Source organism: Camelus dromedarius, chromosome 5 (genome assembly GCF_036321535.1).
Source record: "Camelus dromedarius isolate mCamDro1 chromosome 5, mCamDro1.pat, whole genome shotgun sequence".
Lineage (NCBI taxonomy): Eukaryota > Metazoa > Chordata > Mammalia > Artiodactyla > Camelidae > Camelus > Camelus dromedarius.
In genome coordinates this window covers 78878481-79166838 of record NC_087440.1, presented here as the reverse complement: position 1 = coordinate 79166838, position 288358 = coordinate 78878481, and positions in this window count along the sequence as shown.

The following is a 288358-nucleotide window of genomic DNA, read 5'->3' as shown; positions in this document are numbered from 1 at the left end:
TTTAATTTGTCATTTCATCTGCCTCTTCTCTGACCCTTCCTCCTTCATGAAGCTTTCTCTGAGTATATGCAGGTTGTTGAATCAGTAGCATGTTTAATACAAACGATTTTATTTGCTATTGTTATTTCCTCAGTCAGACTCAAAGCTCCTTTGATTGCAAATATGGCTTATATCTTTGGTTTGCTTGTCAACACATCAAAGACATGTAGCAAGCATAGCTCAATCAATACTGGTTGAGTGAAATGACTGAGGGCTGAAGTTCTTTCCAGAAATTTGGATAGATAAACCCTGTAGAGACAAACAGAAAGAATTAATTTTTCTGACATTTGCATTTTGTCAATGAATACCACCAATGAAAAGTATGACAATTTTCAGGAACTTTAAATTCACACTTTCCTCTATCAAATGCACTTTTACGTTGATACGATTGATCAAAACAAACCATCTGCAGAGCTTGCTGATCTGAAAACTGATGTAGAGGGAGTGTTATAGAAATATTTGGAAAGCCATTCGTCAAGCTGACTGAGAGACTGCAGGAGTCAGGTTCCACAGGCTCCCAAGATGAATTGGATGAAGATGAGAACACAGATAAATAGGGAGAAAATGAGCACTGTGTAGGGTTCACCGGGGTGGGCTTGGACCAGGGTCAATTCTGACTATCGTAGGACAGGCCATACATACAGGAAGAGCAGGCATCCTTTTTCATTATCATTTCCTTAAAGACTTCAGGTCTTTGCATTTTAGTCTGTAAGAAACAATATTTTCCTGTCCCCCCCCAAAATGTGTTTTATTTATTTATTTTTTAAACATCTGTATTCCTCAGCTCACTAAGAAAAGCAGCAATCAAAGCCACTCTTAAGGAGTCTGTGGTGTGAGAGCTGAGGTGTCCAGGTTGAGGTGTCAGTGTGAGGTTTATGGAAACGACGAAGTATGGATTAATGACAAGTATGGCAATCTTTTACATAAAAGACCTTCAACATCAGGATTCTTTTGTTCAAATGGGGGCACATGGGGAACGTGTGCCATCATCAGTCATTAATATCTTTGTGAAAGTTAGTCCCTTAGATTGTTTCTAATATGATTAATAAGTGGAAGGGAATGACTATTTTGATCCTATTAAAAAAAAAGAGAGAAAATTCTTGGGAGTCGTTAAAGGAAGAAATCAGAGAAAAAGAAGAGGAAGGGGGACGCCAGTGAAAGAAAGTGAACAGGGATAAGGTGGCCCTGGGTGAGGGAGGAGGGACAGAACCAAAGGAAAACTTGGACCATTCCTGGTGTAATTCCCCCTTGAGAAGCACTCAGGGAGAAAGCAAGAGGAACATGAACTTTGGTGTTAAATTTGAGTTTAAATCCCTGCTCTGCTGTATATTAACTATGTGAATCTGCATTCAGTTTCTTAAACTTTCTGACTTTCAACAATTAGCTGGAAATAATGGTCTTTTGTGTAGGACTGACTTCTCCATTAGGTGCAGTGCCTATGGCCCAAAGTATTTCAAGGGACAATGAACATGTTATAATTTCTTTTAAAATGAGAAAAAAATAACTTTGAACTTTCAGGTCAAAAATATTTAATATGTATTAATATATTTGCCTTTATACCAATAGAATTATAAAGTATACTTTTAAATATTTTTTATGGTGAAAGGGGCCCATGGAAGTCATTATATAGCACTGATTTGGTGGGAAGGGACTTGGAAACGGGGAGTTAGACAAAATCCTATCTTATAGGACGCCAAGCAGTTGGTACACACTAGAGGATAGGCCTTATTTTTCCTGCCTTCCTAATGTCTATACGCTTTGTAGGTTTCCGTATCTGCTCTGGTTATCAACTCAGGGTTTATTATGCACCAGGCATTATTCTAAGTAGTTTACATAGATGGACTCATTAAATTCTCACAATATCCCTAAAAGAGGATTATTGATATCATCTCCTTTCTACAAATGCAAAAACTGAGACACGGAGAATTTCAGGAACTTTCCCAAGCTCACACACTCTGTAAGTGGCAAGGCTGGACTTTGAGGTAGGACATCAAATGTCCTTCATTAGGACTTTTGGAACTTAGTTAGGCAGATCCAGTGATGTCTGCTGTTTAAACTGCTCCAAAAGCCCCACTGGCATTTTCCCACTGAAAATATTTCCCTGTTAAGATTCAACTTTTAATCTCAGATGTAGGTGCACCTGGTAGATATGGATGACTGCTGCTCAAATTCTTCATTCAGACCTTGTTAAAATATTATCAAACGTCCATAGAACACAATTGCGAAGCACACATGTTCTGTGGTCATTTTTACGCTGTGAACATATCATATGACCCATCACCAGCATTGCATCATTCTTCTGCTCTGGTTATCAGTAACATCGCCAGGACTAGCTCTGTCACTGTACGCACTAGCAAGAAGACCATGTTGGACATAGGGCTTGTTGCACATCTGGATTCTTCTATCACACGATCAATGGTGAGGCCAACAGTACCACAAAGCAGACATTTCTGTATGTGAAATGGTTTCTCTGCCAAAGAATTCCATTTTTTCCAGATGTGTCATCAAGGCTCCTTGAGAACTGAATTTAAACTAAGTTATGAGTTTAAAATGCGACTCCCTAAATTAAAATAACTTCATCCTGAGTCCAAATTCCAGAGGAACAAAGTGTATTACATTAGATGGTTTGTTTTCTTATGGAATAAGCGAAGTTTTGAATTGGGTTTGGTTTAGATTTAAACCTGACCAGGTTAGTCATAAGGACCATTGATTATTACTATTTAAGAGCTAAGAGCTATGTACTGAGAGTTTATTACATGCCAGACTCTGTGCTAAGAAAATTGCATGGAAATAATCCATATAATTTTCATAAAAAGCTCAAAAGCTTTTTTTTTTTTTTTGCTTCTTTTTGGGGAAACTGAGCCACAAACTTAAATAAGTAATTTTCCCAAACTCAGGCATCTCTAAACTAGCAGCACCTGGATTCAAACTCAGGTGGTCAGACTGCAAATCCCATATTTTTAAACATTAAAAACCACATTGCTTATAAATTACCTATGTTCTTCCTTTTCTTCTTTCCATCTCTTTTTCCCCTTTCATATCTCCTTCTATTTCTTCCCATATAATAAATTGGAATTCTAAAATATTCTTAAATATGACATCATTGAAATGATGAAGACGACATCATTTAAATCTTGAATGACATGACTGAAAAAAATTAACAATACTTTATTTTGGAGTTAGGATGGTAACTGAGACAAGAGATTGAAGGGAGAGAGGAGGAACTAAAATTTCAGAGAGGCACAAATCGGTCTTAGTAATTCAGTGACTGAAATAAATGAATGAGTATTTATTTTTGATTCAGGAATTGTTTGGGAGCTTCAGGTAAGGTTTCCAACCATAGACCTGTGCAATCTAGGAACATCTAAGCTTATCACTTGTCCCCTTCTCTTTAAGCTGTGACTTTAAATGTTTATGTATGCATGTTACAAATATGGATAACAATGCTATAACCTCCTTTATTGAGGGATAATCACATTAAATCTAAATATTTACTCAATTCTGACCATTCCTCGTTTGGGAAAGAATGAAAATAAAGGTATGATATTACCTGGAGATGGCATAAATCATCATGTTTTAATTAAAAATGGCAGAGTGACATTTGTACTCCCATGTTCATAGCAGCACTAGTCACAGATGCTAAGAAGTGGATGCAACCCAAATGTCCACTGATGGATGAATGAGTAAGCAAAATGTGGTGTATACACACAATGGAATATTTTTCAGACTTAAAAAGGAGATAAATCTTGTCACAAGCTACAAACATGGATGGCCCTTGAGACATTATTTTATGTGAAATAAACTAGTCACAAGAAGACAAAGCGTGTCTGATTCCATTTATGTGAGATTTTTAAAGTGGCCAAATTCACAGAAACAGAAAGTAGAATGGTGGTTACTAGAAGCTGAGGGGAGAAGAGGAAGAGGAGTGGTTTATTGGATGTAACTTTATACGTGTACAATGAAAAGGTCTGGGGCTCCATTTCACAATCATGTGAATATACTTAACACCACTAAACTGTACACTTAAAAATGCTTAACATGATAAAAACTAAAACTAGAGGTGAGGTAAATAAGACTCTTGCACAGGAAAGAGATTATTAAGGAGGATGTCATCTGTGTATGAATGGGCTTGTTTATATTTTTAATCTCTCTGAAAAATGGTCTCATGTTTGTTTGAGGTTGCATTAGAAACAAGCCTGAACTACGGTTTACTTTTCAATCTCCCAAACTGAACCTCCCTGAGGCTACCTAAATACATGTCATAATGGCTTACTTATGACACACAGAGCAAGACTTCTGATACAACAAAGCAAATAAACCATAAGAAGAATTGGAGAAGTCTGTCTCCTCTCCTTTAGACAGCATTCATAATGACCAAGGCCAATTTTATGCTCCGAATCCAGAAGTGCAGAAATTAAGCTTTCAGAAATGTACATGCTCAATATTTTATACTTTCTGCTTTTTCAGGACATCATATTCTTTTTCTTCAAATGAGATGGAAAGTACAACAAATTTCTTTAGCTGGATTCGCACAGCATTTATGAGATTGAACTTGTCAATTTGGATTTATGAAATTTCCTAACACAGTTGGGCTACTGTGCCAGCACGTTCTTGAATTTTTTAAGGAAAAAATAATCCTTTGCATTTTTGCTTCAACACTCATGCTGGCCTTTCTTTATTGCCTAACATACATAATGAAGATTAAAAATGGGAAGTGCCCCAGTGGTCCATGCTGATTAGAATGCTCATACAGTATTGCAATGCATTAATCTGAGAGGAGAGAAAGGAGGGCCAAGAGACAGAACTTCTCATTTCTAGACAATTTTACATCAGGAAGGATTCCAGATCCATTTGACCTAAAAGACAGCCTTGTACCCACCTTGTAATAAAAGAAACAAGATTAAAATCCTTGCAGGACACAAGTCAATCCATCCGTTAGTTACTAAGTTCCTTTCCAAAAAATTTAAAAAATAGATTTGAATTTAATAAAAGTATTCCTATCCTTGAAGTTAAACATTCGGTACAATCATCCAGGATGCAATTTTTCTCTTTATTTTGAATATAGTTTTCCATTTTTCAAAATTACTATTAACTTTTTAAAGGGAAATCACATTTTCACATTGATGAACAGTAGCCATAGTTTCCACTTACGGGGGTAATGAGTTCAGGAGCAGTGACCCAGCAAATGGACAGGAGAATCTGTTCCAAGCTGATGTTAAGAGTATTTTGATGTTTTGGAAAAGAAAAAAAAAAGACTCTGGAACTAATTATGACAGATCTCTGCTGTTAATTAATCAAATCGCCTCAAAATAGAGTTCAGCAGGTGGAAATAATTACCAGTTAATTGTCTCCTGTTTATTACTCTTTGGAGATAGAAATCCAACCACTGCACTCATTTTACAGTGTTTACTAAAAAGTAAATAATAAATAAATCAGAAGCATGGATGTTGTTATGGTAACAATATTTGTGTTTGCTTTCAGAGACAATACAAATAGTATAAAATAACAATTTCCCCTTTGAATTAAAATATCTGTTGGCCAGGTGCATGAATCTGCTTTTAATAAAAGATTAATTTTCTTTTGTTTATTTTGATATGATTAAGTCCCTGGTATGAAACAGAATTTTCAGTGTGAAAAGATTGTCAGTATGAATCCTGACAAGAAGGCAATGTGTGTCTTCGAAAGTTTAGATTTGGTGAGAAATGTACATCTTAGAAATATGACTTTATTTGCTGTGTTTAATTTTATTATTTGGAACAAAAATCATCTTAGTTTATTCATATATTGATCAGATACTGGAGCATTTTGTGAATCAGATCCAAATTCCAACTCTGGAATTTACTATGTGTGATACTGTGATCCTTATTTATGAAATGAGGATAAAAATAGTAATAATCCCATAAAGCGATAAAGCATGGATGCCTCTTAGGAACTCAGGTAATCCTTGACATTTAATAAATGCTCAATTAAAACCTTTGTGTTACTATCACTATTTACTAATACTATTATAGTTCTAGGTAATAATCTTAATGTTTTTAAGTTTGCCTATTAGCTAAATTCTTAATTTTGTTCTGAAGCAGTTGAAATATTCAGAATCAAATGCTAAGACACTGTTTCTTAAAATTAAAATTTTCCTAGGAAAAGGAAGATATACACAATTAAGATGCACAGAACAAACATATCAAGTATATATGTGTGTGTATATATATATATATTTATCAAAATGTCTCTCTATATAAACATATATAGGTATACTATAGATACAGATATGCCATAGGATAACAGTGTTAAATTTTTGTTTTATATGTTATGCATAACCATCACCTATTTCTCCCTTAAATAAATTTATTATGTATCATCCCCAATATTTATAAAAATTGTTTAATTTGGCAGGAATAGGTTTATATAATAAATATGTTAACTAAGCTTTTTGAGACACACCAGCACACAGAAAAATATGGAGCATATCATTGAATGTTGTAGTATAAAGGATGGAAAACAGTGAGGTTTTTGTCTTTTCTCCTTGCGTTAATCTGTAACTGAAATATTGGGAGAGGTGTGTGTGTGCGTGTGTATGTGTGTGTGTAACACATATTAGTCGAGAATTGTAATGGTTTAGGTTTTCAGAAGAGAGATGTGGAAGAGGGTAAAGAGCTGTCCTACAGTTTGTTTAAAGTACGAAGACTACTTTTCCCCAACAAAACAAACATAAAGTCAATTATATCCATCACAAAACCATTATTCCTATATATCTTTAACATTTATTAAATGTGACTATATGACATAAATAAAATATAAAAGAATGCTTCTTAGTAATAATAAGTAATGTAAAGTTGGTAATACAAAATGTCTGTATTTGTATCTAAGTTTGTAGCATCAGCATAAGAAAAGCCTGAGATTCTCTATGGACCAGGTTTCTATTACACCATTAGATGAAAATCTAATAAATTTCAGAGCAAGTAATACCACATCCTTTGTGTTTAACCATTTTCTCTTTCAAAAAAATTTTTAACATTTATTGCATGAATAAATCCATTTCTTTCATTTGAGTTTATGATATAAGGTCAGTGGACTTGGTATCTGTAGAAAAACCTGGATATACTACTGATTTATGTACTGCCCACTTGGCTACATTTGATAGGACCCTCAGCCTCTCTGAACTGAATCTTTGTGTCCTTCGTGGTATCATGATAAATCTATGGCATGTTGCCTTTGTTTTTTAACTGAACACCCTTATATAATTTTATTTTATTGAAATAGAGTTGATGTATACCATCATGTTAGTTTCAGGTGTGCTATGTAGTGACTTGACATTTGCATATATTATGAAATGATCATTATAATAAGTCTAGTAACTGTCTGTCCCCATATAAAGTTACTAAATATTTTTGACCATATCTCCTTTGCTGTATATTTAATCCCGGTGGTTTATTTATTTTATAACTGAAGATTTGTTCCTCTTAATCTGCCTCACCTATTTTGCCTAACCCCACCAGCCTCTCCCCTCTAAGCCTTACACTTTAAAATCATTTCATTATTGAGAATATATTTTGCATCATGAAAGCATAGTGGTATTCATTTTCATTCACCCCACAGTTTCCCGCTTATTAAAATGAAACACCATTAATTCTTGTAGCGGTAAACAAATTTCCCCTTTGGTAATTTCTCATTGTTGGCATTGGCTTGGGAGTTTTTCTACGAAATAGTCAGAAAAACAGCTGATCGATACTGTCAATGCATCTTTTGCCCGCAGTATACTCGACAAAGTTGAGATTTCTCATACTGTATTTCTTATTCCTTATAATTAATTTGTATTTACATGAAATAAAATTACATATGTTAAAGTAACACTAGCTATCATTTATATATTAAAATAACTCTTACAAATGCTCAGTCCTCCCTGTTATCCAAATTCAGTTCCCCAAAAATGACTTTCAACTCCTTTAAATATGCTCTTCTGCTCCTCACTTCCATACCTTTAAATAGATGCCTTTATTGCTAATTCTTGATTTGTCAACTTTGGACATTTTCTACTGATTTCCTTTTTGGTAGTTGCTAATTCAGCTCTCTGACACTAGCTCCACCAAATGGACTACTTCCTCTCTCTATATTCTCACATTATATTCCTATTACAATACTTGGTTAAGTTGGTAGTCAGTGTTTATACTATTATTGTTATTATTAATGATTATTATTGTCATCCAACAATTATTTTTCTACATATTCAAGCACAGTTCTGAAAATCTCCATCTCCGAGTTTTCCTTTCTCTCTCTCTCTCTCTCTCTCTCTCACACGCACACACCCATCCCCTCTCTCCCTCCCTCCCTCCGTCCCTTTTATTGGGAGGTCTCCCTCCTTAGTAACTGATTCTCCTCCAGTCTAGCTTGAGTGTTTACTGGTTAAAGGGCACAGCGACTCAACTGGCTATTTCAGCAGCAATCTCCTGTATGGCGTTGTGTTCCCTGGATCATGTATCTTCTTGTTCATTTCACTTTTCAGAATCAGAACCTCGAGTAGCTTTCTAAGAAAAGACAAATCACTGGGGGAAAATTTAAAGAAATGTTTTATGTCTGAAAGTTTTTTGTTCTCATGCTTTAGTCATGGTTTAGTGAGATATATCATCTCCCTTCTGAATTTTAAAGAAATTCAATCTACTACTTTGTGGCTTCCAGTCTTGCTCTTGAGAAGTTGGATGCCGTTCTGAACTGCAGTACTTTTTACAAGACATTCCTAATCCATCTCTCACACTTGAAGCCCTTGGTATCATTTTAAAATAATTTTTAATGTTCTTACATTTCACAGGATAATACCTCTGTGAGAGACCTTCTTTATTCATTGTGCTAAACATTTGGTGGGTCTTTACCATTTAGAGATTTGTGTCCTTCAAGCTTTAGAAATTACTGGTTTGATTTATTAAAATTCCTGTTACTTATACATTAAACTTTCTTCACGGTTCTTCCAATTATTAAAACTTTATCTCCTATTGGCTCTGCTTTTGGTATTAGTTTATAGGGGATTTTTAAAAACATTTATAATGCTGTGATTTATAAGAATTTTTTTTGTTATTGCAATAGTACTGTTTTGAGAGCATCGATGATATATCGTTAAAAGCTTTCTTCTGCTTCCTGTGGTGTCCCTGAATCTTTTCTACTCATTTGTATCTCTGTCAGCTTGGATGGTTCCTTGAAATGAGTAATGATGTTTACCTATCCATTGTATTTAAGGGGGAATCACTAAAAAGCTCCTGGCTTGATATTTATGTGAAAGCATGTTTCCTTCACTGCGAGATGATCCACATATAAACTCTTATGTACTGTGCAAATCTCTCAAAACTTTAGCATCTTGTTTTGCTTTTTCTTGGAGGCTTTTCCATTTTTTTTTTTCCCCCAGAGGGAAATGTTTCTGTCATCTGCCTGCAGTTATCTGAATGAGGCAAGACATTGGGAAAATAACTTGCCATTCAGGATGCTGACTCATTCAACCCCCTCACCCCTTTCTTTTTTTCTGGTTTGATCTCACTGCTCTGTTATGTCAGATGACCCCAAGTACCTACCCTGTTAGGTTTGATTTCTCTGCAGAAAAAGACTTCTGTTATCCTTCTACAGTGGGCAAGAAGCATCCACTTAATTTCTGGAGTTTTTGAGTGTTGGGTGGGAGTCAAGGGATAGATCGATCGCTGCATGTCTTTGAACTCGTTCCTTTGTTTTCAGGTCTATGAGTCACTTCCATAGTTGCTTGTCCTGGGTCTTCAAAGTCCATAAACTTCCTCTGATTCTGTGAGTCAACATGTTTCTGCCCACACTGATTTCAATTTCCTCTTCTTTATTAAGTCAAGTAACATTATTCCTGCATTTGATTTCCATTCTCAGAAAATTGTTGATGCCTCTCATTTACTGTTGTCACGTTTTATATTATCTTTTGGCTTGTATGTTTGTGCATTTACATTTTCCTTTTTTTGTATTTTTTTATTTAGGGGAGTTTCTCAGAGAAGCCAAGATAATCAACTATGTATCAACTATGTTTAATCTGTCCTATTTTATTTCTCTTTCAAAATGCCATCCCCCATGAAATTAGGGGAAAAAAAAAAAAAAAAAACAGAAATACCACCCACATCTCTTGTAATGCTCCTGCACCAGAAAAGAGCAGATTTGTGTGCTGATTTGGGGTTCGGGGTGAATGGCCCTATTAACATGGCTACCTTAAAGACCTATAATGGCACTATATGAAAGCAGCATATAAAGGGCAGAACCACTGTTGGTTAAACTCTTCACAATGTCAAATTTCATTTCTAAGTTTCATAGAATCCAGGTTAAAATGTAAAAAGAATGCATCTAAACCAATTATGTATGTTGGGGATTGTTCCTGACAGGCAAACTCCTGTTTATACCATGAACTACTTTCCACAAACTAGTTAAGCAGATGCCAGTGATGGGACTATGGCCAGGAGGTGGTTTGGGACTGGACCACAAGCTGAGTTGAGAAAAGGCTGGCAGTAAAGAGTGGGGATTCTGGATGAGGGGAGTCAATGTAGAAAAATGTTGAAAATCATGAGAGGCCCATGAAGACAATATAGAGGTGATCAATGAAATCTGCCTCTGTAAAGCAGCAGAAATCATGTTGGAGATGGTCTTAACCTCAAATTTGAAAGAACATCCTGATGAATCAAATGCACGGAGCATTGCTGTTGAATAGTTAGGTGTGTAGTACTGGAGTGTCTGCCTGGGTTTAAATCTCAGCTCTCACACATACACGTTTCCGCAAATTTTGAAGCTACGTTAATGGGTGTTGCATTAGTTTCTTCATTTGTAAAATGAATGTGATAATAGTATTAGAACTAATAGCATTGTTATGGGGATTAAATGAGATAAAACACAGAAAGCATTTAGCTTGGGGGATAAAGCATAAGAACTCAGTGAAACCTGGTGGCTGAAAATGAGCTGTTCCTTCTATGCTGACAAATTTTAGCTTCTCTGCTCTTACTCAGATGTCCCGATCCCACACTTCCGTCCACTTGTGTAAGTGAACTTCACAGATCCAAGTCCTGCCTGGCTTAAACAACGAGGGTAATATAACTTTGTGATGTCTCACGTCGTGCTGAGTGTTTTACTATCCAAGGCAAAGCTTTGTAACTGAAATTTAGATATTTTCCAGTACTTTTTATTTGCCTCATCCCCTATGATTAGATGTTTATCTTTCATATTGTATTAATGTCAAATATCATGTATATTGACGCTACGTTTATTCTTTTTATAAGTAGACAGGTATGATAAGTAAATAAATAAAATGAAGTCATATCTAAGGTTTAAAATATCTCTGAAATTTGAGGTCTTCCTGTAACTACAACTAATCTTGCTCTGAGTCCTGACCAAATGTATTTCCACTTTATTGATTATAACATGCATATTACAATATCGACTTATTCTATGTGTACAATTCAGTGATTTTTAAGAAGTTCAGAGTGTTGCCAAGCAACACCACAAACCAGATTTAGAGCATTTCTATTGCTCCAAAAGGAAATCATTAACACCCACTCTTTGTTCCCACCCCAGACATAGGCAACCACCAGTCTGCTTTCTCTTTATATACACTTACCTTTTCTGAATATTTTATATAAATTGATTTATATAGTAAATGGTCTTTTTACAGCTGAGTTTTTCCAATTATGTGTTTTGGGCGGTAGTTTTATTCAAGTAGGAGCATGCACAGGGCTCTGTTCTTTTTATTACTGAATAGGATTCCATTGTATGGACACACCATTGTGTTTATCCATTCCCTGATCAGTGGACATGCCACTTTTATTGCTAATATGAATAGTGGTGTGAACTTTCATATAAAAAACTTTGTGATACATGCTTTTATTTCTTTTGGGTGGATACCTGTGAACCCCAACAAAACTCTGCATATCCCATTCCTGTGTTATGCATTATACTCTGTTTTGGTATGATTATATTGGGGTCCGTTTCTATTTATGCCAGCCCCTTAACTATGAACACTCTCTAATGTCCTTTTCTCATCATTTTTTAAATATAATGTGTGCTTTAATCAGCTTATCCACTCTCAAAGTGTAACTGTAATGTTTACTTGAGTGACTTAAGTATCTTCATTTTTAATCTCTTTTGTTTGCTACCCACATAGTTCAGTTTGGGGAAATATTTGATACAATATTAAGTAAAGCATAACATTTTGGGTGACAGAATATTGATTTAGTGCTTTATCAAGATTTTGTACAATCACAATGTAAAATGTATTATCATCTTTAGGGAGTAAATAATATTATCAGTTCTATAATGAAATTATTTATTTATTTTTAAAATTAGTTTATTTTAAAATATACTTTGAAACTCTTTACATTTGCTATCTGCTTATTTTATTCTACACTGTCACTTATAAAGGATTCCCCTGAAGCAAAACATTAATAAACATCTACTTAGACCATCTCAAGTGTGGATAATGAAGAGCTCTTTCTTTCAGTGGTCATCTTTTATTTGCTATTGATTTCTTTTTTATTTTAATTGTTGAAAAATAACTTGTGTCTGAAACAATTTATTGCAAGTGGCAACAGTTTTAAACTCAGTGGTTGTTCTTACCTTTTTCTTTACATAAAAGGAGAAAAAGTTATTTTTAATGGAAATTTTGTGCAAATTTGGTGTTAGTGGAGCTGGCAGAAACATCCATTATTTAAAAATAAAGCATACCTGGTGGCGTATTAGAAAGGTTGTAATTTCATCTTTCTGTTCCCACTTGCAATGTATGACTTCAGCAAGTTCAATGGAAACTACAGCCTGAAATCCACAGGAAGCACTTCATTTTCTATTCTTTAAACTTGAGGGGGTAAAGGAGCACTAAATTCATGGCAAGGACCCCACAGTTATTAGATCAATGCTAGGGAATAAAATTTCTAGGTACGCGAGTTAAAAAAAGAACCTCATAGGATTCTTTCAATTTTGTTTTTTGCCTATTTTTCCCTCTTTTCTTTTTCAGTTTCTTATTTTACATTTTTATCAATTTCACACTGAAATTTGAAAGAATTCTTTTTGATTTGCAGGCATGGTGTATCGGATTAAAGAGAAAACTGCAATGCATACTTTATTTTTTAAACCATGAAATGAGATACCCTAACATTCCTGTAAAATATTTTTTATGAGGAATATTTGAAGAACAGTTACTTATTAGAAAAAGAGGGGAAGACAATGCTATGTTCTATATAATGTCTACACTGATATTTAAAGTGTCAACTGAAATATACGCACAACCTAAAAGTTGAGAGTTATGTTTTATTTGGTGGGTATTTCTGAGGACTCGAACCACTTCAAGCCCGGGATGACAGCCTCTCAGATGGCTCTGAGGGACTGCTCTGAAGAGGTAGGGGAGGAGCCAGGATATATAGGAGCTTTACAACAAAGACCAGGTAGTTGGAACATTATAAGATTACTTGTTATCTAAAGAAAACCAGGCATCTCAAGTTAAAGAATTTAGTGCCTTTCTATGTATGGGAGGAAGCAAACATTTGGGCTCATTGAATTCATTCCTTTGACAAATGCCTAGATATCTAGGGCCAGCATCCTGTCCTTTCTTATTCTGAGTCCCCTTAGGGTGCACCATTGTGAGTGGCTGCAGGTCTGTCCTCACTGCGGGGTGATGGCAGCCGCTGATGACTTGGTTTCAGCATTTTTTTGTTTACTGATATAGTTGTAGCATTTTCGTTCACAAGTATATATAGCACGTTCATTTCACATTAGTGACCTGCTATGAAAAATAATATTGTAAATAAGATCTAACCATATAGGAATGTCTTATGTAACGTTAAGCAAAAGAGTAGGATGTAAAGCTAGATTTACAATATAATTACAAGTTTATAGAAAGATGAATGTAGGAGAAATTGACAAAAAGTGTCTGAATATTGATTTTATTATAGTGGTTTGAACATGGCTCATTTGACTAACTTATATGTCGATTTTAATGCATTAGTCATAACCATACGTGTTTTGTTTATTAACTAAAACCATACTTATTTATTTAATTAGTTCAAAGTTGACTTTTAAAATCGCTCTATTCAATTATCCTCCTCTTTTGATTAATACTCAGGAAGATTACATTGTTTTTCTGGTCATTTTCAGGTATTAAAAAGGCCAGTTCAGTCTAATAACACAAGCATCAGTCCCTTCTGGACCTTACCCTATGTTCCTCTGTCTGGCCATTGATTTGTATCCTTTACTATCCTTTAATATCCTTTGTGATGAACCGGTATTCTAGTCAGTAAACTGTTTTCCTGAATTCTGTGAGCCTCTCTAACAAATTAAAGGAACACTAGGAGCGGGGTGTGGGATTTCTGGTTCCTACGGGGAGTCAGTCAGAGGCACAGGTGACAACCTGGACTTGTTATTGGTGTCTGAAGTGGACGAATGAGGCCGACTTTGGGACGGTGCCCTTCATTCGAGGCCATCTCCAGGTTGATAGTGTCAGAATTGAGTTCAATTTGTAGACCCCTAACTGATGTCACAGAATTGCTTAATGTACGGATATCCCACACATCCGACATGAGGAATGTATTAGTGCTGTAATAAAATATTTAGCGTAGAAGAGACAACAGGAGGAGTGCTTTCCTTTTTATTTCACAGAAAGTTCCAAGATAAAAACATTAAATCTGCTACTGCTCCCTTTTTTTTTTTTTAAACTTTATTTCCCGAGGGTTGTTGATTATGAAATGAGCTAAACTCATTAACAGACCCAAGGGAAATAGCATAGAATTATATTCTAGTTAAGAAATTGGCTAAAGAAATAAAACGCTTTCTTTTTTAACACAGTTAAGGCACGTTAAGTTCTCACAGACAGATGTTAAAAGACAAAGGCAGGCACGTTAACATTTTGAAGAGTTTACCTGAGCTATCACGGCTTCAGAATCCAAGGTGCTTAGGAGTGCTCCGACAGCAGGAACTTGGGAGATTTTTATTGAGAAGATCAGGAAACGAAGCAAAACAATCACTAATTATGTGATCGGCTACAGCTTAAGTGGTTGCATTGTTTGGGAAAGCTTAATTGGCGATGGCTGGTTTTCTTCTTGACCGTGGGACATTTGTAGCAACTGACGCTGGGTTAGGTTTCGGTTTTCTTACGTGGACGTCCAAATTGGTAGAACCACCTCAATCTAATGCCTCTTTGTTTGTTTATTTTAAAATGGACATTATACTACTTACCTTGCTATTCAATTTTATTACCTCTGGCGACTATCCGATATAAATACTGATATTAATTTAAAATGAGGTTTAAAAATACCCTCTGGTTCTTCTAATTAAAAACAAACAAACAAAAACGTTTCTGAACAATTATCTAAGACATCCCCCAAAGCATAAAATTTTCTTCCCACCTGGAATTTTTTGTAGGTCACATTTTGTAAGCAGAGCATTCTTTTTCCTAAACACTGCTGCTGTCACCTTTTTTTCCCTATTCTTCTGTGATTCTTTTAATCCAATCGCCCCCTCCCACCCATTTTTGTCCACCTTGCTTTTTTAAGGTTTTGTTTTCATCTGGCCAAACATCAATATGTTGTACATTGATTTTTTTTTTTTTTTTAATCTTACAACCTTCCTAGAGTTGGCTTGGTTTTGTTTCTGTTTTTGTTTTGTGGATCCTGGGATTTTCTCCTTACAGGGTATTATTACCTGTGAATAAAAACAATCTTACCTTTTTCTTTCCAATTTGGACACTGCTTCTTTTTCTTCCCTGATTGCACTGGCTAGAATCCTCAGCACAACACTGAACAGCATTGATGAGAATGGACATCCTTGCCTCGTTCCTGATCTTGGGAGGGAAACATTTATTTTAGCCAGTAAGTGTGTTGTTATCTGTGATAAGTGTCCTTTATTCAGTGGAAGAATTTTCCATCTAGTCCCACCTTGTTGAGAGTTGCTGTTGTTGTTTTAATCAATGGATGCAGGACTTTGTCAGATGCTTCTTCTGTCTCTCGAGATGCTCACGTGGTTTTTGTCTTTTGTTGTGTCTATAATGTGTATTATATTAACTGATTTTCACATATTGACCAACTGTGCATCACTTGGATAAATCTCACTTATTCATGACATATTGTCCTTTTATATGTTGCTGAATTCAGTTTGCTGACATTTGTTAAACATACACAAAAACCTATCTTCATATAAACAAATATCTGTTTGGATATTTACTTGATCTATTGATCCATTACACCTTTTTCTCTTTTGTGGATCTTACTCAATGGATAAATTATAGCAAATTCTTCACTATTGGAGAATCTGAGTGAAGGGGATTCTTTGCGCTGCCCTTTTAACTTTTCTTTAAGGTTGACACTGTTTCAAAATGAAAAAAAAAAAGAATTTGTCCAGCAGATATTGAGAATTCTGTCCACCAAGAAAGAAGTAAAGTGCAGAGATAAAGCATGGTCTTTATATTCAACAAGCCAAGATGGTTTAGGAGGAGAACGAACACCATGCTGTAAATTTACTTTCTCACTTGGAGCTTCCCCGTGTTGTTAATCCACGGGCATCCACCCCCTCGTAGATGTCCACAGCCTGCGGTTCTGAAAGGCTGTCCTTCCTGTGCTGAAGTGGGACAAGCCTGTGCTTTGTTCCTTCTCTGGTATGTGAATTTAAAAATGTCAGATAACCAGGTCTAAGTTGATCTGTCCTGAAGAGAGGAAACCTGGATTCCCAAGAAGCAAGTGCAGTACTTGTCTACACGCAAATAACCTGCTACTGTTTCTCTTTCCTTTTATGGAGTTATTCTTTATCCCTGAGTAAGGGGAAATACCTCACCTGAGCAAAATGGAAAATTTTATGCCTGTCTTATAACCTTTTTGCTAAATGATACCTATTTTTGTAAAGATTTTTATCTACAGCTTAAAGTCTGTCACATTAAATCCAGCTGTATATTTTATGTATGGGCTTATATAGTATATGAAATGATAAAATATATGTGAAAAGTCTCTCTATATCTCTAACACACTACTAAATTTTTTCAGTATTTTTTCCCTATGTCTTAGACGTAGGTTAACAAGAGAATGCCAGCTAATTCGTCCTTCAACTGGTATATAAACATACTGAAGACCACTTTAATACTCTTCTTTCAACTGACCATATGGAGTTTTTTATTGCTAGAAATAATTGGTTCACTCATAAGGCTCATGATAGCATTTGTGCTGTTTTGTGAGTTCATGAGGAAGAAATTAACCCATTATTTGAACTTGGCAACAGTTATTATACACACACACACATGCATATAGCTGTGTGTGTGTGTGTATATATATAATCTATGAATATGAGAGGTTATTACTTAAACAATTATGTAAGAGTATATGGCAAAATGAATTTCACACATAGAATTAAAACGCCCCCCTCAGTTGACTTTGAGTTCATCAAAAGGGAATTTACCCTGAGTGGGTCTGACCTAATCAGTCGAGGACTTTCTCACTCTCCTGCTGGCTTGGAAGAAAGTAAAGAGCCATGTTGTGACAAGAAGGGGCCACGTTGCAAAGACCTGAGGGAAGCTTCTAGAAGCCAAGAGCATCTCCACCCAAGAGCCAACAAGAAAATAGAAACTTTAGTCCCATAACTATTAGAGCAGGCAGATAGCTAGATATGAGCAGAGAAAGGGGTCATGGGCCAAACAGCAGAAAACCATATATCTTGTGAACATTGGGGGGGTCCTTGGACAGACCAAGAAAAACAGGATCCTCTGGACTGATAAAAAACCATACCTTCTGGGTTGATAAGTGTTCTGGAGGCAGAAGGGTGGGACAGGACAGGAGTCCCCACCATCCAAATGTAACCTTTTAATCATTATGACATCTGTCCAAATGTAACCTTTTGTTTATGATACCCCCATCTTAATGTAACCTTTTGTTCACTGTGACCTCATCCAACTTCCTGATCAACACTAAATAAGAACAAAACAAAACAAAAAAAATCCCTTCTCCCCACCTGGGAAGGTGCAGCTTGGATGAAGATCAGGAAAGAAAACCCCAAACCCCTCCCTGCAATGAATATTCTGCCCATTCATTGTTACATTCATATAATGAGCTTGCCAAGGAAACCCGGGGCAGCTACCCACCTGGGTCTTGCCCACTCTTCCCATGAGAACATATTACCTATCCCTTAATAAATCTTTGCTTTGCTTTCTTAACCTCCATGTCTTGTCTCTGAATTCTTTCTGTGACAAGACAAGAACGTCTTGCCCACAACATAACTACAAGGAAATGAACTCTGCCAAGAACCAATGATCTTGGAAGAAAGCCCCAAGCCTCAGGCAATATTCCATCCCCACCTGCCTTTCAGCCTGATGATATTCCAAACAGAGGACCCAGCTAACCCATGCTCTGCTACACGAGCTTCTTCTCTGCCTTCTAATGTGGTAACCATGCTCTACATTTACTCTGAACTTGCAAAGGAAAATTAAGGATTTTGATGCCATCTCAAGTTGCAAGGGAAAACTGCGTTTCATTGATTTTCTGTATATTTTCTTTATTTCCATCTCCTATGTTCCTTATCTCTACTTTGATCTTTATTATTTCCTACTTCTGCTTGATTTGGGTTTTGTTTACTCTTTTGTTTCTAGTTTATTAAGGTGGAAGTTTAGATTGCTCATTTGTGAGATGTCTTCTTTTTTAAATGTAGTTGTTTACAGATACAAGTTTCCCTCTGAGCATTCATAGCCCTGCATTCTGTAAGTTTTGGTATGGGCCGTTTTAATCGCCTTCCATGGAAAATTATTTTCTAATTTCTTTCGTGACTCCTTCTTCCACTCATTGATCATTTAGGAGTGAGTTGCTTAACTTCCAGGTAATTTGAATTTCCCAAACTCTCTTCTGTATAGCTTTCTACTTTGATTCCTCTCTAGTAGAAGAACATACTTTTGTATGATTTAAGTCCTTACAGGTTGGTTGAGGATTGCCTAATGGCCTAGAATATGTTCTCTCTTAAAGAATGTTTCATGTGTACTTCAAAAGAGTGTATTCTGGGGCAGTTGGGTAGAGTGTTCTACCAATGTCTGTTCATTCTAGTTGGTTTATAACGTTGTTCAGATCTATTTCTTGGTTGATCGCCCACCTAATTTTTCTATCCATGACCGAAAGTGGTGAATAGGAGTCTCCAGTTATTATTGAGTTGAATATTTCTCCTATCAATTCAGTGTTTTGGGGCTGTTTTTAAGATGAGTAGACTTTTATAAATGTCATGTCTTCTGAACAGAGTGACCCTTTTATTAATATCATTATCTTCAAAACCTTCCTTTAATCCTTTAAGCACTGTTTCCTTTAGTTCTTTCACATGTGTATTAGAATGCTTTGAAGTCTTTGTCCGCTAAGTCTATCATTTCACCCCCCTTCGAAGCAGCTTTTTATTTCCTGTCTCCCCCACCCCCTGCCCAGTGTATGGGTCATACTTTCCTGTCTCTTTGGATGACTAAAATTTTATGTTGAAAATTTATTTTTTTAGGTAATACATTAAGAAAATGCAGCCTGCTTCCCAACCCCCCCTCCCCAATATGTTGTTGCTATTTGGTTAATCAATTTTGTTTATTTGTTTAGAACTTGGCTGGACTAATTCTGAGAAATCTTTCTCCCCAAAAATGTGCACTCTTCTATGTCCCTGCTCAGATTTTACCCCCTTGCTTTTCCCTTTTAATTTAGCTCCTTAGGGATTGTCCCTGTGTCAGCATAGTCCACTTAGTGATCAAAGCTTGTGCTTAAGCCCCAGGTCAGTTATCTACCCATTAGCATCAGATATATATGTGGCGTATGGGCTATGTTCAAGTTTCAGTGAGTTTATATGTTTATTTATGCTCTGCATTTAGCGAGGGACTTTTAGGGTGGTTGTTCCCTGTCTGATCTCTCCGAAGAGGCTGTAGCCTCGGGAGCACACACACAGTCTTCCAGAATTCCAGGTATGTGTATAGTTTTATTTTTGAACTTAGTTTCCTGGGACTTAACTCTGAGTCAGAGTAGTTTATTCAGCCAGTGTTTTGTTAGAGTTGCGTTTAAGCCCCTTTTGCCAGTGAAGCTTCTGTCCTGCCTTAAGGGCTCTGTGTGCAGTCAGGTAATGCTGTCAGATCTGACCCAGGCCCTGCTCTGGTTACTCCTGAGTGGGTGCAAACTACCACAAAGGCATCGTCCTCCTTACCCAGCACAGTCTCCTTACCCAGCTGTCTCTTCTCTTGGTTCTATGAAGCTTCCTGCTATTCTGCCACTTTGCTGATGTTAAGAAGCTACCAACTGCTTTCTTAATTGTGCCCCACCAGGATCTCCATTGTTTTCAACAATGCCCTTAGGCATGGCTTTTTCTACTCTTTCTTCTACATGAAGTCGGTCCTCTCAGGCAGAGTCCTGATGGCCCTTATTCCTTGGGAGCTTCTTTCACTCTAGGCACAACCCTTGGGCCATTGTTTGGAGCTGTGGGCCAAAAGGGAACCTACGTTTCCTGGAGTGATACGGTTGCTCTCAAGGGGCACTGAGAGGAAGTGATGTCTATCTCTTCCACATGGACCGGCTACCCTAGGAGGAACCTGGAGTGTGGGTGATCAGGGACTCAGTATTTTTGGTCTGTAGCCCCTGAAATAAAATTTCTATCCTCTGAGAGGGGATGAAGAAAAGGTTGCAGGGGTGGTGCTATGATTGGGGGCTGAGAAAGCAGGACAATGGAGGCACAAAAGTCACTCCCTTCTACTGTGAAACCCTAATCCCAAACTTGGACCTGGGAGACGAAGGAGGCCCCCCTTCCTGGCTGCACCTGCCCTGGGTGGAGTTTCTTTAACACGTTGCTGGGCTGAGGAATACATTAGAGATTAGGTATTTCACTGTTTTTACCAAGACTTAGTAGATTTTCTTGAAGGAATGCTTCTCCATTTAGACAACATGGACTTTCAGTGATGGTTTTAAAAATTTTTCACCATTTAAATTATTGTTTTGGTGGATAGCAGGTCTGCCAAGTTCCTCACTCAGAAGTCCCACCTCCTGAATGTCTTTTTTTTTTTCTTTTTGATAGAGGTTTACACTCTAGCCATTTCAGTTTCCTTCATTGCTTTTCCAAATTCATCCGCTCACACACATCAGTGCCACCATCTCACTGCAATCAGCTATGCATTATTCTCTCTGCAGGCCACTTTGGAAAGCCGAATCTTTACTACACACAGAGCATCTAATCTATCACCAGACTCAGTGACTTATGATCCAGAAAAATGTGTCTTCCGTGGGGTCTTAATGGTTGTATGTTTCAACTAATCCACCCATAGCTATGTGGACTTCCACTATATTCTGGATTACCTTTTGACTTAGGAATAGTGGTGAAAATCATTACATCAAAGATTCTGATCATCTAGGCTTTTCATACAAGTCCACTGCTTTTTCCAAACTGTCTAACCTAAAGAAATAGGAATGACTGATCAAAGCCTTCACGTTCCTCTAACCATTTACTCCCCTCCCATGCTCAGACTGCTGCTGTACTCACAATTGCTCACTTAAACCTTTCACATATTTCCCCCTCTCTTCTGTCAGCTATTCCGAAGGTTAATGGCATATTTTTCTCTTCTGAGTATCAGTACATACTTGCACTCTCCAGGAATTTCTCCAGGTACATCTCCATTTGATTCCCCTCCTTTCAGCAGTTTTTTTCAGTGTATGTTCATATCTCTGTAAGAAACTTGAGTAAGTGTTTAAAGATGTTTAATGTATTTACTCTCTTTAACTTCTGTGCTGCAACTTTCAAAATTTACTTATTTCCTTTAGACTTTTAACATCCCAAGAGTATGATTATAGCTATGCTTTCTTGTGTCTAGTGTACAATTAGCAGTACTATGATATCCATTAAGTTGATAGTTCAATTTTAGTACAACATCTAAGTAAGGCATGTTGGGAAAAAATAATAGAAAACTGTGCTGGGCTATTTCTCAGAGATAGTTTGGCTTCTAATCTTGGGAAACTCCATTAGATAAGAGAAAATTGATATATTATTGTTAAGAGATCTGAATCTAGTCTCAGAAAAACTTATTTCAAGCTTAAATTAACAACCTTTTATGGAGGACTCATGCATGCGTTGCACTTACTTGTTTCACTTTGGGCAAGTCCTTTAATGTCTTTGAGCCTATATTTCCACATCTACAAAAAAAAAAAAAAAAAAATCAGAAACAGTGATTTCCAAAGGCTCCCCCTGTGTTAAAATGCTCTCCTTTCTGTACTCTAGAAAGTCACCGATTATGGTTGACTGTAATTGACTTGCTGATGTTAGAACCTACCTTGGCTGATAGCGGAATGGTTCTCACTGCCAAGTCCCATCCCTGTGGTGGGGTGCCCTCTGGAGCAGACCATATTTGGAAGATTTCAGTATGACTTGCTCGTAAGTGGCTAGCTCATCTCACAGGGCAGACAGGACTTCACTGTCAGCAACTTTCTCTTCTTTCAATATGTAAGCTGATTCTGTGTTTCAAGAATTTCAGAAAGTTAGAAAGAGTTCTGATCAGGCATATTCTACACTATTCAAAGAGAGTTCGTTTAACATACTTCAACATTTTTAATATGTTACCATTTGCTTATCTTACCCCACCCCCTACTTCCACCCCACACAACCTTTTCAACATGTCCAAGGTTGCTATTATCGAGCTTAAAATTGGGAGTGGAGGGGGTGGTTGGGGAGTCTGGAGCCAAAAGCAACACTGAAACTCATAAGGAATCCCAATTTGTCAAGTCGATGTAACCATTCGCCAAATAATGTTTTAAATGATTTAAATAGCCCAGTGTGTATCACAAACCAGTTCCCGGCTTATGTTAACCTACCCACTGACAAGTTATGTGGATTTTCACATGCTAATTTACAAACTCACTAAGAGTGAACTAAAGAATATACGTATCTTTTCATTCTTTACAAGCAAATTACAGAATTCTTTTCCTGACAGCACACATGACTTGGTAACCACATCAAGCCAAAACGTATCTACCACATTAGTCTCCCTATCAAGTTACATTGGAAATGTTCTCCTTATAACACTCAATAAACAGGCTCATATGTGCACCATAAACTTTGTTATACATGCCAGGCTAAGAAAGAGCAGAGGAGCTCTGTGGACGGTCTTTCAGTCCCAGGTCATTTGCTCATGGTTCAGTTGGAGGAAGGACAAGAGTGTTTGGGGAGGGGGATTCATGAATTCACCAATGCTGTTTGCCCAGGAGACTCATAGTGCTATGTGCCAGTTTGAGCTACAACGTGAGAGGCCAGAAATTACAACTGGCAGCCTCATTTGAGCAGGTAATGAGTGAGCTGTATATGGTTCATTACTCACTGTGATAAGAAACCGTTGTAGCATCTAAGCTGCTTTATTAGGTGTCGATCTTATAGGACTTAAAGACACTTTTTAAAAAAAGGACCTCTCTTTTGTTTCAACCTGCCCTTACTCAGATAGTGGGGATACGCATTATACAGATTTGGAATGAGACGCCTGCTAAAAGCACAAAGGGTATGCCTACTGCGATAGAGTTACCTGGAAGCTGAGATCTTTTTGATCAGTTTGGCACATCCCCTAGGAATATGGCAATACCCCCAGGTCCCTTAAGCCAGGATATAAGATATAAGTCGTTCTTTCACAAGGTTTCACTTTGGAATAATAAGACCCGAGATATAGTTTGTATTCAGTAAGATTATAAAAAACATGCTCTGCTTCAATTCAATAAGCATTTTTAAGCAACCATCATCTGCCAAGCGCTCCAATAGCTGGACACAAGACATGATTTTGATATTAATAAGCAACCACAATTTATTTGGTGCCTGCTTTTGGGAAGAAGACTTTTTCTAAGCACATAACCAGGATGATTTTTTTAATACCCTACCAATCTTATGAGATAAATATAATATTTTCTTTTTTATAGATAAAAGAACATAGAGTATTTGCTTAATATATTTTTCATCACACAGCTAAGATATGATGGCAAGAAGATATCAAGTCTCTGAAATATATGTATTGTCAATATATGATAATATATGTTATGTATGAGATATTGAGGTGATATATAGTATATGATGTATATCACATATGTATATGTTATATGTAACGGTGCTGTATCTTGCTTATATACACTTTGTATGATATATATGACAATGTATTTACTAATATATATCATATTGGATAATTTACTAGCAGACATATACATGATAGAAATAAATATATATTCATTTGTATGTATATGTATTATGCATATATTACATATATATTATATGCATATACACATATATGCATTACATATGTATGGAGAGAAGGAGAGATTTGTTCATCTATGAAGCAAAATAATGACTTTTAGAAGAAAAAGACTGAAGGGGTAAGGTATAGCTCAAGTGGTAGAACACATGCTTAGCATGCACGAGGTCCTGTTCCTCCTCTAAAAAAAAAACACCCTAATTACCTTCCCCCTCACCAAAATAAAATAATTCAATAATTCAATAATAAATAAGTAAAATATTAAAAAATATATTTAAAAAGACTAAGAATGGGGTGGATTTTTAAAAGGATACTATGCAGGAGACATTGTTGATATGCAGAAAGCAGTTCAGATAAAATCAGGTCGTGAGAAAAATAAACCAGGCACAGTATGACGGTGGGCAAGAAGAAGCACCTCAAGGTAGGGGAGGAAGTGAGAACCTACATGCTCTGTTGAGTGTTCCAAGCTCCTAGAAGCACATGAGGGCCCTGAAAATTCTCCGAAGTCTATCAACCATGCAGTAAAAGACACTTGATTAAATTTTCATTTTCTACCTTAGAATGAAGAAGCTTGGAACTGGTAAGTGTCTCAGGGGCGTCCAGTCTGCCCTATCTCCAAGGACAGAAATTAACCAATTTATTCAAATTGTTTTGTGAGCATAGGTATAAGGAATTCTAAAATAAAAATATGTTTCTGCTGTTTTATTTTTAAAGTAACTATATTTACACAAAGAAAGTGGCAAATGTCATAAAACATTAAGGTAATATAGAGGAAGAGTCCAGAATGAGGCATGGGGGACATGGCATCTGAATTAGATGTTGACAACCTACAAGGCATTTGAGCACAGTGCAGACCATCTTAAGGAAGGAGATTTGGGAGCTCGGAAGAGGGTACCAAAATAGCAGTCACTATTTTGGAAGTGGAAATGGGGATACAGCAACAAGGCCAAGAGATGCTGAAGGGGGCTCTATGTGAGAATCATTCAGTCACTAGGTAGTTCTAGCAACGGACAACTGATTAGGATAGCTCTAATTAGCAACAATTTCTTCTGGCATGAAGCAGGATTCTTTCTCCATTAAATATGACCATGAATCTTTGCTATGCTCTCTGGAGTTATAAGGAATAAATATATGCCCTCTACAAACATTTATAAATAGCCATCAATGTGTGTTTCAATCCTGAAATCAATGAAGTTCTTCTTCAACAAATTTCTGAATTTATCCTCTCTCCCCCATGAGTGGATTTTATTTTATCAGTTACATTTATAACAAAACCCAGGTGCAGTCAAGTAAGAATTTTAGGACAATGATAATTTTGGTCCCATCTTCTTGGAACTCTAGCTTCCTGTCACTTGAGAGTTAACACAGTGGGAAACTCTAAGTCGTTCATTCCATTTTGTGAGTTTAACACTCTCTCCAAAGGTGGAACATTATCAGAGGGTGGCAGTGTATGTTCCAAAACCAGAAATCTTCATCACAAAGGTTGATTTTAGTCAGAGTAGACTAATGGTGAAAACGAAATAACTCAAAATCTTAATAGCTTAAGAAAAACAAAAACTTTAACTTTTAAGAAAAGAAAAAAAAAAGTTTGTTTCTAATTCAGGTTACCATACAGTATGATTGGCTGGGGATACAAGACTCTAGGGGGTCATTTGGGGGCTCAGGATTTTTCATCATTTTGCCCTATTATCTTCTAGTGCTTTACAATTCTTGATGATTTTTTCTGTATTCAGACTGGACTTTCTTTTTTTTTTTTGAGTATCATTCATCATTTTTATTCACATTCCATTGCCAAGAACTCAATAACACTTTCTCACTTATGTAGAAAAAAAAGAGATTCTGAAATAATTTGACTGTGTGCCTAGGAAAAAGAGAAATGAGTTTATAATCTCTGCCCCAGAGGTTTATATATTGGTGTACTTAGGGAAGACTTGACAGAAAAAAACAGAGGTGGAAGCAAATGAAGACCAAATATTGGGCCTTTTGATCCAGAACTAGTAATTCATAGATAAGAATGTATTTATGTTATATGTGTTATTGTTTATGATAGTAATGAAATTAAAGAAGAAGTGAGACTTGTCATTTATGACATTTTCACAGATAAGCTGCTTTGTTTAAAACTGTTTCTCTCATATCTGCAACTTTTCTGGCATGTAGTAGAAACTTACAGAAAGCTGTTAAATGAATTTAGGTATAGTGCAGACCTGACAAAATTAAAATAAAAACCTACCTGGACTGGCTATGACAAAGTGATATCATATGACATTTACGCTTATTACTTACCTCTGTGTCTAATTACTTTATGGGCAATAAAGATGAAGGTTTTGATTACATACTACACAAATTAACATACTGTGAGGTTTATTTGATTGCACATAACTCTAAAAAATATGCTCAGTCTTTCTAATTTGATTGTGGACTACTCTGGGTGGGAAACTGGACAGAACATAGCAAAGTCAACAGAGATTTAATTAAGTTTGCTACACAGAGTATCCTTTTGGGCTTATTGCTTTGTACCTGCCAGTCACAGAGCAATATTATGTGAGAAGAGGAGGGAAAAAATGAAAAAATTCAATGGCTTACATTTTCCTTAAGACTGGTCTTAATGCCTCTCTTTCACTTTTTCTCTCTACATGAGCAATACTTGATGTCAAGATAGTCCTACGAAAGCTGGCACAATTTAGTTTTCATAGCATAAAAAAATACTTTGAAAGGAGATAGTTCTGTTTGAAAATATCCTATAATTTTACCAACTTCATGTATTTCTATCTCCAAAAATACAATCTTTTTTATTCTGGTTAAATCAAATATTTTGAGTACTGGTTTTAATTTCCCTTTTTAAAAAAGTTAGCATAATGCCATCATGGCAATGGAGTAAAAGAACTAAGAAATTTGTGAACATTAAGAAAATAAAATGGTGTACATGTGTCAATTTTCATATTTTATATATATGCAAAATATTGCAATGAAATTACATATAATAGCAAACAAGATGTTATATTTTACATATATTCAAATAGATGCATATATTTTATAGTATGAACCATTTAAATTAATTATATTTGACTGTTTTTTACACTTAAAAATGGTAATATCATATGGTCCGACCAAACACATACACACTCATTTTTTTCCCTCACAACATATCTTTTCAAGAGCAGTGGCCCAACCAGATGGATTCATTCAACTCAAATTAGAGGTAAAGAAAGACAGACTCTTAAAATTACATTAATTTTATGCTGACAGAACTCTTTTGAAGAACATTTTTCTGCTGAGTTTGTGTGAGGATAAATTCACTGTGTCCATAGCTATTTCTGACTGGTTACATGTTTTGGGATTTTTTTTTTTTTAACTTTCAGTGTCATTACTAAGAAATACCACTAATGGTGCAGTAAGTTTATCCAAAAATTTCCATAATAACTGCTATTTGTTTGGAGATTTGTAACAGAGTTTCACGAGAAAAGTCCTTCAGTTATTAAGTATTGTCTCAATCTTTCCAAGTAATTTTTGAGACCTTTTAGACATACCTCCCCGTTAGATTTTTAAGTCAGAGAAAAGTGTTAAAGTAAGTTCAGCCACCAGAAGAAACATTGTTTTCCAACTTTGAATATGCTGAGTAACTGTTTTTGGAGAAAATCTTTTTGCGAAAAACTTCTTTAACAAAATGTCACACAGGATTTCTAGGGCTAGTGAGAGATGCCAATTTGAAAAGAAGAGACGTTTGTAATACATTCTTTGTTCCCCCAGATTCATCATTTATGTTAAAATATCTGCTATGTATTGAATGTTTGTAGCCACAAAATCCATATGTTGAAGCTCTAATGCCCAAGTTGATGGCATTTGGAAGTGGGGCCTTTGACAAGTAATTAGCTCATGGGGTAGAGCCCACATGAATGGACTTAGCGCACTTATAAGAAGAGACATGAAAGAGGTCATCTCGCTCCTTCACGTGAGGATGCGGCAACACAGTGGGCATCATGTAAACCAGGAGGAGAGCTCTCCCAGATGTCGAGTCAGCTGGAGCCTTGATCTTAGACTTCCCAGCCTCCAATACTGTGATAAACAAATGCTTGCTGTTTAAGCCACCTGATCTCTGGAGCTCTGCAATAGCAGCCCAAACCAAGACAACATCCCTTTGAATTTTGTGTGCTCCCAGCTGCCTAAACTGAGGAGCACCGTCCCCATTATGGGATAATTTGCGCAGACATAACACATGAATCACCAAATGGAATCACAGGAGATAGCTGATTGATTATCTTCCTCAGGACTGATAATTTCAGCTTTTTATTCAGCCTCGGAAGGTACACAGTGAAAAATGCATTCCGCCAAAGGCATGGATAGAAAAACAAGCCAATATGATATTCTCAGAACTGTAAAAACTTAATTCTACTTTTTTGTTATCTTGTTTTCTTTTCTGAATGTTTTTACCAAGAATTTTTCCGACTATGTTAATTTGCAGCGTTTCTGACTTAGTGGTCCAGGCATACCGTGAGCCACACTCTGACTGCAGTCAATGACTCTGTTTCCATTCTGACCCTACTTTTGTTCCTACTCTACAGTTCCTGATCTGACACACAGTGCACTCTTAAACTTGGATCTTACAGTAAATCTGAAACTTCAGTGGAATCTTGAAAAACTGAGCATTTCTATGGCATTAATCACTAGTTCATATTATGTGCTCCAGTCCTTTAAAGATCCCTTGCATGAATATTTAATTTTATTCTTTAACCATGTATTTCAGCCAACACACCAACCCTGATTAAACTTAAGTCACTGCCTATTTTGTGCATACACCCAAGTAACCGAAGGTATTGAGATAACAATGTACGTTACGAACGTCATTCTAAAATTATATCGACAAATCTTCAAAAACATCAAGCAATACTACTAAAATTTCCTGATTAAAAGGTTCTCCACATCAGTGAGATAATTATTTTACATTTTCTTTCATTTCATCTTCTCAAAATGTTAACAACTTGTTTCGTTATTAACAAAATAGAAGCAGTAGAAGAAAAATATTTCATATCACCACCACTAAAACTATAAGCCTATAATCATCCCTCTTAGGACAGTTGGATTTTTCTTTCATCCCAATAAACAAATTATTTTTTATTTCTATTAAAAACTATCCTGTATTTGAGATTGTTATCCCACTATTTCTTGTCAACTCTAAGAATTGGCTATTAAGAGGATCTCCTTTCTCTACTAAATCTTAAGTCTTATTCTTGCTAAAAAAGAATTCTCTCCAGCCTAAAACATCCTTAAATAAATAAACAAAATCTATCTATTGCTTCTGTGTCTTCTTTAGTGCCTCCCCATCTCCCATTACCTCTTTAGAGTAAAAGTTATTGTAAGATGTGTCTGTAGCCATTATTTCCACTTTCTCTCTTTCCATTTGGTTCCTTTTTTTTTTTAATTGAAGTATATAGTCAGCTACAATGTGTCAATTTCTGGTGCACAGCATAATGTCCCAGTCATGCATATAAATACATATATTTGTTTGCATATTCTTTTTCATTAAAGGTTATTACAAGATATTGAATATAGTTTCCTGTGCTATATCAAAGAATTTTTTTAATCTATTTTTACATATAGTGGTTAACATTTACAAATCTTAAACTTCCAAATTTATCCCTTCCCATCCCCTTTCTCCAGGAACTGTAAGATCGTTTACTGTGTCTGCGAGTCTGTTTCTTTTGTAGGTGAGTTCGTTAGTGGCCTATTTTTTTGTTTTCTTTTCTCTCTTTTTTTAGATCCCACATATGAATAATATCATATGGTATTTTTCTTCCTCTTTCTGGCTTACTTCACTTAGAAGATGATCTTCAGTTCCATCCATGTTGTTGCAAATGACATTATTTTATGCCTTTTTTAATTGCTGAGTAGTATTCCATTGTATAAATATACCACAACTTCTTTATCCAGTCATCTGTTGATGGGCATTTAGGTTGCTTCCATGTCTTTGCTATTGTATATAGTGCTGCTATGAACACTGGGATGCATATATCTTTTCAAAATAGAGTTCCCTCTAGATCCATTTGGATCTTAACATCAAGCTTGTCTTCCTACTAAAACTGCTCATGTCAAGATGTTGACAAGTCCAATGGTCAGTTTAAAGTTTTCATCGGAGTCTTCACTTCAGTTGCACATAATTTTCTTTTCACAGTTTCTGATTGATAGAACAAGACAATATGAAATTGACAATAGATTTTTAACTTAAAAATAATTTTAAAATTATGTTGTTGCTAAGATTTGCCTGGCAATCTTTTTTTTTTTTAATTTCATTGTTAGACCAATGATAAACAGTAGCCCTTCCACTGACGTAAAGCTAACTCATCTGACTCCAAATATAACAACAATGTCAAAATTTGAGACATGAATAAACAATAATTTACATAAAAACAAAGAAGATCAGAATACACAGAGAATAAATGTAAATTAGTATGCAAAAATTTGATAGGAGAACTAATTGAGAAACCAAAAGATATGAGAACTAATAGAAAAACTTAAGAGATACAGAGGTTATATATAAATAAGTGAAAACATTCACATGCTAAAACTCCCAGACAGAAAAACATATATATGTATGTACATATAAATACATAAAAATATCTGAATTAATTATAATTTAATGTTATCAAAACTGAATTAATATTATTTAGCAATTAGTTAGCACTTCCCATGTATTCTAAGACTTTTACTTATGTTAATTCATTTAACACTCAAATGTGTATATGGGCAAAGTATTATTATTATTAGCCACGTTTACATTAGAGAGAAATATGGAAGGCAGAAAGTCACACATTCGGTAGTAACAGAACCACAATTCGAACTCAGACAGTTTACCTTGAGACAGTGCTCTTATGTATGATAAACTCTCTCCAAAAAATTAATAAATCTCCTAGAAAATAACAAAGTATATTTATGTATTTCCTTAATTTGATGAAGACTGTTTACTAAAACCACAACAGATGTCAGACTTAATATAGAAAATTTAAGTATATTTCTTTTAAGTTTAAAGACAAAGATGACCACTATGATCAACTTTTTAATATTTTACTAAAACTCCTCTAACATCACAACACAAGAAAAGAAAAAGAGAGAGGTACAGATTAGAAAAGAAGTATAGAATTGTCAATATAGGCAGAAAATGTCATCTTCTACAAAGAAAAATCACCAGAATCAACAAATTATTCCAAGTGTATGATAATTCAACAAGATTTCCAGGTTCATGTACAATGTAAAAAAAGCCAATCATGATTGTCCATAACAACAATAATCAATAAAAAAATTGAGAACACAAAATATAATTTATAGCAGCAACAAAAATAATTTAAAAAATAAAATGTATAATAACCTAACTTAGCAAAGAATGTGCAATATATACATGGAGAGTAAAAGTGAAATGAGACAAAGAAACATATATATAAGTGGGGGTACATATGTTCATGAATTCAGCAAATTAATGGTGTAAATATGTCAATATACCCACATTAAGTGAATTCAGCACAATCTAAGTAATATTTGGGCCATTTTTATTAGTTAAATTAATTCATTAAAAATTTACATGGAAGAATATAGATTCATAAATGGCAAGGACAAATAACACAATATACCAAAAATACATTATAAAAAAATGCAAAGTAGTCTTGCAGGAACTAAAAAGTAATTCAAAAAATAAAAAAAAGATTAGAGCTCTCTGAGGCCTATGGATGGTGGGAAATTGATATCGGATAAGGTGGCACCATTAAAAAATTGGAATACAGCATGAACTGTTGGGAAACAAATGGTATTAGGAAATTTTACTCACAATACAAAAAAAAAAATCAAGCAAATACCTATCTCACTATGTATAATTCTGCACTCCATTTGAATTAAACTTAAATGTGAATATTATAGGTATAAAGCTATTAGAAGAAAATGTATGTGAATATTATGACCCACGGGCAGTAAAGAGTTTCTTCAACAACATCCAAAAAGCACAAGAAACAAAAGTTGAAAGAAAATGAATTAAATTTATTATAAATTATTTAGTACCTGAAATTGTATATGCTTGGTCAGGACTATATAAGCATGTATACAAAGCCCCACTATGACTTCAAGACTTACATGTTAATTATGCAGGAGTGTTTCACTGGGTCTTCAAACATCAAGAGACTAATTGGCATTAATTGTTTAATTTTAACAGCTTAATTGATGTATATCTGATATACAAAAATTACACATATTTAATGTATATAGTTTGATGAGTTTGGACACAAGCTTACCCATGAAACCATCACCACAATCAAAGTAACAGCCATATTCCTCACTTCCAAAAGTTTTGTTGTGTTTCTTTGCTTATTTTGGAGTTTTGTTGTTATGTTGTTGTTTCGTGTTTGTGTTGGAAGACTATGCAACGTGAGATCTCCCCTCTTCCCAAAATTTTAAGCGCACAATAGAGTATTGTTAACTACAGGCACTACCAAGTAGAGTAAATTTCTAGATCTTATTCATCTTGCAAAACGGAAATTTTATACACGCTGAAAAACAACTCCCCATCTCTTTCTCCTCCCAGCTTCCGGCAAGCGCTGTCCCATTCTGTTTACTAAATGAGAGGAAGAGAGAGGTGATGATATGTGAGGCAAGTTGAGAAGATATAAATCACTGTTTTGGCCAGTAGGAAAGATTCTATTTAGAAAAAATAGGTTTCAGGGAATTTAATTTTCCAGATACCATGCTTTCTGTCAATCTAGTCAGAAGAAAAGAGTAGGTTCAAAGATAATGAAAAGAAGTGAAAAATATTTTGGAAACCAGGTTAATATAGTTATAGCAGAAAATACTAGTTTGGGGACCACAAAAGTAGTGGAAGAGTGGAAAGACATGTTGCTTTTCCAAAAAGATTTTATGTCTATAGTTATAGGCCTGTGTGTGTGTGTATAGTTGTGAGTATATGAAGTTATGTCTCTCTGTCAACTGTCTGTCTATCTATCTATCTATCTATCTACACCTACTGTCTTTTATCTATTTATATCATCTATTTATGATAGTTTATCTTAATGACACTTTTTTAATAAATAACATTGCCTTGGGGTTTTTGTTTTAGTATACCTAAAAACAATGGAACTCAAGTTTTAGGATGCAAATTACCCACCAAATGCAAGAAAAAAACGTTTAGAATGAAATCAGAGAAGATTAGAAAAATATTACTGTAGAAATATGGTTTCTTGAATGCTGTTTTTCAATATTTACAAAGTGTATCTGCTTTATATTGCTTTTGAGCTCTTGAATGTGCTAAATCCTATTAAAAATGCATGTATATTGATGAACTCTATTTTCCACTGCCACTTATATGACCTCATTCATCGTAACTTATAAATTTCACAATGGAATAATATGCCAAAATGCATAAAATGAGCTAAATTGTACTTTTATCCAAGTTGTAATTTCTTTTACCAATTAAATAATTTTATCGGACAAAATACATGGAATAATTTATAAGCCAATGAAATTATAAGAATACAAAATGTGATCAGCAGAATTATATAACTTCTTTGGAATACAGTCTCTAATATTTTCTAATCCATTGAGAATTAGCAGATTTTATTTTCAGTTATAAACATTCATGTTTTAGAGTTGCTGGTATGTTATACGAATACTATTTAATACTTGGCTAACTTAAAAGGCACCCTACCAAAATTTCTTTCCTTGGAGATTATCAGTGTGGACCACCAAACTCCAGAGAAACAGATGCTTCTGAGATTGATCTAGGGCTAAACCTTTCTCATATGTACTCTCTCATTTAGCATAAATGCCATCATGAAAATGGGTTTATTTCTAATTATAAGTAAAGAGTTGAAAAGGGAGTGTCTTTCACCCATCAAGCTAAGTACCAGGAAAAAATGCAAAGATTTTCTCTCAGATATCGTGAATAAAAACTCAACTTCTTTTGCTCAATTTCACATGTCAAAAAGACTTTTTTTTTTTTTTTTTAAATGTAGGAATGTACCTTGTCATAGGCATAGGCAAGAAAGCCCAATAAACCAGGTTCTAGCCTCAGGTCTGTCTCTGGTATGTTTTTAATACTAAATCATTTTTACTCTCTGGGTCTTATTTTGTCATTTACAAAATGATGAAGGTAAAAGAGATTGGTAGATTTCAACCAATAAGGCACAGAAATCCAAGTTTCACTGTACTTATGATTAAGGAGTGAGAGAGTCTTTATCCTGATTGAATCAGAGATGCTTCTTATATGTTTTCTATATCAAGTTAGTCCATAAAATTTGGTTTTGAGAAAAGATCTCCACCACAAAAAAAAAGTTAGAAAAAGCTGGGTGGGAAAATAGGCTGTATGAGGGATGTCCTTCTCAAACGTCATTAGAACTGCTAGATACTAGAACCTGGATTGGCTGTGTTCCTCCTGTGACATTCATTACCAAGGAGCTGACTTAGAGCTCCTGGTCCGTGCAGAGACCTAGCCACTGTGGAAGTGCAGGCAACAGTAGGGGAGCATATGGAGGATCAGGCTGAGAAAATGTTCAACACAAAGCAATGGAAATCCAGTCTTGCACAGTAAGGCAGAAACCAAAAGAAGCTTTCGGAGATCTAGGTGGCCAGGAGGGTTTTTCAGACCCGAAAAGTCAGGAGGTCCCAGTCACCAAGTCAAAACACCCATTCAGAACCTAATTATGTATAAAAGAGAGAAATTTCTATATCTCTAAAAGAATCGCACACATACAAAACATGTGAACACAGGCAAACATATGTGTTTAGAAAAAGTTTTCTATAAAGGTATATGTTATATTTTTGACACAGTGACAGAAGTTCTTAAAAGGTGATTAATGCATTTGTCAGTAAAATCACTTCCTATTTATTAATACCTGCTGCAAAATGAAACTCCATTTGTTATTCAACATCAGGACATTGTTATTCAACATCAACATTATGTATGATTTTCTACATAAATCCATGATGTGACCTATACATTTCCAACCAACTGGTGAACTAGGGTTCCATGAATGTAGAGCTTAGGAGTTTGTGAACCACTTCTGGGTGTCCCCCAAACCTGGATTCTGTCTGATGGGGTTCGGGAATTGCTAACCCCCAACATGGGACTTTGGCATATTAAATATTTCAAGCTGAAGGAATTTGAGAAATGACATGTGCAGGAAGAACTTTCTTACCTTTATCTAAAACAGGTCATAAAATCTAGAAAGGAATTTCTGACAGTGTGAAGCAGGTGACAACCCCTCATGTGAGAGGTGCCCTCCCTATACACAGAGACAGGGAAGAAAGGAGCACCCTTATCTCAGGAGGCAGAGGGACATGGAGAGCTATCTGAGCCAACAGTCCTTGCTAATTTCCTCCCAGATACCTAGATATACCCATACCCTTTGTCCTATCATATCTTTCCAGACTTTCTATTCATTGTCAAACCCAGCATAAAAGCACCCATTTTTATGAGTGTTTTAACCAATTCTTTGGGTCTCCATATCCTTATGAAAGTTTCCATGTCACATAAAATTTATATTAGATAAACATGTATGTTTTTGCCTTGTGAATCCATGTTTACTTACAAGAAACTCAGCTGAGGACTTACAAGGGTAGAGAAAAAAATGTGTTTCCTCCCCTACAGTCTCAATCTCCAACTCAAATTTTCTCGGCAATGAGGTGACTGAAATTGTATTCTTTGCCACACCCATAAACACTACTTATCACTATGTTTTCATAATTATCTTTCCTCCAAAGGCCATTGCCTAGACCTAATTGCCAATATTGAATCCTTTCCAAATCAACAAATTGAATTGTAATGATTCTTGATGAATAATGTTATATTGGAAGGGAGGAAAATAAGAAGCAAAGTGATCAGTGCCAATTAACAGGAAAAGGTAAGCTAAAAAAGAAACTAATTGGCAATATACAGCAGATTCCTACAGAGAGGAAGGACCTGCAGAAAATCTTATTAGAAAGGACACTTCAAGGGAAATACTTGACTCCAGCATTGCCAGCTTCTACATAATCAACTGATCATCTTGTCCCTTAGTTTGTTTGGCTGTCAGGAAGCAAAAGATTTAGAACAATTTTTAAAAGGGGTGTAAGGTAGAAAAGTAGTGAGGACGCTATCAATACTACCTCATAAGGAAAATGCATGTGTGGGCACCACCTAGGCCCGTACATGCATACTATGTATTGCTTTCCAGTTGCCTTAACATAGTGTCTGGAGAAAGATCTTTAGGCCCAGGAAATCTGAAATATTCCTGTTTTCCAAATGTCCTTAGACTCCCAGGCTTTGCCTTGGAGATGAGGTTTGTAACTGTTCATCTCTCTGACAGATTCTCATTTTTTTCTTCTTTTAAATTCCTAATGTTTTCAAATTAACGATAGATTGTTTCAGTCAATAGTATGTCACATTTTAAGTTCAAAGTCAATGGAAAGTTTTGTTTTTGTTAATTATTTTGGGGGGATAATTAATATGGGTTATGTATATTAATCATATATTAATTTATGTCTAAATTATTGTTGATGTTACTTGATGCCATATTCTCTGATAGTGTGGCCGTCTTTGCATTGCTTATGAAGAAAGAATCTAAAAAACAAAAACAAAAATAAAAACAAATACAAAAACAAAAACAAAAAAACAAAGCATAAATACAAAACAGAAATAGACTCATAGACATAGAACACAAACGTGTGGTTACCAAGGGGGTGGAGGGTGGGAAGGGATAGACGGGATTTCAGAATTGTAGAATAGATCAACAAGATTATACTGTATAGCACAGGGAAATATACACAAGATCTTATGGTAGCTCACAGAGAAAAAATATGACAATGAATATATGTATGTTCATGTATAACTGAAAAATTGTGCTCTACACTGGAATTTGACACAACATTGTAAAATGATTATAAATCAATAAGAAATGTTCAAAAAAAAAAAAAAAAGAGAAAGAAAGATTCCTCCCCAGACAACTCAGTGAAGGCAGAATTGTGTCACTCGTGTTTACTCTTTGCACTACATCAAGCACAAGGCCATGGCAGAGACAAATATATTTGTTGAGTAGAGTGTTCATTGTGTGACATCAAAAAGGCATAAGGATACTGTGTAAGAAAACTATAAGTCCATTACTCTCTACATAGGACTCAAATAGTTCCTAAGGAGGAAAAGGAAATCATTGAGATTTAAGAATTTGGAGACCATTCCCAATGTCTTTTGACACTTTTTGAAAGGTATTCACCCTTTGAAAAGTTATTGTTCAAAGATCGCCCTATCTTCATTCCCACTTGCCAATGTAAGGTCCACAAATACATAATACACAGTAGGAGTTCAAGAAATGTTTGTTGAAAGAATGAAAATTTGCTTGGTTAGTTTTGTTTTATTTAATGAGTCTGTGATATTGTCACCTATAATAAGAAATATGTATTTGGTCTTAGTGCCCCTTTTCTGGCATACAGCTCCTAAGACTTCCAGAATTTCCTAAGTGACAAGAGTTACAAAGGTGTCTTTTGTTATGTTAATGAGGTGACTTTTGGACAATGCCTCAGGATGGTGGCTGGTTGCCAGGAGAACCAGTCATGTGGTTAGAAGGTTGAAATCTCAGTCCCACCTCCCTGACATTTAGGAAGGAGAGGCTGGAGGTAGAATAAATCACCAACAGTCAATGATTTAATCAATCATGCCTATGAAATAAAGGCTCCATGAAACTCTGAAAGGACTGGGTTTGGAGATGTTCCAGGTTGGTGAACTAGTGGAGATGCTGGGAGAGTCGCATGGGAGGGCAGGGCGTGGAAGCTGCATACCCTTTCCCCATACCTTGCCCTGTGCATCTCTTCTCTCTGGCTGTTCCTAAAATACATCATTTTTTTTTAAATAAGAAACTGGAAACCTAGTAAGTAAAATGTTTCTCTGAGTTCTGTGATCTGCTATAGCAGATTAATCAAATGGGGGTGGGAGTGGTCATTGGAACCTCCAGTCTATAGCTGGTTGATTGAAAGCACAAGTGACAACATTGACTTGCCATTGGCATCTGAAGGGGGGCCAGACTTATAGGACTGAGTCCTTCACCTGTGGGACATGACACTATCTCCAGGTAGATAGCGTCAGAATTGAGCTGAAGTGTAGGACACCCAGCTGGTGTTCAAGAATTGCCTGGTGGTGTGGGAAAAATATACACCGCTGGAATCGGGTGCAGAATTCTCGAGTCCTAAACCATAAGGCGGGGAAGATCTCTCTACAACAGTGTTTTCCAAAATGTGTTGTGTATCCTATTTTCTTAAGCTCCTTCTGGGAAAAAATAAAATAAAAAATAAAAAGGAGTCCAGATGGAACCAATTTCACAGGATGTTAGATACTATGAATCCTCTATAAGAATCAATATGAACATACATAATAGAAGTTGAGAACTCTAAGCTGCTTAATAAGTGGCAGGCACTGCTTTAATGATTTTATATGCATCTCATCTCACTTAAGTTCCATAGTAATGGTAGAGTTCACATTTTATTATTGAACAAACCGGGGTGCTGTGAGGTACAGTATTCCCAAGTTCCTACAGCAGGTATGTGCCACAGCCAGATGGGGTCTTTAACTTTCCCTCTGTTAGATACAATAAGCTGTAAAACGCCCTGGAAATTGTGATGTGCTTGACCCAGAATTTTCCTAGTCCTTGACAATGGGGTCCCATTATCCTTTTTTTTTCAAAAGTGGCTTCTTTAATGTATCAGTTATAGGAAATACACGTCTGCTAAATGATTATTAACTGATTTTGTGCAATACATGGAAGGACGCAGTTTACATCAGAACAATTCTCTGAATGACGCTTATTATTTGAAATAGGTCGAGTCTTATCTTATGGCTTAGTATGAGGCCAGCTTTTGTAAATGCGCCATGTATGTTGGAGAAAATGTGTATTTCTAATTTTTGGATGCAGAATTTTCTGTATGTTAATTAAACAGAAATTTAATGTATATACTTTTATATTTTTGCTGATTTTCAGCTTATCCTAATTGAGGTATGTTGAATTTTTCACCATAAGAAGAGTAAGGAGATCATTAAACTATAGTATTATATCCATACGATGGAATATTAGAGTCATTAAAGTCGTAAGAATTTTTAAATTGCAGAATTTAAAAAATTTCAACCAGGAAAAGAAACAATATAAAACATTTCACATACTGTAACCATACTGAAAAATATTACACATCTAGAGGAACTGGCTACGTGAGGTGATGGATGTGACAATATACGTTATAGTATTTCTGCAGTTAGCAATTTATCATGGTATCTTTTGATTATAAGAGATATAATTTACCAAATTATTAAAAGAAGCTAGAGCTAAGAATAATATTTTAAATATTGTTTTTGTAGCTTGAGAAAGGAAAGTTATTATCTTCCTATCCTTTTTACAATTCTACTCTTATTTTAGTCTAAGAATATATTAGCTTATTTTAACATTACATATATATATATCTTAAACCTGCAGTAAATTGAATGCAGTGTTTTATCATTTTGTTTTGTTTTGGTTTGGCTTCTACATTTTCTTAATTTGCTGTCAGTTAGCGTTGTAAGAAGTTATATTTAATCATTAAGTTGTTCATTAACTTTCTAATACATAATTTCTAACACTGTATTATAGGTGCTATAAAGACATATAACAAAACACTTAGTTTTTCCGGAAGTTTGAAGTCCACCTGAGGATGCTCTGGGAATTTGAACACAGTATAGTGAACGGTCAGAGAACAGCCACCTACAGATTTGCAGGGGGTTCAATAAAAGAACTGCAGAATATAAAACATAATCCATCTCCTTCCTCACCAAACGCAAGGATGCCTTCTATAATGTCCTTGCCAGAAAGTATAAGCAATTTACAGACTTTCAATGTAATACAAGCAGCCCATCACATCAATGGAAAATTCTAAAAATTATAAGGCATACTTCTCCTTGTATCACTGGCATAGCCCCAAGCCCTTTCCCCATTAATTAATTAAACATTTTAATACTCAGAAAGAGGGTGATGGAGTTGACACACTACTTCCTGGAGCAGCCGTCATTTTTTCTTGTATTTCTGAGGTTCCGCATGACAGCTGGAACGCTCCTCACTTCGTCCTGCCTTACTTTCCGTCTCTGCCAGCTTCCTTATTCCCTTTCATTTTCTCAAGACCTATGACTGCCATCCCCTTTCCTCAGGATTTCACTCCACATATAACCCCAGCCCGTCTCCCCAGATGCCCTAAAGTTCCACTAACACAATACTTGTGCCTGGACCTCATTAAGTGAAGGTTTTGAGAAAGTAGAGGAAAACCACATTCCAGCAGAAAGTAAGCAACAACTTAAATTAAATATTAGTCTTCCTCTTTCTTAAAATTTTCTGGCTATCCATGTGTGACAAATTTTTTATTGTCTATTTTTTCATAATCCCATAGACATGCCTTTCTGTGAGGATAATTTTTATCTACTCTGTGCCCAGAAAGAGTCAGTATCTATCTATCGGGTCCATGGACTTCCCAAAGTTATTTGCCATGATGTGCTGGCAGAAAACACCACAAGGATGTCTTCTATAACGTTTTTGACAGACAGCTTGTTTCCTCAAACACCAGCAGTATTCATAAGCAAAAATGTAGTCTACTTCATTCCATAGCAAATACTCATTTTAACACTTGTTTTCTCTCTAGTTGGAGTTGTAACAGACTCTACCATTCTACCCTGTAAACTCTCCTATATTTGAGCTGCATATTTTGTAAAAATAGGAATTGAATTTGCCACATCTTTCATTTAAGACACATTTGATTATGTGTCGAAAATGTCTCCGCCATATCTAGCCATGGTTATCTTTTCTCCAAACTAATTACTCCCTGAATGTTGAATTCAGAGTCTCACATTTTTTGATTTCCCTTTCATATTCCTCTGGATGCTTCACAGTTAAGACTTTATTAAAACACAGTAAATGGAAAAAGCAATAGTCAGATAAAATCTTGCAAGTATAGATAATTGTGGAACTAGCCCTGTAATTAAGGACTGTTTAGCATTTAATTCAAATGAAACCAGAGTAAGTGACAGTTCTTTCATGTGGTTTGTATGAGCCCATTGAGTAGAGCTGCCAGATTTAACAAATAAACAGAGGACACCAATTATCTTTGAATTTCAAATAAACAACAAATGATTCTTTACGTTAAGTGTGTCTTGTGCTATGATTTATCTGGTAAGTTTACACATTAGACAATCAGGGAAGCAAGCAGGCAACCTCAGGTGAGCCACTATAGACAGAAGACATCATGAGTTTATGGGACGGAGAGAAGAATTTTAACACAGAAGAGGAAGCAAAGTGTCATGGGATGTTGGACGTTTTAGAAAACCTAATTAATTCCTTCCCTTCCATCTTATTTGAAAATATAGTCAAGAAACCAAATTGGGATCAAAACAGGACTTAGAAGCTTCAATTTATACCGTAGCCAAAATGGAGCTTACCACTGAACTGAAATTATCTGGGCCTTTGTAGGAAAGTTACATTGGTCAAGAATCTTCTGGTTATAAAAGACAAAAGTAAAAACAAACAGAAAACAACAACAACAACAAAAACTTCAAATCAAATCAAATCGGTTTAAGTAAAAAAAGAAATGCATTGATTTATTCTATTGAAACACATAAAGAGAGGCCGTGGGTGTGTCTAGACATTGTACTCCATTTTGCATTATCTCCCCTTTCTGTTTTATTTTTTCACCATAATAAAGCAAGATTTTTTCTTTTTTGTTTTACTTTTTTTTTTTTTTGACTGTGGTGGAAATAGACAAGAAGACCCTTCTGGCTTATATCCTCCTCTTTCATCAAGTTCAAGAGAAGAAGGGCTTCTCCTGAATTTTTCCAGGAAAACCCCAGGGATGATAATTGAAGTGGCACCCATTTATCACTTTTTCTCCCCGAACTAGTTACTATGTCTGTGGAATGGAATAAGTTGGTTGGCCAGGTCAAGCCTTGAAACAAGGCTGGAGATGGCCCCACAGAGCTCATGGAGTGAGACTGAAGGAGCAGTGGTCTCCAGACGTAAAGCAGAGGGAGGATTACAGATTCCTGGTAGACACAAATAGCAGATGTTTGCTATCAGAGACAAAGTGTAGCTATCAATCTTGTATACATGATGTCTTTTGGATGCATGGCATGGAGAAGACTGCTTTATTTTATGTATGGGGTATCCAAGAAGCATCCCAAATCTTCCTCATTTGCAATAAGTATAAAAGAGAAAACACTTTGTTTTTCAACAGTTAGTGGAACCGTTGCAAAATGTATCCTATTGAAAGCTTTAAGGAAAGAATGATCAGAAATTCCAAATACACCATCTCAAAAATCAACGAGAGTGTATTCTTCTCAAGAGAGGGACTTCCTTGAGATTGGAGCCGGATGAGGTTTCCTCCATTACTGTGTTCACTCACAGAGACATTAAGAGTCTCAGTTTAAGTTAAACACCTGTAAGTGCTGCTTTTTCAGCTATATTGTAACCGAGGTAGAGTGAGGGAGAAATTAGACTCTAAACTCAGGTCTGAGCCACAGACTCAGCAAACCTAGATAAAGTCCTCGGGGGAAAGAATGTCTAAAGGCTACTATAGGAAGCATGGAGTTATGTCTGGCTGGACTAAGAGGTTAAATGTAGCCCGGAGCAGCTCAAAGACTGAGAGCACTGGGTGGGATCAAGTGACCGAGACCACAGGCATGAAGTGATTTGTTTTGTATTAAAAAACAAATGTTTAATTACTTGACATTTCTAGTCATTTACTTAATTTGAGTCTCTCGTAAGTCTCTTAAGGTGAATGATGGAGGTTAAAATCCATGCTATTAAAATGAATAAAATCCTCACAGAGAGCTAGAATCAAGATCAGAGTTATCCATGAGGTTGACTCCCTGCTCTATAAAAGATAGTGATTTTTGCAGGGTTTGGGGACCGTTACTTTATGACAGATTTTAACCATGAATCATATTTAAAAAATTCAAGGCACATATTGGATAGTATTCCTAGTCCCTCTACACAGTGTATCATTTTTGAAGTTTGGAAGTTTAATTGATTAGCAATATTGGTGGAATTTTCATTTTTTTCTTTAAACATGGAATACCACTCTTTATTGTACTTTAGATTTTTACCCCATCTTATTTCAAAATAATCAGTAATAGTTGCCATAAAAATAAAAACAAACAAATCTGTACTAAAGCTGGTAGTGCAAAATAAATGTGGTGAAGTATTGTTAAGAGAAAGTTACTGTATGGTTTAGATATGTGATAAAAAAGAAAACAGACAGAGATATCTAGCTTTCTAATTTCTGCCCTACTCTCTTGGACAAGTTAATCATTTCTCCGAGCCTCTATTTCTTTGTCAGTGTATTAAGTATAATAAGTAATCATGTTTTTATGAGGATGAATGGAATGTCTGTAAAATCTAATTATAAACTGTAATGCACTGATGATCATTAGAAATCAGCAGAATTTCAATCTTCAATCTATTTGCATATGAAAACCCAACTGATTTTCTCTATTTTCTCCATTATAAGAATTGATATGACCCATCCTAGAGCAGGGAGACACTTTTTGTTGTGTTGAATAGAAAGTTCTTCCCCTCAGGGAAGATGTCACTCAATCATGTTCATGAGGACCAAGTACACTCTGAATTCAAGAACAGGAGAAGCAAGTGTTCTGCTGCTAATAATTTGTGGTCTAGTTTTCACAGGAAATTAAATTTCACGTTGAACAGTCAAGGGGACCTTCCTATTAAGAAAAGATGGGCATGGGTTTGTAGCCTGCAGGGATGAAGAGATGTGTCCATGAAGCCAGAGGCGTTTGGAAGCACGGAAGAATTGAAGAAACTCAGTGATGAGGAGCTTCAAGTCGGAAATTGTTTTGAGATGAAGACAGCTGTCCAGAAGGTGCCAGAAAAAGTCCGGCCAAGAGAAAATCTATTGCAAGGGTAACTGCTTGCATTCCTAGAAATTCTGTTGCCTTGGGACCTTCACGAACTGACTGGGCTGTTTGTACATACATGGAAAATTAATATCATCTGGATTAATAAACTGGGCCAGTCAACCATCCAGTCTTTATGTGAGGACAGATGTGTAGTTTGTATCAAGCTTTCTTGCTGTCCAGCTGTTAAGTTGAAGCATGGGATGCAACCCATGACTTTTCCAACTATCCTTCTGAGATGTCTCCTTAGATGCTCCAGAATGACTATTAAATCACCACACTGTTTTCCCTTTTGTGAGAGAAGTAAATCTCATATTACAATAATTTATTATTTTTATTATTAATTCTTAAAGGTGAGGTGGATGTCTGAGCTATGGGGAGTAACTGCAGGTAAACTTAAACTTTAGCAATGAGCTTCCTTCCAAAGAAGAAGGAAACTCTTTTATACATTCTATTTATATAATAACAACTACACAATGAAAGATGCTTTTTCCTAGTGCTACTGTTGTGGAGATCTGCATACTAGAGGAATTGAGTATCATAATGAACAATTTCTGTAGGAACAGTTTCATAAAAGATTCAGAATATTCTTCATGTGACATACTTTTAATTCCCTATTCTTGCTATGAAGCTAAGAGTATAATCAGACAATTGTATGTCTAGAAAAGTATTTTGAAGGGAATTGAAAAAAGATGACATCAAGGTATGGAAATACCTGATTTTTCAGGAAGCTTTTTCTTGTCAGAATCTTTATTCTTATGAGAAAAATGAGCTAATATATAATAAGCAATACGTATCATAGAATGCACAGTCATATATGAAAGCATATATGTAACATATATAGTGTTATGTATGTGTATATATGCATATATACACATATAAATGATATATTCTGTGGAAAAATAGAAAGCCCTTTCTGCGCTCCTTTTGTTATTCATTATATGACTTGCCAATGTGCCAGGAGTCCTTACAGCCCCCAATATTTTGAGTGCCAACAAAAATGAAAATACCTTTTCACAGCTGAGACTTTAAGCAAGCAACAGCCAGTTATAGGCACTTTAGAGACCTTCTATGGCAGATTTGTTCTCCGTGAAACACTGGATACTGACATTTGAAATAAAGTGACATTCCTTCAGGTCTGTGGCATCAAATAAGCACACACTGAATTAAGTCTGGGTTCCCATAGCTTTCATCACGTTGCACGTAGTAGAGAAACTGAAACTACGGAAAATTCACTGAAAGAAAAAGAAACCAGGCAAAAAGGGAATATTCTTATACCTAAGAGGAGTTTAATTTTCTCTCTCCTCCTCTCCACCACATGGTTGGATTCCAGCTGCCATTACAGATAGAAAAACACCACTCGTGGAAACAGAATAAAGAATGAGCGGCCAAGCCCCCGAGTGCCCACCCCTTCTACTCGTGCAGGAAATTGGTCGTGATTACATGCATCTGATCTTAATGGAGAGTCCCTGCTCCGAGCCCTGGGGAGGGCAGCCAAAGAGGAGAGGAAAAAGCAACTCAGAATCCCTGCCAAAATGCCAAAATGCCCTGAGGAAGAAATTGCTTCCTTGAGTTAAATCTGCAAATGATTTTAGCCTTGTGTTTATGTGCAAAAAATAAGTCAATAGTATTAATATCTAATTCCATTTATGCCCCCAGATAGTGGTAGTCCATCCAAAGTCAGTTATAAGGTTTTCATTTCAAATCCTCAGAAAATTAACATTTTGTAAAGTCCCACTCAAATGATCATACAAAAACAATTAAAAATTCATCAAATATTAAAAAAAAGTCAACACAGACTACGTAAAGATATTATTATGAAGTCAGGTGCCATAAACTTACTAGCTACTTCCAAGAAATGTTAGATACTTTGAAAAGAGATTTTTTTCTCTCAAGCCTGGGTTATATTTATTAAATTAAATGAATTCCACTTTTGTAAATGAGATAGATGCCTCTAGAATAAGGAGAATATTTATTATGAATTCTTCCCACTAGGAACTAAGATGGATATGTTGGTGTTCCTTTCTGATATCTCTGGTTTTCATGTTGTCCACTTGGAGGTGTTGGGCAGCCATAGTCATGTTATAGGTCACTTCACTATCTGCTGATGTGTGTGGTATAAGTCAGGGGACATCAGTTTTACTAACACAGGACTACAGTTTGAATTATCTTGCCTTAAAGTACTAAATAAATAAATAATACTCTCATGCAAAGAGAATAACTCTTTTGCTAAGGGAAAAAACATTAGAATAAATAGTTGTGAAAGAAAACATCTCTGATTATAGTCTAGATAGAAAAGTTTCCTAAAGTTGTGTATATTTTTTCCCTACATATTCTAGGAATAGGGGTTTGGTCTTCTCTGATTCCCAGAGAAGAACCAGAAAGAGAAAATGAGAGGGAGGACCCTGAGATACACTGTCTCATGAGTGTTCTGCTGGCAGCTGGGACCCAGCTTCCTAGGACAGGAGCCCCGAGAAGTTCCCTGCAGTGAGAAACAGATCAAGGTTTTCCAGGAGCAATGATATTTGACATTCTTCTTAAAATCGCGTGCTGTTTATGCTCCAGTCTCCATTGCCTCTGAAAGTTCACTAAACCTCTGTTATAAATTATGGGCTTGTGTTGCTGGAGCTTTGTGAGATAAGGGAGTGAGGATAAGGATATAAATATCTTAGCTCTGAATGGGATCAACAGCAAAGCTGGGGGAGACTGAGCAGGTAGGCACCGACATATATGCATTATATATACAGTGTATATGACAGTGTAGAGGCGTAACAGACGTGGACAAACGAGAGCGTGAATATGCGGGCATTAACCTAGAGAGAGAATTTGCAGCTTGACAATCTCCCTTAAATCATGGAAAGCCCTTTAGATAATATTCTCTGGGAAAATCTGACCCCTTCCCCTATGATTTCTGAAACTTAAAACATGAAGACTTGTATCTCACAAATCACTGGTTCAAATTTAGGCTAAGCTACTAAAAGAATGCTTTGAGAGAGATCCTATTTTCTGATTAGCTCTTAGTGGAAAAGTGTGCATATCCCACCACCAATTCATCATGCAGCTCCTTTGCTTAGGAATGTTTTACCATCAAAGCAGTTAATACATTCCGTAACAACTGAGTTTTCCATAAGGAAGAGAGTCCCACTTTATGGATTAAGATAATTATAGGAGAAAATGATGTTAACAGTTATGTATATTTTTACTGATATGTAGATGATTTTTATACGTTTGACCCTTTGCTGGCATTCAGTTTAAAAGAATTCTTATTCTGTTTCCTTAGAATTATCTGGTATCATTAACTACAAACACGCAGATATTTTACCAACATAAAGATTTTTTTCCTTCTTGCCTGACCAAAATTTCCAATTAGGATTTAAGAAATTTGCAGTTTAAGAAGAAAGACTCATAGGTTTACTGTATTTATTGTTTCAAATAGAATGCTACATTTCAAACAGAACAGTAAGATGTATAAGAAATGCAGCTCAATATAATATGGAGATTCAAACAATAATTCTTTGACTTTTTCTTTTAGAAAATAATCTAACACTAAGAACTACCAACACTATATCATATCTACATAGTTTCATCCAATATCTGTCAACTGAACAGATAACTTTCCTTAAACTACTGTGATTCGTATTGCTATGTAAATATGTGTTAAAAACTGATCTTCTCAACATTTTGTCATAAACTTTCTTGCAAAGTTATCCTTTATGTTTGTAACAGCATTGAGTAATACTGGGTAGTCAGTAATGCTGGTAACTATCCCAGCTCCCAAAGGCAATCACCTGGAAGTCTTGTTTATGCAGTAAATTCAATCCTTCTAGCCACAGTTGGACAGACACCTTAAAACAAGCTTCCCACTTTTGCTTAAACTAGCACACGTTTGCTTACATTGAGCATGTTAATTAATTGTCAGTTTACGGGGAATCATTTATAGCAACTAAACTTCTAAGGCTTACTGAAGAATAATGCATTGAGATTAAGAAAGCAGATACTCAAATAGTTTAAAAAAAGAAAACTTTACAAAGAGATCAGCCTATAAAAGAAGATACAAAAGGAAGCTGAGAATTCATGAGAGGCCATTCCCGTATTTGAAGTGGATATTAAAGTAATGCATCTCCCACCTCATCCCATTCTAAGTTATAATCCAGCTTGGATCTGTGATAAACATATGGGTATGAACTGAAGCAAGTCAAAGAGAAGAAAAGACGTGTGGGGGGTCTTTGCTGTCCCATCTTCTAAAGTGCCTAGGCACCCTGAGCTGCGTGCAGAACTGCCTTCTTATTTAACCATCTGTGATGTCCTTTCCGATCTTTCCAAGAGTTTTTAATCCAAGGTGACAGAGTGAAATCTACATCCAAGACAAATATAACACCTTTTATTTCTGAAATGTTCTTTCCTGTCTCCAGATGTTGCACATGTATTTGGGGTGGATGTTCTTGGTTCAACTATTTGTTTTAAAAAGGTCAGCCAAGAAAGCAGGCATCTGAAAGCTTGACTGAGTCTGGAGGTCATTCTTCCCAGATGGCTAACTTATATCGGTGGCAAGTTAACACTGGCTCTTGGCAGGAGGCCTCAGTTTCTTGTCACGTGGACCTCTCCATAGGACTGCTTGAGAACCCTCAGGGCATGGGAGCTTGCTTGGGTGGCCTCCTGTAGAATAAATGATAGAGGAGAGTGCAAGGTAGAAGTAACAATATCTTCTCTGACCTATCTTTAGCAGTCACACATCATAATTTCTGAAATATTTTATTGGTTGCGCAGGTCAGTCATATTAACTGTGACAGGGACAACATCATGGTGTAAATACCAGGAGGTGAGAATTATTGTGGAACGTCCTGGAGCCCGGCTACCACAATGAGTTAACAGATCAGGTTTTCATGGTAAATATGTGTAGTGAAGGGTTTTTCAAAGTAAGGACCCTCAATTCCACTCATACTCTGTTTTGTTAAATATGTAGAACTTATTGTCTAATTTTTGGATACTTAATACAATATTGCACGATAAACAACACACGAAGAGTCTTGCATTACAACAACACGTGTAGTTAGAAGGTTATTGCTGAACTTCTGCTAGGCACAGGTGGTAATTACTCTGAGTGCATATGTGTGTGTGTTTCATAATCCTCATATGTGTTTGTTATAAAATGGAAACTATGCAATTCTGTAATTCATCAACCACTTTCTCTTAATTCCTTCTAAAAAAATAAACATATAAATCGATTTATAGCTCCTAGTTTCCACCCTCCAAAAGCTCTTTACAAATATAAGGAAAGATGGTTATGTACATTTTCTGTTTATTGATTTGCTGTACATAGTATAATATATTGTACGTATGATGCTATCCTCAAAAGAAAAATTAGCTCTTTTTATGTTATGCAGACCACACAAGAAAGTTTACTCAAGTATTGAGAATAAAAAAAGGAACAAGAGAACAAATCCTGTCAGTTTGAGCTTCGGTTTTACATTTAACAGGAAAAAGCAAAATAGATCTCTTCGCTTTTAGCAGGAAAAAGGTTACTGGAAAAAAACATCTGACTTGAGACCAGAAAACATATGCCCATCCCTTAGTCCTGAATTATCGCTTGTTGTATATTTTGTGTGTGTGTGTCTGTGCACAATTCTTAAGGCTTTATCTTCCTTGTTCTGGGGTAATAACCTCTGGTTGGGAATTTTGATTCCTAGGAAGCAAAATGGAGCATCTTGGAGTAAGCTGGGGTCCCCACTATGTGATTTAGGTTTCACTCTTTCTCAGTTCCAATGAGAAAATGGCAAAACACAAATAATATCAACAACTACTATCTAGAGGTATGTTTCATCAAGTAAATGAAAGCAATGAAAGAAACTTTGTAATATTAAAGTTCTGTGAAGATGTTTTAGTGCTAGTGCTGTGTTTACTATGCAGCCTTATGCCATTTAAAACAACAAACAGGCAAATAAAACCACAATAAACAAAAACAGCCCATGCAAATAAATTGCTTTAAAATTAAAAATTCATGTTTTGCAATTTGCAAGGAGTTTTAAAAGTTTTCCAGAAGTTGCGAATAGACTGCATAGGCACTAAAGTTTAAACTCTAGGAATGAATTAAATTAAATCACGGTAAATTGTGGTCTTCATTGAATACAAGTTGGAAAATAAACTATGAAATTTCTCCATAGAAGTTGGCATGTTTACAACTTTGATAGCAGTAATTAGGTGAGAACAATTGTCACCCCCATGACGTCAGGGAGGAGAAGTCATCTTAGTGATAGAAGGGAAAAGCAGCAACAGATATTTTTCTGTTTTTTGATGAAATAAGGAGTTTACCTTTCTTCTCTCATATGTAAAAAGGAGACAAGTAAACCTCACTATTACTTCTTAGGTGTTATCAGTAAATGGTAAGGCTAAACAATTAAAATATTATTCATGTACAAGACTAAATGCAATTACAAGTTTAGGTGGTTAGTAGACAACAATATTTGTGGAATAAAGCAATGATTTTTTTTTTCAAAAAGCATTTGACAAGAAGTCAATACCTGTAATTTGCTTTCCAGTTTTAAAATCACTTACAAATCTAACGTTGAATTTGATCCAATATTAACTAAATTGACAAGAACATTATTTAAGAAATCAACCTTAGAGAGCATCTTACATTGTTTGTTTGTTGATGAGTGACACAATTACTTTCTTTTTATACCTTTGGGAAGAGGGTCATGGAGTGGTTAAGAGAAGGTGATACTGACACTAGTTGGTCACCAAGTTTCTTCTTTCTTATTGGTCCCAGAGTTAGACTGTGTTTTCCAGACTCCCTTGCAGTTAGTTGTGAACATGTGTCAGAGTCCAGTCAGCGAAATGTGAGTGTGTATTTCACGTGAGCTGCTTCCAGGACTTACCCATACAAATCTCCCAAGTCCCTCCTACATAGCCTTTCTACCTTCACTAGCTTAGCAGTCTTGGAAATCATCCGCTGCAGAAGATAAAATCAAAGGTGAGATCTGGTCTTGGAGTCACCACTTGGACTAACCAGGAATTCTATTTTAAATTTCATTTGAGTGAGGTGAGAAATAAACATATTGGGTTAAGTCTCTGAGATTTGGAGCTTCATCTGTTAGAGCAGTGAGCAGTTCCCAAACCAAATGGTGGGGGGACTTTTTAGATCTAAAAGTAAGTTCATAAAAATCCAGGAAAATGCTTCATGATTTCTGAACAATTTGTTTTTCTTTGTCTAATTCAAATTAAGACTAAATTAAGCTTATAAATCTCTGTTAAACTTTGGAGAACAATTGAATGAAAGGCAACGGAAAGGAAAAACATGACCTGTCAAAGCAGCACACATGTCAATATTAATATTTGGAAGATGACAGAAGTCATTCATATTTACAGCATTTTCTGCCATTTAAATGAGACAAAAGGTAATTTAGAAGAAAGATTCACTGTCTTCTTAGAATCTTCAAAATAATGTCTTGTCATTGTATATATTTTAGTTATGCATGTCGAGGGGCTTAAAAATTTGGATAGGAATAATGATTGAGATCTGTGACTTCACGGAGTACCTGTTGCCAGAAAATGAAGTGAAAAGAAGGACTCAAAATACCTCAAAAGTAGAAGATACTCTCTCCTAAATTTCCAGTACAATGAAAAATTTTAACTTATCACATTGCTACTAATTCAAAGATACACATACCTACTCAGATATATGTACACACAGACACACAGGTGTACATAATATATATGAATATATACTTTATTATCTCTAAGAGTAACACTATATATAAGAATAGTTAAAGAAATAAAACCGAGACAAGGGTTTTCGCACCGAAAACACCTTCAGGCTCCTTCTTTCCTGTTACATCTCACAACCGTCTAGGCTGTTGGTTCCAAAAGCCAGCTCCATTCCCCATGGCTTCCCTGCTATCAAACCTGTTTTGTTTAGATATTAGATTGAGAGTCCTTGATCTGAAGGAAAACAGGTCCATTCCATTTTCTATCTGATCAATGAGATGTTAAGAAGAAGTCAGCTGGAGATTTCTGGGGAAGATTCTTCTCTCTCGTTAAAAAAAAAAAAAAGACCCATGCATAGAAAATTTCTGCTGAGCATTGCTCCATTTTTTTTTTTTTTCTTCTTCTTTGATTGGAAGTTAAAAAAAAACACAAGGCTTGGAGATACTATAGCCAACTAGCAGCCATGACAGAAAGGTCAAGAGAACCACACGGACGCCATCCCGAGCTCCCACGGTGTCTGTGCTGGGTCCGTATGGAGTCGATGGTAGCAAATGCTAATCGTGGGCTTTCAGGTATTTTGAGAGAGTCCCTGCATTTTAACACCACTGTGGCAGTTGTGACTGGTGCCCTGCCCGTGCTCTCTACCACTTCAGAGTGGGCTGGCTTGACTTTTAATTGACAACACCTGTATTCTCTCCCTAAGCGCTTTCTCAGTTAATCAGAGCTGCCTCCCCCTCCAATTAGCAAACCAGAAGTGTTCAGGGAACACGGCCATGCCGACCTATAAGAGCAGGTCTCAACCAATGACAGAAGGCAGGTGGTGTATAAATACTTCCCTCTTGAGTGAAATAATTGCCTTACACTAGTGCTCAGAGTTCCCTGCGTGGCTAAGCTCCAGGTATCTACAGTCGTATTACTGCTTGATAGCAACCCTTATTGGCTGACTCTCCATCCTGGTTTCACTTCCTCACTCCTTTACTGCTATTTCTTGGGATCACCTCCAAAATAAACTAAATGTACTCTAATCTTTGCTTTAGGGTTTGGTTCTGGGAAAATCTAAACTAAGGCAGCTTTTATGCATTAAATTTAAAAGATACACAACTTCAGTATGATTTTATTTTTAGAGTTACAGATATAAGGAGATTCTAGCCATTGATATTAAATATAATACAGTATGTTAGATTTTCTCATATCCTATAAATATGATTTGATCTTCACTGTATCCCTTATTTATAATTAAGTGTATATTTCATTATCAATATAAGTAAAGGTTTTGTTTAAAACAGCATTTGGCTTGTATTCCCCCAATGAGACCCTCATAATTGCCTACTAAAATATCTTTGAAGGAAAAAAAAAAAGTAAAAAAAAAAGAAATGAAAAAAAAGGCAAAAAAGAATAGCAACAATTAACTTATGTCCTGACTCTTGGAAGAACTGTCGTTTAGTACAGAACAGGTGAAAATGAATTATGAAATATAAAAATAAAAATGCGTTTCCTAGCACTGCTGCAACAAATTACCACAAATTTGGCAGCTTAAAATAACAGAAACTTAGTCTCTCTCAGTTCTGGAAACCAGAAGTCCGAAATCAAGGTATCCACACAGTTGGCTCCTTCTGGAGGCTCTGAGGGAAAACGCTTTTCACACTCCTCTCTTAACTTCCGTTGGTGGCCAGTGATCCTTGATGTTCTTTGATTTCTATCTCTGCTTCCTTTTTCACATGGCTTTGCCTCTGTGTTTCTGTGTCTCAAATATCACTCTCTTTTCTTTTCAAAAATACCAGTCATTGGATTTTGGGTCCATTCTAAAGTCAAGATAATCTTGAAATGTTTAAATTTATTACAACTGAAAAGACTCCATTTCCATATAAGTTTATATTTAGAGATACTAGGGTTTACAAGGTGAACTTAAATTTTGGGGGAATAAAATTCAACCCATTACAATGGGCAAGATCAAAAAATAGATATATGAAGACTAAATATCTAGTAGAGAATTTAAAGCTGCATCTGAGACAGAAATACAGTGGAAGACCGAATCAGTGAGTGTATCATAGATAAGAGAAGCTTCCCCAAAGGCAGGAAAATGGACAAAGAGTTCAGATGTATTTTAAAAAGTAACCAAACTTTGCATCAGAGAGGGATCTGAGGAAGAGTGCACAAAACAAAACAATTGAAATGAAAACAATACTTATAGACGTAACTGAAGAAGAATTTCCATAAATGAAAAAGACATCTAAATGTAGCTCTACTGATTGAAATGCTGCATCATGAATCGGGGAGTACCAGTCTGAGAAAGCCACTGGTCCTTCCATTAAATGTGAAAACAAGTAAGCACCTATCTACAATATCAATACTAAAATATTGTTTTAAAATAAAATACAATAACAATACTTCAGTAATACAAAAAATGAAATAAAATTCAAACAAGCTTCGGATTTCTTCTCTAGAATATTAAATGCTGAAAGACAATTTAAAGATTTGAGGGACCAATCTTATACCAAAGACTTTTCCTGCCAGCTAAGTTGCATCCCTTATTAAAGAAATTAAAAGACTCTCAGGATAATGATATTAACTGAATAGTGTTAAACATAGTGGTTAACTGCTAGCAATTGTCAGTTCATTTAATTCCCACACCAATGTTATGAGTTAGGTAACATTGTCATTCCCCTCTTTTTCAGAGGAAGAATGTGAGGCTAAAAGAAGTTAAAAAAGGTTACTTATAATTAATGTTCTAGATTATTTGTTTAGGCAAGAAATCAAGAATCATGTCTACCATATAATCTTTTTGAAACTATTTCATAAATCATGCAATATGGATAAATAAAAATGAATCAAATTTTTAAAAAATTGACATCTGTTGAGTACTAAAACTACTTATGTAATTCAGCACTGATAATTGTCTAATTACAAATACTAGTTTACACATTTGAAAGGAAGATACAAAATGAAAAAAAAATTAGTAATCAGAAAATAAATCTAATACTCCAGATTTTAAAAGACAACCATGAATTTGATATAACTTTTCAGATCTTACAAAGATGCTTAAACATATCCCATTTAAATTTTTTGTTATATGAAAAAGAGAAAAGCTCAAGAATATTTATGAAAAGCAAAGAGAACTATTACTGGACTTAAAAACGACACACAGATCTTTTCGTCACTGAAGAAAAAAGAAGTAAATGAAACAAAGTCCACATTGTCAGGAAATTTAGCCTTTTGGAAACATTTACATTAAAGTCTTTTTTCATACTAAGTAACAAAACAAGTGCAAGAACATGTATACGCTCTCTTATAGTCACACAATTAGAGGGATTAAAAAGTTATGAAAAGTTAAAAGAGTACAAAAAATTGAGAAAAATGTAGCTTAAAATGTATTGTATTTTCCTATGCAGAAAGACTTCTATAGGTATGTATAATAGGAGGAATCAAAAGGAAAAAAAAAAAGATTGAACAAAAAATTCCACTAATATTGTAAACAAGTGCTTAGGATCCAAAATAAACAGTAGGTGCATATCAATTTTCTTTTCCTTTAAAGTTATTTTTAATTTTTATTATTTTTATTTTTTATTTATTTTGAGATTTTTTGGGGGGGAGGGAGGTAATTAGGTTCATTTGTTTATTTATTTATTTATAGAGGAGGTACTGGGGATTGACCCCAAGACCTAGGGCATGCTAAGTATTCACTCTACCACTTCAGCTATACCCTCCTACCCCTGATTTTCAAAAATAATATTTAAAGTCTAACAGAAAAACACATTTCAGCCAAAAGTAATTGAAATAAATACAAACAAAGTCAAGGTGGCCTTTATAATATAAGATGTCAAATTAAACAACAACAACAACAACAAAAAAAACACGAGGGTGCAATTTTCCTTCACCAAACAGATAACAATTAAGAGACACTGGTCAAAGTGAGATCACCCTGGAACTATTATATTGCTGTAGTGTAAACTGATAAAACTTCTCCATGAGACAGTATGCTAATATTCAGTAAAAGACTAAAATGTTGCTTTTAAAAATAAACTCATTTCTACGGATGCACACTACTATATATGAAAAACTGTATAGCACAAGGAAATATATTCAATACATCATAATCAACTATCATGGAAACAATAAAAAAAGAATATAGATATATACATATAGATATATATGTATAACTGAATCACTTTGTTATACACCTGAAAATAACACAGTATTGTAAATCAACTATACTTCAATTTAAAAAAAATAAGCTAAACTCAATTCTACATCTAGGAATTTATCCTATAGACATAATCAGAAACACAAAGGAAGATTAGTTGCTGAGATGCTCATTGCCGCACTTTCTTAAAATAACAAACTATTTAAAGAAAAAGTAGAAAAATTCAGTTTATCAAAATGTGAATGGTTGAATATTCAAAGTTTTTACCTTTACACTTTTATATATTCTCTTGTTTTCAACCAGCAGATATCAGCATTTTAATCACATGAAAATAAAGTTACTTCCTCCTTTTCTTCTTGTTCAAAATTGATATAGTAAGATAACATTAATATATTTATTTTAATAATATGCTAGTCATACTTACCACTTGACACAGATTATCTGAACTGATCATCACAACAACATAAGAAGATAATATTAAGATAATCATAAGAAAAGAAAAAACACAGTGCAGAAAATTGAAGCCTCAAACCTGCCTGTGAATGTCTGTGCGAGTCACTGGTCCAGGCTGTTTCCCGGTGCCTCTTGGGACACAAGTTAACAAAAGAAAATCATTTGCACCTATTTTATCTTGCCACTACCTGCCACCCGAACTATTATAGGGAAATTCACTGGAGAAGGTGGTAGAAACCTTGAGATGCATGCCTGACAGAATAGTTATTATGGCCCATTACCCAGAGGAAAAGCCTCCAGGTGTTAAAAACGACCTCCTGTTGCTCTCTCCAGATGCTATTAGTCAGTTGCAGCCCGTATATATATATATAAGTAAAAGCGGGTGGAGCCTGTAGACTGACCAAAGTGTTTGACAGCATTCAAAGAAAGCCAACTACTCTATAAATATCTTTTAAAAACTAGTAGCTAATGGAATTTGACACAACACTGTAAAATGACTATGACTCAATTAAAAAAAGTTTAAAATAAAATACACTGTAAACGTTAAAAAAAAAACATAATTTATCATCAAAAAAAAAAAAACTAGTAGCTAATGACTGAGAGCACGCTTAAACACGAGAAAAACATAATCTCTTCTCATGTAGTCCCTAAAATACACTTTCTTCAATGATAGTTGCGTATTATATTGTATGCTGTATGTACACAGTATTCCACCAAATTATTTGCATATCTATGTATTTATATAAAATAAATAATTCTGTCTACCAGATGCTCCTCACTTTCCCGTTCCTCTGTAGAAAATAATATGTGGCAGGGAAAAAAATGTGTTGACTAGTCAATTGAATTCATTTAGTCAAGGGTGATTTCTTAGAATAAATGTCATAAGGCAGGGATTGCTTATTATTCTGTGTTCATTAGAAAGTGCATTAGAAAAATTACTGTTCATTAATGTTTTTATCAAATAGCCATTGAGTGCCTAATACATGTAGGACAATGGAAACATGTCTGCGATAAGAGTACCCATGAGAAATGACATCCCTATCTAAAGGAACGAATTTGATGTATTTCTCTGAAATTCACATTGCAACTGATAAAATAAGCAAAGAGACATCACTAAGAAATGATTCAACTTCTCTCGATCTTTCCTAACAAATGAGAATTTCTAAAAAACGAATATACCTCAACACTAAGCCTCAAAGTTTGAAAGGCTATAATTTTATTTTTTTAAGGAATTCATTAGGAAGGATATTTGAAGTGTTTTATGTAAAGGAGCTGATATTTTCAATCTCCTGGCTATTTCTCTGAGTAGCATTTTAACTGAGACATTTGTTTCATATGGTAACATTTATTAATTGTAGGACAAATTTGTAGTACCAGCATGTTTCACAATTTTTTCTATAGTAAAAGATAATTTTTTCCAAGCTACAAATTGTTTTACCCTAATGCTGACTGATACTGTGGCGAAAATAATTATAATCCTGTGTTTAGGACTGTATTTAATACGATTACCTCACTGTAGGAACAAGAACATTGGATTAATAAAGACGAGACACCATTTTCAAACAATGTGCACTGGATTCCATCCTCCTTGTCTTATGAATAATTACCTTTGAAAGGGTGGATAAGGTTATTTGGTTTCATTTTGATAATAAAGAAAAGTGACAAGAAAAGTGAAGAACACATTAAAAGTAAATGTTCATAAATTGAAACCTTCTTTAATGGAAAGTTTCCTGTAGTAAGAAAGTCTAATTGAAATAATAAGCTATCAAACCTGGAAGAGGAAGAATGTGGCACATTGGGGAACACAGCAAACCAAACATAATATAACAAAACCTACAGAAAGGTATTTCCAGCAAGGGCTAATCCAGAGCTGCTGCTCGTCTCTTCAGGTGATGGCCACTATCAAAGTGACAGCAAAGAGCTCTGTGTCGTCTCAGTCTGAAGGCAATTTTCCTAACAGCGTTGGAAAGATCAAGACTGGAAATGTATATATGGAACCAATTGCCATCACCTGTAACCATCACAATGGCGTGAACAATGAGTAAGTCTGTCTCCTCAACTTTCTTCAGCCATCTGCTCTAATTTATTACCTGTGACACATCCTTTTGGGGATGGCACTTGCAAACTTATAGACAAAGGCAAGTTCACTAGTTTCACATTTCCTGAAGAAAATCCTTAAATCATAAGTTAAAAGTCGACAGTTTAACATAAGCATCTCGGTAACGATTAGGTTCTGAAATTGGTGTGGCATTACACTATTTGTTTCAGCTGAAAATGACCTTCTAATGCTTATTACATTCACTTGTTTACTATATTTTTTAATTGCAAGAATTAATATCAAATAGAAGAAACCTCAATATGTTCAGCCAGTTGAAACAAGATGGCTGGAGAACGAATGAAACAGGCTGTTGAAACCACAGTGTCACCCTCAAATCCATAGATAATCTTATGGAAATGGTCAGTATAATTAGGTAGAAATGCACATGCTTATAGACCTTGAAGTACTGCGAAAGCTTGGCTCTGACAAGGAAAAGTACAACAGATTATTTACAGGTTATGAATTTGTTCAAGAAAAATGGACTTTCTAAGAATCTTCTCTTTGAATTGTTGAAAGTTATCAGATACTTTGAATGTCATCACAAAAGGAGTCTGGCAAAGACACAGTGTCACACTGGCACTTTTATTCCCAGTAAATGCAGGGAAGGAGGTGGAGAGGACAAGCTATTCGTTTTGCGGTAGAGTGTTCTTAGTAGGACAATACTCCAAACATTCTTTGGAAGTAGATTAAAATGGTTAATATGTGGGGGTTTTTTTTGTTGTTGTTCATTTTAAAGTAACATAAAGAACAGTATGACATGCTGCCTTTCCCTGAATGGATCAAGAGTAGCATGCAATCCACATATATTTGTTAAACAAATGTATTAATCCCGGTATTCATTAAAAAATGAGTAACCGTCTCCTATATGTCAGGCACTGTTGTAGGTGCTAGGAATATAATGTGAACAAAATAGATCTCTGTCCTCAGATGGTTAGAACAAGGAGACAGACATTTAAAAACAAGCAAACTACAGAGCCCATTTGGATAGTAATGAGTGCTACAGATAAAAAATAATCAGGGAGAGGGGATAGAGAACACAGTGACAGGGGAGTGAGTCATTTTAAAGAGTCTTTAGACAGTCCTCACTGAAAAGGTAACATCTGAGCAGTGGCCCAAGGAAAGCAGTGGCACGAGGAAAGCCACATGGCTGTCCGACCGTTTCATTGAACTATGAAGGAAATCAGTCGGTTCAATCCCCAAGGAGACTTTTATTTTAACTTGATATATGTGACTCAATTTATAGCGAAGATGACCCTATCATGCCCAGGGGAGGAAATTCAGGATTTGTGTCTTCTGTCAAGGAAGAGTAATCTGGTATCATGATCACACATGATATGTTGCACCAGCATGCACTTTTCTCAAAGACTTTGCCTACAAAAATGAAGGATATTTTGTCTTCTGAGGTGATTGCAGTAAACGTCTTCAAAGGCTATGGTCTGAATCATTACCTCTCCTATGCTTTTTTTTTTTTTTTTCTTTCCTTGGAGGGGGAGAAAAAGGTGACTTTTTCTGAGGCTAGATACAGTTGTATTTCTAAAATATGTGAAAAAATGCATCACTTTTCACAAAGTAAGGAATTTAGTTAATCAGCAGAAAACAGAGTTTATGGTACACCTAACAATTTGACAGCTATGTTCAAATACCACATGTGAAGCTGAAATGAGCCAGAGAGAATCTGAAAGTTTTAATTAGAAAACTTCCAGTTTGAAAAAAAATTAAATTGAGAGAAAAATGTTAGTAATTCTTGAAAAAAATTTTTTTTTCTGAAATTAAAGAAAAAGTCATTGAAACCAAACTGACAGTGATTTTATATAGTTGATCAAGCTTTCTTGTAAAATTTTTCTAATAGAGAACTTGATGCGGCAAAGATGAGAATATTGTATCCAGTTATTTTCAGTGTAAATTCTACTAACGTTAGTGATTTTCATAAAATATGGTCTCATTGAAATGGTTTAAAAGGACTCAGAATGGAATGTGATAATTTTGGGGTGTGGTTAATTTGGGGTGAAGATGGAAGCTTAGGTCCTTGTACCACAGTTTTATGTGAATGAGTTTTGTGTATTTTGCAAATCAGATCACAGCCAGGAATGACATACATGTGATCGATAATATGTATGTGGATATTGAATGTATATTGCTATTTCCATGAGCTCCTTGAATTAAAGCTATTGCACAAAGTGAGTTGTCTGGTAAACTTGTAAATGTGTATCCCTTTTGGTGTAACATTAGCATGATTGCAGAGTTATTATTATTATTTTTTTTTGTGGGGGGAGTTAACTGGGTTTATTTATTTATTTTAACAGAGGTAATGGGGATTGAACCCAGGATCTTGTGCATGTGAGGCACGCACAATACCACTGAGCTATACCCTCCCCTCCTGCAGAGTTAAAATTAATTTTGATGATATTGTTCCTAGTCTATAGATATTGACAAGGTTAGATTTCAAGGACTAAATGATTCAGCATTCATTTTTCCAGGTTACTGGTTGAAACAAATGGGTGACTATTACATGTTTTCTTAATTTGTTTCCTGTGGAAACAGACACTGAGACTGAGAGTTGCATGCAAGAGTTTTATTGTGAGGAGATTTATTTATTCAGGAGAGAAGGAAAAGATGGCAAAATAGCACTTTTACGGTGGGAGACCTGGCAGATGCTACTTTATGCAAATAATAAGGTTGTAGTCACTAGTCACTAGTCACTAGTAATAAGTCCTGTTGCTATCACGCACCCCTGATATGATGAAATGAGAATATTCCACCACGGAGGTAACTTTACCCCCTCAGTAACTCCATGTGATGATGAGAAAACATCATACAAACCCAAAATGAAAGACATTCTACAAAATACCTGGCCAAGACTCTTAACAACTGTCAAGATAATGAAAAATGAAGACTGAGGAGTTGTCACAGACTGGAGGATACTAAGGAGACAGAGCTACTGAATGTGGTGCAGGGTCCTAGACTGGATTTTGGAGTGGAAAATCACACTTGTGGACAAACTGATAAAATCTAAATAGAGTCTTTATGCCAATTAAAAAAAATGTTTTATATTGTAAGGCAAAGTGACATCAATGTGCACAAAAAGTATGTAAGTGTGAATTGGATACAACCCCTCTCCCCTAAAATAAAAAAAGTGAAGAAGATGGGTTGGACAGGAAAGGTGACCTAATTCCAGTGGCAGGTGAGGCTCCCACTGATTCTACCTGCAGCTCTGGGACCGGGATGGCCCTTTGGAGTTACCCAACGAGGCATTCTTGCCTCAGTCAGTCATTGGCTAATGCTGACTTCTGGGAGGACCAAAATCTTGGACAAATCTCCATGAGGGCTCAGCTCTGAACTTTCGATAGCTGATACTCAGCAGCTTGGGGAAGAGTTTGGCCCTGGGGGAAAATTGGGTAGGAGGTGGGAGAAAGACACCATCACCTCTACTATATAGAGCAAGAACCATTTCTCTTCTCCTACTGTCTATGAAGCAAAATGAAATGCTCAGAGAATAAAATAATAAATGTTATGATATTACTGAATAACAATATTAGCAGAAACATAGATGTGTGAGTGTGTGTTGTGTACACGTTTTTATGAAGTGTCTCGGATTCCAAAGTTAAAAAGATTCTGCAAACTCCACAATTCCTTTGGGGATAGGGTAGCATATACATAGAGCCATTTAGAGAACTTGCTCTGGACATCATCTCTAGATATAAAACGAGACAACTGTATGCAACGGAAAGAGTAGGATGAAGACATTATTTCTAAATTATTTAAAAATTTGCATTCAGTCTATTATTTTTGAAAGCCTTGCCAAATTTTAAATTACTTTAGATTTTTTTAATAGTTGGAGATACTTTTTCTCACACCAGTCTGTAATTTAAATGTAAATATACCAACTGCTTAAAAATAGTTTATTTTGTAATTTTGAGAACAAAATTTTCAGTTATTAAGTATTTTTCATTACGGAAATGGTTTAAAATGGTCTGTGTCATTTGTGTTCACACTACGTGAAGTTACGGCAAAACATGAAGGAATAGTTTATCCATGTTTCATTCTGGTGAACTGAACATCCTTGCCTCCACAGACATTTCATCAATTCTAAAACTTTCTTGACTTTTTTACAAACCAGATGGTAAATTGGAAGTGAACAATAGCCACATGAACAATAGAAAAAGAAATTGATGAAGGCATGTCTCAGCCTTGAATCACAGCCAGAAACCATCATCAACATTTGACTTCCCTTTGCCTCATTGTCCCAACCCAATCCATTACAAAATAAATAAATAAATAAAATAAAAAACACCTATCTTACTTCAAAAGAATTAAACTAGGTTAGCTGTAAGATATGAGAAATGTTCCTTCAGTTCCTAGGAGAAAAAAATTGTAAGAAATTACTTGCTATTGTTAACCTAAAACAAATAGTCTACCAGTTATTTCTCTAGCAAAATGAGTTTATTCAAGATTAGCAAAGAATTGCAAATCGAAGTCTGCAACCATGGTGAGCCATGAGCAAGTCCCCAGCAAAAATGGAGAAAACCATTTTATAGAAGAGAAAAGAATATTGAAAGGACTACAAAGTAACAAAGTAAACAAGGGGTCCATGTCTTTTCCTTGGCTGAGTTGTGACAGCTTCTCATTGGCTGAGCTCTTGTCAGGAAAGAGAAAGACTTTCTTCCTCCTGTTGTGCACTGCTATTCACATAGGATGTTAGAGCTCTTCCTTCTGGTCTCCCAACTCTATTTAATTGAGGTTTCTATTTATTAATTTTTACATCAACTTCAACATCAGAAATTATTAAGCTAGGGCTTATGGATTCATGTGCTTTCGTAGAGTGCCTGGTGGAAGAGGGTGGTCTCTGAACTTGCTGAATCTTGCATTTTTGTGTTCATGGAGAAATATGTATGGGGAGGGGAAGTTAGTAGTTTTTACTAATCTTAATGTGATCTGTGTCTCTCAATTTTTTAAGGCCACTGTCCTGCACATTTTTTTTTTTTTATCGGATATTCCAAACCAGATGCTACTTGTCCACAATGCTGTCTTTGGCAGAGAATCTGTAGAAGAATCAAAGGTCACACATAAGAAAGGTTTTACTCCTTAAGTTTGATGGAATACATTCGCTCTTAGCAGAAATGCCTTCTCCCTGGAGTCCTCTTCAATCTCTGTTATCCTCAGAGGGGTTCATCTTCAAATAGAAATGAAAGTCTTTCTTTTGGGGGCTCTGAGGGTCACCTTTAACCCTTCACTTCTGCTTCTGCCCTTGAATGATTGTGAAGACATTTTAATAATCTGTTCTCCCACCCAGCCCCTTCAGTATGTCACTACTTAAATAAAGGTCTATATTCACACCACAGTAGACCTTCCTTCTCCTGAGTTCACTCTGTATTTGAGTATAGAACAACACTTGTATTCAAGGGTGTCCCGAAAAATCTACTTAGGGTGATCATCAGAGCATCAGTTTAGACTCATCTCTTTATGTCTGAAACTTTACCGCACTATGTTGAATCCCTAATCTTATCAATGACCCCTGTCTGCACCCGGCTGGTCTTTTTCATAATTGAGATCACAGCCATAATTAGACACAGCTGTGTGTGTGCCAGTGCCAGCTCAGTAAGAAAGTCTTCTGGGAAGGGCAACCTCTTCATCCTACCCAAGAGGTGTTAGTCACTGAAAGGTGAAGCACGTTTACCGTGATATCATTTGGCAACACAACAGGCAAAGGAACTTCTGATATGAAGGAAGGGTTTGCTACAATATTTGTTTTTCTTTACTAATTTATTGCTCAGCCTTGGGCCAGACAGCAGTTTAAGGAATGCAGTTGGTGTAGAACTTTATGAAGGCTGAGAGCATGCATTACAATCACAAAATTTTCAAGGCTCACAAAGCTTGCATAATTACACTGGCTGCTGGGCCCTTCCCGTACTTTTCAGCTATAATGGCAATCTGGCTAATTTCCCACTGGCTTAATCTGTAACTTCAAAGACTCCTAAAGCAGTTACGATTATTCTGTTTGCTTTTCAGGTGACCTACACCATTCATATTGAGCGGCTATGTTCTCAGGTTGATTAATTAGAAAAGACCAATTTTAATTTATGTTTTTTCCTAAATATTGTTTCTTTCTAAAAATAATCTCTAGATGATACAGTAGTAAAATAATTCTCATCAAGGATCACTTTTGCAAGCTTGAGAACAGTTGAAAACCAACCATTATCTGACTTTATGTTTAAATTTCAGTTCCTTATTGCAATACCAAAAAATACATGTTGAGAATAAAGAACTTGGAAAATGCACAAAGAACATAAAGAAGAAATATTAAGTCATCAAATATTCTACCACCCAGCCATAACTACTATTCATATTTTCTTATATTCAGTAATTAATTCAGTAGATGCCAAGTAGATTTTAGGCATCATGATATTCTAATAAGTGTTGTGTATCCCTTAGTAATTTTTAGATGTTTAAAACATCTGTGCATATTTACACATGTATTTAATTTTCTTCATATTCTTTTTCTTTCTTCTTTTTTTTAAACACAATCGGGATCATATTGCATGTCTAGTTTTTAATCCTGCCATTTTATTTTTTTGCTCTGCTTTATTCTGTGAGCTTTCCCATGCTGTTGCAAATTCTTTAAAAACATTATCAGAATGGCTGTGGAATATCTCTTCCTATGGGTAATCATAATTTATTTGGCAAATTCCCCATTCCTGAGCATTTACATTATACATTAAAAAAAAAAAAGCCTGATTCTCTTCCTCCCTTTTATTTTAATCTTTTCCTTTCTTTGGACCTTCTCATGTATAACTACTCTGAAATATTGATTCTTAGTCCTACCAAATAGGAAAAAAAAGAACTTAAGTGCCTTTAGGGAGATAAAATTTTTTTTAAATCAGCAAAACACTAGGGAGTTTCCTTTGGAATGGGAGTGGAAGATAATAACTTGATATGGTATTTTTGTTTCCAAACCAAAATTACTTAATATGCTTCCAATAAAAAGAATATTTTTTTTCTGGATAAAAAGTGTAATATTAAGCACATGATAGCTAGTTCTTAAATGGCTAATATTAGCAATAAAGTATACCAAATCCTAACATGGAACACAAAAATGAATGTATGGGTTTAGTAGTTGTGCCCATATTGACATAAAGGATTGAGTACATAAAGGGTGAATAAATGGGAGAAATAGGATGGATCTTCCTTACAGGAGAATTCCAAACAATGCATGTAGAAGGAATGAGAGACACTCAAAATAGCCATAAGAACGGTACAGTAATAATTCTTCCAGGCAATTGATAAATGATAAAATTAGGGGTAATGTAGAAAACAAACTGATGGTTATCAAAGAGAAAAAGTAAGGAGAGGGATAAATTAGGAGTTTGGGATTAACGGATACACACTACTATAAAATAAATAAACCACAAGGACTTACTGTATAGCACAGGGGACTATATTCAATGTCTTATAATAACCTATAATGGAAAAGAATTGAAAAAGAATGTCTATATGTATATATACATGTAACTTTAAGCTGTAAAGATAACAGGATATTTGGCTAGCCTCAAAGAATTTCCTCCAAAATATTGGATTAATTACTGTCATGGTGTTAACATAAAACTGAAGATTTATTCACACTCTTCCCTCCAGGACGGGGAGCTTAGTTCCCCTCCCCTTGAGTGTGGACTGAATTTAGTGACTGGAATCTAGGGACTAGGGTATAGGGAGGAGAAAGTGGCAGCTACTTCCGTACCCAGCAGACAGCACTTTATCCAAGTGATCAAGGTTATCAACAGTAGTAAGTCACGTTATTATCAGCTTCTGGCTGAAATGCCGTGAAGAAGGCACCTCACTGTGGTGTTCCTCCTCTAAATGTATAACCCTCCTCCCATCATAGGGAAACATCAGAAAAAGCCAAATGAGGGGTATTCCATAAAATTACTGAATAGGACTCTTTAAAAATATAAAGGTCATAGAATACCCCTTGCCCAAGAAAAAAAAGAAAAAGAAAAAAAAATCCTCACTGTTTGAAGGAGGAGATTGAGGAGATGTGATGTCTAAATGTAACGGTACCCTAGGTTGGATCGATGTTCAAGTAAAGGGACATTAGTACAAAATCTGGGGAAACTCAAAATAAGCCTGAAGTGTAGTTAATAATTAATATCACTCTAATTCTCATTGCTTAGCATATGTGACTATACCTAGTTGTGTAAGATAATAATATTGCTACAGCTGGAGGGTGAAGAATTAAACCAACTGTTCATATTACTGTTGAAATTCTTTTGAAAATCTAAAATTGCTTCAAAATAAAAAGTTTAAGTAGCATCCCCATTGTTGGTTAAAATTTGTTCATAAAGATGTGAAATCTATTTAAATATGAAGAGGGCTTGTCAACAATTGAATGACATAGAACCTAGGTAAGAACTTACAGTTACCAACCTATTGTCTTGTCATTTGATTGAAAAGTAGGGACATAGTACCTCCTGATCTGCACCCGTACAATTTAGAGATTGTTTTCTGCCTTTTAAAATTTTTGGTTTGTTTTTTTTAGGTTAGGGAAATGCAATAATTAAGTCCTCTCAAATAATTCATTCTAATAATTTCTTTGATCTTGTCGTATTGAAGGCCTCAGAAGATGTTCCTTTGCGCTATGTCCCAGAGGACTTACTTCAAAAGACCCAGAGCAAGAAAGGGACAAATTATTTTATTTACATCTTTATTTTTTGAGTTTATCCATTTAGTACTAATTCCTACAATTCTCAGCAAATGATTATTTTAGAGGAAACCTGAAGTCATAATACAAGAAGAGACTAGCTCATTGCTTTCAGTCAGAAACTTGATGTAGTATTTTATAAAAATAATTGTACTTTCTTCATGTTCTCTAATCTTACAAGTTATGAAGATTTTATTAGACCTTTGCCAGTAAAGAGAAAGTATTACAGGAAATGATTTTTGCCTAGCAATTAGCGTTTTGCATGATTATATCAAGCATCAAAGTTAATTTATTTATCCTTAGATCCCTCTCTGCAGGATATGGGTGTGAATGGTGGATGTGGGCTTGCTTAAGCTTTAATTGCAATGATTAGTCACCAAGGAGAAAGCATTCACATTTTCAACATGAATTTGAGGAAAATACACGTAAACCTTCAGCATCTTTCAAGTAATTGTGATTTTTGAACAAAAGGAGAAATTTAATTGCTTTTAACTATAAGGATCACTGAAAAGTGTTTAGAACTTTGTCAAAACTCACTTTACCTATTTATTTGTTCGTTTTTACAAGTATATTTTTAAGAGAAGTTAATTTTTAAAACAAAAAATGCCATCCTGTAGAGTAAATGTCATCTTTAGGTTTTGCCCTGTACTAGATATAAGTCCTTGGAGAATTTATATAACCTCTTCATGTCTCAGTTTTCTCATCTGTAAAACAAGAATAAGATAATTTTCAACCCCAAAGGATCATTGGAATAAAGTATACAAATGGTAAGTGCTCAATGTATCTGTGTAAGCAATTTTTTTAACTATTTTTATGCATTTATTTACAAATTAAAATGTGAAAAACAGTAATTTATAATTCTATAAATCACAGCAATTTTTAAAGAATGAGACAGGGAGAAGCTCTTTTGTCCTAAATATTCATCGATATCCGCACCTGCATGTACACACAGTCTAGAGCGAGGTTTGGTTTCAACTACCAGTCTGGAAGCTTAGCATCGGATGGCTGCATTTCAGCTTTGTGTTCAAAGACAGAGCAGTCCCTCCTCAAGTCTGGGCAAAGCTACTTTCACTGCCAGCTTTCCTAAGTTACCCTTGGACGTTGACGATTGCAGATCCTGTGAGGACAAGACCACCGGTTCTGAAGCGACGCCAAAATGAGATCACATCGCTGCTCTCTCTCTGTTCTTTGAGAAGGTTACCAAACCTTTTGACATACTAGTTCTTGTCTGGAAAACAGGCCTGCAAACATCCTTCTTGTGGTATTGCTGTGATATTTAATGAATGAACTACGCGCAGCAAACACTATAATACATGTCTCCTTGCAGACAGTCAACAACTCTTAATCTCCTGCCCCCACTCCTATTGGTAGAGCAGCATGTTTAGCTAAAATATTTTAGCGTTCATGTGACCCTATGGATGAATCCCTGGGCCAGCTCCAACATGTCATGGACCAAGCTTGTGCATCCTAAGGCCACACTGAGACAGGCATACAGTTGGTGCTTATTAATTATTTTAGGAAATGAAAGATCTGAAAAGGTACAATAAAATCATTAAATTGTGTCAAATATGAAATCAAAGCTGAATTTATTTTTTGCTAAGTAAGGGGTAGCTGTAGTTATAAGGCATACTATCTCTGAACAAAGGAACAAGAACTGAATAAGAAACTTATCTTGCGTTTGGTTTGGGGAGTATGGAGTTCAGGAATCCACAGGCGTTTAGAAGCAGAAGTGTTCAAGGACTGCCTGACCACTGAACCTCTTATAGGCTTGGTCACTGGAGCCAAACAGTTGCTGACGGCCTGAGAAGCCAGTTAAGAAGATAAGTTGCTCGCTGTTGAAAATTAAAATGGGTTTAAAAGCAGCTCTGATAAATCCTTGGGACCATGACCAAAGGGCAGTTTTTCCTCTTCTTGAACTTGGGGGATAGGAATTTTTTTTATTCTTGGTAATCTTAACTTTTTAAGGTTAGAAAAGTCTTGAAAATAATTTTTTTCCAACTTTATCTCCATCCACTTGCCGATGCATGCAGCATAAGATTTAACTCCATAGACTGAGGCAACCCTTCTGCAAACATCCCCGCACTATGCACACCCTGGGCACCCTGCCCTGCTGCCATTTGACCATTTGGTAAATCGCCCTTTACTCCTCAAGGCGAGGTTCAGATATCATGGGACCTGTCAAGCTTTCCCTAAGCCACACATACCTGCTAAGTGAAGTGTTTTCTGACTCCTCTTCCCACGCTTACACAACATCAATACATTCCTTCTCTGGGTTCACATAGAACCTTGTAACTTCAGCTCTAGTCAAGCATTCCTCACTGCATATTATAATTATGTGTGTGTATGTCTGTCTCCCTTCCTGCATTTTTTTTATTTTAAAAATTGATCACTTTACTCCATCAAAATCAAACACTTTAGTATATGAAAAGCTACTATAAAATTAAAAAAACAAGTAAAACATTGGGAGGAAACATATGTAATGCTAAAAATAGGCAAAGAATTAATATCCAGAGTACACAAGGAGTATCAGAAGTCAACAAGTAAAATCTTTCTTTTTTTTTTTTTCCTTCCTGCATTTTAAATATCTCAAGGACAGGCTTTGCTTTACAATTTTTTTTTTTTATTCCAGTGTCTGGGTTAATGTCTATAAGTAGGTGCTCAATATATATCCGCTACTTGCATGAGTGATCACTTTATCTTTTTATTTCTGGGCACCAGGGAGGCGACTTGCCTCTTTATCTGTCAGTGAAGGAAGGAAGGCATGAAATAATTTGCTCCAGTTTACACTTTTGCAGGTGGCAGAACTAACAAACCCAAACTGCAAGGCACATTGTCTCTCTCCTCTTTCCCACATACAGTGGCTTCAGGCCACGATGTGAGGGCCTTGTCTAGACAGCACTTTCTGTCAGTGTCCTGGGGCCACAGGAGGGCCTCAATGCCACATCTAGAAGGAGATCCTTCCAGGCTCAGGGGGGTTTCCAAGGTGCACAAACCGGAGCAGTTGGATAGGCAGCAACTCTTCTCCTCAGTGAGGGTCTGCTAGTTCGCTAGGGTTGTTGAAATGAAGTGCCACGAGCTGAGTGGCTGAACGGCAGAAGTACGTTATCTCACAACTCTGGAGGCGAGAAGTCTGAAATCGATGTGTTAACAGGGTTGGTTCCCTCAGAGGACTGAGTGGGGTTTCTCTTATGTGCCTCTCCCTTTTGCTGATTTACCGGACTCGTTGGTGTTCCTCGCCTTGTGGTAGCGTAACTCCAACCTTCACGTGATGTTCTCTTTCTGTCTCTGTGTCAAAATTTCCCTTTTTTATAAAGTCACCATTTCTGTTGGATTAGGGGCTCACCTGACTCCAGGACAACCTCATCCTAACTTAATTAGTTATATCTGCAGCAACCATATTTCTAAATAAAGTGACTTTCTGAAGTACTGGGGGTTAGGACTTCACCATGTGACTTTTGGGAGGAGACGATTCAATCCCCAACAGAGGTCAAGGCTCTTCAAGAAAGGATGTAACCTAAAGGACCAGTTTTGCAAAGAACCAGAATAGAGTAGACACAGATCGGCAAGCAAGGTGGGACTTCTGTCTGTCTTTGCTATAAAGGTAGCTTATTGGCTTGTGAGACTCCTGGACCTGAGCGGGCACCAGGAGGCCAGGACTCAGTTCTGTAACTGCCCGGAGTGTCTACGGAAGCACTTGAGACAGTCAGCAGAGCTGTGGAAACTATATTCCTAACAATAAATACTTACAATGGTTACAATGTGCTAAGCGCTGTTCTAAACCTCTGACCTATTTCAATGCTGATAATCTGTAGTGCAACCTTGTGAAACAGGTGTCAGGTCAGTCCGTATTGTGGACGATTAAACTGAATAACCAGGACGTTAAATAGTTTGCTTTGGATCACACACTTTCTGAACTCAGATCACGATCTGAATTCAGGCAGTGAGGATTCAGAGTTTTTGAGCCATATTGCTTGACACATAAGCAGTTAGCCATTTACTTCCTCTCTTTTCCTTTCCTTCTCTTTCCTTCTCTTCCTGCCAAAACATTGACTTTCTTTTCCTTTTCTATCCCTTGACTTATCTCCCATTCCTTTCCTTCCTTGCTTGCTTCCTTTTTCCTTCCTTCCTTCCCATAATTCTTTCAGTAGAAAAACTAAAAAAATTAAAATTCCTTTTATTTTGATATGCACCTTCTCAGTGAAGAGATTAATTCTTGCTAATATAAATCTACGTTAAGTATTTGAGAAAAATAAAGTCAGTTCTCATGGATGAATACTCCAGAGATGGAGGTGGGGTGTAATCCATGTGAAGAAGTTGCCTTGATTTCGTACCCAGGCCCATTTTCACTCAGTCTAGTGCTTTGGCCAGTCAACCTCTACTTTTAACCCCTAGGGGTAAGTGGGAAACTAAATTTTACTTTTTCCTTTAATATCCAAATCCAGAGTCCTTCCTGCCACATGGTCCTGAGAGCAAAAGCATCAGGAAATTCTTAATCTATTTTGTCTCTGCAGCTTATAAGCAGCTGTCATTATAAATAAAAGCTAATGTCACTCTCATCAAACTTGAAATTTAACACGTGCTTTTGCCACTCAATGAGGGATTTCCTCTGACACACTTACTACGTAAATCTCCTGTTCTCCAGTGGTTCTACTTTGGTATTACGCTACTATAAAAGCCCTTTTGGTGACAAAGACTTAACAATATAAAAGAGTTATAATGAACCTTGAAAACAGGGCTGAAAATTCCAAAACACAAGATTGTTTTTCATAAAATTTGCCATTTTCATGTCCCAAGCCAGAATGACTCAAAAACCAGACATCTAGATCAAGTTGAAATTTGAAATGGGGAAAAAAAAAATCACATAAAGTTGACTGTTTCATTCCTAGGATTTATTTCAAGTTCTTGGTTAATCAAGGGGCACTTTTTCTAAAGATATTATTCATAAAACAATGAATAAAAATAAAGTTTAATAGTCTTTATTATAAGATTTTCCAACTAGTGTGCAGTTAAAAAAGATGTGAGAGTATAATTCAATAATGCGAAGCTTCTCATGTCTGATATGTACAAAAAAGACTGAGAAATAGATTTGTTCATCTTCTATTTTATGTATTGCAGTCTTCAAATAAAACCATTAAAAACCTTCAATGTCTCCCCGCTCTTGAAGTTTTATCTTACTCAGCCAATTTTAAGTGTGTATTTGAATTACTCTATACATACATAAACTGTGTATGTCTTGAGTCAAACAGAGATAAAGAAGGAAACACTTTGTAAAAATGCTGCAATGACATCAGCACTTTAATGTTTAGCATGTGAGCCTTTCATCATGGTTCTGAGAGATGTTTTAACAGTTTATGTAGTCAATCTCCAATGTCTTAAGTTAATAATTAATTTCATATCTCAAAGAAGTTAATTTCTATATTTGAATCCATAATCATGGATACAAGAATCAAGATTAGTGTCTTCACAATCCATGAGTGTTCAAGACTGCAGAAGAGCATGAACCAGTCACATTCTTGATTGTAAGCCACTGAAACTGAGTATTAATTTCTCAGACAACCAAGGAATGTATTGGAAGAACATGAGGGAGTCACCGAATTGATAGGATCTAGAAGAGTAAACTTTGTAAAGTGACAGGAGCTGAGATTTTGCACAGGAATTGAAGGAGTAAGAACTACAACCAAGGTCTAGAGTTTTTGAGATTCTTAGCTCTTTCTTTTGCTCATTCAGGATTCAACGTCCTTAGGGTGAATGTGTGATTCACTAAGCCGGAGTAGGAAGAGAATGAATTGACCTACAGAGCTTTTGTGGCTGACGAAGGCACAATCCCATCAGAAACACTTAAAATAAGGAATTATTGCTCAAGAAGAACAAAATGAAATAAGAAAGTTGGGATAGGGATTGAGTAGGAAGAAGGACAATCCAAAAGTGACTAATATCCGATACGATGTGATGTGATCTGTGTGAGCGCGTGTGTGATGACTTTCTCTGTTAATAAGAATGATGTCTGCACAGGGAAATATACACAAGATTTTGTGGTAGCTCATAGTGAAAAAAAAATGTGACAATGAATATATATATGTTCATATATAACTGAAAAATTGTGCTCTACACTAGAATTTGACACAACATTGTAAAATGACTATTACTCAATAAAAAAAGTGAAAAAAAAGAATGATGTCTGAATGCTTGTATCCAATAATAATTCTATACAAATGTGTCAATATCTAATTCCTATAGACTCAAAGGCATCAAAATGCTAAATAAAAGGTGTGTTTAGAGTGAGGAGATCGCAACTGAAATCCTGACTGTGTTACTTCTAGCCTATGATACAAAATGTGTGATTTTACTTCTTCATCGTTAGGTACTTAACTTGAAAAAGGAGATTTATATAAAAGTGACAGCATAGACTCTTGTCAGATCAGAACATTCTATGAAAAGCCATTTCTAAAATACAGAACACAACACATAAAATTAGTTTTTCATTATTCAGAGTCTGGGGGTCTAACGAGAGAGGCTGATTCTTTATTTATTTTTTTTTCCCCTTTCTTTCTTTTAAACACAGATGTTCTGCGGTTGCTCATTTCACACCAGAAGGACTCCTGAACAGGCCTCTAAAGTCTATGAAACGTTTTCCTTTGGCTGAGAGAGAAGCGTCTGCAGAACTGAAGAAGCAATCATAAAATCATTTTTTTTTTTTATGGAAACGATTATCTTAACTAGTGAAGAAAATTGGGTTCATAATCTTAGCTTTGAGCAAGGGTGTGGCTTAATCATTTTTATTTATGCCTTTAAAAGGCCTGCTTGTTTTGTCCTTTATGTGACTTTTCCCAATTAGCTTGGATATATTTTATACCTCCCTGTGAGGAATTTTATAAATTGTTTATTGTTTTCCTTTTCCAAAAAAGAGTTTATAAACCCCAGACTTTCCCCTCCTTCCATGTGGCCCTTATTAGACTTCCCTGGGGGCTTTTTTACCCTCTGCCCTCCAACTTGAGCTTAGCTAGGATGGTTCTTGCAGTCATAATCGAAAATTGATGAGAAGCAGCCCCAAACCACACCATTCCCTTTCTCCTCACACAGTCCAAAAAACGTACAATGCAGATTTTATTTCGGGGACTGGAGAGGTGATTAATAGTCATAAGGCCCTGACACTGGCTTCAGATAAGTGGTGTAGTCTGGCAGGAACACAAATATGTGGACACCATTCCCATTAATCTCTGAACACCACATGGAAAGGAAAAAGTCTTTGCAAGTCCTCTGTAAAGGGAGTTATTATTATAAGGCCAAATTTTCTATAAAGAAAGGATAATTTGTAGCCTCTGTGAACATACCCAGGACCAAAGGAGTTCCTACACTCTACTTATAAAAGACTTTTCTCCAAATGGAAGATGTAAATGGAGTGTGAGGGTGAATAATAAGAAAACAAAAGTCCGATAAAATCTATGGAATCATTACTACTGGTCTGTGAACACTAGGAGGCTGGCCAGGCTCCATGATTTGTCACTGATCCAGCTGAAGCGCACAGACGGCCCTCAGCGTAGGTTGGGTGACTGGAGGAACGGAAAATTTACATTTTTCAAGATGGCACCCTCATATCTGAGAATTGATAACTAGGAAAAAAGATAAAAATGATACTGCCATCTTTGATATTATGATTTTATACTATTATTAAACAGCACCATGCTCATTTTTGCTATCTGGTATATGATGATTTTTATAATATCATTAAAAAATGTCATGTTCTTCCACCTGGAAAACTCCAAATGCATCATCCTTTAAGTTGGCTCATAATTTCCTTTCTGAATAAAGTCTATTACCTCTTAACACTGGTATCCCTGCATGGAGTGTATACTTTATTTTCTATATTTATAGATGTTGCAATTACATGTAACGATACTTTCTCTTTGACCAACCTGTGAACTCCTTGAGGTGTAAGTCACACAGATCATGGTCTGCTACGACTGCTCTCCCCAGCTTTGCGTCTAACAGGTACTCAGTAAATGTTCCTTGAATTAAAAACAATATTTATATGAATAAATTACCTTGAATCAAGTTTTGCTACGTCCCCTGACTTAGTGATCTGTAAGAGAAAAGTTCTCCTGCTAATAGTTAAAAATACAGCTACTGGGTAGGATGGTCCTGTTCTGGACGGGACATTCTGTTCTCTTGATGGGAGATGGGTATTTGTCTTGTCGGGGCTTGTACAGCTGTTGATTTTCCCTTTCATTCTTGTCTGGACAGGACATTTTCTCCCCAGTAGAAACATGGAGGCTTTGCTGAGACAGCTCAGCATTATTCCTATTTAACACTGAGAGTTCAGAGAGAATATTAAGTCACAAATCTCCACAATTTCAGAGGTCGATGACTTTTAATCTGTTATATAAAATTTTATTTTTTATTTCTAAATGCTATTTATATGTATTTACACTCTGAGAAGAAGGTCAATTTACTACTTCATTCAGCCAGCTAAAACATTTAATATTGATTAATTAGACCTATAAATTAAATTAAAATCAACTGGTAGTATTCATTTTTTAAAAATTGTATTTGGAAACATTTCTAATAAAATATATTCTAATGAATATAGAAATGCTCATAAAATTTGTTTTAGGAATGTTAACAAAATAAAACTTTGTAAGCATTCCTCAAGTGAAGACATTGCCAGTGACTGAGGAGTTTTTTGTGAACTAGGTTTGGGTCACATACTTCTCAATCACTCTTGATTTTCTAATTTACTTTATAATTCCATCATCACCTCAGTATATATCCATAGACTATGTATTATTTTAAATAGCCAGGTTTGAGGCTTTGTACAAATACAGTCAGATGGTACATATGTATTCTCCTATTTCTCATTTCTTTTCCTCAACCTAATGTTTGTAAGTTTAATTCATATTGGCAGTGGTAGCTATACTTTATTCATTTTAATTGTTGTTTAGAATTATATGGCTGGACCACAGTCTATTTACCTCTTCTATTTTTCTTCACATTTAAATTAGTTATTTTGGGCTATTTCAAACAATGCTTTTATTGAAGTATAGTTGATTTTCAGTATTATATTAGTTTCAGGTGTAAAATATAGTGATTCAATGTTTTTACAGATTATAGTTTATTTAAATTTATTACAAAACAACAGTTATACTTCCCTGTGCTGTACAATACATCCTTGTTGATTTTCTATTTTATACATAATAGTAGTTTGTATCTCTTAATCCATACTCCTACCTTACCTCCTCCTTTCCTTCTCCTCACTGGTAACTACTAGTCTGTACTCCATATCTGTGAGTCTGATTCTGTTTTGTTATATACATTCATTTGTTTTATTTTTCAGATTTCACTTATAGGTGATAACCTAGAATATTTGTCTTTCTCTGTCTGACTTATTTCACTAACATAATACTCTCTAGGTCCATCCATGTTGTTGCAAATGACAAAATTTCATTACTATTTTATGGCTGAGTAATATTCCACTTTATGTATTTATCACATCTTCTTTATGCATTTTATCTTTGTTATTTTAAATAATGCTGCCATGATCATTGGGGTGCATGTACCTTTTATAAAATGTGTTAAAAATCTTTTGCACAGCAAAGTAAATCATCAACAAAATGAAAAGACAGAATGGGAGGAAATATTTGCAAATGATATGAGTGATAAGGGGTTAATATCCAAAATCTATAAATAGCTTGTATAATTCAATATCAAAAAAGCAAACAACCAATTAAAAACAGGCAGAAGACCTGAATAGACATTTTTCCAATGAAGATATACAAATGGCCAACAGGACATGAAAAGATGCTCAACATTGCTAATCATTAGATAAATGCAAGTCGAAACCACAATGAGATATCACTTCAAACCTGTCAGAATGGCTATGGTCAAAAAGACCATAAACAACAAACATTGGAAAGGATGTGGGGAAAAGGGAACCCTTCTACACCATCGGTGGGAATGTAAATTGGTGCAAACAATATGGAAAACAGTATGGAAGTTCCTCAAAAAACTAAAAATAGATCTACCATATGATCCAGCAATTCCATTTCTGGGTTATATATCAGAAGAAAATGAAAACAATGCTCTTTTAAGAAGCCTTTTAAATATCTACTGACAAACATATGCAGATATGTAAGGTTTCTCTAGGGCATATACCTAGAAATGGACAGCGCACATTTAGTGTTTTTAGGTAACGTTAAACTATTCTCCAAAGTAGTTCCTCTAATTGACTTTCCCTCCATCACTGTTTGAGGGTCACCATTATTTCAGTTCTTCACCAATGCTTAGTGCTTTTGGACTTAAACTTTTGCTCCTCTAGTGATGTGTAATAATATCATAACGATTTTAAAATATAGTTCCCTGATTATTGAGATTTAGTATATTTATTTGTTTGTTGCAATTCAATTTTCCTTTTGTGTGATGTGTCTTTTAAATTACTTCTATTTCTATTACAAGTAAAATTGATATTAAAATTTTATTTTCAACCTTTCCTCATATACACAATATTATTGATTTCCATGTATTGACTTTGCATTCTACAGCTTTGTTAGTGTAACATAAATTCTAACATTTTTTTAACTTTTGTTAGATTCCCCAAAATAGAGCTAAGATTTTCTACATTTTCAGAAAGTAAAGTAAAAGCATCTTTATAGTTTTACTTTTTCCTTTCCAATTTATATGTGTTGTATTTGTCCTGGCTTCATTGTACTAACTACAGCCTTCAGGACAGCATTGAAAAAAGGGGTTAAAGAAAAGAAACCCTTGCTCTGTTTCTGATGTTAGTTAGAAATTATTCAGTCAGAAAATATTTTGACCTTTATTTATTAGTTTTAGTGTGAATCACTATTTTAACTCACTTATTTCTCCTTTTGTATTTATAAAGCTTTCTATCAGCTTTCTTTTCATTTACTGTATCTTTCTTTTCCTAGTTTTTTCAATTGGATAGTCAATTCATTTAATTTAATTTTTGGCTCATTTTTATTTATATAAGTATTTCATACTGTAATTTTTTTTTTACTCACAACTGGTTTAATTGTATGTCACATATTCCTCTGTATTATATTTTTATTACTCTTATTTTCAAGAAATTCTAACGTCCCTTTATATGTACCCTTTGACCCAAGATTTGTTCAATATCACATTGTTTATAATTTTTATTTCAATGTGTAAAAGCATTTTCTTCTAATTTTCAATTGATTTCTAGTTTTTTTTTCCTCATTGAGAGCAAAGAATGTTATTTTTATTGTTTCTGTAGGAATTTCTTGAGGTCTTCTTTGGAGAAACCACTTAAATAACATGTCCTTGAAAGAGGTGAACGTTTCATGTGCATATTAAATAAAGATCTATTCTCTGTTTTTGGCAATCAGTTTATTTTTAATTGTGTGAGAGACATTTTGTCTAAAAGAAGAGTAGAAAAGAAAATAAATTCTCTTCACCTCCAGAATGGGGTACACCCTTCCTTATGTCATGGCCCTGCAGCAGAAGCCGAATGGATTTGATTTGTAATGGAGGTGAGCCTTCACAAACCATGCAGCAGACTTGGTTGACTTTATTAAAATGTGTTAAGAGGGGGATCAAGATCTTCCCTTTAACAGAGACTAAATATCTAAAAGCTGGTGCCTCTCTTTGCAGCTGCGCCTGCAGTCTTGGGCTGCTGAAGATCTCTCTCCACTTTGTCACTTAGCTGCCTGCTCTTTGGCGCCCGAGGAATTCTCCCCGCCCTCTCCTTTATCTTGTCTCCTTCAGTCCTGCGGTGCTGCCTCACCCTGGAACCTTCTCAGGGCGGCAGCAGCCCGCGCTGCGGTGACCACCTGATACCGCAAGGAAGGATGTCAGCACCCACGTGCTGTGTCACAGGGCTACCTGAGTGCGATTTCAGAGTGTGGGGGGAAGAGGGGGTTCTCCTAGCAATTCTGCCTCATCGTCAGTGTCAGCCCACGAGTGCATCTAATGGATTTCTCTCAGTGCTGCTCTGATTTCGGACAGGTGATGCTTTCTTTGCCCTTGCTGGAAGCCCCGTGCGTCCCAGGGTGCTCTATCTAAACTCTCTTCCTCTGACTTTGCTTTTAGAGTTCTCTTCCTGAGCTTTCGCTGAACATTCATGGCAAAGGGACTCCTCACCATTATGATCTGTCAGACTTGACCACACGTGGCCTTCAATATTTCATCAAAAGCTCAGCTCATTTCTCTTTCCCCGTCTGTGGCGGATTCCATTCCCCCTCCTCTTGCAATGGCAGCAGGAGTGAAGGCAATGTTCAGTTACTTCTGTCCTGCGTGGGTCTCCTCACTTTGTGGAATTAATTCACTGGGAGCTTTTGTGCCCTTAGCTCTCAAATTATCCAGCTTGCTGTGGCTGTTAGCGTGAGAATGACTGTCTCACGTTACTTTTGACATCTAAACAGGATTCTCCTCATTTCTTTTGTATTTGTATCCATTTCATTTTCTCACTTTCTCTCTTTTTTTTCTCCTTAAAGTACTCTCTACAGTGATTTTTTTGTTATTGTACTCTTTTCTTCTTTAACTTTAGCCTTGTTTCTTAAATAATTTATTTTAATTTATCTGTTCCTAAATTCTATCAGCTTTCTTTTTAAACCATCCTTTTCCAGTTACACTATTTCTAGTTTCATGTAGATGTTTGGTTTTGATTAAAAAAAAAACTTTTTTTCTTAAATAATTCAAGCTATAAGTATTTGAAGCAATGCTACTGACATCACCACAGAATTCTGATAATTTCTGTTAAGAATGGTTTGAATATACATAAATTTCTGTCCCAGTAATGTTTATCAAATATCCACTCTTTCCTCCACTCATCTGAAATATCAAAACTGTCATCGATCAAGTGTTGATATATACATTGCTCTATTTCTGAGGTTTCTATTTTGTCCCACTGATCTTTATCTATTCCCTTGCCAGCCTCACAGCTTTAACTATATAATAATTTTTATAACAGTAATCATATAACAACAGTACAAAACTTTTGTCAGAAACTAATTGAAATTTAATTGAATTGATTGATTTTAATTGGAATAGAATTTACATCTTTATAATGTTGGCAATTCCTATCCTTGAATACTATGTACCCCTATTTTAACGATGATATGATTTGAATATGTGTACATTTCCTTCATAAAACTAAACACTGGGCATTATATTATTTTTGAGTGATTTATAATTTTTGTGTATGTTGGTTGAAGACGATATCCCAAATTTTTTCTACCTTCTGTCACTGGTGGATTAGAACACAAGTTACTTGGTTATGCCCTACTTACATTTAACAATCTTATTATTTTATTGACTAATCTTAATGTGTGAAATATTATATTTTTGCTTTATCTTTTCAATACCTTATTTTTTTTTTTTATAAAATTTGGTAAGGTCTGTAAATAAATGTGAGATAGAAATGAAGTTATTGGTCATTCTGGCCTGGTTTCTCACTTAAAGGTAGTATATCCAGTATTTCAAAATTATATATTATATTTCTTACATGTCTTTGATAGACCACTTTTTGGGGTTAAGCACTTTTCATTCTATTCCTTCTTTACTAAGCTTTTTTTCTCCTTAAATGGTTGTTAAAACTTATCAAATTTTATAATCCATTACAGTCCCATAGAGCAAAAACTTAGACATTAAGAACCTCAGAATGCCTAGAAAACAGTAACTGTTCAATAAATATCCTTCAAAGGGTTAATATTTCAACTGTTTTCCTGTCTATTGAGATGATCATATTTTTTCTTCTAAAAGTTAATATGGTAAATTATATTAAGAGATATTCTAATAAAAAAATCATTCATCCATTTCCGTAGTCAAATTGACTTCATCATGATATATTATATTCTTTATAAATGGCTGAATTTAATCTGTTAAATATGCTCTGGGTATTTTGCATCATTGTTCAAAAATTCAATGGGACTTTGATTTTCTGTAAAATCCTTATTTAGTTTGACACAAAGTTATTCTAGACTCATAAAAATAAGAGGAAATCATCCTCTCTGTTTTCAAATTCTGAAAGAGTTTATATAGGGTAGCAATAGTTTGTGTGTTATCTATTAGATACTGGAAAAGTATTTGTACTTGATTTGTTATATAAATGAATGTTTAATTATTGATCATAACTATGTTTGTGTAATGATTTTAGGGCTATTTAAGATTTACATTTATTTTCATAATATTTTTGTAAGTCATGTTTCTAGAAAATTCCCCCTGTAGTCTAAAATTTCAAAGTCCATTATTTACTCTGACTTTTAAATATATATATATATTTGGCAGTTCTTTTTAACTTCTGGTGTTATTTTCTTGATTATTTGGATTTCTGTCTTTGTGAAATGTTTTAACCATGAAAACTACAATTTCTAAAACCTTTAATTAATAGAAATTTTACTTGCATATTTTTTCTCTTAGGAGAAAGGGACAAATATAAAAATATCAATAATATAAATCAAGATTTCTTAAACTGAACTACAGTCTTTCTTTGGAAGATAAAATAGAATCTTCTTCTAAAAGCACAGCTTTGCATCACTCATTTATTTCAAAGGAGTCATGCTCATCTTGGAAAAAAATAAACAAGGACCACTTGTCAGAGAGTGAGACAAATTCCTGGACAGTGTGAGGTTGTTGATAACACTTACATTGCTCTCAGAAACTCACTAGCAAAGCAGGTCACAGTTAACATTTTGGAAACGAGTGGTTTGTTTACCACATATTGAATGCTACTCTAACAGTAATTTGAAGTTAAAGGATGCTTGCCCTTGCCATAAGCCAATGTACATATGATAATGTTTCTGTACCTTTGAATCTTTAAGTTCATAATAAAGCTGGGCTGTTGATTGTTGGTTTCACATGAATTTTACCTGAATAAAAGCACATAGGCCAACCTGCTTTGGTAAAAATCACTTGATATTCTTCCCCACACTTCCCTTCCTTCCAATGTAGTTTCAGAGCCAGAACCCTGGTTCAATTCTCAGACCTCAGGCTCTGCCTGTAAATATGGCCCTATTTATTCATCCAACACATGTGTATTGATTGCCTCCTCTGTGCAGGTACTGTGTAGGTTTCTGTGAATATGAAACTAAACAGATAGCAGTGAACTTAAAATCTGCTCTACCAGCCTCTTTTAGTATTGCTGTTTGTCATCTGCATATTAAAGTGAAAGAGAATTCCAAAATTATCGTTTTGTAAGAAAAACTCTGAATAACTTATTTAACAAATATATAGTTCATACTTACTAAATGTTACAGAATTGTCAAACAATTGGCACTCATTGATACTTATGAAAATGAATACAATTTATATCATCAAAGACATATTGTGAAAAACAGTTTTTGGGAATCAATTATAACCGTGATAAATGTTGCAAAGGAAAAATATACGATGCAATGAGAATAACTAATCAAGAAAATGGAACAAATCTGAGTGACAGAGAAATATTTCCTGGGGAAATGACATTTAAACTGAAATCCAATGAGTAAGAGTTGCCTTAATAAAGAGAAATAGGGCTCTGCAGGCAGAGGGAGCAAGCCCTGTGAATTTCCTCAACAGGAAATTAACCAGCTGAAATACTGAGTAAAAGGAACTGGGAATTTCCAAGCCATTTTTTTCCACTTTTAAGTAGATTTTATTTTTTAAGATCAGTTTCAGTTTCACTGTAAAATTGAGCAGAAATCCAATTCAACTTTCAATTCCATTTCCAACATGAACTTTATGATAGTATGGGGAAAAAGTCATTGTAAATTGGACTTTATGTTCTTTGATTACTAAACATCTAATGTGGTTTTAAAAAGTTTTTATTTTAAAATAATGATTTTATAGATTTAGAAGAAGTTGCAAAGGTATTACAGAGAGGTCTGTGTGTCCTACATTCAGTTTTCCTCAGTGGTTACATTTTACACAATAAATAGTTTCAATATCAGAAAATTGGCATTGTCACAATGTATTTGAATAATTCTGTGATGGTTAATTTTGTATGTCAACTTGTCTGGTCCATAGTGCCCAGATATGTGGGTAAACATTATTGTGGATGTTTCTGTGAGGGTGTTTTTAGATGAGATTAACATTTAAATGAGTAGATTTTGAGTAAAGTAGATTACCTTCCACAACGTTGGTAAACTTCAGTGAATCAGCTGAAGGCAAGAGTTCAGAATAATGCATTAGGTACTCTTTGTCTCTTCCCGATTCTCCAGCTTGGCTGTCTTCAGATTCAAACTGTAACTGTTTCCTGAGTCTCCAGCCTATTTTTATATACATATAAATACATAAATTAATATAATGTATACATACTCACTCATAAATATATATAGTAGATTACTTGGTTTTTAAATGTTGAACTACTTTTGTATTTTTAACTAAACCTACTTTTAGTTATGGTATAGAATCCATTTTAAACCTTGTTAAATTCCTAAAATTTTGTTAAGAATTTTTTCACCCATATTCTTGAGGGATATTGGTCTATAGTTTTTGTCTTGTTTTGTTAGCTTTTTACAGCATTTATCTCTGATTTTCATTCAAAGTAATGCTGGCTTCATAAAATGAGTTGGGAAACCATCCCTCCTCTTTTACTTTCTGTAACAGATTGTGTAAATCAGTCTTATTCTTTAAATGTTTGGCAGTATTTTGCAGTGAAATCTGATCCTGTAGATTTACTTTTCAGGAGCTTATAATACACATATTTAAAATAGTTATAATGATATTCAAACTTTAACAAATTTCTTAGTGTTGAGTTGTATTTACTGGGTACTTAGTAATTTACAAGGAATTGGTCCATTTCATCTATCAAATTTTGTGTGTACAGTTGTGTGTCATTATTATTATCCTTTTAGTGTCTGTAGGCTCTGTAGTGGTATCACATGTCTCATTCCTGATACAAGTAACTTGTGAATTTGTGACCTCTCTTTTTTGTTAGTCTTATAGCTATTTATTACATTCTTGATCTTTTCAAGGAATCAGCTTTCTGCTTTATTTACTTACTCCATTATTTTTCTGATTTTAATTTTATTTAGCTCTGCTCTTAACAATGTGTTTTTGTTAGTTTGTGTTTTGATAAAGATATCAGGGGTAGGGAATAATACGAGATAATAATACCAATTAATTTCTTATACTCCTATTCTCGTAGGAATTTCCAAAAATATAATTGGCATAGTCAAAGAAAATTCTGGTAACATGGCAAGTTGCACTGATGAAGAGAACCACTCCCTACAAATTCTAAATGCACAGAAATGATTATAGGTAAGTCTTTAAATACACATAGCCAATCTCAAGCTAAAGACAAGAAGCAACTTAGGTATACAATTAAAGAAGAAACTTAAAACAAATATATATGATAACATTGCTGCTGAGGTCTATGGTAATTTCTATGAAAAATCTTGTTTACCTACAAAGACGGTAAATTCACACAGGAAATAAAACAATAATCCAAATGTTAGAAGACTTGAGCATCTAACCAAGACAAGGTAGAGGAAAGTTTATTGACATGCCCTTAATTTTCCATTCTGCTTCATTGAAAATGTGCTTGAATGTGGCTACTGCAGACAGAGAAACACAACCTTATTGGCACAAACTTGAGCTTGGGGGAAAATGCAATGGCCCCACACAAAAGGAGTAGTCATCTCCTAAAAATGTTATCCTCCTTGTCTTTTTCTGCACTCAAAGAGCTATGTAATTACAACTGAGGCGGCAAGCTCTTAAAAAATATTAGGGCACAGTGAGGTGCTGAGAGCAATGCTAAAGCCCTTCATCCTGAGACATGTCCCTGCCACACCTGGAATCCATGAGAAGGAACATAAGCTAAGGCTGGAGAATCTCACTGCAAGTGCATATCACTAAATGCCACAACTAATAAAACAAAGTTCAGACCGTGGGTATTTGGAGGAATGAATGAACTAGACCAAAAAAAAATTTTATAAAACCAAATCAGCTACCATCAAAGAGATTAGAATATTGGAAAGAGGAACCAGGGACAAGGAATTACATAGGATAACCCAGAACAAATCTATAATGGTTATAGAAGGAAATCAATCAAGAACTGAAGAATTGAACCGATACAGCTGAAGGACAAATTAGTGAGTTAAATTATTTATTTGAAGAACTATCCCATAATGCGTCAAGAGGAGATTAAGTGGTAGAAAATATAAAGTAAATGTTTAAAAAATGGAAATTAGAAGAACCAACATTCTTAGAATAGTTTTCATAGGTGATCCAAGTGAACAAAGGGAGACAGACGTCAAGAAATAAAACCAAGAACTTCCAGAATTATACAAAAAAAACACCCAAAGATTAACTTATTTAATAAGATTTACTCAGAATCTAAACACAGAAGTTAGGAAACACAGTCATACAATGTACATCACAGGAAAATTTGAGAATGCCAAAACAGAACTATTAAAACCTTTTAAAAACAAAAATTAAAAACAAAAATAGATCCCCTATGAATGAACAAGAATCAAGATTGACACCTGACCACTCAACAGCAAGACTGCATACAAGAAGATAACTGAGTAGTATCTTTACAGCACTGAAGCTTTTCCTTTTGAACCACACAGGAAATGAAAGATAAATGGCTCTTAAGTATTTGAAAAGATAATCCAGTTTATTCTTAGTGATAGCAGTGCCAGGTAGGATTACACGGCAGTATCGTTTATAAGGTGCTAGGCTGACAAAGACAAAGCGAAGATGCACTGTGACAGAAGTGAACATGAGGAAGGAAAGAGAGGCACTTAGAGGAATTTAGGCAGACTATCATATATCGTAACAAGAAATGTGAATTTTACTCTACATGCAGTGATGATCAAATGGAAGACTTGTAAAAACTGGAAGATGAGAAAATTTAAATATGCCAGCGTTTAATTTGTTGACTGTATACAACATGACTCTGCTACCTCAAATTCCAATGGCTTAACGTAATAAACGTAATTCTCCCTTAGGTCATGTTCTACTGGGTCAAGAGGAAGACTCTGAGCATAGTGGTCATGTAAGAACCAGATTAAACTGCTGAAGTAAATACACATTTTGATGCCTGCTCCTGTGATTACCATGGCAGAGGGACAGCAGAGTGCAAATGGCATACTGTTTCTTCAAGCTTCCATCCAGAAGCGATCCATCTCATCTGTTCACATTTGCCCAAACATGTCATAAATCCACACACAACTTCAAAAGGGGCAGGGACCTACAATCTTACTCTTAAGATGCCCCGAGAAAGGCGATTTGTGAATGCCTCTAATGATTATGAAAGTGAGCATTAATGTACTCTCTCTACAGTGAATAGAAGAATCTATGAATCTATTGAGCAGTTGCATTTAGTTATGCTGATTTATCAAATTAATAATGTGTGCTGGGCTTCTCTGTGGGGCTAGCACTGCATAATCCTACGAGAAAAATGAGTATGTGCATCAAATTATATACACCTAGAAATGGGGATATTTGCTTTTTTGTGTTTTTCCTGGCTGGATGAGGAAGAAAAAGTTGAATGTGTCTTGTTCACGAATATATCGTAATTATAATTCTATTTAGACAATTTGTTATTGGCAGTAGTTTTCTGCCTCTAAAAATGATCTGCTCAAACATATTAAGCATTATCTTTGTCTCTGGAGTGCAGTCTCCAGAAAGAAATATACCATCTTGTCATGTGGCTCAAGTGCGACTTATTTTACTACTTTCCAGACAAAGGAATGGGGTGATACTCATAATAAGCAAAATAAAATCTGGCTTCATTACGGCGCTACTACCCCCATGAGTCCGTGCAACTTCTCACTGAGTCTATCAAGACCTCTGAGGGAGGAGAGAATTGATGACCTTCTCAAGTCAATGCTCTCATTCAGAGTTGGTAGAAGTAACAGAAAATAGCCATGGGGTAGTTTACACACATTTGTCTCATTTATTTCTTATAACAAGGCTGTGAAGGTATTATTATTAGAAATAGTTAGAAACCAAATTTGAACACAGCCTATTTGACTACAAAGCAAACTTTTAACCACTACATTGTTCCAATTCCTTTTTTATCTGAATAATGATGATTATTGCATAAATTACTCAATAATATCATTATGATTCAATTACCTATGATAAGGAACATTATCAAAAAAAAAAACTTTCCTGTTGTTTAAACCCTGTGAATTTATGAGAAGATAAAAGAAACTCATTGGTAAATATAGAGATGATGCTGGCTTGGATGATGATGTAGTTTATCTTTTTGAAGAGACAGTGAATGTATGTCTCTTTTGTTTCTTCAGTTTTCAGGTCTAATGGCTTAACACACACTTCTACTAGTAATTTTGCTAAAGACAATAATTCATGGAGAGCCAAAACTTATAAAAAGCAAATTATTTCCCTTAAAACAAGAGGCCACAATGATATCACCGTACAGGATGCAATAAGAGTGAAATCACTTCTTTTTTCACTTGAAATAATGAACATAGAATTGAAGGATATTAAGAGTTGAAGCTAACAGACACATGCCTTAGTTCAACCCCTCCCATGCCAAAGAAGGAGAAACTGAGGTTCTTTGGAAGGGTCTAAGAGATTGATTTCCATCAGTTGTACATCTGCCATGTGAAAGAACAGTTTGGTAAGTTTTCTCAACTAGAAATGGAGTCCCAGTGAATAACTATGAGTACTTAGATATTTGTGTAGACTGAAATCATGAGACTTCAAATAAGTGTTTCTTAACCTAGATAAAGGTGTGAGTTGATGAAAGAGTGGGGTTCTTAGGGGTCCTTCCACTATATACCCCAGCTTGTTATGACTTCAAAAGAAGAATCATTGTATCTTTCCTAAATCCCAAATATATACTTTTGCCCAAGTGCATGAGGAGAAATGAACAACAAGAAAGTGTTTCATCAACCCAGATGGCTTGTGATAAATTAGAAAAAGCTCAAATCACCAATGACTAAATGAAATTATGGACCTGTTAATAGTTTTCTGACCCATATCCATCAAAATGTCAAAAGGGTATTAGCAGGCAGCAAACGTGCAACCTGGAAATAACAGGGCAACTATAATCTCTTACACTGCTTGATTTTGCTTTCAGGCAAATGGGGCACCGACCATATAGACGCCTAGAACGAGAAACACTGATTTCCAAAGTGCCACGTACTTGATTGTTTTTCTTTCTGGAGGAACCATCACCGTTCTCTGTAAAAACACACCTTTGTCAGTTTCTCAGTCATCGGGTACTCACCGAATCCCTTTCCCTTTGGATTGTGCCATGGCAAAAAAAAAAAAGACAATATCCTTAAAGTCAAATTCCAGCCTTCAGGCTAGTTGGTGGACTCTTGAGAAAAATGTCTAAGCTCCACTTTTTTCATAAGTAAGAGGAAAGAAATAGGCAGTATTTTTATCCCAAAACATCCATGATAAGTGAATGTGATATACATAAGGACTACAGAAAGTGATCAACAAATAGAAACTGTGTCATTATGCCCTTTATTTAATGCTCGTGTTAGATAAAGCTGTGACACACATACTCAAGAGTAAAGTACAGCAAAACAAGACTTTGCTTTTTGAGACATTTCTAGAGGAAGAGGGAAATAGAAACGCAATTTAGAAAGAAAAGAAACATCTCACTCAGTTGACAGAGAATGGCTTAGGGTCTGCTATGAGATCCAAAATTGTTTCACTGAAGGGACCACCTCCCAGCTACTGATGCCAGAGTCCTGCTTCATGGTCTGCAAACCGAGAGAGTGGAGTCTTCCTTCTGTGGGTTCTGAGCCTGCTAGGAATTTCTCAGGCTCTTCACAATGACATTTAGCAGTGAGATTAAAGGATGCGGAATCACAGATTACTTCCTTTCTATGTGGACTGGATTTAAAGATTTAAATTCCACATATATTCTAGATTAACATGTTGCAGAATTTACGTCCTCCTTAACGACTGGCTTTTCAAATTGTTTTGAGAACTCTTTGCTGATGGCAGAAGGCAAAGAAAGCATGCATTAAGTATTCAGAGGAAATGGAGTCACAGTTTCTGCAACCCAGGTATGTAAATGCTCCTGCGGTGTACTCAGTTTTGACCACACATACTCACATAGACACTGTATTATGAAATAGGTTTTGGCACTTGAATTTTATTATTCTGTACATTCTCATTTATTCATGCAATGCAAATGCAATTTAAAAAGATCAACAGGTATTTTTCCCCCCATGAAAATCATGCAATTCATTATGCTGCAAGTAAATAACATTTGGTCAATAAAAATCTATGAACAGTATGGAAAAAACATAATGTTTCAAACTGAGTGAAAAATAATACTTTGATTTGAAAAGGTGGTTTATGCAGCAAGAAAACTATTCTAGGCAGTTGGAATCACACAAGAAACATATAAAAACATTCAAGAAAAACAAAAATAAGATGGAAGGAACAAAGATCTATTATGTATCAAGTGTTTTGCATATTTTGTTTCATTCTAGCCTCAGGGTAACTCTGATAGGTCAATACTATCTCTTCTTTACAGAGGGAAGAATGAGGGTTCAGTTACTTGGTGAGCATTACAGATTTAGTCTGCTATAATAAACAGCATAGGATACGTACATTTCTATTGCAAAGTTAATGTCTTTCATTTGTTGATCTGGTTTCCATCTACACCTGGAGCTCTCATACCTGCTGGATGCAACATTTTTTAAATCAACTTTATTGATATATAACTTACATAAACTATGTCCATTTAAACTGTACAATTAAATAAATTTCAACAAATGTATATGCTCATAAACCACTGCCACAATTAGGATACTGATTTCTCTCACTCCTAAAAGACTTCTTGTGCACCTTTGTAATCTATCTCACCTCTACTCCACCATCAGATAGAGAAAATAATTGATGTGTTGTCTGACACTATTCAGTAATGTGAATTTTCTAAAATTTTATGTGAATGGAATTAGATAGTATGTATTCTATTTGGTTTGATTTCTTTCACTCAACATAATGATTTGGGGATGCTTTCATGTTGTTGCACATATCCATAATCGGACTACATATTTTGCCGAGCAGTGTTCTGTTGTATGGATAAACCATATATTGTTTATGAAATCAATTTTTTGAAATTTATATTGTTTCTCTTGTTTGGCTATTATGAATAGTGCTGCTAAGCATATTCAGGTAAAATCTTTGTGTCGATAAATGTTTTAATATTTCTTGGATAAATACCTAAGAGTCCAATGAGTTATTCTTAAAGTCACATATGTTTACATTTTAGAGAAACTTTTTCCAAAGAGTTATAAAAGTAATTGTATCATTCAGCTCTTCAAATGTTAAACATAGACTTACCATATGACCAGCAATTCCACTCAGTTCCAAGAGAAATAAAAACATATGCCCACAAAAAAATTGCACATGAATGTAAAAAAAAAAATAAAAGTGATTGTATCATTTTACATTTCTTCTTGCAGTAGATGGAAGCCCCTGTTGTTACACATTCGGGCGTAACAGCCTCTGCTATTACCAGGGTTTTTTTTAAATTATTAGTCACTCAGTAATTATAATAGGGAATTATCTTATTGTGATTTAATTTGCATTTTCTTAATAACTGATTAATGATGTTGAAAAGCTTTTCATTTGATTATTCATCTTTCAGGTACTTTGTGAAATGCTGAATCAAACGTCTTACACACTTTTCAAAATTGAATTCATTTAATTGTCAGAGTTCTTTATATATTGATGATACAAGTTGCTTGACAGATATTGTCTTTTCACTTTCTATTTTAAATATTTTTCTAGATCTGTCTTTTCACTTTCTGTTTTTGTAACAGTGACTTTACAAGACCAAAATATTTTAATTTGGAGAATGTCAGTTATTAGTTTTTATAACTAATGCTTTTCATTATCACATCTGGGAAATTTTTGTCTAATGCAATGTTTTTCTCTAGAAGTTTAACCAACTTAGCTTTTATATTTAGATTTCTGGTCTATTTTGTATTCAGTTTTATATTATGAGAGTTAAAGTGCTATGTTCTATTTTTTCTTCTTCCATACAGATATCTAGTTGTTACAGAACCATTTGCTGAAGACTTTGTTTTTTCTGTTGGATTATCTTGGCACTTTTGTCCAAATTCAATTGACCAATATGTGAATTTATTTCTGGATTCTTTGGCATTATGCAAATGCCATATTATCTTGATTGCCATATATCCATTTATAGAATTATATTTTATAAGGACTATTTTGAAGTTTATAGTATACAGGGGTCTTTCCATATTGCACATCAGAGCCATTTGTGGCTTTTCCTTAAACCTCACTGAGTACCAGTGAGAAATACAGAGAACTGGGTGGGAGGCCGGAGAAAGCCTCCTTCAGGGGCAAATACCTGGAGGAGGAGAGTGGCTGCTCCTGCCAAAAAGAAGAGCATCCTAGGGGGAATGTTCCCCTTGACTTTTCTAGAAAACAAAAGGTTCAGACTGAGAAGGAAGTGCCAGCAAATCCTGTCCCTGCAAAGGCACAGGGGAAACTTCATTGTGGCTGAGGGAGGGATAAAAGAAGCCATCCTCTGCCCCTGGGGACAGAGTGGGACTCATCCTGGACCCAAATCTATATGGTCACCTGTCCCTGGAAGAAAGGCAGGAATGACTCTGTCATTTAAGTCTCACCAAAGATAAAAGGCAGAGTTTGGTAACTACAGGGAGGAGGGGCTGAATTACCGAGGAAGCCTCACTCCAGGGACCAAGGAAGTCAGGGCATTCCTAAGACTGAGTCTGGGACAGACTCTCTGCCCCAAGCACCAGGCTAAGAAGCACACAGTCACAAAGAGTCTATTGCTAAGGAAGGGCCAGAGCCAGGAGAGACAACCTGCCGACAACCAGGTATGCAGAGAAGACCATGGAGGGTCTTCTTGTTCTAAGTACAAAGTAACAGTGGAACAATTGGAAGCTGGGTGTGCACTGAAGATAACTGCATTAGTCATTTATTGCTGCAAAACAAATTATCCCAAAATTTAGGGGCTTAACACATACTTACTACTGCAGTTTCCATGGATCAGAAATTCAGGAATAGCTTGACTGAGTGGCCTTGGCTTTTAGTCTCATAAGGTTGCGATCAAGATGTCTTCTTTGGTTCTGGTCACGCAAACCTTTGACTTGAGTTAGAGGCTACCATTCCAGGATGGCTGGCTCACATAGCTGCTGGCCGGAGTTTCTCACTTTTTTGTCCAGGTAAAGTAATTCCAAAGAAGACATAAAGAGCTACTGGAACTAATAAGATAATTTAGCTCTTTCACAGGATATAATAACTTAAATTTAAAACTACCCAATATATGCCTATATCCTATCAATTAAAACTTGGATATTTAAATAAACACAATATTATTTAAAACGAAATGCTGAAGTATGAATTGAACAAAATATGTGCATTATCTGTATGCTGGAAAATCATAGCATGCCTATGGAAAAAAAAAAAAAAAACACAACGAAATACTCAACAAGGAGACCTAAATATGTGAAGAGACATATCATGATACTGAATTGAAAGACCCAGTACTGTTGAGATATCAATTGTCCCAGCCTATAGATTCAACACAATCCCAATCAAACACCAGCAAGTGTTTTTTTTTTTTCTTTTTTGAAATCAGTGGGCTGATTTTAAATACTTTATCAGAAAGTAAAAGAAACAAAAGGGTCAAAATAATTTTGACATAGAAAATACAGTTGGAGGACATACACTACCTTATTGCAAAACTTACTGTGAAGCCACAGTAATGCAGACAGACAGTGCTGTGTTAGCAAAGGATAGACACTGAGATCAATGGGGCACAATAAAGACTCCAGAAACAGACACACATAAAATAGTCAAATCAGTTTAGACAAAGGTGCAAGGCAATCCTATGGTGAAAGACAAATATTCTCCACAAATGATTCTAAAACAATTGACTATCCAAGTGCAAAAATTACTCAAGTCATAGCTCACACCTCAAAGACCTAAGCATAAGCAATGAATATAAAATCAATAAAAGAAAACTGAAATAAAAACATTTCACTGGAGAAAAATATTTTTGATCTTGGATCTGGCAAAAATAACAGACATAGTGCTGAAAGCATGGCTTATAGAGAAAAAAACATGATAAATTAAAAATATCAAAATTTAAAACTCCTCTTTAAATATCACTGTTAAAGAAATTAAGAAGCAAGCCGCCAACTGGGACAAAACCCTGGTAAAACAAGTATTTGATAAAACCTGAATTGACAATGTATTAATAAATCTTAGAAATCAATATAAGGAAATAATCCAAGAAAACTGGACGCATTTTGAACAGACAGTTGACAAATGACAATATCCAGATAGCAAATTAGCTGATGAAAAAGTGCTAAACATTATTAGTCCATGGAGAAATTTAAATTAAAACCACGGTATGGCACCCTACAGGTTCATTAGAAGCAATAAAAGGTGAAATCATGACCAGATGAAGTCCTGGCGAGGATGCACGGTGTATAGAATTACCATACACTGCTGGTGGGAATGTAAAATGATACAACTGCTTTGCAAAGCAGTTTGGCAGTTTCTAAAAAAGTTAAGTATACCCTTACCATACAACCCAGCCATCTTACTCATAGATCATTACCCAGCAAAAATAAGAATTGATGATCACACACACATAAACTGTATAGAAATGTTTGTAGAGGATTTATTCATAAATACCCCAAATTGGAATTAAGCCTAGTATGTTTCAGTGGACACATGGACAAGCTACTGATGCATGAGTGAACTACTGATACACGCAGATTCTCAGTGTTGTAAATGATACAGTTACTGTTACAGGTGTGTATCATACATGTGTTACCTGAGTGGAGCTCCAATCTACAAAGGGTCGTAAGGGTAATTTTGAAGGTTGATGGAACCGTTCTGTATCTTGATTGTTGGATACCAAACTGTGTGTTTGTCAAAATTCACAGAACGGTACATACTAAAAAGGCTGAATCTTCGTGTATTAAATTATACTTCAATAAAACTGACTAGACAAAAAAGCCTGACCAAAAAAGCTGACAAAAAAAACTGAACAGCATGGACTAGAAAATAATACACATTTCAATATGTCAATACTCAGCATGACACAAGGGGCTACAATTAAGCAGTCAGATGCTTCTGCTCTTGTAGTTTGCTCCAGATGCTCGGCGGTACAGGTGTGATGCACTGACAACTCAAATACTACAAGGAATGCTGCCATTAAAAGTTTGATTTTCTGAAATGACTAGCAATTCTTGGGAAGCTTAAAAATAAGGATGATGTTGCCACATTCTTTATAGTAGTTACATTTCTAGAAGACTCACTGTACATTAAAACCTATAACAACGTTTAGTTTTGGTATGGAAATAGAGTTCCATTCTAGGTTTATGAATAAAATGAGTATCAGGTGGTGATTTAAAGTAGTGACTCAGCCAGATTGCTTGGGATCAGATCCCGGCTCTCCTACTTTCCAGCTCTGGGGTTTTGTGATTTAAATTACTTACATAAATAAAGGTAAATCACTTAAAATCTCTGTGTGCCTCAGTTTTCTCGTCTGTCAAATGGAAATGGCAATACCAGTCCAGTTGGGTTTTAGGAGGTTTAAAGTCACAAACGCCTGAAAGGGTGCCTTGCCCATACTGAGTGCCAGAAGCATTCTCCAGGAAGGGGGCTCCTGGTTCAAAACCTAACTGTGTTTTTTCCAGGCCTGATTATAAGCAATTACAAAGACTCTACCTACCAGGCTTCCCAGAGGAGAGCTGTCTTCCTCACACTTGGTGCACACCCAGAACACCGGTGTCTCCTGCAAGGAGATGCAGTCAAGGATTCATGCTGGTTCCGAGGTTGATTGACTAATCTGTGAAACAGACAGGGGACCTAGGATGAACATGTAATCCATAAATGAAATGACTAAGTAAATTTTGCCATCAAGTGATGGACCTCAGAAAACAAACAAACAAAAAACAAACATTCAAGGCGTTGACTCGGAGAAAGACCTTTCTCTGCATGCTTAAAATTTAGTTATGACTGTATGTATACTTGATACTCTGCCCTCTTGGTTTTCCTCCTCTTGGGTGTGAAATGACCTTAATCAGTCACCTCTAATGAATACAGTGTGAAAAATGAAAAACAGTAACTTAATCTTGAGAAATCTGTAGGAACCAGCGTATCCAGGTGATCAAGGTTAAACCCCCCATCATAAGTCATACTGATACCATGTACCTGCAGAAACAAGCCATAGAGAAGGGCATTTCTCCTGTGTCATATTTTTCATCAAAACCCAGAATCCCAGCCTAATCATGAGAAAACATTAGGCAATCTAAAACTGAGGCACTTCCTTTAACATACTCCAGCAAGATTCCTAAAACAGTGTGAAGGTCATAAAACAACAGGAAAGACTGAAACCCTGTCACAGATCAGAGAAGAGTGAAAAGGCATGAGGACTGAATTGGCTAACCACAGAATGCTATCCTGGATTAGATTCTGGAACAGAAAGGGGGTATGAATAAAGACAACTGGTGAAGTCAAAATACAGTCTGTCATTTAGTTAATAGGACTGCAGGAATGCTAATTTCTTAGTTTTGGGAAATGTGTCTCAGTAATGTAAGATGTTCATATAAGGGGAAGCTGAATGAGTGGATATATGGGAACTTTGCTATTACGATTTTGCAACTTCTTATAAATCTAAAATTATTCCAAAATAAAAAGTTTAACAATAATGAAGTATTGATAAACATTTATTATAAGTTCTAAGTTATACAGGAATCTTTTAAAATCCACACTGAAGTAACTAACCAACTAACTTACTAAATAAATGGACAATTTAATGAGTACAGGAATATTTACATTTTCTCAAATTCCTCTCCACAAACACTTACTAATTATAAAGGGCAAATAGTTTGATATTGAAGACTGGCAGGTACTTTTTCAATCAAGAGATCAAAGTTAACATAATCATAAATGCAACAAATCAAAATTGTCTGCCACATGATAGGATGCAATGAAAATACAACATTGCTTCTGTGATATTCTTGCCAAATAGGCATAATGTAAATCTAATTAGAATAAAGTGATAAAAGCCTACATGGAGGGATATTTTACAAAGTAACTGGCCCCAAATCTTCAGGGTCCAAGCAAATCAGGTGCATTAGCATAAGAAAATTGGGAGTAGGAGGGACTGTGGCAAACTGGACAGTAAATGATTTGACCGAAGGAATGCAAATAAAGGAAAAAAAATTGGTGGGTAAAATTAAACTTCTGATAAAATCCATAATAACCACAACTAATATTTATTGTGAACTTACTATGCACCAGGCTTTACAATGAAGAGGTTCCAGGCATAGGCTCAGAAACCGACCGCCCTGACTGAATCCCAGCTCTTATGCTAATAGCTGTGAGCCTTTGGTCGCGTCACTGAAACTCTCTGAGCCTCAACTTCCTCATCTGAAAGATGGGAATAATAATAATAATACCTATTTATAGGGTTGTTGTGAGGGTTCAAAGTGGGGGGTACATGGTAAATACATAAAATAGTGCCTGGTAGGGTAGATGGAACCCTTCCCCTTGTCCCCAGACAAACAAACACCAAATCTGTTGTATCCATTTACAAATGAGGACACATGCAACAAAAGGTTCCTGAAATAGTTCAAAGTCATTCTAATTAGTATCAGGCAACTACTTGGACCTAAATAGCTTGGGGCCAAGTCTTAATTGCTACTATGTTTTAACAGCTACTGTCTTCTATGGACATTAACACTTTTATATGAAAAATACTATACTATGATATAAAAGTTAAAAGCAGTCTCTGTTTTCAATGAGCATGTAGTCCTCTGGAAGAAATGAGGCATAAACATGAAAGGGTAACAATCTAGAAATACTGAAAGTTTTTTTTTTTTAATAGAAATTAGAGGTGGTAAATTTGACTTGAAGGTGACAAATATATTTATGAAGAAGTGGGATTGGATCTGTCCTCTTGAAATATCAAAAAACAGGGAAGAAGAAGAGTATATACTTCTAATTCATTGGTTACTGACAGAGTGATATATTTTGGGCAGTTTTCTCGGTATATCACCACAATTGAGTGAACGTATGCTATAGAATCCGTCTGTTTTTAGGTAACTAGATGTTCAAATTAACTACTGTGTTATCTGTTGAGGCTTCGGGGCACTACCTTATTTGCAATGACCATTCTTTGCAGAGCAAAGTTGATTAATAAGGAATTTATTTTATATCCATTTACCTTTAACGTCTAATTCAAGAACCGCTTTGGTGCTTTGATTTAAAAAGTCCACCTCACTGTCTAAATTCTGGGAGCTTGGCTATTCTTGTTGGTGGTCACAAGTTTATACTCTTGGGGAGGAATTTAATTATTTTTTTAAATTATGCAAGTGAAACATGTTTATTGTAGGTGAAAAACAAAGCTGCCATTAATTGAATTGACTACATTTAAAAACAAAATCACTCATAACATCATTGCCTAAGGGTGATAACTAGTAATTTCATGGGATACATTTTTCTACAATTTCTCTTTTAATGTAGCCCGTCTCTTTGTGTCTAAATATCCACACATGTAATTCTGCTACAAAATTGGTTTCACATTCGAGATAATACTTTGCAAACTATCTTTTCACTTAACATGAAATCATGTACCTTTTTCACCTGATTTAATAATATTCAGCTCGTACGCCTTTTGACGGCAGCTTAGCAAAGGAAGAGAAGCAATGGGAGGCCTTATACATACCAGGGATACCCACTTACTATTTTCAGACCCTTAGAAACACAGGAGGGGTGCAGAATGAGTGTTTGCTGCCTTGTCTTATTGACCTGGAAAGAACGGATGATGTGGTGTTCGAGCTCTCTGAATAGAGAACACATTAAAGAAGCTATGTTCTGTGCAGGTTCAAAGAAAGCATCTCTCCTTCTTTTGAGAAAAAAAATTCTAAAATTAACCTTTATGGATACTTGGAATGATATGTCCTTGTTTGTCCTTATTTTCTTATCAATGTCACCTGAAATCATGAAAGCAACTTAATTAATCTTTATTCATGATGGATAAACCCATTAGCCTCCATCACTCAGCAGTGAGATAAGGTCATGATAGGGTCCAAACTAGTAAGGTAGTAAAATTATTTGGCAAAGTGAGAAGCACTTGAGCCCAATCCTTTAAGACAGTGAAAAGAGACTGATTAAAGCAGCAGAAGAAACATAGTGAAAAATGATCTTTCCCTTAGCAGGACCGAGTGCAACATTTTTTGATAGGTTCCTCTTTCTAGCTTCTGTGATTTGCGTAAATCATCCCTCTTCACTGGAAGGGAGTTTCTGGGTAGCTTCACCCTTGTCTCTCTGGTTCAAATTTTTTCTCTTTTGAATTTTAGTTACATAAAGTAATACTAAAAAATGGCTTAAAATTTAAGAATGACTGTATTTTAAAACAGTTTGATTAAAAGTTCAAAGAAAAGGTTATACATAATATAGTTTATATTTTATAATCTACAAAAATTGTGCATATGTATATATATATGCATATATGGTATGTAAAGCTCTTCATGCAAGTGCATAGGTTTAGAATTTATATAGCAATTATAGTAATTAGTAATGTATCCCTTATTTCTACTTAGAATAATGGTTTGAAAAGGGACTTCACCTCTCAGAAAACGCCTGTGTTCTGTTAGAGCCAGTCAGTATCTAAGGGATTTCTCTTTCCTTCCACTTTTATAAGATGGAAATATTTCACTTTAATTGTTGGTGTGTGTATACTTACCACTTAATGTAATACTGAAATATCTTCAGTTTTAACAAACTTTTGAGTAACGTCAAAAGCCTGTTAATCAGGATTTTAATTAAGTCCCTCAAAACAATCATTTTGCCACTAGAGTGCTTCAGCTCCACACAACTCTTCAGGTTTCTATTATTAACTCACATTTTCTTCTAAGACTTCCCAATTAGATTTAAAAAAGACCTTAGGACATGGTAGCTGTTTAATAATAAATTAAGTGAATGAACGAGAGTGTCTATGAATCACCCACGGAAATCACAGAAGATCCCCTTCTCTGAACTCCTTCCCGGAATATAAAGTATCAGATGGTCCCTGCACCACTCAGTTGGCAAGTACAGTTTTCTACTTTATACACATAGAATTGTGGATTTACACGGTTTTCAGCTTGGGGGGACGAGAGGCATGGCTGAGAGAAAGAGCAGGAATCTTAGGGACACGGAGACCCTGCGTAAGTACTCCTGACACACTCAGGTTCTCTCTAACAAGATTGGCACCCGAGGGCCTTACTGTTTTCCTGTATGTTTAGTTGGCTTTGTTTTGCCCACTAGATTGCACTCTCATTACGTGAATAGCATGCTTACCTATTTTTACTGTTTTCATCATTGCTTTGCACTAAATGGCAGTGCATTCCGTAAACACCTCTTCATTGACTGATTCATCCTTAAATGGTGCCTTGATTATTGATATAGAAAAAGATGATTTTTGGCTCAGTAACAGAATATTTTTAAAATGATATAATAAAAGTTATAGAAACAGTTTTTCCCCCAAATGAACCTCCTCCTCCTGTAAGTTTTCCACCTTAGAAAATGTCACCATCACTGTTTACCTCCTTGCTCAAGTCAGAAACTTGTGTGTAACACGTGGGTGTCATTTACCAAGGGGATTCTGGGTGTCAACAATAATCCATCTTCTGAGTGACGTATCCGGGTAGTCACTGTAGTAATCCATGAAATTATGCATTGGGTTTATTTGACTTTATGTATATGTCTTGTACTTAAGTAGAAATGTTTTAAACACATTTTTTTTGAAAATCAGATTCTGACATCACAGCCCACACCCCAGATTCAGGTTTATATGACTCACAGGAGACATGGCTACACATCGGGGAAGTAACTCTGTCTTCTTATCAGCATTCCATTCTTTACTTCCCAAGAAACCAACAACACACAGTTAAAGGATAAATTCAGAGTCCACGGCTGGAATTTGTGAACCCACTTGCACACATACGATGTCATCTTGTGTAATTATTTAGTTTTCTTTGCTTGCACCTATACGTTCATGTACACAAGAGCGATCTGCAAAATAAATGAAAAAGCCTCAGTATTCACATCTAAAAATATGAAAAAATACTAGGTAATGATAATCTTATTCTACCAAACAGGATAAAATGACAAAATTATGTGCAACACTGTAGATGTTGTTTAATTAGTGTTCCTGTGTTGTGGCCCATCTCAGTATTTTAGTCACGTGTATTACTTTGAAACAAAGCAGCTATAAGACATGTATTTTGTAGATTTGTAAATAACTAGCAACACTGCCAAACTGTCAGCCTTATTGAAAACCGTAGGTGGGGAATTTTTTACATTCTTGAAAAAAAAAAACCTGAAAAACTGGGGTCACACTCATTTCAGCAAACTCCCACAAATATTTCCCATCAGTGATCTCATTATATGTGCATTTATACATCTGCCAAATGATAGTACACTAGTTTTATTTAATAATGTTTTCTCCTCCCTAGTTTGTATAATTATTTTTTGCACATTGTAATGGATTTATTCTTAATACGAGGGAACTAATTATACTGGAAAATTATTATTATGGAACAGATAACCTTGGTAATGCATTTTGGCTCTTCAAAAGTAACAGATATTTTGTAAAATGATTTCTCTTTAATCGTCCTACTTTTCAAGTGGGGTATTGAAGACTTGTAAAATAATCATACTGACATAAAACATTACTACAGATATTAATTTATTGTACCATCAGCAAGATATAAAAAATAAACTAGAGAAAACTGAGATTTTAAGAAATATGTTGCTATTCACATATATATGTGAAAATGTATGTGTATTTTTCTAATAGGTGTGTGTTAGAATATTAGATGGGTGGAGGCAGCTAGGACTAGAGTAAATGGTCTGGGGCAGGGGTCAGCTGTTATGTAAACATATTTTACTGGAATACGCTCATTCACTTATGTATTATCTATGTCCTACTTATTAATGGGTCCACATATTGTCTATGAGTTGAGAAGCTGTGGCAGACACTCTATGAACCAGAAAGTCAAAATTATTTACTAACTAGCCCTTTATAGGGAAAAAAAAAATTCAATTCCTGATCCAGAGCAGTGGATCTCACAATGTGGTCCCCAGAGCCGTAGCATCGTGATAAGCTAGGAACTTGTTAGAAGTGCACGTGCTTCGGGCTTTCTGAATCAGCCGCTCTCGGGGAGGGGCCCTGCAATCTGTGTTTGAACAAGCCCTACAGTGGGTTCCGATGTGTAGGAACATTTGAGGACCATTGCTCCATGGTCAACAAGTTTACAAATCGGACACGGTGGCCAAGTCAGTGAGAGGTCAAGTTCCATGACACTGAACGACCACACACAGGAGATATAAATCACACTTTCTAGGTCAAGAATTACTAGTGGATGCAAAATGAGCTGCAGTTGAAGACTAATGTATGGCACAAATGTGGCCATTGTTCACAATTAATGCAAGCCACAACTGACTCTGGCCCAGCTCACTGCAAAAAACATCTAATTGGTCTGTTCAGTCTTTCCTCTAGATAACAGTCTAGTACCCCTTTGTAAATGTAAGTCAGCCTTACTCAGAATCCTCCAAAGACAGCTCATAATTATAAGAATAAAAGATAAAATCCTCTCTACAGTTTCTTCCCACTTCAGCCAAGCTATCGGCTTCCTGTTCACTCTGTTGGAAATGCTCTTCTAAAAGGTATCCTGACCATGATATCGCAAAGATAGCCTCGTATGATGAACCCTTCTACAGAAAAGTCTTTTCTGATTGCTTTATCTAAAATAGCTGCCACCTTAAATGGATGAATCATGTGGTATGTTAATTGTATCTCAATAAATCTTACAACAAAACAAAACAAAAAAACTTGGGTGAAGTCTTCCTATGAATATCCAGTGTTACGTGTGCATAGATTCATATCTACACTATGAAATTCAACAAGATAACACATGAAATGTTCATAGCATGGTCCTGGGATTTTAGTAAGGGCCTCAAATTATTTACTATTATAGAGTATTTTGTAATATATATTTTATATTATTACATTATTACTCAGTAGTAACTATTATGACTTCCATATGATCAGACTTCATGATCACTTCGTAGCAGCCCTGTTTCAACTGACTCCTAAAAGGCATATTGTTGGTTAAGAGGTTACTTAAATAGAGATAGGAGAAAGAGATCAAATTTGAGTTGGCAGCCAGTAGTCAAAATATGTATTTAAAATGACCCATCAATTTGAAAATGAGACAATGCACTTTTAGTTTGCGGAGACATTTTAGGTCAGCCATTTAAGATTTAGAACAGGAGCCTATAATTTATTCAATATCCTTGGGTTATAACCTGTCTTACAAAATATTTGGATCGTTTCAATCTTCCTAGGCTGTAACAATATAACTCATATCTGTGCCATTGTCATTTGCAAGGGCATTTCACTCACCATTATCAACTATTTTGAATAATCATTAAGGGTGGATTCAGTTTTGTAAGAAAAGGTTCTAAAATAAAATAAAATACTAGTATGATAATATTATCCTTCAAATGCCTCAAGTTTGAACAAATGCTTCATTTTTAATGCTTTATGATTCATTCTTAGAGATGTGCAGTAAATTTGTCACAAATCTCTTAGGGAAAACAAAATGAGTTTTATTAGATTGGTGCCCCTTTTTTCTGGTATTCTGAAACTAGCGAAGTTTCGCTCTATGCTAAAGCTTCTACTTTATAATTTAACTCTTTCCATAATACTGCTGGGAAAGGAAACTAGCAGAATACAATGGAAACCCCAGTCAATGCAGTTATCCTGAGAAAATACAAACCACTGAAGTTGCAAGATTGTCTTTGCAGGCTTAAAAAGGATCTGATAATGAGGAAAGCTTTTCTCGAAGACGGGTTCTTATTTAGTCCAATTAAAAACTTTGTCTGCATTCAAATAGCAGCTCAATGACAGATCAACAAACAGATGTCAGAGACTCTAACACCCTCTCTCTTATAGGCTCTATTTAGTTCTGTATTTCCTGTTGTTATTAGTTTTGTATTCTGATATGCTCACGTTTGTCACAAATAAGCAGAAATATTAGAAGACAACATATAAATATCACAATGAAGTTAGCAATACAAAGATAGTGGATAATAGCTTTTGAGATACGTAACCAAAAAGTCACAAAGCATAATAATATGACAGGGATTTATTCCACCACTATAATCACCATCAGGACTATTGAGCCATAATAATTTGCCTGACCAAAAAAAAAAAAAAAATGTTATCCAGGAATTGTATGTCAATTCAACAAACAAAAACATATCTTACCCATTCCCCAAAGTCATCTAATTAGAGAAAATTGTATCATTAGCAGAAACATTTATGGATTGCTTGATTTACTTTGTTTAGCACCTTCTCTATATTATCTCATGCAATTCTCACAACAAGCATATGAAAAAGGAGCAACACCCCATTCAACAAGTGCCAGTGTGTCTAGGGAGGTAAAGTGACTTGCCTGAGACATCTCAGTAAGTGGAGCAACAGGAGTTAAAATTCAGTTCTGACTCCAGATTTCCTGTCCATCACTATTACATGTGTCATTTTCTAATAGTCTTATGGGACTTCATGACTAAAAACAAAACGAAGCAAAAATAAACAAACAAAAGCCTAGTTTAATTCTTCATTGCTGTTTGCCAGCATATTTCTGGAGACCCTGGTGTTGGGAATTTTGAAACTGTCCAAAAGTGATGATTCTTTTTTACTTACAAAATAGTTCCGTGGGACACTTGATTGTAAGAACAAGCAAATAAATCGAACATTTAGACTGTACCTATGTGGATAAAAGAAAGAACATTATCACTTTACATGACAAACATAAGAGAACAAAAGAAATGTGTAGGTCTAATTTTATTTCAAAGACATTTTATTTAACCCAACACCAACATGATTGCTTTCACTTCCTGATGTGTAGACAGAATATCAAATCCAATGAACAAATTCTTGTAAAGAACATAACATACTGGTGGAAATATCTAAGAATAGTTTGAGTCTACCCATTTGTAAGGAAAAATAGAGAACGTAAACTATTGTTAGAGGTAAGAAGGTCTCTAAATGGTAAATGTTTTTGTTCTGCTAGGCAGTTGATAAAACTGAACGTTTTCATCATGGTGGAAACTTCAACCTATTTTTGTAAACAGCAAAAAGCTGACTTGGCCTTGGTCTTGCCTCCTCGCCTAACTTCCCTGGCAGCACGTGGACAATGATGTTTGAGGTGCAGTTTGTGACTCTGCAGGAACAAAGGCGACCATGCCCTGAACACCTGGCCTTTCCTGGTTGGCGCTGTAATCCTGCCAGGGAAGGAGGAATAGCTAAGCATTTTCCATGTTTCCATATTAAAAATTGAAATAGAACTATTCCTTGCTCAAAAAGTACATAAAATTTAGTTTACATGAATATATATGCAATCCCACTTCAATGTGCTTATAAAATACCCAGAAGATGAAAGAGAAAGAAAAGATGACCTGTACTCGATACCAGGCAGGTATTTGCAATCTGTGTCAGCTCAGGCAAGTGAGTTTCCTTTTCCAGTTTCTTTTTCCAATTCTCTTAAGTAGAGTTAATAATCAGTACCATATTGGAGTTTTACTCTGAAGATTATATAAAGTATATCCCGGAAAGGACCACCACTGTGTCTGACACATGGTTTATCCCCTCTTAAACACCTGGACAATAGACATACATCCGAATCACCACTTCCCAGAGACACTTCAAAAATTACCAAACTTACCTTGAGAATGACTTTCACTTCATGCCCTGAAGGCTTATTATTTGTTCTTTCTTTCTTTCTCTCTCTCTTTTTCCTTCCTTCTTTCTTTCCTTTCTTCCTTCCTCCCTTCCTCCCTTCCTCCCTTTCTCTCTTTCTCTCTTTCTCTTTCTTTCTTTCTTTCTTTTCTTCTTTTCCTTCCTTTCTTTCCTAGTTTATTTTATTATTTTTTTCTGGTATTTTGATTCATTGTTATGCTGGGATTCATTGCTTCAAATTATTTTTAGAATTGGGCTTAAAATAAGAATTCTTGTAACTTCTGGATAGGCTTAGAAGGACTCCAGTTGTAATGAACTTTGCCCTGGAATAGGGTCCTGGTTTGAACTAAATAAGAAAGCCTTGCTAAATTAGTTGTGTGTGAAGTCTATAGATAAATTATACAGTGGACAGTCTAAACAATCAAGTGTTCCTTAATGTAAAACAAACAAAAAATTAGTACCAGTATGTGTGGAAAAGAGGTTAATATATTCACTAAATACCTGCTCAACGTATTTATGAAGGAAATGGTGAACTGCTTATGAGAGAAAGGGGAAAAAAAGAGAGCGAGAAAGAGAGAGCCAAATTCTTTCACAAGTCAGGTTGCTAAACTGGCAACTGGCAGAACCATTCAGGAAGAGTCTGTGGTTGTATTGACAACTGAACATATTCTGTGAGTTACCAGCAGGGACACCGTCACTGAATCATCGCCATCCCCATTCTTTCCCTGAGCCTGCAGAGAGTCTGGTAAATGGTCCCTCTGCCTCTGCTTCAGCCAGTGACCAGCATTTGCTGCAGACTGAAGCATGGCAGGGATCTCGCAGCTTGAGAGTGACGGCCATCCAGGCTGCGTGCAAAGCCACTGCCTGAGGATAAAGGAGTAGGAGCAACAACCTCAATAAGGACACTGCAGTGGCAGCTTGTTCATCACAAGCTGCATCAGGACAGATGCAGTGGTGATTAAGTTTGGGGTGGGGACGCTCAGATAGTCACTTTCAAATTAGCTGTCTAATCCAAACAGAACTGTGTCAAAAGAGCTTCTGCCTGGCAGTCTGTGCTTGGGAGAGGATTTTATTCATCAAGACCCAGAGGCTGAATTGCATGTGGTACCCAGCTTGTGAATCCTGAGGGCTCTCTGCTTGGTAACTTGCCTATTGTATTACAATGACTACTGCAGCCTCAGCCTCGGGGCTTTAGAAATTGACAAAGCCTTTTGCCCACTGAGATTACTTCCTGATATAAAAAAAAAAAAAAAAAAGACCATCAATAAATGCATGCTAACAATAAATATATTTTGCCTTGCTCCACCGGAGACATTGTCATTGATTATTCTAGAAAGAGAGTGATATTAACAGGATCTGCATTTGGACTGTCCCAGCATCCAGGTAAAGAGACAGATTCAGGGTGTTGAGATGGCTCACCACTGTGCAGAAGAAATCCTCTTACTCCAGGGGTCTTTACACTATACCGTGACAATCCTAAATCGATTCCTGTTTTAGAAACTTGCCACCGATTGATATTGAGGGCCCAAAATAATACCCCAGAACGATCATCCATCAGAGAAGCTCTAGGGCAGTAGTAGGATTTCCTGTTGCTCTCCACGCAGTCAGCGTTGACGATAGCATACCGCAATATATACTGAACTTTCTCCGCAGTATCACTCTCTTCCCAAACTGGCAGAAAGCCAGCACTAGGTGACATTTCGCTCCAATTCCTAACGTTTGTGTAGAACAATATTTGTAATAAATCTGATCATTATCTTCGATCCAATAACTCACTGCCTGAGAAGTAAAGTTCCCCAAGGTTCTGAAAGCCAGTAAATCCTAGGTGGAAAATTATCTCATGAATTCTAAACCTGAGTCTGCCTGAGACTGATGTTTGCAGGCTCTGCTTTACAATCCAGACATTCCTGGAACCTCCTCTGGATGTTAAATTTCCCTCCCTTTTCACCTCCTTCTCATCTTTCAGGGTCTCAGAAATGTGCACAAAGGCATATGCTTGCAGAAAAACAACTGATATTAAAAAGTAAGGAAGGGCTCAACCTGGACTGCAAAGTTACCAACTAAGACTTTGAAAGTCTAGGAATATTCTATCCCATGTGAAACACACAATTATTAATACATTAGAAAAAATAAAATAATAGGTAAGCATATAGGAACAATTATACAAATAAACTCAATTCTGTGATTTGATGGTATTCAGGAGTAAATTTTGATCCAAAAAGGTTTCCCTCATTTGATGATTATTGAGACCTGACTCAGAGAACTGGGATTTTGTGCAAATATAGTTGAAAGTTGTATTGACTGAGTTAGCTAGATATTTATCAAACAATTAGCTGTGCAGAGTGTAAGATCCCATAAAGGATGTGTATAAGATAAAGCACTTGATCAAGACTAGTCCACATTCTTTTTGAAAGGAAAAGACTCAGCCCCTAAACAGTACATAACAACCTAAGGTAGAGTGTGGTATGATCAAGGGTTAAAACTGCATTCCATGTAAATGAGTAGGACACCGCTATTGTGATGAGTTACCCTTTTTAACAAAAGTCTTGTAGGACCACTTTAAGGAAAGAAAGTTCAATAAACAGAATATTGTTGATTTAAAGATATCCATGAGGACAAAATAACTGGGAAAACCAAGAATCCAAAAAAGCTCAGGGTCACCATATTTGTACAAAGGAAAAGCCCAGGGGGATGCCTGAGAAATGGTTAAATTTTATAAAGACAAGAGGTTAGACATCTTTAGCTTTATTAGAATTGTATTTGGGGTTTGTGGTAATTGAGGAGAGCCATAAGTAATTTCACAGGAAACGGTGAGGATATGTAATCCCATAGACTGGGAGTTGGGGGGGGGGGGGTCAGCTGATGACCAGGAGGATAGATGTATTGATAGAATGAAGGGATATGCAGAGAAAAGAGGCCTGTCGAGGTCACCACTGGCAGTTGGGTTGGAAACATCCTCTAAAAGGGAGATACCTTTTATCCATACTTCATGTCAAGTAAATTTGATCATTTATTCAGTTCTCCAGATCTGAACAACATTGGGCACACTACTTTTCTGGTGGATTTAGGACAACAAGGCAGGTATGCAGAGTATGCAAAAGTATCTCTAACTACTAGGAAAAGGAGAATTCCATGACAAAAAGCCCACCTTAATGAAGAGATTGGCAAATCCCGCAGCACGATTTTATCCATCTCCCAGCAATGGCCAGCTTCGGGCAGAATTTTGGTTGTAGGTTCTTTCCTTTTAAGAAGAGCTAGACACAGTTCAAGACAGATCTAGGTATAGGCCTACCTACCACATAAAAGAAACACAAATAATCCCAGGGTGTAGTTAATGAAAATATTCCCACAGAAGCAGCACAGAAAGCAAACTACAATTTAAGTCTCAGTGGAAAGAACATGCCTTTGAAACTTTAGATAATTAATTTTATGAGTCAACCTTTATTGAATTCCTGTAAGTCTCTGGGTTCTTGCTAGTTTTCTCAGAACCTAAATTGAATGTGGTCTGTATGCAATGTTCATGCTTATAACATTTTCAGCAATAAACTTTATTATATGCCAGGAGCATTCGGTGTAAATATCAACATATTTTATAAAATGTAATATATATCCCCTCATCCCTTCCATCTCAGGTCTAACTCTATGCAGGTATTGAAGCATTTTTCTATGTAACCTCCTTTAATCTATGTATCTTTTAATAACAGCAATTTTCAAAATGTGTCCTGGCTAAGCATCACCATTACGGGGAGAGGTGCTGCTGGCATCTGGTGGGTGGAGTCCAGTAATGCTTCTGAACAGCCTACAAGCCACCCTATAGCAGAACACCTCTCTCCTCAACAAAGAATTATTCAGCCCCTAATGTCAATGAGAAAGCCTGGTTTAATCTACATTGCTTAGTACAGAACTAGACATAATATTTATTGCTAAATATAACATCTTTAATTTAAAAGATCTTGTTATAGAACGGTCCAGAATTAATCATAGAAGTTTCTTTGGGTAAAAACTTGATCTGCTCAAAATAACAAAATAACAAAAATACACATATAGAAGATTAGAGGCTGATCCTCTTTATTACCAGCTTTTCATGCTTATGGCTAAACATTCCCCAGAGAGAGGATGGGGCACCCAGCACAGCAGGAAGGCTCATCCAGAATGCACTCCTTTCTCGTCAAGGTTTCAGTGAGGGGATAAAATGTGAAAATACGGTTTCAAAAGGGATGGCATTATCCTCAAGAACAACAATGTCTATTTGCCTCTAAATAAATGAAAAGAGCAATGCCTCAGGCTGGTTGCCGCCAGGCTTCCTGCCACCTGCAACCCTGTAGGAAAATCCATGCCTTTTAAACCTAACTCATGTCAAATCATCATGGCTGAAAAGGATACCTAATTCTACCTTGAGACATTTTCAGATCTTAGCTTTAAAGGGAAGAGGTAAGACTGTCACTATAATCAAATGGCATGATATTACATATGATACTATATATAAAAAACCCTAAAGACGCCATACAAAAACTACTAGAATTTATAAATGAATTCAGCAGGAAACAAGATTAACAAACGGAAATCTGTTGCATGTCTTTACATTAACGAAAATTTAGAAAAGGAAAGTAAAGAAAAAATTCCCTTTTAAAATTGCATTAAAAAATAAAATACTTAGGAATAAAACTGGAGACAAGAGACTTATATGCCAAATACTATAAAACATTGATAAAGGAAATTGAAGATGATTTAAAGAAATGGAAAGCTATCCTATGCTCTTGGGTGGGAAGAATTAATATTGTTAACTGGCCAAACTACCCAAAGCAATCTGCAGATTTAATGTGATCTCTATCAAATTATCCATGACATTTTTCACAGAAATAGAACAAATAATCCTAAAATTTATATGGAGTGATGAAAGACCCAGAATTGCTAAAGCAATACTGAGGAAAAAGAATAAAGTTGGAGGCATAACCTTCCCTGACTTCAGACAATACTACAAAGCTTCAGGAATCAAAACAGCATAGCATCGGCACAAAAACAGACATAAGGATCAATGAAACAGAACAGAGAGCCTAGAAATAAACCCACTCACCTATGGTTAATTAATCTTCAACAAAGGAGGCAAGAATATACAATGGAGTAAAAACAGTCTCTTCAACAGGTGATGTTGGGAAAACTGAACAGCCACATGTAAATCAATGAAGTTAGAACACTCCCTCACACCAGACACAAAAATAAACTCAAAAAATGCCTTAAAGACATAAACATAAGACAAGACACTATAAATCTCTTAGAAGAAAACATAGGCAACCATTCTCCGACATAAATCATACCGATGTTTTCCCAGGTTAGTCTCCCAAGGCAATAGAAATAAAAGCGAAAATAAACAAATGGGGCCTACTCAAACCTATAAGCTTCTTGCACAGCAAAGGAAACTGTAAACAAAACAAAAAGACGACCTATGGAATGGGAGAAAATATTTGCAAATAATGAGACTGACAAAGACTTAATTTCCAGAATATACAAACAGCTCATACAACTCAATAACAAACAAACAGAAAACAAATAACCCAATCAAAAAAATGGGTAGAAGTCCTAAATAGATATTTCTCTAAAGAAAACATACAGATCAACAGCACATGAAACCAGCACACGAAATGATGCTTAACATCTCTAGTTAATAAAGAAATGCAAATCAAAACTGCAGTGGGTATCACGTCACACTGGTCAGAATGGCCATCATTAAAATGTCCACAGACCATAAATGCTGGAGAGGGTATAGAGAAAAGGGAACACGTAATGAAGTCACTATGGAAAACAGTATGGATAATTCCTTCAAAAGTTAAAAATAGAGTTACCATATGATTCAGCAATCCCACTCCTGGGCATATATCTGGAGAAAACTCTAATTCAGAAAAGGACATTCATCTCAATATTCATAGCAGCACAATTTACAATAGCCAAGACATGGAAGCAAACTAAATGTCCAGTGACAGATTATTGAATAAAGAAGATGTGGTATGTATATACGATGGAATACTACTCAGCCATAAAAAAAGAATGAAATAATGCCATTTGCAGCAATATGAACAGACCTAGATACTATCATACTAAGTGAAATAGGTCAGACAGAGAAAGACAAATATCATATGATATCACTTAATATGTGGAATCCAAAAAAAATGATACAGATGGACTTATTTACAAAACAGAAAAAGACTCAGACATAAAAACAAAGTTATGGTTACCAAAGGAGAAAGCAGTGGGGAGGAATAAACTGGGAGTCTGGGATTAGCAGATACAAACTTCTATATATAAAATAGATAAACAACAAGGTCCCACTGTATAGCACAGGAAACTATATTCAACACCTTTTAACAACCTATAATGAGGAAGAATATCTTTACAGATGTATGACTGAATCACTATGCTACACACCAGAAACCAACATGACATTATAAATCAACTATACTTGAATAAAAATAAATAAATAAAAAGATGAGGCAGATTTTATTTTTAAGAAAGACGTTTTCTTACAAGGAAGAAGGAAGAAGGAAGAAGGAAAGAATCCTGAGAGAATGTCACTATCACAGCTCTGCAATGAAACTGAATGAGATGTGTCAGACAGAAGCAAGGCTGAGATACATATGTATAAATGTGTGTATATAAGTTTGTATATTTATGTATATAATATGTGTATATATGTAGATTTTGACAGATATGTATCAATATCAATTTCAAAATTTATATGGAAAAAGAAACCACAACAAAGACATTTCCACTTTTGTAGGTATTAAAATTCATAATCAACCTACTTAAAACCCCACTTTTATGAAACGGGCAAAAGCACTTAGTCATAATGACTTACAACGTTCCAATTTTTGTCTTTTGGAGGCAGATGTTTTTAATAAATCTAGGACTTAGCTTCCCCACGTCTCATCACTTCCTCATTGCTGTAGATGACCTGCTTTCAGGAAGGCATGTGTTGCAGGAATGTATTATTATCCTCCACTAACCCCTATGCCAGTGTCCCTACGTTTCCTTGGAGCAATTTACCCTTAATCATCTCTATCAACCAACCTATACTAACTCCACTGGGAAAGGAGCTTTTCTATTGTCATTATGTAAAGTGTTTTATTTATTATGAATCGTTTACACAGGTTTTATATTTTGATGTGGCAGAGTCTCATTATGAAGCAAATACTTACAGTGGAATAATGGTAAACCACATCAGACTGAAAATCAAAATATGGCACTGAGTGGGGAGGAAGTCTGTCACAAATTAAAAAAAAGAAGAAGAAATTGTTCAGGCAATTTCCTATTTGAACAGCATTGCATTATGTTTACACAAAGCAATTCTGTCTAAGTAATACCTTTGGTTCCTTTCAGACCCCTTCAATCCCACAGTCCATTACAAACGGACCGCCGTATCTAGGAAGGACCTCCTGACGGCCTCTGGACTGTGAGTTACTCAACTGCAGACACCATTTCCGCAAGTGACACATCATACAAATGCAAATGCCGTATTAGACTTTCAAATCTAATGCTAATGTGACAAACAAAATCAGTCACAGCCCTGTGCAGTATGCCAAAGTCAATTCCTACCTCTTGTAACTGCCTTACGCCTCAATTCGCTCACTGAGCATTGCAATATATTCCCTTTGAAAAGACTTTAATAATGAGCAAACACAATCATCATCCAGCCTAGATGGTGAGGCCGACGGGGCACATTTTAGAGGTTCCACCGGGTCTAAATGTCTTGATTTCTTAGGGAGTTTGTTCACTCTAACTCAGAGCTTTTCAGCCTCAATGCCATTGACATTTAGCATCATGTAAGCTCTAGTTTGCTGGCCTGTCTTGCGCATTGGAGGGGATTCAGTGGCATCCCTGGCTTCTTCCCACCAAGTACCAATATTAATTCCCCAGTTATAAGGATCGAAATGTCTGCAGATACTGCCAAATACCACTTCGGGGATGAAGGCATCCAAGGCTGAGAAGTACTGAAAAAACAAATAAACAAACAGAAAAAAAGAGCAAACACACACGATTTTGAAAGTCTTTACAAGTCAGCTATGCTCGGCATCTCACTTCCCAAACCAAAGTCAGGAAAAATATTTCTTCATTAAGAGCAGGAAAGTGAGGGAGCTTAGTACAGGGGCTGGCTCATCACTTCTTAAATAATCCACTTATTTACTGGGAAGCACCTCCTCTGTCTAGGTTGAAAGTGAGAGAAACATGGAATGACATCTATGCAGGGCCTCAGCAGAATCATAGATGCCTCATGAAATCCAGCCCTCTGTAGGAAAACACAAGTTCCTGCTAAGTCCCTCAGCTTGACTTTGCTGCCGTATTTCCACGCAGAACAGGAGAGATTCACTATTTGCTTTTACCCCACGTGTCTCTTTTGATTTCCAAACTTCTGCCCCCTCTTCTTTCCTATCCCCTTAAAGATTCATAGGAGTCCCTTTGTGATAATAACTCATCCACATAGTTGGGAACATGCTACAAAACAAGGCAGAAAGGATGGGCTTTCCTTTCTTAACAAAAAGAAGTGCCCATTTTTTCACTCATTTATTTATTCAACAGATATCCATTAAATGTTACTTATACAGGCCCTGGCTAGGAAATTTCAGAGACAAGTTTTACAACAAAAATGATAATTCTCATAATTTTTAAACCTTCTTGTTTGTTATTTCATCTTCTTTATCATATAGATCAGAAATTATCTAATATTATCAACAGATAGTGACAAGCATGGGAAATCCTATTTCCTTATGCTGAAACCTGATACTATGTTTTACTCTACATGATTCCAATCTGATACATTTGGTCCTACTAGTTTTAACGTTCTAAAATATATTCACTCTGTGTGCTCTAATTACCTTTTTTTTTTTTTTTTTAAGAAAAAAAGTGAGGGAGGAATTGAAAGGGAAAATGTGTGCCCAAGTCTATAGGCTGAGCACATGTTCACATTGTTTGGGGGACATATTAATAAGTCATAATTTCCGTATAGCTGAGGAAGGTTAGCAGCTCTTGTACAGAGGAATGTGAAGACACTGGCCTGCATTGCCTAGAATAAAGTAGTCGCATGACCCATTGGCTGATGAGCATTCTACACTCAACACTCTAGGAGGTACGTTTCTCCCCAAGCTGTTTTTCTCCATCTTCTCTCACAAACCAGCAGTGCCGCCTTCTCCCTCCCTCCCAAATGCTTTCCCATGTGCTTCTGCCACTCCCAAATACCCCTTCTCTGCCTGTCCTCATCCTGTCCATCTTAATATTCATGGTTGCCTTAATCATGACTTCTACAGATTCTCCCACTGCCAACCATGTGGAAACCACGTCTTGTGTATTTCCATACCCATGTCTTACAGAGTCATACTCCGAGTCCTGTCTGGGGCAGAAGCCAATGCTGAAAAGCTGATACAAATAGCAATGCCACACACTTCCCAGTCCTGAATATCTTCATCTAACTCCCTGCATACCTTCAGAGCCAGTCTAATATTTATTTTTTGCAAAATATGGGCAGCTTCAGTTCAAATGGATGCGATGAAGAAGCCTAGTGGCTCATAAGGAAAGAAACCTTCCTCTGAGAATGTTGATTTTTCTTGCCTCTGACATCAAGTGACATTGTTTCTTAACCTCAAGGGAGTGATTGTTGCTCCGTCTTCACAACATACTTACAAGCTCAACATACAATGTTTAATCAATATGTTTGCCCATTTCATTCCTGTGAATATAGACAAATTTCTAATAAGATCCAAGGTGGATTCTGCACCTTCATTTAATGTTTTTCTAAGAATAGCTTCTTTTTTGGTAAAATTCTCTGACATGTCTGCATTCCAGAGCAGTCACCATCAGATTGCTCTGGTCAGTCAAATTTTGTAAACATAATTATTGTCTTATAATACTTACAATTAGCCCAATAAATTTGCTAAAATTAAAGTCTGATCAATATAAGTGGCATCATTAGGCATAAACCTTACTGCTTTAGCAGTGCCTTAGCTCACTTAATCGAGTGGGAATTAACAGTAGAAAATAAAATTAATTCAACTTTGACTTGCCCAGGGCTGCAGCACTTGAGTTAGGTCACATAGCTAGCAGTGACCATCCATTTGAGCAATGGAACTATCAGAAATATTTGGTCCAAAACAATAATATCCTCAAAAGGGAGGAAACATGGAATTTTAAGAGAGACATGAAATTTCAGGAAAGTTTGTATTTTTCCTAATACTCTTGAGTCTTGCACCTTTTCTGGTCTTGAACACATTTATGTCTTAAGTGCTCCATATTCGATGCAGACAGAAGTGTTGTAAATTAATATCTTTAAAGTAGACTTTTATTATAATCAAAATCATCTGCAGTGGTAAGAAAATATCTCCCCAGATTGTGTTCTGCAGTTTCCTTCTTTCCTTCCTTCCTCCCTTCCTCTCTCCCTCCCTGTCTCTCAATCTCTTTCTTTTCTTATCTGACTGCCTTTATTCTTTTTTATTTTTTTCCTTGCCTTTCTGAAAACATTTGATACATTAATTTTAAATGAATTCTGCTATAATTCTGTTATAATTCTAGTAACAGGTTGTGCATTCCCTTTAGAAGATAAGGTTTGGATTTATATTTTCCCAAATTACTACTTCTCTGCATTGACATGGAAACCTTTTTAGCCCTCTTATAAAAAGGATGTGTCATCGATACATTGTCCTAGCAGACATTCATTGAATGGTGATTATGTGCCTCAAACTTCTCTTAGTGTTTAACATGTATTTCATTCAACAAACTATGTAATAGATTCTCTAGGCATCCTTGTTTTACAGATGAGAAAATTGGGGCACAGAAAAGGAGTATGATTTGCCCAGATATAAGCAGCTATTGAGTAGATAACTCAGACCAGTGCAAATCTGAAGTCTGCTTTTTCTTTTTTTAAAAAGTATATTCTGAGGTCCAAAGGATTTGTGCTTTGCAAGTTCATGCAGATTATGAGTTACTAAGCCCCTGTTTAAATACAGACAATCAGATTGCTGAACCTGTGGTTTTAGGCACCATAATGCCCTGTGTCAGACAAATCGCGTTTGCTAGTATAGAATGTTACATGTAGGATTTACCTGGAGCTACACCCAATGCCTAAAATTTCACCTTTGGTTATCACACCTGTATTTTTCAATATAGAAACCACAGGGCCTATTCATTTTGTGACCAAGCTTCTTTTTGTGATTTGTAGCCGGGTGTCGCATCTATTTTCGTGTGAAATTATTCTTGGAATAAAATAACTTGCTTATTTTCCCCAATATTGGGAGTGTAGGGGGGAAATAAAGAGCCTGAGTCATGTTACCTGACAAATTTTTCTGTAAAAATATGTGATTCTACAGCAATTAGATACAAAAATAAAATGTGAACAGAAATCATTATATCCTCATGGTCCATGCTTTCTCTCCCTGGTTTTGTTTGTTTGGTTGGTTGGTAAAATAGCTGTGCTCCTGAGAACAGGTGCCAGGACATTAGTCAGTCAAAGCTACAGAAGCTCAGATCCTGCGTGTCCTCAGTGCTGACCTAGTCCAATGCCACCTCCACCCGCGTCCTGTCCCTGGAACACTGTCTCCAAGGAGTCCCAGCCCAGTGAGATCAGCACGGCAGCGCGAGAAGCCCGGGGAGCCAGATGGAGCTGAGAGAAAATCCAGAATCCACTTCTCATGAGTTTGTGACACTGAGCAAGCTTATTAAGTCGTCTCAGGCTCCATTTCCTAATCTATAAAGTGGGGATGTCAATTCCCACCTGCAGCGTTGCTTTGAAGAGCTGATGAGCACAGTGTCTGGCATGCGAGGCAGCACTCGATTCACACTATGTTCTCTTCCTCTCCCTTCTTTCCACTTCATTTAGGTCCCATTTGGTGCTCTGTGTGTGTCAGGGCTTCAAGCAGGCACAAGTCCTCCCAGGACCTCAGGGAAGGTGAATCATCGCACACCCCTGTCCTGCGGACAGAATTCCATAAGGACACCGTGTTCTCAGAGTCGTTTGTGTGTTTGTCTCTGTTCTCTGCTAGACTATGAGATTCACAAAAGGGAGAACACTGAGCTGTTTGTCATTCGTACCCTGATTGTTTACAACAGTTCTAGGCACACAGCAGTGAAAGTGTGAATAGTGGTTGGAAATGAAGTTATTTACCATTCTCAGTGCTAGTTTCCTCATCATTAAAATGATAATAATGGTCCTGGCCCATTAGCCTTACAAGATTGCAATTTAGAATCAAACAATGCCATTTGCAGCGACGTAGATGGACTTGGAGATTTTTATTCTAAGTGAAGTAAGCCAGAAAGAGAAAGAAAAATACCATATGATATCATTTATATGTGGAACCTAAAAGAACATGAGGCAAATGAACTTACTTACAAAAAAGAAATAGACTCAAAGGCATAGAAAACAAAATCGTGGTTACCAGGGAGGAAAGAGGGGGGTGGAGGGATAAATTGGAAGTTTGGGATTTGCAGATACTAACTACTATATATAAAATAGATAAAAGCAAGTTCCTACTGTATAGCACAGGGAGCTGTATTCAGTACCTTGTAATAGACTATAATGGAAAAGAATATGAAAAGGGCTATATATGTATTTATTTTTATTTATGTATATAAGTCAAGGTGATCAGACATCATTTGCTTGGAATTTTTGAGTCTGAATCCTGGAATTTTCTCTCCTGGATTAGTTGATGAGGGAAGTTGCCATCATGGCAGTAATGCTTGTCCTTTGAGAGACGACCACCATGTAAGTGTGGTTTCTCATAGGGTGAGAATCTCGACAATCTTGAACTTTTTCTTTTATTCTGTATAACTGATCCCATTGCAGATTCAGTTTCTATGATGGGAAATTATTAAAGTTGATGTAGCTACCTAGATCCTTGGGTTTCGTCACAAACACATACACTAATTTCATTGGAAAGAAATATAATAGAGATTTTCCCCCTTAAATTGGAAATATAATTATTCTTGATTTTCATAAAATTTTATTTTATTGTAATAAATATGTTCAGGTGTAAGGATGGAATAGAAGAGTAAAAAAATAACATCCTCCCAACTAAGTTTATGTTCCATTAAAATTAAATCTTAAAAAAAAAATCATGTCTTTGTTTTATCTGTTAGGTAAGGATGCAGTCACTGAGTTTACTTAATGTTTTTAAAACCCCTGAATTTGAACTATCGATGAGGACACTGTCTCTCACCCCATGGACCGATTTTGTATACGTGTGATTGGAATTAAGGGATTTTGAGGATCAGCTGGTTGGATAGCCTGTTGTGTCTTTGTCTAACACTACAAAAGTGAGGTTGTCTCCTTTTAAAAGGAATCTTAGATTTGTCTTCTAATTACCCTCCCCTCTAAAACATATGACAGAAATATCTCTACATAGACAACCTAAATAATTTAAGAACTTCATTCTCTATTCCCCCAAAGAGAAGGGGCAAAGAAGCTGGACCTGTAGGCCTATAGCTCATTACCTTGTTGACTCTATTTACTAGATCGCTTCTATATACCTAGTTTTCTCTGCTTTGGAACTAGAGCTCACTGATACAGATGGAGAGTCATAGGCTGGACTCTGCTCTCTTAAGTCAGTCACAAAAAACCCGCCGCATCTCTTCAGAATGTGAGGGATAGAGATCGCTATTATTTTTTCCATCTCTGTGGTTTCAGCAGAAATTCAAGACACAAGACCCTAAGCCCCAAAACTGATGGAGGTAAAAGGGTCCATATACTGTGGATTTTGTCTTATTGTTCTCCATTTCTAGCAGACTAAATTGTATTGCCAGCTTGGTTCTGTTAACATATTCCTTTTTTCCCCTGTACAGAAAGCCATGAAATGGTTGGAAACAGATTAATTTATATCAGCGTTTTGAAAGGTAATGAGTGAAGAAGAGAGGAAAATTCTAAATGCAGGAAATAATGCTTTCAGGGCCATTGGTCAGGACTTTCCAATTTTCAGTTATTCTGTTATTGTATAGAAAAGCATTGAGTGTAGGCACATTATAAGTAAGTTTTAGTGTATTTAATGGATTTGAAAACCCCTTGAATTCCATTTATGCATACTTCCATTAGTATTTTAAGATTCTAATTGTGTTCCCAAAATGAGTCATTTTATATCAGTGGCTGACAGTTGACAATCAGGGTGGCTTAGAAATGGACATTCTTTACCTATTAAATTAGACTTTGAATATTTAATAATTGGTAAATGAAAGGCACTGACTAAAGTAATTTGATCACAATGCGGATTACCAAAATCTGCTTCCCATTACAAAACATTTCCAGAGGCCATTAGGAGAAATACTGAGAATTTGCACGCAATAGACGAGCAGTGACAGGCTCAAAGGTCTACGTTTTAACATTGACTGGAGAATTCCATATTCCCTTTAATATAATATTCTTTAGATCTCTCTGTTCAACATGGATTGACTGAGATGCACAGTTGTGTATACAGTAGAAAAACTTTCATTCTTTTTCTTTCCCCATTCTATGGCACCGTGGCTGACTGGGATGGTTCAATAAAGCAATGCGACGCTGAATAGCATTCTGAAAGCATTCAGGTAGAAATTTTTAGGTGAGAAAATTTCCCTGAGTTCAACCTCATAAGGGTATGATGACCTTTATCTTCCAAATACTTGTTTAAGATGTCCTAATCAGTTTCTCTGTTATGTCAGTTTAAAAATACTGAGCTGTACTAACCACAAATCCTGCCTCTAGTAAGCAGACCATCAAGTGTAGTGTCAACAAATGCTCAAAACAGGGACCATGAAAATTACAAAGCTAATGTTGTTTCACTGGACTTTAAGGCAAATAAATATAGAAAAACAAAGAACAGCTTTTACCTAATAATCCCCATGGGGAGAAAGGTGAATGTTTCTAAACACCAACAGAAATGAGAAATATCTTAAAAACATTATTTGACTAGACAAGTTCTGAGAGAGAGTGGGCAACTGCAAAGCAATCATTAAAGTTATGATATTTAAAGAGACAAGGATCAAATGGAAATCAAGGTAATTTCAAGTCACCAGACAATTGTAAATATTTCCTTTGCATCTCTGGTATGCGGTTCATCTCACAGAGAGGATCAGTCAATTAGATGACCACATGACTTTTCTCCTGCTGGATTGAGTTCCTTGGGGGCAAGTTACATTACTTATATTTTTTTGTGGTCGCAGCATCTGGCCATTGAGAAGAGAGTGGGTTAAAAAAGTAAAGTCAGTGAAATAGGTCTGATTGAGGGGTCTGTGTAGAAGCAAATGAGAGAAGAGAGAGAGAAGGAGCTGAAACAACAGTTCCATTAAAACCATTTATAAGATGGGGGATTGAAGAATCCAAGGCAGCCAGAAATTCCTGTGCATGCCCAGGTAAAAGGATAAAGGTTAGCCTTCAGAGCATCCAAGCTGTGATGCTAAGAAGAATAAAGAGGCAATGGAGCATGTATCCACAGTGTGGACAATTGTCAGACTGTTTGTCTTTCTGAACTCCTTTATATTGTTTTATAGAATTAACACCTACAGAATCTATCCTGGCGAGCTCTGATTTTAAACTCTTGGAATGTTCAGAGAATTCATTTCTAAATGCAGATGACAGGGTCACCTCAGAGCAAATATCTGATTTCCAACTTCATCTTTCGGTTTCTCTAGTGTATTGCTTGATCTGAATGGAATAATATTAAACTACACACACACACACACAACTTTACAAATTGTAAAGGTCTATGTAAATGCATGCTGCTTCTATTATCATCATTATGGACACTCAGTGTATCATGTGTAGAGCACAGGGCATGCAAATTAATACGAGGCTTGTTTGCTAGGGGTGTCTGTTGATTCTAATTGCTGGTAATGCTGCAGTTCATTTCTAAGTGAGCACCGCTATTTCCATCATGATGAGAAAACAGCAGCTTAGTGTGAATGCTTTCCGAGCGCAAAGGTAGGGCAGGTGATGCCAGGCACAACCGAAAAGAAGGGCCACTGCATTATCTGTATTTCTTCTTTTAATAAAACATAAAAACATTAGCAATGTTGTAAAATTGAAGCAATCTCGTTTTGTCTGCAGATCTATTCTTCAGAAAGAATTACAGGAGACTTGGCCCAGTTCTAGCACGATTACACTCGGGGAGCTGCACGGGTGCCACGTCTCCATGCCTCCTCGGCTGCTGTTCCTCTTGCCTATCATCTCATTTCTCTTCCCGCCCGCTCTCCACTCCCAGCTGCTTCCTGGGGACCTCATCATCTTTTCCATCTTTGGAGTATGCACTCTACTGCAAAGCCTTTCCTGATTTCTCTACACAGAATAAATATTTGTGTGCACATGCATCCTGAAAATCAGTGATCATTTTTCCTTTGCCACCCCCGCTTAAGATATTTCCCTTTGTCAGCAGAAACCACATTTTAATTATCTGTGTGTCTGTGTGTATCTTCAATACCGAACGAAGTTTAGTAAAGGACAAACTACACAAAGCAAATAGTAACATTCAGATTTAGGTATATCTGACTGTATTTCTTACTTTCAACACTTAAAATATGTGACCTAATATTTAAAATGAGGATATATTTATTTTGAAGGAAGTTTAGGGAGAGTTAACTGAGAAAAGGGATCCTCAATCCTGAATTGTGCCTTGCACATATTAAAGTTCAACACATAGAAAATATTTCTGAAACATTTCTATGTTTCATGTAATATGCAGCTCAGAAGAAAAACAAACAAAACGTGTTCATATGTATCTACAAGTTAAACTGTGGCTTTCTGTTATTTTGGGTTTCAGTTAAAGGCATTTATTATCATATAACCTTGAAAAATCCATCCCAATTCTTTTTGTCATTACTGTGATTTAGTGAGATAATTACTGAGTTAATTTTCCATAATTACAAAAAAACTCACTGTATCTATTTATTTTTTTTTTCTAATTTACTTAAAAAATAGTACAATCAAAGCACAACTCTCTAGCTTGTTTATCTAGGGCTTGGAACTGAATTTGAATTGAATTAACTCAATTCAAAAGCAGAAGAGGACAAAGAAGTGAACTTGACGTGGAGCACAGCTCTTAGTGTAGTGTGAGGATTGAAATAGAAGATTAAAACATGGTTGTCTAAGATTTAGTCTCCATGACCTGTGACTGGCCCTGCTTCTAAAGGCTTCCCATATCTTAGCTCATTCAGCCCTAACACACACACCTCCCTCCCCACTTCATGCAGTCGATGTTCCGATCATCCTAGTGTTATACATTTGTATGCATTAGGAAACCGAGGTAAACATGCCTGAAGTCACACAGCTGGTAAATGGTAGAGCTGAAATTTGAACAGGGAGTCACCAGGGCAAACTGCTTCCATATTATAGTCTTATAAGCTAATAAATGGACAATTTCATCAAAATAGACATTGTTTTAGAAATGCAATTAGTAGGTAAATACCAAATCTCTTTAGAATAATAACCATGGTAACACACATGAGAGACAGTCTATCAAAAGAAAAAAAAAGACAGAATGAAAGAAAGAAAGAGAGAGAGAGAGATAAAAGATTTGGGCTCAGATGGCTTTGCAGCTTGGTCCTTTGAAATGTCCATAGAATAAATAATTTTCATATAATTTAAATATTTGTAAAAGCCTTAAAAATGTCTGGTAAATAACCCAGGTTCTTGAATGAAGCTAGCATAATCCTTACAGAAACTTGGAAAAGATAACAGAAAGACAGAAACATACAGACATGTATATACTGTCTTTTATACCCAAATCTATGTCTCCATTTTCTATGAGTTGTGATGCAGAAATTTGAAATAAATGGCTAATAGGCAAAATTAAAAAGCATGTTAAATTAATAATACAGGAAGATTATATGCTGGTAAAACAGATGTGAATTTGGCATTCAATACTCAGGAGTGGGAGCAATCTCATTTCTTTATTTGTCTAAGTGAAATTTATGCTGGCTTCCTGTTTCACAATGTCACTCCACCCGTCTCTTTCCCCACCACACACGCTCATGTCCAGGTGTCATATGTACGGCCTAGTAATGATACGTCTGGGAGCAGAAGTGGTCGTGATCCTTCCAACTTAGTGGGTTTCGTGTTTTCCTCTTGTGCTTTCTGTTTTAAAGCACACTGGTCCTGGGTGTCTTCTAAATGCTGATGCTCCAGGCAATTGAGACATACCCTCAGCGTCACACAGCCTAAATTCAGAACACTCCACCATGATTCTCAAAATCCCCATACTTACTGAAGACCATGTGCCACCCTGTCCTTGTTTGCTTCCTCTATGGCCCTTGTATGGGAAGCGGGTTTGCACCCCCAAAAGAAACCGTCTGCCTTCTCTTCTTCCCCTCTCCCTTGTCCATGGTCCAGCCATCCCCCTATTCCTGTTCAACAGCAGCCTCTCTCCTGCATTATCCACAGATCCACTCTGCCCTTATTCCCTGATGGTTCCTTTTGTCAAAGTAACACCTGTGTAGATATTTTCTTTAACTAAGCCCATGAAATTGGAAGAACCGTTGGGCTGGGTGGGTGGGAGGCAATGGGAGGCAGAAATGACTGTTTTAGACAACTGGGCTTGTTCTATTTTCCTGAAGGAGAAGAAAGGGAAAATTTGCTTTTATAGTCTTTCCACAACAGCAAGAACACATCATAAATTAACGGTAGATTTTTCCAACACACCAGGAATACAGAGTTAGCTTAATATTATTAAAACTATTAACATAGTATATCATATCAATATGCCAAATATATAATAACCATGTGATTATTTAAATAGGTGTTGAATAAAAAGTGCCTAATAATCTAACACCTATTTGCGGAAAAGTCTTATAAAAACAACTTAGAATTGATAATGAGAAACTCTTAAATTAGAATCCAATATCAGCATTAGTGGTGAAATACTGCAGACAATCCTGTTGAATAACAACAGCAGTTATAAAAACAGATAAAATGTTCACTAGGCTGGAAGATAAAAGTAATCAGTATAGGGATTGGTAATAGCAATGCATTGTTGTTTTCCTGATAAACACACACATAAACAGGCAATGCCGTGCCTTTAAACTCGCTGAGACAGAAGTCTTCCTGCAGGAGCAGATAAGACCTTAGCAGCCCCTTCTTCATGGATGTGTCACCTGGGCCACAGCAGGCTTAGAAGGGCCTGTGCCTATTTTACTGTTCTGCTGTCACCATCTTGAAATTCTTAATAAATTTTGAAAAGTCTCCATGTTTTCCCTTCGCCCTGACCCAGAAATCTATGCAGCATGCCTTGACGGTGAGGCTCTGAAAAGCTCTGATGGTCTTCCCTGGGTGGCAACTGGAATGGAACTGTTTGTCCAGAGCTGCAACACAGGGATCTGTGAAATCTGGTCACACCTTCACAGGACAGTGGTCCAGGAAGGATACTTTTTAAGTCCCATAGGCAGAGAATCCAGGGTGGCTGTTATTCGAGCTGGTGCGGAGCTAAGGTATTTTTTTAAATTCTAGAACAATTACAGTTGAAAATAAAACTGTTTCAGGAAATGCTTTGACTCTTTAAGTATAAAACAAAGGATAAAGTAACAAAGAAACATAACTAAGTAGATAAAAATGAAAACATTCTGTATGACAGAAACATGCAAATAAAGGTGAAACATCATACAGGTGTCACATACAACCACATACAGGTGACAAAAATTCATCAATTGTAATATGTGGCTAGAGCTCTAATCATACATATGTATTTATCACAGGGAATGTGACTTCTACAAATATCCTGTGGTAGTATAGATCATGGGTTTGGGAATAAGTTAAACAGAGTTTAACTCAACCAATTTCTAACTGTGAGATTTTAACCAAGTTATTCAATTTATTTCCCAACATCCTTACCTATAAAATGGGGCAACCTATTTTTCCTTCGTATGATGGCTGCTATGGGGATCAAATGAGATTGTAAAGGCAGAATATTTATAATAGCAGCATAATGAGCACTTGATAAATGTTATCTGCTCACTAATGTTATTTTTGCTCTTACTATTGCTACTGTTACCGGTTTCATAAAAAATTCAGATAGGTGATGAGAGATGTATTTCAAATATGTAATTGCAGAATTACTTACATTTTCCTTTCTGAAATGAAACACCCTGTATAACTTATAATAAGGAGTTAGTTAAATGTATTATGACATATACAAGTGCGAAGCGTTACAGCATTGAAAATTATCTTTAAGTAACCTACTATTCAGATATAAACAATGGACCCGTTACTATATATAAATCACAGACTCTATCTAGTTTAAATATGCATAGAAGAAAAGGTAAGGAGTTATTAAATAAATGATCAAAGATTATTTTTCCCTACTGGTGAGATACATGATTTTTATTTTGTGCTTTTTGCTCTCTGCTTTAAAAAAATTTTTCAACGGTAAGCTTGAAAATGTTGTAACTGAAAATAAAAATATTTTTGAAGTAGCATTCCATATTGGGAGAACGTGTGTGAGCACATACATATACACACACACACACAATTCTAGATTTTTTTAGAACAAAACTGTCCTCATATGAAAATAATATTGAGATTATTGAAACTAGGGTTATTGAGAAGAGGGAGTGGTCCTAGTAAACCCTTTAAAACTATTCTCCTCAATAGAAATTATAAGAAGTTAAAATTATTGGCCATTATATTTAAACTCAGTAGAGCACATAGGAGGTACATTACATAACTCCATCTACAATTAAATAGAAATAGTTTTGAGAAACTATTACTGATTTTAAAGACAAGTCTCTGCATTGTTTTTTAGGGAGAAATGTTGCTATTTTGTTTAATTGAAGTACAGTCAGTTACAATGTGTCAATTTCTGATTAGTTCATAGTGTCTTTTTTTTTTTAGTTTCCACATATGAGTAATATCATATGGTATTTTTCTTTCTCTTTCTGGTTAACTTCACTTAGAATGACGATCTCTAGGTCCATCCATGTTGTTGCAAATGGCATTATTTTATTCTTTCTTTGGCTGAGTAGTATTCCATTGTATAAATATACCACAACTTCTTTATCCAGTCATCTCTCAATGGACATTTAGGTTGCTTCCATGTCTTGGCTATTGTATATAGTGCTGCTGTGAACATTGGGGTGCATGTATCTATTCACAAAAAAATTCCCTCCGGATATATACCCAGAAGTGGAATTGCTGGATCATATGGTAAGTCTGTTTTTAATTTTTTTGAGGACTCTCCATACTGTTTTCTATAATGGCTACATCAAACTACATTCCCATCAGCAGTGTAGGAGGGTTCCCTTTTCTCCACACCCTCTCCAGCATTTATTATTCATGGACTTTTGAATGAAGACCATTCTGACTGGTGTGAGGTGACACCTCATTGTAATTTTGATTTGCATTTCTCTGATAATTAGTGATATTGAGTATATTTTCTTATGCATATTGGCCATTCGTATGTATTCATTGGAGTAATGCTTGTTTAGGTGTTCTGCCCATTTTTGGATTGGGTTGTTTGTTTTTTTCTTATTAAGTTGTATGAGCTGTTTATATATTCTGGAAATTAAGCCTCTGCCAGTCACATCATTTGCAAATATTATCTCCCATTCCATAGGTTGTCGTTTTGTTTAGCTTATGGTTTCCTTTGCTGTAATGCCTTAAAATGTATATATTAGTTATCATTAAAATGTGGAAAGTGATGCACTCACACAGATAGTAAAGCACTGAAGAGTCTTTCAAAGTGAGAAAAACATAAAGAGCAGTAGCTGACTATTGCACAGGTAGTAAGTAGATGATATTAAAATAAAACTATGAGTTTATTGAGAATTTTGTTTGTCACAGAAAGCTTTCCATGCTCCCTGCTCTTGTCTCCTATATCAAAAGTTACAGGAGAGCCAGTCATTGTATTTTACATTTTAGCTTCACTGTTGAAGTCAGTTATTAATTTAAATTCTGGTCTTCTGCCTAGTATAACTTTAGACATGTTACGCAAACTCATTTTGCCTTGTCTTAGTTTTTCTTCATTTTGTTTTTATTGTAGACTTTTGTAGAGCAGTTTTAGATTTACAACAAAATTGAGAAAACATGTACAGATTTCTCATATAACACCTGCCAATACCCATGTGCAGCATCCCCCATTAACAACATCAGGCACCAGAATGACATATTTGTTACCAAGTAAGAACCTACACTGATACATCGTAATCACCTGAAGTCCACAGTTTACCTCACCATCAGGGGTCATTCCTGATGTTATACAGCTTTGGGGTTTAGACAAATGTGTAATGACACACATTCATCATTAGTATACAAAGTATCTTCACTGCTCTAAAATTCCTCTATGCACTATCTGTTCATTCCTTTGGTCCCCCACTCTTGCACCACTGATCTCCATACTATTTTGCTATCTCCATAGTTTTGCCTTTGCCAGAGAGTCATTTAGTTGGAATCTTAGAGTATGTTGCCTTTTCAGATTAGCTACTTTAACTCAGTAATGTGCATTTAAGTTTCCTTCATGTCTATTTTAAGGCTTAATAGTTCAGTTAACTTTAGCAATGAATAATGTTCCATCGTATGGATGTACCACAGTTTATTTATCCATTCACCTACTGAAGGACGTCTTGGAGGCAACCAAATTTTGACAATTATGAATAATGCTGCTATAAACATGCATTTTAGCAGGTTCTTTGGGCCTGTTTTCAGCTCCTTTGAGTAAATACCGAGGTGCGTGATTGCTGAGTCACGTGATAAGCATCTGTTTGATTTTATGGGACACCTCCACACTGTCTTCCAAATTGGCTGTACCATTTTTCATTGCCACTAGTGATGAATGAGAGTTCCTGTTGCTCCATACTTCACCAGCATCCAGCATTAGTGTTGTCAGTGCTCCAGCTTTTGGCCATTCTAATAGGTATGTAGTAGTATCTCATTATTGTTTAATTTGCTTTTCCCTAATGACATATGATTGTCTTTGTTTTTTAAACTTTAAAATAAACACATAAAATCTACTTCATTAAACTAGAATAATAATTAAAATAAGTTTTATAAAAAACACTTATAGTAGCTTTTGCAAAAGTAACTATGATAATGTTGGTGATATTGGATATCATGATGATAAAGAGAAATGTATTGAGATTAGAATTATCCATTAAGTGTGAACCACAGTAATGATCTCAAAACTATCCATTATTTCAGCCAAAAAACTATCATTTTTCTTACAAGTATTATAAACCTTAATAAATTTGGATAAATTAATACATATGCATAACACCAGCTGTGTATAAAATGTAAATATCAGCTGACAGCAACAGTGCTAATATTAGCTGCAAAGTCCTGGGCATGTCAATTCTTAGGAAACCAAGGGTGTTGGTAGCACTGTAATCATGACAGTCTAATTTTCTCCATCCACCCTGACATCTCTATTGTGATCCCGTGGCAAGCACTTTCCAGAACCTTTCAATGTTAAGATTTAAATTTCTGTCAGTGATGGCAAATTGACTATTTTGGAAAGATCGAGCAGAGGCTATAATTTGGCTCTCTGTAACAATTTCTTAAATGCTAGCTGGGAATAGCATGACTCTCTTGGATTTTTCTATTCTAGTGATTAGCAAGAGCATGATCTCAATTATAACAAAGATACAATCATGACAGATGAGAGACAGTCGCATAACAATGGTCACTGTGAAAAAGTAGGTCACATTTTCTCAGCCACGGTTGACCCATTAAAATATAGTTTATTATTTCAGTTAACATAATACAAGCATAACTTAGTATATCACATTCAGAAAATAAAATCTCCCCCTTTCAAACCCTTTGCCCTTTGATTAAGAGAATCCAAGCATTCTTAGAAGATATCAAAAGGTCATATAACAAAAATAAAAATGCAGCTTGCATCACATGTCCTAATTTATCATTATAAAAAGATGAAAATGAGGTACAATCAGAAATGCAAGCTCCTACAAGGAGGCAATGTGTTATTTTTTTGTGGAGAACTGGCAGTTTCAGTTGTTCTAGATTTATTTCCCAAGTAGAACATTTCCTTTCCATGCCTTTTATAGTATATGCTTTGTGAGCTTTTGGAATTCTGTAACAACCAGTAATAAGACTTACAATACAAGATCAGAGGCATTCTGATGTGTGGTACTCTTTTATGTTAAATAAGAATGACCATTAATCACATGAGATTTTATCAAACGTTGATGTGCAGAAGATTCACAATTTGAAGAGCCAAGAAAACTTCCCAAATCTGAGTGATTTTTAAAGTAGAATTTGAGACTCATTATAGTTCATTGTCATCCACAGAGTCACATAATCAAGGCCAAATTGTGTCATTTAACTCACAACAACTGACCTTTGTAAAAGTTTTTTTGACAGAGCTCTGTGTTGAAGATGATACACAATCTCTTTCTGACAGAATATTTTCATGTTTTCAAAGCTACTACTGTCAATGATCTTGGAGAGACAGATTGTTAATAAAGTGGATCACCATACAGAGGAAACTTTATTTTTTCTGCTTTCTAGGAAGGCAGAATAAAAACATCAGTAACAGAGTATATATTGTTATTTGTCTTATTTCTGAATCTCAATTTGCAAATTTACCTAAATACCCTTATCCAGTTACCAAAATGAAATGATTTTGTCTGTATATACTTACAAAGAACAATAATACTAGCTTGTTAAGAATGCTAAAACAAGTAGCAAAACACTATTACCTTGTGACCTGTGTCTGTTACAAGCATCAGAAAGAATTGTAGCAACACTGCACATTGTCAATCCGTAATACTTGTCTTTAGAGAGTAATTTGGGATTGGAGAGTGGACACCTCTCATCTCTTATTTTATGCAGTCTAATACACATAATGGAATTTTAGATGAACATGGATTTCTCTTTTAATAAAAATAAATAATAAAAATTATTTTAAGATCTAATTACTGTTGTTATTTTTAGACTCTGTCTGGTATTACTACAAATGTGAATACTACAATTATCTAGTTTTTTTTAAACCTAAGAGAATAGAAGATGATGACTTTTATCCTGTTTTGCACATTGAAGTCCTGAAAAAAATATTTCTAGGATTGAATGATTGACGACCAAATGATGGAAAACTAAACAGGAACCAAATTTCATGCAGAGAAAATACTTGAAAGTATGGCTGTGATGAGTAAAGCTTGAATTGCACAAAACATGTAACTTAAAGTAACAGGAGGGAAAGAGATTAGGGGAAGTGGCTAGAGAGGAGACACTTTGGACCCTTAAACACCAGGCTGTGTCTAGGTGCTTTAATATGTACCCATTGCATCAACTAAAAGGGTTGTTAAGCATCAATCAACGGCAAACCAAAGACTTACAAGATTGAATTCATAGTGAAGTAGGTTGGAACATTATTGCATGTTACTCCAATTGTATTTATCAGACCAGGCACAAACAAGAAGGAAGCACATGGTGGGGTTAATCTGGGGTGAAAAAGCCATGCATAATAGGGCAGCTGTGCAACTGTGGCTTAAAAGTTGGGAGGCCCAGAACAGTATGGGACCACTGGCCTCAGAAAAGGTAGCAACAGCATTCATTTGTACACACGAGGTAACGAGAAAAATCACAGGTGGAAAAGTTGCAGGTAGCGAGGAGAGGCCTAAAATTGAATTTGGTTACCGAGAGATACTTGTCACAGATTAGCCTTGACTGGATATTTTGACCAGAAAATGGTGCCTAAGCAGCAAAGCAGATCATTACTTTCAAAAAAGTAAATGAAATTGTCTCAAACTGAGGTCATTCGAAATTCTATTCACGAGAGGAAATTACAATAATATTAAAAGATCATAATAGAACATTATTAATAAGGGAGTGGTTTCAAAGCATTTTGAATTCTACATGTGACGGTGGGAGAAAATGGTAGCGATGACTGTGGCGAGTGAGTGGAAGGGCGTACAGCCTTCATTTGACATAGAGAGACGCAGAGCGCTGGTACAGATGTGGCAGGACAGAGAATATCTGTAACAATTTATCAATGCAGTGAGTCGAGTTAGTGGGCAAGGGTGGCATAAATATTAATTTTCTCAGTTTTTGTCTTATAATTTTATTGATTCTGCTCTTAGGTTGAGTATTTTCTCCCTTCCTTTGGGTTTATCAAGCCCTTTCTCTTCCAGGTGCTTGTGAAGCTACCTTAGGCCATTGATTTTAGATCTTCATTTTTTCCCAATATAACCATTTAAAGTCATGTATTTCTCACAAAGCATCACTTTAGGAGCATCTCACATTTTTGATATGTTTTACTTTTGCTGTTATTCAAGACAAAATATTTTCTATTTCTCTGTATGATAATTTAAAATCATGGATTATTTGAAAGAGTCCCTTTTAAAAAATATATATAAATGTTTGTAGATTTTCTAGTTGTCTTTCTATTATTTCTTTCTTTTTAATGGGCTTCCTACAAGCCAAGCAATAAGTGTGTTAATAGGATGAAAACTTCAACACAGTGAAGGGGGCCAGAGTAAGGAGAATGTATAAGGTGATTTGGGTGAAGAAATTTAGACCTTGAGTAAATATGGGACACACTGAGATAAAAAGATTTTGAGCAGAATAGTGTAAGGATCAAGGATATGAATTTGTGTTCTGATCAGTTATAACTTCTCAGGCTTAGAATGGATGCAAGAGCTGTAACAAGCAACTAGACAATGTAATTCACAGGCAATATCCAAAAGGGAACAAACCAACGTACTGTTTAAGCTGATGCTTAAGGACTAATGTAAGCTGACTTGCCCAGATAAGCCAGTATTTCCAAGCCACTCCATAAGACTATTATTTTCTGATGCATTAGGATCAATAGTTTTCTCAGAAAAATGTTTACTTTATAAAATTTTATTTTCTTCAAGAGGTAATTAAAGACCAAAAATGGACCGATATAATCACCTGCTTATGTCTGAAAATCAGGCAATGTTTGCACAAGTCTTATTTCCCCTTTAGAATGTCTCTGGGTTTCTTTGAAACCAGATTTTAAAATCCATACTCATTTTTATTATGAGTACTTCTATGTTTGTTTTGCAGGGATCGCTGGGTAAAGGATGCAAGTTTGCATTTATCGGAGCCCCATGTTCTTGTGCCTGACCTGAAATGGAATTCTGTCTTAAAGTCCAGAAGAACATGTCATCTTCTCTCCAAAACATTGATTCATATACCAAAATTCCAGACAAACTCTATATTAGATAGCTGATTCTAAACTTCAAGAATTGGAGTTATACAAATTTCCTTTTTAAATATTTTTTCCTCACTCATGTGTATCCCTCCCAAAGTAAAAAATGCACAGACTTTCTGTTTCTCTTTTTTATCCAAACTAAGGTTTTGGTGTATGCTCTAACTTAATCTCTCTTTTTATCCACACTTACATAGCTAGTATTGCTTCTTGTTGCTCTGAAATTCAACTTAAGAAGCGCAGTAGTCACAGTTAACTGCCCTCCTCCCAACCCTGCACAACCCTGTGTGTTACCTAAACCACCTTCCCACCTAGGAAACCACAGGTGTGAGAAATGAGGTGTCTTATTGTTTGGTGATTGTATTTTTTCTCTCTATTTCTAGCACTCTTACATTTGAGTACTTCCTGGCTTTAACCCAGCAGGAACAATATAAACACCAACATGGAGCATTTAAATCAATCTGAGAGAACAAGGCTCCCAACCGTAACTTTTCCAAACTTAAAATATATTGTTAAAGGTGACATGAAATCCATCGCGTTTCCTATATAGTTTTATGAGTGTCACAGAAGTTAAGTGTCTCCTGACTCGGCTGGTGGGTAAATCCTGCAGGCCAGTGCCAAAATCTCGTAACGCAACAGATGGCAGATACAACATACAGTCGCCTGCAATGAGAGATCCAGGCTGGTTCCCTAACCTTTCCTCACCAGAAATCATTTCCATTGTTTAACTCTGCATCTGCATCCTATTTACATGGGAGAACTGGCTCACTGAATGTTTATGATGTGTTGAGCCGGAGCAAGACAAAAGCTGCTCCGACTTTTCTCAGCTGACCATTCCAACTACTACACGAAGGTCATTGCTTTTAGGTTGTGGTGATATTATTGTTATTATTTGGGGGGTTTTATTCCCTAATGCACTTTGAAATAGGACTCTTCAGATTTGAACCCCTAAACGTGAAGTCATTTTATCTAACTTCCTCTGAATTTGTGACCTTACAGCTGTTGGGTAAATCCACTGTAGCCTGTATCGCAATAATCACAGTGTATCTTGAAAGCTTGTGCTCAATTTTCATTCTTCCTGGAAGAAATACAAGGACTTTAACCGCCAAGTAAGTTCTATTGTGCTACCCTGGGAAAGGTTCTCACCGGAAGCACAGGGCTGGCAGGGGAATCATGCACGTGGAGAAACGGATTGAGTGTCTCTGATCTTAACTTTGCTACTGATCCCAACTTTGCTACTGATCCCAACTTTGCTACTGATCCCATCAGCCGCCTCAGGCAAATCACTTAAATTACTTTCTTCCAGCTTCCCTTTTGTGAAATGAAAGCATAATTATTTATAATTTCTGTCACAGGCTGGGGACACATAAGGTGCTTTCATTTACCAAATGAGCTAGCAATACCATGTTCGCTGTGGTAGGGAAATGCTTTATTATGCTATGCTCATTGAGTTACACCAGGAAATAATCTCCTTTAGGAGGGTGTAGCTGGGTGGGGAAGTACGATGTTAAAGAATAGCCATTCTTTAATGATTTGCTCAACCTGTACCGCTGACGATATCTTAAACCCTAAGACCTATCCTGGCCATCCTTTAGAACAATTATGGACCTCAAGGCCTGATGTACAGAATCCCAGAACAAGAGAGCGAAAGAATCTAATAAGTTACTGGTTTTGCATTATGTAAATTCAAGCCCCCATTATTTAAACACAACCCCACCCCCTGTGTTTCTCTTTTTAATATTCAAAGAAGTGTACAAATTGGTGTTATAGGCTAATAAATTATCACAAAGTGAACACATTTTTGAACAATAACCAAGTCGAATAGAAATTATCAACACCCTTAAAAAGGCCCTCTTGTGCAATCTCAGAACCACTATTCATGCCTTTATTCCATCCCCAAACATGAACAGCTGATACATGGTGTCTACAGTGTGTACTTTTTTTTTACTACTGTTGCTTCATGTGTGTGGCATTTATTCATCCATTTTAGTTCATACAACAATAAATAACTCATTTTGTTATTTGGATTTCCATTAAGTGACTATATGAAGTTAACATATCCATATGCTTTCAATGGATATTTGATTTTTATAAAAAAAATTTGGGCAATTAAATAAAAAGTAGAGAAGAGATAATAGGAATTACCGTGCAAAATAATTTAAAAAAAATACTCAAGTAGATTCAGGAAAATGTGTAAATCTCAGACTCACCTCTGAGAACTTTGTTAGCCATGCTGTAGGTAGAGTCGCCTATTATGGTTTTCTGAAATTAAAATATGTGTTTTGATTAACAGTTTAATAACTTGCACATAGTTTCTTCCATCATGTAGATTTTGTCCTGTTAGTGGTTTTCTCTATAGTTTCAGCTGTCTGGGGTTTCACTGAGCCAGATGGACCATATTGATGATTGTCATCAGGATTCCGGTGCCCAGAATAAATAGATCGCTCAGGAAGAAGCCTTGCAGAATGGGGCCAGAATAAGTGCTCCGACTGTACTGATATCCCACATGTTGCAAGTAGAAACTCTCAGCTGCTTGAAATATCCTGTTGAAATAACATAGAGTTAAAAAATAAATGCACTAATACATGTTTAGACTCTTTTACAGAAAGTTGGGAGCCATGCAGCCATTTTTGAATTTTCAAAATATTCAACTCATTCTGCTTTGCTCTTCGAATATTTTCAGAAAAAAACATTTTATAAAATAAGTAGATATTTTTCACAGCTAAAAGACATACTCGGATTTCAACATTAAAAATCACTTTTGTGGGGAGTGAGGTTTTTTTGGAAAGCAATTTGATTTTTCTTTTCTTCCTTTTATGTCTTTCCATTTGTTTTATTTAATAATTTTCTTTCTTTTTCTTTCTTTCTTTCTTTCTTTCTTTCTTTCTTTCTTTCTTTCTTTCTTTCTTTCTTTCTTTCTTTCTTTCTTTTCTCTTTCATATATTTTTTCCAAGTGCAGTTTAGCTGGCCAAGCCTCCCTTGATTTTGTCTTCACAAAATACAGTAAGATCTTAGCAGATGATTATTTTAAATTGATCATAGTTAACAAAAAATGAAATGATACCTCTATGCATAATCTGAGAATACATTTTCATACAATGGAACACACAAACAGAAATATTATAACCATGAATCAATGACAATTTTAATTACAGCTGCTTTTACTGACAATGCCTCAACCTTCTCTGATTTGATTATGTTAGGATATACAGTTCCTTGCTATATTTAGCTTCTAATGCTTCTTGTTAATAGAAAAAAAAAATAATGCTAGTCTTAAGTAGAAATAATGTTGTGGTCATTACTATTTAAGGAGTTGGAAATTACAGAGATTAGATTTCTAAACAGAGTTAAATTATAAAAATAACTTATCAGAGTACTGATATCTCCATATTTCTATCATCTAAAAGGTAACTTGCTCCTAAGCCACTAGGGTTTGATTGGCCTTTTTATAAAACAGTAACTAAAGAAAAAGACACATCTATGGATACACCGATGGGCCATCCAAGAAATCCACCGGAAAAGAGTAGAGATCACAAAGGCAAACCATGATCATTTTTGTCCAAATATTGCTCAGTGGAGATAAAGCCCACCTACAAGATAATCAATAACATGCAGAGAGGGGAGACTGTTTTAGCCAAAAGTTCTCGAGTCTTTGTGGCCCCGTGAAGGAGACCATTATTCTTGTAAGAGAGAGTCATCATGATATCTTCATTCGATGCCATTCAGCAAGAAAGGCATACAACCACCCTTTTCCCTTTATTCTAGCTCCATGCTTGGTGGGAAACATTCCTGTTTGGCTCCCACGTGAAGCTTGACGTCAGAAGACAGAATGTGATGAGCAGATTAGCACAAGTATCCCAGGCACAGCAACATTTTCGTCCCCCACAGAAACTTTTACAAATACTTATAAACACGAAATTTACGGTATGGATGTCTGTACAGAAAAAATCACAACACGAAATGATTTTAATAATGTAGAACACAAAACATGAAGGCTGCAATGCTTTACAAATAGTAGGAATTCAGTAAACGCATTTTTACATAAAATAAGCTACTGATGATTGGAAGTGTTTGGTTTCTTCCCTGTTTCACCAAGTGCAAAAGTGATTTCTCAGAAAAATAATTTATTCTGTGTACGGGGAACAATCAGACAGACATCTTTAAGCACCAATCATCCACCAGACCATTATGCTGGGTACTTTACACAGATTATTGCACATAAATCTCACGTCACCCTAGGAATTGATATCTCTTTTCTATAGATTAAACGTAAACGAAGTGAAACTTGGGGCTATTGAGGAATCCACAAAGGTAGTAAATTACAGATGCATGGTTCAGAAAGAAGTCAGACCTACTGTGAAGCCCATGTGCTTCCCCTCATATCTCACGTCTTGCTGTATTAAAGCTGTGATCTGGTAAAATGTGGTATGCATATCCTAAGGGATATGTTAAATTTTTCCAAGTGGTGTGTGGGCATAGATAATTTTGAGAATTTTCCTTTCAGAGCCTTCATTTCCATATGTTTCCATTTTTTCCCCTAAAATGGAGAATACACCTGTGTTTCAGGTGTGTTGCTGGTTCTCTTATCCCGATTCTCATTTCACAATAGCTCTTCTTACAACTAATAAAAGCATAATTCTCACTGACCTCAGATTTTACAAATGTATATTTCCTTAGAGAGTGTATGTCTCTGGTCTTCAAGTAGTTCAAATATTGGTGTTGATTCTCCAGTAACTGAGGCACCATAAACCCAAAATATGCCTTGTGTCTTTCCTGTCTTATAAATAGTCCTGTTACTGGTGAAGAATGTCATTAGAAATGGAATATTTTTCACAAATCATAATCCCATGAATTCCTATATATCATATGTTGAGCAACAGAGTGAGAACCTTCCTTGGTATTCAAAAAATGAGTGGTTTGGTCCCAGAGGGAAAGCTTGTGAAAACCAGCAAAACAGAACACTGGTTAAATATATTAAAGACAGTAATAGTATATTTCATTCAGGAGACCAAATCACAAGAAGGGTATTCTAAATATCCGAAAGGTTTTGAAAGTCAGCTCAGGAATAGCTGTCTGATCCGCTCTCTGCATTTTGGTCTTTCTCACTGAGAATGGAGAAACTCTCCAATCATTCACCTACATTTCAGTCAACATCTGCAGCTGAAAATATGCTTAAATCATGTAAGAAGATTAAAGCCTATTACCGAGGCTACTGCTTTGACAAATGAGATTGAAGTAAATATTAGTTGATGTTCCCAAATTATTTTCGAGTGTGCCCAGTTAAATAAGATTCCTCTAAGAAAAAGAATAATGACTATAATTAACAATCATTAGTTTAGCCTCAATAAAGGTGAGGGGTTTTTTTGGGGGGGGGAGCACTTTATGGAAATGAAGATGGTAAATAATTTCTGGAGAACAGTCTTTTTGTAAATTGATGTTTTTGACAAAAATAAAGAAGGCTCAAATAAGAGTTCCCTGCTGGTTGATTATTAAAAGCAACTTTTGATATCTAACAGTGATAGTTTGCATATAGTTTGTAATGAATTCAATTACACATTATTTAGCTGAGCAAGCTTTTTATTGCTTTCATTTATAAAAATGTGAAGTAAAAATATAATTGATGATCTGTATTTTCTACTATGAGGCGCAAATGATACACGCCCAGGGAAAAAATAATTATTTCGAGTAAACAACAAGGTCCTACTGTATAGTACAGGGAATTATATTCAATATCCTGCAATAACCTATAATGAAAAAGAATATAAAAATAATATATATATATATATATATAGGTATAACTGAATCACTATGCTGTACACCAGAAATTAACATAACATTGTAAATCAACTACACTTCAATTAAAAAAAGAATTATTTAGAGTAAACAGAATCCATCTCATTAAGAAATGCAATACTAAAAAATGTTGTTGTTAATGCTTTATAATTATTTAATATAATGTGTAAGGTATGTTGCTTTGATACATTTTGTACTAATGATGAATTAAAAAGATTTATAACTGATAGTGACAAAAATTTTAAATATCATCTCTCTCACTTAATACACATATGAATATATATACACACATATACATACATATGTAAGATATATATGTATACATGTAACAGATATAAAAGCATCATGTATACAAGTGATCCTTGAACAACACAGATTCATTTTGACAGGAGGATTTTTTTCCCATAGTAAATACCACAGCACTACAGGATCTGAGGTTGGTTGAATCTGCTATGCAGAACCACAGATAAGGAGGAATCGTGGTGGGAGGAGCCACAGAGATGAAAGGCTGAATATAAATTATACACAGATTTTTGACAACAGAAGGTGGGCACCCAGAACCCCTGTGTTGTTCAAGCAACAATCGTATCTATCTGTTACATGTATACATGTATATGCTACATATATAATTATTGCAGAGAGGAATATAATATTATGATCAGTGAAAGATTTTCAAGCATAAAATTAGATTAGGGTAACATTATGAGTGGGTTGTGGAGTAGAAAAATTGGTTTGAAGAGAAAAGAGAATTAAATGTGCAACATTTGAAGAACGTGTGTATATGTATTTCTAATGATGGATATTAAATTATAATATTTGTAGTCATTTAGTACACTTAAAAGATTCACTTAGCAGTTACAGTTTAAAGCATCAATATTTACAATACACTAGATGCTATCTTCTTCACAAATTTTTAAATGAAGAGTGAAAATTTTAAGATGACACCTTAAGATCTTTGAGAGCATATATTACTTTAAAAAATACTTTGGGGGGACATTTGAGAAAAACAAAAAGCCTCAATTCAACTGTGTTAAGCAATCAACATAACGTAGCTAAGTGACTTGGAATCTGCTAGAGGCAAAGTAGGGGAATCAATTTGTAGCTGCCGTTTACTCCTCAGATCCTGGAAAACAGCAAGAACACCTGAAAATATCACATGCACTCAATGCACGAGACCATTACATTTTTTAAAAATCAGTTCTTACTATGTTTTGAATAAAACTAGAGTTCAAAGGAGGATTTAAGTGAGGCTAGCTATTTGGTTAAGAATATAGATATCATATGCCACTTTTCTTTCTTTTTCTGGCTTACTTCACTTAGAATGGCAATCTCCAGGTCCATCCATGTTGCTGCAAATGGCATTATTTTATTCTTTTTAATAGCTGAGTAGTATTCCATTGTATATATATGGTATGTATGTATATATATGCATGTGTGTGTGTGTGTATATATATGTATACATATACATATATACATATATAAAACATCTTCTTTATCCAGTCATCTGTCGATGGACATTTGGATTGTTTCTCATGTCTTGGCTATTGTGAATAGTGCTGCTATTGATATTAGGATGTGTGTGTCTTTTTGAATTATAGTTTTCTCTGGATATATGCCCAGGAGAGGGATTTCTGGATCATATGATATATATATGATCATATTTTTAGTTTCTTAAGTAACTTTCATACTGTCCTCTGTAGTGTCTGCACCAGTTTACATTACCACCAGCAGCGTACAAGAGTTCCTTTTGCTCCACACCCTCTCCAGCATTTACCGTTTGTAGACTTTTTAATGATGGCCATTCTAACCGGTGTGAGGTGATATCTCATGGTAGTTTTGATTTGCATGTCTCTAACAACTAGTGATGTTGAGCATTTATTCATATGCTTGTTGGCCATCTGTATGTCTCTTTTGGAGAAATGTCTAGGTCTTCTGTCCATTTTTTGATTGAGTTGTTTGGTTTTTTTGATATTAAAGTGTATGAGCTGTTTGTATATTTTGGAAATTAGTGCCTTGTTAGTCACATCATTTGTAAATATTTTCTCCCATTCTGTAGCTTGTCTTTTCATTTTGTTGATGGTGTCCTTAGCTGTGCAAAAATTTTAAGCTTAGTTAGATCCCATTTGTTTACTTTTGCTTTTACTCCCATTACTCCAGGAGCTGGTTCAAAAAATATATTGTTGTGATTTATGTCCAAGAGTGTCCTGCCTATGTTTTCCTCTAGGAGTTTTTATAGTATCTGGTCTTATATTTAAGTCTTTAATCCATTTTGAGTTTATTTTTGTATGTGATGTTAGAGAATGTTCTAATTTCAGTCTTTTACAGGTAGCTGTCCAGTGTCCCCAGCACCACTTGTTAAAGAGACTGTCTTTTCTCCATTGTATATTCTTGTCTCCTTTGTCATAGATTAACTGACCATAAGTGCATGGGAATTTGAAAATTGCACCTCTTGGGGAGTGATGGAAATGTTAACTATCTTAATTGTGTTAGTGGTTTCACTGGTGAAAACATCTATCAAAATTCATCAATTTGTACATTTGAAATATGTATAGTTTAATTTGACACAACATTGTAAAATGACTATAACTCAATAAAAAATGTTAAAAAAAAAAAAAGAAATACATGTAGTTTATTGTATAGGAACCACACCACAATAGAGGTGGTTAAAAAAAAGAATATAGATGTAGTTTTCCTTCATCTGGGTATGTTGTAGCATTAAGCAAAAATAATAATGGTAGTAGTTAATAGACACCATAAACTAGACCCTTAGTAGTCACAATTCTTCTAATGGAAAACTCATTTTATTTCTTTACATTGAACTTTTTGTGTATCGATTAAAAATTTCAACATGCACATTTAACACTATGTATCTTTTATATTGAAATACTTCTAAAGTAATGAAATACATTATTTCCCTCACCAAGATAGAGCATCTGTAGCTCAGAGAAGTTAAAGACACTTGGCCTAGGTCACTGTGATGAACTGAACTGTGACCACTCCCTGCTGCCCACCGATATACACATGATCTGTATGTGGGAGCTGTAATTTCCAGCATGAGTGTATCTAGAGACAGGACCTTTAAGTTGATATTTAAGGTTGAAATAAATCATAAGGGTGGGGCCCTAACCCTATATGACTGGTGTCCTTTTACGAAGAGAGAGAAAAAGAGCAAGAAATGGAATGTGCACAGCCAGAGAAAAGGCCAACTGGGGCCACAGCAATAAAGCAGCCATCTGCAAGCCAAAGAGAGGCTTGAAGCCTACGTTCACCTTGATCTTGGACTTCCAGCCTCCAGAACCGTGAGAAAATAAAGGTCTGTATTTTCAGCCACCTACTCTATGGTGCTTTCTTATGGCCTCCCAAACTGACTCAAGTAGTAAGAGCCAGAACCAAAATCCAACATCATTTCTTAATAATTCAAGTCATTGGTCTTAGTAAATACTTAGCCGTCACATAAGCACTTGTTGAAGTTCATGCTTTCTCCTCATATTAACTGGCAAACTTGGTCTCCTGTCAGCTCGTCTATAAGGTTTTTAGTGCCTTGGCCAGAGTGGCAGAGCTATTAAGTGGCGAAGCCAGGATTTGAACCTGGGCAGACAGATTTTTTTAACTACTTCATTCTCACTGCTTTAAATATTAACATACCTTATGCATATTCCTCCTGTTAAATTAAAATATTTTGATTTGCTTAGAGTTAACCTTCTGGGCTAAATGTCTTTCTCTTGTTCTTTCTTTTTTAAAAATAATCCCTAGAACTTTCAAATGCAAGAGTATCAGACTGAAGGTGCTGACATCCAAATAGAATCATTTTATCATTTCTACTTTTATGATTTTAATATTATTCCTCAAGTCCTGAAGATTCTTCTGAAAACTGACTAGGTATCATTGCAGGTTTTCATATTCATATAGTTGTAAAATTATTGGAAACCTAAATCATAAATGTGCAAAATGTTAACATTCCTTTTAAATGACTAAGACCTAGTTAAATTGAGTCTCATTTAGGCAAAAATATAATAATCAAATATGAATGACGGACCAAATAATTAAAGACCTCCACTGTGTCCAATTCTTAAACACCTGAAAGCAAATTATTCTCTAATTTAGTATTAATTGCTGACAAGAGATGGCACAAACTTGTTCACATTAGACAGTTCAACTGCTGGGAAAAAAAGCTGAAGCATTTTTCCGTACTGAAAGGCCAGAGAGACATCTTACAAATTCTCATAAAGGATAATCAACCATGCTTCCTTCTTGGCACTTGCCTAACTATAAAATATACTTCTCTATTCATTTGAAAAGCAAAAGAGGGACTTGTAATTTGCAACACAAAATCAAATATAGTTTAATGTCAGTGAACCAACTAATTACAGTATTTATTACTTAAGGTTGCACGGTCTGGCTGGGCTTAATCGAATCTCTGTCAGTGAGATGGGTTCTGCAGTCTGAAATCCCACCAGTTCAGAAGTCAGACCAGGGAGCATGCCTGCTTTGTCTTCTGCTGTACTCAAGCAGTACTGAAGATGGTGCACGAAAATGAAGTTAATCAAAGCCATGAAAACAGCGTGGATTTGAAGAGTTTGAGGACAATGCTTGATTTGATATTGATGATCATGTCATTTACTTGCTAAAAACCTTCTCCATAATAGCCTCCTTCCAATGGCTGTGACTAATCGTGTCTACGTTCCTACTGTGTCCACGGGATCCAAATCCAAACCAGCTGCTCGCTGCTATTGGAAGATTGAGACCCCATTATACTAATACTTGAGGTGAGACCAAGATTAGAGAAGGGAAGCTAGAGTGAGGCTTCAACAAATCTGGAACCCTCTTGGAGTTTGGCTTTTTCATTTATTTGCTTGTTTATTTGTTTGTTATCGCCTTATATATCTATGTGTTGGATTGTAGAGGTCATTAATAACTTCTCCTGACTTACATAGAGTCCTCTAGAACCTTCCTGATGCCAATTAGGCTTATGTTTATATCCATTTAAATAAAATAGAAGTAAAAGCTAGAAATATGATTTGAGCTTCGTTGGTTGGTTTATAGACATAATAAATAGGTTCAAACTGTACATCGGTGATTCTTCTACTTCTGTCCTAATGGCAGTCACATGCCTGAAGACCATAGGAATCACCTCGGTCATGGGGTCCCTAGGACAAGCTCAGCTTGGGGCAATGGAGCTAGTCAGGCTGGCCAAGCCCAAAATTTTCACTCACCACAGGGTGGTACACTTAACGCCAGCAGTTAACTCTTGGCTTCAGAGTCCTTCCCCTGCTAACCTATGAGAAACTATTGTGAAGCTATCTTTAAGAAACTGCTTGCTTCAGGGAGGTTAATAGCACCAAGTAAATTTCTCTGCAAGCTGGAACTGAGTAACTAAAGAGACTGAGGTCAGGAGCAGTACTGCTAAATGCTTAAAGCAGGGATTTGCAAACTCCATGATTTAAGGCGTGTAAAACAAAACACAGGCTCAGCGCAACAAAACAGACACTGACAACACCAATAACAACGAACGAATATGCCTGCACGTGGCTGGCAAAGCCTAAAATATTTGCTATCTGGCCGTTTACGTTAACGTTTACCAACTCTTGACCTCGAGGCTATTATAACATCAGCATTGCAGGTTGCAAGCAAAGAGAAACTACATCTGGAGAATCTTAAGGAAATGTTACAAAGACTGTGCAGTTCAAAGGCATTCTGAGAGCTTTGTAGACCAGACTCGAAAGCTCGAGGCTAGAGGAATTTTGAATTATGTAGTAGAATGTATCCATGAAGACTTGTGTACCATTGCTGTTATGAGGTGCAGACACCACACCTTCTCCCACCAGTTCTACCATTGGCTGACACTGTCCCTAGAACCACAGTCGGAAACAGCCCATGCTGGGGATGGGGCAAGGGGGCTATGGCTCCTATTATCCTCACCAAAGCGGCCCCCAGCCCCTGATCTTTCATGTCACCAGCTTCTGACTCAGTATCGCTTGCAGAGTTGGGTGATTATTAGAGCCTGTGTCATATTTCTGAATCTCAGCTGTCTGGGATGCCAGCAAAATGGTAGGTGCTTTACATGTTAGCTATTGTTGCTATTGTGGTTCCTATTATCCCAGGTACCAGGGGCAATAAAGTGACCCAGTGCCTTAATAAGACCATAAGCAACCCCCAAAATTTAGTAGAGCAGAGGCCATGAATACTAAGCAAAAGCAAATTGGTAGAGAAAAGAAAATGGATTACATGTGCAGAAAGAAACACAGGTGCCATGAGAAAGCATCTGCCAAGAGAGGGCTGCCTCACGATGCTTTAGTTCACTTTCTAGGTGTCACAAGGCCTGCCTGAACTTGGGTTTCTGCTCTTGGATTTCCATGAGACTCTCATTAATTTTCTAGTTAGACACATTTTTATGCAAACTCATCTGAAGAGGATATATTTACAACCTGGCGACTTCTAACTGGAAAGTCCTTTCTGCTTTTCCCCATCCTCTCCCCATATTATTTAGAAATCTTCTGGTTACAAGTAACAGAAACATATCTCAAACCAACTTTAAAAGGATTTTAGGAGTCTCGTGAAACCCAAAAGTAAGAATGATATGATCCTTAAGAAAGAACACATTAGGATTTTGTGTACCTGTTACAAGCTCTGGCTTCTCCCCACACCTCCTTTCAACTGTTTTGCTCAGTACAGACAGGCTTTACACAGACAGACAAACCAACAAACACGTAGAAGTCATGACAAAATACCTTCTGGACTTTAATTTCTACTTTTTTAGCCACAGAAAAAGAAGACAAGTACGTTTAATCTATCTGGTATGTCTATCTCAGATCAAGGAGGTGACATCTATCTTTGGTCTAATTTGGGTATTTTTGCTTATACACATATTTAAATGTATATAATACAACTTCTACTTAGGAATACATAACACAACAGCAAAGTCCTATGCAGTCACGACACAGTGGTGCCATGATGCAGTGATATGCAGATGCCTCACTTAGCACATCCAGTAAGAAACAGACTTGGAATGAAGAATTTTACTTTAACTGGGTACCATACTCTTCTTAGAAGTCATGTAACTCCTGTAAGGTACAAATAAGCCAGATGCCTCTTTTTAATTAATATGAGGATTTTTAACTCGAGATTTATAAAGGCAAGCACCTATATGAAGTCTGAGAACAGACGACCCCCCACTGTGTGATGCCCACCCAGTAGTCCATTACCATTCCTTTAACTTTATTATAGTTATATAATTAGATTCAGAAGGACTCAGAAAAGAAATTTTCATTCTCTTTCTCCAAGAATGTGTGAAAACTCTAATCCAAATGTCATTGGAAGAATTGTCTCTAGGCTGGTAATTTTTTCCAGATTTATTTTAAATTGTCCAGCATTTTTGGTCCTTCTCTGCACAGATGTGTCTACTGACTTTATTGTGGTATTGAAAAGGATATCCATTCTTTCATAATTTGGCAAATGGTACATCTTCAGGATTAGGGTCGAATGCAACAAGAGATTCTCTCTTGGAAAGCAGCTTTGGCAGCCTTTTATTCCCTGCATGACATTAAGCATCCATTCTGGCCACAACAACTCGTGGTGTTCTCTATTTAACCATTCCACGGCTACATGAAGCTTTAGAGAAGGAAGAAGGGAGCCACTGATCCAACAGGCTGGCAAGATATCTCAGAAAAGATGGCATCTGAACCATTCTTGAAAGAAAATTCAGACTTACATAATAATATATAAGCAGTTACTGAGATAAATGCCAATTTCTTAGCCAAGACTATGTGCTTTCTTACCCCATTGCCTTTCAACAGTTAACTGAACTAACAATTACCTGAACAACTTGGCATTGATTTATACTTGAGGGCAATAACAATCTAAGAAAATCTTGAATTCTGCAGTAATTTTCATAAGGTATAGGAAAACCCTTCACTGTAGTTCTTAACTTGGCTCTTGATGGAGGTTTTAATTCAAATTCTGTAGATCACCTTTGATCCAGCAATTTTATAGTATAGTTTTGTTTTTTTTTTTCTGATACATTCTCAAAGGAAAATAGCTCATTTAGATGGACACGGAAAGGAGCAGAAGAAATAAAAGAAATATAACTGAGTTGAGTAGGTTAAGTGGAGTCAGAAGAGAGACAGATGAACAGAGTGGTATCTGACTTACCAGGAGGTTACAGAGTCTTCAGGACTTTCTCAGGGTTATGAGAACTCAGCATATTAGTTAAGGAAGCTGACTTTCAAGTATTTGATGCTTTGTCTCTTAATTTTTCTAGAGTGCATAAAATTGGAATTGTATTACGACTCTATACAGAAAGCAGGAGCTCTTCTTGGAAAACTTACTGCATTGACATAGACAAACCCTTGTTCAACAGTGCATACTCAAGTTCCCTGATCAAGCAGAGGCTAAAAATGGGCCATATGATCAATGATCCAACCAATGTTGAGTCCAAAATGCATATAAAACAAGATGACTTCCTTTCACAAGATGACAAGACAGGGAGCTCCCTCGTAAGTTTTGCATGAAAATATAATATTCCTTTATATGTCAACAGAAATAGAAGACCATCCGGGACAAAACAAAAACACACAGAACAATCGCTTGAAATTAATATTCTTTGGAGAAATAGAAAGAATTTTCTATATATAGACAAAGGTTTAATAATGTTATACAAAGACATGTATTTCTAATTATCTGACACAAAATACTTTGGTTTTAATCTGTTTGGTTGCAGATCTTAGGATAATAAAATAGCTCAGCAATGAGACTCAAGGAATCTAGTCAGAGCTCAAATCCTTGTAGGAGCTCCCCATAAGAGAGTCTTTTTTATTCTTATGAGGTGGAGAGTTAGGCAGAATACGCCCCTCGTCAATACACAGATGGTTTATTGCTTATTTTGCTCCACTCTGTGTCTATGCAAAGCCACCCTTGAGATAAGATGAAATTGGAAAGTTACAAAAACAGTGTAATCTGTGGGTTCCTGGAAAAATACCTCATGGCTATAATTTTTCAATCTATCCTCTCTGTTACCCTGCTTGGTGCCTAAAATTCTCCAAAGTAAGCATTTGTTTTTGGGTTAAGAAATTTATAACACAGTCATAAATTTTAATACACACTACAGTTCTAATGATCAAGTTATTATCTATAGATGTAGATATAGATAACATATACACACGTGCACTTAAAAATATATGTCCTTGAAAGGGCACGAGAGAGATACAATTTAAGGGTACATGTTTGCAACTAGTAGATGAATACGTTCTGGACATCTGATACTCAGTACAGTGATTACAGACAACAAAACTATATTACAAACATTTAGCTTCCTAACAGACTAGATCTTAATTGTTGCCACCACAAAAAGAAATGATAATTATGTGACATAGCAGAGATGTTAGCTAACATTACCATAGCAATCATACTGCAATAGAAGTGTATCAAATCAATGTGTAGTACACCTTCAGCTTGTATGTATACGTCAATTATGTCTCAAATTACGTAACTAAATTGGCTTATCTCCAACGTTCCCAGCCATAGGTTAATGGGAGCAAAATAATAAAATGTCCAATCTAATGAAACTCTAACTCCTATATGATATTTCAAATCTTCCCTATATGTTGTGTCCATAATCTCTTATTTAAAAATATTCTGTGGCTCAGATAATAATAAAACATCATCAAGCACTATCTCCCCCAATAACTCCCTTTTCCTTTGCCATGTTAATACCACACAGTTAATACTAAATGAATTCTTGGTGACTAAAAACATGGAAACAAAATTTTCTTTGAAAATTTTCCTGAGACGTACCCCATGGTTACTAACAGTACCAGATAACATTTTAGATATTCAATAATGTTCACATCAACAAATAAATGAATGTTCTAGCATTTTAAAAATCTAAGCAGTAATAAATGGTTTGATACACACACCCACAAAAGGCATGCACATTGATGTCTTTATCAAATTTCTCCTTGACAGAGATTATCCTCCCAAAGATGAAGATAAAATCAATGTGCTTTATATAACCATCATGATTGAAAGTTTCTGGCTAGTAGACTTTGTGCTCCACACCCCTCATCCTGAGTAAATGAAAAAAAATAGAAAAATGAAATAAAACTTGGCCCCTCAAACTGCAATTCATGGGATCTTTTCAGGAGATACGTAAATCTATCATTTGGTTTCATTTCTCAGCCTTCAGCAGAAGAAGCATGGTTGCATTTCCTTGTCCACCGGCCGCATTTTTGTGGATCTCTTCCCACATGCCCATGGAGGCACTGGGCTGTGTCTTGTTGAGAAGAACTGTATTTTCAATACAGCTCTAATCAGTTGCAATCCATCCTTGTATGAACGATGCTAGAAAATTATATTGTAATGCATGCTTCATTAAGCACAATAGCCATTTTCAAGTGTAAATTCAAAACATTTTGCATTATGAGTTATCAGGGTTCCAGGCTGGGCCCGCTTTAGAATAGGCTTGTAATGCTTGTTACTGGATCCATGTTAATCTGAATAATCCAGTCCATTACGAGTTGCAAATTTATTCTGGAAAATGAAGAAAACGGTTTTGCTAATGTCGTTTCTATTATGCTTGGAATGTTGCCTGAATTAAAGTGTAGTGGGACTAGTCAGCCTCAACATACTTTGGCATTTGCCTTTTCTCCCTGGATGAAGTTTACAGCTCCAAACTAAGGAAAATGTACATTTTATAATGGATACAGCTGTTAGTAGCCATTGGCTTTCTCCGCCTTTGATTTTGAAGATTGAAACAAAATCGTGACAACTTTCTTTTGGCTTCATCACATTTTTCCAGCTTTATTGATTATAACTTTTCTAAAGAACATTGATTTATTCCTTTGAATTGGCCCCAGATTGAAATCCAACATAGTCATAGGGATGGGCAAATTATCTGATTGCCCCACAACCTACAGCCCATATGAGAACTCATTTACTTCCGTGTTTTTCACTACTTCAATTTACAGAAACATCTCATGTCTAAACCCAACTGACACCTCTCTCCTGACCACCTGGCCTGAAGATCCAGCTCCCCAGTAAAGCGTTCAGTTTGACAGTCTCTTTAAAATGGAGACTATCATCTTCATCCAAATATCAGAGAGCCCAGTGTGCCAGGAAACCAGCGTCTCTGTTCAGTTGAAATTCAGAGGACTCCAGAGCCACATAAGATGAGCGCAGGTGGAGAGGGGATGATGGGAGGTGGCCCTGGGGTACAGTGGATCACTGAGAAGGCTTCACTACGAGCCCAAGTGGTGACACACACGGCTTTATGGTTCTGTTTTATCCGTATGCCTTGATCTTCCTGGACGCTAGCTATGTCTTCAAACCAGTTATCTAAATTTTTTACCCAAATATTGAATCTGATCTGTAGGATCTTCAATTTGTCCTGTGTCAAGAGTTTCACTCTGCCACATGCCACCACTCATGCCTTCTGAGCTCAAGCCACAGAATGAGTGTTCTAAGGAAGAACTTCAACCTTTCTAACCCCTGAAAACTAACTGGATATTGTGGCCCTGTATGCAATTCCTACTTTCTTCCTTTTATGTCCAATCATAGGAACAAATACGTACTGATTAATAGCCATGCTTGTATGAGTGTCCACTTGATTTCTGACAGCACTCCTCCATTGGATAACATTATTTAAGAGTGTCTAGTTTATATTTATCTTGACCCCAAAAGCACCTTTCTCAGTGAGAGAGACAGAAAGGATCCCTTTATCTGGATACTCAGCATGCCTTGCTGTTCCTCCCCTCCACAACACTGTTTGTCTGATCTCTTCAGTCCAAGAGAGGGAGGGAGAACATTGAATCCAGTCTCAAGCAAAGGGTCAGTCTCAGAAGAAGAATAAGAATGATTAAGGGAATCTTGGAAATAGAATCTCGGTGTCTACCTGAAGTGTCTACTTTGGAGAGAGAGATGTCAGAGAAAGCCATAGACTCACCTTGTGATTAGAGAATGAAGAGTTAAGGGCATTATCTCAGATGAAACTGATTCTTTCCTTTGAGATTTGTTGTGTTCCTTCTAAATCCCCCTCAAAACACGCCCAACACCACACTTTACTTGCTACAGAGTGCTTTTCCGAAAATAGAAATCTAACCATGTTACCCACAGTTTAGAATGTTTTACTGGTTCTCCATCCTCTTCAGGATAAATCCAGTGAGGTACCTCAGCATATAAACAGTCTATGATTTATCAGCCACCTCTGTCCCAGTCCAGCCTTTACACTCATACTCCCAATTCACACTCTTCTTTTTTATTTTCGATCTAGACTACATGAAGTAGTTTGAAAATGTAACACAGATTTTTAATCCATGTTTGTATCTTTTCACACAAAGTGCTCTTTCCCCAAAATCCAATTCCTCTAATTTTCTTATGGCAGCATCCTCTTTCCAAGACACCATCTCATCTAAGAAGCCTCAGTAGACCTGCCACAGGCTGGGGAAGGAGTTTATTCAGTATTTCATGTAAGACTCTTTGATTCCCCCATCATAGTTTATTATCCTTTACTATGTATTTTTTGCAAATTTGTATTCCATTAGAGTGTGAGCACAAAATGTGCTCTCTACATCTTTCTGTCTCAAGGCATGACACCCTTGGGACTTAAACTGGGTTGAATGAATGGTTATCTGTTAAACTCCAGATAGTCACAACAATTCTGTCTTTAAATTGCACATAGCGAAGATGCCCAGGGGCTGTCTGATAAGAAGCTAGGGGACTGGCCTAATTTGCATGCCATCTGTATTCTTCCTTCATTTTTTTTTTCATGCTCTTCTTTTCCTATATCATTTTTAGTGGGTAGAGGCTATGTTTACACACATAACAAACATAGCTTTTATTACTTTCCCATTCAGCGCAGAATCCGGAACATATTAACCACTAAATAATTCAGCATATCACGATTGAGCAACATTCCAGGCAATACAAATTAGTTGATGATGGGAAAATTTAGAATAAGATAAAGAAAATAGAGAAGGTGATATGTAAGAGATTAATTTCTCATATGTCTGATGCCTTTTCTCTTGTAATAGTTTTTCTCAGCTTTTATCATACACTAAATCTGATCTAGATTAGATCAACCACTCATACCTTTTTCTCCAAAATATTTTTCGTTCCTCATCCATCTTCCTCACATAAGCAGAATTACAACTGTCAAGCCATAAAAGTGGCTTTTATTTTCAATGAACACATTGAAAATAAGGTAGTCGGGTAGTCGAGAGAGAGTAGTTCTTCTCATTGTGAATAAAAATGCTATTAATTTTAAGTAATATTTGAGAGTTGATAATGGATCCTTCTAAGATCTACATATTCTTTCCACTTGTTATAAAATGTGGGTATTTTCAAAATTCAACCTAGGAATCAGAGTCATTTTTATTTCTGAAGGAGAGATTTTTGTTTTGTTTTTTTGTTAAAACAGAGAATGAAATAATTGCTTTGGCCCCATTAGTATCACTTGAAGAAACCATCTCAGACAGAAGATGACATGATTTTAACACACATTCATTTTCATACTCAAGTCTTTGCTCTGTAAGAAAAAATATATTTTTCTCTAAAAAATTATTTGATGAAATGAGCATATTGTTTCTGGTCTCTTAAAGTCCATGATGGTTCATAAGACCAGTCTCTTATTGGGCTTGCTGTAAACCATGACAAATGTGTATTAGTTTGCTTGGGTAAATATAAGGGCATGAATCATATCCTATGAGATACCACTGTCTTTAAAACAAGAGACATTTCAAGAACAGGGAAATAACATGCCAAGCTTAAATCTCAGATGGAAGAATCCTGGGAGGTTTCAAACATTTTCACAGACTAATGACAAACATTCTTTTTGTCTGTATTTTTACTGCTCTCCCATTACTAGCTTCAAACTTAAATTAGTCTTCATTTATCCTTTGGATAAAAACAGAATGAAATGGAAAATCAAGAGATAACCCTAAACTTCACTGCAGTCAGTTATTTCTGCTTTCTTCTGAGAACAGTTTCTTACTCTAAGGCAGGCAACAGGAAAGAAAAGGGATGGCTTATAATATAGCTTAAAATAAAGTAGACTCAACATGCATATTAAGGTTACTCCATGATCTAAGACACTTCATATGCATAAAAGAGTCATTGGTAGGAGATTCCTCAGTTTTCAGATAACACATTAGCCTCATTCATTAACTTATTATTTTACAAAATAAGCATTACAAACTACTATATATAAAATAGATAAATAAGGTCCTACTGTATAGCACAAGGAACTATGTTTGTAACAGCCTATAATGAAAAAGAACATGAAAAGGAACATATATATATATAGACATGTGAATGAATCACTATGTTGTCCATCAGAAATTAACACAACATTGTAAATCGACTATATATCAACAATACATATATGCACGTACATTGAGTGTGCTTGTGTGTGTGTATCAGTCATAAAAAGATAGAAAAATTCAACATTTTTTGGTCAACATTAAAAGCTTCACTTCAAATTATTTTAGGTGCTATAACAGAATATTCAAATACAGTAGAGGTTTTATAAATCATTCTCCTTTTTGCAGATGATTCTATTATAGTCCAGGAATATGAATTTTTGTATGCAAGGTTATACATCTCTTTAGCTTTAGACATGGGTCAAAAGTCAGGTTATAGGACTTGCAATCCAACTGGTCACTATATTTACCTGCCTTTTAATTTGATAAGAATCATAACAAGCAAATGATTTGCCCTGTTTGTACATACTGAGGACTATGCATGTTAGTAGCAAGTAGACTGTTGTAGGTGTATAAGAAAGAATGCCTTACCAGTAGAGAAACAGTCCTGGTGATCCTTAAAACCTGAAATTACTTACAAAACTATCTAATCAAAATGTAATTCACATATACACCATCCTTCACATTTAGATTTCTTTCTGCTTAGTTTCTGGTTCAATATACTTTTTCTCATCCTTCATACTATGTCCATGAAGTCAATTTCATTCAGCAATAACCAGAGAATATATTATAATCATGGACAAAAAATAGCACCATAATATTTTAAACCAAACCTTTGAAGCATAACATATATACTAAAAAGTACAGAAGCCAGGAGCTTACAGACTGATTAATTTTCACAAAGCAAAGACATTCATGTAAATAGCACCCTGATCAAGACACCGCCATATTTTTTGTACCTGTAAACATATCCTATTTATAGTTAACTTTGTAAGTTGAATTGCATTTCATGATCACATCAGAGTGTTCTTGAAGAGAGCTGACAAAGCCCTAAATTGTTTGAATAATCAAGCCTGCATTCAGCTTTTGATTACTAACTATATTATTCAAAAGCTTTCAGTGGAATCTGAACAACAGCAACAACAACAACAACAAAATGGATTAAAATCGGCTATGAACCTACTTTTTTTCACATTTCCACTTCTGCATTTAATAGCTAACTAGAGTAAGCAGCCACAATCTTGTCAAGATCTTAACTAGAAATGTAAATTTCTTGCCTGGGTGTATGTGGTACACATGCACTTCTTGACCACATCATTAGGACTGCTTAACCCTGCAGACCTAAGATAATCGAAATATTGGATATTAACGGAATGCCATTAATTAGATACTGAGTGCCTTTTCAGAACAGTCATCACCAAAATGTGTACTGTGTCTAGTGTTCAATTACATGTATTTCAGTAAATTCATTTTTCTCTGCCTTCTGAACTACCTTAGGATTTGCTATCAAAAACAAGTTGTTTAATTCCCTACCTGCTAGAGAAAAGCTCTTCCTCTGGACCACTCATCTTTCGACCTATAAAGCAGAAGTAAAGTTTGTGATATTAAGATCATCTCCATGATTTAGAAGGTAGCCCTGAGTTACGACAATTAATGTCACAGGGGACACATGTAGAGGAACCACCCAGAAGCTGCACACATCCACCTTTAGAACATCCTGTTTACATAACAAGTTGACTGAGAAAGACAGCTGACTGACGGCCCGCACAAAGAGGAATGTCCCTTTTATCAATATATATCACTTTGTTGCAAAGCATTTATTTATTCATGTATCTGCCACATATGTGTCTGGATTATAGTGGGGTCTTAACTAAGGCTTAATGAGTAAATTCTATGGCTTAACAAAATATACTGTACTACCATGCTACTTTGCAAGTAAAGTTGAACCTTACTTACCATCTCCCTCAAAGACAAATTCAGATAGAAGTACCAAGTTACTGAGGGCTTTCTCGATCTGCATGTTGAATGATATTGCTCAGCCACCATGCAACTAACTGTCTTTCTCCCAGGCTTTTATTCTATGCTATGCACTATCATATTGATCATTTTATTTTCCCATTACAAAATCTTGGAGGTGATGGTTAAGGTGGATCTGAAGTGTCCAGTGTAAATGCCACTCTGAGCGTGTGTGTCAAGGGTTTCCCAGTCCTAGGACTTGGCAGGCATGGAAACATTTCCCTGGAAAACCCAACAACCCTTTGAACTCAAAAGCCTAAAACTTTTTTTTTTTAATATAATTCTTATGCTCCCAAAGTAGTGTGAATATCTGTATAAATTTTAAGCATTATATCAATTAAGAAGAAGAAGAAAATTATAAATATTTAGACACAGCCATGCCATATGCTTCTTAAGGTCAAGGACTGTATCCTGCCTGCATTCAACAAGCCTGTGCAGAATGCATTGTCATCTGTCTTTAATAGACTCGCCCAGCTCTCAGGCTGTCCAGGAGGTCTCGTTTAGCTAAATCAACCTGTCCTTCTGTGGACTGATCTCAGCATCTTTCTACTTTACGTCTGTTTTGTGTGTCTCTCCCCCTTCACTAGATTTCAAGCTCCCTAGGGGTGGAGATTTCAGCTGATGTCTGTAGGAGTCCCTTTCTCTACAAAGCTCATCTATAATCAACAAGTGTCCATTCAGTCAATACTGCATCTATAGTCTTTCATCCTTACACTTTCATTCAGGTCAAGTAGGTGGGTATATATCTTTCACTGAAAACTATGAATACAAAAGAATAGATCCAGAGGAAATGAACATTATAGAAAATATTTCATTTCCAAGACTACATGGATGTTATGGGATATCGCTTTTAAATTATCAAATGGGTTTAAATTTTGCTTGACACTGAGATGGTAAGACAAGGTTAATATTAGTGCTTTAATTTATCTTGTTGAATAATTAAACAGAATTTTAAATGTTCAAGACTGAAAGCTACGTATCAGCCTCAGTATTGTAGTAGGGGACGGCCTAAAGGAAAATAGGATTAAAGCGTCATTATACATGACCTACAGAATTCAAACTTGAAGTCATAGTGGTGAGCAAGGTTGGTGGCCAATGCCAAGGATAAAACAGAATGTTTATTAACAGCATAAGGCACCTCTGTTGCATTTATAATCTTCAAAAGAAAAAAAAAACTGAATGCTACAGAATAAAAATTAGCAACTGAGTCACTGTGAAAATAGTCTATCCCTACTATCAATAGAAAGCCAGGTCAGTGTAAGACAACACACCGATTTAAAGACTAAAATTGTCCTTATTTTGTATGGAATGCCCAGCAATGTCCAGGAACTGATATGAGTAAATGAAAAGTCAGAAAACTCTAAACCATGGGAACTGAATCTCGTCCACCATAATTTTCAAGACTTCTTCACTATTTCCAAAATGACTTATAGTGCTATCTTTAATTGCCAAAAAGTATATTTCTGTCTTGTTAGGAAAAAAATAAATGGTATGTTAAGTTCATTTGTTAAATGACTTTTATTTTCAAACTAATGTTATGCCACTTTGGGAAAAATTATAATAACAAATCATCACAAAAATTAGAGGTTAGGAGATATCAAATCAGGTACTAATTTTGTTGCTTTCTGGATAAAGTAATACTACATAGGTTGTAAAAAAGGCAAATCAAAGTTGCAAAATATTTATAGTGCACAGAATATTTTACAAGCATAGTGTGAAACAGCACAGTACACTGAAAAATATCACAATTCTTTCAAATACTCTTTCCAAATTATGAATATTATGAGGGCTTGTGCTGTCTTCTCCCTCACATTTTGTTACTGAGTATGTTAGGGAGGAGATATTTAAAGAAAAAATGCAGAAATTTAAGTAAGAATATGGTCTACAACTTCTTCTACATAAAAACTGATTATTTTAAAAGGTACATTGATGTATAATTTTATCATTTTGGAGAACTTATATACAACAAACACCTTGGGCCACAAAAGGAGCTAAAACTCATAGATAAAATAATAAGATACAAGTCCTCAAATACATAGCTGAGCACTGAGGACAAAAATCTCAGAAACCAGAGTTACCAGAAGCACTGAGTCTTGAGCTGCCTCACGACTGATCGCTGTCTTCAGTAATCAGGGGGTTGAAGAATTAGGCCGTGTACACATAGGATATCAGGCCTGGGTCTCAGGACAATGGGTGGTAAAATAAAACCACTGAGAATTCATGGCTGTAAATTTACTGTACATGAACAGCCTATGAAGTTAATATTAAAATACTCTTGGATTAATCACTATGTAGTGTTACTTGGCAGAAAAAGTTCTGTAAAATGTCTTTGAAGGAGTTCACCTTCTGATGAGCAGGTGGAAGGCGTAAGATACAAGAAAGAATGTTGGTCAAAAAAAAAGTGGTAAATATGTAGCTAATTATGGAGGAACATTAATCATTTAGAAGAAGAAGAAGAATTCATTAGGTTAAACATTTTTATTATAAATAATATTACCAGTACTTATCAATAATAATATTAATATTTGTTAATATTTTCAATAATTAATAATATTGTTAATATTTATTAATTGAGTATTAATCAGGAGAAGAAGAAATGATTGCTAAAATATACTCAGTTTATGGTAATGTACAAAAGAAGAGAAAGATAATTTTGGCTTTGCTAAGTTAAAGATGACTTTTATAAGCCACAGAGGAGTGGAAAGCAGGATGATAAAAATAATCAAGTTAGAAAGGAAAAACAATAACGAATAGGTAGGACTCACAACATAAAATCATATTTTAAAATTAAATATATTATTAATTCCATTAACTGTAAATAAACAATATACTGATATTAAAATATATAACACATATAAGATAACCAACTGCAGTTAAAAAATCAATGACTTGCTGTTCATTAAAACACAGTCTAATTTTAAGTACACAGAAAAATTGAAAGTAAAAGAGTAATAAAAGACAAAAACCACACTTTACAATATAGAAAATAATTATAAGTAAACCAGAATGAAAATACATAAATTTATGGGCTGTAGCTATAGCAGGTTAAGAGAAAAATGTATTTCATTGCTTATATTTCAAATAATAAATACAGCAAATTGAAAGTAGATATCTCTAATGGTAGATCCTTTATTAAAGGAGCCCAGCACATGTTTGTCTGGCATAGCCTAAAATCAAATCCAAAGTTCTGTTTGTTATATACTAATTTGAAATCATAGTCTCATCAGGCCTCTTAAAAAAGTTTCAGATATTAATCAGAAAAAAAAAAAAGAAAATTGGATTATAAGAAATAAAAGGTGCATATAGTTCAGAATGTAGTTGGATGACTGAAAAAATCTAAACCCTAAAACCAAGCTCAGTGATGCTGGCCAGAAGCAGCAGCCTGTCCATTTCTGCCTGATGAGACTCCTCTTGCCTTGCTTAAATGACCTTGCACTGGGAAGTCAAATGGCCTCAAGTCCCTTCTCCATGGCCTCCAGACCTGAAACAAGAGCTATAACCCAGTTTGAGATGGAATGTAGGATCTCAAAGTCTAACTTCAGAGAAGAAATTTTAACAACTGGACAACTAGAAAATTTTGCTAATTTATATTGGCATAATATGGAGAAAATGTATGAAAATAAATTCTGAGGCTGCTGGATTAGGAATAATAAATTACCTCTAATCAGGCTGAATGTATTGGTAACAATTCATTTACCAGAGAAGCATTTACTTACTAGCTCAAACAGCTGGGGTTGGCTCTAAGTGGTTACTTGGTTGATTACTCTCTTTTGAGCTCAGAGATGCCCTGTACTAAGTGAAGATAAACAGGAAAATAAAAAGGAAATAGGGTGGTTGGAGTATTTAACACTGGTATTCACTGAACTACGACAAACAACCCCTTACCATCCAATATGAGCAGCATCCAATTTGACCTTTGTCTTTAATTGACCTATCACCTTTTGATACTTTTGAATACTTCTTTTTCTGAAACATTTTTTCTTGCAGTTTCCCTGATGGAATGGATTTAGCAGTGTATATAAGAGATAAAGATAGCAAATAAAGACAATTTTCTAGAAATTTGGCCGTGGCTGAGGTCATGAACAATGGCTAGCAGGAAGATATATGTTTGTATTCAATACAAATCTTCAAATTCTGTATTATTAAAGTATAGATAAGAAATAACATTTGGCATTCAGAAAACAATCAATAATTTTGGATTAGTTGAATGAAAAAAACTAACAGAAATAGTGCTTTTTTTTTTTTTACAAGTCTTAAAGAACCATAATTGGTAAAAACAGTTTGAATACTTCACATTAAGCTTGGATATCTGCTTAAAAGGATGAAAAAAAGGAGTGTAATATTCTCCAATCTCCGAGCATTCTTTTTAATCTTGAAGTTTGGTTGACTTCATTCAGGGAACTCATTTATATTAGCATGTTATAAGAAACTATCTGGAGAGATCAGGTCTGCCAAAGAAGTAGAATTTCATCTAAAAAGTGTCACTAACTGTGGACATTGGATACCTTTTCCTTGATTAAAAAAAAAAAATAAAGATACTTCCTTAAACAAAAACAACAAAAGAGTGATTTCACTTTAACAGTGCAAAAAAATCTTGAAGTCTTTTCCACTTCAAGGTAAAATATGAGAATATACGAAATATAATCTTTTCTTTATCCATGAATCACATTTATTTAAATTCATTTTGAATTTCTTGAGATGGGTATCATTAAAAACCTTAGGCTAAACTGCACAAGGCAATACCTTGACAACAGTACTTCACTGTTGGAGATTTTAAATTTATACCATCTTGGATTAAGATTAGTTACAAAAGTTCAAACTCATTTTGTAATATTTAGGCATCAATTTGTTCTCAAAAGCTAAGATGCAAAGTCAAGAAGCTGGAAAGTGGAAATGAATTCATAATGAGTAGTTATGTTTCCATCTGGAAATGGCATAAATACAAATGAATTAATCAAATGGCCCTTCTTATTTGCATACTTAAAGACTAACAAGAAACAGACTGTTTTAAATTACTTCCATTTTAATAAGTTGTATAACTTGCAAAGTTCACATTTCAGAACCTTCCATTTTATAAGATCACACCACGAGACTTATTTTACTCAGATATTGTTACTTACTCTTGAGTAAGGCACAATTTGGGAACTCGGCTATAGCTTAAATGGGCATTAATGGTACCTTTAAGTATATACTTATAAATTGCCACGTTCACATTATCTTTCAAATAACTAGACTCATGTTGCTTGGTAGGTGCACATGGAGAATGCTACCAATAATCATTTACATGTGCAATTAACTTTTTGTGCCAAAACTCCCTCTGACAAAAAGAAATATGATATCTATACTGCTGTTTAGTGTATCAGATTGAGCGGAAATAGATATTTTTACGTGTATCTGACAGTAAAAACCTTTGGATAAAAATTATACCAGTTTAGTTTTTGAAGATGTGAGGGCAAAATAATCAATTATCTAAATTTACTGGTGATAATTCTTGGGAGCTGACCTAACTATTCAATTAATATAGTCAAAATAGCCATTCTGATAGTCTTACATGCAGAAAATAGCATATGCTGTAACTTAAAACAATATATAAAGACCATAGAAAGGTCACTGTGATGCTGCAAAAAGACAAAAAAAACCCTACTTTTAAAGTAGCTTGTATTAACTTTGTCAAGTTTTTTACAAGCCTCAAAGCTGGATACATATTGAAAGAAATTTTTTTAATGTCAAAAATTACAAGTTTAATAATTTTGACTAAGCCTCCTTCTACTTTCTCAAATTGTGTTGGAATTACCTCAGAGATGAAAGAGAAGGAAGAAGATGAGAAGGAGGAGACAGATATCTAAAAATGCCCTGGAGAACTAGGAGGACCAGGAAGTGTGGGGAATTGCTCTAATACAAAATGCCTGTAGTCTGATGCAGAGGACATAGGTAAGAAACAGTTACTCAAGCAGACACACCAGTGGGTTTCTTCAGAGTTGAGAGTTTTTCTGTCCATTGAGAAAACTTTCAAACCCAGAGGGAAGAGGTACAGGAAGCATGATTGAACCATAAGAAGTCATCAAAACAGTTAATTAAAGACTTTCTGTGAAATAATTTTAAAATTATGTATCAACCTACAGAGGATCTTAAAACTTTATGTAAAGAATTCAAGCAACATGTATTCCACAATGAAAAGATGTTGTTAAGTAAACGGTCATGTGACTTATGTTTATATAGAATGCTCTACATTGTTACAAACTGAGGAGAACCTACATGGTTAATAGGTAATAATGATAAAATTAACTTTAATGGACAGTTATCATGTAACTAGAAATATGCAAAGTTTTGTATGTGTACTATCACATGTAATGCTCACAACAGCCAAATGACAAAGTTATTAGAATCTCCGTTGACAGAAATTTCAATGCTAACTAGCTCTCCCTAGATCAAATAGCCAGTTAAACAAAGGAGTCAGAATTTGAACCCAGCATTCTGACAATGGAACCAGACACAAAGCCATTCGCTACACTTCAATAACATTGAAAAATCTACCATAAAATGGAAAAATCAATATATAAAACAGTTAATATAGTATGACTTCATTCCCATGAAACAAAATTAAAAAATGGTAATTATGTGCATACCTATCATGATTAACATGATGAAACTTAAATTTTAAATTTAATTTAAATTCAATTCAATTCAATTTAAATTTGAATAGCTACATATGGCTATTGGCTACCATAATGCAGAACATGGACATAAAGAGTAATGATCACAGAATTTCATGTAATAAACCAAAGTAGAATTTCAGAAACATATGTGACCTTAAATGCATATATTACTAAGTAAGTAAGAATAAAAGTAAATGGATTAAGTACTATATTTAACTCAATGCTAGAAAAAAACATTAACTTATGGAAAATATTAGTTAAAACAAAAGCAAAAATTGGTAAAATGGGAAAATCAAGCAATAATGAAACAAAGAAATAAAGAATTATTTATCTGATTAACAGAAAAGCAGTGAAAGAAATAAAGAATTAGAAAATTTATTCATGAAAAATGGAGAAAGCACAAAAAATAAGAACAAAAATAAGCATTAATGTAACATATTATAAAAGCATTACAAGAGTACTTCATTCAACTCTGGCAAACACATTGGGAATACTGGATAAAATAGTTGATTAATGGAGAAATACAAATTATTATTTTTGACACAGAAAGTTACCAAATCTAAATATATCACAGACCTTAGAAAAACTGAGAGGTTGTCAAAATCTCTTCCCCTTTCTTTTAACCTACATTATATAAAAATAAACTCTAAAATTTCACAGATAAACTATCAATGAAACAAAAACTCCCAGCTATATTGTTTAAGAAAATACTGAAAGCTTCTAAGTTATTTTTAAAAAAATATTACATATAATAACTACTTCTGGAATAAATGGATCAGTTTAAATACATCTTTCTAATTCTCCATGTGCATTAATGTTCTGTTTTATCAATATCGGGACAGTTAACCCTTAAACTGTTTACATTAAGCATAGGGATTTGATTACTTCTGCATATTTCTCTAATGTGGAGGTACTTTTAGTTGATTTATCTTTTGCCTTAAATAATGTCAATTTTTAAAAATACTTATTCCTCTTGGAAGCTGTGGTGAAGAGAGTCAAACCTGGGGAAGAAATAAAATATTGTATTTCAGTGAGCAGGAAATGACCAGTTCACACTGGAAAGTAGTTTGTAAGCAAAAGCTCCATTCATTGCTTTGACACTTCAGGAGAGCGTCTGTGCATCACATTAAACCTCAGAGCAGCGCACATGGCCTGGGGTCAATTGAGCTTAGCTTTTTATATAATTGGAGAAGTAACTGTAGTGTGTCACATGTGTCAGTGGAGTGTTACAAGTTGCAACAGAAACTGTTTCTTGGTTAAATTAAAGAGAAGACGATATAGTTGACTGTGTAGCTTTCTGGAAAATGTTGTGGTTAGCAGGCTAGTTTTGCAATCAGCTTGGTTAGCAAGTTTGGAATATTTGTATTTTTTTAATTTTAAAGACAGGGAAATATAATATTTGAAATGTTTTTATGAATAGTAATGTCAGCAAAATGACTTTTCCCAACAGTAATGGTGACAGAATCCTGCTCTTTTCTTATTTTAAAAAGAATACCTTGTATTTCTCCATGCATTAAATAGAAACTACAAAAATAGAAGACATATTTTAATTTATTGAAGGATATTTTTATTCTTATCTTTATTATGTTGTTGGAAAAACTTATTGATTTTATGAAATGCACTATCAACATTTATTGAAATCATATATGTATATGTATAAACTGTGTTAGCTGTGTATATTTTTCTTTTTTTGGTATGGAGAATTTTATGGTTTTAACAGACTTATTTACATTGAATAAATCTTTGTGCACCCAGAGTATGATTTAATGGGCCTCTAAGACTGAAGGACTAATTTTAGACCATTCCTTCATTAGATACCATATTGATTAAGAGTTTGATTTTTGGCTTCATATTTCCTAGGTTGGTATTCTGGTTCCTTCCCTTGCTTGTCATGTAAATTTAATCAAGTTGCTAATCCTTACAATGCCACAATTTCTTTATCTGTTAAAATGAGTACAATAATAATACCTCACAGTGTTGTTGTAAAGATTTTAAATGAAATATTTATCAAACACTCAAAAAGATGCTTGAAATAAGGTAAGCTGTATAATGTGTTCTTATATTATCAATTTAGGTAAACAGGACTATGCTTTCAGCATTTGGAACAGCTTGAACCTCATTTCTGCTGAATCTTATTCGTATATAAAATACAATCTAAACCAAATTTGTAGCAGTTACTTTTCACAAAAGATCAAGCATATACCTTTGGCTCCACGAGAGCAAGATCAATCATGTGCAGCAGGTAGCCATTAACTACACATCACATTGTTTTCTAGCTCAGCCCGTACGAATATTTAAGTAAGGGAGGTACAGCAGTTAGTGAAATAATTATAAGAAGAACTTAAAAGAAAGGGAGCCATTAATTCATCAGGTTCCCCTGATAAAATACAATGCTTTCAAAATGCACAAATGCCTACATGCAAGCACACTCATGCAAAGACTGTTACGAACACCGGCTGACGCACGCACTGATGGTGCTTTCTGGTTGACCCCAGCAGCAGTGGCGTGTTCATGAGGCTGTGCATTGCATGTCTGTTCTCCACCAAATTCATATATTGAACCCTAACCCCCATTAAGATGGTATTAGGAGGTGAGGTGGGGCCTTTGGGAGGTAATTAGTTCATGTGAGTGGAGCCCCGATGATGTAATCAGCATCCTTTGAAGAAGAAAATAACCAGGCCTCTCCCTCATGGTGTGTGAAGATACAAGAAGTCAGCTGTGTGTCCCTAAGCCAGGAAGAGGACCTCCACCAGACCTCAAGCATGCTGGCACCATGTGCATAGAAACGTAAGGAAATAAAGGTTTATTGTTTAAACCACCCGGTCTGTGATCATTTGTTATAACAGCCCAAGACGACTATGATAAAGTGGCAGAGGATTTTTTTCCTAATTTTGGCTGGAATAAACCAAAGTAGGAAATTAGCAAGGGAATGCCAGTAAAGGCAGAGGCATAAGTTAGTCTAAAGAATTATCAGATAATCCCATAATTGTTGGAAGGAATTAAGAGAAGAGGGAATTCCCCAATCAAAACTATACTTGTACATTTTTGTCATAGTGACATTTTGCTCACTTTTATTCCTGAAAATCTACTTGACTCAAGAAAAACGAGTTCTGTTGCACTTACAGGACGTCCATCTGTGTAGGATGTACTTGTCCGCTGGTCCTGAACGGAACCAACCCTTCATTTTCATTGTGCTCCTAACACAGGCCAGCTTGGGAGCTGAAGGTCTCCCTGACACTTCGTTTTTAGTTGGCCTAACATTTTGGGCCCAGGTACTACCTTTACTTTGTCTGCTCGCTGTGACTTCCATAGTTTGTTTCAAAGCACAGTCTTAAGAGATGCAACAGGGCCTCATGTTCCTAAAGACTTCTATTCATGAAGAATGGGGAAGGAGGTAAAACTTATCACTCTCTGCAGGTCTAAGACAATGGAGAGCTTGAAAGTGTCCTCTCCAACTTTTACTTCAAAAAAAGTAGTTCAGAGGCTCACAGAGACCTATGGTTTTAATTACAGACGATACCAGAAAATTTAGCATGATTTGCCCCTGAATTTCTAGCTAAAAAAAAAAAAATCCATATATCTGCTCACACTGCACACACACACACACACACACACACACACACACACACAAAAACACATACAAATATTATACTGAAATTAAATTTTACTCTTTCCTACTGTTTTTCAATCATACCTAGCAAAGATGCTGGACTATGGAAGACATTTGGTGGATAATTATAAAGTGTTTGATGTGCTGAATTTCAGCAGGGGCACACACCATGATCCAACAAACCCACCCTACCTTCTTAAATGATTATGACTCCTTAAAAATCCTAGTGACATTTTTCATTTGACCAAATAGAGAACAAGAGGAGGGGGAGCTCTTCCACCTTCAACACAGTGTCAATGAAGAATAAGACAATCAATGGAATTGCCCCCAGAATGAAAATGTGACTCACCAAGACCACTCTCATTTTTCTCTACTACACAACACAAAATTATTTTCTTAGATAAAGGCAGTGGTTATCCTATCACCTGCTCAAATCAGTATCAACTGTGCGGTTGAGAATCCTCTAGCTAAAATTATATAGCAAAGATGCTAAAAGCAAGAGAGAAGCATCTTTATTGTGTTCCCTTGACTTCCGTACCCTCTTTTACTTTATAAAGAACAACCAAGACATTGGGATTTTCCCAAAGCTTCAGCACTATTGTTAAGTGCAGTTTATGATGTTACATTATTTTTGAGAAATACTGGCTTTTTAAAAAAAGTGAATTTCTGTACAGCTCTGTCATCTCTTCTGAGAAAATACACAGGGAAATACACAATTTAAGGAACTTTTTCTTGGTTAGTGATCTAAAATTTCACAAAGCCTGTGAGAAAATGATCCCTGATTAGTTTATTTGAAAAATATTCAATCAGTGATGAGTATGATATCTATGCAGTTACATTTATGTTTATACACATTTTAAAGACAAAAGAGATCACTGCTTTTCAAAAGTAAATATTTCTCCTTTTTTAAATTTTAAATTGCTAGAGGGATAGAATGACCCAAAGCTTTATCATGTCATTTCTTCAAGGCTACAGAAGAATAGAGCGAAACCTAGAAAGATACAGATTTACCTCTACGACTGATAATTAGGGACCACAGAGCACATGTGTGAATGATACTGATGACCTCAGATAAATAGGGAAAAAGGAAACCCTGCTGGCCAGTTGGTGAAATTCTTTTTCCAGAATCATCAAGCACAAAGAATGTTGTCAGGAACATGCACATACCGACTCCTTTATTTCATTTTATTTTTTATTTCCACGGCAAAGGAAGTGGTTTCACCAGGTTTAAGTTTTATCCAGGAATCTGCCACATATTTTCAGTTAATGTGCTAAGTGCATATATTGTTTTTACAAGTCTTCCTTGGCCACTTGGTGCAAGAATCTTTCAGAGCTACAGGTCCCACTAGACAGCCAAGAGCCAATAAAAACTTTTCCAGGCCTAACGTTCCCCTGATGTTTGTATCTTCATCTCCTTCATCTCTCTCACTAGATTTTGGTGGCCTTGACTAAATGCATGAAAACTTGAGAGAGAGAGAGAAAGGGAGAGAGACACAGATAGAGGCAGAAAGAGAGATGGAGAAAGGAGAGAGAGAAAGATAAAATAGGGGGAGGGAGAGTTGAGGGAGAAAGAATGTATATGTGTCTCTATGTTTGGGAGGTGGAAAATTTCTTATCACCAGTTCTTAATTCAGCTTAAATAATGGAACAATAAATCAACTAAAGAATTCAAAAGTAAATAAAAAATTCTAATATTAATTCAGGCAAATATTGTATCTTTCACAATGTAATGAAGTAATATTTATGGGAGGGTTTCCAGGTAATAATGAAATGAGTTGGTATGTTCTAACTCTGCTCCAACTCTGCCACAAATACACATAAGGGAAAATAAAATAAATCAATAATAGCTGAGATAGAGTCAAAGACAGATGGGGGTGGAAGAGAAGGAAAAGAAGGAAGAGCAAAGAACGAGGAGGAGAATAAGAAGAGAAGGAGGAGAGGGAGATATCTAAGGGTTAAGATGGGAAAAACAAGTCAAGGCTGGAATCATCAGTGCTCTTGGTTTGGATTTACTGAAGGCACTAGCTAGGTGTGGAATTCGGGGCCCCATACTGGCATAAAAAGCAAGAGATTTAGCTCCTTATGGAAATGAGGCGTTGAAGTTTATTTTCCTTCATATACCCAGATTGTGCATATAGTTCCAACAGGCTGTAAGAAAACAGACTTTAAAGTACCACTTCATCATCTAGAGAATCAGAGACTTTGCCAACAGACTGAGTGTCTGTGTGGAAGTGTGTATATGGTTGAGGAGGGAGGGTATGTGTTGTTTCCTGAGACTGAAAAACTAAGCACAGACCTCCGTCTGAGTTGTGTCTGAATTCATACGACCTGTGTGTACATGGCCATCATTTAAATGAAAATAAATATATAAAAGATACAGAGATAGATGGATAGATAGATGAATACGTAGATAAATAGATGATAAATAGATAAAGCTGACATGGAACTTTTGATATTTCTTGGGAGTAGGAAGAAGATAAACACCGGCTAAGATCATGGAAGGCTGATGACATTAGGTGGGCAGACGTATCCACCTTGAAAAAAGCAAACCAGGCAGAAGATGAGCCCATAATTTAAAAAAGAAAAAAGAAGAAAAGGTAATAAATTTAAGTAGGAATCATTAGATTAAACAAACAGGAAAATTTATTTCCCAAGGACTAAAAATAACAGAAAAGTCTGAAATATTTGAAAGATATGCCAAAGAGATAAATTTCAGAGTATTATGAAAAAAATAGTATGTATGAAAAGGGATCGCATGAAATTTCTACAAATTAAAATACAGTCTTTGTTATTAAAAACTCAATGGAGGGTTAAAATAGCATATCAAGCACAAATCTGAGGCTAGAAATTGTTAACTAGAAGCTAGTTTTGTGTAAATATTTGTATATGCAGCACAGTTAAAAACAGAAGATATGAAAAAATAAATGAATGGAAGGTAAATTACATAATTCAAGTTCTGTCTTCTAAGAATATTAGGATGAGAGATACAGAGAATGATGAAGAAGCAATATTCAAGAAATATAGAAAGATGAAATTTCAAGAAATGATGAGTTTCATAACCTGAGAGTAAATAAATGTACTGATTCAAGAACTACACCAAAAGCATAACCACATCTACGCACTTCGCAATGGAACTAAAAATAACAAAAACTGAAAAGAAAATCTAAAACAATACCAAAGAGAAAAGTGGATGATAACTAAACTATATCAATATTTTTTCAAAAAATGTGGGTCTAGAGTCTAATTATTTCAACCTAATCAAAAATGAGAGAGTTTGCAACTATAATTCATAACTGAAAAACATCCCAACCTCTCAACTGCAGAAAGAGAGAAACTCAATCCAGAAGAAATAATATATATGTGTGTGTGTGTATGTATATATATATATATATATATATATATATATATATATATGTATATAGCAGTTTGGGACAGCAAAATTACATAAAAATAAAGTCTCTTTGTGAAGGTAGGAAATTAATTTTGATAAATGCCCATTAGCAAACCCAGATGGGTTTCACAGGAACCACCCTGCCCTCTTCTAGCTTTTTGTAAGTTTTCACTTCCCTGGCTGTTCCAGCCCCCAACATTCCTCCTCCCTACTCTCTCATTCTCCTTTAAAATTCTCAGTCACTTCTGAACAAATCAGAATGGAATTAAGCATTTTCCCCACAGTCAGTTGTTACTGAGTGAAACCTGTTCTCACTGCTTTAAAATTAGTCCTGCTGTGTTCAGGGTGTGTTTATCTCTGACACTGCTTCACAATTAGCATTACTTTAATGTAACTTTGAACCAGATTTTATAGTGCTGCTCTCGGTAACTATGTTTTTTACAAACTTCCCAGGTGATTGTTACAGAGCAAAAACTTAGAACATGAATCTAGCTGTGGCTTTGCTCTTTTTGATCGTAAATGTAAAGAGTTTAATTTTGAACTCTTACTTCTGTTCAATGTATCTATAACCATATCCTTATGCCAGTGACCCGCTGCCTTGATTACTGTACGTTTATAAAAATTTTTGAAATTGAGCTTGTGTAAGAGCTGGCTTTATTCTCCTTTGTTATGTAATTTTGACTCTTCTGGGTCCTCTGCATTTCCCTATAAAGTTTAGAATCAACTTGTCAATTTCTACAAACAAAAAAGGCCTACTGGGATTTTGAGAGTGATTCTATTAAATCTATAGATCAATTCGTGGCAAATTTCCAACTTAATAACATTTAGTTTTCCAATTTGCAAACGTGGAATATCTCTCCGCTTATTTAGATCTTCCTTCTCACAGCAGCCTTTTGCAGTTTTCAGTGCCTACGTGCCCAATTCTCTTGCCCTGCTTTTTTTTTCAATGTTACTTCTAAGTATTTTCTTCCTTTTCATGCAATTGTGAACAGAATTATTTTCCTAATTGTATTTACAAGTATTAATTGCTAGTATGTAGGAAAACACTAATATTTATACACTGGTGTTAAATCCTGTAATCTTGATCATGACCCCATTGAAAAGTTTCAGTAATTTTTTGTATCTTATTTTGATATTTCCCATACAGGATCAGGTCATCTGCAAATAAAAACAATCTTACATGTGTTTTTCCAATCTGAATATCTTTTATTTTTTTCCATCTTTTTCTTCTGTTGCTTTTGTATGTTTGTTTTGCTGTTTTGCCTTTTTTTAACACGGTGTTGAATGGAAGTGGTAAGCACACGCATCCTTGCCTTTTTCCCGCTTTGTCTCTATCTTAACAGAAAGCGTTTGGTGTTTCATCACTTCAGTAAAGTTTGTTTCTAGTAAAGTTTTTCACTTCAGTGGTGAAGCACGAAGTGCTTCCCCCTTTAAAATCAGAAAAATCTATAGCTACAAGACTTCGGTAGATGCTCTTTATCAGTTTAAGGAAGTCCCTTTCTATTCTTAATTTGTTAAAAGTGATCGTGAATGGGTACAAGATTTTTCAAAATATATTTCTGCATTTACTGATAGGATCATGCAGTTTGGGTATTTTATTTTACCAATATGGTGCATGACATTAATTGATCTGGGGAATATTACACCAACCTCTCATTCCTGAGATAAATCCCTCTTGGGCATGGTGTATAATCCTTCCTCTGTGCTGTGGGATTTATTTCCTAATATGTTGTTGAGAATTTTTGCATCCATATTCATGAGATCTATTGACTACGTCTGTTTGTTTGTTTGTCTTTCCCCATTGATACCTTTTTTTCCTTAGTGATAGGGCTAGGATAATATTTGCCTGATAGAGTCCAAAATATTTCCCTCCTCCTCTTTTTCTAGAAGAAACTTTTCTATTTCTCTCTCTTTCTTTAGTTTCTTGAAGAGTTCATGAAGCATTGCTATTGTTTGCTCTGTATAATTAATGAAATTCTCCTGTGTAGCCATGAAGAGCTAGTCTTTAATTTGTGAGATCTTTAATCACTAATTCAGTTTCTTTATTTGTTATATATCTCTTCAGATATTCTATTTTTCTCTTGGTTCTGATTTAGTGAATTATATCTTTTTAGAAAATTTTTTCATTTTATTCACATAATTCAATTTGTTGGCAAAATGTTACTCATAAAATTTCCTTTAATTCTTTTAACTTCTGTAAAATAGTGAATTCTTCCTTTTATTCCTACTTTTAGTAATTTGTGTCCAGTCTCTTATTTTCTTGCCAACTCTAAGTAAACATTTGATCATTTTGTTGATTTGTTTTCAATGAAAAATTTTGGAAATCACCTTTCTGTATCATTTGTCAGTATTTGATACCATTTATGGCTTTATTACTTTCTCCCTTCTTCTTGTTTTGGTTAATTTGCTCTTTATTTTCTAGCTTTTTAAAGATAGATTCATAGGTTATTAGTTTGAGATGTGTCTTTTTTCTAATATAGGCATTTCAGTTGTACATTTTCCTTTAAGCACTATTTTAGATACATGCCATGAATTTTGCTGTATTGTGTCTTGATTTTCATTCAACTCAAAATATTTTCTGATTTCTTTTGTGATTTATTTTTTGATTCATTGACTGTTTAGAAGTATGTTAGTTACTTTTAAAATATTTTTTGGATTTCTCAAGTTCTTTTTTCTTTTCAATTTCTGATTTCATTCCATTTTGATCAGAGAACGTACTTTCTAGAAATCCAGTTATCCTAAATTTATTGAGAATTCTTATGGCCCAGCAGATCATCCTTTCTGAGGAATTTTCCCTGGGTTTTTTTGTTTTGTTCTGTTTTGTTTTTTCTGCTGCTGTTGCGTGGAACGCTCTGTAAACGTCAGCTCAGTCGTCTCCATTGATAGGGTCCTTATAATCTAATATTTCAAGCTTTAAATAGTCTTGCTGATTTTCACTCCAGTTGATCTAGCTATTGTTGAAAGTAGGACACTGAATCTCCAAATATTTTTGTGAAATTTTCTACTTCTCCCTCTAATTGGGTAAATCTGCTTCATACGTGTTTTGATGTTTATAACTGTGTTATCTTCCAACTGAATTGATCTTTTATCAATATGAAATGTCCGTCTTGTATAGAGAAACGTTTTTTTCCTTCCTGTCTCTTTTGTCTGACATTAGTATAGTTACTCCAGTTCCCTCATGGTTACCGTTTGCATCATTTCTCTCTTCCAGGCTTTCAATGTTGATTTATTTGGGTCTTTAAAGCTTAACAGTACCTCTTATAGACAGCATATATTTGGGGGTTTCTTGCTTTTGTTTTTGTTTTTCATCTTGTCTGACTATCTCTGCCTTTTGATTTGAGTTTTTAACCCATGCATACTTAATATCATCACTGAACAGCTGGATTTATATCTGTCATTTTGCTATTTGTTTCCTGTATGTCTCTCTCTATTTCTCTTTCTTTCTCATTCCTCATTTACTATGCCTTTCTCAGTGTTAAATTCATAATTATTTTATGTGCCACTTAAACTTGTTTTGTTGAATTATTTACTGTGTATGTTAGGTGTTCTCTTAGTGGTTGCTCTAGACATTACCATATGATTCTTAATGGGTCAAAAATGATTGTTCCTTAACATACCTCATAATTTTTTTGTTGAAAACTGGACTTTTTAGATAATACATTGCAGTTCTTCTATACTCTGATTCCTGCCACCAGGGTTGATATTTGTTCCTATTTTTATGTTTGTTTATTAGTTTTCCATTTAGTAACTTGCATGGACTAATGAGTGGCCCGTGTGATGACTGATGTCTCTGCTTAGGTTTTTGTTTCTCTTTTTTATCCTTTATCTTACTATTTTTATTTTTAAGCTTTGCTTCTTTGGTGAAGTTCTTGGGTCAGCATGGCTCAGTCATCATTGAATGTTCATTTATAGGTTAAACTTAAAACCTCTGGAAACAAAAGGGCTTTCATATTTTGCCAATAGATCCCTAGGTTGCAGGATGCATTAAAAGTTTGGCAGTTGATTAGTCTGTCCTAGGTTTTACTTTCTGCATCTTAAGGCCTAAAACCCAGTAGTTCGTTAGGGCCCCTCCAAGCTCTTCTTATTTTGCACACAGTGCTGTGCGGGCAGCCCGTCTGCCACTGACTCTGCTAGTCCTCACCCCTGCCGGGCATTCCTAGGTAGAACTTCTGGGCAATGGAGCTGGATTGGGGAAGAACAAAGCAGCCTTTGGCTAAAATTTCTTAGTTCCTCAGAGTTTTTACTGAGTATAAGTCCATTTTTTAAAGTTCATGTTGTTCATTTATTCTATGCTTTTGGTCATTTTTTAGAGACTTTAAATGGACATATTTCTGACAATTACCCAGTTTCCATCTTTGCTTTCTGAGAAGAGAATTTGTCAGTTTCTTCGATTTGCCATTTCAGAAGTCCTACATGGTTCTTTCAAAGCTACTGTAGATTAAGATTTTTTTTTCTCTCTCTCTTTTTTCTTACTATAAAATAGAAACATTATTTAAAAATTCTCAAGTATATTTGAATCCCAGCTGTTATCTACATTGTAGCACCGAGATTCATAACAAATACTATATTTAATTTAATCTAATAAAATGTATTTAAGTTATTTTCTCCTCATACAACTTGTGTATAAAAACATATCCAAACTCTTTTGATTGAATTTCAATGTACCTTCACAAATTGTTTTTTTGTTTGTTTTTTGCTGTGTATATCCACTTATTTAATAAAAAATATACAGGCAGGTTTCTATGTAAACAATATGTATAAAATAATTCTTTATCATACTATTTAAAAGATTCTCAAAATTAGAATATTGAGATAGTATCAAGATGAAAACTGGAAATGTTCACTAGCCTCTTTAGTTTTCTAGTGAAATTTCTATCTTTAAAAGACGCCATATGGAACTGGAGAAAAGTGTGTCTTTAATTATATAATCCATTAATCAAATACTAATTTTTGCTAATGTGGGGAGAGAGAGATCATATTATGATACCGTGGCATATGTTTGATATCTACAAACAGGCGTGCAGCACAGTTCTGCCTGGAACTATATGATTTGTTGACTAAAATGATCTCAAGAAGTCTGGTGGCTTCTTAATAAAGACTGATGTCACCTAGATGGATGCAGTGTCACTCAAATTAATTTACACTGTCTTCTTTCTCAACTTCATTTTTCTTAAATAGATTCTTATGTTATTATCAGAATATGTAACATTCAGACTTGTAGGAATGAGAAGCTGGAATGGTTTCTGTAAATGGCTAAGAATTTTACAACGAACAGTCCCGGTCAAGTTCACTTTTCAAGTTCAATTAGGAAGTTATTCATTCACCCAGTTATGCAGTCATCCACTTCATAGTGCCATTATTTCATTATGTATAAGTTTTAAAAGAATAAATTGAATAAAATTTTAAACTTAAAATTAAACAGTTGAAGTATCTGGTACATTTCAGAGCACATAAAATAAACTGAATTATTCTGTAAGGCGTTTTGTCTCTAGAATTTCTCTCAAAGCCTCCTGTGCTTGTCAGGGAACAGCTACCTAACGCCATGCTACCACGCCTGTCTGAGGTTGTCTGTCCGCATTGGAAACGTGTCAGCTTGGCTATCATCTCCCATAGACATCTTTATCAATCTGCCAGTACTGTCAATTACAACTTGCAGTTGGTTTTGAAATGAGAATTTCAGCCTCTATTTATTCAAATATGAAATGAGTTGATGTGTCCACTTTGGGAAAAGTATAACTTTAGATTCTTTCACGTTAGATTCTTTTATTTCTCTTCTTTTTTGCTGAAGTAGATTCTCTATTGTAAGTGCAGAAACTGACAAATAAAAATTTAAATAAGCCATGTGCAGTCATTAATTTTCTAATTGGAATTTTAATTCATGCTTATCTGATTGCTAAACTCACACTTTCCCTAAATTTATGTTGCATAATAAGAATTAGTTGAGCAACTATTTACGTCCAAGTCCATATGTTAAGCTTTTCAGAGTTTTTTTTTTAATTTTTATTTTCTTTTTGTAAAGATCTCTTACTCCATCATTTAAATAAAAATTCAGATAAAACATGATATGATTTGAACTTGTTTTTCTGCTTACTCCCCAAATCACACATTTATAAAGCATTCTGGGGCTTTATAAGTTACCAGAATACTACTTACCAAAAATCTGAACAATCATTGTTCAAAACAAGGCTTTTTTTTTTTTTCTTAGCTTCTTTTCTTTAAGTCTGCTTAATAGTCGCAGTATGTCACCTTCATGGTTTTATTCTATTGCATTAATAGTAACACTTTTTTCACAGTTCTTCTATATATGGGTGAGATTCCAGGCATTCATTCTGAATTTAAAATTTACTAGGATTTGTACTTTTATCTTCATAAAAATTCTCTCTAAAATAAATGTTTCCATTTTGAATAAAAGAGCCAAAGTCTTGTGCAAATGGAACATCCTGCATTTAAAAAATCTGAATAAGATGATACTTGGAAAAGCAATTCCAGCCAGTTAATTAAGGCATGGGGGAAAGTTCAATGCAAGGACATTCTCTGGAGGTGCTGCGTTTTTATTTGATTATGAACAGCATTCAATTTCACCTAAGTTGCCAACATGCCTCTCAGTGTTTGAGGTAAACAGGTGACTACAGGCATGTTGAGCCAATTATTCTCATTCTCTCCCTAAATTGGCACTGATACAGTAGCTGGATGAAAATGGTCTCGTGCTTGCTAACATATTAACAATGAAATGCAAAAAATATTACTATATCTGTACTTCTTTGCTTCTATGCTTGAGACCAAGGGACTTGATCAATCCCATGCTCTTTGGAACCCACTGTTAGCACAGTTTTACCAACAAGAACCTCAGCTTCATATCCCTCAGTTCCGTTAGAGGCTGAGTTATGGCACAGATAGAACAAAAACTTTGTAGAGATTCTGCATTGATCCTGGATTTTCACTAAAAATGTTTAACACTGAGGACAGAATTCTAACTCCAGAGTTGTGACTCTGTATGTGAGAGGAGCGTCTTCATACTGGATGTAATCCATCAACAGGCCATGTCCTCATGAACCATATGCTCAAGTACCCTGATAATAATTCCTTTGTAGCCCTAAAAGCTTAAAACTAAAATTTCAGCATTGAAGATAAGAACACAGGCACTGGAGTTAGAATGGTCTGGGCTTTAGTCACAACTGTTCCCCTTAGTAGACGTGTTAACTTGGACACATTACTTAAACTTCACCTAAGGTTTATCATCTCTAAAACAAGGATTAACCATATCTTATAGGGTTGTTGTGAGAATTAAATGAGGTAACTCAGTCTATATAATCAAGTTACCCCTCACATTCTCTCTACTCTTACCTAATGCTTTGTGTACAGCAGTCAGCATCTTGTACTTGGCTTCAAACTCCTCTTGATATAATCAATCATGAGATTCAGCTGCCTCCATCCAAGTCGTGCTTTGAGACTGTGCCTCATATTCATGTATTTTTGTCCAGAAAGTGAGATCCATGTTGCTTCTCCGGTATCACTAAAGATACCATTTTTGCTTCTCTTGGCCTCCACCAGTGCTGTTCTCCAGAGTATTCCTCACTGCATGCCAATCAGCATCTCAGAGTTTGCTACCCAGGGAAACCACCGAAGACAGTCCCCACCTCTTTGGTGAACTCCTTCATAACCACCATCTGCTGCTCAGGCGTATGTTGTTTATTATCTATATTTACCACTGACTTCCTTTGGATCCTTTAAAACAGAGCCTATGTTTCAGGGCATCTATCAATTAAAGCATCAGTTACCAGCCAGTCCTAATATTTGTTCAAGCCTTATGACTCCAGCCTTGTTCTAAATGCTTTATAACTGCATTGCCTCATTTAGTCCCCGTGACACCTCTGTGAGGGGAATGCTAGTATTATTGCCATTTCTCAGATGAGAATGCTGAGACACAGTAAGCAGAGGAGCCAGGATTTACAATTTAAGCCTCAGCCCTCTGACTCATGATACCACACTCTTCGCCACTCTGAATTCCTGTGACCATGAAGCTGACTGGATTCCTGCAGACGTCCCATCTCCAGACACCTTGAGTCTCGTCCAGATCGCCAACTGAAATACTCTTCAATGTACAGGTAAACTTCTGTGCTGCTCTGCAGAATCTGGCTGAAAGTACAACTTCAGCTCATTTGGCTTCTTCTCCTTCATTCTCGTGATTCCACAAACTTATGGGTATCTCCTAAGAGCACTTCCTTAGGAAATCCTTTGAACACAACCCTTGTCTTAGGCTCTGCTTCTGCAAATACAGGCTGAGTAGCAAGGACTAATTATTAGAGGGGGATTTTGAGGGAAATTACAAGACATCAATCTCTGAATTGTGATGTTCCTGTTAGTGACAAGCAGAGATGGAAGTATTAAGGGCATCTCTGGTACTTGGAGAAAGTGACAAAAAACAGAAACTGTGGAAGAAATCCAAAAGAAACAAAAACCACTGAGCATTTGAGAGGCTCACATGAGGCTGAAAATTATGTATATAATGGGAGTTCACCCAATTTCACAATTTTATTCCACTAGGCTTAACAGCTTGGTAAAAAGTTTCGAAAACAGCAAAAAAAAAATCTTAGGAGGTAAAAAAGCAAATAGTCTCTCAATTGGCATCTTGAAGACATAGCAACAAGGAGCTTTTTATTTTCCAATCCAAATTTGATAAAACCCCTTCACACACACTTGATTTAATTTTCACTGAAGCAGCAAGTAAAAATAGAAAAAGCCAAGGTATATTCAAGAGACTCTGCATAGATTTATTTGATTGAAAAAGATGGTTTGGATGAGGAAAGACGGGAAGATAAAGATAGAAAAGAGGCTGATCCCTAATTCTAGAGGATCATGTGTGCCCACTTAAGGAGTTTTGAATATTCTTTGAGTTTTTATAAAATCCATTTCAGTATGGATGTACCAATGAAGAAGGAAGATTACTTGTGGGCTGTGTATCTTTAGGGATAATGGTCAAAGGACTTCTTCAGCAGTTTGAGTGGAAAATTATAATTTACACTAGTGCTACATGATGGGGCAAAGAAGGGAGGGTTATGCTTTGAGAAATATAATTATAAAATTAAACAAAAAAACCTCAATTTAAGATATATACTTACTTAGCAGTAACAAATGTTACTGAACACCGCTTATGGAAAGGTCACCAAGATTACAAGAAATTATTAGAGATTTTTTTCTTTTATTTATCAAGAAGATTATAACCTAGTTGGGGAAAATAAGAATGGCTATAAATATAACTTAGTGTTAAATTATATTTTTATTGTAAGTTTTTCTTTCCCTATTGTTGCTCCTTCTTCTTCCCTTTTCTGCTTACACAAACTTGTAGGTCTCTCCTGAGAGTGTGTGTGTGTGTGTGTGTTTTTGGGTGGTTGTTGCTTTTTGGAAACCACTTGCACACAAATCCTAATTTCAGCCTCTGCTTTTGGCAAACACAAGCTTAGCAGGAGCAGTTAATTATTAGATGGGGATTTTGATGAAAAATGAAGACAAGCATTGTGAAGAAAATTATCAGACATCATATGTTTTCAATCATAAATATTTTAAGCGACAACAATATTCATGTATGCCTATTACACCTAAGATAAATTAACAGTAAATTTTAATAACATTAAACACCCACTCAGTGTTCAAATTTTCATTGTCTCTTTATGTTTATGAGTTTTTATTTGTTTGAAGCAGAGTCCACATAAAATCCAAACAATGTGAGTGGTCAATGTTTCTTTAAGTCTCTTTTCTAAGTTCTGTTCAATTTATTTAGCCTTGTGATTTACATGTAGAAAATACTGGGTCATTTGTCCTGTAAATTACCCCCAGTCTACATCCCGTTGATCACATTCCCATGGTGCGGGTTAATATGTTCCTCTGCAAACCGATAGCCATTTATAGAGGCTTAATGAGGTTCAGTTTTGTTTCTTCTGGCAAGACTGCTTCATTGGTAGGTGGCATGTTCTTCCATCAGGAGACACATAATGTGTGTCTTTTTTTATGTTAACAGTTGTCGATGGTCAATGCCTAGATCCAAGAGCTCAAATAAAAGTTTAAAAATGATAACTTATAATTTTATAGTGTTTTATTTATTTATCAGATGAAAACTTCTATACAGAAAAAATTCCCTTCATTTAATCACTGGTTTACTAGTTTTAGAGTTAGTATCAAAAAGTCAATGTAAATGCCTGATTTACCAGTTTCAAAATAATAAGGCTTGTGCCCTAGTGTCTCACAACGATGGCAGGTTTGTTTCTTTGCTCATTTTGTTTGCATTATGAATTTATGTATATAATCATATTTAATGTTTTTACTCCATAATATTTATTATTCTTATTTATGTTCAAATTGTCTCATCCTTGGTCGATGGGATCCTCTTCAAAATGACTCTCAAGTGATTTTTGATACGATAGGATGCTTCAGGTACATTTCCTGCCCAGACTTGGTATCACCAATTCCCCAAGAAGCCCTGGCTCTCTTCCCTAGGTCCGCATAACTTTTAAACCCTTTTATATGCTGCTCACATACTCCTAAAAATTATAAATCTCCTCTTAAAGGTGATTGATGACCTTACAGCTTTTAACCCAGTGTCTCTCCTTTAGTCATTTTCTGGGATTTTCTTTAAATTTTCTCTTTTTTTTTTAGTTCCTCTTAATGTTGACATTTCTCTTTATTTTTTTCTTATTCTCTCCTTATTCTTCTCTTTTTCATTGTTTGTATTATTTTTTTATTTTCCTCCTCTGATTAAACAAAAGTGATATACACACATAAACATATGTGAGATTAAATATATGTATATATCTTAAGAGAAATACAATAGTAATTGATGGCATCTCTGGGTATTAAAGGGGGTCATTCCTTTAACAAATCTGTAATATGTATTGAGAACATAATATATATCAGGTACTTTTAGGTGCTACAATAAATGAATGAACAAAACAGACAAAGTTTGTGTTGAAGTGCCAGGAGATAGATGATTAAACAAAATAAATACACACACATTCATATATACATGTATATACATTTGAAGTGATAATTTCTATACAGAAAATTTTAGCTGGAGAAATGGATTCGAGTAACCAAGAGACCTGTAGTTTTAGAGAGAACAGTCCAAAAGGCCTCTCTGAGAAGCTGACACTGAACCTGAGTCCTGAGGAGATACAGGAGCATGCCTGTACCTACGTTGGGAAATACATGCCACAGAGAGGGGGCAGCAAGTGCAAAGGCCCTGAGGAAGATATTTGCCTTGCCTGTTGGAGACACAGTGAGGTGTCATCTGTGACTGAAAGGAAAGGGAAGTAGGATTTAAGGTCAAAACACTGAGGAGTAGGGGAAAGCAGAACAAATAGCACCTTATAAGCCATGAAAACTTTGGCTTTTACTGATTCAGTGGGAACTATTTGAGTTCATTGAGCAGAAGAGTGATGTAATGCAACTTAACAAATTGACGGGATCTCTTGGGCTGACATATGGCAAGGAGACTGTAAAGGGGCAAGAGGAGTAGCAGAGGGACTTGTTAGGAGGTTGTTGCAATAATCTAGGCCAACGACCAGAGCATCAGCAGCGCTGGTGGTAAGAAGTGGCTAGATGAGCCTAATTGAGAACTCATTCCCTGCCAACACCAGCACCTGGCACATGGCCCTGAGCGCCAGTGGGAGCCAATTACACTGTGTCCAGGAGGCACTACGTTTTAGCTACATTTTATTCTTTCCAATTAACCCATTCTGGCCTCTTCCAATGAGACGTATTCTGATGAATGCAAACATGCCCAGCTTAGTCAGTTTGTCCGCCACACTGCGCTCATTCTTTAAGCACGCCAGACCACAACTCTGCACATACCATAAGAACGCTGCGACCTGCAGGTGTAACTCTGGTTGGCTGCAGCCTCATGACCTGCATGGTGGCCAACCAGCTCAGCTTGCCTTCCATGTCTACACGCAAGAAGCTCTGTTTATCCTTCCTCCTCCAACCCCTCAACACTTCGTAACTTCTCCCACACCTTATTCCTCACCTTTGATATTTCCAATTTGTTCCTGCGTTGGGCTTTGCACTAGAACCTGCCAAATTATTCTTTATCATTTATCTAACTATCTCACTCTGGAATTCAGACAAAGTGGTTCACAGTTAAACAAAAGTTTGTGTGTAAAACCCAAATTATATCATGAATATCAGAGCCATACAATGGCCTTTCTTATTCGGTCGCCTTGACCTTGACTTAAAAGTTTGGGAACTGAACCAGTTTGATGAAAATCCTAGAAAATAATTGCTTGAAGACTAACAACAAATAGCAAAAAAAAAAAAAAAAAAAAAAAAAAAGGCTTTTTGCCCTAAGAAGATTACTAACAGAGTGCAAAAGTACCCATTATCACCCAGAAATGAATGCCATGAATTCAAAATAATAAGAAAAAGAATAAAACTAGGAGTTGTAGAGAATACTTTTTATCTGAAGTTAATAGTCAGACATCTTAAAGAAACAGATCCATAAAACTGGTAATGAAACAAATCACACATGCACACGCATACACTCACATACTTCCAGGTAATTTATACCCAATATTGGCATCAAATAGCCCACACTCAGGAGATTTTGCGAGACAGCCACCATAAAACCATTTTAACGCTATGTAGACAGAAGAAAAGTGAGGACTTGCACATACTCTTGTCTACCTTAACTCATACCTAAAGTCCAGAAATTTTGAAAGTTGATGTACTCAGCTTCAGAAAATCCCAGATCCCTACTCATTTTATTTATTTATTTTTTCTGTTTTCCCTACTACAAATATATGGGTCAGGAAAGAGAAGACTAGGCTGAAGTTTGCTGAGAAAGTTGCAGCTGAAAAAGGTAACACAGTAGACGGTTCTGGGAATGTGAAAAAAAGAGTCAATGATTTTGACCTGGTATTATTCAGTCTGTCCTCTGTCTCATTGGCTTCCATTTTTTTTTGAAAGAAGTGGGCATCTGGTGTAGTCTAAGTACCACTTCCTGCTTCTTCCATAGAGTATGGAGAGCTTTGTCATTGTCCAGAGAAGTGGCTGAGAGTGCAGTGGCAGCAGAACCTCAATGCCACACAGTTTAGGTTAAATCCCCTGCTCACCGAGACTCTCACAATGACGGCTGGGATTCCAAGCATTAGATCATGGTCTGAACAGCACGTGTGTGACTGTGATGGACAGTCCACCTTGCTGTATCTTTAATACAACCAACTCCTCAGTATCATATGGAATAGTTAACATTTGTTTGGTTAAAGAAACAGCCACTCAATTCAGGCGTGCTTACTCAAAAAGGAATAACATATAAAGGAGATTCTTGAATTCAGAAAAAAATGGCCAAAATGTATTTTGGCATCAGAAACCAGTAAATCTAAGGACTTTTTCTCTATCTTTCTCTGCTCCTTTCTGGGTATCTCTTTCTGCAGCCCTCTGCATCTTTAGAACATCTTCATCCATTTCAGTTCATGAAGCAGAAAACATAGCTGCTGTTGGCTCCCTTACTGCGCAGCTCATGATTCAAGCACCCAGAGAGTTAGTGGTCCGGTTCTCTTGGGTCCAAGTGAGAAACTGTGATGAAGTGTCTCACAGGTTCAGCTTAGGGTTGGTTCCTAATCACTGAAACAGCCATTTGGGGTGTTTCAGCGGTGCTGGTGGCCAGGATATTCTTAATATCAGCTAATTTTGAATTATTTGTCCTCCTAGAAGATCAATCAGCTCTGGCCAAGAAAAGAAGACTTGTGAGACTGCTGCTCCTGCGGCAGTAAGATTGGAGAGGAAATGAAATTCTTAGAAAAAGAGGTGCTGAGGTCAGACTAAGATAAACGCATATCCTGTTTTTTCCCCTATGTCCATGTTCTTCTCCCCTTTACATGTCATAGCTTCTCAGCATCTATTCCCATATGCACAGTTGTCACTATACTTCCCCCATACGCACACTTGGCCAGGCTATCAACCTGAGTAATTGGAAAACTTCCTGTACAGAAAATTTTGGAATTATTTGATGCCATGGTAATACAACGTATCCTTTATTTTTCTTGCATATAAAAAAGAAAAAGCTGTACTTCAAAATTTTTCTGTTATAGGAACTATTTGCAATAATTAAGAAGCAATAATTTCTAACAATAATAACTGGTTTAAGCAGAGAGTCAGACAATAGACAAGTGGGATGCCTCGTCAGAAAAATAAATAAAACAAGAGCCATAAAGATGAACTTTCCATTTTTATTACTATTAGATTCACTAAAATGCACATGACTGCTCGTTAACGTATCAGTATTGGCTCAACATCTCTTTCTGCTAAAATTAGCTTTCCAAGCACAGGCACGAAACATTATTGAAAGTTGCTTTTTAAATATAGATTCTCCCCCCAAATAATTTTATAGTTGCTAAGCCGTCAACTGCTAAGCTGCATACTGAAATATACGTAATGTGAAGAGGGGCAAGAAATGAGAGTAGGCAAAGTTGAGGAGGAAACACAATGATTTCTATTCAATTGGAAAAGGAGTTGACAACTGGCAAGGTGACAGTGGTGAGCGCTACACTGCCACCAGCAAGAAATTGTTGTAAGACTACTTTCTGTGTATAGATCCTCATCATGCCATCTTGAGAAAGCTCTTAGCAGCAATATATATGAATTTCACCCTAGCTATCAGCCTAGTTATGATGGGCTCATTCAGTCCAAGAACTGGCTTGGGTGTGTTACTTTTGAGGCCGAGATGTTTCCATGTTTACAACTATATTTAGGATATAGAGGAACACCCGATATTCCTGTCAAGACACAGATATATTCACTGGAGATGAGGCATAAAATTATACAAAATTCTGCCTAGTGGGCAGCTACATGTCACCTTCAAGGTGATCCTTATTTCCATGAGTCATTAATAGATAGCTACCCCTTGGTCCCCTAATTTTGGAAGTCTGAGCCCAGCTGGCATCAATTACTTTGGGGGAAGTTGTAATGGATATTTTTATGACCTGAAAAGGGCAGATCTAGTCGAATTCCCTTTGGTTAGCAAAGCAGGCCCCTAAGAAGGAAGTACACCAATTTGTATGGGAGAGAGAGTGACAGAATACAAAAGGGAAATGACCATGAGAGGAGAGTCCAGACTGGTAATTCAGGGTTAGACCAGCACGTATGGGTTCATGGAAGAGGCTGGACATTGTCCTGTATGTGGCTGACGATGAAGCCCTTCTGGAGACAGACACATTAATATCACTGGCTGAGCTGTGGTTTATTGGCTGACGTTTGTATCAACATATGCACCTGAGCTGAAGAAGTGGATCAGGGAATTTGAGTGTGAAAATGAGAAATTTTTAAAAATGTATTCATTGTACCTCCTAGGCACAGTTTCTAGGTGTTTAAATAATCAGAAGTTACTGAGAAAAATATAAACATTGAAGTAAAAGCTTAAGATTTATACACTGCTCTTACAAACTTGTAGCAATTGAGCGAATTGCAGTTGGTGTTCCAACAATGCAGGAGGTGAGGAGGGTTAGGAATGCCAAGCCTCTGCGCAGTGGAAAATCCACCTTTAACTTTACAGTCAGCCCGCTGAATCTCATCTGAGGATTCAAAGAACTGTGGATCAGATAGTGCTCTAGAAATTATTTACTGAAAAAAAAAAATCCCCATTTATGTGGACCTGCAAAATTCAATCCCATGTTGTTTAAGGATCAGCTGTACTTAAACTTTTTGCCTCAGTGAAACCCACAAGTTTACAGTGAAGATCAGATTTGCTGTCATAGTGTGGGTTCGTCACCAGTTGTGGGTTCTGGCCGGCAGAAGTCCCAACGAGACGGAATGAATTACTCAAGACTCTGGAAAAGTCAAGAGAGTGAGAAGGAGTCGGGAGCCAACTCCAGGAGTCTCTCAAATCTCCCATATTTATTGAGTACAGTCAAAGAAGGAAAGCAGGAATTTAGGGAAGGACAGGGTGGGATCACAATGAGTACAAAGGCTTTGTTTATTGTTGGTGTTTGGCTCAAGGTCAGAAGACCCTTTTTGATGAATCATGTTCCTTTTGAGCCTTTCAGCTCATCAGGGTGAACGTGTGAGAATCAGCTGCTTAACAACTTGGACTCAGGGGGCTGTGCCTGTCTTAGGTTGCCCCCCTCAGGGGATCTTACCCGTCACTGGCTAACCAGCCTTCTCCCCTCTGAGTCTGCAGCTTTTTACAAGTTGTTTACCATTCCAGCCCAAGGCTGTTTTGGGGATGGAAGACTAACAGCAGGCACGCCCAGAGTTTATAGCCAGGGGCCTGGGTCATTGCTAAAACCTCAAGGCAGTTACTAAGCACATCTTCTTTAAGGAGATAAGCGGCTGAGATCTGTTACAATTTGTTAACCCGATCATGGGCTCCCACATCATAGGATCACACATGCATGTAAATTAAAATACATATTACAGTGGGTTGTGCATTTTTATCAGTCTCCAGACTGTAAACTTTGTGTAAAGAGGGATTTACCTGATTTATTTGTTACCTCCAATGCACAGTAGTCCCTCAAAATTTCTTACTGAGTAAATGAAAATACGTTCTCAATAACAAAGATCACCACTCATCCTTAACACACAAATTCAATTAAACCATGATCAGTTGATTTGTTGGTGGTTAGGAATGTGCTTGTCAACATTGCTGAACCTCAGGGCATTACTACTAACGTTCCGTATTTTTGTATTATTGATTCTTGGTTGCATTAGGTAAGAATTTTACAGGAAAGACTGATAGATAAGCCAAATTTTGTAGTTTAATTCTACAAAGGAAGTGAACCTTACATTTTCTGTTTTGAGGGAAAAATAAACATTTTATAGCATGAAATATTTTAAAATGAAGTTAAAGTATGTTATATTCTTCTTGTGAAAAAAGAGTATCAGTCTTTGCTTTTAAAATTTAAATTTGTATCAAAGTATTAGCATACATTGAACATAGAAGTGTAAATGATAATGAATTTATTAAGAAAAATCTGCTTTTCTCCTAGACTTCTGTTGACTGAAATGAAAGCACACAACATAAAAGGTGTGAGTTAAGTCTTCTTTGGGGCAAAATGAGGACTATAACCCGGGAGACATCATTTCTGATAGCTCTAAGTAACTGATCTAAAGAGGAAGGGAGGAATGTCAGTATATCAATGATTTTGGTGAAGAGGGGTATGAGCAATCAAGCACACATTTTTTGCAGAAGGTTGCTGCAGGTCTCGTGAAGGTCACTGCTAGTCATGAGGAGCAGGTGGTTTCATTAATGATTTTACTGCTTTTTTAGGTAAGAGGAGATGCAAGAATTTGGGCTTATAAAATCTTCTGAAAATATCTGAATCTCTGAAGGCCTGTTCTGCAATTTTTCTCCCAGAGCACAGAGTGGCTCATTCCTACTCTCCACCCTGATCACCTTTCAGGATGTGTTGAAGGTCAGAGCTGCAGTGACTCATGATTTAATCCTTGTAGAGGCAGATGGCAAATCCCAATATTTAGTGGGCACTTCCCACCTCTGTCTATGATACCATCATTCTGGCAACACTCAGGATCGTCTACTTCCAAAAACTCCATCTTTCCCCTACCTTCCCAAATCTATTCATCCTTATCACCAATTGGATAAACTTACTTTCAGGCTTTTAATTATCTAAAATAACATAGGTTAAATGTATTTTATATTCTTTATTTCTCCCTTCCTCCTTCTCTCCTTTCCTCTGTAGAGGAGAAAAAATTATTTTCCCTCTACTCTTTCAGGTTCTTGGCTGGGACACCCTTTGTAATAAAAGACATTAACAAGAGAAAAACAAACACAAGTTTAATAACAAGTATACCTCCTGTATACAAGGGAAAACTGCATAACTCCCCAAAAGGGCCCAAACCATCACCTAAAATGCCATCTTCAACTGAAGACAGAAGATGTTGGGGGTAAGGGGAAGGCGACTTATGAGAGGTTACCAGCAAAGGCGCAGGAAGTAAGGATATGATTGTTACACCATTCTAAGTCACTGTCTTCTCTGTCGATAAGAGTTTGTAGAGATTTAGTCATTCTTCTCTTCCTGGTACAAAGAGGGAGACACCATTACAAATAAAGATTCCCTTTATAAACGTAAATTTTTCCTACAAAAGAGGAACTTCTACTCGGTTTTCAGAATTTTTCCTAGGTCTGTGTTTATTAAAAATAACCAAATCAAAATGCCAAAAGAAGCATTTATTGGGGCCATATATTCTTCTCTCCTTCACTTTGCTTCCTTTCTTTCTTCCTTTCTTTTTGTTTCCATCCTGCCTTCATTTCTTTCTTCCTTTCTTGTAGCTGAAATCATCCTGTGTTTCTTTATCTTCAGTAATTCTGTACTGATGGGGGAAATATTTTTTTCTCTACCCTTCAAAGTTTCTTTCCATTAGTCCAATAATCAAGTTGACATGAGACAGATTGACAGGATAAAATCAAATTTAATTACCTACATAAGGGAACCCCACATGGGAGATTCAAAGACAGAATATTAAAGTTATATATACATAGACACAGATAATATATATAATATATATATATATATATATATATATATATATATATATATATATGCACACTTATTATCCTGAGCTAAGGAATAGGGAAAGTGTCTAGGATTTCAAAAGGGAGGCGAGTAATTCTGCCCTGACATAGAGACTTGTCAGTAGAATAAAATTTATCTGTGGTGGTAAATTTCATTCTGCACAAGTTTCTCAATTTAGATTTTTGTAGCAGTTAAGGGATGGGCAAAGTTTCTTGAGCCCACAGGGTCTCAGTTGCCTTTAGCTTACAATAATTCACATGCCACAGTAGTACATTTTGGAGAGTTTCATTCTGAACTCCTTCAGCCCTGCCTTTGAAATGTACCTAGGGAATTTCACACGGAAGAATTTGAGCTGATAGATGGCTCCATGTTCTTGGGAACAGTTATGGCTCATTTCAGCAGGTGGTGATGTAGGTGGGCTTTCAAGGTTAAGTATATGGTTCAAGGAATTAGGTATTTAATAAGAGATATTTCTATGGAAACAAAATAAAAGCAATGGTTAGTGATTGAAGCAGACTCTGATCCTAATTTCTGAGTCCTGAAGGCAGCCAGTTAAAAAGATTTCTAGATGTCTGTTTTAAAGCATCTTTAGATGGAAGGAGGGCAGGCAATGACAATGATAGATTTTCCTGGTTTGCAGTTCAAATGTCTGTGGTGATGTTTTTGGGTGGCCACACAGCAACAGACACAAAATTGTTCATATGTAATCTGTTGGGTGATTTCTTTGAAATTTATATTCCTTTGTCCGACTCACGCTTGCATAACTTCAAAAAAGGACAGTCTTAATTTTCAATAATTCCAACTCAGGAAGGTAGGAGGAAATAAATGGAAACATTAGTTTGGAGGATTTTAGGCAAATATTAGAAGAAACTAAAATTCTGAATCCAAACCAGTTTACAGGTATATAACAAACTCTTAAAGACAAATAACAATATTAAAATCTGATATCCACAAAGCTTTATTACTGAAATACATTTTTTTCTTTAAAATAACCCTCATTTCTACCAAAGGTAGGCAAATCAACACTAATTTGTTTGCAAAATAAGCCTAGTTTTAATAAATTTGGCCTGATTATTTGCAGATGCTCAGCAAAAATAATGATTGCCTATATAAAATATTTCAATATGCTTTGCTGGAACTTTTCATAAGAAATTTCATATTAGATTTTTAAATATCTCTTAAAGCTAAGAAGCACAACCATGATCTTGCTATCAGATTTTATCTGTCATAGATTGTGGTGAACTTTCTTTCTTCTCAAGGTTCCCCAAATATCCTGGAGTCTCCCACACCAGCCAGTAAGTGATTTTATCACTCACCTGCTGGGAATCCTTTAAGCAGGATATCAGGTTTTTTCTTCAGTGGTGCTTTATTGGCTCCATAAAGTCAATTCTAACTCTTTAAAGCTGTCCGTCAAATCTGAGTCCAAGCGCATTCTCAAATATGACATTCTGGCCAAAGCCTTAGCAATACAACCAATATTTCCAATCATGCTCTGTTATAAGGAGAATAAATTCTTATTGAACTTATGCAAATATAGTATGATGAGAAAAAGAATATTCTCTATGAGTTTCTAAATTCTGGAGGACTAAGATAGGGAGATAAAAATAAGTGTTTCAATTCTGTTTGCAATGGTATAATTTACCAAACTGTTCTAAGTCATAGCTAGCTTGAGAAAAAAGAAAAAAAAAGTTTTTCTTAAATCTAGAAAAATAAAACATTAAAGAATCAGCAATAAAAAGTCATGGCATTTATAATTATCCTCACCAGTGTATTTAGTCCCATGTAATTATCCTTGTTCTGCTTGAATCTACTTTTTCCATTATTTTTGGAAATTTAACCTAGTTCATTTTTATGATTGTAAAGTTACTAGAAATTTGCATTTGTCAAAAGTCCCTTCCATGAATCTCTCTGAAGATGAAACATATTTGTAAAACTATCAGAATAAATAATAATTATAAAAAGATTTTTAAATGGTCATGGTTAAAGAACTGATGACAGTTTATTATAATGCAAATAGCAAGGAAATTTTATTATCTCTGTGACACACAACATTTTAGAATAATAATTAAAATTATGACTGGTAAGATTATATCAAGACATACCTGATTTCTAGGAATTTTGTGTTATTCCTGAAACACATTAATAACGTAGATTAACACAAATATCTAGGAAGGTTTTAGTGTTACTATATGACAATGCTTCCATATAATTTAACATAACAAATAAACCTAATCAGTGTGACATATCTCTTCTTATACGGTGAGAGAGCAAATCTTTTGAAATGTTTAAAGATCCCTTTGAAAAATCTCAAGGTTAGCTAGAGATCAAAAGGACTTAATTTGGAATTTGATTTGGGGATGTTTGTCAAAAATATAAACAGCTTTAGATACGTGACTAAATAGGATCACAGATCATTATTAATATTTAATTATATATTTGACCAAAGTGACAATGAAAGATTCTAAAGGCAAACACAAAACAGGGTATATAGTTGTAAGCAAAACTTATCTCATTTAATATTAAGAAAATTCAGTTTCCCAAAATAATGAAAGACCTAGTAAAGACAAAATTATTTTTTATAAAGCAGAAAATCTTTGCTTTCTAGACAGATTACTTTAAAAAAACAAACAGCAACAACAACAAAAAAAAACCTTTCATAATCTCTTCTCAGGAATCATCTCAGGAGCAGACCAATAGTTCAGTAAAACTTGTTCTTTTAACAGATGAACAAAAATTAAATTCTAGTTTTACATAACTATTGATATTTAAGTTTAATTTTATAATCTTTATAATAAATTCATCTAATTATAGCCAACTTGACCACACAAGGTAAGACTCTCCCTTCCTACCTCTCTCTATTTTCTAGCAAAAACATATATCCATATTTCATAACTCAGCAAAACACACATTGCATATAGAGTTGTTTCCCCTTTCATTTGCAGGAATCTTAATTACACACATTAATTAGAATTCTTAATCTTAGAAACCTTAGTTTCTAGTGAAAACTGTCTGCTATATAGTAGGTTGGCAAATTTATGAATACAGCTCATAATTTCTAAAAATATTTGCCCTTTTTATATTATGACCTTACAATGTGGCACAAAACATGTTAACCAAGAACCCCAATTTATCTTTAGATTCTCTATAATAAAAAGCCAAATGTAAACAAACCTATGTTCAGTAATCAATGTTTTTATGTTTTATTTTGTTTATTTATTTTTATTATATTTTATTTAATAAAACCCTTAAGGTGTAAATTACCGAAAAGATTTGGGAAACTATTTAAGTAGATATGTCATAAAACAATCATTGTTAAAAATTTCAGTTAAAAACTCTTATTTTATTTATATCTATTTGATTAACTTGCTCTTATCATGTTTACCTACAAAAAGTAATTAAACATAGGCAATGTTGGCGATCATCCTTAGTTACTTTTTCTGGCTGACAAATTTTGTAATGGAGATAGTATAAGCTTACTTGACTTTTAGTAAATATAGGCAGAATAAAAGTATTATATGTAATGTGGGTACCTATGGACAAGACTATATTAATTCAATCAATAAACAAAGTAGCCTTTACATATATATATGTATAGATATGTCAATTGAAATAAAATGTAAAACCTAAAAGTTGAGAGTTATGTTTTATTCAGCAGACATTTCTGAGGACTTAAGCCCAGGATGACAGCCTCTCAGAGGGCTCTGTGGGATTGTTCCAAAGTGGCAATGTAGAAACCAGGATATATGAATTTTTGCAACAAAGACCAGGTTGTCAGAACATCAAAAGATTACTATTAATTAAAGAAAACCAGATATCTCAAGTTAAGGAATTTAGCGCTTTTCTATGTATGAGAAGGGGCAAAAGTTCTGGGCTCACTGAAACCATTCCTTTGATATGCATGTACCTATTAAGTGGCTGCAGAGGTCAGGCTGCCAGCTTGTCTGCATTTTGAGTTTCCTCTGCTCACTGTTGTTGGGGAGAGGGCAGTAGCAGCTGATGACTTGGCCACAGCATCCTTTGTTTACTAATACGGCTGGCAATACTTTTCATTCACAGATAAATAGATTGATAAATGCACTTGTTTGTTTAAGTAAATTAAATAGAGCTCTTTACAAATTAATTTTGGCAATACCATGAGGAGGTAGAAAATGCAGTATCTATGATATTGTATATACATAGTTGTACATTAGACATGCAGATATGAAAAACAGATCTCTTACAGCTTTCATTTAAAAAATTTGGAGGGGCACAGGTCTGGTATAAAAATAGAAAACTCACTAGTTATAAATAACAGTTGAGATCTGCTCAGGTGGCTAAAATTGTTTCTGCTACTACTTATGGAAAAAGCACTTAAGATTTATATTTGTTTTTAAATTAAAGTTTGACCAAGTGTGCTTCTGCAGCAGTTTGTATTTTTAAAAGGCCACTTTTGTCCTACTTTTTTCTTTCAGTCTTAGAATTGGGGAAAATTTAGAAAAGAGTTCCCAGAGAGGTTGCAAGCCTTTTCCGGAGATGTATTGCTCATTTTGCAAAGATTTGTAAGATCAGAGCTGTTGCTTTTAATTCATCAAAGAACAGGGTTGCAGCCTAAATGATTTTATAAGTTGATCCACCCATGATTCCCAATTTGCTTCTTTTCCTCTGGTGCAGTTTTATTTTAACTTATGGGAGGAGATCTAAAAAAAAAAAAAATCTATCAGACTCTGAATATCAGCTATGGTTATGAGTTCAGTTAGACTAGTGGCCTCCCATTTTATTTTATGCTGTTTTTTATTTATCCACTAATCTCAGGAAGTAGTTCATCTAAAGAAACTTTAGCGGCTCCTCCCTGGTTTTACAAAATTCTTTATGACTCAGCTTGGGCTTTGACCAAAGTGGGAAGGGTATCTGAAGAGTATTGCCTGTAGCCTCAGGAGGTCTTATTTTAAAAGGTAATTGTTTAATGGTCTCTTCAGAGTGGAAAGGCAATTCAAGCTGAATTGAAGAGAATCAGTGCATGTGAATATTCAGGAAAAAAAAGAAAGATAACCGAAGTGTTAAGAATTACATCAGTTTCGGTGTCCTCCATTTTATGTCTCTTCTGTGTCTTCAACTTTCCATAGCCTTTTACAACAGATCTTTCAAAGAAGCTATTTTGGAATTTTGAAGCCTTTTTGGAGTTTCCCGCAAACAAATTCAAATAGGCATCCCATCCTGTGTGTTTGAGTTGGAAGCCTTTGCTTTTAAGAGCACTTTTTGAAAGATCTTATCTCATCAGAACACTTCTCATAATGGACATTGTAATTCTAGGTTGTAATTCCCCTGAGTGCTGACAGCAATTTGGTATGACCTTAGCTGTGAATAAAGTTTCAAACCCTCGTTTCTGTCTGGCCGTATTTTGGAACTCCCAACCTGATGGTTATCGAAACAAGTTCTCAGGTCACAAAACAAATTTGGTAGGATTTTGCTGTGTTGGGGTAGATATTTATAGCTTGTAGGACTCATAGTTCTTATATGTAAAATAAGGTGTCCTGGAAGATTGCACAATAGCTCTTTAGATTTTAAGAAGGGGAAGTTTACGTTGGATGTGGAGCTTAATTTCTGTTCTTTCATTTTGTTAAGAGAGACCCTAAAGCTAGCTATTATAGTTTTTTTTGTGTTCTCTACGTAACTCTGTCTTTCAGTGAGGCAATTGTTCAGGATGAGAATTCTCCAAAAATGTTTTCCTTCAATAAGCTTTTTCATGGAAAGACCTAGAGGTACTTTCCAGGCTGAGAATAAATCTTTATCATAAACACAAGAGCTATTTCTGAAACAGGTGTAGATAATGTGGCCCCCATGATCCAAAATGTTAATTTCCAAATATAGTCCAAAAGAGATGATGCGGTGCTCTGATTTTAAACAGTTGTTACAAAACACAGGAAATCACGTGCTCTCTACTGACTTTCAACAGAATAAGGTGACTAACCAAGCTGAAAGTTCACCCTTTCTTTCAACTTCTCTAAGCTTGGATCCATAGCTTATTCCGAGCACCATTATTCAGCTGCCATCAGATACCTGTGCATCCTCTGGTTGGCAGTGACCAGAGGGACTATTCTCATTGATTATAGTGTTGCTGAAAGACTGGCCCCCATCCCTGAGGAGCCAAATAAAGCAGAGACAAAGTCTTGGAGCTTAGAAGAAAAGAGGCAGCTTTTTTACTTTGCTGGGCAAAGGAGACTCACAGCAGGCTGGTGCCTTCAAAACTGTGACCCCACCTCAGGGATGGGGTGGGGTGATTATATAGCCATTGCTCAAACAATAAAGCATCGGTAACAATCAACAGAATCATTTTCTCATCGGAAGACTTAGAATGGCGACATGATGCCTCCAGGCAACCAACTCTATAGAGGCCAGCGGTTAGATCTCTTTATGTCGTAAACACTCAAGGGGTGGTCTTGTTGGTAATTCAGGCTATTTTGCAAGTTACAGTCCTGTGACCTTCTCCTGGGAGAAAGACTCAGAGACCAAGCATGATTATTACTTCCAATTAGTGGAATAAAATAGAAACAGTAAGATCAATAGCTTTAGTTTTAACAATGGGCCTGGAGCTGTGGGTAGCAATAGGTCAGGTTTGTTGACCGTTCTAAGGGCAAGCATAAGAATAAGCAATCTGTTAGCCTAAGTGTGGCCATGTTATTAATCCTCCTTCAATAGGGTGCCACCTCTGGGAGGAAAAGTATCAATGAAACCCATGAGTATTTACACCAAATAACCAGAGTCATTGAGACCGAGAAGCTAGTTCCACAAATATTTTTATCCTAAATTTAGAAAAAAAAAAAAAAAAAAAAAAGGACTCTCAACATTCTGCCTGCTACCACCAACTGCAGGTAGAGATCTAGGACTTGGGGATGTGGTGGGGTGGTTATATAGCCATTGACTTGTTATTAATTCTACCTTTTCCAAGCTTTTGGCAGAGGGCCCAGGAACATCCTACTGTAGCAGATTCAGGGTGAGCAGTGCCCAGCTGGTGAAGTCTCCTGTCTGGGTCACTAAAACTGTTAAGGAGAAAGAATTTTTCTCACCTTCCAAAGGTTCTTTCCATTGGTCTAATTGACATAAGATACATTAACTTTTTATTCTGGAAATAGCCCCAACTTAAATTTTTCTAGGTAGTTAAGGAAGTGTCAAGTGAAATAAATGCACAGCCTAAAAGTTGAAAGTTATGTTTTATTTTGTGGACATTTCTGAGGACTCAAACCCCTTAAGAGTCTGGGATGACAGCTTCTCAGATGGCTCTGAGGTGTAGCAGAGAATAACCTTTGTTTTGTTGGAGGTTTACAGGGACACCACAACCTGGCCCAAGGGGATGGCTGCAAGAACAAAGAATGCCGGCAGCAAGAAGATTGCAACAGTCAACCACACCCCCTCCCTTATTTTTTGTATAAAAGGAGCCTGTATTCCGACTTGAGCAGGAAGACGTTAGTCTTCCATCCCCTTGGTCTGCTGGCTTTCAGAATAAAGTCACTATTCCTTGCCCCTGCACCTTGTCTCCTGATTTATTGGCCTGTTGTGTGGCAAGCAGAACACGTTTGGACTTGGCAACAGAGGGACTGCTCCGAAGAGGTAGGGGAGGAGCCAGGCTATGCAGGAGTTTTACAACAAAGACCAGGTAGTGGGAAAATTAAAAGATTACTTGTTAACTAAAGAAAACCAGACATCTCAGGTTAAAGAATTTAGTGCTTTTCTTTGTATGGGAGGAAGCAAACACTTGGGCTCATTGAATTCATTCCTTTGACAAGCCCCTAGCTATCTAGGGCCAGCATCCTGTCCTTTCTTATTCTGAGTCCCCTCAGGGCGCACCACTGTGAGTGGCTGCAGAGGCTGGGCTGCGGGCTTGTCTTCACTGGGGGGGGGGGGGGGTGGCAGCCGCTGATGACTTGATGATTTCAGCGTTCTTTGTTTACTGTTACAGTTTGCAGTATTCTTCATTCATGGGAGGAATAGAAGTTTCTCCTGAGTTCACAGAGTCTCAATTACCTTTAACTCAAATTAATCCATGTGCCAATGTGGCACATTTTGAGGAGGCTTATTACAAACCCCTTCAGTGTCAATCAGTATATATTTATCAAGTCCTTTCCCTAAGCCTCCCTAATCCTTCCATGTAATATTAAGGAGTCTGAAAAGACAAAGGAAGATTTTTTTTTTTTTTACCTATGTTAATCCTTCTTTTGTATCACCAAAGACCAAGTTTTGCCTTTAATGAGTTGTGTATGTAGAGGATGAATCTGTTTTGATTCCTTTTTACTTCAGAGAAACCCTAATAAGTCTAGTGAATTGCAACCTCATTTACAGATAAGGTACCCAAGGCTAAGATGCTTTAAGTGTCATACTTAAGGCCACAATAATATTTAATGATAGTTTGGGAACTGATGTCAAAATGCATTGGCTTCCACTGTGTAGAAGCTTAAGGAATTGGAATTAATGTGGCTTGACTTAAAGATCAATACAGAGAGTGGGTGTGAATAGATGTTTTGCATTATTTTGGAAGAATATCCAGCTGTTGGTGATTATTACTATTACTGCCGCCCTCGTTAATCTTCCACTCTGCTTCAGTCTCTAGTATATATGAACAATGAATGCCCTGTTTCATAAACCAGTCCACATTTTTCAGCCTATGTTTTTCCTCTAGTCTGCTTGTTCTTGCTAGTCATTTGCCTTCGCATCCACTTGGGTCCACCAAAGCACTAGCAGAGGTAAAATTTAATCGATATCTGTTGATTAACTGTTTGAACCAAGAAAAATCTCCCTGGTTAAAAACCTTCCCCAGGTCACACAATTAGCACATGAAGACATATCTGTCAGTGTCCACTTTCCATCATGTCTTTTTTAAACTTTTTGCAGAGTATAAAACATAAAGTATCTAGAAATTAAAATTTTTGGATAATGATAGAAGATCCTTGTGGATGATAATTACTCAGGTTAGCTGAAAAGCCCTTTACCACATGCCCAAAGACCTGTACACACATTTATAACAAATGCACAAATGGAAGTCTCAGAATAGAAGACGTGTGTTGGTGTGTAGAAACAGTTTTCCTACTCCATTTTTTTACTTCTCTATCTTCTATACATTGTTTAGTTAACTTCCTGTTGCTCACTGCAGCCTCCCCTAAGTCACCTAAACTAGGTTGTATAATCAGATCAATATTCACATAACATGTGGCAACGCCATGAATTTGATCATAGCTCATTGAATTTACTTTTCAATGTTTATATTTGCTGCTAAACTTTACACTTTTTAAAGACACAGAATGTGTTTGTCCTCTTTGCTGTTGTCAACTCGTGCTTAGGCCTGTTTCCGGCACATAATAAATGTTCAGGAGGAATTTGGTGAATGAATGGAGAGATGAGCAAAAGAGAAGCAAGCACTACTTCCTCTTTTCTTCCAATTACTCATGCCACCAACACCACACACAAGCACACGCACACGCACGCACACACACTCATGTCCACACGAGATTATTAAAGGCAAAACTTGGCCTTTAGTGATACAATAGGCTTACAAGTCTTTTATATTCAAGCTATTCCTGCTCTCTGTATATGTAAAATATGAAAGCGTAGCAAATTCTGATACAATTATTGTTGAAGAATAGAGGTGCTCTTATGCCAAGTGTACTTAAAATAGCAGTACCACAGAATCTCTCTAGCAGTACTGTTTAGGGGTGGACTGCAGAGAGCTGGAAATGTAATGCAGAAAATTGTATAATCCCAGGCTTTATTTATTGAGAAAATCTATGTTTTATTGCCATGGCACTACATTTTCTGTAATTGCCTAATATAAGCTTAAATACACTTAATTGCTTCTTCCTACCCTCTTGTGATTGGCAAAGCTCTGATATGACTGTAAAATATCAAACAGGGATGGCAGGAAGAAAAATGTTTAAGAAAGAAAACATGTATTTTACTTATATAATAAATAATACATTTATTAGTTCTACCTATTCTGCTTCTTAGGTACAATATATGCATCCTAAATAACAAACTTGCAGAATAAAAGAAAATATTTGTTTCATGCAGGACTGTGTGTTAACAATAAGAAATATATTTGGTCTTTGTCTCAGATTCCTGGCACAAAGCTTCTAAGATCCTTGGAATTTCCTGAGTGATGGAGTGTCTTTTGCTATTCATAATGAGCCCTTTCAATCACACCTGAGTTCTAGCTAATAAAGTGTCTTAGAGTGGGGCCACTAGATAGCCCTAGGATGGGACTAGTCCCTAGAAAGACCATGGGGTTAGAGGGCTGGAACTTTCAGCCCCACCCACTTACCTCCTCAGGAAAAGGAGGGTGGGATGGAGAAGAAAACTCTATGAAAACTCTTGAACAAGGAGAATTGATGAGCTTCCTGTGCCAGAGGGTGGTGCACCCCAGTTCCAGGAAAACAGAAGCTCTTGCTCTCAGGAATCGTCCAGATCTCTCCCTACATTTTTTTTTCATCTGACTTTTTTTTATCTGTATCTTTTTTCATATTGAGATCAAGTAGGACTCTGCCACCCCTAAACTGTGCCTCTTATTTTTAGAACAGCTGAAGTCTCACAGGCCCCCCTAAGTCATAAAAGAGCAAACTTAAGAAGTTGATAAATAATAGAATCACAGACTCACTGTCTGATGCACATTCCTGAGTTGTTTTATGGATAACTGCTTGATGACCAGATCTCTTTCCTAGCTTCTTCTTCAGTAACCTCAAAACTGTTACCCAGGGTGATTGCCCCCAGGGTCATACCCCTGTCCCTCCCTCAGATAGAAACCAAATACTCTTATCTAAGGAAGGAGCTGCAAAGAGAAACAACAAAGAAAACCAACAACTGGTTAGAACCAATGAGGCCCAAGATGGCAGAGGATTTGACTTCCATCGGATCTTAAGTCTCGTTACATACTCATTATAATGTATTAGCATGCCAAATGCCACACCCACCAGCTCCATGACAGCTGACAGTTGCCATTACAACTTGAAAAGCCCATACAAGGTCAGAAAAAAGGCAACTGTCTCCAGCATACTTGGAATGAGGATATGATGGCCACAGTCTCCAATAAAGGTGTATGTGGCCCATCCTGGAGCTGGAGCTGTCTCTACTGGCCATTTTGGCTGACAATTCCCCACTCAAGTGCTTTATTTCCTTTTCCTCTTTTGAACAATAAAGCAGCTTTTCACTTTGTCCCTCTGCCTCTGCTGTGAATTATTTCACAATTGGTGGAAATGACCCACACTTTGGGGGACTTCCTAATTTAGGGGTCTCACTATCTGTGAACAATATTATTTATAATAAACTGGTAAGTGTAAGCAAATGTTTCTCTGAACTCTGAGGAAATTAATTGAACTAAAGAAAGAGGGTGTGGGAACCTCTGATTTATAATACTTTGTTAGAAGCTCAGTTAACAACATGGACTTATATTTGGCATTGAACGTGAGAGCAGCCTTGTGGGACTGAGCTATTAATCTGTGAAATATAACACAATCTCTAGGCAAATAGTGTTAGAATTGAGGTAAATTTCTAAGACACCTGTTCAGTGTCCACAGAGAACTGAAAATTGCTTGACAGTCTTGGAAAACACACAAGAGAGATGACTATACCACATTGGATTCTCAAGGTTTTGCTTAGATTATTGATAGACATATTTAACACCCATGCTTACAACATCATAATAAAATACTGTTTAACATATATTGTGCATTTTTCTACAGCGAAGCACATTTTCTCCAAAACTATAGAACAGATATTAGTATTATTTCCATTTTGCAGGTGAGTAATCCAAGCTCAAGTGCTTTAACAACTTTCCCATAGTTACATAGCTAGCATGTGAAGGGGCTGGTACCCAGTGAAGGTTCCTCAGACTCTAGTGTCCACACTTTGAATTACTTTCATCATTATGAGCCTTCTGCTACACACATGTACAGTTCCCTATAGTTTACTTTCTCTCTTATTTTCTTATAAAGCCCTTTCTTTGTAATTATATTAAATCTTCTAAAATATCCATCCAAATGATTGAAAGAACTAAAGGGAATTAGGAGAGTTCCTTCTAATTCTTACATAGTAAGAGAAGTGAATTTCCTAATCCTAGTTTCTAACATCTCTAAATGTAGACCAGACTCACTGTGACAGGTTTTTATAGCTCAGTGAATATCCAAGAGCCATTCTATACTTTCCAGCATCTTGTGGCTAGTCAGGGTCACGTGTCCAGTTTTTGTCAGTGGACTATGAATGGAAGTCACCATCATTTTCAGGCAGTAAAATGTTTTGAGGTAACCCCCAGCTCTCTCCTCTCCTCTCCTCTCCTCATTCTGTAACGTTAGAAATCATGCTTCTAGATACTGAGCCATAAAGTGGAAGAATAAAGAATCCCAAAGTCAATACTTAGAATTTACCTGGAAATTCATGGAAGCTGTAGCATCATTTATACAGACAGAAATAAACTTTAGTTTATTCAGCTTAATCTGATTCATGCAGGCATAGGAAAGAGGTAATAAATATACAGTGATAGATCCAAATCTTGAAGTTAAAGTGAATTAATTAGTATGCTTTTAGTTTGGGATATGAGAAAATCTTACCATAAATTAACAGTAGGATATTTATTTTCTCATAAAAATGTATTCTGGAGGTGGATTATTCTAGGATAGTAGCTTAGCAATGTGTTAACAATGACTGTGGCAGCTCCAAGTGTCACATTATGAACTTTAATATCCAAGATCAGATAGAGGAATTTTTAAATTCTCACGTCTCAGTTTTAGGGGGACAAAATTTTTCCATTATTATTTCTTAAGCATGCTCTCCCCTCCCCACCCAGAAAAATAGAAGTCCTTTATATATAAGGGTTGAGTGTTGTATCAAATTCTCCTGCCTACACAAATTATCACAACTGAGTTGGGTTTTCTGGGATTGGGCCCCAATTCTAACCAACATTCATTATCTAGAACTAAGAGATTCCATGAAAGGAATGGTCACCCAATTTTTTAATAAACTCAGGATTCTGCTAGCAAAGAGAAGGTAAATGTCTACTGAGTAAGTGACACTGTCTGAAAATACAAAGATATTCATAAAATGAGGTAAAATGTTCTCTCAACATTATACAATGTACTAAAAGGGGGACAGAATTTGCTATCCCAAAATATGCCTCTTTGGCATAATGATTATTTTAGGCTGATCATTTTTAAGAAAGAGTAGACACAGTAAAAGCTTTGAAAAAGTAGTTATTCTTTTGTAAGTGACATTTAACATTTATAAGGGTAATCTCTAATTGTAAGGGTATCTCCCTCATTTTACCAGGAAGGGGAGAATGACTAAATCTTTAGAAATGTATCAGAGGAAAAGACAACAACCTAAATCTGCAAAGCAACCCTATCTTTGTTTACTGTACTTTTCCTGATAACCTCTAATAACCAGCCTCCCCTCACCCCTAACATCTTCTTTTGTCTTTAGCTGGAGAAGATATTTAAGGTGAGGGCCTGGGCCATTTAATTTAGTAAATTTTTTAATCACAAATTGGCCTGTTGTTGGGTTGCTGGCTTTAAAATATTATTATTTTTATTTTTTTACTATTTTGAACTACTTATGTTGATATTAGGTAGATACAATACCAAATTTGGTAATATGCACTTTTGAATAATAGAGCATATGCATATTTTTAGTTAAGGACAAACAGGGTTAAAATGGATTATAAACTGACTCTACTTCAATTAAAATAAAATTTAAAAAATGGGTTATTCTTACTCTCCAATAGGTTGCCACATTAAGCCAACATGACCAAAGAAGATACTTTGTATTTAAGATAAACACTGTTCATTTAAGGTAAACTTAAGTTCAATGAAATATTATGACCAAGAAAAGAGAAGCTCACCCAAGGAGGCATTAATATAATAGCAAAGGTTGGTCAGGAACTAACGTAAACTATGCTATTTTCTCGCTCCAAATTTCATTACTTTCTGAAGGGATTTGTAAGAGAATCTACTGTAAAGGCCCCAGTGTGTATGAGTTTTCAGAGTTTGTATTAGAATCTCCCCCTATCTGAAGCTGAATTTAAATGATCGGCGCTGATGTGCACACAAGATCTGTTGGGTTATTGGCCCTTCAGAATCACCGGAGCGAGCAGCAGAATGATGTGTGAAATGAAAAATGCAACCCAGGGCAGGGAGTTCAGAGGGGACCCTGAGTCATCTCCCGAAGGTGCCTCATTAGGGATGGAGAGAGTCACTCAGGTGTGTTAATAAAAGCTCCCTGAGTCTCAGAGCTCAGACAGGCGATGCTTGCGCTTTAACGAGCTGCTTTACACGCGTCCCTGTCTCAGTACATCTTCCTTATCTCTCGGCAGCTCAGAGTCCTAACGGTTAATAGTCTCTATCTCAAAGTGAAGCATTAAGGAGAGAAAATTACCTAGACCCCTTGAACCGAATGACAGAACTTTACCTCCATTTTCAAGAGATCTTAAGAAGGAGAAGAAAAAAAAAAAAAAAGATGGAATTGGGGGAGGAGTTGAACTTTAGGAATACCAGCCTTGGTCCTTCACCTGAGTCTTATGTGGAAGACTAAGGCTTAGATTTAGAAGAATTACTGATCTTCACCTACGTGTTCAAAATAAATAAATAAAATAATAAATAAATACAATAAGTTATAAAATACACACATGCACACACTATGCATAACAATAATATAATAATATAATATTATATATTTAATGATATAATAAAACACATGCATAATAAATGAGGTAAGTAAAAGTTGTGAAAGTGTCTGAGCTGTCTGTAAAATGTTAAGCTCTTGGATCCACTTATCATAAATATTAAGTGAAGAGCTTTCCAGGATGACTGACTGGTTATGGCAGGGTAGTGATTTGAGGAGAACCAACAATGAGCAGTGGTAGACAAGCAAACCACAACCCCTGAGTTTAGGGTGACTGGCCTCTTTTATTCTCGGAAACTCACTTCATGAGCTCTGACTTGTAACAGTACTGGTAGTAACTCATATGTGTTAGTTTCAGTGTTTCCCCAAAATGGAACACATACTATCCTGCAAGATACTCCTTGGTGCACAGATGAACCGATCTGTAATTTTGATAGTTATGCATTTATTTTGGTACATATTTGGGAAAACTATAACTCTGGCACCAACATGTCATTGCTTGAACAATATTCCTTAGGAGGAGACAAAGTCAGGAGGTGTGCCAATGACAAAATAAGTGAAAGTGGGACTTACATGACAAATTTAGGAAGGACTGAGATGCAACAGTGGGAAGAGCTTAAAACGTTTTAAGGAGATAAGTATCATGACTTTCTTTATGTTTTTGTAAGACTTAATAACATGTCTAGCATTTCCCTCAAGAGTTTCTCTGTCTCTAGTTTGCGTATAGCGACCAGGTCTCTCCACTGTTAACCCTGAGTCTGTTTCATTTTATTTGCCACTGCTATTATCATAATAGCAACTATGTTTCAAGTGTTCACCATGTGCAAGGCACTGGATTAAATGCTTTAAGTGCACTAATTCATGGAGTCTTTAAAACAACTCTGTAGTAGACACTATGATTACTCTATTTTTCCAGGTGAGGAACTGGAGGATTAAAGATGCTACCTTCTTAATCTGACTCCTCTTGGCAGGCTATTTTGTCTTCTGAAATTTCCATCTCCCTACCTGTGCTCCTACAGATCAATAATACAAATGAGAATATCATGACGATAGCTAATACTTGTTGACCACACATTATGTTTCGGGCACGGGTTTAAGTGGTTATGTAGATTAGCTTAACACTCACAAAGCCTCCTGTATTATCATTGCTTTATAGATGAGGAAATGGAAGTGGGGAGAAATAAAACAACTTCCCCAGTGTCACGCAGCTATGAAACAGAAGAAGTTCGTTTTGATGGCAGGCATTCTGACCAACCCAGCTCCCCAATCCATTCTCAAGAATAGTATTTGTTTTCACCTTCACTCTCAGCTGCAGGGTAAGCTAAAGACAGTAGAATGAGGGTCAATCAGTTACACTCCACACTGGGCCCTTGTTTATGGGAATTTGACAGAGTTCTTAAGCTCAGGGATCTCTGTTTCTATTCCATGTGTTTATTCCACATTTTCTGCAAGATTTACTTGTAGAAGAGGGAAGGAAAAGAAAGAACAAGAAGAGGGGCAAAGACAAAGAGATGGAAGGGAAAAGGAAAGTGAATTGAAGAAGAGAAAGTTAAATTGATCTTAGTCTCCACTTATGCTTCAAGTGTTGAATATATTTGGAGACTTTAAAAACAAAAAGTTTCAAAGAGCTTCTTGGCTAGATTGACCTCTGTTCTGAGAAATTCTGAAGCAATGGTAATCTCTGTCACACAAGCTCTGAAGACAAATCTGATTAATGCAGTGAACTCTCCAATTACAAAATAGCTAGAAGCTAAATTATGTTCACAATGTCCTTTAAAAACACTCCATTCTCAAATCCAGCCATCAGTGTAATCCCATGAATATAAACAGGAATTGACATGACTAAACCCTTTTAAATCAAATTTATTAATATAGTTACTAAGGCATACAGAATTTTTGAAACGTGTTTCCAAAGTCTTCCTTATTTAAAGTACTTAATATTTTATCCCTAAAATTTTCTCCATCATTTACTTATAAAGAGGTAAGAGGATTCAAAATATTCATAAGGCAAAATGTATGATGAATTTAATGTGGTATTATGGAATAATTAATATTTAGTTTAAAAATTTCAGAGATTAAGGATGACAACCTAAATCGTTTGCAGGTGCATTCTTTACATAGTTACATGGGAGCAATTCCATACTCTGCTTTCACAGTTTGGCAAAAAGACACTTGCTCTTCCGTTTGACCACCATTCATCTCTAGTAAATCAACCAGTAATGCAATATTCAGCTCCACTTCCTCAGCTGTGCTATTTCAATATTCCATGAACAATAACACTTGGTATAAGTACTGACTTTTAAATTATTAAATACACCAAAATATAGTGATACCAACTGATAAAAGTTATTTAAAAGTAAATTATAATGCTTTTAGTCTGTGGGAAATGGTGTTATAAGCTGGCCAAACAGAAAGCAACTTCTTTCATTTAAGGCTTCAGGCAAACTGGTTATGATTTACCTTAAGCTGATTGGAAGTAGCTATTATAAAAAAAATTCTGATCAGATCAATTGCTTAAAGTGTACACATGGATATATCCACTAATACTAGGTCACAGAAGTCCTGAGGAACAGATGGTATGTTTAATTATTTAGCAAGCACACATTAACTGAGCTTCCGGAACCTAATGATAATGAGTTACACAAAAACAGGCACTACAACATTTAAAACAAAGAGAATTATGATAGTAATAGTTACTAGAAAGGTAGCCACTGTATTACCCTTTTTTTTCCTGACTTAAACTACACAACTTAGAAAAATGTAATTCATGTGAAATCCATTTTACAGATGAGAAAACTGAGGCTAATATTTTGGGTTTTTTTTTTTTTTACCCAACATTTTCCAGGGAATAAGTATCAGAACCAGGGTTTCAACTCAGATCAGTCTGTTGTATAGTGTGAGTTAAAAGAAAATGTCCACGTTCAACATTTCATGTACCCTTCATTCCATTCCTAGAGGGTAGGTGAGCTAGAGATTTTTTTGATTTTAAAGAAAACATTCTGAGTGTCAGTGAGGCCCAATTAGTGGAAGAGGCTGGACTGAAACTGAACTTTTCTGCTGACCAGCCCTCTTGCTAGGATACTATTACTGAAGGTGTTAGAGTAAGCATGTCATGTGTGGGAAGGAGTGGCCGATGGGGATGAGTGGGGAAGGGAAAAAGATCAAGTGATGTTTTTTCTGATGGGAACAGAAGAGATAAATGCAGGTATAAGAATACAGTCTGATAGGTGTTAAAGACTACCTTAGTGAGTTCAGATGTGCCTGGGCTGACAAGAGGAAGACAGTGTGGTTTGTGGAGGATGTAGACCATATCCCACGTTGAACCTCGGAGTCAGATCTGGGATAAACATGGCGAACTATTTAACGTCTCCAGCCCTGAGTTTCCTTATCTTTGAAATGAGAATATTAACACCTCTATCACCAGGGGTTTTGTGATGATAATAAAAGGTAAATGCGAAAATGTGAGATGCACACAGCAAGCTCTCCACGAAGAGCAGTGATTGTAATTATAACTCCGAATAAAGTACAACACAAGCTGTATTTGAAGTTGGTTGCCCAGGAAAGGAAGCAATAAGACCTTGAGTCAAGAGGAAAACACAACCTGGCATTATTTTAACATGCAAAATTCTACTCTCCCTGTAATATCCTTTACTGGCTTCCTGTTACATTTGTGTTAAAATAATCAAACAGGGAGGCAGTAGACTGAAGTGGCCCTAATGCTTTGTCTACGTAAGCAAACTGAAGCTTAAGCCAGAGTCAATTCCTGTAAATGCCTCAAGGTTAAGAAGAAAACCAATCACAAACAGCCTACGAGGCTTTCCTAAATAATGCAACACAACTGCTTAAGCTAGAGCCAGTCAAATCATTTCCTTGCTTAAGCTTTAGAAAACACTTGCTCCCAATCTTCCATGGGCTGAGCACTAATAATCACTTCTGGTTTGTTGCTGCAGACTGTAATCAGTCAATGTTTTTTCAAATAAACCTAACATTTTTAATGTGCCTCAGTTTATCTTTTAGCACTTGGAATACAATTGAAAATCTATAGCCTGTCCTACAAACAGCAACCTAATGTGGCTTCTGTGATGTCTTCTAGGATTATCTGACCAGGATTTCCTCTTGCTGTCTGATCGCCAGCCACAAAGGGATTCTTTCATTTCCTGCTTTTCAGTCTACCTGGAATGTTCTTTGCCCAGCTGCTCGCCTGGTCTCACCTTAAGTGTTACTTCTTCAGATAAGTCCTCTCTGACCTTTTGTTGTCTTCATTGATTAATGATTAAAACTTGTAATGATATATTTGCATGTCTATATTCAAGAATTGAATTATCGACAAGAGAATAGAGAAGCATCAACATGAACTGAGCTTCTCTGAAGCCGAGTGCTCTGGAGGACATGAAGGAGGAAGTTGGGGAGAACTGCTGTGGGAAATAAACTGTTTATGTAACACTTCAAGGTATCAATACCAGAGATGCAGACATGGTAATGAGGGATTAGTTGCCAAATGAAGGGGAAGAAGAAAACATCTCTAAGTGTAAGAGTTGGAGAGGGCATGAGACTCTTGGCTCTTTTAGGAACTGTCCAAGAAACCGTCAAGGGATTTACCATTTTGAAACTTTGGAGGTCTAAAGATTGTTACAATTGTTGTCTAAGCTGAAATAGGAAATGATGCTATTAATTCTTCTAGCGTGTGGATTAATTATGTGTGTGCATTTGAGGGTATATGTGTGTCCACTTTGTTCTTTGTGTGTGCTTTGCGTTTATATGGGGTTTTGTTTTATTTTTTCATTTTTTAAATATTTATTTATTTATTTACTTATTTAATTGCTTATTTTTGGTGAGAGTAAGTGGGGTGTGTGACAACAGAGACAATATTTTGAAAGAAATGGCAAATGTGCCACTTGACTGATGTCATTTTTCTTGCATGCTGCTTCAGCCTTCCATCTCAAGTCTCCCTCATGGCAACATCACTAAATTGTGAAGAGTTAGACTATCAGAAGGCTTTTACGTCCAATTATGAATTTCTCTTATAAGTAACCCATTTGTTGAAGAAGACAACCATATTAAACACAAAATAGTCTAGAAAAATGCTAAGTGAAATCAATAATTGTTGACCCCATATTATATGGCAAGCTGTATAATTTATTATTGGTATACTTTCATTGGATAGGTGACCTACTTACGTCTTGTACAGGGTGGGTGCAAAATAGACCTGACATGTTAATATTATTTAAGAGATGTAACAAACCTGAACATCTTTGTGAAATTTGAAGAAATATTTTCTCTAAAGCCAGAGAGATAACGGTTTGCTTCATCAGTTTCAAAAACCTTAGTTTGTTGTTGTTATTTTTTCATGACAAGAAGTGCAAATGTAGAAGACAAGCATCCCACTGTGCCCATGGGTCTGGTGCAATCACTGAAAAATAGCAAACATGTCACCAATTAACTAGCAGAAAGAAGAAAGTTGCATCTCAGAATGTCAAGACAACAGAAGCCTGAAATCTGACAGCTTTAGGAAGATTCGTGAAATAAGAAACAAGTATAATCTTGAAATTCCATCTTCTGAGGGATTTTTTCTCAATCAGCCATAATATTATTTTTGGAGATTATCAGATTCAGTGTAGATTTAGGACTAGGAAGTCAAAGTCATGATCAAGCAGAGAAAGGGAAATTTCTAGACTCTGTTACTATCCAGGTCAAGAATTTAATTATCACCACCTTAGATCAGCCCTCTGCAACCACCTATTCTAAATCAGAAGCACCATGTGTCCTCAGTTATCTCTGTCATAGCACGCTGTTACTTCCATTATTCATTATGTTTAAATTATATCATTTGTAGGTTTATTTATTTCATTATTGACTATTTCCCCATTGCTTCCAGTGTGGGCATTTTTGGGTCATGGACTTAGTTGATCTTACTCACTTGTGTATCCTTAACTCCTAAAACAGTACCTTACATGTAGTGGGCTCCAAGTAAATATTTACAGTGAATGATGTGAAAACAATGTAAACAGAATGGCTTGCCATAATAACATGTTAATTATCTGCTCAGGATTTATCTTTTTTTTTTTTTTTTTTACCTCCTATAGCTTAAAACATGTTGTAATACTTAGAGTAAAAGACATAGCAATTAAAACATTCAGAGTCAAAAAATGCTCTATTTCGTATATTAAAGGGCTGTGTTGATTACCTTATCTTTCATCATAATTACAGTATTGTTTCCTCAAATCAGAATTGGATGGAGTACCTGTTAGTACCAAGATGATTTTATCTTTGAAGGGAGAGCAACCTATTTTTTTTATTATCATTCATTTATGCTGTTATTTAATCATTCATTCATTCCTGTGTTAATATTCCTTAAATGATTAATATCTGCCATTGTCTTACTAGGTCTATAACAGACAGGTTCTTCCTTCTAGGGAATCAGGGTCTAAAAGGCAGAGAGGGAAGAAAACCAACATAGACCAGAGCAATGTGGAACTGGAGGTATGCCTGGTGAACTATGAGAGCACAGACCATCACCTGACACAAGTCGTCAAGGAAATCCTAGCAGACAAGAATGGACAGCAGAAGGGAGGGGTAGGTTAGGCTGAAGGGGTCATTTGAATGGCAAACAGGGAAATTCAACTAGTTGGTGTGACTGGACAGGATATATTTAGGCATGAGTCTGGAGGGGTAGGCGAACTTCATATCACAGAGGACTCTCATGCCATGCATGCTGCAAATGACATATAGTGAAAGCTACCTACCAGCCAATAAGACTGAAGCTGTAAGGATGACCCCAGTCTTAGCACATGAGGCGGCATCCTATAGGAAGATCTGCTGGCTGTGTGAGAAGCTCTGCCTCTCGGGTGACAGTGCCTCCCATTGGTAAGACGGCCAACAATGTCTTCACTTTTATAGATGAGAAACCCAGTTCAGTGGGGGAAGGTATAGCTCAGTGGTAGAGTGCCATGTTCAGCATGCATGAGGTTGTGGGTTCAATTCCCAATACCTCTGCTAAAAAAAAAAATAATAATAATAGTAAGTAAATATAGCCTAATTATCTCCCTTCACCAATTTTTTTTAAAGTCTGAAAAAAAAGGAAGTGTATGTTTAAAAAAATTATTTAAAAAAAAAAAAAAAAAAAGAAACTCAATTTGTTCCCCCATCCAGAGTTCTGGTTAGTTTAGGATGGCCAGATTCACAAGAGACAGATAACATTGGGTTTAAACGTAAACGAACACTTACGTTCACTTCTCAGTTCATTTTCTCCTGGGCATGAAGCCTACATACAGAACCAAAGAGTTGGAAAATTTTATTGATAAAGACATTAAAATAGATCACCATAATAAATCCATTCATCTATGGGGAAAAAACATAAAAGTAATTATGTGCATGGTCAGAGGACTAAAAATAAATACATGTACATTGCTCTTGGACCCTTCTTTTCAATTCTAGATCACACACTTTTAAAGATTCTTCAGATTGTAGTAAACTTGATTAGATTTAGAGTTCTTAAGTTTCTATAAGGACGTATATTGCCAAAATAAAAGTTATCAGATTATAAATGCAGTATAAAGCCTTCTAAAATATTTACTAAAAATAAAAATATGAAGGTGGAATTGCCTTTTCCCCGACACTTAAATGTAATGTCTATTGATACTGATTAGAAATCTTGGCATCCTTGGGTACACATAATGTACACATAAACATATATTGTTCTGTAAACCTCTTTCTGATTTAATGGTAGATTGTTAATAACCAGCAGCATTGATTAATATGCCTCGTGTTCTGTGTACAGCTATGCCCAGACTTTATATATTCAAACCATTTTGGCATAAATTTAGATTATATGTAGCATAATTTTTCCTTTATTTATGAATTTTATTGGAAGAAATATCCTTGAATATGTGTATATATTCCACTTTCTTATTTTTGTCATGAGATAAATTTCTTAAAGTAGAATGTATATGTCAAATTATGCATATTTCAATTAACTATGAGCATTACGGCCCTAAAGCAGGAATCGTACCACACTTTTTATCAAAATTATACTAGTTTTTTTTCATTTTTTCCACTTTAATGAGCAAAAGTATCTCATGTTTAGATATATATATATATTTGATGACTAGTGAAACTGTATATCATTTCTTACTCATCCTCTGCTTTACTTTTTTAACTGTATCCTTATATTACTTTCCCATATTTATATTGAGGTGTTAGCTTTTGTTATCTTATTATTGATTTGTTGAATTCTATTAATGCAGCTGGTACTGAACACTGTGATAGTCCAGAAATTCTTCTTGGCATCTACTATAGAAATGAGCAGAAATAACAAAACAATGACAACAAAAATAAATAGATAATTAATTAAGTAAGTATTCTGTTTTTTCCTCTATCAAGGCTCAAACACTTGCTAAATATTTTTTCTGACCTTTCCAGTTATGTATTTATAAACCACTTCTTAAGCTAAATGCTTCTAGAATACTTCATACAGTATGATCTGATTCCTCTTCAGAGCATGATTTTATTTCCGAATTCTTGGTCCTTCCACTGGATCAATATTAACATATTAATTATATATATAAGTACTGTAATGCAGAAGAAGGCACAACCAATTCATTCTTTAAGATACCCAAACATCCACAGAGGATAGATGAAGGAAGCTTGGATATTGAAGCCAAGCTCTCCCTTACCCAACCCTGGGTATACCCCAGGTATGCTTTTATCACCATTATAATGAGGAGTGAGCACTGTGCTCTGAGCAACGAGGGGCAGCATCAGTAAATTAAGGAGGAAAGGATGAGTCATGAAGATGAGGGACTTTTCATGTCTTTGCTGTGCCTGTTCTGTTCTGTTTTAATCTAACTTGTAGAAACCAGATCTTGTTGACAAACAAGAAAAAAGAAAGATGAACGGATCTTAGCTCTGATATTCCAGCTAGTTGGAGGCTTGAGAAACAAGGCATCCTGTGTAGACAAGACTCTTCGCTGACTTTATCCTATGCGCATTTTCCAGGGAGACATGATAAATGGCTCTGCTACAGTCATAGTGAACCAGAGTTTCCATCAAGACACTCTTCAGACCTTCACAACAAATTTAATTTGAATCTCTTATGCTCATAAAGTTTCAATATTTACTCTTCCCACCCCACATTTTTATCTTATTTTTGATTGCCTCTGCCCTTGCTCTTTCGAACAAGATCTAAATGGAAAGTGTCAGAATATTATATCAAAAGCCAGTTAGATTGATTTTGAATGGAGTGCAGATAAGCGTCCAAACTTTTGAGTGCTTGGTCTAGCCTATTATGCCTTTCAACATGCCCTCAGCAAGCAGCTCTTGGGCTGTGATAAATGTTTCTCATCCCTGTAGCTCGCAAATGAATCTCAGCACCAAGAGGTGTAGGGTAATTGCCGACCTTAGGGATGAACACAAAGAATTCTAAGTAAACTGTCATCACCAAGGTTGACGTTTGGTGGCTGCTCCATCCCAGCCCCGCTGAGTGATGCACTACGTCAGTTCAAGACCTGCCTCATTTCATGGCAAAGAAAGTCTTTGAAAACTCATCTCATTGCAGAGTCAATGTAATTTCTGTGTGTAGCTTTGTGTCATCAACCATTCAAAAACACTAAAAAGGATTTTTCAAGTGACTGTTTAAAAACAAGTGAAATTGAAAAATCTTTTGTAGGATTAGTGTTAGCAAATTCTGTTCAAGTAAGGTAAATGGACAACCTCTTGTGCCTCATTCAAGCCTTTTTTTTTTTTTAATTGAGGTGCATTTACATATATTGATTGCATTCTCTGTGATTTTCATATTTACATAGTACTTCAGGGAGCTTCAGGTATTTTGTAAATATTAAATCTTTTAAAGTTCACTAAACTCAAAGTCCCAAGAGAGATAAGAATTATTTTTTAAACATTTGGGGACTACTCTTGATCAAGCCATCTCCATCATTTCTGGGAACAGATGTCTATAATTGTATAGTGTGGAGCAGAGTTTTTATAGCTAGACCATGGAAACAGAGACCCAGGAGATCTGTATCATTACTATAAGTGCAAAAAAAAAAAAAAAAAAAAAAAAGATGTGGAATTTAGCCATAAATGCATCCATTCTTGGTTTTGAGAAAATTGGCTTAAGCTAGATACTACTAGACAAATTTTAGTTCCTGTGTCAGTCAAAGAGCATATCAAAGACGCTGACAGTTAGATAAACAACTGGGAGTTCACGTAAAGGATCCAGCTCTTAACAAGTCAAATCTAGTCTCCTGCCCCAGTGCTTCCTGGAACCAGGGTTATGATAAGCCACGCTACCCTGTGAGTTGTCTCTGAGGAAGGACTCCAAATAACCATCAAATGAAAACAAATCATCCTCAAATCCAAATGATAACGTTTACCTTTGAGACCCCTCTAGTATTTTCAAAACAAAAACATGAGCTCTCTGTGTTTTGCTGCAAAGATTTACAGCCTTAAAAGAAAAACTATATAAAAAAAGTGAAGGTAACAGTAAATTTTGCCTTGGTTGAAAGGTGATTTAATTATTATAAAGTATGTATTCATTAATTCATTTATGTATTCATTCACCATTTTTTAATTCATTCTGTGAGCACTAGAGCCAGGGGCTTTTAGGTTCAGAGAAGTCTAAGAAGTGTAATATAAAATCTTCCCCTCTGAGGGTTGGCAGTCTATTCTTGCAGGAGAAACAGGAAAGAAACGAGCTAAAATGCAAATCGGTATTTGCTGCATAGTTTAAAGAAGTGGTACTGAAAGGTTCCACTTTCTCTGAAAGTGAAAGGTTCTGACTTTCTCTGTGGTCACCCTGGGCAAGTTACTTCGTCTCTTAAAAAGCTTTCCTTCTCTGAATGGACAAGAATGATAAGAACATCAGATTCTCCTTGTAGTTTAAAAATGAAATGAAATATTATCTGTAGTGTAATTAAGCTGGCATTAGGAGATGCTCAATTAATCTTAGCTCTTTTCATTACTATGATTCTTCCAGAAGCATAGTGTTCTTCAGAAATACCAGTGTAGCCACCAAGCCTTCATGCGGGAAGAGAAAAGACCCAAGGCGTGGTGTGACTTGGCATGAAATCCAGCTGCTTAATGGTTTCGTGTACATATAGAAATAGCATTTAGATTTTTAGATAAATAATTTTAGCCTTAGGAAGTCTTATGTGTAAAGTAACCACTTCCTGGTCTTTACCTAACGAAATGTGGAAAAGGGAAAACAATCATTTTTGGTTAAAGTAAGCCTTTAGTCAATTTGGGGTATAAATTCGCCATTAGGGGAATTTTTTCTCTGGCAAATTGTAATGGGATGTTTAATAATTGAGTCCATTTTTACTAGAAAATAAAGTGTATATTTTAGTCTTTTTCCAAAGTGAACAAATGGAACCTTATGGAGTTAACATATTGCCATTGATCCTAGATAATCCCTTTATTGGAGTTTCTTTTAAATGTAAGCATACATACATTACAGTCCAGCTGCTAGTTTATATAGGTCTCCTTCAGTCAGATGTTTATAAGTGGAAGTTTACCATGGTGTCCACACTGCAATGACCCCAAATTTGACTATGATAGCACTGTGCGCTATAATAATGAATTAGGATGTTTATGAATATGGAAAAGTCATTGATTGAGAATTACTGAAATCCCCTTCGTTAATGAGAATTATAACTACATATTCATATATAAGAATGTTGAAGGACAGCAGCTTCCATCGTCAGCCATGAAGTGTTTTCTACAAAGGTCAGGTGCAGCTTTAACCAGGAGAACTGAGAGGGTACTTCTAGTACAGACGGAAGTGGCTTCCATTGAGCTCACAATATTCCTGAGGGAAGATGGCCTCCTGCTTAGGTGTCCAGTCTTTGCCTCTCCACTAACTCTGTGTATGAACTGCACGTAGCTACTTCTCATTAATTGTTTATGAAACACTTTATGTCTCTCCAATGCCTGTAAAACTCTGACATTATTTGGGTGGTTATTAAACGGATTCTACCTTGACTCTATCTGTAACTAAAATTTTTTTAGCAAAGTTTTTGTGAGAAGCGACCCCTAATTTCTGCACCAGTAGGAATGCCATGGTAATCTCTAAGCGACGCCCTCAAACATCCCTATTGCAGCAGGACAATAGAGGACCTGAGATTTTGATCATGCTCCGGGGGTACTGTGGGAGGTTGCATTTAGAGCGCACTGCTATGCAATTGTTACATAGTCTGAAAATTGCTCTATTTCACTTGTCAATCATAAATTCTCAACTATCTCATTGATCCACAGAATTCATTCATGATGCTTTTAGGATTCTACATCTGAAGCAATAATCTATCATCTTACTTTTTTTTTTTTTTTTAAAAAACTGATTCGGAAGATGCTTTGCAAAGAGTGATTCCCAAAATAGTTTGAGAATAGGAGAGCCTCCCAGAAACCCTAATAAAGATACAAGCGAAAACATCACTCATCTGGTCAATTGTTTTCAAAATAAGTCACCTTAGTTGGTGTCCAAATTTTGTATAATGAATGAGGCGTGTGATAAATGTTCCTTTCATTGGGCAAATGAATATTTCATGAGAAACCATCATCCCAACTCAATAGTATGTTCAACCCAGAGATAATATGTATCACTTTCTCTTCTAAAGAGATTTCCTCTTCTTGTTTCAACTGCCTACCCAGGATTTCCCGCAAGGCTCACTATTGATAAACCTCTTGTGTCAGACTTTGAAAGACTAGAATTACCTTCTTGTAGGCTGATTCCCAATCATGTGGTTTTATTTCATTATAATTATCCTTATAGCCCTAGCTACAGGGTTCTGCTTAGTTTTCCAGAGTTACAATTCCCTCTTGACTATGATTAAACTGTCTTTGGACTCATGGGCCTGGAAAATGTGAACAGTCCAATTTAATGAAAAACAATTTTCATAGCCATCTGGCAATGTTCTGAATATTTCTAAAAGTTAACTTTTTGTATATTAAACTTCTAAAAGAAACAATTAAATCAGCTTTTATAATAGCCCACATGGAGAGAGTCTGCTCTCTGTGTTCCCACCAGCCCACTGATTTGTGTATCTGTTGTACTTCCTTGGTACTTTTGGACAGAAACAGATCATTTATATAAATTATAATCAATAGGGGTCTGAGTGCTGAGTATTTTGGAATAGCCTCTTGGGTGAGTTAGATAGTCAGAGACGAAGAAATTAATCTTATCTGCGTGGATTCTTTCATCGAGACAAGATTTAAATCAATTAATTAGAATTTAGGAAATTTTCAAAGCTAAAAAGCTTTCAGAATGAAAATTGTGTTTGGGCAATTATAAAGGAAGTTCTCTCTACTGAAAAATGACAGTCTCAAAAAATGTATTTTTGCAGGTTCCTTAAAGTCATTTGTAAACTTTTTGCATTTTGTTTTTATTTTCTGTCTCAAGAGCTATTTCAAAATTGGGAAAAGCAGTTAACCAATTGTTGATTATAACATTTGAGATTTCTAGGAGTGATAACTCAGAGTCTCTTGGAAAAAGACAATTTTAAATCCTTCAGCATGATTATAGTTTGTATAACTAATGAATAATGCTTATGCTTTCCTGAAAACTTTTGAAACAAAACAAAAAAAACCCCAAAAAAACAAAAACGTCCTCTATGAAAGTCTGTTACATAGACAGACAAATAAAAATCCTGAAAAACTGTTGCTACTCAAAGACGCTTAATGGCAAACTCATCAGATGGTAAGGGCAGGTAGAAATGCTGTTTGTTTCATAGTCCAACTTGATCTGCACCTCTGCTACTTCTACTTCAAACATTTTTGATGTAAGACTATGTCACATTCCATGCAGGGTACCCACTTTCCAGATGTGTAAGTGGTTAATAATACCAAGAGAGATGTGTCGGTCAAGCAACATAATATTTAAGTGAAAATATAGATACACATCCTTCATATATAACCCTGTGAATATCATCCCATGGAATTAAGAACATGAATAAATTGTTCATTCAAAAGAATATATGGCTTATGTAAGCAAAAAAATCGCTTGCTTTATCACCCAATTACTGAAAACTTTAGGGGAAATGAATGCATTCCATGAAAGCCAAATTTATTTTATCACTATTCTAATGTTCTAAAGTCAGAGGTATTTGTGAAGCTAAACATTTACAGGCAGCCAATATCCACAATAATGATCCTGATAAATCTAAATTACAGGGTACATTTGGAATCTTAATTTAAAGTAATGCTAGTAAAATATTTGAGCTGACAAAACACTAGCTGTTTAAGTAATTAAGCTGGTGCAATCACCAGATAACTGTTTAAAGAGTTAATTGATTTTCACAAAAGAAAGAAATCTACAGTTTTATACTATTTTAAAATATTCTGCAGGAACTTTTTGTTGTTATTCTTTTTCTTCCTTCTTTTTTTTTTTTTTTTTTTTTTTGGCTTTCACTCTTACCAGGCTGCTATTGTTTGAGAAGCCAAAAATGACCTTATTCTGTTCCTGCTGTTTATCACTTTCCTGAAATCATAATCCTCTGTGTAACTATAATCATCTCCACAGGAATTAATTGTGATGTCGCAGATTATGACATTAAGTGGGAAACAGGCAGCAGGAAACTGAGCTCTATTAAGAGCCAAGATTTTGTTCTTATAAAAATATATGTGTGCGTATATCATGCATTTATTTAAGAATGTTAGCAAATTAGAGTGAATAAATAGCTAAGATTGCTAGGTTTCTTAACATTGAATTTTTCAGACAAATTTGAGGGTCAGACTTTAGTGATCCATTAATTAATGTCAGATTACTTTTTGTCTATTATGTCATAAGCATAATAGATACTTTCATTCTCTTGTTAATAGTAGAATCTATTATCTGCTTTTAATATCTATTATGTCAAAAGTATAATAGATATTGTTTCCATTCTATTATTAACTGGTGTCCATCATATTTTTAATTGTATCACAAATAAAATGAAATGCTACATCCATCAGTAGTTCTGAACCATAGCCGCATATTAGAATCACCTGGGAAAACTGACCGATTTCTGATGCCCTTGCTCTGCCTCAGAGCATCTGGTTTAATTGGCCTGGGATGCAGTCTTAGCATCCAGAATTTTAAGAGCTCCCATGTGATCCTCTTAGGCAGTGTAGGTAGAGGACCAGTGTTCTGTATCATAGTGCTCACAGCAGAAAACTGTCATGGTTGACATTTATTTCATCTCTCATGCACTCTTTAGTTAGAATTGTTAGCAAGAACTGTATATTTTCCAAGCATGGTTTTATCATCTGAGCATATCTCCAGATCATATCTCAGAACTTAATTTTTAAAAAAGGCACACCATTTTATGGAGAATTTAGTGGGAGAAGAAGCCAATGTGTGATCTTGAGACAGCAAAGTAAAAGCTTGCTAGTCACCCATGAATAGAGGCAGAACAGCAAAGCATAATATGCCGTGTCTCTCCTGGGAGAAGAAGGCTTTCCCAAAAAGTGGCCTTCAGCCCAGCACTGCAGCACCTGGTGGGCTTGTTTATGAGTTTGTGGGACACTCTCTGGGGACCTCCAAAAATATGTGGGATGCAGGGGGTTTTGGAAGGAAGTTGAGAGATAAGAGCCAGGTTCATCCTTTTAGTTATTCGAGCTCATTGAATCATCTTCAGTGTCTACCATATAAAAGATATTTGAAAATATGGGAAACCCAAAGAGAACATAAGGAAGATTTCTAGTGCCATCCCTCAATTAGAAACGAATAGAATCGAATCACTAATCACCAGGGAATGTAAATCAAAACTACAGTAAGATAGCACATCACACCTGTCAGAATGGTTATCATTAAAAAAATAATAATAAAAACAAATGCTGACAAGGATGCGGAGAAACAGGAACCCTCACCCATTGTTGGTGGAAATGTAAATTGGTGCAACCACTGTGGAAAACAGTATGAAGGTTTCTCAAAAACTAAAATTAGAGCTACCATATGACCTAGGAATTCCACTCCTGGGTATGTATCCAAAAAAAACAAAAAACACTAATTTGAAAAGATATATGTACCCCAATGCTCATAGAAGCATTATTTACAATTGTCAAGATATGGAGGCAACCTAATTGTCCAAGAGATGAATAAAGAAGACATGATATGATATATGTATATGTATATGTGCATATATATATATAATGAAATATTACTTAGCCATAAAAAAGAATGAAATAATGATATTTGCAGCAGCATGAATGAAACTACAGATTATCATACTAAGTGAAGTAACTCAGACAAAGACAAATATGATATCAGTAATATGTGGAATCTAAAAAATATAAGAAACTAGTTAAAAATGACAAAAAAGAAGCAGACTCACAGATATAGAGAAAATACTAGTGGTCACCAGTGGGATGGCAGGGGCTATATAAGGGTGAGGGGTGGGAGGTATAAACAATTGGGTGTAAGACAGACTACAAAGATGTATTGTACAACATGGGAAATATAGCCAATATTTTGTAATAATTGTGAATGGAAAATAAAATTTAAAAATAGTATAAAATTAAAAAAAATTAAAAAGTGAATATCAGAAACAAGAGTCACGCATCCCACCAGGTAACACTCATCGTCACATGATAGGCAAAATATTCAGGGGCACAGATAAGCCACGAGTGCCTCTGTATGAATGAGAAAAAGTACCTCCTCTGGGAAGATGCTGCTTCATAGATGCAGGGCCCATGGTCTCAAGTCCAGGTCACTCCCTAGTCTAGGTGACTTCATGCAGTTCACTATAGTTTGACCTACAGGTGCAAACATGGAAATGACAGATACAAGCAACTACGTAGTCTCAGAGTCCCTAAGGTGGGGGGAGCAGGTACTTTCTGAATCCTTGGGAACTCTGCCCAAGCCTACACTCCTCTACCAGATCCAGACAGGGTGGGAATGTCCACACAGCCCACTCTAGAAGGCATGTGATCTGGAACAGCAAACTTGATCACTCTCCCTCTGAACCATATTTCCAGCTGATTTTTTGAGCTGCAACTAACAGAGACCAACTGAATTAGGCTACTGATGTAGAAATAGATTTATTTTGCAACGGATCTAGATTAAGCTTGCTTTATCACTAAATGCTAGAATCAGAATTAAACACATTTATTTTCCTAAATGCCACAGTGGAGGCTTTGCGCTGTTGTTATTTTTTTTTTTTTTTAACTAATTTAAAGCACAGGACTTCATCAGGGCATGTATATATACTTTATTGTAGAAAGAGAGCTGAATTGTTCTGCACAAAAATTATAAGGGCTTTTGAATTTCTGAGCACACATCAAGACCAAAGATATGAATTGAGCCAGAAATAATTAGAGGAAAGGGCGATGATTTTAAAGCCTGGAATATTTTTATCACATGGATATGTTTTGCTGTAATGTCCAGCAGATTAACCCACAGTGTAGCATGACAACTGGATTGCAAATTGTTGCCTTTGTAAACTATGTTTTGGGGAAATCAAAGCAAAAGTATCATTTGATTTTTGAGCCTTGCAGGATAGAAAGTGAGATAACTATAAAAAGTTAAAGAAAAGGAGATTGATAAATTAACAGAAGTATGAAATTGTAGTTGGTGGTGACTACCATGAACCCCACGGTGTTGTTGTCTTGGTAGGGTCATAGGTTCTAAGTAAAGGACTTGACACAACAATTTGCATATAGACAGCATGCAATAAATGATAATTATCAACACTGTTATTTTATTGTTATTAGTGTCAATAGATGTCGATTGTTATGATGTCCCACATTACGGAGATTCATTTGGAGGGAAATGATATTCAAATTTTGTTAACAGTTATGATACGGCTTGATATTCCAGAATATCCTGGATTCATTGGAAGTATACTTAGTATCTAAGAACGTTTGATTCCAAAAGTATTGAAAAAGGTTCTACTGATTTCTTTTATTCAAGCTGCTACTTATCTCCATTAGCCCAGAAAAATAAAGTTTAATTTCCCTTAAGCTTCCCTTAACAAAACAAGCCATACAGAAGCAGCTTCGTGTAGAAATCTAGATTTCTGAGGACACCTATGTTTTCCAATTTCAGTGGTTTTGCTTAAAAGTAATGAAAAAGACAAGTAAAATGAGAGATCTAGAGACATGGATGGGGGTGCGTTCAATGTTCCAATTTATTCTCCTGAACAAATATCCCCTGGCAGGGTGCATGCGACTCTTTGCACTTTCTGCAGATTCCTTTTATTAAACAACTTTTATAATCCTACTTTTTTGATAAATTGAAACAATAAGGGTAAATCTACATCTACTACAAAGATAAATGACCTCCATATCTAATCTAGGGAAAATGCATTTTTTGCCTTCCAAATAACACTAGAAAAAGAGCTAGTGATCAGGTTTCCTATTAGTGAAAATAAGCACTTTAATAAACTGCTCAGTATCTCCCAGGTATTGTAAATGGCAGGTGCTATTAGAACTGGTGTCAATAATGTAATAGATAGACATATAAACCCTCATGCCTTAACAGAGCATAAATTAAACATAGTCTTTGGATGGCTTTAACATGTAAGTGCAGCTTTTTGAAAAATGTTTTAATTTAATGATCTTTCCAGTTTTCTGCAATGGACAACAGTGAACCCTCTATCCCTTCTGACCTTTATAAGATACAGTGTGACCAACAAAATTCTCCACTTTAATTTTATTAATTCTAAGGCAAAATCTCTTGGAACCAGGTTTCTTAAGAGGGCATCTTATGACATGATTCAAGTGAAGCATAAATTATAATTCAGCTATGTTATCTTTTATTTTCTTTGTATTTCTAGATTTTAAAAAGTAGGTTTAAAAAGCTACATTTGCATGTGTTTGTATATACATGTATATATGTGTGTACATGTGTGTGTGTTTGTCTCTGTGTTTCAACAATAAACAACCTACATTTAAAGTATCCTGATGAAGGCACTGTCGGTAAATGTATGAAACATAAAGGAAACAAATCGGAATAATCATTACTAATTTGAATGGTGTCCAATTTTCCTGTTCTAATTACTGTGCTAATAATTTACTGTAGTGCTTATAATTATTTTATTACTAGTATCCATCTGTTTTATAGATGATTGGAATATGTATGTATTTGTATATTTACCCATAGGAACGTCATAAAATTTAGCTGCTCTAAAGTCAGAAGTTTATCACAAGAAATGTCTTAGGCATAGTCAGAAATTTTAATAACTGTATGAGTAGCATAAAGGCTTTTCAATCAAAACAATGTATCATCTAACAGTTATTATTAGGGAAGCGAATTCAGGCAATTGGCCTCTTTAAATCAAACATCCCTGATGCTGAGTAACAAAATCTCAAATGTTTGGTTGTAAAATGTAGCAAATTTTCTATAATAATTGCAATTATTAGTCATGTACTCAATTGCCAGGTAATCTAAACTAGTATGATTAAAAATGTACAAAATTGGAGCTCACTGAACTATTGAGGCAGATAAAAGGAAAGGCTTCACCAAAATTGACCGTTGCATTGACTATACTGTTGGCAAGGAAGACATCTCCTAGTCTTTAGGAAGGATTAGTTTAAGGGGGATTGTCCCTCAGGCTGTCAGAAGTTTGCTAAGTAAATGGCGACTTGAATTGTGCTTTGGGTTTGCTGCATTTTGATCTATCTTCTCCATTGGGTTTACCAACTCCTTTGCCACCTTTAGCAATCTCTTTCTCTCTATCTATGCAGACACATAAAACTAGAGTCCCTTTGGTCTTTATGATCAAACGTGAATATTATGGCAACAATATTATATAGGATTTATACCTTCATAACTAAGGAATTATGTAGAAATCGCTAAATTCATTTTTCAATTTACAAACTTGTAAATGAGGCATCTTCTTATAATTCTTCTTAATAGCTTCTGGTTATCAAATTCAGCGACTCAGCTTACAACCAGTACAGTTGTGTAGCTCTGTTCCATCCTCCCTGGTGAGCCCACTTGTGACCTCCCCAAAATAGCCTACTTGATTTAAGGTGATGATTTTCTCAAAGCAAAAATGTCAACTTTGATCTCAAGTATATGGTTATTCATGATGAATTTGCAGTTCAACATATATCTTACTTTTAAACAAAAATCTATATTCATGAACATAAAATGTAGCAGCAGAAGATCAACAGCAGTGTTGTATTTAATGACAACATTTCCTAAGAGAGCAAGAGAAGGAAAGAGAAAGAGAGGAATCCTGTAAACAAATGTGAAAACTACCAGCTGCAACATTTCTTTCCCGTTCACCCTGGAAATTTCAGTGGTCACCACTCCCAACTGTCCTCCCTTCAGTGAGTTCTCTGCAGTCCCACAGTCACTCTGCAAGCCTGGCCAAATGATAAAGATTTTGAGTCTTGGATTCTTACTCTGAAAAACCTGTGTCTTACTAGGTGGTCCTCGGCAGCGCCAAACTTCTATGAGTTGGCCATAGAATCAAGACTAGAAAAATCCCAGGGTTATGGTATTTCTACCTTGCCAGCAAGCTTTTCAATTTCAGGGGTCACATTACTTTTCATTTCTGCTAAATCTATTAGCTCCGTGGGAGTACTGCCTGATGGGGTGCTGAATGTTCTGCCTTTGGCGTTCCAGGAACAGAGCAGAGACGTTAGCTTCTGCTTTAGCTGAACTCCACCTCTGTGCAACTAAACCATGGCTCACATTAGAGGCGAAATTGATAATTAATTTAGACTATAATATGGTCCTAAACTCCCTGGGATGCTTTCCATTCCCATTCTTTTCCCCTCGGATGAACTGACACAAGTTTCATTTTTCGAATGAAAAGCAAAGAACATATTCCATTTAGGCTGTCACAGCACAGAGACAAAAATATAATTCAGAATTATCTTCTTTTGAAATAAGCTTTTGAATTGAGAGTGCCGTATTGTATGCTACATAATACGAGCTCTTATGGAGCATTAATATACTACCTTACAACCTTGACAATTCACACTGACATTTTGCATTAACATTGCAGTTAACCATTAGATAATACCACACTCCCGGAGTAAGAGAGATTTTAGTGACTGATTTTTTCCCCCTTGTGTTAATCCGAGAAATAATAACTTGCTCACCATATCATTCATTATATTTCAGGGTCTTACACTAAACAGCCAAAAGCATGACTTTATGAGGGTTTATGTGTGGTGAACAGATACTGCTGCATAGATTTACTTTTCTCTTTGACACTCAAAATGCAACATGGGCATAATTACTAATCAACTACTTAAGCATGCTAGGAAAGCTTTTTTGATGAATTTGTCTAATCTCTAAGCTATTCTGATTCTTACCCGGAACCAGAGCTTTGCTTTTGATTTGCAGTGACAGTGAAATTTCATTTTAACTTCTCTGTTATGACTAGAAAGTCATATTTTCTTACACAACACAACACAAAAGAAATGGCAGGTAAATCAGCCAGCAACTCCAGGCCGTCATTCTTTGACGTGATTCAGGATAATGATTTTTCTGAAAGCAAACTGTCAATTTTGATCTTATGTATTGTGTTACTCAAGGTGACTTTGTGCTTCAATAAAATTTTGAATATCAAACAAAAAATTTTAATTTGAAACATAAATCATAGCAGCAGGAGATAAATGGTAGCATTGTATTTAATTATACATTTCCTAAGAAAGAAAGAAAGGAATCTGATAAACAGTAAAAAATGTTCTGAGAAAGTAAACATTCTCATAGAAACCAAAATAGCAAAACAAAACAAAAAATACCCATAAGTTAAAATAAAAAAATATATAAGCCAAATTTTCCCATCAGTACTGACTTCTCAAAACAGTCACATCTTCATCAGGCACAGGCTTACTTCTTCAAAACAAGAGTTATTCACTATTTTCACTCTTTCAATCACCAATGAATTATTTCACAATTGTAGTTTCCAGTTTAAAAAAAAAAAGTCCATTCTATTTTCATGCCACAGGGAGTACTTCCCAATTTTAGCTTTAAAACAACCATTCTTTATTGTTTGCTTAGACAGTTGAGGTTCAGAATTGGTGTTAAAAAAAAAAATCTTGCAGGCATTTTGTCTTTTGAAAGTTCTTAAAGATGCAGGGTGTGAACATCCATTAGCTTTGCCAACATCCAGTAATGGTGACTACCAGAGGACCCCTGTGCCCTCTCAGTTTGTGAGCCACCACACTTTCTATTAGAGAGCTAGACTTTCCGTAACATCGTGATGTATGCCTTACATCTCTAGACATAACCAAGTATATTGCAGGGGGGCCATGAGAGGAGACCTCTGAGGAATGTTCCACGGAGGAAGAATGAAGGGCAAAATCCTCAGAATGTGAAATTACAGAGAGGTAATTAGCATCGTAAGTTGTTTTCAGACACAGCTAAAGAAAAGAGAGGGAGAGAAAGAGGAAGAAGATGAAGATGAAGAGAAGATGACAAAGAAGAAGGAGGAAGAGGTGGAGGAGGAGGAGGAGAAAAAGAAGGAGAGGAGATAAGGTGGTGATGGGCAGGATGATTCTCTTCATGATGCAATTAAGAGCCTCTGACAGTCATTCTTATTTTTGATCTGGGACTTTCTCTTTTATCCTGCAAATAATGGACCCACTTTCCAGAAAATGAATATTATTTTCTATAAAAGCATTGCATAAATTTTGTTTCCTGTAGACCTTCCTTCCAAAGTTGATATACTCTAACTTAAGAATAATAATGAACACTAGATCGTAACTTACACAGTACTGGGATAAAAGACACATAGCTGCCATGTTCACACTGCCCACCTCATCCTGGAGGTGCTAGAAACTCTCTACTTAATTAGCTAACTTAAGGGTGTGCACCTGGAGGAGACTCAGAAGCAGCGTTTTCATCTGCTCTTCGATTTTGTGACACTTTTTAAATGCTGAGTGTGTCATGATAGAACTTCCTCTGCCACCTCACAGTGCCCCCAAGGGTAAGTTCAATGATCAAATCCACATTTTTAGCCGTTTACTGCCTTGAGATTCTTCCCTGAAGACCTCAATAGCAGTCTTCAACATATTTTGCCTTCATTCTCCCTCAAAGAATTGCTGACAATCTTAAATATTTCACCACAATTTTAGAAGTTTATTTTTGGTTAATGGGAGATAAGGGTGTTAAGTGTGTTCTAAGATGAAATAAGGATTTACTGTAATTAGAATAAATATTTCATACTTTGATAAAACGAGTTTTAAATATAGTATTGAATAATGCACAGCCTATCTTAAAGAATATTGCACATTTATTTTTTTTATCCTTGGGCTATACTTAATACATCTTGAGAAATTTGGCCATCTCAGACAAAAATTTAGTAGGTTTAAAAGAAATAGGTTCAGGTACGCCTAATGTAAAAGTCCTTTGAATTCAGAACATTCCAACACTCTTAACATTTATCTGTAAAATGCAAGGAAAAGAGGAAGACCAATAAGTTTAAGTCATATCCATCATTCATTAATGGAGTTTCTGCAACAATAATTTATTTAATCTCTTTGTTCTGTGAGTAAGGTTAGGGCTGCGCCTTTCTTTTGTCAAGTGAGGGAAGGACGATACGGGTGATGAGCGCTCTCTTGCAGCCTTAGAAGAGACTACTGGAAATTTGGGATCTCAAAACTGAGGGTTTCAAAATTGATTCCTGTAAAACTATCTCTGTCGGGTACTACTTGGAAAGTCTTCACGTAACTATCAGTCTTCCCTTCTGAAGACTTATTATCTCAATATAAAAGCCAAGATTCCTAACCTGACAGACAAAGTTTTCCTTGATCTGGCTCTGCCTATCCCTTCGTCAATCTCTTCTCTCCTTCATTTTCCACCCCTAGAACCAAGTGCATGAGGTTCTTCACGAACCGTGTTAGTTTACAAATTCATCCATTTGATCTCATCTTTCATCGGATGGGTAAGCTATTCATCTATCTGTGCACACCTGCACATCAGATTAACATTAATATGTATCTAATGAGTCTAGTGTTAAATCCAATTCACAAGATAATTACTGAAGTTCCACGCATGGTGGGGGATAGATTCACATTTGACTTTTTTGTAAGCTCAGTTTTTTGGCATATTTTCATCCCATCCCACGTCCTACAATCATCACCAGCCCCAAACTACTCCCCATCAGAATGATCAGCCCTTGAAAATAACAACTGCTGAGTTCTCTACCTGCGGGACATTACTCAAAGTTAAGATTTAAAGGCCAAAATATTCATCAATTCTGCCCATGCGGCATTTGGATGCCACATCTTAATTGCTGTCTCACGGATTTAAGTGACAGTGACGTCCCCTTTTCCTAAGTGTGGAAACGCACACTCTACAATATTTGCCTTCTGCAGCTGGCTAACACCGACTGCTTTTTCTCTGCTATGACACAAGGTGGAGCTGATGAGAGGTGGGAAGGATAGAATGCCTTGATCTTCAGAGGAGGGTTGATGGTTCATTTCCTCACCACAGTTAAAACTTTCTTTTTTTCAACTCTAAACAAGTTCTGTTTTTAGACAAATTTTTAAATAATTGAAAGCATTTTAGATAGAGAGATAGATAATAGATGGATAGAATATACCAGAATCATTGAGGGAAAAAAATGCAATTGTGTTAGCTGACTCATTCAAAAACAGTTATGGCCAAGTGTCACAAAACTTGCAAAGATGACCACTTCTCTGAAAAGTAGGAAGAGTAACTTTGAATGTGCACATTAACAAGAATTGAAAAGCATAAATATATTTTTTTCTCCTGCCTGGAGATAGCAACGGATTTGCAAATGCAGTGCACATGTAGTAGAAGTTATCATGATAGAATATAAAGATGAGATAAGAATAAAATCATCTGTATCACTCAAGATGATTTAATAATCCTTCTCCTTTGACCCACCATGGTCATCGTATGACAGACTTGACTATTATACAGATGAAAATGGAATAGGCTGAACATCACTTTGACCACCTCCCCCACATCAACAAAGTCTGTCTCCTCCTAAAGGAAACATTTGTCATCAGTTATGTGCACCCCCCTTCAGGTATTTTTCCTATGCATTTTCATATGTATATATGTACCTTCATAAAAGAATATTACTCTGTAAATTTCTGTTTCTATAGTATTTCAGTATAGGCATGCAATTGTCCCCTTACTACGGGCATACGTCGGAGATATTTCTGGTTTGGTTCCAGACCACCACAGTAAAGGGAATATCACAATAAAGTGAATATTGCAATAAAGTAAGTGACACAATTTTCTTTTGGTTTCCTGGTACATATAAAAATATATGCTTACACTACACTGTGGTCTGTTAAGTATGCAATAACGTTATGCCTAAAAAGCAATGCACACATCTTAATTTTAGAAAAATTACTGCTAAAATTCATAACCATGACCTGAGCCTTCAGTGAGTCCTAGTAATAACATAACAACTCACCCTAATCAATATAATAATGAAAAATTTTGAAATATTGCAAGAATTACCAAAATGCAATGCATAGACACAACGTGAACAAAAGTGGCTGAAAAAATGGGGCCAATACACTTGCCACAAATTTTCAATTTGCAAAAGTCACAGTATCTGTGAAACACAATAAAAGAGGGTGCAATAAAACGAGGTGTGCTTTTATATAACTAATAGCAGTCGGTCTCCCTCATTCTTTAAAACTGCCATCTAGAATATTGTCTATACGTGGGCGAAAGAGGTGATCCAGTAATTGAATGGCTGGCTTTTAGGTCATGGGCATTTTTAATATGATTATTTATTTTAAAAGATTCTGCCAAATCTTTCTTCACCACTTCAAGTGGATTGAGTAAGTTTGCCCCATTTGGCAGAGGGTAAGAATACAGGTCTATCTAAACTCTCCAGCTTCAAATGTGATATTCTGCGATTTTGATTTGCATTTACCCAGGTAGTACTAAGCACTACTATGTTTTTCATACAGAAATTATCCATTTTTCATATTGACTTACTTATATCTTCTTGACTCTGAGGGATGTGCTTTTGTATTCTGGATAGTTGCTGTTAAAATTTTCACATTATTAATGTATTTTCCTAGTGTACGGCTTACCTTTACTCTGGCTAACTTGTCTTTTGTCTTATAGAAGTTTAAAAATTTCTATGTAGTGAATTTATGGCTCCTTTAATTTATGATGTTTATGTATTTTGTGTATAAAGAGCTTTTTCCCAAAAGTCATAAACATATTATCTTATATTTCTTTTTAATATATTTACCATTTTGTCATTTATGTTTATTTTTTGTTCCATTCTAGGATTTGAATAAATGGAGTAAGTGCACATTTTTATTGTTTTCATATGAATATCATGCTTTCTTGGCAATAGTTATTGAATAATCCATTATTTCCTCACCAGTTTGAAATACCCTTTGCCCACTGCTAAAACCTACACATGTAGGTCTATTTCTTGACTATGTGTTCTGGTCAGTTAACCACCTCGTCTATTTCTATATAATACCACACTGACTGAATTCATATAACAAGTATTTTGGGATGTGGTAAGGCGATCTCTCTCTCTCTGTCTCTGCCTCTCTGTTTCTCTCATAACCTCCATCCCGACCGACATAATACAGTGAAAATATCATAAGTATTTTTGAAGTATTTTCTCAGGTTCTAAGAATGATATCTAGAAATCAATTAATGAGAGCAATGTAATATCTTTAGTCTCCATTTTCCCCCTCATGACCACAGTTTTATCCCACTAATTCAGCTTAAAAAAAAAAAAAAACACAAAAAACAAAACAAAACAAAAACCCCAACTTTCCTTCCATTAAGTTTTGAAGTTTTTGCTTTTAAAATTCTGTTTGTATTTATTCCTAAGTGCTTTATAGTCTGATTACCTGGTAAAGGACATTTTTTTCTGTCACTTTTTGTGGTTGGTAGGTTTATTTGAGAAATAGTATTGATTTCTATGATCTAATTTTTATGCAGCCCAATGTTGATACCTTATTTTTGATTTGCTGGGATTTCTTAGATAGACAATTATATCCCCTAAAATTTATAAAAAAAATAGTTTTGCCTTCTCTGTTTACTGTTTAAAACTGTGTCAACATCACATCTGATTCAGTCGGCTGGAAATTCCAGTATTATTCTGAATGATTACAGTGGTAAATGCAACTATATTTTATTTCTTAAATTGATAAAATGATTTTAGGTTATACTAATATTTTCCACTAAAGATGCCCCCCCTCCTTATTTCATAGCTCCTAAGAAATTTTTTGGATTTAGTTTCATCATAACTATTTAACTTTAGCTGAGACAATGGGCATGTACTGGGGTCATATTCTCCCATTTGTCTATTAATATAGAGAATTAAATTCTTGTATTCTGTATACATGTAAAATGTATATTGTGTAGAATGCAGATATGTATATAGAAAAAAATATATATATACTCTGTGCTTTTGAAGCATCTTTTATTAAATTGGGGATAAATCCAACTTTGCTCTATAAGCGATTCTTTTAACATTTTACTTATTATTATCTTATAAGGAGATATTCCTACAGTTTCCTTTTATTGTGCTGTCCTGATTTGTTTGGCTGTCAGAGTTTGCAGTGTTGCTGGCACACTGAACGGGCTTGGCTCAGTAGGGGTGGGACTACAAGATGGTTCGGGGTGATGGTTGATCAGAACCCAAAACTTACTGAATTACTATTATGTGGCAGCAGGCAGTCTCTTGTTTGTGTAGTCCACCCCCTCATATCAAAGCTACACTCCATTATTTGATGCAAAGGCAGGAAAGAAGGGTGAGGTTGCCAGTTTCTCTCATTCTTCTTCTTGCTCTATATCTCCTCTTCCTTCATGTGGCCTCTCTTTCCAGCCCCTCCGGGTCAGGCCTAAGGAGTAGTAAGGATTGGTTGGAGGGGGAAAAAAAAAAAAAAAAACAAGTCTTACGTGGCTCATCCACTCATCCTCTTCCGGTATTGGGACCATCTGTGTGGTAGGTGTCAGAGTTGCGGCTTTTTCTCTCGTGCAGTGCTTCTGCTGACTCTTGGAGATGTGCTGTATTCAGGACAACATACTGGTGTGGTCCGAGGCAGGGGATGCCATCTTTCCGCTGCCTCCTTATGGCCTGAGAGCCCCTGGCTTTCATCAGATCTCCCTACGCAGACGCTCATTTGCAGGGACCTCGCTCCTCCCGACGACCCTCTTGAACAGGATTAATTTCAGCCTGGGGGAGTCTTGGCTCTTATTCTCGGGTCTCCAAGCCACAGGAAAACCCCTTGTCCCACTAATTTCTGGAAACGGATTCCAGTCTCCTGAGTGATCCAATCTGCAGTCTGCTCACATCAGGCATCTGAAAGTTTATCTGAAGCTCTTCTCAGCTGGGGGAAGAAGTGGGGATCCACAGTTTACTATCAGCTCTCTCCAAAGGGGGGGCTTCTGACTAAGAAACACCTCTGATCAATCTACTCACCTGCACTTTTAAGGCTTTAAACTAAAATTTCCAGACGTGTTCACGCTACCTCAGCATGTTCTGCAGGGATAATCTGCCAACCATTGTTCTTCAGCTTCATGGTCTCTGTTGCCATCCCAAGACCACAGTGAAGTTGTCTTTACACAGCCTTGCAAAATGACTTGGAGAGCTTCCCACCTTTTCTCCATGTTCTAAACAGTTTTTATAAGGTAGCAGTTATTTGTTCCTTTAGAGCTTGGTATCACTTATTCTTGAAACATCTGTGTCTGTTTACTTTTAAGAGGTAGATTTTTTTTAATGACTGTTTTAATGCATCCTATAGTTTTTGTGTGCTCAAGTTTTCTGTTTTGAGACAATCTTGTCAATTTATAGCAAAGAGCTAAAAAGTTCCTATAAATTGTATTTGCCCGCATAAAGCATTTCCTTTTCTTAAAATAATTTTAATTTCTAATTGAGTATCTTTTTAAGCCAAAAATGTTTACATTTGCACTATATATGTATATCACATATATATAATACGTGGCATATATAGCATATATAAATATGGTATATATGTACATGTAAATATCCAGATATATTCATATTTAGCTATTTATGATTATCAGTCTCTAAGTGCATTGCATGATGGCCATAACATCAGCTTCGAAGTATTGCTTTGTTTTTCTTTGGGTTTTAGTACAGTATTCTTTTTAAGTGTGTTTCTTGTGCTTAAAAATGCTACTTTGTTTTAGGGGTAAGAAATTTATTATATCTTTTATTAGATATGTTCTTTAAGTGATGATGTTTAAATCTACTCTAATCTCTTTATACTGTATAGCACAGGAACTATATTCAATATCTTGAGGTAACCTATAATGAAAAAGAATATGAAAAGGAATATATGGATGTTCATGTATGACTGAAGCACTGTGCTGTGCACCAGAAATTGACACAACATTGGAAACTGACTACACGTCAATAAAAAATATATAAATCTATACTAATTTTTAACTTTGCTGTATTGCGCTAAGTATTCTAAGGCCGGTGTATTTAATTATCCTGTAATGACTGTGCACCACTGCTTCTTTCTTCTCTCTTCCTCCTGGGTTCGTATTTTGTTTTGCTAGAATTGACTCCCTAATAAAATTTTTCTTACTATGGTGAAATGTGTACAACGTAAGTCTTGCCTTTGTGACTCTTTTTAACTATGTAATTTGCTGGCATAATGGTATTTACAATGTTGTGCAACCATAACCATTATCTATATCTAGTATCATTTTTAGAATGAGTCTGGGTAGGTTAATTTTAAGAACAACTGTACATTTGAAACGTCCTTGTGTCACTAAGCTTGCACTTGCTATAGATAGGTTTAAAGTTATTTTCCTTTAAACATTTAAATCTATTGACTTCATGCTGTGAATGTCACGATGGGGTTTAGTCAGCCTGGGCTGCCATGACAAAATACCCTAGACTGGGTGACTTAAACAACAGAAAGCACTTTCTCACAGTAGAAGCTGGACGTCTGAGATCAGGGTGCCTGCATGTTTGGTTTCTGGGCTGTAGGTAATTGCCATCTTCACATGGTGGAGAAAGAGATTCACACATCCAGAAAGAGAGGGATCTGGTCTCTTTTCCTCTTCTGTTTTGGGTTGGTCTCAGCCCATTGGTAGCAGTGCTGCTGGGCAGAAATGCTTAGGAGGCTGCTCACCTGGGCTGCCCTACTCGTGGCGGCCCCCACAGACGTTCTCCGAACTGAGCCCGTGTTGGCTGGACCAGCCTTTGTATTTCTTATTATGATTTCAAGACCTACCTCCACAACAACCATCAGAGATGTTTGAAAATATAAGGTCTATTACTCACAGATCCTGGAGGATACTTGGCAGCCCCAGGGCCAGCAGCCAGGTAGTGGGGAGAGAGGGACAGTGTGGATCTGGGGTTCTATCTTTATTGGGATCAAAAATGAGGTGCCTGGAGTTTTGTAGGTTTAGTCTTTATTGGTAAATTTAAAATATAAGTATGGGGGATCGAAAAAGAAAAAGAGAAAAAGAGGACACTAACGAACTCATCTACAAAACAGAAATAGACTCACAGACAATTTTATGGTTACCAGGGGAAAACGGGGTGGGAAGGGATAAATTAGGTAGTTTGAGGCCTGCAAAGGTTTATCACTATATATAAAAATAGATAAAAAAACAAATTTCTTCTGTGTAGCACAGGAAACTAGGTTCAATATCTTGTAATAATCTTTATGAAAAAGAATATGAAAATGAATATATGTATATACATGCATGACTGGGACATTATGCTATACACCAGAAATTGACACATTGTAACTGACTATACTTCAATAAAATTTTTTAAAAAGACCAAAAAGAAGAGTAGGAATTAAAGCGTGAGAAGGAAAAAGGCAAAGTCATTCAAAAAGGCAATTATCTAAGTCAAGGAAGGCTTTCTAAAAGGGAAACTTCATGGGTGGGGCAGCCTGGATGTTTATCTAGCTGTGTAGCCAGCAATGTGTTTAATCAAGAGAAATGGATGTCTTTTAAATGAATGCCTTGACAATTAAAAGCTTGATGTCCATCCGACACTTACGTTATAATAAAAAAGCTGATTGTCAGGAACTTACACTACATCTTCTTATAGGGACGCTAATCCCATCATGGGAGCCCAATCCTCATGACCATCTAAACATAATTACCTCCCAAGGGCATCACCCACAAATGTCATCACACTGGGGGTTGGGGCTTCAACTTACAAATTTTAGGGGGACACAGACATTTAGTCCATAACATCTAATTGCTAAGTCATTCATTTGTAGAGATTGTTTTTCCCTGCCCTCCCTTTCTAGATTTTTTTTGGGGGGGGTTTCTATTTCTCTTTGTCAGTTTCACGTTTTATCACAGTGGGTTAAAAGGGTGCGTCTAAGTGTGCATGTTTGTGTGTGTGTGTGTGTTTCAGTGTTCCTGGAACTAGATAGTCCCCTTTGGATGGCTTACGTATTTCATCAGCTTGAGAAACTGTCTCCTATTATTCTGTTAGCTATGTCCTCTCCTCAACCTTCTCTGTATTTCCTCCTGGAACACCGTAAGCACATTTGCGATTTCTAGATCTGTTCATCTTTCTCCCCCGTAATTTCTATTTTACCTATCCTGTTGTGCTGTATTTGGTGTCTCCCTCTGTGTTACTGTAAAGATTTCTAACGTCTTCTTGGGAGTCATTTATTCGTCTTTCAATTTTCATAATTCAAATTTTTGATCAGCAGTTGATTCTTATGGACCCAATGTCCCTTCACATCTTCCAGGGACTATTAAATTAATGAAATGCTAAGGTGTGCTATATTCTCACTGTTTACTATGTTTCTTCACATGAATGTTGCTACATTTATCGAGTTTCTTCCCTTTGCACGGTATGCGTTTCCCTTCAAGGTCTGGCCGTTCCTGGTGTGTGTTCATCTTTATGGCTTAAGTGCCCTGTCCTTCAAAAGCTGAATCTCCTTGCCCAGAGGAGAAATGCCAGGAAGGAGCAGGCGTGTAGGGCTTCTGAACTTCTGATGCTTTCTGTTTTTACCAAGAGGTTGGTGGGAAGGATGTCACTGCTGGTAAGTTATTTCCCCTGCTCATCTTCCGGGCATGAATATTCTTCTTTCTTATTTGCAGTTGCCAGTCATTCAGTTAACTGCTTGGTTTACACTTCCTTGCTGTTCATACTGGGAGACACACACGACCGTCATTGCCAAGTGGCCCACAGCTACATCGGTGTGTGTTGAGAGGTGTCCCTAAGGTGTGGACTCACTTTCCAGGAAGCCCCACTGAATCCTCCTAAAAGTTACGCACAGACCTGCGTTCGTATCTGGCTCTTTTTCCTGGTGCTATTTTGCGGCAATACTTCCTTTTTGTACATTCAAATTAAGGTTTCCTTTTTCACTTCTGACCCTGCCCGCCTTGTGCCAGTCAGGATTTTCTGAAGTTTTCTTATCCTCAAGGATTCCTCTTGTTGTTTTCCAAGATGATTATTGATTGTTTAAACCACTGTTTCATTGTTTCTAGGGACTTTAGAGAAGATGGAGAAACCATAGTTCATGCACTGTCAGGGAATATAATCAAGCCCTTGGGAGTCAGTTAAAACTTTTGCCAACTTTAGGATATATTCAAGAAAAAAATATATCCAGTTTTCAGTAATCAATGTTTAGTATTTTAGTGCACTACTGAGCATCACACAGCTTTACTGTATCAGAATTATGGAAATAAACACTGGTGTAATAACAATAAAGACTAGATGCCAATGCACTGAAAATTCGACAGATTCCACAGCCCTCACCATTTATTTCTGGTTTACCATTTTCTTTCTTCCTGGGAGGCAATTCTAAGAAAAGTCTAAGCTGCAAGTGTATTTTATACTTCTTTAATAAAAATCCACTGAGAGTTTATTTTAGAAAATTGAACAGAGAAATGAATACTATTAATTCCAGACCAACAAAATCTATGGCTTTTCCAAGTTAACATTTAGGGGAAGAAAAAATAAAACAGAATGCAATGAGTCTGAAACATAGTATTCTGGGGATTCTCAGTCAGTATTTCTTCTCTGCCTCTGATGCCCAGAGGTAGCCATGCTGGACATAGGTGTATCCACACGTTGCCAACAAAGTAATAATATAAACGTGCCAATCAGGGACTTCTGACATTTTGAGACAAAGAGAAAATAAATAAAGTCAGCTTGTTACTGAGGTAAAACTGAAAGAAAAAAAAAACAGTAAAAATTGAATTCTCTAGAATCATGACTTAGAAATACACAAACAGTGAAAGGATGAAAGGTTTTCAAAGTATCTCCGGATTAACTACCCCAACGGGGTAGAGGGAACTATGGATTCACTTACTTGTACATAAAAGTGTGGTGTTTTGGTAAAAATACCTTCCTGTCTTTCCTGGATTTCTGAGGAGTTTCACTTATTTTGTTTTTTTATCATGAACCTTTCAGAGCCCTGAAGAGGAAGCTACACCTGATATTTAAGTAGTATGGTCTTATACAATTTACATAAGACGGTATAAGCTTGTAATATGCTTATCATTCATTAAAAAATTAGAAAGAGAAGCTGTGGGAAGATGCAGAAATTAAATATGGGTAGTGCTAGAACAAATTTTGGTATTTCAGCAGGATATTGAGGTATCATGAAAAGAAATGCTTTAATGGTCCTTTGCATAATCAGGCAGGTGTCTCAACATTAGTGATCAGTAGGTAGGGGACTGGGTGTTTGACACAGACTTTGATCTGTGAGAAAGACAGTATTTTGATAGGGGAGAGATGTAACTAAGTGAGTTAGTGCTGTACAGTGGTCACACAATGTTTAATTAAACCTCTGAACCAAACAATTTTTCTGGTATTGGGAGACAAAACTGTATTTGGTTCCTGTAGATTTTTCTAGCAACAGTCTTCCCCAGGAATTGCAAGTATTTAGGCACAGTATAAAACTTCAGTCAAAAAAACCAAAAACGACATGGAATCAAAGTGTGACTTCAACAAATTTCACAGCGGAACTTTCCCATTAATCAACTTTATATGCCTGTGAGACAAGTTGTAGTTTAAAAGATGGTCCACTAAAAGTTTTTAAACAGATTTAACTCGAAAGGGTAGAAATTTTGTGTGTATTTAATCTGTATCACTTATTTGTAAGTTTGTTTAGAACTGTGTGTTGGTGTCTATCTATATGCATATACATATGTTCCTAGTCTATGTGCAAGAGGAGGAGATGACATTGGTTCTGGTGGATTTCCCCTCCAATAATTTCAGAAAGTACCCAGCAATGACCTGAATATATATACAACCTCATTGTAAAGCAATTCCGTCTTGATATTTCCTGTTCTGATAACAACCATCTTCAAAGCCCTAGCTTCAGAGAGCAAAGTGCAGAAAACAATCTTAGCAAGATTTACAATTTGCATATATCATATTCCACATCTATTCAAGAGGTTAGACCACCTCCTGAGAAGCTTTATCTTATATTCCCACAGGCTTTGAAATAGCTAAGCCTTTGATTACTATAAAAGAGCACATCTCCAACAGAGCCTTAGTAAGAAGCCCTGCATTTGGGGTGGGCTGGAGCGTAAAGCTAATATTGTACATTGATCTCATTCCAGATCCTTGTGTCCATTTTTCCTGGAGTTTAGACACCTGTAATTTCTGGCAGGTCTTAAAATAATATTTGATCTAGCAATATTTGTGATATCTACTGATTTATTTGACAAGGAATTAAAGCTACATTCCTTTCACTGACACTACAATTTCATAACCCTGATATTGTGATATCTGAATGCAACATATTTCTAAATGTATTCATAACTTCAATGCATGTTTATTAAGGACCTATGGTATTGTTTTCAGCAATGTCACTTTTTAAGAAAGATAATTCTTTAAATTAATCATGATTACTAGATAATAATAACAGCTGAAAGTTATGTTATGCTTACTGTTTTCCAGAATTTAATTTCAAAACCATACGCAGCAGTTTCTATTATTAACCCTCTCCTAAAAGAGCTGACAATTTAATAAGTACACAGCTAGAAGGACTTATTCCAATATATCTTATTTTAAATACAAAATATAGTGAAGCACCAGAGCAGTGACATCGATGGTTCTTTGGGATTCAGGGGAAATTTAACAAGAAATATATTATTTGAAATGAAATATGAAGAAAAAAAAAGAAGAGAAGACAGAGCAAAGTGAGGTTATTTCAGTGACTGTCAGGAACTACCCTGTGAAAAACCTTTGAATGTATCATAGACTCACGACAAGATGTGTAAATGAAAAGAGTGAGGAGGTGACGTGTGCATCTAGAAGCCAGTCTTTAAACGACATGTTTACTCTGCAAGTGATTTAAATTTGCAGCATGGAGTTAATAGCCACCTTTGAGAAGGGAAGTTATATTGTTCGGATTGTATTGTCAGGGTTGGGGATATATTGGAGAGGACTGAACTCACAGGAAATTAATACAGAAGATGGGCTATGGCAATAGTTCAAGGAAAATGTAATGCATGCCAGAATGAGGAGATGGATTATGAAAATGGAAAAAAGAGATACAGATTCAAGAGATGTTAAGACAGATGAAAATGATGATGATAGACTGGATATGGGTGAAGTGGAAAAATTGGGAAAGAGTGTAAAAGATAATAGGAAACCAGGAGGACTCTACTTTTTATGACTTAGAAAACTGAAGTGACGAAATGATCATTTTCCAAGAAATGATACACAGGACTGGCCTTGTGTTTAGGGAATGTTTGGTGACATTAGCCTCGGACATGTTGAATTAGTAATGTCTGTGGGATGTGCCAGTGGAAAGGTCTGGTAAGTAAAAGGATATGTGAGTCTGGAACTCAGGAGAATCTTTCCTATAAGTTAAAGATATTTTTAATATCTGTTACATACTTCTTAGACATAGGTCATGTGTAGCACTAGTAACAATATATAAGGCTAAGGAAAAAAAAACATTAGGATGGAGAGAAATGGAAGTTTGACTATGGCCCCAAAGTAAATGGTGTTTCAAAATTCAGGCCAGGAGTGAAGTTTGATAATTACATGGTTACAGTGCATATAGCTAGTAAGAGTTGTAAGTTGAGCACTAAAAAGTGAAACCATGCTGGGTTTAGCAACATAGAAGTCAGTAATGAAATTAAGAAGAACAATTTAATTTTAACAGACAAGAAGAATGTCAACTTACTGAGTTGAGGATTGATTGAGCATTGAAAAAACTGAAAAGGTGAGTATATTATTCTTTTTAGGCATTTAGATTGATTAAAAATATGGGTTATGTTGGTCAGGCTGACAAGATGATGAGCAATCAGACTTTTCAATTTTTTCCATAAAACCTATCTCAGGAGAAACAAAAGAAATGAGAGGAAAATATATAAGTCAGGAAAACCAATGTTAAAAACTGTGGGAGTCCTGCAAAGATAGATAAATTTGCAAACTGCTGTGAAGAAGAATTGGCAGTCTGGGATGGAGAAGGCCGAACGCCATGTTCAAAAGATGAGGTGGAAGAGAGCTTTTGGAGTTCGCTCATTTCTCTTCCATGAAAATAAAGAGAAACCAGTATCATTACCTTCAGAGAACAAAACTGAAAACCAGGAAAAGAATACACTCACATTGATATTGGATTGGTTAATAGTAACACTGGGGACAAAAAGACCATGAAATAATGTAGTTGAAGTGTTGAAAAAATTATAACAAAAATAAAATTTTAATGTCATTTAAATGTGAGAGTGAAAAATAGATTTTTTATTCATGTCAAACCTCAGAAGGTTCATCATATAAAAATCATACTTTAGAAAGACCCTTGAAGAGCATATCACTCAAGAAGAAACTTTGGTAAGCGAGGCATAGTTTTATTCATATATATATTTTTGTATATATATATGTATATATACATATACATACATATAATATGTATATATGTGTGTATATATACACATAAGGAGGCAATGTAAAGAGCATAATTTAGTATACTCTCTTATTTTCTTCCAAATCAAGAGATAAAAAGATATACTTCTTGATCTAATAAAATGCAGAAGTGAAACACTGAACTAATGACTTTCCAACTTTTTAAAAACCGTGATCGTAATATACATGTACAAATACATATTTTCTACGTTTTTCTATATTCAGTGTTTATATGGTGAATATGAGTGTGCACATGTGTATATGTATATAACCAAATACATTTTCACAAATTTTCAATGTGTGTGCATGTTAATTTGTTTTATTCTGGTATGTTCTTTTTCTAATGGTTGTAACCCTCTGAACTGATTTCTCAAATGATGATGGACTATGGCAAACAACTTTGGTGATTGGAAAACAGAGGAAATTAATTGTATTATGGCATGAAGTTGTCTTATTTGGAGGGAGGTTATGGATATCATCCATTATAGAGGCTAAAATGCTTATTAAGATTTTATAAGTTAGTGATTAATACCAAAAGAATGCAAGGATAAGATAATTGAGAAGAACAGAAGGCATAAAAGGCAAAAAAAAAAAGCAATATGTAGATTATAAATGATAAACTAAAATTAAAAGTTAAAAATTAAAAAGTCAGCAAGATTTTTTTCTTTTAATATTGGTGGTCTACATGATTTGAAACAAACTGCCCTCCAAAGAAATTTTTTAAAGTTTATAAAAACAGACACATCTTAGTAGCATGAAAGATTCGAAAACAACGGTGAGGGATTACTGTTTCAAGAGCCAGAACTCCTAACCATGAAATTGAGCAGGATCTAGACCCAAGACATTTGTCTGCTTGCAAAGGGGCAGGGCTGGAAGAAGTCTATAACCAAGTCTAACGACAGGAATCAGATTCTTGAGAACACCAGGGATGAAGGCCTTAAAGAATCACCCTCACACTCAACATTTACCCCATTGCTTTAGGCCTTGGCCAAAAAAGAAAGCAGTCATTTTCAGTTGACTCTAGCAGCAAGAGGATTGGGGTGGGACTGCAGGGCGAACCAAAAGTGGACACCTGCTGTGGGCAGAACTCCTGAAGAGCTAAACTTGGGAGTCACATTAGAGACTCGACTCTGTTAGGTCACAAAGTATTTATATTATCATGAGAGACAAAAAGATGGAGAACTGTTCTAGATAAAAGCAGCCAGAAAGTCAGGTAACCTAAGTGTGAAGGTGACTTCTGATTGCATTCTGGATTGTTTTTTAAGACTATAATGCAAATTATAAGGGCAATTGTTAGACTTGGTTATGAACTATATATTAGAAAAGAGTACTATATTAATGTTACATTTTCTGAATCTGGTAAATTATATTGTGTTTATATCAGAGAATGTGTTTATGTGTTTTACTTAGGACATACTAAATGTTTAGGTGTAAAATGTCATTGTGTCTGTATGTATTTTTCAAACATTTCAACAAAAAAGGTATGTGTGTAAGTGTGCTGATAGCACAGATACGGCAAAATGTAATGAATTAATCAATCTAGATGATGATTATATAGGGTTCTTGAACATTGCATCTTTTTTGTATATTTGACATTTTCAAAACAAATCATTGATGAGGAAAATCATCATCATAGATATTTTCAGTATTTTACACATATTATTTTATTTAATCCTCATAACAACTCGTGCAATTTCCCTTAGAAGTTATATAACCACAGTACCATGTTATTTTGAATTTTGACATTTTCAGATTAAGCTATTGGATCATCCAGTTGAAGATGTTCAGCAACAACTCTGTGAAATGAAAAGGTCCACACATCCTTTTTAGTTAGCTTGCTGTCTGTGGCATTAATAAATCATGATATCAAGTCCAAAAAAATCACAATATATTTCTCATTGTCCTAAACACTGTAGAGATTCCTTTTGTCGTTGAAGATTATCTCCTTGTAAAGTAAATACAAATCTAATTCTTAAATCCCATTAGTTTATATTAAACAAAATATGTCAGAGGTTAAAGGCAGTTATAAAGGGATATAAAACAATATTTTAAATTACATAAAGGAAGAAATTTAAATGAAGAAATTATTCCCAAAATCTTATACATTGGCACAGAGACTTGGTGTTGTCTGTTTTTATCATTGACCTTTCCTTTTAAAGTTAAAAATGAATCTCCTAATTTCTTGAGGAAATAGTATTAGACTTACGAAATAATTTAGTGAAGGATTTTGAACTTTCTGCATTAACAAATGAAACTGAAAATGAAGGTAATACTAAAAATTCAAACATGCTCTGCTTATTGGATAAATGTGGATATAAGTCACAAGCTAAAGCAACCATATTAACATTAAGTCTTCAGAATGAGCCACAGGAAAATAAACAGGAAATAATAACCCACCAGTGATTAAATAGTTGTTAAAAGATCTTAAGAATGCTTTTCTCTTCTCTTCTTAGTATTGCCATCAATTATATTCAGATGCATATCACTGATCAGCCATTGCCGCTTTAAATCACAAGATGCTGGATCCTAAGAGTCTATTGTTTCTGGTGTATTGGTTGAGAAAAGGCTGTATGCTGCAATGAATAAGATATGGTAAGTGGACCTAGTGAAAGTTTCCTTCTCACCCATGCAATGGTCCAAGGTGGAATTCAATGGGTGATACCAAACAGTGGTTCATGACTCTGACCTCCTTCCATTTTGTGCCCTTCCAGTTAGCCAACTGGAAGAGAGGGTGGAGAAGGCACACATGGTTTATACTAATTTCATTGGTAAGAACTAGTCACCTGCTACATTTAGTTGCAAGAGTTACCATAAAATGTAAAATTGGAGTTCAAGAGTATCTCTGGCAAATAAACAAAACCTATTCTAATAGAACTCAGAACAGTAGTTGCCTGGATGGGGTGAGGGGTGGGGGTGGGAAGAGGAAAATAAAGATGTCTGGAAAGAGCCGCTTGGTTCCAGAGAGTTTTCTGGAAATGCTCCATAACCTAATGGAGTGGTGGTTATACAGGTGTACTCAACTGCCAAAACTCACCTAGCCATACTCTGAAAACATGTGCATTTCATGGTATGTATTATTGCTGAACAGATGCTACAAACTTCTAAATGGAAAGGGATATTCAAGGTCAAAGGGTTAAATAACAAATTACCTACAGCTTCATTAGTGTACTCTGTTAGTCAAAGACTGCCATGATTAAAGGGAAGAGCAGAGATTCCAATTAGTAAATGGAGAAATGTCAAAGGATTTGGGAACCATGTTTTGAAATCACTGCATGGAGTCCTTTGACCAATAATAATTTACATTCCTCTCATATGCAGGATGCCCAGTCTCCCCATAAACACACACACACACACACAAACACACACACACACACACGCACACACACACGCACACACACACACACACACACACATAGACACAAACTCCCATAGTCTCAGCTTGTTAAAGCATTAACTCAAAGTCTGGAAATCTCACCATTTTACCTCTGGAATAAAATTTCTGTAGTAGCTACTACTGCTGGGTAACAATTACTTCACTTTTAACAAGAGTTAAAAGCAAGCATTTTATTATTCTTGCAGAAGTGGTGGATCAGGATTTCATAAAGAGGATACAGGGGATGGCTACGCTTAGCTGGGACAGATGACAAGAGCACCAACACATCGCATCACCCTGCAACTTGGCTTCCTCACAGCAAGGTGGCTACCAGGTAGTCAGGTAGCCTTTATGGCAACCGACGGCTGCAAGTGTGAGTGCTTTGGTGACACCTTGCCTTTTGGTACCCACCCTCAGAGGACTCAGTGCACACCTTCTGATCCAGATGCAAAGGATCAGAATTATAGCAGTGTCAAAGAATTTGAAATCCATGTTATAAAACAGATAAAAAAGAGATTGTGATTGGGGATAGGGGATTTTTTTTTTTTTTAAAAAAGGAGAGGATTAAATTGCTATCTCCCTGAGATGCCTACCATAATCTAATAAGATATTACTTACATGTCTGTATGTGTCAAGATTTGCTTTCAGTTTCTAAAGCTGGAGGTAACTTCATCACCAGAAGCAATTTATCTTGAATATTACAGGTCTTAAGCTGTGTTGCTTTTCCATCCCTCTCTTTCAAGAATTTTCGTGTACTCTGGGAGCAAGTCTCCAGACTGGAGACAGATGGAAAACTACTCAGGTAATCTGAAAGTACTCAGCACTTTGGAAGTGGTTACCAAGGAGCATACTGGTTTGTGGAAGAATCCGTCTCAATCCAGTATTTTATTCTCAAAATAATCTTATCAAAGAAGCAGGAGAACTATTGTTGTTCCCATTTTGTGCTGGACGATGAGGCACTGGGAGGTGAGAAAATGCAGGGCGATGTTCAGGAGCTGGAGTTTTGGTTGTCCTATAGGACCTTGGCACCAGCCTTGAGAACATTGATACTGAAAACCTGAAACTGCCCTTTGTATGTGTTGTTCTTTAATGTGAATTTAATTACCTGTGTTGTTAATGAATATCATAACACTAAACATATTTATGGTAATTATGGGTCACTAGTGACTGAGAGAATCTTCTTTCCTTGGAATTTCCAGCATCCATGCCTAATCTCCTTCCATATCATCATCTGCTATGGAAACCTTGGTTCCAGCACCAGTACACCCTGAAATAAAATTAATTCTGACCTATTGTTCCTAGTTAGATCAATTACTTATCTAACCTGCTCAGTTAGCCACCTGTTGCTTCATGATAAAAAAGCCTCAAACAACCTCAATCCTTCCGGCATCTCCAAGTGAGCAAAGATCAGAATAATGGATATTAAAGACCTTTCAGAGTAGATAAATAAAAAGACACAGTTATCTGACCAAAGCCCATGAAGGGCAATCTTCTGATAAGAACCATTAGTTTATTTTCAGTATAAAAAATAGTTACCATAGAAACACATTATGACGATATATATTCTCATTTTCTGTGGAAACGTAGATTAGAGTCACCTTGAAAAGTTGAAACTCAGGCTTTTGTAAGAGCTGTTCACATTTTCCATACTCTGAGATAACATATTTAAAATACATTTCTATATTTCCCTTCTATTTTTATGTGAGTTCAATTAAATAAAAGAACTGAAATTATAAAAATAATACCAGATTAAGACCAAGGTCAGAGGCATGTTATTAGAGAGGAACCCACTGAACATCAAAGGTGTAAGATTTTTTAAATGTCACTTTGAGTACATTAACTCTATTAGGAAGCACAGCTTGTCCCCATATTTCGCCACCTTTGGCAGTTTATAAATACAGTCATTTCATGGTTACATATTTAAGTGTTATACTATTGAATTTCTTTTATTTTCCTCCATAGCTTATGGCCAATATTTTAATTGATGCCCATTTTTAATACTTCGATACTATCTAGATGGTCCTTTTCTGTATTATTCATATGAATGACTCTGCGAAAATACAGTTCCATATACTTTAGACATATACTGTTTTGAGGCTTTATTGAAAACTAAAGTGCCAGGAATTGAGTTCTTGTCCCAGAACCAAACACTTACTGGTGAATTAGAATAGACCATGTCACATCTCAGTTTTCTATATGTGGTGACCACAAATATAAACTTATATATGAATGGTATTTCTGAAATTTTTTTTAGGGGGCAAGCCTGGCAAATCCCATTCTCATACTACAAGCTTTGTGCTCATTTGCTTAGCATTTTGTGGCTTCTTCTGGCTTAGGAACAAATCTCTGTGTTCTATTCTTCCTATAAGTTGCTTGCAGATTATTTAATTCCTTGTATTGGGCCCAAATGTACATTTCTTTCATCTTTTATCATTACCCTAGTGACATTTTAAAGGCAATACTTTGAGACAAACTGGTAATAAAAAATCCAAGAGGATCTAACTGTCATTTTACTGGATGTCTACAAGTTTCCTTCTTTTCAAATGCAGAACCAGAGTTTACAGACATCTTCAGGGTTAACCTTGAGGATTCTCAAAATATTTTTTTTCCTCAATTAAATAATTGTTTCTCATTATCAGCAGCCCATGCTATTATGTTCTGTATACAAGACATTAGACATTAGTAGAAGATTAAAACACAGAGAGAAACAGTGCATTGTTTATCTGCTCTGAGTCACCATTTCCTAAAATTCATTCTTCAAATAGCACATCACTATCAACTTTTACCTCAAACTCTTTAATTTTAAACACTTCTAGTAGAAAGAAAATTGTAGGAACCTAGTTAGTGGAAAATCACTTCAGGTTATATTTCTGAAAACAGGCAAAAATAATACTTTCCTAAATGTATAGACACATTACTGGATAGGAAGAGTGAATAAGGAAGATAGTGCAGCTTACTTTAACACACACATTCTCCTGTAACTTAGAAAAAGATAAATCCAGGCTCAAAATCAAAATAAACATCTTGAGAGACTGAAACCTAAAGTTGTGATCAGGACTAAGGATACTATATTCTGCAAAAGGCAGTGGGGACCAGGGTTTCAGCTCCTCTGATCTACTGAGGAAGAAAAGTACTTCTTATGAGATTGGTGACTTAACCAAAAGACAAAATTTGGAGGAAAGGCTGAAAAAAGTCTACTCTTAATAAGGTCTGATGCCAGGGCCTAGAGCACCTTGTGATGGAAGAAGATGAGAGGACAAAGATAGAGTCTGGAACATGAGATCTCAACTAAGACTTATACTAATCAGGATTCTCCAGAGAAACAGACTAGTAGGAGCAAAGAGATTTCAAAGAATTGACGTGTGTCACAGTAGGGGTTGGCAGGCCCAAAATGTGTAAAATAGACTGGAAGCCTGGAAACACTGAAGAGCCAATGCTGCAATCATTTCTTCTTTCTCTGGGATAACCAAGTTTTGTTTTTAAGTACTTTCAGCTGGTTGGATAAGGTCCACCCACATTATCAAGAAGTATTCCCTTTACTTAAGGTTGTCTGATCGTAGAATTTATCCACATTTATAAAACATTTCAAGAGTAGTACCTAGACCTGTGTTTGATTGAGTAACGGCACAGAAGTCTAATTAAGTTGGCATATATAGCCAAGCATCATAGGTCATCTTGGTGTCTTTGACTACATCAGTATTACGCAAAATATCTTGGACAAAGAGCCACAAATTGCCAATTAAAAAAAAAAATAACTGGCTGAAAGATAAATAAAGTAATTTATTGGTTTAAACTAAATAATTTAAATAAATTAAATAATTTGATTTCATCAGATGAGTTGAATAAATAGTTTTAAAATATTTTAAATGTAAGAATATCAGGCTCCAATATTTATAAGGTGGTTGGAAACACATGATTTTAATCTTACACAAGCTTATTGAGAGAATGAAAAAGGAGAGTGTATCACCAAACACATGTTAAAAGGCCTGACACCAAAAATAAACTTGACACCAGATCCCAAAGAATTTATAATCAGTATAATCTGGGTGTACGCCAGGAAGGCAAAATGCAATTTTGATTCAAATTTAGAAACTCTCAGTATTTACCATATTAGCCAATTAAAGGTAAAATACTATATGATGTTTTCCATAAATGAAAAGGAAAACCACTTGAGAAAAATCTCAACCCGTTGTTAATAAATTATATTAGCAACTAAGGAATTGATGGATATCATATTAACTTGATTAAGGGGAACTAGAAACATCTCTAGGAAACATCATACTTAATGATGAAATGTTAGAAAAATTTCCTCTAAAATCAAGAACAGAATATACTCATGATTATTGAACTGGAATCCCTTAGTTCTGTAAGACAAGAAGAAGAAAAAAAGTTAATCAGACAGAAATGCTCACATCTCTTAGTTATCCCCAGATGATATGTTTGACTATGTACAGTGCTCAAAATGGGTGTGTGTAGATTATTCAAATTACTCAGAGGATATTTTGCAATAATTTGAGAAATAATTGCATGTTTACTAGTAAATAAAAAGTAGAATGGTAAACACAGAAATATTTCACTTTTTGATTACTGGGGAAGAAGGTGGGAAGGGATAAACTGGGAATTCGAGACTTGCAGATACTAACTAATATATATAAAATAGATAAACAACAAATTTATACTGTATAGCACAGGGAACTATATTCAATGTCTTCTAGTAACTTATGGTAAAAAATAACATGAAAATGAATATATGTGTGTTCCTATATGACTGAAGCAGTGACCAGAAATTGACACAACATTGTAAACTGACTATATTCAATAAAAATATTTTTTAAAATGTCATTTATATTGAAACAAAGATATAAGGTATCTATGAATAGGTCTGAGAGAAATTGGGCAACATATTTAGGAGAAAATGATAAAATATTATATTTCACATTAAAGCAGACCTAAACTTCAATATGTGCCATAGACAGGGAGATTCAGTATGGTGGAGATATAAATTTTATTTCTTTGTTCTTTCCAGTTAATACCATTCTATTCAAAATCCAAAATAATGGAACTTGGCAAGCTATTCTAGAATGTGAATTGAAGGATAGTTAAGATCTCCTGAAAAAAAGGAGACGGAGCAGAGACAAGAAAGAGATGGGGGGATTTCTCAGCCAGTTATTTATTAATGCTTATGGTAAGGTTCTAGACATTAAGTCAGTATGCTAGTGGCACAAGGGTAGAAAACTAGAACAGTGCGACATAGTAAGACTGCAAAAACAGAACCACACACGTGTGAAAACTTGACATGTGACAGAGCCGTGCAGTTCAGCGGAAGAACAGGGGACTTCTTCAATAACTGGTGCTAGAACAGTTGATTATCCAAAGGGAAAACAAGCAAAATCAGATCCTTACTGAATACTAGACATAAATAACAATTCCAGGTGGTCAGAGGACTTAAATCTGAAAGGCAAAACTTAAAAAAGAATTACTTAAGACATTTTTATATACTATGAGATTTGAAAGTTTTAAACAAGAAACAGCCAATGTAAACTTTAAACTATAAAGGAAAATATCGATAAATTTGACTACATTAAATTGGAATACTTCTACTCATGAAAAGAAACTTAAAGCAAATTGCAGAATCGTATTTATATAATATGACATAATGTGATAGGGTTGCAAATACAAACTTATGCAATAAATTACTTATCTATATAATAGTACATATAATATATGCATTATATACAATATATAATAAAAAACAAGAAAGTAACAACGCATATTTCAGCACTGTCCACTTTGGGGAGAAAGAGTAGGTGGCACATTCAAGAACACATGTAGAACTTCTGAAATATTAATAATATTCAATTCATTAAGTTTGGTATTTGTTGTTCTAGGTATTTTATTTTAATACTATTCTTGATATCTTAAATATATATGTAATGATATTGTTTTATTAAATTACATAATTTATATAGTGGAATGCATACTTCAAATCTTAGAATACAGAGAATTTTGGCAATTGCTCATACCTGTATAATATATAGCTATATCAATACAGAAAACATTTTCATTATTTGAGAAATATTCATTATGTTTCTTTTCAGTCCATCACTGACCCCCATGCAGATGCTGCTCTGATTTCTTTTCTCATAAATTAGTTATGCCACTGCCAGAAATCCATATAAATGAAATCATATGTACTCCTTTTTATTTTAGCTTATTTAGCTCAGCATAATGTTTTTGCTTTTCATCAGTGTTGTTGCATATATCAATAGCGTCTTCCTTTTTACTTCTGGGTAGGGTTCCATTGCATGAATATCCAAACCTTGTTTATCTAGTCTCTTGTTAATGGATATTTGGGTTGTTTCCACTGTGGGGCTAATATCAAAAAAGCTGGTATGACTATGTTAAACGCTATAAGAAATTGCCAGGCCGACTTTCAAAGTGGTTACAGAAATGCACTTATGTAATACAAGTATCAGGTACGAGGGAGAGGGAGACATCAAAGACAATGTCAAGGTTTTAGGTATCACCAAGCAGAAAGGTGGATTTGCCATTTGCTCATTTGTAGAAGATTTGGGCAGGAAAAATTTGTAATTTAGTTTTCAGAAGATTAACTTGAAATTCTTAAAAGACATTTAAGTAGATATCTTGAAGAGGCAGTAAGATATATGTGCCTAGAGGTCAAAGGAGAGGTGAAGGCAGGAATTCCTGAATCATCATCATATTGATTTACAGACTCATTCATTCAAAAATGTATTTCACTAGGAGAGCACATATGTGTGCCAAGCCTTTGTATACACATGAACTATACCAGTTAAAAAAAAAAAAGCCCTGCTCTTATGGAATGCATGTTATTTGTAGCCTGGGAAACTAGATGGGAAAACTTAAAAAGAAAGTATGTAGAAAAGAAAAGGGGCCCATGGACTGAGCCCAAGAGCAATCCATTGATTCGAGATTTAGGACATGAGAAAGAATAGCTAAGAATCTTAGGGAAAATTTTTCTGAAATACAACAGAAAATGGAGAAATATGGTGTACGTTGTAGCCAAGTATGGCCAATTGTATTATTGGCCTCTTTTAACAAGTCTCCTTGGACTCATGTCCTTTTCCACGGAACTTCAAAGTTACTCCCACTGAAGGGGTAGAATGTATTTTTCAATGTCTTGGTAATTTTTTTTTTCTGGGCAGTAGAATAAAGCAGAAAAGTCAGAAGGCCAGTTCCATTCTTAGGCCCTGAAAGGATTTGCATGTTTCTATTTGCACTCTTGTACATCTCACTTCCCCGGGAGAACATGTTTGCTTGTCCCAGGATGAAAAAGATGTGAAGTAGAGCTTTCCAGCCTACATCTTCACATGGCCTTTTCCCCTGTATGTGTCTCTGTGATCTTTCCTCTTCTTAAGATAACACCAGTCATTGGGTTCAGGACTCCCTCTAAATCCAGTGAGATGTCATCTTCAGATCATTAAATTAATAACATCTGCAGAGACTCTTTGCAAATAAGTTTATATTCACAGAAACCAAGAGTTAGGAGTTGGACATATCTTTTTAAGGGACAAAATTCAATCTACTACAATGTGTTCATTGTATTATCTTTCTGTCCATTTAAATATATTTTTATCTAAGAAAGGAGCCATGTTTACTCATGTTTCAGTATCAAGTGTCCAGCAAAATACCTGAGAAGCAGTAAGTGTTTGCTGAAAAAATGCTTCAAAATATTTTATTCAAGAATATAGCAACTATTTCTTTCATAAGCAATAGCTTATATTGTCTTAATCAAGAATTTTTTTATTGCCATAAATTTACTACTTAAATCTAACATCTTAAAAGTACTTGGATGGTATCTTCTGCCATCATGTTCTGATTTTTTTTCCTCTTTATTCTCAATCTTTTGAAGCACACATTTAAAAAAAATTTCATCAAAGTCAGATATGGTCTTCAATATGAAAAGAAATAATACATTGAAATAATTACCTAAAATTTCTAATAATGATTTGCCCTTTTATCCTAACAGTAATCATCAGTCCACACAACAAAAAACCAGCCATCATGGTGTCTCTTTCATTAAACTTCCTTTGTCCTGAAACATATTGGTTGGTGTGTTCTGTTGATTTATTTCCTCTCTCTTCTGAAAAGTTCTGTTTCTTTTCAGAAAAGATAATAGTGAGTTTTCTGTAACACGCTGTGCTTGTTGTTAGGTAATTATTCTGTCTGGAAAAAAATGTATTATAATAGATTTTCACAAAAAAAGCCATTCAACACAATGCATTTTACTGAAAATCAAGTCTCAAAAAAATAAGAGAACTTAAGGAAGAAATGAATACTTCTCTATCTATCTACTTTTCTGTTACATTTCAGAAATATGACCCATGAAATCAGTTAGGGAAAAGTTGAACAGAGATGTATGAGGGAAATTTTCCCTCTAACACAAATGAAACAAAATGAATAGTAGTCAAATTAGTAAATTACATCTTTTATTATAATATATAGTTACCTTTTTCTATAAGATGAATCTATTTATGTGACAAAAGTTAGCTACAAATATATTGCATCAACATAAAATAAGAGTTTTAAAATAATTAAAAAACAATGGTTTTTCCATTCCATATGTAATTTTCGTTCAGTTGAATTAAAATAACTACTAAATTCTAAATCTAAAAGTTCTTCCTAAAATGATGGCACATATATATCTTCTAAGTCATATACCCATTTATTTTAAAGAGTGTGTATTGCTTAGGAAGTTATTTAAGTATATTTTGCACAGAGAAAATAATTAGGCATTAGAGACAACATTGGCAAGCTACTGTAACCTGTTTTAAAACCTATTATGTAGGTAATAGGTTGTAATGTGTAATTTAAAATGCATAATATATCCATTAGTAGTATATCTACTTACAAATATCCTGTTTATTTATTTTTAAAATATGCATTTAAAAATAATTGTAGCCCTAAAAAGATTGCATAAACACAACTGTGAGTTCCTGTACACCCTTCATCCAGGTTCTCCCAATAATATCTTACATACCCATAGTATATTCCCAGAAGCAAGAAACTGACATTAGTGCAATACTATTGACTGCACTACAAAGAGACCTTATTTTGACTTTACCAGCTTTTAAATAAAAACTTTTTTGGTGTATAAATCTGAAATTTTATTGTATGTGTGGATTTGTATAACCACCACTCAATCAGGATATTGATTCCATTCACAAAAGAACCCTTTCATGGCATCCCTGTGTAAGAACATCCACCCTTGCCCTAACCGCTGCTAACCACTGATCTATTCTCCATCACTAAAATTTTATTTCAAGACTGTTATATAAATGGAATCATATAGTACGTAACCTTTTGAAACTGGCTTTTTTTCTTCAGTAAAATATCTTTAAAATCTAAACAAGTTGTCTATTTCAATAGTTGATAGATTTTTTTTTTTGCTGAGTTCTTTTCCCCTGCATGGTTGTACCACAGCTTATTTCACCATTCACCTAGTGAAAGATGTTTGTTTGGGTGTTTTCCAGGTTGGGTCTATTGCAAATAAAACTGCAAAGAATATCCATGCCCAGGGTTTGTGAGGACATAAATTTTCACTTCTTTAGAGTAAATACCCTGATGTGTCATTGCTAGGTTGTATGTTAGCTTTATAAGAAAATGTCTTGCATTCTTCCTATTAAATTACATGTTTAACTTTTTAAGAAACTGCCAAATAACTGTTCCATTTTGCATTCCCACCAGCAATGTATGAGAGTCACACATCTTCATCAGCAGTTGATATTATCTGTGATTTTTATTTCGGCCAGCTTATATGCATGAGGTTCTTTTGTGTCTTTGATTTGTATTTCTGGAATGGTTAATAATGAACATATTTTCAAGTGCTTATTTGTCATCATGTATCTTCTATGATAAAGTGTCTTTTCAATTTTTTTGCCCATTTCCTACTATTGAATTTAGAGAGTTCTTTATATCTTCTGGATTGAAATACCTTGTCAATCTGTATTTGCAAATATTTCCTCCCAGTTTGTAGTTCGTATTTTATTCTCCTTAAAATGGTTGTTTGCAGAGCAAAAAAATGTTGTTATTCTTTGGTTTATTTTTACAAATACATGAAAGTCTAAAGCAGATACTTGACTCAGAAAATATATATTTTAATTATTTAATCTGTGTGTATGTGTCTGTATACATGTGCACATCATTTTTAGAAGCAAAATGAGGAAACAGATAACTTGAAAATACTAAAGAACATTGTTAGGGGTGATAACTTGAAAAGACTAAAGAACATTGTTAGGGGTTTAAAAACGTTTTGAAAAGTTATTGATTTTTTTCTAATATAGATGTTTTCCAGGGAACTTAAACATTGGCTCATACTTTATAGCAATATCTTTGCTGTATGCATGTGGCATTTTGCCCTTTAATTACAGACTTTTTCAGCCAAATGGTTTTAAGCATTAAAAACATTTAAACCAATTTTTCTCTAAAAGAAAAGGCAATTTTCTTTTGAGAAATTATTTTAAGACACTGCACCACATAACTAATTATAACATAAATCGGCACTGTTTAATTTATGCAGTGTCACCCAGCAGAAAAATGTTTTTGAAGGATGAGTAAGCAATATAAAATCTACCCTTAAGGGGAACATTATCAAACACATTTTACTTTGAATCAGGTTTTTTTTAAACAAGAACATCCCCAATAAACTATGCTTTACCTGAAAACTTCAAATTTTGTGAGGCACTGTTATATCTAATGTAGGACTACTGAAAAATAAAGCCAAAAAGGTTATTGAAGGAAGGATTTAGAATGTGGCTGATTACAGCATGTCTTAATTACAGAAGCAGGACATTTCAAGAGCAATCAATAGATACAGAATAATGAAATCATTGTGCCTATATTCACATTAAGGATTAAATGAGGACTAAATTTCCTCGTTTTGTATGCAATCATTTAATTTTTTCAAGTACAAAACCTGTAGGAGCGATGTAAAAATAACATGTAATTACACTGTTGATAGTTAATGGGAATTATTTGAATGTCATTTACAACTGATGTTTTCTTCTCCAACATTGTATAATTTTGGGCATGGGAAGGACCCCAGAGATCTTCTAAATCAAACCAAGAGCAAAAACAATGCATTTATAGAAGAATTGAAGACTTAGGTCATATTACAACAGTTCACGAATCCACAATAAGGAAGTAATACAACAATGAGATTATCAGCATGGGAAATCAGTTAATTTCCCTGTGCCTCAGTTTATTCCCCTGTAAACGGGGGGAAATAGCAGATATATTCCTCCGATGCATATGTAAAGCATTTTGAACGGTGCCTGGAGTGCAGAAGTGCTATGTAAGAGTTAATGGCTGTAATTATTATTTCAAATCATCAGATTAATGAAACAGATTTATTCACCAGAACATTTCATGGACCTGGCCTGTCTTCCATGTCATTCCTATCAAAAGAATCATGGCATTGTTGCAATATATTGCATTTAGGTGCTTTCAAAGAAAAACGGTTTGAGGTTGGAAAAAGTCTTTTACCAGGATTGCAGAAAGAGAAAGAATTTTAGGAGCAGCCCTTTTGGTACATAATTCTACATCTAAATCTTAGTCCAGTAGTCCTGCCCTACACTAAGAGAAGTTAGAACGGACAAGCAAGGTTGGGGAAGGAGGACTCACAGGTGGCATTTGCATAAAGTCACTGTGTGATTTTGCTAAGCGACTCAGCTTACAGTGCCTCTGCATGCACATCTGTACACGCGAAGCAATAATGGACTAAGGGAGCAAAGAATATCAGAAAAAAAATGGAGATCCAGCTCTGCCACTGGGAGGACGTAGGTCTCTCTGGAATTGGCAGTTTTTATATCTTTAAAAGAAGTAATTGTAATAAGTGGATCCAAGTTTGTGGAGCAATGCATGTATATAATTTGGTGCCCTTTTAATAGCTAAGCAATAGGAAGAGCAGTAAATTCATAGAGAGTCGCTGACAACAAAATGAAATGGTGACTTCCAGGATACACAAGAGAAGGAGTTTGAAGAAGCCAAATAAGAATGAAGTAGGACCAGGTATCCCAACTGAGAACATCCCGCAAACATTATTGACGATTCTTAATACAGGAAGGAAGCTGACTGTATTAAGAATTGTTTAAAGTAGATTGAATGACAGATCACTCAGAAATGTAAGTGTTGAAAGACTGGGTAAAGCATAGCATTAAGGCAGGGATGCTTAGGGTCCAGAGCAGGAATTCACTTCCTGGCAGACTGCCTGCCCCGTTTCATTGATCCCGTTCACCTTCACAGGCATCACCTGGGCTTCCCACCTGGCAGGTTGATCTCATGGGCCTATGAGCCACAGGGAGCGTCCTGCTTGGAAAGCTTCTACATTTGGCTTAATGGCCTATTGTCACTGTCTTAAAATTCTTAATAATTTTCAAAACAGAGAGCCTACATTGTTATTTTGCACCGGGCTTTACAAATTATGTAGCTCATTCTGTCTCGAGAAGTATGAGTGCTAGGTAGGGTTAAAACTCTTCAGTTATTTTGACATAGATTCACTTTAATCAACGCAAATATAGTAGTGAAAAACCATCTTATTTTTTCAGCTGGCTTCTGATTTTTAATGTGGATCCTCTCTGAGTAGATTTCTTGAATATACTCCAATCGGCATGGTAGCCTTATTTTAATAGTTTAGACAACCTCAAATGCAAACTGTAAAGTATGACAACAAAGTGGCATTTGGCATCTAACCCATGCAAATTCTCTATCAGCAACTTCAGCTGAAATCTCTCAAGATGCCGCATCTATTAAGAACGTATTGTGACACATGCAGAATGGGGCTGGGCGGCACGAGCATTTATTCCTCCAATGCATGTGGGACGGCTGGGATTTCTCTTCCAGGTTTCACATATGATCTGAAGAAAACACATGCTGCAAGTTGTGTCGTCTTTAGTTTAATTCAGCCCAGATTGTGAAAAAAAGAAAAATGTTTCCACAATGAGACTGAATTTTTCATTAATCAATCCTCCAAATTTCAAATCCCAGTTGGGAACCCTAAATTCAAAACGGGCATCATGAGCAGTGGGGGAAAATAAGACATGCCCAACGGAGCCTTGTGAAATCTCTGAGAGTCCCGGAATCTTGGTCTTGTCATCTGTCCATGGCAAAAGTCTCAAATCTTCGACAGGATTGTCATACAAACTAAGGGAAACGTCAATAAAATGCTTGGTCCTTGGTGGCAGCTTGATAAAATATTTCTTTTTGATTTGTTGATTTTACTGTTTGCTCGCACTTGGAAATCAGCAGAATTAAGTGTTTACTTATCCCAGCAGTTTATTTATTGACCTCTGAAATCATTCTATGCCCCAAATACCTAGTAGAAGGGACAAAAAGTGTGTTGAGAAAATAGTTGACACAAATAGATGTAGAAATGGTTTCATACGAATGACACTTTTTAAGTATAGGAAGAAAAATACACATTAGAAGAACAGGACTTAAAGGACAAACATGTTATTCAAATAAATTTTTTGGTCTATCCCTACTTAAACTCTTTTTTTTTATTTTCAAAGTAGATTATTTTCCTTGATTCAAAATTATTTTGTTTCAAAGTAATTTTCCCTTTTTCCAGTTTTCTCTAGGATCCAGTTTAAAACACAAAGATTTATTGTGTCAATTGTTTTATTTCCTTTGTAGGTAAACAGTTTCAATGTTTCTCTTCAAGATTTCTCTCTACATGGTCTCAGCTTATAGAATTCTATTTGTGGGTCTGTCTGCATTCATTTTGTTTGCTGTTCAATGGGTCTTTTGGATCTGAAGATGTTTGTCTTACTTCAGCTTTGTAACATTTTCTTTTATTATTTTCTTTCCTTTATTTTCCTTTTTTTTTTGAACCCCTATGAATTTTAACTACCTTATTGTTGCTTTTAACTTTCCAGAGAGTTATTCAATTGTATTTTCAGCATATCTATTTTTTTCCCTGTAATTTTGCTGATCAGAATACTTTTAAATCTCTAATTGCTTCTCTTTCTTATCTGTTGACTTCTTGTTTTATTGATGTAATATATTCCTCTGATGATATTGATTAGAACATATTTTAAAATTTTAGCCTACTTTTTGCCCTGTTTTCCTCTGTTTTCTGTTGACCTTTTTGCCAGTCTTGGTCTTTTTCTTTTGTGCTCTGAATTTTCTTTAAAAGAGTGTTGCTCCTTGGATGTCTTTTTGTATATATGTATGACAGCCCTGGCTGATTAAATTAGTATTGGGTATCCTCTGCTGCTATATGGTCAAGACCATTTCCCCAGTTGTCCTCTGTCTTTAATGGGAGAGCCGGTTGCAAGCAGAACTATTACTGAACAGAAGGTGGTTGCTGTCAAACATCACTGTAGTCTGTGAGGGTTGAAAACAGTGAAGGCCTTTTCCTAATGCTAGAATGAGGCAAAACAACTGGAGAAGCCCCAGATACTGCTAGAACGATCAAAGATTTTTGTTATTTTTACTGTGGTCTGTCTTTATCCCAGCCCCTGGGGCTTAAATGATGGGTGATCTGGCCTCTCAGGGGTGGAGTAAAGGGGTACTCAGTATGGAGAACTGTCCCCAAACTGGGCCATTGTCAGCTCCTCGGGGAATGTCCCTGCTTTGTGTTCAAACATCTGCTCCCACTCTGTGCAGCAGCCAGTTCTGCTGCTGGGGACTTTGAAATTTGTGCTAAGGAAACACTCCCAACTCCTCCACAGGGATCTTCCCTGCGCTGCAGGGCTTCCTCATCCCTCTTTTATCTGAGAATATTCTCCCTCATACTTTCTGTTTTCCAGAAACCCAATAAATATCTCTGACCTCCAATAAACTCATCATTCCCCTGCTCATTCGAAGCAATCAAGTTCTCCTCACTGTGGTAAGTAGGCACATAGTCAGACAGTTTATTCCAAACTAGTGACTGAGGCATGACAATAGATGAACTCTTTTTTCCTGTTTGACCAGAAGCCTGCAAACATTTTTTTTAATTCTTTATAATCAAACTCTATAAAAAGACACTATTTCAACAGTATTCAACAAACATTTACTAACCTACTACAGCATACACACACACACACACACACACACACACATACATACACACACACAATCAAATAATTAAACTGTGATACATAAGATTATAGAGGTTGAGAGGTCGAGAAAATAACAGTCAAGATGGATTTCTTGAAAAGAAGAGCTACTTTGTCTGGATCTGGAAAGACAGGTTCATCAGACAGATGAGATAATGATGAAACAAATGAAGGGAGAGGAGGCAGTATGTGCGAAAGTAGTCAGGTGTGAAGTCATAAAATATTGTGCGAGCAGTAATAATATACTAACATGTTAAGCTTCAGCTTTAGTATTTGGCAGAAATCTGCTGCTCAGTGTTGGCTTCAGGCTTCAGACCAAGAAACTGTCAAATACTCACATCAATGTCATTTCTGTCATACCTGAACTTGTACATGTTCAATAATGCTCTGATTCCATTTTTAAGCTCATAATTATCAACCTCCATACATCAAATACAATCAAAGCCACACATTTGGATTTAGAGTTAATATTTGAATAGTTACATTCAAGTATATATTAGCATTCTGATATGACTAGGAGTAAATATTTTTTTGGAGCATCTTTGCCAAAATGATATCAGTTGAAACCTAAGTATGTGTTTTTCAATGAAAAAATTAAGTGTTCCAAAAATTGAAGACTATTGATTTACTGCCAAAGTGGTTAAATAGATAAATAGTTTGGTAAATACTGTAAATACCAAGAAGTTACCCCCAGCAAAATAATCTTGGGAAGAAAAATATCCTTTTGGAGTTAACTATACTTAAACAATCTAATATGACAGCAAAGATTGATGTATCAAAATTCTAGCCTCCATACAAGTGTTTATTGTTCTAGCATTTGTAACATTAAATATAACTTTCAAATATTTAGTCATTTAGTCATTGACTCCAAGAATTTTTCAGAAAAAAAAAATCTGTTTAAAAATTGAGAATTGTTTCCACCTTAAGAGGATTAATTAGCACTATATCAACATTGTTGCCTAAAATTTTCACAAGGAGAACTCTAATATCATGTACAATATCCAAGAGAAATCGTATTTTATGTAATCAAAGCAAAAAAAATATATAAAGAATATGAAAAAAAGTGTTAGAAAATGGAGAAAGAGAAAGAAGCAGTTAGCATAAGACTACATTACAAAATAACCCAGTATGGGTGGTAACACTTCAATTGCAATTAAAGTTTGTTTCCTGCTCATGTACCAATTCACAGAGGGTGATCCTAGCAGATGGCTTGTCTCCATATGGTGGTTCAGTTGCCCAGTTTTTCCATATTTTGGCTTCTCTGTTCCCCTAGAGACATGCCATTATTTGCTTCCAGCCACAGAAAGGAGAGTGTGAGCATGGTTGAGGGTAAGGAGACACACTTATTTCTTAAATTCTTCACCTGAAAATGAAATACATCACTCCTGGTATATTTTCCTGTTGTGCATAAAACAGTGATTTTTAAATATACCACCGCTTTATAACACACATCAAATATTTGTATATGTAAGAAAGAATTTTTTTTTTTTAGTTTGACAGTTTTGTGGCCTCATGATGTTATAGACTACATGTTTGTGTCCCCTCTGCCCCCATCCCAATCTATATGTTGAAACCTTAACACCCAAGGAGATGGTATTAGGAGGAGCTGAGGCTTTTGGATGTAAATAGGTTTAGATAAAGTCATGAGGATGGAGGCCCCTAGATGCAAATAGTATCTTTAGAAGATGAGAGAGAGAGGGCCCAGTCTTGGCCATTGGAGGACCAAATGAGAAGGCTACCTGCAATCCAGGAGGATGGTTCTCATCAAGAACTGAAGCAGGAGGCACCTTGATCCAGAACTGCGAGAAATAAATTTCTGCAGTTTAAGCCACCCAATATATCATGTTTATTATAGTAGCCCAAGTTGACTAAAATAAATGGTGAATTCAACTTTCTTCTTGCTTTGCTTAATTTCTGAGAGATAAATGCCTATTGGATTTCTCAGAGGTAATATGAGAATGAATCAAGGAAGGAGTATTTATATAATAGAAAATCAATATAAAAAGTGTCACATAATTGTTATTGACCATGAGTGACTTAGTGATCATGATCATGCAAAGTTTTATGCATATCTTTCAGCTGAATTTTCAGAAAATAAGCACAGGGCAGCTTATATGTAACAAAATTAACCACCATGAGTAGAAAGATGGGTGACTACTTTCAACATATTCCCTTCCATCGCCAAAGAAGAATGACATGACATATGGGACAGATTAGATGATGCTTGTTCTATATGAATACAAGCTTTTTTTTTTTAAGAATAAGGAAGAACTTCTTTGTTGCTGTTGTTCAAGATAATTCTTGAACAAAATGAAAGACTAAAACTAAACATTGTAAATTTTATTTCTTGCTTTTGACAATATTTAATGTGCATGGTTAATTGAAGACAAAGTAGTTCTTGTCAAGTAATCAGAACTGATGTGACTCCAGAATGTAAGTATGTCTTCCTTCACTTCTCACTACAGCGTCTGCTCTCAGTCTACCACAGGGATGCTATAATAACTGTACATAATATGAATACTGAGAAGGGTGAACATTAATACATTGTTTTATTACCTTCAAAGCAGCATGGCTCCATTGCCTGACCCTAGGTATCAGCACAATTTTCCCTTCAACTTTTGCATAAATCTTAATCATTTTCTCAAGAACGTATTTTAAGTCCTTAATACTTTTTCCAACACGTCTCCAAGTCTCCCTACAGCTTCACAAAATTTCCTCACCTTAGTCTTCTCTCATGGAGGTGTGCCCATGGGTTTGTCCTCACTGTTGTCATTTTCCAAGCCTTTCATTACTCACACATCTATTTCCTTGGTTATGAGATGTCTCAGTGACTGGTGGACATTCCTGCTACCTCCAAGTGGGTGGATTTGCTGCCTGTTATGTCACTAGTTACAAATTTAATTGTATTTCTTCAGGATTTTAGAATGATTACTTGTCTGCCCTTCTGTTGTAATAGAATATTTATTTGATGAAATATATATAAAAACTGGGAATTTTTTTTAATTCTGATATTTTCCCAAATGTAATCATGAAGTATTGATTTGACAGCATTTTGCTTAAACAGTTATATTCATTTAGTCGTGACTACCACTAATTTATGAAAATAACTGTTCAAGAAAAATGCAGTAAGTAAGAAAACCACATTATGTTTTTTAATTTGTCTACATTGGCCCCAGTTGAAATTTAAAAGTATGGCTTCAGATATGATTGAAAACACTAATGACAATGCCCCCCAAATTAATGTAGTTTACTGTCCAAAAATATACGATAGCCACATGAAACTTACAAGATCACTTTCATGATTTCAAATAAAGCTTAATATGACCTAATACACACTATTTGCCAATCTGATAAGAACTAAAAATAGAATAATACCCCAAATATAAGTTTAAATATTCTTTGTAATTTTGAGATTTAAATAAAGTATTTACAACACATCCCTGCTGAAAATAGTCTGTCTCTGAATTGAGATATCAGAGCAGACATATGGTCTCAAGCCAAAAAGTGACCGAGTTTTGGACATTCCACATGTCTGAATGATGGCTTCATCCAACTTCACAACATCTGCTTTTGGTAAAGTTCTTGTAGTCTTGCTGCACATTGCAGACATTTCAGAGACAAGAGAGAATTCTGGTCAAAACAGAATTATCTGTAATTCTGATGTAAATTATGCTTAGGAGCCGAACCTTTTTGCATATATAATCACTAAGAGATTAATTATTTACTCAAAAATAAAATTCCTCTATGTGTTAGTCTCCAAAGTCCTCGGTCTCAGTGAACTCATAGGTTAATGGTGTCATTTCAGAAGCAAATAGATAATTACAATACTGTGTGGCAGTAGATGTGTTAGAGCTATATAAAATGTACCATGGGAACAGAGGGAAGGAGTTCCCAATCTAGATTTATCTGGAAAAAATAATCTTAAACCAATAAACATAGTTTCCTGTGCTATACAGAAGAAACTTATTTATCTATTTTATATATAGTAGTTAGTTTTTTGCAAAACTTAAACTCCCAATTTATCCTTTCCCAACCCCTACCCCATCCCAGTATCCAGTAACCTATAATGAGAAATGATCTGATGGTGAATTTATATATGTACGTATGACTGAAACATTATGCTGTATGCCAGAAACTGACACATTGTAAACTGACTACAGTTCAATACAAAAAAGCCAATAAACATAACCAAAAATAGACTGATAGAAACTAAAGCAAGGGATCTTTGGTAAAATCTAGTTCAGTCTCATTTTATGTACAAGAACATTGGTGTGTAAAAAGATACAACACTATGTAACTTAATGTAGGGACTGATGATGGAACCCAGAACTTTATTATCAATTTAGTTCTCTTTGAACCCCTTTGTACATATGGATCAGTTACCTGAAGTTGCTCTTCTCATGCCTAATTTCTGAACAGGTAACACCATGTTGTGTTGATGACTGGTCCAACCATCAGTGGTCTGGTAAGTGTGGAATCATTCATACAAAAATGGCGGAGCCCACTCTGTAATTGGTAGGTGGTGTTTAGAAAAAGGATCTAATGTATACACTGTATTGTCCCTGCTACAGAAAGGATTTGACTACTGTACTTGCCTTAAGGACCTTTAATCAATTTCTCTGCCTGCCCACCAAGAGGACAAAAGTCAGGAGGACTTTCAGATAAGATAGCAGGACTTCACAACTGTAGGATAACCATTTTTGATGGAAGACTTTGCCAAATTGCAGACAAAAGTATCGAAAGCAATAAAACACTCCATGGATATCAGAGAACAAAGCTTTTGTGAAAGCAAATGGTGATGTCTCAGAGAAAAATTCTAGTTTGGCTTGATGAAATTTGCCTCACTTGGCTCGGCAGAGAGGGCTATAAACAGGGGAGGGATAAAGAGCAAGAGATGAGAGAGAGAGAGATACCAGAATAGCATCATTGTAAAGGTCTGGTCTTTCTGCTTTCAACTTGTTAGAAACAAGGCAGTTGGGCATAGTATCAGCAATATGAGCGATTTGCCTCTACGGCTGGGGGCTCCAGGATTTCTACAGGTCTCAGAGAAAGCACCTGAGATGATACATTATCCAGACTTCTGAGATATTGTACTGAGGGCATAGTCTGGTTGAATAAAGGCTAAATAAGAATTAATGAAGTGTATTCCTTTGTAAATGAAGTGCTGATGATTATTTATGATATAACCAAAAATGAAGATGAGTATATATAACAAAAAGGTAGATGTCATTTATTACAACAATTATTGGGAAAAATAAGTTGGAACCCATTTATATACTTTGCTGGGGTTTTTGCATAAGAAGATAATGCTATAGGCTCATTGAAAGAGTCATGCTTGGTGCTCTTTTTCTAAAAAGAAGGAAAAAAACTAAGGTAGGTTTAAATTAAATACTTCTGGAATCAAAAGACATTAGGAAGAAATCTCCAGAATGAGTTTTCTGTTGGCTTTTTTTAGCATATCATGGTTTGATTGGTAGAGCAGCATATCTAAAGAGTACGTATTTCAGGTTGTAAGCTTTACTATATATACTGGGTTTTATTATATAAATCTGGTAATGATCCCTGGACTGATCACCAGACCCTATTTGCAAACTTGACCAGCTAGCGCTAAGTCATTTTTATTAAGAGCGATATCACTATTCTTTCACATGATAATATATACAATGTCAGTATTACAAATGAAAATGGACAATTATTTAGAAAATAAAAGAAAAAAATCAGAGAAATGACCATGTTTCTGAGGTGTCATGAAAATGAAAAACACTAGGAGCATTAAAGTTTCCCTTATTGATCGCTATGGTTTAGGGGCTTTGAACTCTGAACTCAGACTCCCTTGGTGCAAATCTTGTGCCATCTCTTCATAGTTCTGAGGACTTAGAGTATTTTATTTTTAAGTTCTTCATTTTTTACTACTGTATAAGGAAGAGAATACAATGACCTACTTATAAATTTGTGTGCTGATTAAATGAGATAGTCCTCATAAAGCATCTAGGAAAGTACTTGCCTCATAGAAAAGACCCAAGAAATCATGGCTATCAATATTATAAGATTGAATGCTTGGAGACAGGAGTTTCTAAGTTCTGGCTTAATATTTACTAACCAGTAAATTTCACACACAGCAGAACTGCTTGGGGTTTCAAATGTAATCTGTAACGTGTTAGATGAATTGCAATTACTTTTAAATATTTTCTTCTCGGTTCTCAGATTAGAAGAAATGAACTTTTAAATAATGTCATCTGAACTCAGAAATTAAAGAAATAAACTACCATTAAAGTACCATGTGCTGCTGACATATTGAGGTTGGGGGAAATATGGTTAATTGAATATACGGATAATTCAAACTTATCATGAACATATTTTATTTTTCTTCCATTAGTGTTGTGAAGGAAACTTTTAGTCTCTGTGATTATTTCAATAAATGGAGCCAAGTAAGCACTACTACAGTTTCTTCAGTGATGGGTAATCTTCTAAGGCACCTATAGATTTACCCCCAAGAACTTGCACCAAAAAATACAGCATTGCAACCAAGGAGCTCAGCTATTAAGTCAATACACAATTTAGATGTATGCAAATACTTGAGAACTTGTTTGGAGGGTCTAGTGGGGGAGTGCAGCTACCTGTATACCCTTGACTGAAAAGAATGGTCCTCCCCTATCGGGGATGGTCGTCCTCTTCAACCGAGCACGCAGCTTCAGGAGGGATGCACAGGGAGCGGTGAGGGAGGAAGGGGACACCCGCCTAGCCGGCCAGATCAGCTGAATCAACCCTGGCAATCTATGGGTGACAAATGTCGCAGCCAGATCACCCTCACATCCACAAATACACTTAAAATAAAAGAATTATTGAGACTATTGAGGAGATCTCACTGAGTACATTAATACATTCAGAAAAAGAACATGTCAATCAGAAAAAAGGGACTGGTCAGGAAAGGAAGCCTTAAAGCATAATCCACAGAGGCAAATATTAGAAATATCCATTTAAGTACAACTGAAAGTTCTCCAAAGAAGAAAACCTTTGCCGAAGTGCTTATGGTGCTATTGGTAAACTGTTCCTGGAAAGAGGAAGCCTACCTCAAGCTAGTTCTATTACCAGAAATAACACATTCTTTTCACTGTAAGAAATTCTAATTATAATGGGATTGGCATCAGAACACAAGCATTAAAGGATTAGCATAAGAAGGGTCCTGAGCGAAATTTGACCTCATCTGTAGAAATTCCTACTATGAAAATAACAGGCTACTTTTGCTTTAAAAATACCTGGTCCATATGGCCAACATATATTAATAACAATTTATGATCTTGGCTTCATATTTCAATCTATGTGCACTTATTGGTGTGCATTTCCCTGAGAAAGGAATCAATTCTCAATGAGTAGACATGCCAAGTGTCTGCTCATGAATATCTGAGCACCAGGTCTTGTCTGAGGTACATCCCTCAAGGTGGCTAAACTGACCTCTTCTGGAAACATCCAGACCTGGATAAGTTCCCATTAAACCACTCACATCACCCTACTCTTTGTGGAATAATCTATTGCCAGTGATTATTATTCAGTCTCTTGGTTTTAAGTCTTCTCAATAAGGTGTTATTCCCAAACCTCTATCTTCAGTTCAAAACTCCTTAGCTACTGACTTATCCATCTGAAACGGGATGTCTAATAACATCTCAATTAATCAGTTTAGAAGAGAATTCTTGATACACCCTCCAAATGTCCTGTCTCTCTTTTACTCTTCCCCACGTAAGTAAATGGCACTATCTCATTCCATTTTTCAAGCCTGAAAACTGGAAATTTATCTTTGATTCCTCCCTCACACCAAACCAAACCATCACAGCAAGTTGTGTCAACTCTTCACTCCAAATATTTCTTAAGTCAAATGTATTCATTCCATTAATACCCCAATCAACACTGACTTTTATCCTCGTAGTTACTAATTGGTCTTCCAACCTCCCTTTCTGTATAGACTGAACAATTTTATGTCTACCTCCCTTTCTGCTCCAACCAACCAACCAAATTCATATGTTGAAATTCCAACCCCCAATGTTATGTTAGGAGGTAGCCCCTTTGGAAGGTAATTAAGTCATGAGGATGAAGCTCTCATGAAGGGGATTATTACCCGTATAAGACACTGGAGAGGTTACATCCTCTCCCTTTACTCCCCCCATGTGAGGGGGCAGCAAGAAGATGCTCATCTACAAACCAGGAAGAGAGCCCTTGACCCCTTACCATAACCTGGTCAAGCTAGTGGCAGCCTGATCTCAGACTTTACAGTTTCCAGAACTGTGAAAAATATATTTTTTGTTGTTGTTTAAGCCACTTAGTTTATGGTATTCTGTTTCAGTAGGTCTAATTAAAAAATTCTCCTAAGGATTTTCCCATCCAGTGGCCAGAATGATCTTTTGGAAATGTCAATCAGCTCATGCCATTATCTGACAGCTAAGCTGAAAATCCACATGCTGAATGCTAATTTATGGGGCAGTTCAAGATCTGCCCTCTGATGGCCTCTCCAATCCCCTCTTGTTCAGGGGTTCCAGGCCTGTTGAAGTCTTCTCTTTTTTCTATTTCATTCTCAGTTCTTGCACTTATCGATTCTTTGTCTGGAATTCTTTCCCCCCAGATCTTCTTTCCTGTCCTTCAGCTCTGACTTTAAGAATCATCTTTTGGATGGTATTTCCTGATTAGTTCATCTGAAGTAACCCCCAGGCATTATTTTGCACAGCACCAAACTTTGTGTTCTTCATAACACAGTCTGTTACCTCATAGATCCTCACTCATTTATATGTATGAAACCAGGGATGTTGTTGGACAGGATCATAGTGATTTTTCCTACAAATGAAAGGAAAAGTGGCCAAAATATAGCAGGCACTCATTAAGAGTTTGTTGAAAAAACAGATTGCATCAAGAATGCAGATCAGAGGATCCAGAGAGAAAAGATATTTTTGAGATGATATGGTCTAGTCTCTTTATTTTCAAAGTCTGGAATCATGTTGCTGATTAAATTTGCCTATAGGCTTCTAACTGGTTAATGATAAAATCAGAACTCAAGTGAAAGTTTTCTGACATCGAGTTTAGAGCCCATTTAATATGTCATACTGCCTGTTCAATAGCACAGTCCTTTAGAGATACACATAGAAGTCATAGAGTTTTCACCAATTTTACTTTGCATTAATATTCCATCTATTCCTATATACAATAAAGTTTTGAGGGTTGGCAAAGTCTAAATCTAAATAAAACCGCTTGATATTAGATATACAAATACCCTCTCCGTGTAACTAAGAGATTATATTATTTTGTGTCATTTCTAAAAGAAAAGAGTGATAATTTCTCTAAACCATGCTTTTACAATAGACTAATATTGTTTAAGCGAGCATTTCACACACATACACACACTCATACATAAATGCTCACCCCAATTTTAATGTGGTATTTTTGTTTTGTCTTTATTGGATTAAATATATATTTGAGAGGGAAAAAAACCCTATATTTAATTGAGTTTCTCACAGATGATTTGGCATTATAGGCAATAAAATGTTCAACATGTGATTTTATTTGCCATATTCCAGAGTTTATTTCCGTTTTAAAAATTTAAACTCTGACAAGATAAATGGTTTCTCAAGGGACCTAAGAAGGACCTATAATGTGATGTCACATTTGCCCACGTTACGTTGATACTTTTCACCTAAATAGTCAAACATGGCATGGGATTAAGCCAGAAACCAATATCCACTTTAAGCATTCTCAGTTCTAATTTTGTTGTTCTCTTTTGGAGATCCAAACCACAGGTCATAGTTAAATGATTTTTTTGTTTTTTCCTTTGCAATTGACTTTCCTTTTTCTAAGAACTTACTTGTCAGAACCTGGATTAATTAAGCTACAGAACCCATTTTAAAAGTCTGGTTGCCAAAGAGACTGAGAAGAATTGGCTCCGGCAAAATTATCTCTCACTCATAGTCTACCCTCAGCGGCAGATTCCATGGTTCTGCACCCTGCAAACATGCTGTATGGTTTTTATTTTGATCTCTGATTGTTTGACCTTATGGATTAAACCATTGTCTACATTTCCACTGTTTTACGGTTAATTAAATGCCTTCAATTTAAGACTCCCTGAGACTATGAGTAGTTCAGCTTTTGGAGACTCCCTTGCCCACTGAATTGAATTCAGTTCAACAGAGGTTGGTCGATAGAACAGTGGGGAAAAAAGGAAAAAAAGGAAAAAAAAGGTTAAATGTACCTGCCTGCATAATGTTCTGTCTGCATAATGCCAAAACAACTGGTACAAAACAGGAGCAAAAACAACCTTTATTTGGTTCTGTCTCATATTACATGAAGTTTTTATCTCCTGGATCCTTCTCCAAATACACCCTTAATAAATTAAGATCTCATAAAGTTGTGAATAGCAATTCATTACAGCAGAATTAAGAGGTATTTCTGTAAATGATGTATTTTAACCTCCTCAGGTTGTTTCTAAAGAAAGTATTGGGAAATTAATTGCAGCCTCAAAAATATCCAGATAATAAATGTTTCTGTTTCTGTAGGTACCTGGTATTTCTTGTAAAAAAAAATAGCACCGTATATTTACAGATCATCTACTAAGTTTGCCCAAGTTATATTTCCTGTTTATTAATAAATTGTTCACAGTGATAAGGATATAAAAACATAACTACCAACTGGAAGAAAGGCTTCTGTAGTCACTCTACATATATTACCTCTAACTCTCACAACAGACTTTATTTAAATTCTCTAAAAACTGAAAAATATGTCAAATTAGAAAGTAAAAGAAAATTTTTTTTTGTACCATGTTTATGCAAATGCATTTGGAGAAGCTGGATGGCATGTTATTGTGTCCATCAGTGTTCCCACTTCTCATTTATCATTGCTAAGGGGAAAACAAAATCTGTTCTGATAATTCATAGCTTTCAACTGTCCCCGCTTCAGAATCCTACAGCACCTTGAACTACACATGTGGCACCTTATGGCATGCTGTCAATTTTGGGGACTGGTCAAGTCACACATACTAAAGTATTGGGTCATAAAGGATGCTTAATACATTCATCTTTGTGCCAAATCTCAACCACATTTCCCTGCTTAATAAATATTTTCTTAACACATAAACTTGCAAAATCAATTCACAAAGGAGAGTTACATAGCTTAAAATGGTACGTAAATGAGCTGTACTTACAGACTGGTTGTGTCTGCATCTTTTTCTTCACTGCATTGTTATATAGCATTTGGGTTTCAGAACATATTTTGAGATTTCCCGTCTTCCAAGCCATCAGCAATTTCCAAATGATATTTTTAGCTTTCTTAGTGATAGACAATGAAAGCAAAAAATGAGGTACATGGGGAAAATAATGGTGGGTAGTTATTCAGAACCATCTCTGCACAGTTTCCTTTTTTTGTTGGGGAATGAATTTCAGTGATTCATTTCTTCAGAACTGTGTTTATGCAAGTGTATTTTCTGGGATAGATTAAATTGACCGAAAACTAATGTAAGCAGAGTGAAGAATTAACAGGGTTTTAAAATCATTTTATTTATTGGTAGTAGATAGTAAATTCAAGAGTCAATTTTCCATTCATAAATCAGGATAGAGGTTTATTTTTTCCTGAGTCTTATAAGTGTATAGTGTGAGAGACATGTATTAATGTATTCAGTAAAGATGTAGTTACATTAAGTAACTGTCAGAGTATCTCTGACGATAATTTATTTCTTTGACATCTATGAATGGTCATGGCAAAACAAAGTAGGTAATGCCATGAAAGTAGCTTTTACTGAAAAACTTTAACTGATAACAGTAGATGAAAAGAACATAGTTTAAATGTGTATACACACACATACATAAAAACACACATATACATGTTAACATATATATCTTTTATAACATATGGGAGGAAGAGTATGAGATATAAAATTGTACGTACTTTTTGTCTATAAAAAGGGAACAACTATGATATTCTCTCAGAGAAGGGAGATATCTTTCATTCGCCACTGATAATGGGGGGTGGAGAGGAAGAAGAAATCCTACAGTACAAAAAACTCTTTTTTGGATGACATGATCTACACAAAAAAGTGCGTGTGCTGTGAGTCTTACAGTTTCAGCCAGAAAGAACAGTATTTGGTTTAACTGACAATCAAGGTTATATAAAATACATTGCCAAAATTAATATGAAAGTCTAATCTCATCACACAGCCTGCCATTGTCCTGTCTTACAATATGCTATGTTAATAGAAGGCAGTGCCGGTGGCTGTGCTGCTTGTTAGGCTTTGTTGAAAACATATCAAAAATATGTGTAGACAGGACCAGAGGAAGCACTGGGTTGTTTTGAAAGTACTAATACTTCCAAATTAATAATACTATACTTATTAATTTGTATACTATACGAATTATACTCTGCATAGCATAGCAACATTTTTCGATAGGCTGCATGAGGTTAAATGTGGACCGAATAATATAATCTTTGTCAGTGTTGTCTGAAGCAATGAGATATAAAATAAATGACATAAAAAGGCAAAGTACTTCATAATCAACAGAAGGCAAAGCAGAGCAAATCTTCACTTGAACTGTCCAACAGAAAACAAATGTGAGTTAAATATGACTGCATATGTAATTAAAATTTTTTAGGAGCCATTTTTTAAAAAATGAGTGAATTCTACTAATATATTCTATTTAACCACATATATCTAACATACTACTTTGAAATGTGTCAGTATAAAATTATGAATGAAATATTTACCTTATGGTTTTCACACTGTCTTGTAAGTCTAGAGTGTATGTTACTTTTTGACTCCATATCAGTTTAGATTAGACAATTGCAAGTGCTCAGCAGGCATGGGCGTGTCTAAATAGCTCCCCAGTGGGACACCTCGGTTTAGACAGACCTTCCTGTAATTAGCAAAAAAAGACAGGAAGACATGCTGATGCCACTCAGTCTTTGAAATACATCATTATGTTTGAGGATCTATATCCAAAAAGAGAATTCAGGGAACAGACTCATGCTGAAACCAGCTTCTCACTTGGGGAAGAAGACTTCAAACTGAAGGAGGGGAGATAAAGGGATAAGTATATATTCCTAAGAATGAAAACTTAGTTGAGGTTAGGGATACGTAAGGACCCTGAAAATAAGGAGACAGGTGAAGAATCTGTGTGCTCTATGGAGCTGCCTTGGGTCCAGTGTCTTCTGTAAATTCAGCACCTGACAGAGCTCTTGGGATCCAGATGATTCTATAGTAAAGATCCATGTCCCACACTCATCCTCTGGCATGGGAGAGTCAACTGCCATGCTGTAAAGTGCATCAGTCTTCTCTGATTCAGAACAGAGGGGTCATGCAGAAGGTAAGCAGATGTTCCAATTGCCCAGGGCCATTCCTCTTTATGCTTATTATAGCAGTACAACTATTCAAAGTTCTTTCTTGCCCTCTCAAACCTTGTTCTGGTTTGGAAGAGACATTTTGTGTTCATTCCAGGAGATGAACCCAGAAGTAAGAGCTCAGTGACTCTCAGGAACCCAATGCCTAGTTATGGGTCGAAGATGAGAGGTACATTTCTGTGGTCAGCACAGATGGGAAAATTAGCCTTTAAAATCCTAATCTATTAAGAACAATTTTATAAGAAAAAAATGATGCTGACTTCTTTGCACCTAAGTTGATTTATTTCAAATAAGAATATATTTTCTCTCTCCATGGCTCTCCTTCCCTCTAAGTTTGTGTCCATTTGAATCCTTAAGTGGCTGTCACCATTAATAAAATTGAGTAGTTGAAGGCCACATATTAAGCACCTTAGCTGTTTCTCGCTCCATCTAGAGATTTCTTTCAATCATCAGACTTATTTATTCTGAACTTACAGTTTTAAAATATATTTGTAATAAAACAGCTCTAGATAAAGTGGTTTATTTAGATTCTCAAACTGTATCCCATTTTTTTTTTCCCCAATAATTATTGTTACCTCTTCACCGACCTTTATATGGTAAAAGCTTTAGGGGAAATTTCAAGTTTCAAATTAACTTTGAAAGTGACTAGAGCTTTATAAATGGGGAATGATTTAGGTGCAAATTTATGGCATATAAAAGATTATAGTTATGTGATGAAGCAAAAAGCCCAGCTTTCTGGAAAGTATTTGTTTACAGAGGAACATAAACAACTTGCATTAGGGAAATTTGCAAGAATGTGGGGAATGATCAGAATGTATCTAATGCATTTATATGTGGATATAAAATATGTAATTTGTTATATTGATTTTCTGCTATCAAAGATGCAGTAATCACAGTAACTTTACCATCTTTTTCAAGAAATCTTAGCAAGACGACTTTATTTTACAGTGTATGTACGATGACTGCATGACTCAGGATGCCTTGAATTTTATGATACTCTTTCCATAATTTTTGTGAAAGCCATCAATAGACAATGAAAAAAATCCTCATTGTCTACATTAAGAATAAGCAATCATTTAACGAAAAGAGGAATGTGTTATACAAGGATAATATGTAGCTATCAATACAGAGTTATGTTTTCTTTCTTAAAAGTGATTTCTAAATCCTAGATATTTATAAAAGTCCATCTATAACTGTTCAGGAAGTTGACTGAATTAAATTAGATGGTGTTCTAAAATTCATATCTTTTTACAACTTTCAAGGCTTGCATACTCATAAATCTGAGTAGTTAGCAAAATATTTCTTGGTAAATGAATACTGCCAAATCAGTTTAAATGAATAGATAGTAACTTTTAATGAATATTAATCATCTGTATGCTACTGATGGTAGATTGGGTGCTGGTAAGGCATTGTATTAATCTCATTAATTTTATAGCAAAGCTTTTATTATGAGTTTTTTTAAACATCCAGTAATGTAGCTAGGAAAGCATAATAAAACTCAACCTGAGATTAAAGAATTATCATTTTTGTGATCTTGTTTATTTTATAGTTTTTTTTGCTGAAATGTTAAAGTAATTCCTAGATAATTAATTCCCAAATACTTCAGAATAATTTCTGAAAACTATAACATTTTTGTAATTGACTGAAATATTAGGATCATACCCAATAAATATTACATGTTAGAAAAGTACATGTAAAATACATTCCTATATGATCAATATCCCGTTATAATATCTAACAAGTTAATATAGCATTTTAAATATCATCATTATCTAGGCAATGGTCAATTGCTTCCACTTCTCATCTTTATCACCATTTGATTGCTCTAGTCAGGATCGAAATGGTATACACACAAATTTTATTTGGCTGTTGTGTCCTTACTCTCTTTTACTTTCAAACAGATCTCCTTCCCTTTTTAAATACTGACTTATGTTCAGTTTTCCAGAGTAATTCCACATTCTGGATTTGTCTGATTGCATCCTCTTATTATTATTCAATTCATTCCTCTAGCCTTGGCATTTGGTTTAAACTGGAAGTCACAGCCCAGGTTTGATTAAAACTAGATTTAGCAAGTTTGGCACAAATCGTTCATTGGTGGTGCTGTGGAATTCACATATAATCTCATTAGAAAGAATGCATTATCTGGTTATTTATTCCACTTTCCCATTACTTTTAAGTGTTATTGTCAAAATTTACAAACATAAAACAGTAGACAATAAACAATATACAATATACATGTGTGCTATGTATACATCATTCATATGTATGTGTGTATCATTTATGTGATTGTAACTTGGGTTCCAAATATTATTATGCATTTCAATGAATGGTACATCCCTTGAGTCCCTCTAAATATAAATGTCTCTCTAATATTTTTTGTTTTTTCTTTTTCCTTGATGAAACCAGGGTATTTTTCCTATAGAGATACCTAATCTGGATACTACTGATTGCATACCTTTAGTCTCTTTGAACATCCTCTATTCCTTGTATTTTCTATAAACTGGGAGTTACCTTAGAGTCTTGGTCAAATTGAGGTTCATATTTATTTTGGTAAAACTACTTCACAAAAAGTCACCATAAGTTACATAAATTGTATGTTATGTATTTCGTGTGACTTTGAGTGTGTGTGTGAGATAACTTCTTTATGAGAGGTTTGCAGCCGTTGATGAACTTTGGATGGACACACAAATCCACCAGGAAGCTGAAAAATGTTGCTATACTAATTATCTCATGACTTTGTTTCTTAGCTAGAATGCTTCTTTTAAGATAAATTTCCTGTCTTTAGTTATTTGCTAACATGCAATGCAGTTCATATAGAAAAGACAGCTTATATGTTTTGTTTCCTTTTTAAAAAAATCACATTTTGAAATAATAATATGGTTTCCTATCTCCGAAGTTTATCAGTGATTTTTGAAATCACACATAATGTGTTTTAATCCCTTATAATCATTTGCTTTTTGATGTTCAAACAGTTCCATATTTACCCGGTGAGAGTTTTTTGATATTGTGTTCTGAGTACTATCAAACTCTATCAGAATATAAAGAAGGAAAAAAAATAACTCCCAACTCTTTTTTTATGAGGCAAGAATAACCTTTATATCAAAACCTGACAAGAAAATTATAAGTAAATAAAATAACACATCACTATCTCTTGTAAACATAGATGCAAAATCCTTCACAAAATATTAACAAATGAAATCCATCAATACTTAAGTAGATAATACACCATGAACAAGAAGAGTCTATCTCAGGAAAGGAAAAATGGCTTAACGTAAAAATCAAGAAAAATTACATGATCATCCAAAGAGATGGAGAGAAATCATTGGAGCAGATTCACATTCATGAAGAACACTTGCAGCAATCCAGCAATAGAAAGACACTTCTGCCTACCTATTAAAAGGCATCCACACACTGCTGATAGCTAACAACAGCCGAGCAGTGAAACAATGAACATGTTTATCCTACATTTGGAAACAAGGCAAGAATCCTTTCACCATTTCTATTCAGGATAGTACATAACTATGCAATAAAAAAAGAAAAAGAAAAGTATAAACATTAGAAAGGAAAAGGCAAACTCTTCATGCACAGCTGGCCTGATTATTTATATTAAAACTCAGTGGTACACACAAAAATCTACTGCAACATGTGAGATTTTTAACAACTTCACAGATATAAAGTCAATATACAATAATTAACTTCCTAGATTCTAGTACTGAGCAACTGAAAAAAAAATGAAAATATTATTTACAATAGCATCGAAACGTGTAAAATACTTAAAGATTATTTTATTCAAAAATGTGAAACTACTATAGTTAAAATCTTACAAACACAATGTGGAGAAAAATTAAATAAGGTCTAATGCAGATTGAAAGACTCATATTGTTAAGATGATACTTTTCCAAAATTTTATCTGTAGATTCAATAAAACTTCATCTAAGTTAATAGGAATATTTCTTTGGTAGAAATTGACAAATTGATTCTTAATTTGTTGGAAATATAAGGAAAAGAGAAAACTAAAATAGTAGTCACTGAGAAGAGTACCTGGGCAAGAATTTGATTTATCTGAAACCACATTAATTAAAACAGTATAGCACTAGCATTATATTAAAGAAACAGAATAGAGAGGCCAAGAATTAACCCAAACTTACCTGATTAATTAATTTTGAGGAAGATATCAAAAATGAAGTAGAATAAAGAAACTATTTTCAGTAAATAGTCTGTAACAACTGACTAATCCTCTGAAGGTAAAAAAAATCCCATACTTTATCTTATACTATATATAAAAGTCAAATTGAGATTGGACAAAAACTTAACAGTAAAACCTAAAACTATAAATTTCTAGAAGAAACTATAGGATAATATGTTCACAGTCTTGCATTAATGCAAAATTTCTTGGCTCAAAAGAATGAAAACCATAAAAATTGATTAACTAGGCTTCAGTAAATTAAGAATTTTGTATTCATTAAAAGACATCTTTAAGAGATAAAAGAGATAAACCATAGAATAGAAGAAAATATTTTCAGTACAGTTTCTGATACTGAATTTGTATTCAACTTATCTAAAGAACACCTAAAACAATAAAAAGACAAATAGCCCAATAAAAATAAATTGGCAATAATTTGAAGAAACACTTCACAAATAAGGCCACCCTTACACACAAAATAAGATAACCCTTAAGCATTTGAAAGGTGCTTAGCATCATTAACCATGAGGAAAAGAAAATACAATTAAAACAATAATGAGATACCAATTTCTACTCACTAGAATGGATAAATTAAAAAGATTAATGCTAAGTTTTGGTGAGGATATGGAACAAGGAAGACCTCATACATCACTGGGGAAAGTTGAATATTATACCAAAAACTTGAAATAAAAAGATCTGTACAAGAATGCTTGTAGCAGTTTTGCTTATTGTGGCTCCAAACTGAAAATGTTCAAAACGTTCATTTTTATAAACACAATAATGAAGAGGCCAATTGTGATATACTTATTAGATAGAATTTAGCTGAATAAAAAGGAAATGTACTTCTACACCAACAACATGGATGAATCTCAATACATAATATTTATGAAAGAAGCCAAACCAAAGGAATAGGTGCTTTATGGCTCCATTTCTATGAATTTCTAAAATATGGGTAACTAATCTATGGTTATATGGTAACCTATGGTGGTTGCCTCTAAGAAGAACAGGTGATTGACTAGAAAATTTCATTAAAAAAGCTGTCTCAGATAGAAATTTCTCAATAATATTTGGACAACTATTTTCACATAAAGGAGCTACTCTCACTAAAGATAAAATAAAAACTCATGTACTAGATAGAAACTGAAAATATATAGTGACTCAAACATGAAAAGAAAAATGGTTATTTCCCATGCAGGTAACTTTCATTTATATCCTATATAGAGTCCATGAGGGTCGATGAATGTGTATCTATGGATGAAGGGCAGCTTTCCTTCAAGGAGTCATTCAGGGATTTTCCAACTGTCTATCATGTTAGGTTTTCCAGGTGCTTTCCGTCTAGGCTTCAATTATCTTCAACTTGTTGCTTTCAGTTTTCTTATCCTCAACTACACCAAACTAGCAGAAGAAATAAGAGAAGAATTAGGTATGGATGTTTCTTACGATCTAGTTTGGGAAGTAGTACCTATTAGTTCCATCTATAGTCCATTGCCCAGAACTTAGGCACATGGCCAAAGAAAGAGCAAGGGCCACCAGGAAATGTGGTCTTCTTCTTTGGTCCAAGAAGAAGAGGACATCAATTTGATACGCTAGCCTTCCCTGCTATATACAAAGCAAAGTGTTCCTCAAGGAAATCCCTATTATTATTTTGTCCCTGCTGAAACAAGGGTAATATTAAATTCAAGGTTCATTCTATAATTGGGCTGAAGTCTTAACGAGTTCCACATCTTTTAAATTATGACATAAAGTCTAAATAGAAGCGTTACTTCATATTTTTATATTTTTAAATGGTTTACTGCTTTTACATAGAAACCATGATACTGAAATTGTTTCCAATTAATATTTTCCCATTTTTTAAAAATAGGATTCTTCAGGTCTTCTATTCAACATAGACCTTGAAAGAGGTCTAAATTGATTGAAGGTATTAATAATTATGTTTCCTTAAACAGTCTATTTTAGCTATGCCATCAGACTGACACAAGGTTTTGGCAGCTTCTCTGATTGGAAGTCCATGTAATCCTTTTGCTTTCATCCATTTACATATGTAGTCATTCATTAACCTAATACCTGTCCAGCTGCCTTCATCTAGGTATACGTGTGTTTTGTTTCTAATTAACCTTCACTTCCCTTCTCTTGTGCGTATTACTTTAGCTTTTTCTAGAGTAATACAGCATCATGCTTCCTTTTCTTAAAAGTGACCTGAACTTTAAATGTTATCTTTTTTTCTCATATGCCATCTGTCAGGATACAGCCACCTTAACATTTGCATAGAGTAATTTTGTCTTGCCCCTTAAGAACTCGTTGCATCTTAAAGATGTGTGCAGAGCTATCCATATGAATTACACTAATGTCTCTGAGTTGGGACTTAGGTGAAAATTCTGTGCATAGAATTTTGCAATGAATTGCTTCTTTACATGGTATATAAATTCGAAGCTTGATTGCTAATTTATTACTTTATGAAAGATATAGCATCTTTAAAAATATTTTCAAAATATTTCTAATCTTCCCTATGAATCTCACTTTTAATGTAGAAGGCACTTGATTTTCTGAAAAGCTATGAATTAAGTTTGGGACATATTATTCTCAATGAAGATAGACCACTTCCATCAGCCTATTAAGTTAGGTACTATGATTGACATATATATATTTTATGGATAAGTAAGCTGAGTAATCATAGTAGGTTAATGAATTGGCTCACATTAAATAGAAAAATGTTGAGGACAGGATTTGAACCAAATGCTTTTTGAGTTCAAAGCTCTTGATCTTAATATTACACTAATATATTTCCCACACCAAGTGGTACATTTTAATGAATCTCAAACAAGGTAATAGAATGATACTTCACATGAAATATCAAGAATTTCTCATTTCTTTTTTTGCATTTAATTTCTGTCCTTTTTTAATTTGAAAGACTTAACAATTAGGCACCCAAGAGCTCATCACTGTTCAAAATTCTAACTGAAGAAACAGTACCCTCAATTTGACACTTCCATTGCCTGCAAAGTATTTATAAACCTAAACACTCTTGCAATTTTGTATTGAGCATTTGAAAACAGCTCATTGCTAATAACTCTATTTGATACTTATCAGACAAAGGGGAGTTTCAACTCTTAAGCTTCAGCTATTTTTGAATTGCCTTTGTGCCGGAGAGCTCCACCTTCAATTACTTTTAAAGTAGAAAATATACACTGTCTCTTCTCACATAATTCAAAAGTAGTTTAAAGTTATATTTCTCAAAAAGAGAAAAATGACAAGGGAGCTATGATCAGGTCTTTGTAGTCTGTCCAAGGGAACATTATTTGAATGTTTTTTTTTTTTTTTTTTTTTCCTATGAGTGGAAGGATCTATGGTACAAGTGCTTGGAGAAAGTTAGCTGCAGTCTCTGCTGTCACAAATATAATGTTTGTGTGGTATTTGGAGTTCCTGCAAAGGGCAAGACTAAATTATAGCATGAGGTGAAATGTAATAGCTGGAACAGTGCTCTGTCTTCAATGGCTGGGAGCCAGTTTTCCAAGGTTCCTCTTACCCTCAAAATGTTACCCATTCGAGCTATTCTCCTTGAGTTCAGGAGGTAAATTAGATCATCATTTCATAAATTTCATGCATTCACACCTTGCACATGGAAATGTTGTCACTGTAGTGGTTTAGAACACTGTCCAAATGATGTGCTTGCCATTAATTCAACTTTAGGCGAGGCCACCTAGTATAACCGTGTCCTCTGGTCAAAGACAACCCATGTTTCAGAGACCCAAACAACAGACAACAATTTGAGGGGAAGATGCAAACACTTCAATTCTTTTAAATTTTTTTTAGGAAGGGGCAATAGCTTAAAGTTGTATTTCCATCTGGTAGAACACAAACTAGCACACCATACATAGTCCATATATATGTGTTTAATAAACATAAAACACTTATTAAACAACAGACTCCATCTCTACATTGAGCACATTTCCACTGAACACCTTTAATTTGAAGAGATAAATTAGATACAATCTCAATTTCTTAGTGCTTTAAAATTATGCTTTGTTAAATAAGCTGTCTTTGGAGCTCAAAATATTAGGGTTAAAATAAGACATGATAAATGTTACTATATATATACATAAGTACAGATGGGAAGGGATTGATTTTACTTGCGGAGAGCTACCAGGAAGCCTTCATAGAAAAATATCAGAGGCAACTCTTACATACATTGCGTTACATGATGAGAAGGGAATTGCTAGTCAGAAAGAAGAGTTGCAGAGGGATTCCAGACAGGAAAGAAAATACAACCAAAGTCCTGAAAATGTGAGAAAGCATGTCTCATGCAGGGCTTTATGAATAATTCAAAGTTGAAAGATTTGAGTGAAGTTTAGAGTTTAGAGAAGGATGGGAAATTAAAGGAAAAATAGATTAAGTTTCTCTTATAGGTTAGAAACACATTGGTGAACTGGAGGACTGTCAACAGATTTTAAGCGAGGGCTTGACATAATCATATTTCTGTTTTGAAGATTGTCCTGGCAGCAAGTGAAAGATGAAACAGAAGTAGCTGGAGGCAGGGGGATTAGATAGGTGATGTCATTACTGTTAAATGGATTCCATCGATTGGGTTCCAAATGGTGTCCCTCCAAACAGGAGCCCTGATTTTCCAACAGTATACTGTGGGTCAGACCGACGCTCTTAAAAACAAACAAACGAACAAACAAACAAACAAACAAACAAAAAACAGACTGATGCTCTTGAAATGCTTTTAGGTTTGTGTGATTGGTTTACTTTCAATGATCTACTGCCTCTTCTCTCCCAATATGATTTACTGAAACATTCTGAGTGCTTTATTTCTTAATCTGAGCAAAAAATTGAGTCCATGCTTTGAGCCTGGTAAGATCGAGATATACAAACCCTACCATCAAAAAATTTTAGTTCCAAGTAAATACCTGAGAAAATTGTTCACCTTTAATAGCACGTTTGCATCGTCAGTGAACAATTGGTAATTACGTAAATATGCATCATTTGAAGAATACGTAAATAAATGATGGCTTGGTCATATAATGAAATTTTAAAATGAGTTAAACAGATCTAAATATAAACCAAGTATATATAAATCTCAAAAACAGAACTTCCAGTGAAAAAAGTAAGAAGCAAAATGGTATATACAGTATTAATCCCATTGTAAGTGAATTAAAAACACAAAACCATATGTTGTTGGAGATGCCTACCTATAAAAATAAGAACTATATAAAAATTCACCAACTTGAGGATTATGGTTACCTCTTGAGAGGAAGAGACAAGATAAGCATATTAAATAATGTTATCTGTTAAAGCAAAAAATGTTCTTAAACAAATATTGCAACATGATGAACTATATTAAATATCTGTCGTGGGTATATGCAGATACAGTATTCTCCCATACTTTTTTCTGTTTTTTTAGGTATTTTGTTATAGCATGGTTGAATCCACTCTAATGAATCACTAAGAACATTTCAACTGATAAATCACATATTCTACTCATTCATTATTAATATCTTCAAAATGGTCAAACTGGATACTCTGTTAACAGAAACCACCAAAGTAATCCACATTTTAGTATACTTGGTCCAACACTTCCATGCAATTCTTTTAGGTTTACTGATTCCACTTCTACACTTTATAGAAGGCCAGTGGGAATTCCAAGAGTTTTTAATTCCAATTAAATCCCTAGGGTAAATAAATACATAGATATGAAGAGGAAAAATGGCAGACCTTGACTCTCTTGTTACTAATTTTAACCCATTAACTTGGTTCCTTACAAATTTTGAGTAATAAAAAGACAGTTAAAACAGGTGACAACTTGTAAACAACTAATATTAAAAAATTCACAAATACACAGACGGCTCCATCAGTTGCAGATTGCTCTTTTTTTTTTTTAATATTGCTCCAAGAAGTAAAATGAGTTTGTATCCAATTTGTCACCTTCTTATTCCTGACAAAAAAGAACAGCAGCAAAAAATTCTGATACATGATAATGAAATAATTCCTTTACTTTTCTTATCGTGCAGTTAATCCAGTTTCTGATGGAAATTAAGTGGCACCTTAAATCTATAGACACAAGAATACTGCACTGGCTCACCCTTGCTCAAAAACAAGCTCACCAATAGAGAGGCTGACCTATGTAGGAGAGACTCACAGACCTAAATAATTGCTTTTTGTAGCGGTTAATAAGAATGAAAACATCTATTGATTTACTGATGATTAGTATTCGTATCTATTCCACGTACAGCGAAGCATCAAGCAACAAGAACAGATCACTTTCAAAGTCCATGTTGTATATTTTATCAGAATAATATCAGATGCAATGTTTTAAGTTATAACATGTTCTGAAACATAATATGGTGTGGCAGAAAGAGCAGGTTTACTTAGTCCCTCCTTTTTTATTATCAGTGTAAAAAACTTGTTTTATCTAAATAATAAAATGTGTAAATACATCTCCTATGAGCTATGGGAGAAAATAGTAGAAAAATACATGTTAAAAAAAAAAAAGATGGAACCAAGGTCACAACATAGAAAAAGAAATATATTAAACTTAGAGAAATGAAAATCTTTAACCAGAAACTGAAACTGTTACTGAAAATCAGCCAAATATGTTCGTTCTGTGAAGGGTGGAAGCACGGAAAATAGCATTAGTTTATATATATGCACCTGTATATCAACAGCTTAAATGCATTTAAAAACATAATATAAACATATGTATACATATATACCCACAGGCATGTATAAGTATGCAGACAGAAATAAGCAAATGTTATGATTTTCTATTTTCAAAAAATCAATTCATTTATTAAATTTTAAGACCTAAATCAGTCATTTCAAAAGCCTTTATAAAAAGAGTTTTAACTAGATATAAACTATAAATATTAACACCTATTTAAAGTAAGCATGTATCATTCAGTTGTATTAAAGTGAGTGTGCTTGGGAAAGTGAAGCATATCACCTTTTAGTAAGTCAGTGATTTTCTTCCACTTGAACTAGTCTCTGGATGTTCTACAGAAGAAATTAATCAGTAAGGAAGAATCAGGGTGTGTCTTCTCCTGTACCAATTTTCATGTGGAAAAATCAACCAGTACACTTTGGAAAATAAGACAGAAGAAACTGAAGTTGTTGGCTGGACTTAGATTAAAAAAAAATACATACTAAACCACGCACGTGTTTTCATTTCATATCAATTAATTTTATGGCCCTAAAAACATGTCATATTATTTTATAGATTATGCAATTACGAGTATTGGATTAATAATGTTCACCTATAAATATCAGAGTAACAAATTAAGCTGAGTAGAGAAGGCGTGAGTCTAAACATATACATATATATTTATAAATGTGGAGTAATGAAATATGTACTGAAAATACAGCCCTGATTTACAAGTAGAGTTTTGATAAAGCACTGTAAAATATAATTTACTTTGCAATCAGGAACAGTTTTCATTTCTTATACTCTTGCCCTTCATGTTAACTTGCCCCTGAAGTTTAAATATTTCTTCACACATTTTTTATTTATGCACTAAAATCAAATTCACATCTCATGGAGTTATTTCATTTTAAGTGAAAATGTCTTATATATTGAAAAGGTATAAATATATATAAAATAAGCATCGTGGTGGATGACTGAGACTGAAGTGATTCAGGTAAGAGTTATAGAGAAAAAAATATGTTTTGTCCTCAAATTATTACAGCAAACCCTGTTTCTAGGATAAAGTGCCTCTGGTCTTGGCTTCCATCTGAAAGGGCAAAAGAATGTCACTATTGCAAGGCTGCTGTCCAGCTGGATTGAAATACAGAAAATATCAAAACTTTCCCAAAATGTGACTAAACTTATTTGTAATAATCTTGGGACAATGTCAACCCAAATATAGTCAGTAATATTTTCTAAGTGTCTCATTCTATGTATCTAGGACTTTTTTTCTTTTGTTTTCAACTAAAAAAAAAATGCATCTGTAGTACCTTAAAGAGAGAGCTGGCTTTAGTCACTGAACTAATTCTACTGCCAGCGTGGAGTTTACCATGTGGCTTCAAATAGATCACAAATCTTATTTGAACTTGTCTCTTCTTATTTCTCAAGAAGTGACTGGTAGGCTTCTTTCTGTCCAAAAATTCGTTTAATCTAAATCTATAGAAATGTTGCTATGTAGTTGTGTTATGGAACATTCCTTACAGTGTTAACCTCCAGGAGTGTCATGGTAACACACAAAAGGTGAGAACACATCAAGGTATGTTATAGTGTTTTTTAACTCAATAGTTCTGTGCATTTCACAGCATACGTTATGCTCTATTTCATGGTATCAGAGTAGTGAGAAAGAGAAGTGAATACATTTTAATTAAAATGGATTCTCAAAAGATGGATTCTCATCTGTGTGTAACCAACTATGACATTGATGGAGCTATTAAAACATGTTTCATTCATCTCTTTTTAAAACAAACAAATAAACAAGCTCTGTTTAATTGGAAAGGGTTATGCATTGGGCAAATAAAATAGAATATGTGAAAATATCCTGAAAAATATAAAGCACAATAAAAAGTCAAGTTATTGTTATGAAATCATAACATTACAGTTTCTTGGTCAATGTTCCCAAGGAATAATGATCAGGATTAATCCATCAGCATCACCAACTGCACATGAGGTCAAAACATGAGGTTGTTCATACATCTATTTACAAATATCTAGCTGTTTGGAGTTATTCCGGCACATTATTAATTTTTGACAAAATAATCTGGATATGCTGGCAATATTGGCAATCTCAGTCAATGCTGAGCCTGTACTTTATCCCTTAATGTGGTTCAGATGTTTCCAAGTGTTAACACATTCACTGAATTACACACACACAGTTAATGAAAATATTATGATCCCATAAATATATCAAGTCAAACTAGCACCTTCTTCTGTTAGCCCACCTTTTTTTCAGATCAAGAATAGGGAAGCACACCAGCTGATCTAACATATATACGAGCGTGGTATGGTAGAGTCTAGCTGATTCACGGCATAGCATGCAGCTCTTGGTTTAACGGCCTCCAGCCTGAATAGGTTTCTTGATTTGGATCACTATAGATAGCAATGAAAAGTCCCTTTGTTGAGTTTTAGTTTTTCTTGGCTTTCAGTAGCACAGCATGAGAGGGATACAATTTGGCACTCTGTATCTAAGCTGTCATTTGGAAATTTTGCATTTGGATTCTCTTCCCAGCATTTAGACTTCTTAATTCGAACCATATTATACTCCCTGAGCACTGATGCTGTATTTTCCTGCAGAGAAGGAAAAAGTGACTCCAGAATGTCACCTGGCTCACTGTGTCACTCCAATACTTCAGTGTAATTCATGGGCTTTTCAGTGACAACATTATGGAGTTTTTCAAAGTGCCAATGAATCCTATTAACATTCTATGACCAAAAATTGTATTGGTCTATTCAATTTAAAATGAATCGAAATTAATTGTTAAAATGTTTCAGACATATTAACCTTTCTCTGGCCACTAAATTTCCACAATATGTAGGACTGCTTATCAAAAAATCATTGAAGTTATAAAGAACACGGCTCTCTGTTCTCTGGCCTGCAAAGTATATTCCTGACACTTTTGCTAGTGACTAATATTGAGAAAGTACTATGGTAAAATAACAATAACACAACGAACATTTTTAACTCTCACAATTTTAGTAAAGAAAATGTCTCTACCACTAGATTTTTCTTTTGCAAAGAACATTCTCTTCTCTTTTAGTATCACAATATTACAATGGTGTACAAGTATGTGCCCTCTACATTTTATTTTAATCAATGTGTAAGACACCTACAGAAAAATGTACAAATCATAAGTGTATAGCCTAAAGAACTTTCTTAATGTGGACATCTCCATAAAGCCCAGAACTAGAATAAAGAAATAGAACGATGCAGAACTGTGGAGCCCTCTTTGCTCCCCTACTAGATGTTACCTCATTCCAAATGTAACCCACTAACTTTCCTTCTATCATAAATTAGTTTTAACTATTTTTGAATTTGATAGTATGTACACTTTAAGATAAGTCCAAAACTGTTGCATTTCTATGCACTAATAATGAACAGAAAGAAAATTTAAGAAAACAATCCCATTTACAATTGCATCAGTGAAAATAAAATATCCAGGAATAAATTTAAGAAAGTTAAGAAAGGTGAAATAAAGTTAAGAAAAGTGAAATAAAGTTAAGAAAGGTGAAAGACCCATATATTGAAAACTGTAACAGCATAATGAAAAAAAGAATGAAAGAAAACAAAAATGAATGAAAAGTTATCCCATGCTCATGGATTAGAATAATTGTTATTAAAATATCCATACTACCCAAAGCAGTATATATAGATTCAACACAACACATATCAAAATTCCAAAGGCACTTTTCACAGAAATAGAAGAAGTCTAACATTTTTTTGGAATCACAAAATAACTTAAATATCCAAAGCAATGATTGAGAAAGAAGAGCAAAGCTGAAGGTATTCTGCTTCCTGATTTCAAACTATATAACAAAACTAAGGTAATTAAAAGAGTGTGGTATTGACATAAAAATATACACATAGATCAATGAAATGGAACAGAGAGCTCTTAAATAAACCCATGTGCATACGGTCAATTATTTTATGATAAAGAAGCCAAGAATACACATTGGGGAAAGGACAATCTCTTACATAAATGGTGTTGGGAAAACTGTACAAAGAATGCAAAAGAATGAATCTGGACCACTAACTTACACCATACACAAAAATTAACTCAAAATAAATCAAAGATTTACATGTAAGTCCTCAATTCATAAAACTCCTGGAATTTAATTATAGGTGGTAAACCCCTTGACATAGGTCTTGGCAATGATTTTTTGAATCTGACACTGAAAGCAAAAGTGACAAAAGCAAAAATGAACAAGCAGGACTATATCAAGTTAAAGACAAAAAACAATACAAAACAAACAAACAAAAACCTCTGCATGGCAAAGAAACCCATCAATAAAATGAAAAAGCAAACTACTGAATGTGAGAAAATATTTGCAAATTATGTATCTGATAAGAGGCTAATATCCAAAATTTAAATAAAGAACTCATACAACTCAATAGCAATTGAGTTGAAATATATGATATATATGACATATATATATATATATATATACGTAAAAGATATTATATGTCTCATATATATCACAATTTCTTTATCCATTCATCCATCAGTGGACATTAGGTTGTTTTCATATCTTGGTTTTTGTAGATAATACTCTAGTGAACACTGTGGGGCCATATAGCTTTCTGAGTTAGTGTTTTTGTTTTATTTGGATAAATACCCAAAAGTGGAATTTCTAGATCATATGGTAGTTCTATTTTTAATTTTTGAGATATTGCCGTACTAATTTTCATGGCGACTGAATCAATTTGCATAGTCACCAACAGTGCACAAGCTTACCCCTTTCTCGACATCTTCACCAACACTCGTTATTTCTAGTCTTGTTGATAATAACCACTCTAACAGGTGTGAGATCTATTATTTCTATTAAAGTATTAGAAGTCATCTATGATGGAAATGACAATATTTTCCCATTCTCCTCACAACTAAAACCCCATGACATTAAACGCAATACAAAAATAAGATTCTGAAGTGTAGAGAGAAGAAAACAAAATGATTACAAACCTCAGAAACCAAGAAATGTCATGGCCGTGAATTCCCTAGGATATCTTTATGTCTTATAGATCTTCGTCTTGGAGCAGATGAAGATGGCATGCCAGAAATGCCAATAGGTGCAGATAAAAGATATCTCTTAAAAACCCAATTTTCTCTAGATACATGACAGGAAAGGGGCAACCTAACAAAATGTAAAACTTTCATATAGTAGCCGCTCTTCAGGTAAAACATTGTGGGGGAAAAAAACAAACAAATGGTGGCCCTATCTCTACATGTCAGCAAAACTGCATGGGGAGCCTGGACTTTAACCTTTGCAGCTGTAGAAGGATGTCCCAACACCACGATTGGGGTGATGTTAGAGAGGCCAAGTAAAGAGTCAGGACTTTCACTTTTTTGCCTAGTGCTAATGAAGCCAAACATCTCATCTTACCACACTGTCAATCTGACCACATGAGGTTCGTTGGCAAGGCACTCCTACCACCCCAGCCGGAGGTATCAGTGAAGGTCTAGTGGAAAGCAATTTCTCCTCTCAATCAACAACATAAAGGAGCCACTCCCCTTAGGTGTCAATGGAGGACCAGTGGGAAACTGGACTTCTCCCCACATCTGGTGGTGACAAGATGGTGTCCTTCTTTTGCCCTACTACCATAGTATCAGAAAAGTCAAGCTAAAACAGAGAGTGTAATAAGATCCAGAGTCTTATAATACAATGTCCCAATGTCGAGGTTTTGATTAAAAAAAAAAAAATCCCTCATTACACTAAGAAACTGGAAGATCTCAAACTGAAAGAGAAAAGATAATTAATATAAGCCAACATCAAGATGACAAAGATGTCTGAGCAACCTGAAAAGACTTTAAATCAACCATCATAAAAATGTGTTAATGAGCAATTATAAACATACTTGGAACAAATGAAGAGATAGAAAGTCTCAGAAAAAAAGTAGAAGATATGAAATAAAAATGTTAGAACAAAAAAATCCAACTGAGATTGAAAAAAAAAAAAAAAACTAAACAAATGAACCTACAGCAACATCAAGGCTACAGAGGAAAGAATCACTGGACTTGAAGATGAAACAACAGAAATTACTCAGTGTGAACAATAGAGATAAAATATTCTGGAAAAAAAAAAAATTAACAGAGCCTAAGTTACCTGTGGGACTATAACAAAATATCTAACATCTTTGTTATCGGAGCCAGAAGAAGAAGATCAATAACTGAAAAGAAAACTTCCCAAATTTTGCAAAAGACATAAACCTACAGATTCAAGAATCTAAGCAAACCACTGATAGGATAAATCACCAAGAATCCACACCAAGACACAGTATAGCCAAACTTGTGAAAACTGAAAAAAAAAAAAAAAAAAATTTGAAGGCAATATGAGAGAAAGATGTTTTACCTATAGAGGAAAAATCAATTTAAGTGACAATGGATTTCTCATCGGAAACCATAGAATCCAGGGTAAAATGACACAGCTCTCTTCAAGTACTGAAAGAAAAACCTACCAACCTTAAAACCTACATCTCATGAAAACGTCCTTCAGGAATAATGAAAGAAATCATGGTATTCTTAGAGGAAGGAAAAATAAAAGATTTGCCACAAGCAGATGTACCTACTAATAATGGCTAAAAATGTTGTCTAAAAAGAAAGAAACTGATAAAATTAAAAACTGTGGAATACCAAGAGGGAAGGAAGAACATGGTAAATAAAAACAGGTAAATACAATAGATTTTCTTTTCTTCTTAATTTCTCTAAATTATTTAAAGGTTGAAGTAAAAATCATAAAACTGGTAAGGTTCTAAATGTATGTAGAGGAAATAGTTAAGATGATTATATTATTAACAGGTGAGGGTGTAGGTAGGGATACAAAGCGAGCTAAGATGTCTCCACTTTACTTGATCTGCTAAAATAATGACACCTGTAAACTATAAATATGCATAATACTTGGTGCAATATGTGTGATTAAAGGTCTGCTGGCATTCTAATTCCCAGGTCCTCAAAACGTGACCTAAGAAGGTGATAAGCTCTTTATAGAGAATCAAACTAAAATAGGGTCATTTCTGTGAACTCTAATTGAATATGACTGGTGTCCTTATAAAAAGAAATTTGATCACAAGACACACCCAGGGGGGAGATAATGTGAAGGAATACAGGTTAAAGATGACCATCCAGAAGTGAAGGAGAGATGCCTGAAACAGATTCTCCCCTTACAGCTCTGCCTACACCTTGACTTTGGACTTCTAGCCTTCAGAACAGTTAGACAACAAATTTCTGTTTTTACTAATTTTCCCAGTTTGTGGTCCTTTGTTATGGCAACCCTAGCAAATACACTAAAAACACGCTAACAAAATTAAAAAGAAATTCTTAAAAAAAATTTTCAATTAATATAATCCATCATGTTAACAAGTTCAATAAGAAAAACAAAATCCCATAATCTCATAAATTTTGCAGAAAAGAATTAGACAAAATTTATCATTCATGATAAAAACTCTCCACTGTTTCTTTTATTCAGCATAGCGCTGGAAATTCCAAGCAGAACAATTAGGCAAGAAAAAGAAATAAAAAGGCAACCAAATCAGAAAGGAAGATGTGAAATTATTTGTTTGCTGATATGCTTTTGTAAATAGAAAACCCTAAAAACATCACAAAAATCCTGTTAGAACAAATGAATCAATTTGGTAAAGTTGCAGGATACAAAATCAACATACACAGATCAGCCTTAAAGTTGAGAGTTATGTTTTATTTGGTGGACATTTCTGAGGACTCAAACCCCTTCGAGCCTGGGATGACAGCCTCTCAGATCGCCCTGAGGGGACTGCTCTGAAGAGGCAGGGGAGGAGCCAGGATATATAGGAGCTTTACAACAAAGACCAGGGAGTTGGAACAATAAAAGATTACTTGTTATCTAAAGAAAACCAGGCATCTCAAGTTAAAGAATTTAGTGCTTTTCTATGTATGGGAGGAAGCAAACATTTGGGCTCATTGAACTCATTCCTTTGACAAGCACCTAGCTATCTAGGGCCGGTACCCTGTCCTTTCTTATTCTGAGTCCCCTCGGGGTGCACCACTGTGAGTGGCTGCAGGGGCCTGGCTGCGGGCTTGTCTTCACTGGGGGGTGGTGGCAGCCGCTCATGACTTGATGGCTTCAGCATTCTTTGTTTACTGATA